Source organism: Xyrauchen texanus, chromosome 42, assembly GCF_025860055.1.
Source record: "Xyrauchen texanus isolate HMW12.3.18 chromosome 42, RBS_HiC_50CHRs, whole genome shotgun sequence".
Lineage (NCBI taxonomy): Eukaryota > Metazoa > Chordata > Actinopteri > Cypriniformes > Catostomidae > Xyrauchen > Xyrauchen texanus.
Window position 1 is genome coordinate 25,528,461 of NC_068317.1, and position 288,358 is coordinate 25,816,818.

At 38.8% G+C, this 288,358-nt stretch overlaps 3 protein-coding genes across 6 annotated transcripts in view; 1 reads left to right on the plus strand and 2 right to left on the minus strand.

Moving 5' to 3' along the window:
• Positions 1 to 10,298, minus strand: part of LOC127635236 (noelin-3-like) — an 18,690-nt gene extending 8,392 nt beyond the window's left edge. The window contains exons 1-2 of the mRNA XM_052115127.1: positions 10,078 to 10,298; positions 1,808 to 1,951 (exon numbers count right to left, since the gene is read on the minus strand). Of these exons, the coding sequence (XP_051971087.1) occupies positions 1,808 to 1,951; positions 10,078 to 10,146 (213 nt within the window). The 5' untranslated portion in view covers positions 10,147 to 10,298. The remainder of the gene's footprint in view (positions 1 to 1,807; positions 1,952 to 10,077) is intronic.
• Positions 10,299 to 49,227: 38,929 nt separating this feature from the next.
• Positions 49,228 to 157,804, minus strand: LOC127635074 (collagen alpha-1(XI) chain-like). 3 transcript variants are annotated; one of them, XM_052114846.1, is made up of 67 exons: positions 157,316 to 157,804; positions 146,900 to 147,064; positions 145,139 to 145,352; positions 141,953 to 142,115; positions 127,385 to 127,510; positions 124,752 to 124,841; positions 123,520 to 123,621; positions 120,407 to 120,715; positions 119,295 to 119,357; positions 118,300 to 118,341; positions 118,054 to 118,116; positions 115,432 to 115,506; positions 113,743 to 113,826; positions 113,102 to 113,158; positions 112,117 to 112,170; positions 111,956 to 112,009; positions 111,357 to 111,410; positions 111,183 to 111,236; positions 108,615 to 108,668; positions 108,458 to 108,502; positions 108,261 to 108,314; positions 108,136 to 108,180; positions 105,639 to 105,692; positions 104,815 to 104,859; positions 103,679 to 103,732; positions 103,397 to 103,441; positions 103,231 to 103,284; positions 103,099 to 103,143; positions 102,088 to 102,141; positions 101,872 to 101,979; positions 101,431 to 101,484; positions 98,811 to 98,864; positions 97,192 to 97,236; positions 96,893 to 96,946; positions 96,753 to 96,797; positions 96,004 to 96,057; positions 95,837 to 95,890; positions 94,873 to 94,926; positions 94,680 to 94,787; positions 92,852 to 92,941; positions 90,719 to 90,772; positions 86,565 to 86,672; positions 85,965 to 86,072; positions 84,387 to 84,440; positions 84,165 to 84,218; positions 83,954 to 84,061; positions 79,452 to 79,505; positions 79,222 to 79,275; positions 79,032 to 79,085; positions 78,209 to 78,262; positions 77,046 to 77,153; positions 76,460 to 76,513; positions 76,206 to 76,259; positions 75,296 to 75,349; positions 70,989 to 71,042; positions 68,497 to 68,604; positions 67,890 to 67,943; positions 67,748 to 67,801; positions 66,894 to 67,001; positions 65,918 to 65,971; positions 65,553 to 65,588; positions 65,408 to 65,461; positions 65,077 to 65,317; positions 62,383 to 62,495; positions 53,584 to 53,652; positions 52,580 to 52,810; positions 49,228 to 50,521 (listed from the first exon to the last, which is right to left on the minus strand). In XM_052114846.1, the coding sequence occupies exons 1-67, from the start codon at positions 157,461 to 157,463 to the stop codon at positions 50,375 to 50,377; spliced, it is 5,481 nt and encodes a 1,826-aa protein (XP_051970806.1). In that variant the 5' UTR covers positions 157,464 to 157,804; the 3' UTR covers positions 49,228 to 50,374. The 3 variants fall into 3 exon arrangements, with proteins under 3 accessions (XP_051970806.1, XP_051970808.1, XP_051970807.1); XM_052114848.1 differs by lacking the exon at positions 120,407 to 120,715 and having other exon boundaries at positions 157,316 to 157,803; XM_052114847.1 differs by lacking the exons at positions 120,407 to 120,715; positions 123,520 to 123,621 and adding an exon at positions 123,855 to 124,031 and having other exon boundaries at positions 157,316 to 157,803.
• A 19,533-nt stretch (positions 157,805 to 177,337) lies between these two features.
• Positions 177,338 to 197,471, plus strand: LOC127635396 (RNA-binding region-containing protein 3-like). Of its 2 annotated transcripts, none has more exons than XM_052115394.1 (16): positions 177,338 to 177,388; positions 179,863 to 180,061; positions 180,167 to 180,214; positions 180,967 to 181,076; positions 183,928 to 184,017; positions 185,295 to 185,406; positions 186,931 to 186,999; positions 187,331 to 187,473; positions 188,543 to 188,668; positions 190,593 to 190,747; positions 192,573 to 192,740; positions 193,134 to 193,228; positions 193,820 to 193,878; positions 194,047 to 194,179; positions 195,027 to 195,099; positions 195,267 to 197,471. In XM_052115394.1, the coding sequence occupies exons 2-15, from the start codon at positions 179,906 to 179,908 to the stop codon at positions 195,093 to 195,095; spliced, it is 1,533 nt and encodes a 510-aa protein (XP_051971354.1). In that variant the 5' UTR covers positions 177,338 to 177,388; positions 179,863 to 179,905; the 3' UTR covers positions 195,096 to 195,099; positions 195,267 to 197,471. The 2 variants fall into 2 exon arrangements, with proteins under 2 accessions (XP_051971354.1, XP_051971355.1); XM_052115395.1 differs by having other exon boundaries at positions 195,547 to 197,471.
• Positions 197,472 to 288,358: the final 90,887 nt, after the last annotated feature.

A 288,358-nucleotide genomic window follows, 5' to 3' on the forward strand; every position in this document is an offset into this window, starting at 1 on the left:
GAGAGAAATATAGAGACATTAAATAATAATTATAATAATAACAATAATAATAAAAACCTGTCAGTGTATAGTAGAGCTGGCTGATGTAATGAACATTCATGATATATTTGCAATGATTTTGTTGGCAATATATTATTAAACAACATTGTGAATATGTGATATGATTTTAATGGGTTTTTATTTTTCCATTGAAGGAATAGTTCAACCAAAAATGAAGATTATGTCATCATTTACTCACCCTCATGTTGTTCCATAGGAATAATAAAAGTAAACAGGGACTCGTATCATAAAAGTGGTCCATATTATTTGTGTGCTATAATCCTGGCCTTCTGAAGTTATGCAATAGCTTTGTGTGAGAAACACACAGAAATGTAAATCGTCATTCCATGATCATTTTCCCCTCCCACGAAGCTCTGAAATGGACTACAAAAGCTGTATGAGCTACAAAAATGGTTCATCAACACTATTTAATGCAACACAACATTGGTTCACCTGTTTTTTTTTTTTTTGTGACCAAGTGTCACTAAGTTCAATAGCTCCAAGCTTGGTTCAATACAAGTTAAGTTCAATCGACAATGTTTGTGGCATAATGTTGATTACCAAAAAAAATTATTTGATTCGTCCCTCCATTTCAAAAATTGAGATTACTGTGAGGCACTTATATTGTGAATGAGGCCAATTTTTGGAGGGTTTAAAGACAAAAATGTGAAGCTTATAATTTTACAAAAGCACTTACTATATATACATTCTTCTGTTAAAATATTGTAATATTTGATTTGTAAAGCTGTTTAAATCAATGCTTTCACTGTTGTTTTAGGGTTTAGGGCGTAACATGGCAACATAGTTGTAAAATTGTAATTTAACTTTTTTTGTATTGAAGCCGAAAAATTCCTTTAACTTTTATTATATGAAAAAAGATTGGCCAGTATGTTCTTCAATATTTCTCCTTTTGTGTTCCTATAAAGAAAGAAAGAAAGTAATTTGGGTTTAGAATGGCATAAGGGTGAGTAAATGCCAAGACAATCTCACGGGAAGTCGGCATGATGTTCCCGAAAGTTCCGGAACCCTAGGATCGGCAACAGTATGCCGAATCACTGACATGCCTTATATCCCATCTGACATATTTGGAATGGCTCAACAACAGTTACTTTCCCTCATGGCACGTCTGGTAGTGCATTGCGTCAGTTGCATGGGAGACCACAGTTCAATCCCCATTCAAATGAGGAAGAGATCACATTTGTATAAACAATCATGAGCATGATAAGGAGGTTGCATTTTTATCCTTTACATTGCATTTTGTCACTACTAATTGTTAGGGTTAGATTTGGGTTTTGGTTGGGGGGTAGATTAAATAAAATAAGCATTTCTCTTCACTGTTTTATACCCTGTTGACCTCTCCAGGATATAAATGTATGTTACACTTGTTTATATGCTCTGAAACACTTACCACTTTAGCCTCTGGAGGCAGTGTTTTCAAATTCGGTCAAAGTATACAGATTTTGGCTAAAGGAAAATCGGTACATACTTGCCGATTTTTATGTGAGATCAGGCTGACAAATGCACTGGCTCTGATGCAGCATTTCCAGCATGTGTACAGAACCAAAGCTCAAAACCTAAACTTACCTGAAGCTTTAACACTGCTCTTTTGCGACCTTGCATGCATGTTATTTCATGAAATGTACCTGTAAATATGTTTTATTGTTTTTTTTTTTTTTTTTAGCTATAGGATGTCATGTGATACAGGTTTTGAGAAGCCCCTCAGAAGAAGACAGAAGGTGAGAGATAACAAGTATTTATGCATGAGAACCTTCTCCAGCAGCTGTCGGAGCTGTCTGCTCTTGGCATCCCTGGAGCAGAGGTTTTGTTCTGGTGCGACCACAGTGCAGATGCAGCGTCCATCTGCATCCTGAGCAGAACTGTACACCTGCCATCCCTCTTTTGGACCAATTGTCTGCACACACACACACACACACACACACACACACACACACACACACACACACACACACACACACACACACACACACACACACACACACACACACACTCATGTTGGTCTACCTATCATTATGAGGACATTCCATAGACATAATGACTTTTATACTGTACAAACTATAGATTCTATCCTCTAAACCTAACACAACCCCTAAACCTAATCATCACAGAAAACCTTCTGCATTTTTAAATTTTCAATAAAACATTGTTTAGTATGATTTTTAAGCGATTTGAATTATGAGGACACTAGAAATGTCCTCATAAATCACATTTATAGCATAATACCCTTGTAATTACTAATTTGTAACTTACAAAATTGTCCTCGTAAATCACAAAACACACACACACACACACACACACACACACACACACACACACACACACACACACACACACACACACACACACACACACACAGAGAGAGACACAAATACGTTTGTTTTACTGGATGGGACTTTCCATTGACATCTATTGTTTTTATACAGAGCTAATAATACATTCTATCCCCTAACCCTCTCCCTAAACCTCACCGAATACTCTCTCGTTTTGTGAATTTTCATTAAAGGGTAAGTTCACCTAAAAATGACATTTCTGTTTTCATATACTCACTCTCTTGAGACTTCCATTCTACTACAGAACACATAAGGATATATTTAGAAGAATTTCCAAGCTCTCTGTCCCTAGTCATATTCACTTTTTTTGTCATTCTTTCAACCTAGTCTCATAGAATTAATGTTACTATAACACAATTTTTGCAAACTGAGTTTTACTTCCTTGTGGAGACATTGGCTGGTCCCAATAAATGTAGTCGATTTCTGGTTTTACTGTATTTGAGGGGACATTTGGTCCCCAAAATGTAGGACAAACCTGACTCACATACACACACTTTACCTTATCAGTATTACACTCACATTTACTTTGCTGACTGTTTGCTAGACAGAAACAATATGATACATGCATTTCATCCTTTAAACAAATTCAAAGGAACGTCATTTATAAATCCTGTCTCTTGTGCAGCCTTGAGATCACCATTAACAGCAAGGCTACAGCAGGAATACTAAAACCCAGTGGTATCTTTTATATCAAATGCGTGAAGGCCTTACATTCAAAACAAGTTAAACACATGCTTATCTGGGCAACAACAGTCAAGCACACCTTTCCATTGCCCCAAGACAGTAATTTCTTGGAAGATGAATAAAGTAAATGGCTGAGGTAGACTGAAAAGTAAAGGAGGCCACAATATACAGCCACTCTTATCTATTGGAAATCTGTCTAATGCAGGACCTGAGGACCTTTGACATCATAAAGGTGGGCGTGTCTCTGTCAGTCAGTGTAATGCCAATGTTCTCACACTTTAATCCACTTGCGCTGTAACTGATCCAATTCCCTGGCTTTGATGTATAATTTGTACAGTCTAGGCTGAGCGTTGATATGCAAGACAAATAACTTCACTCAACAGAGCCATAAAGGGCAAAAACAAACAGATCTTGAAAGAACAAAATAAAAAAACAGTACAGGGAGAAAGAATCGGGCTGAAAAAGGAACGGGTGGAGAGCAGAGGGAGGTTTTTGAGGATTCACCTGAGAGGACAAACTGATAAGATTCCCAACTGAGGATAAAGGCATGCCATGTCATACATGCGCCCGCACACACACACACACACACACACACACACACACACACACACACACACACACACACACACACACACACACACACACACACACACATTGCATTTACTGCCGTCATCCTTGAATGCCTCCATCTATATTTCTTTTCTACTACTCTCACAGAATTTCTCTTACTTTTCTACCCAGCTCTCTGTATAAAGTGTCAATATACTGTAGAGTGGGGTCCACAGTATATATTGGAGTCCACGATGAAAAATATTTAATTGAAAAATGTATGAAAGTTTATTTAAAATAGATAAATATAAATTTGAAGGATTTGGAAACATTTAAATGAAAAATAAACAAAACAAAAAAAATAAACTAATTAAGATTCTGCACTGTTACTCAGAAAATCTATGAAAATGTATGACCATGTTAACTTTTGTTCACAAGTTCAGATTTCCTGCCATCAATTGAAGCACACAAGATGTTCTTTGGAACATTCACAAATCATGTTGAGATAACATGGATCGTCAAATTTTGTACAAACTTGCCACCTCGAAAATTATAGAAAAAGGGGGACATGCAATATACTAAGAAAATAAGTAAGTCATGTTTTTTACTAAAATTTTTATGCTGATAATATAATTTCATATCCACTGCCACACACTTGTCTTGCCACCAGAGGTCTCAGTCTCCTGATTACTGATCACATGGGACATTCAAAACACTTGTTGCTCTTTCTCTCATCAGTCTCTGCTTGTGTATGAATACCCAATTCTCAATAGCATTCATTGTGAAGTATAACATGTTAGTACACTGCAAATTCTAAGCGATTACCTCTGTTACTCAATATTCTACTGGTTTTGGATTAACTTGTTACCCTGGATTTAGCCCTTGTCTCACGTATTGGATTTATTTGCCCTTCTTTTGGACTTGTGTTTTGTCCCATTGCTCTGTATTTGGATTACGTCTCTGTCTTTGGATTTACTCTTTTGGTAATCAAATACTCTGCACATGGATCAAACTCCTTTGGCTTCGTCATCTGACCTACAGAATACTTCGTCCAACACAGATCCAGCGGAGACTCAGAATGTGAATGCTGTTCTTGCCTCACAAGCTTCCCTTCTCTCAACACACCATGCAGCGTTAAGAAGGCTATCCCATCTTAGATCCTTAAATTTGTACACACCACCACCACCCAGCAGACTGCACCTGAACCAGCCTCTGCTGCCCTGCCACCAAAGCTGCCACTAGCACATCCACCACCTTCAAGTAACCCCCGAATGGCACTGCCAGATAAATTAGATTATTCTTCGGTCAATGCTGAGGCTTCCTTTTGCAATGCTCTATTTATATTGCCCAACAACCCAAACATTTTCCCACTGATGAATCCAAGGTGACATTTATCACTTCTCTATTAACGGCCAGAGGTATACAGTGGCTACAGCAGGCTGAGAGAATAATAGATAGGTCTGTTACTCGCTGGAAACTTTAACATCTCGCATCAAGACAGTATTTGACTATCCCTTGGGAGGAAAGGAGGCGGGGGAGCACTCACTAAACATTAAGCAAGGCTGAGTCTCTGCAGCTGAGTATGCACTGTCTTTTAAGGACTCTAGCTGTTCAGAGAGGTTGGACAGATTAAACATAAAACGTTTTATATCATATTGGACTCAATAATGCATTACAGTCAGAGCTTGCCTGCCGAGATGAAAATCTGACGTTGGACTAATATATCCAACTGTCTATTAAGATTGATAATATTTTCAGAGCGCACCAACCCACTTACGATCACAGAACATTCATTGAACCTACCAAAGTAACTGCAGCCATTGAACTCATGCAAGTGGGAAGAGTTTGTTTGAGTACTGAAGAGACAACGCCATCAGCATCAGGGCTTGTGCTTGTTCTGTGGTGAATCTGGTCATTTCTTCGCATTCTGCCCAACACTCCCACAAAACCCATAACCATGAGTAACGAGTCATGTGTCATGCTAGAAAATAGACCTTTGTCTGTTCCAGATACTATTCAATGGAAAAACAAAACCATAACAATCTCTGATCTAATTTTTTCAGGAGCAGCTGGAAATTTAATTGACTATGAACTCACAACAATTCACAACAACCTTTATCTACCATTCCTTGTGTCAACAACCTTTATCCTACCATATTTCTGGTTGACCCCTGGGCTCTGGTACTATCACCCTTTCCACTGTCCCCTTCACTCTACAAATCAGAGCTTTGCACTTTGAGGAGATTCAATTTCTGGTCACTCACTCTCCCAAAAATGCACTTGTTTTAGGTTTCCCTTGGCTTCCCTTGGCACAACCCGGAAATCTCTTGGCGTGAGGGACATATTCTGAGATGGGATTCCCATTGTGAAATGCTTGCGACATGAGATACTTGCTCCTTGCCACTTCATCTGTATCAAATATTCAGCTGAGGATTGCAAAGATAAAATACCTTCCATGTATTCAGATTTGATTGAAGCATCAGTAAGTCAAAAGCAACGCAACTACACCCTCACCGACCACATGATTGTGCCATTGAACTCTTGGCAGGTACAATTCCCCCCAAGATTTAAGTTAATCCTCTGTCAGCCCCAAAGACCCAGGCCATGGAGGAGTATGTTTCAGAGGCTTTAGAATCTGGTTTTATTCGCCCTTCTATTTTTCTGCTGCTGCTGTTTTTTTTTTTCATTGAGAAGAAGGATGGGGGCCTGAGACCATGCATGGATTAACAGGGTCTTAATTGCATTACCATAAAGTATCCACACCCACTACCCCTTAGTCCCAGCAGCACTTGAGCAGTTACATGAAGCCAAAGGATTCACCAAATTGGATCTCAGAAATGCCTATAATTTGGTCAGAATTCACGATGGTGATGAATGGAACACAGCGTTTTCCACCAGTAGGGGGAACTATGAATACCAGGTAATGCCCTCTGGGCTTGCCAACTCACCTTCAGTGTTTCAAGCATTTTTCAATGAAATCTTCAAGGACATGATTAATAGATGGGTAATTGTTTATACTGCCCATTCTAAAACACCCTGACCCAACACTGACCTTTGTTGTTGAGGTAGATGCTTCAGAATGTGGCATTTGAACAGTTCTGTTCCAGAGACATGGACTTCCACCGAAACTATACCCCTGCAGGTTTTTTTCCTGCAAGCTCTCACCCACAGAGCAAAATTATGATGTAGGGTATCTTGAGCTTCTGGCCATGACTTCTGCATTTGAGGAATGGCAGAAAGGGTGCTCAGCATCAATTTTTATTGCTGACAGATCATAAAAATTTAGCATACATTCAGGGGGCAAAGTGGCTGAATTTCATAGAATTCTAACGATTATATGATTTGCCCCTGAAACAGAGTACTGACAATGCCATTCTTCCACAGTCCCTGGTGGTTGCTCCTGTAAGGTGGGAAATAATGGAGGAGATTCAGCATGCACAGCTTACTGACACACCATCTAGGACATGCCCACCTGAAAAGGTCTACGTTCCCGAGCAGGTATGAAAAAAATGTTATTCAGTGGGTTGATTCCTCCTTAAGCTCAGGTCACCGTGGTATTCAAAGAATGGTAACACTAGTGCAAAACAAATTCTGGTGGCCCACTCTAATATCGAATGTATCTGTGTTTGTGAAAGGCTGATTAAGCATCCGAGAGGGATAAAGGCTGATTGCGGACGGTGGTGCGAAAGAGAGATTGTTTACGGACATGTCCGTCACGACCCGGCCCCAATTTAAATTATATAAAATGAAAATGTTATATTAAAATAGAAAAATGCAAAATAGAAGCAGTTTCAGAAGTGGTCTCCAACTTATGGACCCTAAAGTTCAAATATGGGCACACACCCATAAACAAACTTTCACGCACACGCCCTAAACTAAACTAATATCTATAGACAGCAATAATTTCTGTAATTTCAGACAAAATGCTTCATAATGCTGTGTGATGCAAAGATTACATGTGTACCTTGCATACAAGCAACATCAGCTGCATTTCACCAAATACTTTCTATTATTAAATGATGGATTCTTTAAAAGTCACACAGAGTATGACATACACATTCACTTCAATATTTGTGCTGGCGAAACCAAATTGCACCTTCCAGACAGAGAGCAAGGTCTGAAAATACAGCATAACTATAACAGGACAGAGTTGGAACATTGACTATGTATCACATTTTGACTATACAGATAATGATGATCATGTCTTTCAAATATACATTTCTGTCCTAATGGAAATCACTATGTTTCTGTTATGAGACATTTCAAATCATTTATGCTTGAACATTTGTTTAAAGTCTTGTGTGTTCATATCTCTGACTATAGGAGTGCTCACATATAGTAAATGCTTTATGTGATATTTTATACTGTGAAAATGTAATGCACTGCAGAAAAAAAAAACAGTCTGATACTGTTTCGTTCTCACCAGCATATGGTGCTGTCATGCTTTGCAACAAGCACTGATATAAACAACACCTGTTTGAGAATTAAAAGGCTTTGCCTGCTGCTTATAAAATTATTATCACTGTAAGATTTATTTTTGTTGTTTAGCTGGTGGCACTGAAGTTTTTGATGTGCTGCCTTAATCCTGGTGTACAAAAGGTTCTTTGAATGTACCTTCCTTCCTTCATTCTGCAGTGTTTACCTGTGCTAATGATACTACATTGTATGTATAACTCATTTGTAGTATTCTCAAGGTATGTGGGAGGGGAATGATAACCTACAGACAAACAAGAACAGCAAATTTGAGTTTATCAGACATAAAGAAAGATAAAAATTTGAGAAATTGTATCAGTACTCTGACCTTTATATCATATCTCGAGTACTTCTTAGAAAGTGAGCTTGTGATATAGAGGCATAGATAGATAAAAGAGGCTACATCACATGATCAGTCATGTGTATATTAACTCTCAGCAATACATCTGTCTGCTATGTTTAGATATTCATAATGCAAGTGATTAAACATTCCACCGACAGAGCTGTATCCCCTAGGTGTGTAATGCAGTTTGTCACCATAAAAGGAGCATTTTGGTATATCAAATTAATCATCATGAATCACTCATCCCATGGGCAACAACAGTGTAATTAGAAGCCCATCAATCTGCCATCCATTCACATTCATGAAGCAAAAATGTAACCCAAACAGCCCTCCTGCTGGGGGTCTATGGATATTTGCATTTCTTTTTGACTTTCCTACATTTGAAGACTTCATACCTAAACAAGCAATGGTCTCACCCATTAGTGGGCCTGTGATACAGTAATTACATAGTAATTATATCATAAGTACATCGTTATACTTATAAACTACAATAATTAATTGAATAATTATTTTTAAGAGCTGTTTGTAGCTATACATTATGTATTGTGTGCATTACAACAATAATAGCAACATGTAAAAAGTAAAAGATGACATTGTATTGTAAAATAGTATCAAGATCTAGTAAACATTTTAATTGGTCTGGGTAAGTAAAAAAAGTGCACGCAACAAAAGCACAATGTTTTCCAATGGCCAAACAGACTGTTCAGTCAAAAGCAATTCACTGTCTGGTTCATGCAGACATTGCATATGCTGTCTCTATATGGTTACTTCAGCACCACGGCAGTGTGGACAGCTCCTCTCCGTCCATGACTAAACATATAAAGCACATCACCATAGACTTTTTAGCACTTGTTGCAGCTATTAATATTGTATTTTTTCAGCAATTTTTAAGTCTCTCTAAATTAAAATAATGTGCAGTTTTCTTTCACACCACTGCATAAAAACATTGAACACCTTCCAAAGAAGAATTACTATTTTTTTGTATTTCATTTACTGTGGACGGCAGTGGACCAGAATTAAACAATACATCATTATAAAGATTGGTATGTGAAATACTAACATAAAGTGCTGCGTCATATGCATCTAAACTATTTAAACGTTGGTGACGATGTTAGAAAACCCCACAAGAATCTTATTCCGATGCATATTTTCTGCATATATCACTTCAAATATATTCTTATAAACTCACTAATACATTCTCATTAAAACATTAAATAATAATAATAATAATAATAATAATAATAATAATAATAATAATAACAATAAAGTAAAACAGACAAACAATGTTACATGTTGGAAAAGTGGCAATAACAAAATTCCTTAAACCAAACTTTATTATCAGTATCTCATCTGTCGTAGCGTGTTTATTTCCATGAAACGTTTGTATATTATAATATTTATGCTATGATGATATAATACTGCGGTATCAATTCTCAGAGAACCAAATGAAATTATGTTCAATCCAACTTCCTTGGAGTCAGTAGCTGCCAACTTATAAAAAAAAACAAAACAAACAAAAAAAAAAATGTCATTATTTCAATCTGAGGAATATGCAGTCTAATAAAATAATAGGCTAATAATAACAAATCAATGCGTTATGTTCAAATATTTTAAGATTGCAGCTAATCAACGTGAACTTACCGATGATGGATACAGTCCGAAGACAATCAGGAAAAGCAGGGGATTTAATGCACCGAACAGAACAACCATACTGTCACGGCACTCTATTGCACTTTTCTCGCGTTAATATGACGTCCACGGCGTAGGATCCGGCTGTGTGGCTGCTGGCAGATTATTCCCGAACTGAACTGGGCGGATAGGTCCACATTCATTACCCTGCAGCTCCGCGAGCTTCCCTCGTGCAGCAAATACTGAGAGCGCTCTGCCCAAAGTTACGACCGAACGCGCATGAGGATTCAGCAGACAGCGCGCGAGAGCGTCCAAGACTATCAAGTATGGAGATGGAATTGTTGCATATTAACATACAAATGGAAAGAGATTCACAAAAATGAAATGAATTCACAAATAAATGAGATTTGCAAATAAAAAATATTTACAAATATATTTTTTAACTCACAAACACAACAGTCCAGCATTCATTTGTGAATCACATGGATTTATTTGTGGATCACTTCCTGTGCATTTGCAGATCACTACACACACTAGTTGATTTTGAAACAAATCTAGCTACAAGATGTGCACACAAATCTAGAAATAGGTAGACTCCACCCATAGTATACTCAAGCCAATCAGATAACAGCCACATAACTCTGACCAATCATAGCACGTTTCGTTTTACTATCTCCTGAGCAAGGAATCAAGCACATAAAGGCTGTGTCTTGTTTGGAAGATTGCGTCCTCCAGAGGTCACTTTTGTCGGCCGCATACATCATCGAGTCTGTGTCGTTTCTAGTAGGACACTTCGAATGCAGCATTTCTTTCAGAGAATTAGGAGGATGCATGAGGTATATCCTTCATGGGCACTCACAACCCACAATTCTTTGCTTCAACGGAAATGTTAATGTTACCGTTATCTGATTGGTTTGAGTAGATGATGGGTGGAGTCTACCTATTTGTAGATTTGTGTGCACATCTTGATGCTAGATTTGTTTCAAAATCAACAAATGCGTGTAGCGATCCACAAATGCACAGGAAAGGATCCACAAATAAATGCGTGTGATTCACAAATGAATACTGGACAGAGCTGTGTATGTGAGTTAAAAAACATAATTGTAAATCATTTTTTAGCTGCATGGTGTGTTCAGCAGGGTTGACATCGGCATAGCAGTGGTAAGAGAAATATTGTTTCATTAGACCTGTGGACATTTCTACAAAAAGTAAGATCTATGTCCCCATGTGCACTTGCAAACTGCAGTCTGGCTTTTTTATGGCAGTTTTTGGAACAGTGGCTTCTTTCTTGCTGAGCAGCCTTTCAGGTTATGTTGATATAGGACTCATTTTACTGTGGATATAGATACTTGTTTACCTGTTTCCTCCAGTATCTTCACAAGGTCCTTTGCTGTTGTTCTGGGATTGATTTGCACTTTTCACAACAAACTACATTCATCTCTAGGAGACAAAATTTGTCTCCTTCTTTAGCGGTATGATGGCTGCATAATCCCATGGCATTTATACTTAAGTACTATTGTTTGTACAGATGGCAATTTGGATATTCAGGCATTTGGAAATGGCTCCCAAGAATGAACCAGACTTGTGGAGCTCCAAAAAAAGTTATAGGCATTGTCCCGTGACCCATATATATGATGTATTAACAACAACCGCAAAATAGTTTAATACATTTTGTTAAACAAGCACTATATATGCACAAGGAACAACATCAGGTGCGGATTGGCCATTGGGAGAACTGGGACTTTTCTCGGTGGGCTGGCCGCAAAATGGGTCTGCAATGTTCAGAAAAGGTAAGCTTGTGTATGTTGTCATTAAGGTAAAAAAATATCTATATGAAAATTAAAATTATTATAAACATTTTATTCAACTTTTTACTGAAATTGCTATGCTGCTAATATAATGTGTTGTGTTGTTGATTTTTTTTAAATTCTTAAATAAAAATAAAATGCATTGTCCAGTAGTCTCAGACTTTTGCATGGAATTTGCTTTGTTGTTGAGAGTAAAGAATACGAAAAATCTTCCTAAACTGCCTGCATCTTTTAACCCTTGGCAATTTCAACAAACACTCTTACATAATCGAGTCTTTAGAGACCCAGCACATATATCTATCAAAAATGGATCTACAGAAAACCCAGATAGTGTAAAATTCTTAAAGCATTTTCAAGACAATTAAAAATAATGAAATAGAATCAGGATAAATCGAGAATTGGATTCATAACATTCATGAGATGCAACTGGCTGCCAAACATTCTGAGCTTTATATAATAACACATAAGCTACGCAGGATCTGCACAAGTACTGTATTTTCTCTGTCACTTATTGAGTCTAAATAGATGCACAACTTACATAAGTACACCCAAATGACAATAGCCAAATCATACTGTTCATGTGTTACACTTGCTATAGTTTACTTTGATGTTGTTTCTTCATCAAAGAGAAATGTCAAATGTAAATCAAGTCAATCACTGAAACATCAGTGCCACCTTGAGCAAGAAAAAGCATATAGGCCTATAATTATATATATATATATATATATGTGTGTGTGTGTGTGTGTACACACATATGTGATAGGCCTACTGATAAATCACCATTGTTGCAAAGAAAATATACTTGATATAGTAGTAATTTGTATAGTACCCATAAGTAAATATAGTACCCATTTGTCTTGCAATAAACAAATAAATATATTTCCTGTGATTGTCAGGATCACGGGCTGAGCGGCTGGGTAAGTCTGTCTGTGTGTGCTTGCGTGGGTGTGTGTTGATTGTCACTTTCAAGTACTTTTGTTTTGGTGCACTCCTTGACATCTCATACGTGTTGTGGATGATTGATTATTACCACGGCTAAGTGTCTTTCATTGATCGCACCGGTGTCTCGTTAGGTTTCCCTTACTGTATTTAGTTCCTGTCTTTTCATTCAGTCTTCATTGGTTTGTCATGTGTGTTACACGTCTCAGCCTGCCACTGTTTAGTTGGACTAAACTCTGTTCTATGCCTGTTGATTATTCTGATTATGTCTGCCAGTTTATTTTGCTGTTGGTTCTAGAACTCTGCCTGCTTCTAGAATTTATCCATACCTCTGTCTGCCAGTAGGGCCTATATCATGCCTTCTGTCCTGTGTGCATTCACAACCACCAGTGCAGTCCTCTCTCTCAACCAGCCCAGTGTGTGTGCTTCTGAGACAGGATTCATAAAAATGTAAATCCTTAGGATAAATTATATCATAAATTATAAATTATAAAAAAATTACGTTCTCAAATATTTTCTCAAGAACACCTTAAGCCTTCTGTTATGTATAAAAAATACTTTTTGAAGTAGCAAGCGCCTAGTGTGTGTGAGTGTTTCTTTGTCCAGGTAATTCCCTGAAATGTTTGACATTGTGGGGACAATCAGTCGGTCCCCATGTGGAAAACAGTTTATAAATCATACTAAATAATGATTTTGGAAATGTAAAAATAAAAAACAAAATTATGTGAAGGTTAGGTGTAGTGGTACAGTTAGGGTTTGTAAAGAACTCAGATCCTCAAGTTCACCCCGCCACCTCTAGCTCTCACGCTCGCTCCCAATCACCAGAATATTAGTTTCACCTGCACGGTTCACTTCCTCTATATATACTCTGCCCTTTCTCCCCACACTTGTTGGTTATTGTTTAGTTACCCCTTCGCTTTGCCAGCTCTAGTGTTTCGCTAGCTTTCCCCTGTTTCTACTACTCTCGTGTTTGTCTTTGTTTAATTCTGATCTCCCGGCTTCGACCTTACGCTTCCCTGTATTACGCTTCTTTGGATTTGCCCATTTGTTATATACTGATTTCCCGGCTTCGACCTTACGCCTCCCTTGACTACGCTTCTCTGGTTTTGCCCCTTTGTACTTTTGCCTTTCTGCCATTAAAGCAGTTTTTACCCGACATTGTGACTGTCTCTTCTTGTGCGTGTTACATAATAACCAACCACAAACCGACAGTCACAATGGATCCCACGGAGGACCTTCGCAGCTCACTAGAGCGGATTTGTGCGGCACTTTCTGCCCAAGGATCTACGGTTGGGAGACGTGACCAAGCGCTCACGGCCCAGGGAAAGCAGATACAGGAGATACTACTGACGGTACGTGCTATTTCGGATCAATTTCACCCTGTTCCACCTGTGTCTGTCCCTGAACCCGTTGATGAACCCAATGCATTTCCGAGTGCCGTAAGCTTTCAACCCCCAGAGAGGTTTGATGGCTCTTCGGACGCTTGCCAGGGTTTTTTAATGCAGTGCAGCGTTTACATGAAGTATCACCCCCTTTTACACTCTGACAGTGAGAGAATTCATTTTTTAATCTCACTTCTCACCGGTAAAGCACGGCAATGGGCCACCGCATTATGGACGGCCGATAGCCCCTTTCTCACTTCTTATGATCAGTTTTGCCACCAGATTGCCGTGGTTTTTGATCACCCGGCAGCTGGTAGGAATGTTGGCAGTCGCTTCATGTTTCTTAAACAGGCGTCACGCACTGCCGCAGACTACGCACTTGATTTCCGCACCCTTGCCGCGGGTAGCGGGTGGAGCGACCCCGCTTTGTTAACTGTCTACCGCCTGGGTTTGAACAGCCAGCTACAGATGGAGCTAGCCTGTCGAGGAGAGTCACTGTCGCTGGAGAATTATATTCAGCTCTCCATCACTGTAGATAATCTACTACGTGACCGCGCTTTTCGCAGTCCCTCAGTCGTCCAAGAGCATTCAGTGGGCTCCAACTCGTCTAAACCCCCAACTCTCGAAAGCTCTTCCAAATCTGAACCCATGCAGCTTGGTCGCGCTCCATTAACACCGGCAGAGCGCACTAGACGTTTGACACAGAGCCTCTGTCTGTACTGTGGCAAACCGGGTCATCGTATTGCCTCATGCCCCGTCTGTCCCCAGCCTTCTCCCTCCAGAAACCAGGTGAGAACGTCCATCATTCTCAGCATTACCCAGAAACAAGTCTGCCTCCCTGTGGTTTTATTTTTAACAATGTCTCCTTTTCTACCCCAGCCCTAGTTGATTCCGGGGCAGCGGGGAATTTTTTGGACGATGACTTGGCCAAAGGCTAGGTATCCCACTCAGTCTGGTCGTGCCACCTCTCAAAGTTAATTCTTTGGATGGGGCACCCCTCGGATTGGGTTTTATTTCCTTCAGAACCATGCCATTGTCCCTCCAAGTAGGCTTGTTCCACAAGGAACGCATTCAGTTATTTATTGTTCAGTCGCCCAGGGACCCGGTAGTTTTGGGTCACCCCTGGTTGTCGCTTCACGACCCCCACATTTCCTGGTGCACGGGGGAGCTGTTGTGTTGGACTGATCATTGTCTGTCCCACTGTATCTCCCTTCCTGTCTTCTCAACCTCCGTGGAGAGCCCCGAGGGGAAATCTCCGGTCTCCATTCCCCCGGAGTATTCCTCTTACGCTGATGTTTTCGAGAAAGCCCAGGTTAATCTTCCCCCACATCGTAGTGTCAACTGCGCCATCGATCTCCTTCCAGGGGTCCCACTCCCGAAGAGCAGAGCATACCCATTAACACTGCCTGAAACCAAGGCGATGGAGGACTACATTGACGAGGCGGTTACTCTTGGCATAATACGACCGTCCACCTCTCCAGTAGCGTCGGGCTTCTTCTTCGTAGACAAGAAGGATGGCGGGCTTCGCCCCTGCATCGATTACCGTGCCTTCAATAAAACTACGGTGAAGTTCGCCTACCCCTTGCCTCTCATCCAGCCGGCCCTCGAGCAAGTCAGTAAGGCCAAGGTCTTCACAAAGCTTGACCTCAGGAGCGCATACAACCTCGTACGCATTCGTAAGGGGAATGAGTGGAAGACTGCGTTCATTACCACCAGGGGGCACTACGAATATCTGGTGATGCCATACGGCCTCGCTAAATCCCCCTCGGTGTTTCAGTCGTTTATGAATGAGATCTTCCGAGACATGCTGGACCAATTCCTCGTCATCTACATAGACGATCTTTTAATTTACTCCTCCACACTCTCGGAACACACCAACCACGTCTCGAGGGTGTTACAGAGACTGAGAGAGCATGACCTGTTCGTTAAAGTGGAGAAGTGCGCCTTTCACTGTTCCTCCGTCTCCTTTCTGGGTTACGTCCTGTCTGCAGGAACCATGGAGATGGAGACCCACAAGGTTGCCGCAGTCCTGTCCTGGCCGGAACCGAGGACGCTGAAGGAGCTCCAACGGTTTCTAGGTTTTGCCAACTACTACAGGCGCTTTATCCGAGACTTCGGTAAGATCGCCGCACCCCTCACTTCTCTGACACGAGGTAACCCGAAGTCCCTCACATGGAGCGCACCCGCTCAGCAAGCCTTCCAAGCTCTTAAGGACGCCTTTACCACTTCCCCTGTTCTCCAACAACCCGATCCCACTCTCCCGTTCGTGGTAGAGGTGGACGCCTCTGAGGTGGGGGTGGGAGCTGTACTCTCACAACCACACGGGACTCCCGCTAAGCTATACCCTTGTGCCTTTTACTCCCACAAACTGTCCTCCCCCGAACAAAACTACGACGTCGGGAATAGAGAGTTGCTGGCTATTAAGCTAGCCCTCGAGGAATGGCGTCATTGGTTGGAGGGCTCTAAGTTCCTGTTCGTGGTCTTCACCGACCACAAGAACCTAGAGTACCTTCACTCGGCCAAGAGGTTGAACCCCAGACAAGCCAGGTGGGCCTTGTTCTTCACCCGTTTCAACTTCTCGGTCACTTTTCGCCCAGGCTCCCAAAACGTCAAGGCTGACGCCCTCTCTCGTCTCTTCAGCTACGGCTCTGAACTCCCGGGACCGGAGACGATTCTCCCTACATCGTGCGTCGTAGCAACCGTTAGGTGGGAATTGACGGAGGCCATCCTACAGGCTCAAGGTAACGAGCCCGCGCCTCCTCAAACCCCCCCCAACAAGATGTACGTACCCACCATTATTCGCCCTCAGCTCATGCAGTGGGTCCACACCTCCCTTTGTTCCGGCCACCGGGTATCACCCGTTCCACTGAGCTTCTCGCAAGGAAATTTTGGTGGCCTTCACTCAAGGATGACGTCCATGACTATGTCCTCTCCTGTCCAGTCTGTGCCCAGTCCAAAACTCCTCGTCTCCTTCCCGCTGGGCTCCTCCAACCGTTGCCTATACCCGATCGGCCATGGTCCCACATCGCTATGGACTTCATCACCGACCTACCTCCCTCCGACGGTCGGACGGAGATCCTTGTGGTGATAGACAGGTTTTCCAAGATGTGCCGCTTGATTCCCCTACCGGGACTACCCAACGCTACCCAACCGGCCGACCTTATGATCAACCACGTCTTCCGGAACTTCGGCATCCCCGAGGAGATTACGTCAGATCGAGGGACCCAATTCACTTCTCGCTTCTGGCGAGCCTTCAGCGACAGACTAGGCATCCAACTTAACTTCTCCTCAGGATACCACCCCCAAACCAATGGCCAGACTGAGCGCCTTAATTAGGAGATAGGTAAATACCTGAGGGCCTGCTGTGCCCAGAACCAGGGTACCTGGCACACCTACCTCCCTTTGGCTGAATACGCCCAAAACAGCCTGGTCAGCTCTTCGACTCGTCTCACCCCTTTCCAATGCGTCCTGGGCTATCAGCCACCCCTTTTTCCTTGGGAGGCCGATCCCAGTGACGTCCCGGCGGTGGACGCCTGGGCCCAAAAGTGTACCCAGGTCTGTAGAGCCACCCATGACCGTCTACAACGCTCCACCCAGACCCAGAAATCGAAGGCAGACCGCCGGCGCCGACCTACCCCTATGTTCCATCCGGGCCAGCGGGTGTGGTTGTCGACCCGAGACATCCGTCTTCATCTACCCTCCAAGAAGCTAAGCCCTAAGTACGTCGGCCCTTTTAAAATTATTCAGAGAGTTAACCCTGTCACGTATAAATTGCTTTTGCCACCTCGCTACAAAATTTGTCCCGTGTTTCATGTGTCCCTCCTCAAGCCCGTGTTTTACAGTCCCATGTTCCCGCCCACGGCATCCCAGACACCCCCTCCACCACTCGATGTCGGAGGTCAGCCTGCCTACACAGTCCGGGCCTTGTTAGACTCCCGACGTCGGGGTGGCGAGTTGCAGTATCTGGTAGACTGGGAGGGCTACGGACCTGAGGAACAGTCGTGGGTACGGTCGAGGGATGTCTTGGACCAAGCCCTCAAGCTGGATTACCATCGCCAGCATCCCGATCGTCCTGCACCACTTCCCAGAGGTCGCGCTCCTCGCAACCGAGCGCGGCCATCCGGAGCCGTCCGGAGCCGTCCGTAGCAGAGGGGGGAGTACTGTAACGAACTCAGATCTTCAAGTTCACCCCGCCCCCTCTAGCTCTCACGCTCGCTCCCAATCACCAGAATATTAGTTTCACCTGCACGGTTCACTTCCTCTATATATACTCTGCCCTTTCTCCCCACACTTGTTGGTTATTGTTTAGTTACCCCTTCGCTTTGCCAGCTCTAGTGTTTCGCTAGCTTTCCCCTGTTTCTACTACTCTCGTGTTTGTCTTTGTTATATTCTGATCTCCCGGCTTCGACCTTACGCTTCCCTGTATTACGCTTCTTTGGATTTGCCCATTTGTTATATACTGATTTCCCGGCTTCGACCTTACGCCTCCCTTGACTACGCTTCTCTGGTTTTGCCCCTTTGTACTTTTGCCTTTCTGCCATTAAAGCAGTTTTTACCCGACATTGTGACTGTCTCTTCTTGTGCGTGTTACAGGGTTAGGGGATAGAATATAAAGTTTTTGCCGTAAAAAAAAATTATGTCTATGGAGAGTCACATGAAAACCTAACAGTACTCATTTGAGAAATCAATACATAAATATACATTTTTGTTTTTGTACTCTAATAGTGCAAATTGATACAAAAATACAATAGAAGTCTATGGTATGTCCCAATTTAAATTGCTTATTTAGGTAAATTGCTCAAGTAGATTAGTGTTTGTTTGTTTGTGTGTGTGTGTGTGTGTGTGTGTGTGTGCATGTGTGTGTGTGAGCATGTATTTATCACTTTGTGGGGACCAAATGTCCCCATAAGGATAGTAAGACCCGAAGTTTTTGACCTTGTGAGGACATTTTGTCGGTCCCCATGAGGAAAACAGCTTATAAATCATACTAAATGATGTTTTTTGAAAAGGTAAAAATGCGGAAAGTTTTCTGTGAGGGTTAGGTTTAGGGGTAGGGTTAGGTTTAGGGGATAGAATATAAAGTTTGTACAGTATAAAAACCATTATGTCTATGGAAAGTCCCCATAAAACATGGAAACCAAACATATGTGTGTGTGTGTGTGTGTGTGTGTGTGTGTGTGTGTGTGTGTGTGTGTGTGTGTGTGTGTGAGAGACAATGACACTACCCGTCATAGAAGAATTTACTTGTTGGTTACCATTTCATAACTTTTAATTTGACATTAAAAATACTTTTTTGAAAATACTTAAAAAGACAATAAGTTCTTGGTAAGGAAATTAATGCAAGGAAACAGTTCTCCTTGGGAAGCGTGATAATTTGAACATGCCCGAAAGTAGGAACGAGGCTGGAAAAGGTGGCAGAGGCTGTGTCTGCTGTGGCCAACTCTGAGGTGGATGGGTGGTGAAAAACAATTCTCAGCTTTCTAATGTTAGAATTATTAAGTTTCTGTGAATTCTAAAGATCACAGAGAGAGAGAGAGAGAGAGAGAGAGAGAGAGAGAGCGGTATATTCAGCGCATCCGTTTGAATAAGCATGATTGGTTACCACATTAAGAAACTTCAAATCAAATTTTTTTTGTGTGAATATGGTGCTAACATTTGGTGCTACATCACAAGCTGACAATAAAAACACAAAACAGACAAAAAGCATGTTTTGGTCTAAAATCCCACGTAAACGTAAACAGCCCATTATGACTTCTGATTCCAGAGAAAGCGTCACATTTGAAACAACCCAGTAAATTCATCAAACCTCTTACCTTTTAGGATTTAAGACAACTATGAGGTTATCCTAACTCTAAGATGTTATTTACGATGATTTTTAAGAACATTTAGAATTGGAATGCTTCTTAAGTTTTTTCTTTAGAAAAATAGGCCTGCTTATAATCAGGGTAAAACTGAATGAGGCACAAGCCCATGGCAGGTCATAAATAGCCATAATAGCCATACATTTTCAGCTAAATACTGCTACAGTACTTTTGTTTTTTTAAAAGAATATCATTTTAAACCCCTCCATTTCACTCACTAACTCGCTTTTTTTTTCTGCAAATGTTAGCCCCATCAGCTAATTATACATCCAAATGCATAATTAGACCTTACTTTGGTCTCATGTAGTGCTGGCAGGAGTTTTATGAGTAAAAGCTTTCTATGAGAATTGGCAGTTTTGGGAAAGAGCAGCCTAATCTCCAGCTACTATACCAATAATGAAGTAAAAGGGTTATAGAATAATGGTTTCCATGAAGAAAGTTCTTGATTTGCTTTTAGGTTCATATCATCAGCTGAATCCTGTTATCAAAAGTTATTTTTATTCTACTTACCTAAATAATAAAAATATAAGTTATAAAACTTTGCCACCATCGTAATGGTTGTTGGATTATTTTGTTCACACAGAGCAAATCCTCATCGCAGGCAAATTATGCTCAGCAAACAATTTGAGTTTATTGCTGCAGATGTTCTTGTTTGAGGATGGTAAATTGAAGAAATTCTCATCTTGAATTTATATGCACATACAGCCTTCTCTGAGAAAACAGTCAAGTATTTGAAAATGAGCTTTTGTTGAATCTTTCTCCACATGTTTATGCAAAACTTATTTTAATTTGCCCTTTCAGATTTCCCTTGCATTATTCATTAGTCTATTAGAGGGCTCTATAAAATTGTTTACTTTTGCTAATGACCAAGAGATGGTATTGTTACTTACAAATTCACATCCTGCTCATCTTCTGCTCTCCATTCAGCTTTCGTCCACGTAAACAGATACCATTATAAAACAAGTTTTGCATTTCCTGATGGGAATACCAGTGCTTGTAAGGTGGCAAAAAAATTGCGCTGAGAAAGAAAATAACAATAACAATTCAGAATGCAAAATCATGATGACGTCATCGCAATTCTATTTCTGTTTAAGTCAAAGGGATATTTTTATACTTGAATCTTAAATTTCTTGAGTATTAAGTTTACAAAATATTGTGAATAGCCCAAAATAGCATACTACTCTTACTATAAGTGTATAGTATACAATGTTTCTTTATGCATAAAATCTGTATTACCTACTACATTTGGCAAAACTACATTTGTGACGACTGAAACAGAAGTAATATCAGCCATGACCTTTTCCTTGACTCATTATTTGATTGGACAGTCAAAGGTTAACACGTGTTTACACAAACTTAAAGTAAAATTACAGATATTATAATCAAATTAAACAAATATAATTTTTTTAGATGATGCAAACAATGTAGCACACTTTTGTTTGAAATTTTTCTATTTGCAAAATGTGTATGTAACAAGGTAAAAGGGAAAGGAGGAGGTGAGTACCGGCTTGACAATATAAATAATATTTTATGTTAACTTAAAAAAGAAAAGACAAGCTCAAACACATACAGGGCAGCGGCCGGTAGTTCTCTCTCCCTCAACCTGCCGCCTCTGGTCAGCTTTATCCCTCTCAAGGGCTTGATTAGCCTGATTATGGTCCGGGTGAGCAGCATCAGTTTCTATTTGATTCCGTTTGTAAAAAAATTAGAAATGCTGACAATAAATAATACATACTGTATACACCATATGCAGTAAGCTGGTATTCCATTCAGAACACAGCTTATGTGTTTGTGTTTTTTGAGAAATGTTGTGAGAAAGAGTAGGTGTTTTTGTGTGTGTGGTCTAGTCTGGTATTAATGAGCAGGCTGTGAAGGAGCTGTCGAAGTGTTTTAAGTGCCCAGCAAGCACCTGAGCTTCCCACACCATCACATTAATCTCACTTCCCCAAGCTGATCCTCTTTCTCTCCTTCTCCCACTCTTCTTTCAGTCTTATTTGGCATGGTATCTCCTTCTCTCTTTCTTGTTCATTAATGCTTTACTCTATAGTTAAGTTGAATTCACCTGCTTATAGCATTCATTGGTTTGAAAATTTAGCCTGAGCACTTTGTTTGCTGTGTTCATGGAAATTTCCTTTTATTATAGAAAAGATCACTTTGCTCAGACAATGGCACAGTTTTTGCCACCGGTTCAGTGCACTTCTGATTGGCTCAGGACACCTTTGGGGTGCAGCCAATTTCAGATAAAAATTCCTACCAAGGAAGACTGTGGTGGTCTCCTTTCTTCTTTGGCTCTCTTGCTCTTCACTTCCTCTGCAGCTCCTCCGAGCTCTTTCCCTCAGGGCTTGCAGCCTCCGTGCCATGTAGAGTCTAAGGAAACCTGGAAACTAAGTCCCAAGGAAGCCTCTCACTCATAAATCTAGGGGAGGGAGAGGGGAGATGGAAAGTGTGAGCAGAAGAGACACAGATATATATATATATATATATATATATATATATATATATATATATAGAGAGAGAGAGAGAGAGAGAGAGAGAGAGAGAGAGAGAGAGAGAGAGAGAGAGAGAGAGAGAGAGAGAGAGAGAGAGAGAGAGAGCACGAGAAACTGGCTCGCCGGCCCCCAAACACGCTATTGACTGGTCCTCAGCCAGCTGTTCAGTGGTCTTCCACAACTCTCTCTCTCTCTCTCTCTCTCTCTGTGAACTGGCATCCCTGGCTCCTCTTTATCCCTCTCCCAGCTGATTGGGCTGATTCAGCACCGGGTGTAATGCGTGCAGATGAAGGCAGATGTGGAGTGAGGATCTATTTGCAGGGTTTTATTAGACACGGTGAAAACTAAACAGACAAAACCAGAACAAAGGAAATACCCGCAATGGGGAAATAAAACCAAAACACGGAAAACATAGAAAGGTTGAACAGGCAGGTAAACATAGAAAGAGCACGGAAACAGGCGTCCACAAACATCAACGATCGACAAGGGAATGGAGAACAAACAGGGTTTATATACACTGGAGACAAGATGATGACAAACTACAATCAGGTGAGCACAATGACACAGGGCTGGCAGTGATGAGGGCCGGGTATCATGGGAAGTGTAGTTTTGGACAAAGACAAGTGAAACCCAGGGCAGACAACAAGGGAATCGTGACACCGGGCATCTATCAATGCAGCCTGACCAAGGCCTACTCCTCGTCACAGGCCTATTTGTGTAAGAAGATCAGTGAGCTTATAAACGGTATATTATGAAGACAGCATGCACAATTAATTCATTGTTGTTTAAATTGTCATTGTACTAAAGCCCAAATAAACTACAAAGTATTATAGTATACTAGTATTATTATAAATAATATAGATTCTTATTATTATTATAATATTTTTTGTAATTATATTTATAATATTATTTACAAAAATTATTTTTTATTAAGTTGGTTGTTTTTCTTTTTTCCACTCACTGTTGGTGTAATGCTGTATTTATAATTAAATAATTTTTAATAAAATCCTTCTCAACATAATGCTTATTTCCTTACAATCCCCAGAGAGCAAGCTCAATGCCACAGTGGTGAGGAGAAAATATGGCTGTCAAGAGAATAATATTCTTCAGTAAACTCATGATTGGCCAGTCTGTATAAATGAGAATGAAACAATAATGTGTCAAATAATGTATTTTAATTTATGCGTTTATTAATTTTCTTCTCTGAAATTTGGACCCCCTAGCATCCCCTTGTGGCCCCCTGCGTGTCCCAAAACCCAGAAGTGTACACACGGCAAAAACTCTTATTTTTACTGACTGGTTTCCCAGTAAAATATACCGTACAACAAGATAAATTAACCTAAAAAGGAAAAGTATGGCACAGGATAATATGTTTTTAGTGCTTTAAAATATTTATATTTTCTTCTGTTCTAGTGGCAGATTTATGTGTGTATGGGTGGGTTTGGGTGGATCCCGGGGACTGTTTTTTGGGTTACAAACTGGTAATTACAAGGGTATTATGCTATAAAGGTGGTTTATGAGGATATTTCTAGTGTCATAATAATTCAGTTCACTTAAAAACCATACTAAACTATGTTTTTTGAAAATGTAAAAATGCAGAAACACTGCAAACTCTTCTAACTCATTACTGTAAAAATCAAGTTGTCTAAATTAAGTATTATTTTAAATGTCAAGTTTTGGACTCATAACTCAAATATTTAATTTTATTGAACTTATTTTTCTTAAAAATCCATAGACTGAAGTTTTGGAGTGTTAATAACTCAAACTATTGAGTATAAAATTGAGGCTACCTGGAATACCCACAATACCTTGCTGCTTGAATTATGTTTCTTTTGTCAGATGGAACAGATTGGGGATTTTAAATAATTGTTATGAAGTATTCATAGATGTTTTAGCACTATTGTTGTATTATTTATGCTTTATTGCAAATATATGTTTGGTGTAATGTCACCATTAGGGTGATACGTGTCTCTTTGGTCAAGTTGGACCCTGGTCACACCATCTCAGTTCTCTTTGTGCATGTGCAGCTGAAGTGCATATATGCATTTCTGTCAATAATTATTAAATAGCTGACCTAGAATCAGTTGCCATCTTTATTTGAGCTGTGCTGTTGTTTGATCTAAAATTGAATCAACTCAATTAAAATGTACAACAGTAGGAACAACAATATTTTTAATTTAAATCTGCGTTAAGTCTACCTGCATGTAGTTAATTCAACTTAAATAGTGACAAATAGTTCACTCTACTTGAAAACCAAGTTAATTGAACTTAAATACTCAAGTTTTGGGAGACCCCATTACTCAATGGAATTAAGGGAACGAGTTAACTCAATCAAATGAGTGCAATGAACTTATTAGGGTTTTCAGTGACGTTTTTGTGTGTATATATATGTATATATATATATATATATATATATATATATATATATATATATATATATATATATATATATATATAACACACACACACACACACACACACACACACATACACACGTGAATCTGCCAGTGGAACAGAACAAAATACAAATATTTTATAAGGTACTTTCTCTCTATATATAATATTTATTTATTTACATTTTCTATAACAGTAGACAAAGATTAAAAAATTTGGAATGAATGAGAATTGCCAAGTGGTCAATCATGTTCCTGTCCCATTCCCCCTCTCCGCTTGATTTTTTTCAAAACGTATTTACTTTCCCTTCACTGACAAAGTGCTTACTTTTAGTACATAATAAAATATTGCGAATTCGGATGCAGCCAGTAAGCTGTTAAAATTACTTCCAAACTCTATTTTTCTATTTTTCCCTCTTTCTCTCACATTTGCAGAAAATCAATAATGACAGTTTATTCCAGTATATGTTTGGTCAGAATGTCCCATGATGCACATCTCAATCATTCCCATCATTATCCTATGCTGATTAGTTTAAACAAAGTGTTAGTGGAGCGCATCGGGGAAAATGTCTCTCCAGGGTGCATTCGTTTAAACCCCCGGCATGGCACAATGCATCCAAATTCCTCCTTACCTCATTGTCAGCATTCAGGGAGGATGGAGACAGGTTGATCTTCCTCATACCCTGCGTTTATTCTACAGGCTCTCCTGTGTGCCTGCTTTACAGCTCCTTGCTCCAACAAAAATGGCTGAAGGAGTGCTCTGTCTTATGGTACATCAGAGCTGAATAGCCGAATGTCATCCTGTGGTCTTATATACTTTACTCAGCTAAAATATATGTACAGTACTATTTTGTCACAGAAGGATGAGTTTTGGCTATTTAGGGCAATACAGACTTACTATGAATAAGGATATTAGCAGCTTCGTAGAGCCATTAGAACTTCCTAAATTGACCAAAAATAATAAAAATAAAACATAAATCAAAAAGAATTTATTGACTCAGATATTATTTTGGAGGAGTGTGTAGAGGTAATTAAAGGCTTGTCAAGAGTCAAGGCACCGGGGCCAGATGGTTCTGCCACATAATTCTTTAGATCTGTAACCCGCACAAGAAGAGACAGTCACAATGTCGATGAGAACTGCTTTTATTAAGAGCAAAAGCAGGCAAAAGTACAAACAAGGCAAATCCAGAAGGAGATTGGTCAGGGTGAGCGTTAAGTCAAAGCCGGGGAATCAAGATAGGGCAAAGGGGCAAATCTACAAAAGAGTGGTCAACGAGAGCGGGAGGTCGAAGCCGGGAAACAGGTAACAACTAGACGGGACTAGCGAGGGTAAAAGACAGGGTAACTAGCTGGGATAACTAGTGCTGGCAAAGCGAAGGGGTAAACTAGAACAGGGGAGTTCGGAACTAGACAGGACTAGCGGGGGGCAAAGACACGGGAAACTAAAAACAATAACCAACAGGAGTGAGACGAAAGGGCAGTGATATATATAGGGGAAAGTGCAGGTGTAAACAATGAAAGGTGATGAGACGAGTACAGGTGAAACTAATGTGGTGACTGAGAGCGGGCATGCGAGCCCGAGGAGGGAGACCTGCTAACGAGCATGAGAGCTTGTAGGAGCAAAACGTGCGTGCAAGCTCGAGCGAGCAAAACGAGCGTGGAAGCCCGAGGGAGCAAAACGAGTGTGGAAGCCCGAGGGAGCAAAACGAGCGTGGAAGCTCGAGGGGGCGGAGCGAGGGAGCGAGGGGGGTTTGTGACAGTACTCCCCCCTCTATAACGGACGGCTCCTGACGGCCGCACTCGGTGCGAGGAGCGCGACCTCTGGGAAGTGGTGCTGGACGATCCCAACAAACAAAAAAACCCCTGAACAGAAAACCCACAAAACACACAAACAAAATTGAGGGCAGTCCAAGGGGCACAGAGGGAAATAAGACTGTCCATGGGGTCAATGGTCAGTTTCAAGGCAAGGTCAGGGGGAACATAGTGGACAGGCGGGTGGTCGGGAGATCTAGGGGGCAGCCATAGGGCAGAGACTGGGTCAGGGGGTCTGGAAGGTGACTGGAGGACAGGGACTGGGTCCGGGGGTCAGGAAGGTGACCACCGGACAGGAATAGGGTCCGGAGGCCAGGGAAGAGGCCACAGGACAGGGAGAGGGTCAGGAAGTCCGGGCCGAGCTGTGAAAGGCGGAGCCGTCAGAGGCGGCACCGTAGGCGGCTCTGGAGGCGGGGTTCTGGAAGGCTCTGGAGGTGGAGCCAAGGGAGGCTCGAGAGGTGGAGCCCTAGAAAGCTCTGGAGTCTCTGGGAGCAGAGCCGTGGCAGGCTCGGGAGGTGGAGCCTTAGGAGGCTCTGGAAGGGGAGCCGTAGGAGGCCGGAGAGGCGGAGCCGTAGGAGGCTTGAGAGGCGGAGCCATAGAAAGCTCTGGAGTCTTTGGGAGCAGAGCCGTGAGAGGCTCGGGAGGTGGAGCCGTTGGAGGCTCTGGAGGGGGAGCCGTAGGAGGCCCGAGAGGCGGAGCCATAGGAGGCTCGAGAGGCAGAGCCATAGAAAGCTCTGGAGTCTTTGGGAGCAGAGCCGTGAGAGGCTCGGGAGGTGGAGCCATGGGAGGCTCTGGCGGGGGAGCCGTAGGAGGCTCGGGAGGCGGAGCCGTAGGAAACTCTGGAGTCTCTGGGGGTAGAGCCGTGGGAGGCTCAGGGAAAAAGGTCGTGGAAGACTCGAGAGGCTCTAGAGGTGGAGCCCTGGAAGGCTCGAGAGGCTCGAGGGGGGGAGCCATGAAAGACTTAAGAGACGGAGTCCCGAGAGGCTCGGGAGGAAGAGCCCTGGAAGACTCGAGAGACGAAGCCCCGAGAGGCTGGAGGGGAGGAGGAGCCCTGAGAGACTCGAGGGATGGAGCCCTGAGAGGCTCGAGGGGAGGAGGAGCCCTGAAAGACTCGAGAGGAGAAGCCCTGAGAGGCTTGGAAGGAGGTGGAGCCCTGAAAGACTTGAGAGACGGAGCCCTGAGAGGCTTGGGAGGTGGAGCCATGAAAGACTCGAGGGACGGAACCCTGAGAGGTTCGAGGGGAGGAGGAGCCCTGAAAGACTCGAGAGGAGAAGCCCTGAGAGGCTTGAGAGGGGGTGGAGCCCTGAGAGACTCGAGAGACGAAGCCCTGAGAGGCTTGAGGGGTGGAGCCATGAGAGGCTCGAGGGATGGAGCCCTGAGAGGCTCGAGGGGAGGAGGAGCCCTGAAAGACTCGAGGGAAGAAGCCCTGGGAGGGTTGAGAGGGGGAGGAGCCCTGAGAGACTTGAGAGACGAAGCCCTGAGAGGCTTGGGGGGAGGAGGAGCCCTGAAAGACTCGAGAGGAGAAGCCCTGAGAGGCTTGGAAGGAGGGGGAGCCCTGAAAGACTCGAGACGAGGAGCCCTGGGAGGCTTGAGAGGCGGAGCCCGGGGGGGCTCGAGGGGTAGAGCTCTGGGAGGCTTGAGAGGAGGAGCCCTGGGAGGCTCGAGTGGAGGAGCCTTGGGAGGCTCATGAGGCGGAGGCCGCGGGGGCTCTGAGGGGCAAGCAGAGGCTGGCAGAGCCGTGGAAGACTCGGAGAGCAGAGCAGAGGCTGGCAGAGTCGTGGATGACTCTGAGGGCGGAGTAGAGCCCGGCAGAGCCGTGGAAGACTCTGAGGGCGGAGCAGAGTCCAGCAGAGCCGTGGAAGACTCTGAGGGCGGAGCAGAGCCCGGAAGAGTCCTGGAAGACTCTGAGGGCGGCGCAGAGCCCGGCAGAGTCATGGAAGACTCTGAGGGCAGAGCAGAGCCCGGCAGAGCCGTGGAAGACTCTGAGGGCAGAGCAGAGGTCGGTAGAGCCATGGAAGACTCTGAGGGCGGAGCAGAGCCCGGCAGAGCCGTGGAAGACTCTGAGGGCGGAGCAGAGGTCGGTAGAGCCGCGGAAGACTCTGTGGGCGGAGCAGAGCCCGGCAGAGCCGTGGAAGACTCTGAGGGAACCTCTGCGGTCTTGAGCACAAGACGAGACTGGGGAGAAGGGGCCCTCTTCCTTCTCTTACGTCTTTGGCCAACAGGGGACGTGGCCATGGGGGCGGTCAAGGCTACAGGTGCTGGCTCTGGGGCGGTCGAGTCTACAGGCGCTGGCTCACTGACCGTGGCAGACATGGGCGCTGGCTCGCCGGCCGTGGCAGGCATGGGCGCTGGCTCATTGGCCGTGGCAGACCTGGGCGCTGGCTCATTGGCAGTGGCAGACCTGGGCGCTGGCTCGCTGGCCGTGGCAGGCATGGGCGTTGACTCGCTGGCCGTGCCAGGCTTCGAGACTGGGGCCGTGTCAGGTTTCGGGACTAGGGCCGAGTCAGGCTTCGGGACTGGGGCTGTGTCAGGCTTGGGGACTGGGGCCGTGACAGGCTTCGGGACTGGGGCCGTGACAGGCTTCGGGACTGGGGCCGTGTCAGGCTTCGGGACTGGGGCCGTGTCAGGCTTCGGGACTTGGGCCGTGTCAGGTTTCGGGACTGGGGCCGTGTCAGGCTTCGGGACTGGGGCCGTGACAGGCTTCGGGACTGGGGCCGTGACAGGCTTCGGGACTGGGGCCGTGACAGGCCTCGGGACTGGGGCCGTGTCAGGCTTCAGGACTGGGGCCGTGTCAGGCTTCGGGACTTGGGCCGTGACAGGCTTCGAGACAGGGGCCGTGGTAGGCTTCGAGATGGGGGCCGTGGTAGGCTTCGAGACGGGGGCCGTGGCGTGGAGCGCTGGTTCAGTGTCTGCCTCCCCCACAGTAAACAAGGAACCAGCGTACAGTAGGGCGAGGTCAATAAACTGAGCCAGGTTAACGGAGCAGCGACCACCAGGCATGAATGATGAGGTTGGCTCATTCAGTCCACATTGAAAAATGTCTTTCAGAGCCACCTCATCAAAATTCACCTGGTACGCCAGGGCACAAAAATCCATAACATAAGCCTCCAAGGGTTGACTCCCCTGACGCAAAACCAAGAGACGGGCCGCTGGCTCCACAATGTTAAGGGCAAGGTTATGAGTTCCACAACCGCTGCCCTGCATAAACAACCCTTGGCAAGCGCCCGAAGAGCCGTCAAACCTCTCAGGGGATTGAAGGCTTACGGCGCTCAGGGATGCGTTGGGAGCATCAACGGGCTCAGGGGCAGACACAGGTGAAACAGGGTGAAATAAGTCAGAAATCACACGTACCTGTGGACCCTGCGCCGTGAGCGCTCGGTGATGTCTCCCAACGGTAGATCCTTCAGCAGGGCGTGCAGAAAAAATCCGCTCTAGTGAGCTGCGTACATCCTCCGCGGTTTGCATTGTGACTGTCTTCTGTATGGTTGGTTATTCTGTAACCCGCACAAGAAGAGACAGTCACAATGTCGATGAGAACTGCTTTTATTAAGAGCAAAAGCAGGCAAAAGTACAAACAAGGCAAATCCAGAAGGAGAATGGGCAGGGTGAGCGTTAAGTCAAAGCCGGGGAATCAAGATAGGGCAAAGGGGCAAATCTACAAAAGAGTGGTCAACGAGAGCGGGAGGTCGAAGCCGGGAAACAGGTAACAACTAGACGGGACTAGCGAGGGCAAAAGACAGGGTAACTAGCTGGGATAACTAGTGCTGGCAAAGCGAAGGGGTAAACTAGAACAGGGGAGTTCGGAACTAGACAGGACTAGCGGGGGGGGGGGCAAAGACACGGGAAACTAAACACAATAACCAACACAAGTGAGACGAAAGGGCAGTGATATATATAGGGGAAAGTGCAGGTGTAAACAATGAAAGGTGATGAGACGAGTACAGGTGAAACTAATGTGGTGACTGAGAGCGGGCATGCGAGCCCGAGGAGGGAGACCTGCTAACGAGCATGAGAGCTCGTAGGAGTAAAACGAGCGTGGAAGCCCGAGGGAGCAAAACGAGCGTGGAAGCTCGAGGGGGAGGAGCGAGGGAGCGGGGTTCGTGACAAGATCTTATGTTAAAGAACTGGTTCCACTTATGGTACAAGTTTAAAAAAAGAGTCATTAAAGAAAGGTAAACTACCGCCAACCATGACGCAAGCCCTGATCAGTCTCATTCTTAAAAAAAGATGAAGACCCAAAAAAATTTAAAAGTTATCGTCCAATTTCTCTGATTCAGTTAGATGTAAAAATATTGTCTAAAATTCTGACTAATCTATTAAACAGATTAATTACATTGATTATACACATAGATCAATTGGGGTTTATTCGTGGTCGCAGTTCCCCTGATAATATTAAACATTTAATGAATATTATGTGGTCAGCAGTGAATGATCAGACCCTGATCACTACCATCTCACTTGACTCCGACAAGGCATTTGATTTGGGGCAATGGGACTTTCTTTTTAAGATTTTAAAAACGTAAGGGTTGGGAACACTTTTATTTTGTGGATTATGTTACTTTTTAAACAAGCGCCAGCGCAAACTAATGGATTCATTTCAGAATATTTTTTGTCTTGGTAGGGGAACCCAGCGAGGCTGTCCTCTCTCCTCTTTGCTGTTCTGTCTTGCCCTGGAAACATTAGCAGCCACAATAAGTAAAGAGGATGATTTTCCTGGTATTGGAGCAGATGTAGTGCATAAACCTTTACTCTACGCAGATGATATATTATTATTTGTCTCAGACCATAGAAGGTCTATGCCTCCATAGAATTATTCATTTGTTCTCCAAATACTTCAGGATACAGGGTGAATTGGTCTAAATCAGAAGCTTCTGCTCGACAGCACATTGCCCTACCACAGCTTTCCAACCTGGCACCTTAAATGGCCCAAGCAAGGCATTAGGTATTTAGGCATTTTATTTCCAGCAATTTCTGAGAGATTTAAATAGAGCTAATTTTGACCCATTTGACAAAAGAGGTTTCCACCTACCCAAAATTTAGTTGTTCATCATTATTTCACACTTAAATTAAGTATAGACAAATGTTTCTCATATGTTCAGTTTTGATATTTACCTAAATGTTTCCTCAGGTATATTGCTGAACCCCAAATTAAGTATGAACCAGCATCTCTTTTGCTGAAAACAATGGACAGACAGGGGTGTTGTTACACTTGTTGACCTTTATGAAAATGGAGTTTGAGATCATTTGAAAATTTAACACCGCAATTTGGTATTTCTAGATCTCAGTTTTTCAGGTATTTACAGTTGCGTAATTTACTCTGTACTATTTTTGGTGGTAGTACACAGCCCCCTAAAGCTGCAGACACACTCTGTATGGTGCTCACAGCCTTTGGAAAGGGGCATGAAGTGTCAGTGTATTATTCCTTGTTGATTCAGAGTCTTGGGGATGGTGCCTTATCAGCTCTTAAGAGATTATGGGAAAGAGATTTGAACTTGGTATAGGAGAATGGAGAGTGGTAAAGAATACAAAAAAATTTATTAAACAATGTCTAAGGATGAAAGAGTACGACTTATTCAGTTTAAGATTTTGCATCGCTTCTACTGGACTCCCTCTACAGTATATTGTTTAAGCTTTGTTTAAAAGACACACCTACCTGCTGGCGATGTCAGTTGAAGGATGGAGATATAGCCCATGCTCTGTGGTTTTGTGCTATGATTCAAGAATTCTGGTTAAGAGTCCAGAATTTTATCTGAGAGCTTTTAGATACTCAAATTTCATTCTGCCCTAGACTATATTTGGTGATGAGGCAGTTATTAAAGTAGGTGACAATTATACAAAAAGCTGGGTTCAAACTAGTTTAATAATGGCATCATTCAAAAAGATGTAATATAAACAGCTTGTCAGATTAGATGCATATGGTAAGAAATAGAACAAATACATTACCTTTCTGGAAAGCTCTCGGTAAGGACCATGAGGAGAGAAACTAAAAAAAAAACATGTTTTTTTACATGTTTATATGTGTATACTCAGGTTTGGACCACATGAATGTTTGTTGAGGGTTGGATTGGGGTTGGGAACTGGGAGGGGGATAATGAATTAATGGAGGTTAAAGGGGGATATTGGTTGTCTCTGTGCTTTTATATTTAGCTTTTTTTCTGTATTGTGTTTGAGAATCAATCAATACAATTTTTTAATCTGTACTGGACTCTTGACATTAAGACTAAAGAAACATCATTAGGTAAACTTTGTTAAGCAGAATTTATTGGAATTTAAGTTAATCTTCTGCCAGATTGTAGACTATCAGACAACTGTGGCATATACTTAAAGCTGGACATTGACCAGAGTTCTAATTGAGACAGGAAAAGAGAGAAAGAAAAAAGAAAGCAATATGATAGGGGAGAGCTATTTCAATGGATGACTTTTCAGGTATGGCCCTTACTCAACTTTTTATAACAAGATTGTTTAAATTCATTACAAACAGTTTTAAATCTAAAGTTTTGGGGAAAAATACTTCACTTGATGTTAACAAGAAACAACATTTGCAATCATTTGACTTACATAAAATTACATATTTCAAAGTGCAATCGATTATTCAAAGTAGAAAAAATGTGGGGTGGAAACCAAATATATCCAATGGGAATTTATTTAATTGTGAAAATTGTAAGTTACAAAGCAAACTGGTGCCAAACGGTTGAAGGGAGTGTTCTAAAAATTAGAGGTCTTGGTGATGTCAGCTGAAAAGGAAAGTCGTTTCAGAGGCGGAGCAAGTTATTGCATTTTAAATAAAGATTACAAAGACAAAAAATATTATATTTCTTTGGAATAATGTGCGCTTATAAACTGTGCACAATAAGACCAGAAATGTGCATTAAGAACAACTCGATCACATGGCAAGTCATAATAGTATGAGATGGCGAAATCGAACGAGTTAGCTCATACAACAAAAACATATGACTTTTACTTCCACAGAGGAAAAATAAACCAAGGAATGATGTTATTTTTATTACATTTTTTAAGTTTATCCCCCAAACCTTCACCTAAGTATAAAGTCTATGCCCTTACCAAAACCTAACCATAATTGTAATAGGAAAATAAATGTTGTGTTCCACGGAAAAGAAAACAGTGGGATTTGGATCAGATGCCATTGTAGAAATTCCCTATTCACAGTCAGCCATGATTAATATAATCCAAGAATGAAAGTGTCCTATAACAAGATGGTTACTGAGATTGAGCAAGTAGTATTCAGCTGGTCATGCAATTCTAAAATGGCAGCACCCATGAGGGCGCCCCTGCCTAATGTAGAATAAAACATTTATTAGGTTACTGACATGATTAGAGTCCTCATCTCATGTGAGTTGTCATGATTTTATACATGTGTTTAAAAATGACATCAGAGTAGAATTTTTTGAATGGGGAAAAATTACTGCACCTTTAACACCTCTAGCGTTAAGCGCAGCACATTTCTTTAAGTCATAAGTGCAGTCAATAGCACTCAAAAACTGAAATGCACCTTCAAAATATCCACATTCAAGCTAAATCTAATTATACACATTAAATAATTTTGCATGCATTCATTATTGTGAGTTCTTGCCACTCTTGTGCTACAATATGCCGCCATGTAAGACTCTAATTCATATCAGACCAGAAGCAGTTTCAATACTGAACGTTTATTTAGATATGCTAAGAGGAGTGGCGCTAGCCTGGGGAGTTATTTAAAATGTACTTTCCTAGTTGTCAGCTCTGTCAAAGTGTGAAAATAATTACTTAATACTTAATAACAAGGTCTAATTGACTTAATATATGCACTTGGTCTCAGTCTTTGTGCCATAGGAGTTGTCATTGGCAGACTACTGCAAAAACTATAGTCCCACAGGCACAAGACACTATTTTGTTCTCAGTTTCCTGCGATTTGGTTGGACAAGACAGGGTTTTGCTCAACAAATGAACATAATGGTAGATTAACCAGCCTAAAATTGTTTACTGGTCTTTGCTGGTCTCCGATCATGGTCAGTATGGTCTGTTTGCTGATTTAAAGGTGTTTTGGAAAGTTGTCATCTAACCAGTTAAGTAAAAAAGTGTGAATATGACTAAAAAAAAAAATATCTATATAGTTATTATGTATTAGTATATCTTGTATACAAATTGTGTACAGTTTAAATACAGCATGTATGAGAGTGTGCAGATGCTCTGTAATTGTCATTTGTTCTGTGTAAAAAGTAGCTCTGTGTGAGTGCCGGTTCAATGAGACACAGACATCTTCCATGCTGTTTGCCTCTTCAATTTATTGAACCGGTTTTGTTTTCGGTTGGCTCCCAGGATGCTATTTGCAGTGCGCCCCTCCATTTGATTCAACATTTAATTGATGATGTTGCTGATAAAGGCTTTAGTGTACTTCAGTGAAACATAGTGTGTAAATGGATTGAAGTCTGGGGCATTTAGCCTGTCGCACTGTTTTGCCATGGATAACTATAAGATATGAATGTGCCATATCTTTTACCTTCAGGGATTTTTGCAGAACACATTCCTTGTCCCCTCTTTCAAGACTGCCTCTGTCACACTGTCTACACTACAAGCAGGTGATGGGACGTGATACTAGCCATGCTTCCTTATGTAAATACTTTCTCACCTAAATCCATATATGTGACAATAAAATTGGTGTATCCCAAATCATAGTATGATTTAGTATGACATAGTATGGTGTCTCACTACTGCCGTCCCACATGGCAAGTAGTAATAATAGTTTTAGATGGCGAAATCATAAAAAATCGTATGAGATGGCTCAAACAAAAAATTGTTACCCTCGAGTGCTTCAATAGGCACCAACTGCAGTTACTGGGCTTGCAACTAGACGTTTAACATACGGTTTAATGGTTGACGTTTTGGTAGTACCGGCAAGACTACGTTGGCATGACGTTTTGTAAAAGAGTGTGTTGCAAAATACTTAATGTTATGAAAGTAAGATAGGTTAATAAAGCTTTTACATTTTGACTCTAAACTGTTTTCCTACACTTACAATCAGCAAAATTACATTTACTAACAGTTCTATGCTTTGAAAAAACAATCTTAGCTAATGACACTGAGCAGAGAAATGTTTAGCATTAATTGCTAAACCGTCTAAACAGAATTTCACAGCCATAAATAATTTAACCAATCATTTCCGCCGGGACTTGGAAAGATGCAGGCTTGGTAGAAGATTTAGACTGATCTTTGAAGCACAAATCTCTCTTGCAGTGTCAAATAAAAGCAGGAATCTGGCCAAATGACTTTAAGTCAATGCAATTCCTTCTCTTCTCCAAATCACATTAGTATATTTTGGTGCCTTTGCTTTAAATGTACTGTATCTTAACTTTATCAATCTAAATCTAAAACTAGCCACTGATATATATTAAGACCATTGATATGGGAAAAAATGTAAGCGCAGCGTAGATCTAGCGGGAAGACTAGCAGCTGTACATCATCGCACCATTAGCTGGGTAATTCCTAGCCAATCACATGTAAGCCATTGCTTTATAAGTCTACTCTCAATCTATCACATTGCTGTTTCAGTGTGCTAATGCGGCAACCTCCACCACCCCACCACCACCAGTTTAATCCCGTCCTGCTCAGGGCTAGGCTCCTTGCCCCTGCCTCCTATCTCCTATCTCCAGCGGGATATGACGGTTCCGAGTACTACAACTTCAGCCAGCCAGACGGGGCCTACCACAAAGAGAGACATTACTTTTCTGTTTTATATTCATCAAATAAATGTCATCTTCAATTTCACTCAAGTCTGCGAGTCTTCCTGATAAAAGGTAATTTACATGTTTTGTAGTGACCACTGGCTGAGGCACAGAAGTAACTCTTCCGCTATTAACTCTAAACCACCTTGTGAAATATTTGGTTATTTACTCCCAATTTGGATCCAAACTATAATATGGCTCCTAAAATATCTGAAAAATAGAATTTACTGGTGAGTGAAAAAACAAAACAACACAGCAATGTACATTACCAGGAAACATACTGACTAATGAAATGCAAACATTGATTTCACAGCAAATTGCTTTTGATAAAAGTGTCTGCCAAATGCATAAACGTGAATTTAAAAGTCACCTTAAGAGAACATCCTTGAAATGTCAGTAAAACATTTTACAGAATATTCTATGATAAGACCCACTTTATATTCACAATCCTTCTTTCAGTTTCCCCTCTTTTGATTCATCCTCCGATCATAGTTGTCAAGTGATAAGCCTTTGCACTCTGTGAATGCAGTCGGCTCACCTGTCCTTCGCATGCCCAGCTCTCGGCCTGTCCCGATTCTGCTGCTGACCGTCTTCTGAGAGCTACATGCATTGAGGTGGAAGAGCCTGGGGATTTAAGCTTAATTTGCTTTGACACTCTGCTGCATCACGTTACAGTCCGTGGCAGCAGGACCTGATTGAACTTATTAAAATGCTGGGGTGTCTTTGAAGAGGATAGATGGAAAGCTTTGTTGGACGGCCCCGGTGGAGCTTCGTGTTGACAGTCTCTCAGGTCTCTGAGAGAGGGAGACCTCGCTGAGCGCCTCGGGCCCTGTTCAGCATCGCTTTTCTTCTTTCTCTGATCACCTTGCCACTTGTCTCAGCTTTACCCTTGAAGTCCGTGGTTGCATGTTTAAAGACAAACATGTGATGAGCGCTCACTTTTTGAGAGCTTCAAGTTGGAGTGTTAGTGTCTTTTTACTTGATTCAAACTCTTTATAATTAAGTACTCAAGTTAGTTCAGTCAAATGCTTGTGCGGACACCACATTTTGCCCAGATATCGACTTTGGAAAAAACTTAGGAGGATGTAGCCATACACAAACTAAGAGGTCAGGGCATCATCAGCATCGAACACTCTCAGATGCACACACAATTCTTGATTACAGTTCAGTTCAAAGATCAGTTGCTATCTTTGGAACTTAATGACACTTGTGTGCAGCTCATGCATGTAACGGCTCATTAGTCCATACCTCTGCCATCATGAACAACACTTTTGCTGTCCATATGAGAAGACAGAGCAGGTGAAAGAGATTAGCAAGTCATCCCCCATTAATGAAAGCCATTCGCTGGTCTGATCACCCCCTCTCACTGACTTGTGGCCTTAGGTAATCAGCTGTTCTGACCCTTAACAGGGAAATACTAAAATCAGAAAATCAATACATAGCAGACGAGTTGTGGTTGGATATGGATGTTACAGCAGAGTCATCAGAATGTGGCTGTTTTATCTTTATACTATTGATGTTCAGATCGATCGTTCATACTTACACTGGAAGTATCTATGCTTTTAGCACACCATGTTACAACTTAAATCACAAAGGATTTCATATAATTTGACTATTAGTCAGTTAAAGGACTAATAGTCAAATTATATGAAATCCTTTGTGATTTAAGTTGTAACATGGTGTGCTAAAAGCATAGATACTTCCAGTGTAAGTATGAACGATCGATCTGAAAATTGTCATCATTTACTCACCCTTATGTCATCCCAAACCCATGTGATTTTTTTTTTCTTCTTCATTGGAACACAAAATGAAATATTGTGTAAAATGTTCATGCTGATCTTTTCCAAACAATGAAAGTTAATGTTGGTGGATACTGTCAAGATCCATTTTTTTTTTTTTTAAATGAAGCACCATAAAAGTAGACTGTACATATAATAGTTTTATGTGAGGATCTGACCAAAATGTAAGATGTTATTCATTGAATGTTGATATTCACTGTCATGATGCATCATGCTAGGTTTAATGTCAATGATGCCAAATGCCAGTCAAACAATCACTGAACATGCAGAACTGAAAATTAGATTTGAATGAACTATTCCTCCTAATTCCTCCATCTAATCTAATGTAATCTAATTAGATATATAATACATTTATTTTACCATAAAAAATTATAGTTTTGGAAATAGCATAGATGAACAATTCACTTTACTGATAATAATTTAATGTGCTATAGCAATAATGTTTAAATTTATTTTCAATCAATCTCTTCTCTAAAAATCTATTAGATCTGGAATGTCTGGGAAATTGCTTTGGAATTTCAATACCCTCCAATGTAAAGGAATCTCATTCATCCAAAAATTCCTAACTCCATTAAACAGAGAGAGAGAGAGAGAGAGAGAGAGAGAGAGAGAGAGAGAGAGAGAGAGAGAGAGAGAGAGAGAGAGAGATCTGTTGTCTCTCACAGCAGTTAAAAGGTGTTGGTGGCAATGAATCCTGAAAGATTTGTATACTTACACCTGCCCACCAGGCAATAAATGCTAATTTCTGTAAATGTTAGCACAATCCTCACACCACCTTCTGCACTTCACATCATAATCAGTGTTCCTTCCACAACACCTCCTCTTTTCTTATTCCTAATAGTTAGATTTAATAACCTGCATAGAGTTTCAAATCCTCATTGCAAAATTCGTAAAACATCCCCTTTATTCTGAATTTCTCAGCAAAGAAACAGTTCAGCCACCAATGCAGATCTGTCATTATTTACTCATCCTCATGTGTTCCAAACCCGAATTACTTTCTTTCTTATGCAGAAAACAAAAGGAGATGTTTTAATGAATATTGCAGGTCTTCTTTTCAATGCTACAGTGGATAGTGCCTCATTTTAAAGCTTAAAAAATAATCCAAATGTATCATGAAAGTAGTCCATGTGATTTATGCATCATATTTTCAGTCTTCTGAAGGCATACAATAGGTTTTGGTTAGAAATAACCCACAATTTAAGTAATTTTGTCATGAAAATCATGATGTTGCATGAGCACTGTGAGAAAAGCTTGATCTTAGTGTCTAAAATGTTCATGTGTCTTGTGTTGTTTAGCACTAAATACAACAAAAGTTATCTTGTGAACATTTGTGCCACTGTGAACAAGCTTCTCTCATACCGGTCATGAGTAGGGCCTACTTGTAGCTGACATCAAGATTTATTATGCTTATTTTAATGTAATTTTTTTTTTTATATTTTGTGTTGTAAAGTGAGACTAGGTAGAAGGGAACTGTTAATGCAGAGACTTTTAGTATGAAAAAAGCACAGAGTGACTCAAACTCTGTGAAACAAGATGTCTGCACCACATGTTGAGTTCCAGAGTATTCAAAATCTTTAATGTTGTCAAGGTCATACTATTTATTTGAAATCACAGAAGATGCAAGATTAAGTTCTCTTTCGGTAATAAGCAGCCACTGAAGTAAGTTTTTTCCATTTATGAATATATGTGATTCATGTGATTAATGGTTGTTAAATAACAGAAACGGCGCTACCAAATATGTATTTCAAATTTAAGAATGTTGTTATTGTAGTGATTGTGTGCATGATTGAATGTGGAAGCTGATATTCTATGGAAAGGAGTAATATCTGAACATATAATATATTTATGTTGTTAAAAGTTAATTTAACTGTGGAAAGACATTCAACGTTGTGAGAAATTTACAAAGACAATTTGCATTTATTTTGTTTATATATGTTCTTTGTATTCTGTATTTATCTTGGATGATTGGCCTGATTGTGAACCTTTCAATAAATTGCCAGTTTTCAGAGACTCCTCATGCTCGTGAAATTACTAGGGGGAGCTATACTACTTCTAAAAAATTATTTAAAACGTCTCGTTTTTGTGTTCTGCATAAAAAAAAGTAATATTGGCCATAACAAAATGAGAGTGCATACGTAATTTGACAGATTGAATTTGAATATAATTGAAAAATATAAGTACTTTAATTTAAGTCAACCAATACGTTTGAATGTTGCTACAGAGATTGCTGTATAACATCGACTACCGAGGTGGCTGGCAGACAAAAACATAAAGACGGGTATGTATCCAATGTAATAGAAACTAAACAAGGCAGTTTCACATGACACAGGACCTGACAACTGGTAAAATTGTGTGTGGCATTTGTGCAGCTAAGACGGTGCTCGCATTGCAGTTTCATCATGATTAAAAACTTAAAATCAAGAACTTCATCGAATCAAGTCACCCACATCATGTCTCACACAGGCATAATGTATCTACACATGTAGGCTTCTGAAGTCTCCTGTGGTCCACATAGTGTTGTCAGCTTGAACTGGTCATAATAGCTTGATGAATTAACTGTGTAACTTCTGAAATAGTTGGGGGAAAAAAGAGTTATTGCTAAAGCAGAAAGCAACTCAGCCCTAGATTCAAACTTGCAACTCCAGGTGTGGTAGTCAGCGTCTTTGCTTGCTGAGCTTCCCAGTTACCCCCACAGACAGCAACTCCAAACAGATAAACAGCACCTATTTACTATTGACTGAACATTTTCAAAGCATTGAAGAGCTGCTTAAAATACATTCTTTTACAGCATTTGTCCACCATTCACAACTTTCAACCAAGTACAATATAATATTAGGATATTTGGGGCAGTAAAATGTTTTGTTTATAATTTATTTATAGACTATAAAATAAATGTATAATTTGATGGCAGAGTTTGTGTATGAAGCAAATTTTCATGTTACGAGTTGAATTTAATTGGTTATTACGTTTTTATTTTAAAGGTGCAACATGCAACAATTTTCATGTAATATTCACCTTTTTTTTGCCAATGTGTGAATGGCTTGTAACACAACTTAGAAAATGAGCCCTTCACGGACTTCCTAGGTTGCCTATTAAAGACTGATTTTCATGCGAAGGGAGCGGGTCACTTTTGCTGGGACAACCCAAAGGATGTGACATGTATGCACACTCCCGAGAGCCTTGTCTCAGACAGCAGCTTTTCTTCTGCTATTCAACGGAAACAACAAACGGCAACACAAGGTAACGTTATCTTAGAGATGGAATCCAGCAAACCTCTCGCTCCCAGCACAAAACTGACTCCTACACAAACTCAGAATATAAAAAAAATGCCAAAATAATTTACTGAATCCTGTCTGGCCAAGCGGGAACGTGATCGTGGTGGAGCAAAAACTAGAGTGAACATCTGCACAGCATTTGATTCCAGGAGGGTCCTTCGTTCGGTTTTGGGGATCAAAACCGACCCTAAATTGGCGTTCTTCTTATTGGACAGTTAAATTTACATAACTGCAAAGCATGTGACATATAGTGCCATAAGGTATATGTGTAATTTAAGATAACTTGATCTTGCATGCACAGTAACTGTCATAAACAATGTTAATCTGTAATTATTCAGCAAGGTAAACTACAATAACACATGAATTGAATGCTAGACAATGTTCAAGATAATGCAAAAAGAAACATTCTTTAGTGTAACATAACTTGGTTATACAGAAATCTATACATTCTATTATTATAAAAAAATAGTGCATCGATGTATCAAAATGATAATTGTGATGGAATCACATCAATACTGAATTGTGTCAACATATTTATAATGTACAGCCTATTTTATAAAACGCTAATGTCATCATCCACCAAATTTAGCTAACAGCTATTGATAAAGCTTGCAAGCTTGCTAACCCCGACATCGTATATCGGCTATTATATAAATGCAGTCAATGTATCATGCAAAGAAAAGGGATTACTTAAATCTACAGTCTTGTATAGCCAGACCTATATCCAGAGGTGTACAAATACTTTTACTCCGATAAATTTCCCCAGACCCTTTTGTTACCTTTACGACTGAACACCTAATTTTGTTTTATAAATAAAAGCAGCATGTGCAAAAATACCTGCAGATTGGCGATAGTGATTTGTGATTAGTTGAAAGAATCATTTGAGTGTATTTTTTTTATTTCATTCCTTTGAACTGAACAAAAAGATTCAAAAATCAGATTCAAAGTGATCTCTGCTGTGTGTTTTGGCGCATTACCACAGAATGTGGTTACTATGCTGTTGCTAATGCCGAGTTTACACAATTTTAGGCCCGAATTTCACTAGTTTTGTGGAGATTATAGACAAAAGCCCAAAATCATTGTCAAATCAGAGCTCGCTCCCATGAGCGTGGAACGCAATGTATGAATTATCAAAGACACAATCTGAGAGAAGCGCTGACGCGTCACCGATGTCAAGATATCTAGCATGTTAAAAATCTAGACTCCAAATTGCGCAATGTGAAATGTGTTTTGACTGGATACAACTGCAGCGTTGATCTACAGCCAATGAGAGAGAGCAAGAAACGGGCCGTGGGAAGTTTCAGTGGGAGGAGTCCTGATGTACCTGCAACAGAAAATCAATTAGCATGGCTGCGGTATCAAGAAAGTCTCATTGGACCGAAGAACTGTAGGAAACATTTGTGGAACTTAGGCAAGAGCACAAGTGCCTATTTGATGTTTCATCTGAACTGTACCACAACTGGGTGGAGAAAGAGAAGAGTTGGAGAGAAATTGCCAATCCTCTTGGACAGTCAGGTAAGCAAATAGGTAGATTTTTCAGTAAGAGGTACTTTTTCATATTGTAACCAATAAAATATATGATGCCATTACAGTCGTATATCAATAGTGAAATGTTTTGTAATGTGCTCACCCCTGTCAACGATTCATCGTGTAATTTTACAAACCTACGACTTCATCTTACAGTTCATACTTAGTTTAATAATTTCAACTATGTCATGCTTTTACATAAGTTATATTGGCATTATATTCATGATCTTAGCAAGAGGGGAACTGGCCCCCTCAGTGAGCCTGGTTTCTCCAAAGGTTATTTTTCTCTGTTAACCAACATCTTATGGAGTTTTGTGTTCCTTGACACAGTCGCTTCGGCTTGCTCAATTATTAATTAATTACTTATTTTTTGACACAATTCACAATCGTATTTTATCAGACTACATGATGATGACTCAATGACATTATAGATATTACAGTTTTATCTTCTGTTAATGCCTGATCTTCTGTAAAGCTGCTTTGAAATGATGTGTGTTGTACAAATAAAAATGACTTGACTTCCATGACAAGACAGACAGTTGTTTAATATGAACTCTACCACAATGCGACGTCATTGAAAGTCATGTAGTGTGTAGGAGGCATAAGTTGTTTTCTGTGTTTTTTGCACATTGCAGTTGACAGGATGTTCCAGGTGGTTGTTAGGTTGTTGCTAAGCTGTTGTTAAGTTGTTTTAACTGTGTTTCAGCACATTGCTATCAAATCAAATCAAATCACTTTATTGTCACACTACCATGTACACAAGTGCAACAGTAGGTGAAATTCTTGTGTGCAGTTCCGAGCAACATAGCAGTCATTACAGTGACGAGACATATACCAATTACAGTAAACAACATACTTACACAAAACAATTTACAATCAAATGTACACATACTTACACAACACAATAATTATATACAATGTACAGTAAACAATACACACAATATACAATACACAATATACAATAAGTGGGAGTATATGAAATATATATATATATATATATATATATATATAAGTAGTATATTGAGGAGAATATGTTGACAGTCCAGTGTGAAATTATAGATGAATAAAGTGCAGTGCTAATTATTGATCGTGATAGATCAAGTGTTCAACAGTCTGACTGCTTGGGGAAAGAAGCTGTCATGTAGTCGGCTGGTGCGGGTACTGATGCTGCGATACCGCCTGCCTAATGGCAGGTGGCTGGAGGTCTCTGATGATCTTCCGAGCTTTTTTCACACACCGCCTAGTGTATATGTCCTGGAGGGAGGGAAGCTCACCTCCGATGATGTTTCTGGCAGTTCGCACCACCCTTTGCAGGGCTTTGCCGTTGTGGGCGGTGCTATTGCCGTACCAGGCAGTGATGCAGCCAGTCAGGATGCTCTCTACAGTACTGCTGTAGAACCGTGTGAGGATGTGGTGGTTCATTCCAAACTTCCTCAGCCGTCTCAGGAAGAAGAGGCACTGGTGAGCCTTCTTCACAACAGCCTCAGTGTGGACGGACCATGTGAGTTCTTCAGTGATGTGGACACCGAGGAACTTGAAACTGCTGACTCTCTCTACCGGTGCTCCATTGATGGTGATGGGGCTGTGTTCTCCGTCTTTCCTCCTGAAATCCACCACAAGCTCCTTGGTTTTACTGACGTTGAGGGAGAAGTTGTGCTCCTGACACCAGCGTGTCAGAGTGTGCACCTCCTCTCTGTAGGCTCTTTCATCATTGTCAGTGATCAGACCTACCACCGTCGTATCGTCAGCAAACTTAATGATGGCATTGGAGCTATGTGTTGCCACACAGTCATGTGTGTACAGTGAATACATTAGGGGGCTGAGAACACAGCCCTGTGGGGCTCCAGTGTTGAGGGTCAGTGATGAGGAGGTGTTGCTGCCCATTCTAACCACCTGACGTCTGCCTGACAGGAAATCCAGGATCCAGCTGCACAGCGAGCCGTTTAAGCCCAGAGCCCGGAGTTTCATATCAAGCTTGGAGGGCACTATGGTGTTGAATGCTGAGCTGTAGTCTACAAACATCATTCTCACATATGTGTTCCTTTTTTCCAGATGGGAGAGAGCAGTGTGTAGTGTAGATGCAATGGCATCATCAGTGGAGCGGTTGTTGCGGTAGGCAAACTGCAATGGGTCCAAAGAGGGGGGCAGAACAGAGCAGATGTAATCTCTGATTAACCTCTCAAAGCATTTGCTGATGATGGGGGTCAGAGCAACAGGACGCCAGTCATTTAAGCAAGTGATTGTGGTTTGCTTCGGTACAGGCACAATGGTTGCTGTTTTGAAGCATGTGGGGACTCCAAACAGGGAGAGGGACAGATTGAAAATGTCCGTAAAAACACCAGCCAGTTGATTCGCGCACGCTCTGATGACGCGGCCCGGAATGCCGTCTGGACCCGCAGCTTTACGGATGTTCGCCCGTCGGAAGGATCGGATTACATCCACAACAGAGACGGAGAGTGAACCAACCTCTGTAGCGTCAGCCGCGAATGCTCTCTCCGCGAGGGTGGTGGTGTTGTCCTCGAAACGAGCATAAAATGTATTAAGTTCGTCCGGGAGAGATGCAGTGGTGTTCACAGCGGAGTCTTTATTCCGTTTGTAGTCCGTGATGGTATTAATTCCCTGCCACATACTTCTAGAGTCAGTGGTGTTGAACTGACCTTCAAGTTTGTGCCTGTACTGGCGTTTGGCTTCACTGATGGTGTTACGGAGGGCATAACTGGCTTGTTTACGTTCCTCCGTGTTAGAAGAATTAAAAGCGGAGGACCGAACCTCGCGAACCTCGCGAACCTCGCAACCTCGAACCTCGCGAACCTCGCTGTTAACCCATGGTTTCTGGTTGGGGTATATCCGTATTGTTTTGGTCGGAACAACATCCTCTACGCACTTCCTGATGAAACACGTTACGCTGTCAGCGTAAACCTCGATGTCGTCATCAGAGGTGGACCGGAACATCTTCCAGTCCGCGTGATCAAAACAGTCTTGTAGCGCAGAGTCTGATTGGTCCAACCAGCACTGGATCGTTCTGAGGGTGGGTGCTTCCCGTTCCAGCTTCTGCTTGTAAGCGGGCAAAAGCAGAACGGAAGAATGGTCCGATTTGCCAAATGGGGGGGGGGAGGGATTTGTAGCTATGCAGTTGCCAGGGTGTTCTGGGTGGTTGCTGGGTGTCTGCTTATTGGCCCCATAATCCCATAAATATGATCATTCTGATATGACTTGAATGCAACATTAAAGGGGCAGTTCGTTTAAAAATGAAATTTCTCTCATAATTTTCAGAAGAATATTGCTGTTATGTAGGTCAATTCAAAGTAAGTGAATTTTGGCCAGACCTTTCAATCTCCAAATTGCACATAAATGCAGCATAAGAGTAATTCATAAGACTCCAGTGGTTTCATCAATGCCTTCTGAATGGATTCAGTTGGTTTTTGAGTGAGAATAGACCAAAATATAACTCCTTTTTGACTATAAATTTTGACATTAGCAGTCTTCTTGGTGATCAGGATTTCAAGTTTGATTACACTTCCTATAGTGCCACCTAGGGCTCTGCGCATGCATCAATCACTAGAAGGTGAAATCAAGCTTGAAAGCATCTTCGTGCCTAGAGAATGCAATGGCAAGATATACAGTGAAAATGAGTTACAGTTTGGTTTGTTTTCACCCAAAACGAACTGAATCACTTCAGAAGAGATTTATTTAACCACTGTAGTATTATGGATAAATTTATGCTCCCTTAATTTGCTTTTTATAGCTTGAAATGTATGACAAATGGATTCTTTAACATTGCCTATATCCACACTTAGTTTTAGCCCTGTTCCAGCACTGGGAGTCAAATAAAATATACAGTCTCAAAGTTTTTAGTAAATCAATCATAACTGTGTACTTTTAATTATGCTTCCTCATCTGTCAGCATGATGCCAGTGAATAATGTTGTCTCTTTGTATTAATAATTAATAATTATTCACCGATAATCTTCCCCATCCACTACATCTTTTTTTTAACTTGACAGCCTGTAGTCATTATGTCTATAACTGTCTTATATATATATATATATATATAGGAGGATTCTTCACAAAATTCCTTTTGTATTCCACATGAAAGAAACAACAGCATGTGGATCAACAATAAATAATGACAGAATTAAAATTTTTGAGACAGCTTTACCTGTAAGCTTTAGAGTCACTTTTGAGCATGGCGACCTTTTAGTTTTGCAATTCAGAATATTTAACGCTTTCTCTTTGAGGATTGCCATGATTGACAGCAACGTAAACTCACCTGCTCTTTATTTCCTGAAAATGACTGGCTGTTTTATGATTACGGCTTAACATTCCTTTTGAGGGAATTATGGGCTGGCAGTTGTGTAGCATCTCTCTGTACAGATGTGGCTTAGAATATTCAAAGGTAATGCCAATGGCCAGTCTCTCTTTGATCTTTTTTTATCTGACTTTAAGGAGACATAGACGAGAGAGACGGGTCTAATATGACTCCTGAAGAGAGGGGATATGTGGGTGTTTTTCCTTCTCAAATGATGCTGCAAGATGGTGCATGCTGAGAATTAATGAACATTGTTGAACAGCTCAGGTAATTACTCAAAGCAAACGCAGACTAACAACTCTGTTAAGGTATGTCTGTTGGAACAGATTAAACAAGCTGTGTCCTTGAAATTTTCATGCGCCCAGCTGAGCTATGAAGGCGAGGTGTGGTCGGTCATTTGATGATACATGTGTCAATCAGGAAGTGAAGTTCAGGCTGATCTCAGGATGGGGTTTCAAAACTTTATCTTTGAAATGTCTGTGGGTAGAAATTGTTTACATCCATGCCTGACTTTGCTTTGTCTTGTTTGTGAGTTTTACATGTAAAATTAAGGGATGTGCTCTTTTCCCCTAGATTTTACATTAAAGTTTTTTTAGGCTTTATTATGTTCTTTTTCTAAGCATGTATTGGCTATCTGCTTGGAATGCATTTTCCATATCCAGAGGAAACTATAACATGTAAAAGTTATTGCAAGGAACAGCCTTCTCAATGTGCCACTAAGAAACCGTGAATGGATTTTTAAACTTTAAACATGAATATTTGCTTTGCCTCCCTCTGTGCTGCATAAGAACAAAAGCACTCTCGCAGAAACATAATCTTTAATGTATTTTCAGCTTAAAGTTAGTGGGAATGTGGGAAAGCCATTTTTCTTTCATTTCAACTACAAAGAGTGTATTGCCACTCTTTGATTTAGCAACAAGCCTTCAAGACATGTCTCGAGAACAGCATCCATCCAATTAAAACACCTCTCCCATTTATTTTCTTGGTACAATGGCTATTTTTCAAGTCATGGCAAGTAAATATGACACAACTTATGTGAGAACATGAAACAGTTTGAAGGCTTCTTATGAAGAGTTCTTAAAGACTGAAAGAAAGAAAAAGAGAAAGAGGAATAGGAAAATACTGGCTCAAATGGTCTCTATCCACCAAAAATCAAACTCTTTGAAACTCTTTTTAAATGCTAAGTAGAGAATGCCTGCCAAATCATTGGTTCAAGGCTCATAGTAAAATCGCAAAACTCAAAGTCTTTGCCTAAAGAAAAATATAAATTTGGCATTCCTTTGAAAGCGTGAATAGAGATATCCAATAATAACCCAGAGAATTCAATGGTGATCTAATTTGTGTGGATTTGCCGACATCAAATGGAGAATAAAAATAGGTCTTATTATAACTACAAAGGAGTCTTTCATATTAAACAATGCCTAATGAAACTCCACAGGTAGCTATAATCACATCCAAATTCTGTTGTCTTCATTGCTGTATTGGGACCAATGAAATTAATATGAATTTTTTTTCCAAAGTAAACAAGCTGTTCTCATCCATAGATATGCCAGACACCTGCAAATGAGCTGTAATGCAAGATAAATGACACAAGGAAGTCATTAATTTAACTAAGTGTTATGCATGAGTTGGGAAATAATTATTTTAAGCAATGCATTTTTGGGGGATATTACAGCTCATTCACTGAGATTAAATGGATCCGGCATCTTTGAAATCCAGAATGTCGATTGAAGGAAATGTAACAAATGTCATTTGAACCTACTCTACCACAGTGACCAGGTAAACTCACACATTAAGGAGAGACACGGTAACTGAACAGACAAGAAAAGCAGATTGTGTTTCATGGTGGGTTGGAATACAATTTTTAATAATGAAATGAACCATAAAAAGCACATTTAATCAATTTCTCACTTTAGTTACAAAAATGGGTCACCGAAAAGGCCTTATCATTGCATTCACAGAAGGTTTCAGATGAAAAGAGGCTTAACAGATATGTATAATTCCCCCCAAAAATTTAATAAATTCCCACCCAAATTGTATACATTGAACTGTATAACCAAGGTATATACAGGGCACACCATCCTCGCATCGGTATGGTTTTCAAGATAGATTGAGGTATATGACCAAACTACAACTGAAAATCAAATCTTAAAACCAAAAAATAACAAACAATTAAATTAAAGTGAATGAATGGCACCATTATTAAATCAAGCACATTAGTGAAATGTTGCTTTGCATGTGCTGGTGAATCTTCCTCTTGTGTTTGCTGAGGACTGCAAGTAACTTCAGGATACTCAATATATACAAAGGACTTACATTACAATTAATAATAGGGAACTGTTTGAATGCAGTCTTTTATTTGCTCAATAATAAGTACACAGTATTCATCCACAAAATCTCATTATTAAATTCTTTATTTATTCTATAACTTATAAATGTTTGTGAGGACTTTTGAATTTAAGAGCCATATACAATTGTGATACTCATGCAAGTTTTGAAAGTGGATTCAGAAATAACAATAATGTACAAAATATTAATTACAGTTTTATTAAAATACATCCTCTCTCTCATAGCACCTCTTTTTTTGTATTTTGAACAAGCACCATTGTTGTCGTTGTTGTATTGTTTTGTACTGCACTGATAGACTCCAGATGAGAGGTCTTCCCTTCTTCCATCTGACTTGTGGACCTCCCAGGTTCACCGTTTACCTTGGCTCGACGTTGTCCTTCAACTTTTGTTCCATAACAGGTTTCATGTCATGTGATTCTTGCCCCACAAGGGCAACAAGTATTTTCCTAGGTAATACATACATACATGGCAAGACATGTTCGCAACCCCATTTTTTTGTATTCAAAACTTGCATGTGGCAGGAACGGGGACTCGATGTGTTTGGTGATAGCAATAAAAAAAGTCTTGACTCGTGCGCTAACCCGTCCTACCCTGCCACGTTATTGTTGTTTATTTTCTTTGTCTGTTTTTTTCTTCTTCTTCTTCTTTTTAGCCAAGGAAGCAGACTGGACCAACTTCGAATCCAAACCTCTGGTTGGGATCCCCAAAGTCAGTGAACATTACATCGACGATGGGAACCTGATCGATTTTGGGAGTGTTAATCTCCAGTACAGTCTTTCCGTAGCCTTTCCGCAACTGTAGGATAAGAAAAAGATAATCAGAACTTGTTTGTATGTTTAGGTGATTTTTCAACTGTAGGTCCTTTTCTGTCCATGGGGTTGATTTTTATAAGAAAAAGATTTGATACATGAACACTGCAAAAATATAGAACATTTTCTTCATTAATTTACAGCTTGTTTAACAGGAAGAATATGTAAACATCCTTAAAACAAGATACTTTTACTTGAAGTCTTGCTTTTAGAGAAATCGAGCAAAAGGTAGTGAAGTTTACACATTAACACATTTTCCAATTTTAAAATTATATCTTGATATTTTATCCAGTTCCACTTGTGTTCTAAATACTGGCTGGAATAGGGCAGAACCTTTGCGATGTGTCTTGGGACAACACTCACACACACACACACACGAGCAATTACGTGTCAATGATCAAGAGACGGAGAAAGGACCTCTTCACAATATTTTTTGTACAAACCAAAGCCAGATGGGACTTGTGATAAGGTGCATTCAGATGACCTGCTGGACTGAAACATCAGCCTTTCCCCAGCATTGCGTTGCACTTTCGTCTTGCTGGACAGTTTGGATGAAGTATAATTATGTGTGCAGTGCCAGCGCTATAACCCAGACAAGATGTTCTCTGCTAGCACTTTTCATGTAGAGTTCAAAGTGTTACGAATAATGTAAATGCAGCTTCACGATTGCTGTATCAAACTGGATAATCACAATTAATATTGTGGAGGATGAGGGTTTAAGAGATGTAATGCCTATTGCAATGAAAATGCAAACAACTGTACGTGGACTAGATATTTAAATTAGTCAAGTTCCTGCTTAGACTTCGGCAAAGGTTTAATATTACTTGAATTAGTGCTATTAATGTGCATATCTGTCTTTATACTATGGAATGCTTTATTTGGCAAATTGGAACACCAAACAGCCAATTAATGTAGAAAAGGAAGTCTTTTACAGGTAATCTAACAATCGCCTTTAAGATTCAGACATCGCCTGGTAATCAACTCGAGTATGCACATGAGCATTAGCTATACCTGCCAGGGAAACAGTTTTTTTTAGCATGATCTGAGCAAATAAGCCATTTATGAAAACAGTGTTGTCAGATCTTACTGCTGATTTTAGTGTTCTTTGACCTTAATCTTGACCAACTGTTTTGGAGACTTTCCCCATTTAAGTAGATAGGAGCTGTACTTGTATGCCACTTATTTTCAAAGAAAAATAGCTGTCCAGTCTGCCTGAGGGCATTCCAAAGATGACCGCAGAGTAGACTGGCTTGCCTTGAAAAGGACTTTGTATAATATATATATAAATTGAGTATACATTTCTGTGATTAATCGTGATTAACTATGAAAAATCATACTGAACTATCATGACGAAATATTTTAATAGTCTGACAGCACTAGTTAAAACAAGAAAAAAATGTTTTCCAGTGGGGTAAGAAAAATAACAAATTTAAAGGAAAACAAGTTTGTTTTTCTTACCTTGTTGACAAATATTTTTTTCTTGTCAAAGTTTTGTTAGATCTCTGTGGAATTAAGGTTTATATTTTGTCATTTTTTCTCTAAGTAAATGTATCTTGTTTTCAAACATATTTTTTATTGAAAATCAAGACAAAATACTAAGAAATTATTAAGTTAATTTTCTTGGAAAATTTTTAACCTTGCCTTCATTTAATTGTAAATGTTTTTTTGAGCACATATCTTATTGTTTTAACTTGACTGAGACTTTCAAGTTAATGTACTTGTTTACCAAGGAGACGTCAAGTGAAGGGCATGTTTTATATGAAATAAAAGACAAGTTATGTGTCAAGAAAACAAAGAGAAAAAAAAATAAAGGTTAGCATCACTTGTAAACAGAATAATTTGTGTATCATTCAAAATCAAGCAGAAATTCTGTCAAATTATGCACAAAAAATGTAAAACAAATATTTAATTTCCACCATCGTCATGTCTGATGTAAAATGAAAGGTGACTTAATTTCCACCAAGTCCACAAGGCCAGAAGTGCCCATAGAAACACCCATTTCAATGATTATTTCTATAGTACAGACATTTGACTGAGGTCTTACCGCACAGCTGTCTGACAGAGCCTTGATGAAGGGGTTGTTGTCGTAAGACATCTCATCGTTGGAGCCGAGGAAGCGTAGTGCCCTATTGTAGCTCTCCGTAGTTGCGTCGTACCAAGCTACCGACTGGTGGCAGTTGTAGGTGAAGTTTTGCCTGGCGGAGGCTGTCAGTAGTTTGAGGAACGTCATTTGCACCATGTTTATTGAATTGCCCTCTGCATCCATGTATGAAAGCTTGAGATGAAAATAAAAGGGGAGTTTTGAGATGCAGAGAAATTATACCAAGACAAATGTGTTTATTAAAGCAACAAGCCATGCAATAGGCTGCGTAAAACAGGCATTTAAACTTTGGTTTCTCATAAAAAGCTTTTTCCCTTTCTTGAGCTTGACAGCATCTGGTTGCTATGAACTGTTGTTTTGTGGCAAGATCTCTATATTGATTCTTTAAAAAAATATATTTTTGTGTTCCACAGAAACAAATAATGGTATATGGATTTGGAATGACACAAGGGTGTGTAAATAATTGCACAATTTTAATTTGTGGATGAACAATCCCTTTTGATTCTGATAGAAAATCTATATGTATCTGACAAAAAGGAAAACAGCTGGAACAGACACCAGATATATAAAGATGTTACATTTCTCGGAGGTGCAAACTACATGACTCTAGTCTGCATCAAATATAAATGCAGTGTGTATATATGTATACACACTGCACACACACACACACACACACACACACACACACACACAGAATGTGCATGACTGTGGATGTCTTTTGTATGAGTGTTCGTGGGTGTGCTCAGATTGTTGATGATCCCGGGCTGCAGTGACAGCATCTGTTAAAAGCCGAGCTCTTATTGGTGTCTGTCACATGGCTAAGTAATGAAAAAAGGGAAAAGATGAAGCCCGCCACTCAGCTTCTTTTAGTTTTGAAGGGCAAGATGATGCTTTTCATAAAGCAGCGGAGAGGAGAAGATGAAAGAGGACAGAGGAAGTGCACTTACCATTTTGCCACGCTTAAATTCACTAAACCAGGAGCCGGGAACCTCTTTGGGCCATGAAGATATCCTCACCTAGTAAACAGCAGAAAGAAAAGTGAAAAACAGTACAGCAAAGGACCAGAAGAGCACATTGCAAATTAACATAATCAAAATTTTATAAAATAAAACCCTGCAATTTTCTGTTCAGCATCTGTTCCAATAATTAAATTAAACGGCTTCTCATAGACAATACTGCATTTTCTAACACAGTGTGAGAAAGCAAATTACTTTGATTTTTAGATTGATCTTTTGAAAGGTTTTCTTGCCAATTTAACCTAATTTTAATCTTTTATTTATTTTTTGATTTATCAAAGTACTGATACATATAAAGACAGTTCCCCTTCTGTCGCTCTCTTACGTTGTGTCAGAGAACGACACTAGGGGTCTCTCTTGAGCGCCGATATTCACCTCTGTACTATGAAAAAAGGCCAATGAGAGTTGGCAGCAGGTATTTGCATGTCCCGCCCCCGGACATACGGGTATTTAAGCGGCGCAAATACGGGAGTTCATTCAGAAAATTTCTTCGGAGCCGATGGTCGTGTTTGCAGTCTGCTGCGTTACTACACACCGAGTTCCTGCTATCCTCTGCTGCATGCTGTTGGATTCTGCGGCGCACAACAGTGGCTTTCTCCTGGTTGCACGGCTGTGCACTTCCTGCCCCTGAGCGCATCGACAGTTGCAGATAGAAAGATCTCTCACGAGTCTTTCATTCATAAAAGAGTGATTTTATTTAAAAGAGTAATTTCCTCTAAAAGAGCAAAAACACAGCGGCGTTGAACGTCCTTTTCAGGACGCGTCTTTTTAAAGATGCCTTTCCGCCCCTGTGTTGTTTCTGGATGCGGTAGAGTACTCTCCGCGGCTTGCTTACAACCGTAAGCAAGCCACTCCAGCCGCCCCCCGCGTCGCTCCTTCTTCCCACGGGATTGAGGACGATGCGGCTGGCGATGGAGGTGATTTGGGGATGGCAGCGGGAGCAGCTCCGCCGGGTACGCCCCCTCGGACCACCCGCACCCCAGCACGCTCGTTGACTCCCGTCCCCGCTCGAGGTGGCGGCGACTCACCTCACAGCCAGTCTGCCTACCCTCTTGCGATGGAAGCAGATGAGTTCGCCGCGACATCGGAGGGCGTGGGCTCTGACGCTGAGGGCTCCTCTGGGCTGCCGCCTTCGGGCTTGCACGCCCAGCAGGAGGCCGACGCGCAGATGTCCGATATGCTTTCCCGGGCAGCCAATAGCGTGGGCCTGGATTGGAACCCTCCATCCTCCCCGCAGCCATCACGGCTAGACGATTGGTTTTTGGGCGTGGGGCGCCGCTCACAGCCTCGCCCCCCCAGTACCTTTCTTCCCGGAGGTGCATGATGAGCTGACGTCTTCGTGGAGAGCACCCCTCTCCACTCGTCGTGCCACCTGCTCATCCGCCCTCGCCACCCTCGACGGCGGAGCGCGCCACGGGTACACCGAGATCCCCCAGGTGGATAGAGCTGTTGCGATCCATCTATGTCCCGGAAGCACTACCACCTGGCGGGGCCGCCCTGTACTCCCTTCCCGGTCCTGTAGAGCAACATCCTCGCTCACCGCGAAGGCCTACAGCGCTACCGGAAGCGCCGCTTCCGCCCTGCATGCCATGGCTCTCCTGCAGGTCCACCAAGCCATGGCACTCCGCAACATGCACGGGGGTGGCCCTGATCCCGACACGCTGCAGGAACTGCGCTCAGCGACCGACCTCGCCCTGAGAGCGACGAAGGTCACAGCGCGGGCACTCGGGCAGGCGATGGCCACTCTGGTGGTCCAGGAACGTCAGCAATGGCTGGACTTGGTTGAGATGCGTGAAGCCGACAAGACTCGCTTCCTCAACGCCCCTGTCTCCCAGTTCGGCCTCTTCGGCGACACCGTGGAGGACTTTGCCCAGCAGTTCTCCCTGGTGAAGAAGCAGACGGAGGCCATTTCTCACATCATGCCGCGCCGCAAGCCTGCCGCCACGGCCCAGGCCCCATCTGCTCGCCGAGGGCGTCCTCCTGCGGCCAGAAGACCTTCTGCTCCGCCCCAACCTGGGCCCAGCTCTCAGCCCCAGCGTCGAGCAAACCGCAGGAAGCGTACGCCCCCTGCCTCACGGACCCCGTCGAGGACCCGGAAGGCTCCCAAACGTCCCTGAGACAGCAGACCCAGAGGACGAGAAGTTAGCTCCAGAGATGGTGAGACCGCTCCGTCCCCCGGTGGAGGGCCGGGAGGAGAATCTTGTGTTTTTTCATTTGCCGCACCCCCTGACGGGGGCTGCGGTACCCAAATTCTCAATAAAAGAGCTATTTCCTTTACCTCTGGGTCACATGGCCCGCAAATGCCGTTCTCACGGCACTTGTGTTTCAGGCCTCAACAGTCCCGGCACCCAGGATGCGGTGCTCCCGCCCTCAGCCCCACGACTGTTCCCCGGCCGGCCGGTTCAGACGAGTCCAGAGGACGCCGACATCAGACCTCCTCCTCTGTCACGAACCCGCCCCCTGCCGGGTGCGCGGAACAAGGTAAGTGCTTTGAGCTTATTCTCAGCACCAGAGCCTCGGGACGCCACAGAGCCTCCCGACGCTGCGTTACCTGTTCCGCACCGCTGCGAAGCCCCGCCGGGTACGTCCAAAATACTTGTCCCCTTGGTGCCCCTAGCACAGAGCGCAGAGGCATGGCTTTCTCTGCCCAGCTCGTCACGCTGGCTGCACCGGACCATTCGACTCGGTTACGCAATTCAGTTTGCCAGGTCTCCGCCCCCCTTCCTGGGCGTTCGTTCCTCTGCAGTGCACGGCGAACATGCCCTCTCCCTGCGCGAGGAAATCGCCTCCCTTCTAATCAAGGACGCGATAGAGCCTGTCCCTCCAACCGAAACGAAGAAGGGTTTCTACAGCCCTTACTTCGTTGTACCCAAGAAAGTCGGTGGCATACGACCGATCTTGGACCTGCGAGTTTTCAATCGGACCCTGTCCAAACTCCCGTTCAAAATGCTCACCCAGAAACAAATTCTATCTGGCGTTCGGCATCTAGATTGGTTCGCAGCGGTAGACCTGAAGGACGCATACTTTCATGTCTCAATTCGCCCTCGACACCGACCCTTTCTACGGTTCGCATTCGACGGCCAGGCGTATCAGTACAAGGTCCTCCCCTTCGGCCTGTCTCTGTCCCCTCGCATCTTCACGAAGGTCGCAGAGGCGGCTCTTGCCCCACTACGAGGAGCGGGCATACACATACTCAATTACCTCGACGATTGGCTCATTCTGGCCCCCTCGCAGGAATTACTATGCGCACACAGAGACCAGGTGCTCGAGCACCTCCGCCGCTTGGGGCTTCAGGTCAACTGGGAGAAGAGCAAGCTCACCCCAGTCCAGAGCATCTCTTTTCTCGGTTTGGAGTTAGACTCAGTCTCAATGACAGCACGTCTCTCCAACGAACGTGCTCAGTCAGTGCTGGAATGCCTCGCTTCCTTCAAGCCAGGCACCGTGGTCCCGTTGAAACGTTTCCAACAGCTCCTGGGGCATATGGCATCCTCCGCGGCGGTCGCGCCACTGGGGTTGATGCATATGAGACCACTTCAGCACTGGCTCCAGACTCGAGTCCCGAGACGAGCATTGCGCCACGGCACACACGGCGTGGAAATTACCACTGCCTGCCTCCAAACCTTCAAACCCTGGACAGACCTCTGCTTTCTTCGGGCAGGGGTACCCTTGCAGCAGGTGTCCCGTCGCGTTCTGGTTACAACCGACACCTCCAAATTGGGTTGGGGCGCCGTGTGCAACGGGCGCGCAGCCGCAGGCCGGTGGAACCAAGGCCCACTGCGCTGGCACATCAACTGCCTAGAGCTGCTGGCCGTTCGTCTTGCCCTGAAGAAATTTCTTCCGATGATTCGTGGCAAACATGTCCTGGTCAGGACAGACAGCACCACGGTGGTGGCTTACATAAACCGCCAAGGCGGAGTACGCTCCCCCCACGTCACAGCTCGCCCGTCGTCTCCTCCTTTGGAGTCAGCTGCGCGCCACTCACATCCCCGGCAACCTCAATGTGATAGCGGACGCGCTGTCAAGACAAACCTTGCCTGGCGGAGAGTGGAGGCTCCACCCCTAATCGGTCCAGCTGATTTGGGACAGGTTCGGCAAGGCCCAGGTAGACCTGTTTGCCTCCCAGGAAACCTCCCACTGTCCGCTCTGGTATGCCCTCACAGAGGCTCCCCTGGGGACAGATGCTCTGGCTCACAGCTGGCCCGTGGGGCTGCGCAAGTACGCTTTTCCCCCAGTGAGCCTTCTTGCACAGGTGCTATGCAAGGTCAGGGAGGACAAGGAGCAAGTCACTCTGGTGGCCCCCTACTGGCCCAACCGGACGTGGTTTTCGGATCTCACACTCCTTATGACAGCCCCTCCCTGGCGAATTCCCCTAAGGACCTTCTTTCTCAGGGACGGGGCACGCTCTGGCACCCGCGCCCAGACCTCTGGAAACTCCACGTCTGGTCCCTGGACGGGACGTGGAGGGTCTAGCCGGCCTACCTTTAGCCGTCATAGACACTATTAACCAAGCCAGAGCCCCTTCGACCAGGCATCTTTACGCCCTGAAGTGGCGTCTGTTCGCGAACTGGTGTTCTTCCCGAGCCGAAGACCCGCAGAAGTGCGCAGTTAGGTCAGTGCTCGTGTTTCTTCAGGAGAGGCTGGAGAGGAGGCTGTCCCCCTCCACCCTCAAGGTGTATGTTGCTGCTATCGCGGCCCACCATGACACGGTAGACGGCAAGTCTCTTGGCAAGCACGACTTAATCGTCAGGTTCCTAAAAGGTGCCCGGAGGATGATTCCCTCCCGGCCTAACCTATTTCCCTCCTGGGATCTCTCGGTCGTCCTGAGGGGACTCCGGAGACCCCCCTTCGAGCCGCTTGACTCAGTTGGACTCAGGGCCCTCTCTCTCAAGACTGCCCTGCTGATCGCGCTCGCCTCCATCAAGAGGGTCGGGGACCTGCATGCGTTCTCTGTTAGCGACGCCTGCCTGGAGTTCGGTCCGGCAGACACTTTCGTGATCCTAAGACCGCGACCGGGCTATGTGCCCAAGGTTCCTACCACACCCTTCAGGGATCAGGTGGTGAACCTGCAAGCGCTGCCCCGGGAGGAGGCAGACCCAGCCCTCTCACTGCTGTGTCCGGTACGTGCCTTACGTATTTACCTGGACCGCACACAGAGCACCAGACGCTCTGAGCAGCTCTTCGTCTGCTTTGGGGGACAGCAGAAAGGGAACGCTGTCTCCAAGCAGAGACTCGCCCACTGGGTTGTCGATGCCATTTCCCTGGCTTATCACACCCAGGCCGTGCCCCCCCTTTGCGGGTCCGAGCCCACTCCACCAGGAGTGTTGCGTCCTCATGGGCACTGGCTAGGGGCACTGCCCTAGCAGACATTTGTAGAGCTGCGGGCTGGGCAACACCTAACACTTTTGCGAGATTCTACAATCTCCGACTTGAGTCAGTTTCGTCCCGTGTTCTCTCAGGTACCGAGCCCGTAGAACTCGGTGACACGCCGACGATCTGACCGGGTGGATCGCTTGCACCCAGCGCCCTTCCCCCTAACCAGGGGAAACAGTGTGCCTTCTTCCCAGGAGATCCCAGGCTTGGGACACTGGTTGGCTCCTCCCCTAGCCCTTGCGGGTCGCAGTTCTGCGGAGGGACTCGCCGACCCAAACCACTGCGGGTACCGCTAGCTACCCTGTACTGGTATAGGGGCCCCACAGGTAAGGCCTCCTGCTCGGACTCCCCCTGTGTGTAAAACCACGGTTCTGTCCCCTCACGTGAGTTGACGCCGTGTTTCCCTTAGGCAGTCACAGCTGCCTCAGGTGCCATGCTGTATGCTCCCCCCTCTCTGAGGCTGGTGCTACCACTGCACTACTGTTCCGCATAAGGCCTAGGTATAGGCCATGCGATGTATGTGCCACTCAAATTTGCCTCCCCTCCGGGTAGGTGTGGCCTCCGCAGGGTCTTCCCCGCCCTACCAAGGGCTAAGACCCCCTTCCCTCAATGCGTGTAAGGGCCCCGGCCGTAGTTGCTCTGTGCGAGAAACATAGAGAGAAAAGAGGCCCAGCCAGGCTGGCCCGTTCCCATGTTGGCGGCCGTCACCTTGTTCCCTCCTCCGGGGTAACGATAAGGAATCCTGATGGCTTAAATGGGGCATTGGGGAAGGGTACGTGCGGCTGATACAGTTGGTTGTTCTGCACGTAGGAATACCTGCTCGCTCCTGTATCAGCAGATCACGTACACGGCTCAGCGCATGGCGCTTTTTAAGTGGACCCCTAGTGTCGTTCTCTGACACAACATAAGAGAGCGACAGAAGGGGAACGTCTAGGTTACGTATGTAACCTCAGTTCCCCGATGGAGGGAACGAGATGTTGTGTCCCCCTTGCCACGTCGCTGAGCCGAGCCCCTGTTGTGGCCGGACCATTTCCGGCTCCTCAGAAAAATCCTGAATGAACTCCCGTATTTGCGCCGCTTAAATACCCGTATGTCCGGGGGCGGGACATGCAAATACTGGCTGCCAACTCTCATTGGCCTTTTTTCATAGTACAGAGGTGAATATCGGCGCTCAAGAGAGACCCCTAGTGTCGTTCTCTGACACAACGTCTCGTTCCCTCCATCGGGGAACTGAGGTTACATACGTAACCTAGACGTTATCAGGTAGACATATTTGATCATAGAACAAATATAAAAAAATATATGAGTGTAATCTCTTAGTTATTGTGATATCTATTTTTCATTTATATTACAAAGATTGTCAAGATTATCTGGATCATATTCATCACAAAAACAAAAGAAGAAAATTAAATAACAATTTACTTATTTATTTGTAGCAAGTTGTTGCTCACGACGACATCCCAGTGACATAATTTTGTTGTTTACAAAAAGTTGAAGAAGTTTGCCAAAACTCGTGCAAATGGCTTCATGCATTTTTAAGACATGAGAAATCAAACGTAGTGACCATTTTTTTTGGGCCACCCTGTATATACAGTATATACATATATATTTTTTACTGTAGCGAAAATAATTTTGCATTAAGAAATTAAACCCTATTAATAGTACCATTAAGATTTTTTGCATTGACAGACAATCTCATTCAGGTAATGTAACACAAATAAATAAATATATATATTATAAAAATAGTAAAAGATTTAAACATAATTTATACAAAATAATATGTTATTCAACCTTAAATTTATGCTTTCAATACAATTAAAGTTTTCTTTTATCTGCAATTCAATTTTATTTTATTATTATAAGTAGTAGTGCCTAACCGATGTATTGGTCGGATGATATTAGCCTTTCACCGATATATCGGCGATTTATCGATTTATCTTTCACTATTTATCGGCGTATATGAAAACTTTTTTCAGAACATATAATGCAGAAAACAATGCTTTATAATTGGTGTCATTATGTAGTTTATCCAGCAGAGAGTGCTCCGACTCCACTGTTTACAGAGCTGACTCTGAACTAACGGTGGCTCTTAAGTTAAGCGATGCAGAGTTAAGTGGTGTCTTCGTGTTAAGTTGCTAACTAGTTTGTGAAATACATAATGGAAAGTTAATAGACAATGACCCCATAATTGTCCCTTTTCAATACAACTAATATAACGTTAACCCTGTCCCTGACGACCATGTCACTCATGTCTGTTTGCTGTTAGCCAGCTATATTTTGTCAGTGCAGTAAGTAATGTAGCAGATTGAAAGGCAAACATCAGAGCATCTTTTGCATCTCAGCAGACAATGGTGTGGTGGTGGATTGTGTCTGTTGAGTGTTGATTTCACGTTACAATGTTACCTAGTTGGTGAGACGCAATGCTGGTCCATCTTTTACTGTCCGTGACAACAAGCATACAGTATAGCTAATTAGCAAACCACATAGCTAATTTCATTGCTTGTCAGCTGAGTGGAAGCTAATGTGTATTCACCAAACTGTTTTGTTCAGGATTAACAGTTTGGTACACCCTACAACCGAACAATTCCAGTCGTTACATTTATAAAATGCAATATTTAAAAGTCTGGTTTTCCACCATTGAAAGTTTCCCCTGAACTTGTATAGCAGAATACAGTGTAACATCTCCGCCGCTGTTTTTCTTTATTTACATGGTCAGCAACTGACTGATACTGAACATACAGTACTGATTTTTTTTTTAAGCTATTTATTGAATTTTTATTTATTCTTTATTGTCTCAATGTCCATTTCTTGAATTTGTTGACAATGTATAATAATAATGTCAAATATTCTTTGATAAAAATATTTGTTTAAGAAAGCAGCCTTCTGAGTACCTTTGCATAGTCATATCGGTGCAAAATTGGAGAACAATCCACATAGAAAAGATCTGTTTTCATTCCATCTCAAAAACTATATCGGCCACCATATCGGTAATCTGTGAATTTCCCCCCTCTAAAATCGGTATTGTATCGGTCTCAAAAATCCCATATTGGTGTGAAAAAGTGGGACAAAAGGCGGAATCAAACCTGGGTCGGCTGCACGAAAAAGCACATCCACAGCCATGTTACACCCTATGCCACTGCAGTGACACTATAGGGCCACAGTTTGTCTTCAATTTACATGTTTTCACCAGACTTTCAGATTGCAAAAAACAACACTGTGTAACAGGTGCTATTTACACCTAATGCAAAGATTCACTCCAGTAACTATTATAACCCTTTGTATGTGTTGAATGTGACAGAGGTGAGATTCTCTGCTCCTGACTGTTACTGGCAAGTTCTTCCTTAGAGGGTTGCCACTCACTCCATTTGACTTTTTATCAGGGAAGATGCAGGTTTCGCCTCCCGCTGTGAAGTTGCAGTACACTTTGAAGGAGTCCCCAGAGCATCCCTGGTTAGGATCGATGTAGTATTCACCTAAGAAGAAAAAGACATATAAAAAAAGAAATGTCTCTTTTTCAGGACAATGTATTTTAAAGAAAATTTTTGTAAAATCAAATAACTTAAAATAATAAATGACTGCGTTCCATGCTTGTTCAATAATCCATAAACAATTAATGAACATGCACCTGTGGAATGGTCGCTAAGACACTAACAGCTTACAGACGGTAGGCAATTAAGGTCACAGTTATAAAAACTTAGGACACTAAAGAGACCTTTCTACTGACCCTGAAAAACACCAAAAGAAAGATGCCCAGGGTCCCTGCTCATCTGCGTGAACATGCCTTAGACAAGCTGCATAGAGGCATGAGGACTGCAGATGTGGCTATGGCAATAAATTGCAATTTCCGTACCATGAGACAGAACTACAGGGAGACAGCTGGAGGGACAGCTGATCATCCTTGCAGTGGCAGACCACATGCAACAACACCTGCACATGATCGGTACATCCGAATATCACACCTGCGGTACAGGAACAGGATGGCAACAACAACTGCCTGAGTTATACCAGGAACACAAAATCCCTCCATCAATGCTCAGACTGTCCGCAATTGGCTGAGAGAGGCTGGACTGAGGGCTTGTAGGCTTGTTGTAAGTCAGGTCCTTACCAGACATAGCCGCCAACAGCGTTGTCTATGGGCACAAACCCACCTTCACTGGAACAGACAGGACTGGCAAAAAGTGGTCTTCATGACGAGTCACGGTTTTCTATCACCAGGGATGATGGTCGGACTCATGATTATCATTGGAGGAATAAGTGTTACACTGAGGCCTGTACTCTGGAGGGGGATCGATTTGGAGGTGGAGGGTCTGTCATGGTCTGGGGAGGTGTGTCACATAATCATTGGACTGAGCTTGTTTTCATTGCAAGTTATCTCATCGCTGTGCATTACAGGGAAGATATCCCCTCCCTCATGTGGTACCCTTCCTGCTGGCTCATCCTGACATGACCCTACAGAATGACAATGCCACCAGCCATACTGGTCATTCTGTGCGTGATTTCCTACAAGACAGGAATGTCAGTGTTCTGCCATGGCCAGCGAAGAGCCGGATCTCAATCCCATTGATCACGTCTGGGACCTGTTGGATCGGAGGGTGAGGGCTAGGGCCATTCCCCCAAGAAATGTCCAGGAACATGCAAGTGCCTTGGTGGAAGATTGGGGTAACATCTCACAGCAAGAACTGGCAAATCTGGTGCAGTTCATGAGGAGGAGATGCACTGTAGTACTTAATGCAGCTGGTGGCCACACCACTTTTTGCTGAGTACAACATATTTTGGAGATGTTCTCTGGGTCTTGAAAATCCACAAAATCAGATTTTTTTAAATTATTTTGGCAGCTAAAAAACATGGTTTGTGGACAGCAGCAGCTGCAATGTCTTGTTTAAATAAAACAGCAGGCTAATGTGACTGAGGTAAAATCCCACTCTAAAAGGTCAGTGTAAGAGCTGACATTTTGTAAGCCATGATTTGGGAGGGAGAGGTTAGCTCCCGCTAGAGTCCGCAGAATGCAAAACATCTTCCCAATCAGCCTTCTACTGCTGCTGTTATTCAAATTCTCCTGAGTTACAAACTTGGAATTTTCCAAGCACTGCCAATATCCATAAAGGTACCAGCAAACTTTGTAGGTATTTTGGATTTCTTTGTTCTGGAGAGTATTATGTTTGTTTACTAAAACAAAAAACAAATTGTAATATTGTACTTTAATAAAATAAAAATAAAACCTAACATAAACTAAACTAACATATATTTGAATGACTCAAAACTTAGTTAATTAAAATAAAAATGACCATGAAATTAACTAAAAGTACTTAACATAACAAAAATACAAAAACTAAATAGTAGAAAACAATAATTAAACACTGCAAAAGCTCAACTTAACTGAAAAACTAATTGAAAACCTAAACTAAAGTGAAGAACAAATTTAAAATAATAATAAAAAAGAAATACAATAAGATAAATTTTTTTTAAACTATAACAACCCTGGTTCTGGAATGTCAAAAATGAAAACTGAGTGAAAAAAATGTTGTTACATGAAATGAAAAAACATAACTGAAAAAAAACAAAATCAAACTGACACTAAACTAAAATACATTTTTTATGAATCCAAATTTAACTTAATTAAAACAAAAATGACCACCAAATAAACTAAAAATGCTAAATATAATAATAAAAAATAAAATAAAAAAATACTAGAAAATACTGAAAAAACTACACTTAACGCTGTGTCCTAGCCAGAAGTGTCATGACAAAGTGGCACGCAATAAATCTCGCAATCTCTTCCTCTTTTTTGTGTGTTTTTGTCCTTACCTTACTGTATTTGGCTGTAATTATGTCGCATCACGTAGCAGTTTCGCATTCAGTATAAACAAACAAATTTTGTTGCTGGAATGTTAGTAGTGTTTCAGGTCTGCTTAGGATACAGTGTAAACTAAAGTTATCAGTCAAAGAAAAAATAAATAAAATAAAAGGGCAAATTTAAATAAAAATAAATAAATAAATAAACATTTTATCTATAATTTCCCTGAACTGTCTTTCTCCCCCACTTCACTCACTTACCATCTGGGAACTCTGGGTGAGCGAGCTGCAGGTCTTTGCAGCTTCTTGCCGGGTTGTTCTGCGTGCCCATGGGGTACTTCATGTGCTCAATATCCTGTTTGAGATTATTTAAGGAGCTGAATATGTCCTCCATGCCCTCTCCATAATATAACAAGGCTTCATCTGCTTGCATGTCAACAGAACGACGGGACTTCTTGGGCATCTGGAAAGGCAGAGGCTGGATGATCTCACCAGGTGGACCCTACAGAACCAGAAAAAGAGAAATTAGCCTCCTGCATCTTTTGTCATACAGTTCTTCCAGTGCTCCTTGAAACACAAGTTAGATACTCACAGGAGGACCAGGAGGTCCGACTGTCCCGGTGTCTCCCTTCTGACCAGCGGGACCCTGCAAGAAGATGATTTATAAACCACAAGCTCCTCACCAGACATCAGTATAAAATGCTCACCAAATTGAACAGCCATTAAGTGGTACTTACAGTTGTGCCCTTGGATCCCTTCGGCCCTTGTGGACCCTAAGGAAAAATGAAAATGCATTCCATGAAAACTGACTTAATTACATTCCATTCCATTGCATCAATTTATTGGAAATCAGTTCAACAGACAATGTCAAAATTATGAGACTGTTGCATGACTGTTTACTGGTTACTTTTTATATGTTAAGATAAATATGTATCTAACAAATCTAATAGTTGTCATTCTGAAGAACATATGATTTATGCCTTTATTGGTTTAACGGTAATGGGACATCAGTTTTCAACCTACTCATAGAAAGCACCATGCACAGTTTGAAGATAGCAAGACAACAAGGAATGTATGATAGAAGCAGAAAACAAAGACTCACAGGCAATCCAGGAGGACCAGGTGGACCAATGGGGCCATGTGCACCGCTGATACCCTACAGTTCACAGAGAACACAGCGGTTAGAAAAGAAAGCAGAATTTATGATTGATTTGTGAAAATTTGGATTTACAGATCTTCAAACAACCCTGTGAACATGTGAAAACATGAATTTCATATTCTCTTTAAGAATTGTCTGCCAAAAAAGGACAATGCTTTTGGTCACACTTGCTAATCTCTTGCTTATCCTAACTGTATATTCCTTTGGTGAGTTACACACTGATCATTCCACTTTAGTAGAGTCAAGGACTTTTGGAGTTGTTCTGTAGGGAATATTGCAGCCTCTGTTACTAAATGCAGCAACAGATCACCAATCTGTCTGGTGGGAAATGTTAATAAGTTGAGATCATTTTTCTCCTTTGTTTTGTTTTTTAAACCCACAGAAGGGGAAAGTAACTTTTTAATCTGAGTTTGATTATAGCTGTATTGCTATAAATCACAGCTTTAAATGAACATACTGCAGAACACTGTTTCATGACGGGCAAAACATTTTATGGCCCATAAATGTCACCCGTAATTAAAAGAAAAGATACATTTTAGACCCTGTTTGCATTTTATTGTATTGCGGTCAATGTCATGTGGTGAAAAATAAAGAAAACAGCACTTTGTAGCTTGAATGTGAAACCACTACCTTGAAACATTTAATCGTGCTGGTGTTTGATGGGAACGTCTGGCATAATAGAATTACTACTGTCTCAGTGATCTTTGTCTTTTATGGCAGTTTTATACATAACATGATTATGGTGATGTACACAGATGCAATAAGTGCAGACGTTATTGTTTTAGGCGGTCGTTACTGTAATTTGCAAGCATTCAAGGGCCTGCTGGGTCTATGGTCAGACAGAAGTCCCTGCCGGTTAGAGTAATGGTGTATGTTGTGTGGCGAGGTGGAAGGGAAAAATAAATCATTAGCAACTCACAGCATCACCCTTACTGCCGGCAAGACCCTGAGGACCAGGCAAACCCCGATCTCCCTTCTCTCCCTGCTCACCGGGGGGTCCAATGAGACCAATTAGTCCGGGGTGACCCTGGAAGAAGAACGCACATGATAACATATGTCACAGATCAGTGGATCAGTGTGGATGATGGTCAATTTACAGTTTATACAGAATGTACAGAGCACAATCCATTTATGTTAACACTACCCACTTAACAGAATTTTTATATATATATATATATATATATATATATATATATATATATATATATATAAAGAATATAAAAGAAAGGTGAATATAACATATAAAAACACCTACATCTTTGTAACTGAAATCAAAATTACAGGAAAAAATAATTTAAAGAACTAATAAGAATAAAGTACAACTAAACTAAAATACATTTTCATGGCTACTAAACTACCTAAAATAAATTAATAATAATAATAATACCCTAAAATGCGAGAAAAAAGACCAGTATACTGGAGGATACAAAATCTCAGACAGAGTAGAATGTCTCTATTAAATAAAACATTAAACAATAAATCTAATTATTTCTTTTAAATTAAAGATTGAGATCAAATTAAATATTCTTTAATAACTTCAGAGAGGTTTTAAAAATGTATAAAAGAGCTTCAAATAAGGTTGTTAAAAGAGAGAAAGAAAATACTAGAATACGGTGTAGACTTTAAATTATGTTGAAACTTCCCCCTCCCGGCTGGGAAACTTTTGCCATGGTCACCCAGTATCTTAGTCTTTAGCTTTGACCTTCAGCCTCTTTGAAATGTAAGAAACTACATTAATACCAATGACAGGAAAAGAAATAGAATTCCACTCACCTTCTCACCCTTAGAGCCGGGGTCTCCTTTCAGGCCAGGGAGGCCAGGAGGTCCCTAAATATCAGAGAGCCAATGATGAGAATTCAATTTGCGCTCACACACAGAAAGAATGAACAAGAGGAATGGGGGTCTCTCTTCTTACCATTGGTCCAGGTGGGCCATCTTGTCCGGGAGCACCAGGAAGTCCTTGTTCACCCTGTAAAAAATCATCAAATTACATCAGCCATTATTGCACCCTGTTTTGCTTATGGTCTGCCATTGAATTACTGTGTGCTGGACAGTGATTAATAGTCCAGATACTGTAAAATGTGTTTGCAAATAGACAATAAGATTGCATAAGCAAAGAGAGGTGATTTATTATTCTGTGAGTTCTGTAGGCCTTCCTATGTATGAGTTTTTCTATTTAGGCTAAAGATATGTTTATAAAATGGATAGTTCAGGTTCTGGGTGCTGATTGGTCAATACAGCATTCCAGCCATGCTTAAGTACATGATATAGTAACCGTTATGACACAAAACATCTGTTCACCAAGCTACCGTGTTTATCACTGCACACCAGCCATAAAGGCCAAGTTAAATAAAGTTTTTAATAAAAAAAAATTGATTATGCAGTTTATAAAAGCAATAATGCATGTTAAGCTGTGCTCAGTGCTAAAGTGCCATCAACATCAAGACCTCTTGTACAGTGTCTTGCTTAAATGTGTAATGATGAAATTGTTAAAAGAGATGATGCGTGAAATGGGTACCCACCACTGGGCCGGGGATTCCTCGAAGTCCTTCGGGACCAGGCTTTCCAGCAGGACCCTGAGGGCCAACTGGTCCAGTTTTACCTGGAGGACCTTCTGCTCCTGCCTCACCCTAGAGATTATTATTAATTAATTATATTAATTTTAAAATAATATTATTATATAATATTGAAAGAAAGATCAATTTAATAATAAAATATAATACTCAATAATTTGTAAGTCCCACATGGCTCTCAAAAGTATTGGGACACTTAACTCACAGTAAGGGTCATATCATGCCTTTTTAATTATTTTAATATGTTCCTTGCAGTTCATTATAATATTAGTAAGGTTTCTTTGCAAAAAACAAACAAAAACAGTCATATATTTATAAAACATTATCATTTTCCACCCTCATTCTGGAATGATTTGGTTTCTGTCTGAAACACTCGGTTTTGGTTCTGCTTCTGTCATGATCCTGTTCTTTCTGCCCTTAAGTCTCCATCTGTTTTCTGTTTGTGTGTGTTTGTTGTGTGTATGTGTAAATGTCTGTCTGTGTTTCTGTTAGCCATGTGCTTCACAGTCTCCGCCTCCTCGTTACCCCTTGTCAATTTCCCTCGTTTAGTTCTTGTGTTAATTGCCTTCACCTGTTCCTCATGTGCCTTAGGGGTATATATAGTGCCCTCTTCCCTCTTGTATTTATCATATTGTTTTGTTATCAGTCAGTCTGTTCCTGTCTTATTACCTTTTTTGTTTTCATAAAATAATTTTTATTTTCACTCATTCCTGCATCAGGGTCCTCATTCCTGACTCATTCCATGACATTATGATTTGACCAACATGGACCCAGCAGGAATTAGTTTATTTTGTTCACTACTTCCCACACAACGCAGAGCCAAGCAGGCCAGGAAACTCTTCCGACTCCAGCAGGAGGACAAATCGATGGGGTATATGTGTTGGAGTTTTTGGCGCTGTCCTCGGGTCTGGGTCATGATCAGGCCAGCCTTATACAATTGTTTAGGGCTGGTCTGAATAAGCCCACCAGGTTTTGTGTCCCAGAGACTGGTTAAGGGGGAAGTCTTGCAACGGTAAATTTTTCCTTGAAATGGGATGAGTTTCTCAGCCTGTGCCTTAGAGGACTTACTTTATCCCAGCCCGAGATCAGTGATAGCTCCTGTCGCTGACAGCGATCCCGACTACGGCAGCCACCGGGAACTCCATGGATGTCAACGAGCCCGTCCAGTCTCCTGTCATGATCTGATTCTGTCTGCCTTTCGGCCTTGTTTGTGTTTCTGTTAGCCATTTGCTTCCCCCATCTCATTACCCTTGTCACTCTTGTTTAGTCCTTGTTATGTTAATTGTATTCACCTGTTCCTCATGTGCCTTGCCTATATAGTGTGCCCTCTTGTATATGTCAGATTGTTTTGTTCCTAGTCAGTCTTGTTCCTGTTCTGTCTTGGTTATTATACTTTTACTAGTTTGTTTTGATTTAGTATTTTCTCCCCTGTGACTTTTGTGTTACCTGTTTTTTTTTTTTTTTTCATAAAATCATTTTTATTTTTACTCATTCCTGCATTTGGGTCCTCATTCCATGACAGCTTCTCCTTTAAGACTTTGCAGTAAAAGCCCACTGTTCTGGCTCTCTGCTCTTGGGTGACATACTGTCTCCTTGCCATCTAACTGCTCACCGTTACTGGGCAGGGCTATGTAAGTGATCAGGTAAAGTAGGCATTGAGGTGTTCTGGAGGCTGTTCTGATGTCTACCATAGTCTGACATCACAATGTGGAAGAAGTAGAGAATGAGTTGTTTTGGCAGCTTGGTTTCAACAAATGCTCTTTTCGCAGTGAGTAGGAAGATTTGAGTTCTGAAACATTTTTTTTTTACAGTAAAATGACCACTTATGTCAAAAGGTCAAGGAAAAGTTGAGTCCTCATCTCATGACCCCTTTAAATGAATGAATGCCATTGCATTTTCTAACAAAATATAAACTAAGTTGTTTTAAGTTAGCACACTTGAACAAAATATATTTGTTATGCTTTAAATGATAAAACAATAGATATACTGGTCAAAAAGCATCTGGACACTTTTTTGGTTGTTGAACATTTCCCATAGATGACATGTGCTAGAGCAGCAATGTGAATTTAAGACATCCACTAAAATGACCTTGGGACCAGCTGGTTGAAAGTAATTAACACAAAAATAAGTTTGTTTTGAGATCATTTGGATGAAGCTGCCACTTGCTTTGATATTTTGTTATCTATGCAATGACATTAATTCAATTAAGAGTGGCTTAAGTGTCCAAATACTTCACGTGCTTTGTTTAACATAATCCGTAAACTAAAACAAGTCAAACTCTTCAAATCTAAAGCTGCCACTGTGACACGGCTTTCCACATGTATTAATAATGAGTCACTCTGTCAGAGATGTGCTTTCTCTCCTGGCTGCCTGTGCATTAATTACAGCAGTGGAGGCTGCAGTATGTGCCTGGGATGGATTGATTTGGAATGATGTGTTACCTTGGCGCCCTTCTCTCCTTGTCTGCCTTCAGCTCCGCCAGCCCCTGGGGGTCCCTGCGGACAGAGAAAAGGATGTTGTATTTGAGCATTTGTCTCTGCTGGGCTATAAAACAAATGTGGAAAGATGGAGAGACATCATATTAGTAATTGGGGGATCTTTCTTGATGGCTATTAATGGCCGAATGGATTCGCTGCATTTCTTGAAGGTCTTCTGTGTGGTGGGGGCACACTTATTCTGTTGTTTGTACTGGAGGCTTGTGGGTAATGTTCTCAAATACTTGGGCATTCATGCTAAATAAAACCGCTCAAATGAGATTAAGTTAGTTTTCTTGTTTTAGCTGGTTTAAAATTGTCTAGACAGCTGGTCTCTCAGTCTGATCAGTACTGATTTGCTGGTTTTAACAGGTTTAAGCTGGTCTCCCAGCCTGGAAAAGGTGGTCTTCACATTGCTGACAAAAATATCTTAAACTAGCCTAAGCTTGAACTGGTCTAGCCAACTGGTCTTCCAGCTGAAAATGCCCAAATTCCTCTAAAACCAGCTATAAGATCAACCTGATCAGGCTGGGAGACCAGCTAATACAGCTGACAGCTTTTTTTATTTGTGCTTGTGGGTGCAGTATTTAAATACATGAGTAACAATGCAGAATAAAATACCTTAAAAAAGCCGAAGATGGTTTGCTGGTTTTAAATGGTTTAAGATGGTCTCTCAGCCTGGCAAAACTGGTCTTCACTTTGCTGACAAAATGTTTAAACTAGACTAAGCTGGTTTTCTGGTTTTAACCTGGTCAAGACAGCTGGTCTCCCAGCCGGACAAGATGAAAGTTCCCAAACTACTCTAAAGCCAGCTAACAGATCAGCCTGATTAGGATGCTAGACCAAATAAGACCAGCAGACCAGCTTGTTTTTTTATGGCGCTTGTGGGTACTTAAAAAATAAAAATAAAATGTTTTATACAATTATTGTACAATAACCATGCGAAATAAAACACCTTACACCAGTCTAAGATGGTTTGCAGGTTTTAGCTAGTTTAACCTGGTCAAGACAGCTGGTCTCCCAGCCGGACAAGATGAAAGTGCCCAAACTCCTCTAAAACCAGCTAACAGATCAGCCTGACCAGCTAAGACAAGCAAACAAGCTTTTGTGCCTGTGGGTACTGTTCACAAATTTGAGTAACCCTGTTGAATATAACCAGCCTAAGATAGTTTTCTGGTTTGAGCTTGTTTAAGCTGGTCAAACTGGTCTTCACCCTACTGAAAAAAAAAAAACAGCTTAATACAGCCCAAGATGGTTTGATAGTTTAAGATGGCCTAGATGGTCAACAGGAAGACCAGCTAAGACCAGCAAAGCAGCTTAATTTAACAGAGCAATTGTGGATCATTTTCTCAAATATGTGTGTCTTTTACCAAAAGATATTTTGGTGATTTTAGCTGGCCTAGTGGGTCTCGCAGGGAAGGTAATGGAGAGCAGAAAGAACTGATGAAAGTTCAAATATTCACACAAGAAGAAGAAATTCAGTGATTTTAAAGATAGTTAACAGTCTATCTCACGAGTACAAGAATAAATAAGAAATAAACAGATAGAGAATATGGTAGGGAATTTCCATTTTAATTTAAAACTGCAGCCAGCAAAATGCTGAGAAAGCAGAGCGTCTCTGTCTTTGATGCAAAACAAGCTCCAGCCACAATTATTGATGCAAGAGAGTTAATACCACAACACTGGCTGAAATCAGTCTTTCCATGACGGTTTTAGGATTAAAACACCTTTGCTAATGAAATGGCAGTTTCTCAAGCCACAGTCCTTGCAATCCGCATATGCTGATAGCATGTAAAGTTTTTCTTAGGGAGGGTGCCATCAAGCATATTGGAAAGCGAGTTGTGTTTTCTCTCCATTTTGCATGAATAATGTATTTGTATGAAGAAAGAAATGTCATAAAGCTTTATGGAGGAATAATGTGATAGCACAGTTTTGCCTGAACCACTTAATAAAATTCAAGTAGGACTGTTAGCCTTAGAGCCGTATTTCCAAACCATTTGTTTATCTTATGTACCCTCACAACCCCATCAGAAAAGCTCAAGTATTAAATGTGTTCCTTTTAACTCCTATATCATCAGCAAAAATAACCGATAGTCCTGCCCCAAACTCATACCATTGACTGAGCCAATGTTGCTGTATAGCGCTGGTCAGGATGCTCAAATAAACAGAGCAATTTTTGATAGTGTCACAGAGCCACAGCGTTTACAGTACACTTTTGGAGGGAAATTAACTTACTGATGGCATGCATAGGGTATAGCCCCTCTAGGAAACTAGGATGAGAGAAAGTATTTTAACATCATAAAACATTACACACTCTCTCTTTAAATATAATTTGGGGTACTAATTCCCCTGGTTGAAAATCACTGCAAAGGAAAATCGCAAAGAATCTGTAAAACTCCAAGTTGGCACTTAAACACAGAGAAAACTGATGAAAGAAGAGAAAATTACATTGCGCAAAGACATGGGGAAATAACAATATTTTGCTACACAGTTCAACTGAGTGCTGTGGGCCTGAATGCACCTTAACACAATATAAATGGAAAAAGTTTACTTCCCCCCCCCTGTTTGGTAAAAACTATGCGTTATTTTCCTGACTGGTGAAACAATACTATTTTCCGCAAGGCGAGGTGTCATTCAGCAGAACAAATTTCTCTTGATGTGGCAGAGAGGAGCTTGGGTTCCTGTCCCAAATGTGACAGTTATATTTTCTCTGCCTCTGTAACATCCTTTACACTGCTGTCCCCTCATTGATGTCACTCAAACGGACCGAGATCAATACGGTGTCTGGACTGATTTTCCTCTCTCATCCTGAGGGAGATGTAGGACTACAGTGGAGGAAATGAGTTCTGGTGCATACACCGTTTAAACTGTGTTTTCCATTTCAGACTGATGATTTAGTATGCGCCATTCATCATCCAGTGAAGGACTTTGTTTTTCATTTTGCAGTTGAGAAGTAGGACCCTGGACGAGAAACAACCAATCATTTGTGCTGAATAGGATGAATCTCTAAACGAAAATGCGAGTGATGGTGACCTTTTTTGGTAGCATTTATTTTACAGTACTGTTCTACATTAATGTCCTATATAATTACAACAACTACAGTAATTACTAGGCACTTAACCCCAACCTTAACCTATATTAAATACATGTAGTTACCATATATTACTCATTAATTTCTTGGGTAATTACACTGTATATATACTGAAATTACACATACTGTTAAATAAAGTGCAACTTCATTTTTCGCACAGGTCATAATCTTCATTTAATGACTCCGTTAATAATTCAATAGCAGTTTTATTTTACTTGTACTTTTCCTGAGTAATCCCATTCGTATTTGAAAGTATATGTAATTACATTTTACATGTAATGGGAGCCAGCTGGTATGCAATAGCTATGTGGTATGTGTAAACCTCACTCCCCTGGCCTCAAGAGGCACATTAGCAACTGAAGCTAGGGGCTGTAGCCTTTAGCCTTCACGTTAGTGTGGCCGCCTCCCATGCCCGAGATGCCAGTTCGAGTCTCACTGGGAGCTTTTCGAGCAGGACCAGTAACAGTGGTGCCATGACCCAAATGGGAGTGAGATTTAGGGGGGTGAGTGTAACGGGAGCTCGCTAGTATGTAATAGCTGTGCGGTATGTGTACCCTCGTTAGCGCTCCCTCCTCACATGCTGGCTGATGCCAGTTCAAATCCCTGGCGGAGTAGGTCGAGCAGGACCGGTTACATACATATACATTTTTAATGGTAGAATGTACACCGAAGCATTCAATTTCAGAACACTGAACAGCATCTAAAATGTAAATAATTGTATACACAACTTTAAAGATGTACAGATGAACTGAAATGGAAGGAACCTTCAATATTCAGACACAATCCCATAGCGGGGCCCTTTTGGGAGAAACTTTGTCAAAGACAGATGTTTTTTCCATTACATTTAAATTTGATAATTTAGCAAATGCTTTTATCCATAGTGAATAACAAAGAATACACTACAAAAGCAAATGATCCTAATTTGTATTAATTACAAATTTAGTTATAAATAAAATACAGATAGGACTAATAAATGTAGTCATTTGCACTTTTTGTGTGGCTGAAAATAATAATCACCAAAACACAAAGATTAAACATCACCAATGTTATTGTGTAGCATTAACCTGTGTGAAATGACTCAAAAGACACAGGCTTATTATCCATGCCAGGGATGGCCCCAAAACAGATGGAATCAATATGCTAAACTGTTGCTGCTTAAAATACCAAAATGATAAAGACTTACTCTCTTGCCAGGTGGTCCTGGTGGGCCAGCTTCTCCAGATGGACCAGGAGGCCCCTAAAACAATAAGGAAGAAAGAAACTGAATAAAAACAAAAAAATAAAACAATTAGACCCTCATTAAACTACCAGATGGTAGATAACAGACATTAGATTTATAACTAAACTTCTTCATAACAAAATTGTATTTTCTCTAGCCAGACATAAATCAATTTTGGGAAAAAATAATTGAATGCAATTAAGAGACTCCAGAGTTTCAAAAACACGCTCCAACTTAGGATGGATACAAATGTGCAAAATTACTTACTGTGAGACTGATCGATTCTAAAATCAAAACTTCTAATCAGAAATAGGAGTCTTTATTCATTTCTGTAAAAGTGTTATTGCAAAAAATAAACCTCCCCTCATTAAACTTTCATAGAACTGTAGCTTATAAATGGGCCTTGCAATGAGACTCTCAAAACAATTATAAAGCTAGACATTTAAACCTATAACGCTGGTGATTCAAATACGCTGATTATTTTTAGGGTAAATTAAACAATTTCCCTCCACTGGCAACTCCAAATTATAATAATAAATGTTAATAATGACTGCAGTTTTTTGGCTGCCACTACAGTCTCAGGCAATTCTACTTGCCTTCCTAATAGTTTATTAAAAATGATACTGTAGATATACTTAAGCAAAAGGGAGAAACCAATGTTCTCCAAAATGTAATTTAATTTAATTCATTCCATTTCAGTAATTATTGGCTGAATGAAATAAAGTAGTTTACATAAAGCAGAAAATCATAAAGGAAGTTAAAAAAATTATTTATAAAGTAACTTTAATAAGGAACAATCGATGTTTAAACTCCTCTCATAATTAGGAAATTATACAGTAGAAAGACATTGCACCTCAATATTGTCAATACTCACAGGTTGACCAGCATCTCCATCTTCTCCTTTCTCTCCAGAGCCACCATCTATTCCCTGATATTTGATAGATGTTATTACAGACAAAATATTAGACAAATTGACAACTGAAGAAACACCTAAATAACTTACTGTCTATTGACAATTTAAATGATGATTATAATCACTCAAAAATCACTGACAAGACAAGGACCTCATATAATTGTTTAATTCTAAAATAATTTACAAGAATTTTATTTATGAATTTTGACACTTACAGCAACACCTGGTTCACCAGGTGGACCTGGGTCTCCAGGAAAACCAACAGGGCCCTACAGTAACAGATTGAAAATGGCATGTCAATAATGTAAACACTGAATTCCAATTCATACTTCCATCCATCCATCCATCGTCAACCGCTTATCCTGTGTACAGGGTCGCGGGGGGGCTGGAGCCTATCCCAGCTAACATTGGGCGAAAGGCGGGGGACACCCTGGACAGGTCGCCAGTCCATCGCAGGGCCCAATTCATACTTAATGGTTTTAATACATGTTACTAAATTTACTTTGTCAGCCATGGCATTCTAAAGCATAATATCAGCTGAAATAACATTCATCTTGGACAAGTACATTAGTGCAGGAAATCTCATATTTCATTAGCAAAATCCATCTAAAATACAATTTCCTTATCCAGCTAGGCTCATTGGCTCCAGGAGATCATTAAAGAGTGTTCCAAAAGTGAAAGATACTAATCTGACCTCTCTTTTCACCTCACAGCTCTATTGTTATGGCCATGAAACCTTACAGTATATAAATGATTCATAACAAATGGGCTCATGCCAACCATGCCCAAGAGCACACTTACAGGGTTACCCTTTGGTCCATCATCTCCGGGCGGTCCTTTGGGACCTGGGGGTCCGGCGGCTCCAGGGGGACCAGATTCGCCCTTCTCTCCTCTCTCACCTTTTGGGCCCTGCAGCATATATCACAATGATGAAAGGGTCGAATACAGAGCCTTCAGGTGCTTTATGCACCAAAGCACCCTGAGAACAATGAGTACAGTCACACTTTACATTCTGATGTGCAAATTCAAAAGAGTTATCAGCTATTCATGTCAGTATTGACAGGCTGGCCTTTTGATTGGCTGGATTCCCATCTGTATTACCAAATGTAGGAGACACTGCATCAATATATTATAGAAAAGTTAACTTTTTTAACTTCTTCGCATCTACAGTAAATTACCACTACCCAAAACATTTACTAAATACTAAGTGAACCAGTATTGGGTATCAGGGTAAAGTGTCTATGCTGTTTTAAAGGGGGCATATCATAAGCTACTTAATAAATACATAAATAAATAAAAAATAATGTTAGAAAAAGTTGATTGCATCATAATTTTGTTTCTCTTAGCCAATTTCCACCCTTTGCAAGGCCGGAATTGCATTGTGACAGATTGAGAAATCTGTTAAATTTGACTTGAAACATTCAAGAACTATTTTAAAAATAAATCTCAGCTACTTTTTCCTACTGTTGGGATCTTTATTTGGATGGATGCACAGAATGGTAGGTGCTACACACAGCCAGGAACAGCACAAGGTTTGGTGGACTTTCCCACATTTTCCTCTAAACATTAGTTCTTGTGGTGTTTAGGAATAATAGTATTGTGTCTATCCAACGACCTCCCAATTACCTCACCATGACTAGACATTGCTGACTTCTAAATGTTGCCATTTATGTGTGAATATATTCTGGCTTCTGACATCAGAAATCCAAGGAACTTGGACACTTTGTTCTCTTTGTTTAAAAGTTTGAATGGTCATGATATAACCACTTTAAAGTCACCTGACAACAGTGTGAGCAGCAATATTTTATGATGAATGTCACTGTATTAAGCTGTTCTTTTGTATATGGAGTAGAAAGACCTTTCCAGTGACCATGTCAGCAATTTAGTGGGCCACCTAATTCAAGTAATCAAAAAAGCTTATAGGGATTTCCTTACAAGAAATCACTCCTGAGAACTTCACTTACCCCAGGTCCAGGCTCTCCAGGAGGTCCAGGATTGCCAGCTTCGCCTTGCTCACCCTGTGAAGGACATTACTGATTATAAGCTTTAGCATAATGCAATGATGTTACCCACTAACCAAACAACCTCATAACTATACAATACAGAAAATACAGAACATTATATTACTCAGATGTTGTGTTTTCATAGCTCTGGAGATTTATTTGTGTTCTCAATTACGTTTCATTTAAGTATCAACAATTTCTAAGATGTTTCTTCTAAAATTAGTTTGGAAAAATACAAATAGACATAAATGAGACAATTGGGTCTTTACTCAGCAAAAAAATCTAAGTGTCCATTTACTCTCACAGCTGTCTATGGGAATCAGTTAAGATTTTAAAGAGATCTCATTTGAGTTTTTTCTGTCCTGTTGACAGAGTAATCTTTTAATAAAGCCAGATAGCTGTAGCTAGGCAAGGCTTTAGTGTGGCTGAAGTGGACACAACTTCTAACTTCTTATGGACATCACATAACAGTGACATGTTTCATATTTTAGATTAATCTCCACAGCTAGCCAGAGCATTTATTACTGATAGCTGTGGGTAGACCAACTAGCAGTGAAATAGAGGAGTATTGTCAGAAATGCAGTAAAGTAGGCATTAATCGTGATATTACACTAACTCAGACAAAAGTATAATCCTACATAAAATGAATGAAGTCTGTAACAGATCAGAAGGAAGGATGGAATGAAGGAACAGGTGGAAGGAATACAGTGACTAATGGAACATTAGTGGAGTGGAGTATGTGTATGTGAAACAGGAACAAACACTGAGCTGGGAATATTGTTACCTTTTCACCAACTGATCCCATTCCTCCTATTCCACCTGGAGGACCTTGTGGACCCTTCAATACAAGAAGTCGATTTGTTAAGAGGGATACAGGAAAACCATTAATGCAGAAGCCATTTAGTAAAACAAAACTGTGTAATTAGTTTGATTTGCTGATGGGATAAATGTTCTTTGCTGTGAGATGCTCTTACATCAGCACCAGCAGGACCCTGAGGGCCTCTAGGACCAGGTGGACCAGGGGGACCCTATAGATTAAAAAGAAGAAGATGAGAGAGATAGATTCAATTTCAATAATAGCTATTGACCAATTGCAACTGATCAATTTGATTATGATGGTTGTGCCTTTTGTTTTGGTCTATAAAACAGAACCAAAAACACAAAAATAAAACACAATAGCAAGTAATCGATTAAAATATCTTACCATAGGCCCAACGTCTCCATTTTCTCCTTTCTCACCAGATGGTCCAGGAAGACCCTGCAGAAAGAGGATGCATATTCTTGTAGTTATATATTTTTAACTCCTTGGCAAAGTATGTCCACACATACTGTATATACTTATGTATACACTAATGTCAATAGAAATATACAAAAAAGCATTGTTGCTGTAAGCACCAAAATGGACATTCAAATATAAAGGGGAAATAATCAGGCCCACATGCAGTTACTAGAGGACAGCAATAATGCTTAATTTCAGAATTGGCAAACAAAGGCAAAAGGTACATATGTCCAATGGAAGGGGCATAGGCAAAGTAAGAGACTGTTTATCAAGTTCCAGTGACTGTCATCTTGAAATATAACAGCAGCTTTTTTGCTCATGTTCAGTATGAGCTACACCATGGTGTTTTGTCATATTTTCAAAGCTTGTAAATAACAATCAATGAAAAATGTAGAGGACATTTGTGGCAGGGTGGAGGGCAGAGGGCGGGGCCAGGTCGTGATTCCGTACACCCGGCCCCTAATCAGGCTAATTAGCCCTCGAGAGGGATAAAGGCTGACTGAAGACAGCAGTGCAACAGAGAGAGAGAGATTTACAGACAGCTGTCCGAGACCTGTGTGTTTGTCTTTTTGGCTGAGTTTTATATTAAAATATTATTTATATCGTCAAGCCAGTTCTTGCCTCCTACTTTCCATTAATCCCTTTACACTGGTGCCGAAATATGGGAAGGAGGAGGGATGCGCTGTAGTAGAGTTCTCACCGCTACATCCACCCCAAAGGAGCAGCCGGAGGAACGGCTGCCCACCACGAGAGGAGGAGGAGGAGGGGCTCCCAACCAACTACCTGGAGCGGTTACCACTACCAGGAGCGGGGATACCCCTACCGTCCACCAAAACACAGTGGGGCGTTCCATCCACCAGGGGCCGGTGGACTGCCTCCAATCCGTCCAAGGAGGTGTGGCTGTCGTCCATTAGAGGGTGGAGGAGTGGCCGAGGAACAAGCTACGGTGTATCGGAGAACCGGTGAGTAAGAGTTTTTGTTTCCCTCTCTCCCCCTCTTTGGCATGATTGCCGTTATGGCGTATAGGTGCCACACTTTTTTTTGTTTCCCTCCCCTTGTCCCCTTCCTCATCCAGGTAGATGGGGATGACCTACTAGCAGACCGGGCGGAAGGCACGCCCCTCCCCGGGTAAAGGAGGGGGGTATACGTCATGCCGGGGGCTCCCGGTGATTGTCTCTATATTATTATTAATTATTATTAATAATATATAATATTATTTATATCGTCAAGCCGGTTCTCGCCGCCTCCTTTCCATTAATCCCTTTACAACGTTTAACACTAAGCACAATATAAATTCTGTCATCATTTACTCACCCTCATGATATTCCAAACACATATGGCTTTCTTTCCTTTGTGAAACACAAAATGAAAATGCTGAAGAATGTTCTGGCTGCTCTTTCCGTAAAGTTAAAATTAAGCTGGAGTGGACTGTTAAATTTCTTCTTCTTCATCACACAAAGCTAGTGTATGTCTTCTGAACACTTAATATACAGTAGCCTATAGTATGGACTACTTTTGTAAAAACATTTTATGGTGTTTTGGTGCTCGATAGATTGAGTCCCTATTAACTTTCATTCTATAGAAAAACTGTAAATAATTCAACATTTCTCCTTTTGTGTTTCAAGAAAGAAAGTTAGTTATGGGTTTGGAACGATATGAGTGTGAGTATATAATAGCAGAATTGTCATTTTTTTAGTGTAAAAGGTGACAACCATTACAGAGAGTCAGGGAGCCAGGGAAACATTTATGTTTGAGAACTTTGTCATCAGAGACTTTAAACATTAAGCTGCATTGGCAAATAAATAGGCTAACCATGTGACCCAGGTATCATGTGTTTGATCCTTGACATTTACTCCCTAATTGCTTCGCTGATCTGTGACTTTGGGAGCTGGTTATTTAAAGTTGGTCTATCGTTAGTGTCACCTGCTAGTTGTGAAGACATCTTACATCTGATTTTGTCTGATATTTACTCATACAATACCCATATGCCCCCCTTCTCCCCTGCACATTCTCACTGGCTGATTCTAGCACTGGTGAGAGACTGCATCAGGACAGAAGCCCTTAGTAAGAGAACATTAACATAAAAACACTCATGACTGCCCAAAGTGTGTGTGTGCAATGCCCTAATGTCTATTGGACCAGGGCACTAAATGCAATTAAAAAAATCCAAATGGAAGCACATTACGCCCAATTAAAAATCAATTTAATTAAAGAGCACAGAGATTTGGTGGCATAGGAGGACAACAGAAGCAGTCGATGCTACTCCATTACAACGATGACTCCCTTTTAGAGAATCAAGCTAATTGATGGATCTTTAAGAGCAAATGGGTGAACCAGTGAGAATAAAATTTGGCTTTGCCTTAAACATGACCTGGTCACATTTCACCCCCAAATAAAAAAACAAGAAAAAATCCATCCATCCATACATCCATACATACATACTGTACATACTGGTGGCCAAAGTTTGGAATAACGTACAAGTTTTGCTCTTATGGAAAGATTAGTATTTTCATTCACCAAAGTGGCATTCAGCTGACCACAATGTATAGTCAAAAAATTGCTATTACAATTTGACAAAAATTTCTTTAACTACTTCAAAGAGTTGTCATAAAAAAATCCTCCATGTGCAGCAATGACAGCTTTGCAGGTCCTTGGTATTCTAGCTTTCAGTTTGTCCAGATACTCCTGCTTCCTGCAGCACTTGCCATAGATCTGTCAGTCTTGTCGGGCATTTCTCACACACCTTACAGTCTAGCAGATCTCACAAAAGCTCAATGGGGTTAAGATCCATAACACTCTTTTCCAATTATCTGTTGTCTAATGTCTGTGTTTCTTTGCCCACTCTAACCTTTTCTTTTTTTTCTGTTTCAAAAGTAGCATTTTCTTTTAAATTCTTCCCATAAGGCCTGCACCCCTGAGTCTTCTCTTTACTGTTGTACATGAAACTGGTGTTGAGCGGGTAGAATTCAATGAAGCCGTCAGCTGAGGACATGTGATGTGTTTATTTCTCAAACTAGAGACTCTGATGTACTTATCCTCTTGATTAGTTGTACATCAGACCTTCCACATCTCTTTCTGTCCTTGTAAGTGTAAACTGTAGACTAGTGTAAAACTTTGTATGAAATCTTCATACAGTTTTTTGGCAATTTCAAGCATTGTATCACTTTCATTCCTCAAAACAATGATTGACTGACGAGTTTCTAGAGACAGCTGTTTCTTTTTTTTCTTTTTTTACCTAATATTGACCTTAAGACATGCCAGTCTATTGCACACTGTGGCAACTCAAAAACAAACACAAAGACAATGTTAAGCTTCATTTACAGAACCAAATAGCTTTCAACTGTGTTTGATATATTGGCAAGTGATTTTCTAGTCGCAAATTTGCAATTTGGCATGATTACTCAAGGATAAGGTGTTGGACTGTTGGCTGCTGGAAATGGGGCCTGTCTAGATTTGATCAAAAATTACTTTTTTCAAATAGTGAACGTGCTGTTTTTACATCAGTAATGTCCTGACTATACATTGTGATCAGTTTACTGCCACTTTGGTGAATTAAAGTACAAATTTCATTCTGAAACAGAAAAATCGGAGCATTATTACAAACTTTTAGCCACCAGTGTGTATATATGAATGATTTTTGCATTTTGATACTATTTACATAACAATTACATAACAATTAAGCACAGTAACCCACATTCTCATTAAAAACATCAGAAAACATGCAAAAGGAAAACAATGATTAATTATATAACCCTTCTATGATACATTTTTCAGATTCCTTTTATAAGAAAAGGTACTAGAAATCAGAAAGGTAGTGTCTTTTCCTCCACTTGCCATCTGAACATACAAAACAAAAAAAGTACATTTTAAGTAAGTCTAAGTGGTTGTGAAAAAAAATGTTTTTAACAGATTATTGAAAATGAATGGGAAAGACCATAACACAGAGCAACAATTTTTTTTATTTTTTACATTATCATGTCATATCAATAAAATTATGTTTGGAGGAATATTTTCATCATATATTCATATCTCACCTACTTATTTTTTAGTGGAATACTGAGCAAACACTCTCCCTGCTTTGGACTGCTTTTTTACTTTAATCTTTAGTGCTTCTTTTTGTTGCTCTTTAATTATTCTACTAATTAATAGTTTAATTAAATCACCAGTAATTATACTACCAGCTATCTGAAATTCTAAATGTTCATGCAATGCACTGTGGATGTAGTGAGACTGGACTGAATCATATGGCCATTCCAACAGAGGGGGAATCAAAAGGAAATCAATTCACATCTCAAACAACTCCCAGTACATCTACTGCCTGAGGCCACCAGTCAATGTTGTCTGTGCTGAATCAGTCTATTACCAGACTCAGGACTCAATTAAACAAGTCGGCTCATATCTGGGGTGTTTGGCACCGTGGGACTCACCTGCAGACCAATGGGACCAGGTGGTCCAGGGAAACCCCTGGATCCTTCATCTCCCTTCTGTCCAAACATACCCTGTTGCCCACGAGGACCTGGTTCTCCATCTGCACCCTGTGAGAGGAATTGAGTTAATCAGAGTCTCAGTGTGTGTTTCAGTGTAATAAAATGCCAGGAATAAAGGATGAGGTGGTTTGGTTGTGCAGTGAAGACGTACAGCAGGACCAGGTGCTCCAACAGTTCCCTGAAGACCAGGTGGACCTGGAGGACCCTAGTGACAGCACAGAGAACAAGTCGATCAGAAAGGGAACAATCATGAATACGCTAACACGGAACTGTAAAAAGAACATAATTAATTCTTAACAGTTCCATTAATGATTCCCTTAGTATTTTTGAGCATCTTTGCTCATGAATATTAATTTCTCACAAATGTACTCACCTGTTCACCCTTGTCACCTTTGCCTCCCTTCTGGCCTGGTTCACCAACTTCTCCCTAGAAATTAGTTTTAAAATCAGTTAAGCAATATCTTACCTTTTGAAAATCAGATATAGTGTTTCTAAAGCAAAAATGACACAAAGAGGGTTCATTGCAAAGCAAACTGTTTTCTGGGCAGTGAAAAATATGATGTCGAGTTTTACTGTAAATGAAATGATAAATATTGTTTCTGAACAAGCTGAGATGGCCAGATAAAGCTTCGCTACAACATATTCTTGGCACGTAAGCCCATGAATGTGGTTAGACGATACTGTTGGAGAAACAGCGTTTATGGTACCCTGCACTAATTCAATTATAGGCTACCTTTGCTGATGATGATTGATCTGAAGCAGGGGAGAGCGACAGAGAAATGGGCATGCATTTCAGATGGATGGGCAGTGTGTGTTTGTGATAATGAAGAATGATAACTGATCTGTTCTGGCCAACACGTGTCTGTGGTTGAGGAATTCAGGGAAGAGATGTGCGATATTCTAGGGTGGTAGCAAAAGATATTTGTAAGTATATAAAAGCATATATGTATGAAGGATTTTGGAAAAAAAAAACGTATTTTTGTATTGTTTCCATAAAAAAAAAAAAAAACATCCTTAAAACAAGACCAGTTTTAGAAGTCTATTGTGTTGACATTCATTTATTTAGTCTGTCTGGAAGTTGTATTGTGATAAATTAAAATCATTTACAGTCCTGTAATGGCAACTTATTGTAAATTGGTTATGGGCAATGCCTCTAAGTATTGTTCTAGCTGAGCAAATCCTATTTCTATTGGTCAGAACCTTCGGCCGCTTGGGCATAATATTTTAATATACAGTATATATATATATAGTTTTTAAAAACTAACATTTTTGTATACTAATATATTATTAAAATACAATTTTTTTTGTAGGTACCAATACCAGTGAAATTTCACAATTCTTGATATTTGAAATTAAGTTCCAATGCATAGTAATGGGTAATATGAAATTATGCTATTGAACACAGTCCTTAATTTAAAAGGTAAATATTAATGTTAATTCAAACGTATTAAATAAAAACAATGGCTTATTGCCTTAGTGTTTATCAGTTAAGTAATCACTGCTTCATTTTTTAAATGATCATGTTTTAATTATTCAGGTAAACAGTCATAATAATAAAGTAGCAGCCTTAATACATAGTAGGCTAATAATAACCAATAAATACAGAGCAGTCAGTGGCTTTCTTTTCAATATTGTTGTTTGATAATTAATAATAACATAACAGACAGCGGCTGATCTATTAGGCTGCATTAATGCGTTTACACTGCAAAGTCTTATGCACAGATCCTGATTTGTTGCACCTGTCTGCATTTACAAAGACATAAGCAGTTGTTTATGTTAATCATTCGCAGGATGGGTATTGACCATGAGGCACATTTAACCGCTCAGGATGTGGAAACTGACACATCAAGAGAAGCACTGTATTAACGTATCAGTTTTGTGTCTTTTTGTGATGTAATGTGGTTTGTCCATGCTATTCTTACTCATTAATGCAAAATAAACAAGAATTAACCTTGTCACCATCTTCTCCAGGTGGTCCCTGTGGTCCGGCTGGACCCGGCAAACCCACTTGACCTTGGACCCCATCCCGACCAGCTGGACCTGAAGGGCCTCTCTCTCCCTGAACAAAGACACAAAGGTAGAACATAAACAGATATTTCACAACAATTGTGCCATATTACACTTTGACTTCTGAAGAAATGTTAATGGCGCTTGCCTGTGCAAAACTTGGCACAATAATGGTAGCTTGTTGTGGTAGCATTGCCATGCAGTTTCTAGTGTGCTCTTGTTGGTGGCTAGAATGTTGCTTGGGTCTTCAAGGTGGTAACCTATCGACCCAAGTCAAAAGAGCCGAGCTTAAAGTTTATATTCTAGTCCCAAGATATGGCTTGGGTCCTTCCTTCAGTTTAAGTTTATGTGAATTTTTCACCTGTTTTATCATTTGGCAGCTGAAAATCGTGAGTCTAATTGCTTTGAAAAGTAATAGCTTGTGCTTAACAAGCCTCTTGATTTGAATTATCACTCCTGTCCATACCATGAACAGTGCTGGAAGAGATACAAAATGTAATGCTTAGAGGTTTTGATCATCTTTATATCTGATAAACACAGTTACCGGTGCACCCTTCTCTCCAGCAGGTCCTGGGGGTCCCTGAGGTCCAGTGCGTCCAGACAGACCGATGGGACCAGCAAGTCCCGCAGCTCCTCTCTCACCAGGCGAACCCTATGACCACAACACATAGAAAACATACAAAAGTCAAAGAATCTGACATACTTGATTTTTATTGGTCAAACAGTATTATTGATCATTGTGCTAGGCAACTCATTTCCTACTGTATGTAACTGTGCTAGTTTCATGTCTGTGCTAGTTTCATGTCTCTTCTGATTTCATGTTTATTATTGATTTAAACTCAAATCAATACTTCATGTTCATTTATTAATTTTCCAAGCAGAAGTGTAATAAGGGGGTATAATGTACAGTCAGCCAATAATCATTGCAAATGTAATCCCTTCAGGGTGATAGAAGTACTGATCATCTTGTTGTGATTTATGTTGTGATAATAAATCAGTATGTAAGGGATGATGTATATAACTAAATATACATCATCCCTTACATACTGTATACTGTACACATTCTAGAGAGGCCTGACTGAGGCATATGCTAAATCAATATGCTTCTAAATATCCACCACACCTCACTCATTAGTCATGTATAAAAGTACTCCCAAGCCACCGCCAAACCTCTTCCACTCTAAGACGTACATTTTAGTGGAGAGAATCCAAATGGAAGTTAGTGCTTTTGAATGATTTTGCTCTAGGTCCAAAAACAACCAAACCATTTTCAGACATTTTTACTGGCTGTTTCTTGTGTCTAGTGCATAAATAACCCTTAGAAGCATAGAAAGTTAGACTGAACTATGTGTATAGATATTGAACCATTCAGCCATTTAAAATTACTCCTGATTAGCCAAACATGAAAAGTCTTTCGACTGGTGTAATAGCATGCTGTGAAACTAGAATTTGGTGCTTGCCCATGCAATAGTTACCAGATGTTATGGTGTTGTAAGTGGTTTCCAGGGTGTTCTTGGTGGTTGTTAGAGCATATAGACTCCCAATAATCTATATGTTCTGGCTCCTGAATATGTTTGAATGTATGGTATTTCTTACCCATTTTTACAGTGTGAATATGAGATTTCGCACCCATTATTCAAATGTTAATTAATGGAATTAATAGGCAATTTTTTCATGTGAAGCACCAAATACATTTCGGCAATTTTTCCAATGAGAACTAGGGCCGCAACTAACGATTATTTTGATAATTGATTAATCTAGCGATTATTAGAACGATTATTCGACTATTCTGCGATTATTGCAACAATTAATCAATAGCTCTTAAGCGATTATTCAGCTTGTTCCCTGAATTAAAAGGTTGTAATAAAGTTGCTTAATAACAATAAAGAGGACAAAATCATCTTTTAAAAATAAATTTAAATGACATTCACTGAATTAAAGGGAAAAAATACTTTTTGTTTAATACATTCACTGCAAAAATATCCTATTGTTATCAAGTGTTTTTGTGTTGTTTTCCATTTAAAATTGTCTAAAAATCCTTAAAACAAGATACATTTACTTGTGAAGCAACATATATGCAGCTCCTCTCTCACCAGGCGAACCCTATGACCACCACACATAGAAAACATACAAAAGTCAAAGAATCTGACATACATAATTCTGATGGGTCAAACAGTATTATTGATCATTGTGCTAGGCAACCCATATCCTCCTGTACGTAACTGTGCTAGTTTCATGTCTCTTGTGATTTCATGTTTCTTATTGATTTAAACTCAAATCAATATTTCATGTTCATTTATTTATCTATTTTCCAAATAGAAGTGTAATAAGGGGGTATAATGTACAGTCAGCCAGCAATTATCGCAAAATTAAGCCCTTCAGGGTGATACAAGTACTGATCATCTTTTTGTTGTTTATGTTGTGATAATAACAGCCTGATTTGAGGCCTAACTGAGGCATATGCTACATCAATATGCTTCTAAATATCCACCACACCTCACTCATTAGTCGTGTATAAAAGTACTCCCAAGCCACCTTCAAACCTCTTCCACTCTAAGATGTACATTTTAGTGCGGAGAATCCAAATTCAGTAAAGATATTCACTGCAAAAAATCCTATTGTTATCAAGTGTTTTTGTCTTGTTTTCCATTTAAAATTGTCTAAAATCCATAAACAAGATACATTTACTTGTGAAGCAACATATACAATATTTAGACTTGCTTTAAGAGAATGTATCTGAAATATAAGTGTATTTTTTCACTTGGTTATACTTCTGCAAGTGCAGTAAAGACAAAATATACTTGTATTCAAGATCTATTCTCTAATAAAAGTCTAAATATCTTATATGCTGCTTCTCAGGTGAATGCATCTTAGATATTTAAAAATATTTGTATTTTTGTATATTATATTCAACATTCTCAAATAACACTTTTACTTCTGCAGTATTGTTCCTAAGTAAATATACATTGTTTTAAGGGAGTTTTAGATATTTATATAGCAAAACAAGCCAAAACAAAAACAAATAAAAAAACATATTTTGCTGCAGTGTGTAATGGGGCGAAGACTACCCTCTCTCACCTTTCTATTCACTTCAATCCATTTTTAACTCTCAAAAAAACAATCCCTCTTTTATTAATAGAGCTGCCAATTTTATCCACGATAAGAAATGCACAGTGAAACATATATTATGATTCAATATGTCACAAGCCATCACGTTATAATCTAGCTGCATTAAGCATGCACGCTTGAGGGATGAGCTTCCCCGCGACAGAGTGTGCCTAAGCAGGGTGAAGTTTAAATCTCTCCCCCTTAGATCGGGAATGCAACTCATAGAAGAGGCGCTGACTACACAGAGAAATGCAATTTTTCTGATTTTTTGCACACTTTTCAATGTAAATCTATGAGATTTTACACACATTTACCCAATGTGGATATATGGGATTCTTTTTTTTTGCCCAGTTTTCAGTTTTAAGCTATAGGACCATTATAGACCATTATAATGGTAATCTGACAATTTCCCATGACAAAATATGGAATAAGTATTGGCACAGCTCTCCTCATCAAGCATGATATAAGGCATCATGCGGGCACCATCGTTTTAGACAATTTATATGCTGAAGTTTAATACTTAGTGTGAAGGGTTTGTTCAAAACCCTAACACTAAATATGAGCAATAGTAAAGTGATGCTTGCTTTAACAAGAACCACTAATTAGATCATGGCAAAGTGTCAGTACAGAGATTCATCAGCAAATATGGGTTTATTCTTTTGAAATGGACCAAATATACCTGAAGGTATCTGATTAATTTTTTTTTTCTGACTGTTTGAGGATGTTCACATGATGGTACTGTGCAGTGTGTTGTGGCTTATGTGTGCAGCAAGCTATGGCAAGTATGGATGGCAGATTGAATCAAAAGATCAGAACAACATTCTGACATAGTTTTGGTAAAAACAATCTCAAATGTGTGTCAAATGTGGCAGTGACGCCACATCTTTTGGTCAACCAGACACTTCGCCTTATCTCTCCATTTCAATGTGGTTTAATTTCTAGACCTCGGAATTATCATACAAATGCAAATGTATCCTTTATCTGACTGTCACTGCTGAACTGAAAACTCTTCAATGACATTTCCTCCATCCATTTTAATCTCACACTGCACTGTCAAGTCCGATAAAAGAGCAATCATAGGGTTACAATACTTATCTTTTTTTTTCTCAAGAGAAATGAATCGGCGAAGAAAAGAATGTTTTTATTTCAAGAAGGTCTTGAAGACATTCCAACTTGCCCGTCACATGAAATCTAATGAAACAGCGATGGTGTAAAATATCAAGAGAAGGTATTTACGAACTGGCACTGTGAATTTATCTTGAGAAACTGTCTTGGTTGCCAAAATTATGCCCCTTGGTGTTTTCTCATGCCACTGCAGGCTGTGGGCCACTGTGGGGAACCCACCTGTGCAAAACCCCTAGTTCGGTATCTCCCATTTAGTGTGAGTATATTTCAGAAGTGCACTCTTCTTTGTTTGTGTGTGCTCCTTTATGAAGTACACACTTTTTAAATCCTTAATGGAGTTTTGGAGCCTTAGATCTTTCTGACCACTCCCTCAACCCTCTTAGACTCCTAAATATTGCATGCTGCTTTTGGGAAAATTAGCTATTCACATTGAATAATGGGAAACCATGGAAACAGAGTACTTACAACAGGGCCGGGGGGACCCTGAGGGCCCTCTGCTCCTTTCAAACCAGGTGGACCCTGCACAGAGCAAAAGAGAAAGACATACAAAAATGGTAAATAAAGGCTGAATAAGCACTATGTAAACATTGAGTATTTTCTTTTCTGCATTATCCAGAATCTCATCTATTTATGCTCAGAGTCCAATAAAAACATGTAAGTATTAGTGCATCTAAACTGAAGGTCTTGTTCTTGAGAAAACACATCTACCCGTAGCTTAGTAGCAGTAACTCAGATAACATTTCATGTGCACATTGAGCTTGTTGCTGTGGTGTAAATTATTAGACCTAGACTGAAAAGAACTCCACCATGAAAGTGTCCATACTTGCGAATATTTAAACTTGTCAGGTAAAAATACGTCACACCATTAGTTCTTGTTTTTCTCTTAACTGATTGTGACACACCAAAGCTATCATATGGCTTCAGAAGACCTGGAATACAAGACATGAGTTGCATGGACTACATTTATGGTGCTTTTGTCTTTTCTACACTTGCATTTTCTGGAAAACAGCAGTGTGAACATTCTGCATTCTATGTGCGTTCCATAGACAAAAGAAAGTCAGTCAGGTTTGGAATGACATGAGGGTAACGATAGCGTAAATGATGACAGAATTTTCATTTTTGGGTGAGCTATTCCTATAAATTCAGGACCGTAACTATTCTATTTATGTTTTGGAAAATGTGGCCTTGTACACTTAACTGCTTCAGAGATTACATGTAACACTTAGGATGAGAAAATCCTAAAAGGATACTTTCTCTAATTCACTCAGAAGAACTTCTGTTCTGTATAACTGCAATTCTTTGAATAATATCAGAGATATGGTGTTCGATAAGATGTGTCTTATCCCATGAATCTCTGAGAGAAGTTTAACTGACATCAATGGGAGCATTTTGATTCAAATTTATAAGCAATAATGAATGAATGAATGAAGGGCTGACTACATAAATAACATACAGACAGTAGAGTTCTTCTGCTTCTAAACTGATCTTTGTACTTATTAAGGTGCAGACTGACTGCAGGCTTGTTCTCTACTGACTGTGAGTTTCATTAATGTCCTCTGTGAAAGTGAAAACCACAGAACTCTGACTGTCTGCTGGTCCTGTCTCTACCAGATTGATATTCATTGGCCTCTATGTCTCTCACAGGACAGTTGTCAACTGGGGCACAGTAAAAATCAAAGAGCTGACAAGAGTATGAGTCTCGGAGTGTGTTTAGGCATTGAACTTCAACATTTAGCTTTGAAAATGAAGTATTATTAATTTCTGCATATACTAATACATTTTAACATCAAAGTTGTACACATTAACATTAGTTAAAGATATAAAAGAATATTTATAAATGAACCAAAATGCTGTAAAAAATATTGTTCAGTGTTAGTTAATGATACCCAATGCTTTACTAATGCTAACATATTGAACCTTAATGAAAAATGTTAGGCTACCATAAACTGTGACGCAAGTTTAGGCAGACTTGAATAAAACTGCATGACCATCTGGGCATATAGTCTGGAGATGCATATGTTTCATGAATGTCCATAAATGTGCATCTGTGTGTGTGTCAGGGTTCGTTGGGAATGCCCTTGCATTGCGTATGTGTGTAAGAGAATGTTTGAGATTGCCTCTCTAAAGGGCAGGCACACAGGGTGGTCTCAGTAATGACTGTAGCCATGCTACCAGAAAAAAAAACTGTTGTCAGTAGAAAACAATCAGGTGGCGCATGGAGAGCCAGGCCCTACCACTGACCTTGAGATCAGACATCAACAATGAACAAACAACCTCGTCTTCCAAAATCTAATTGGCAACATTTCCAATTAAATCATTCGCTGCCCAGATAATACATATAAAAGGTGGTTTCAAAAGGTGGTAAAATAAAAGGACAGCTAAACGTGAGCTGCAGGTAAATCAGTGCTGTGTGTCTCTGCATTAAACAATGCAAAGTTAGCTTTTCAGAGGTTTTACGTCCTTTTAAAGTCCTTGTAAAGTGTATCGGAGTCCAATTCTGGCTGTAATGAGCCAGCACTGCTGTGTAACTCTTTCTCTCCCTCTAAGATTAGGATGGTTTATTGGTGTCATTTATTTGCGTCTGGAGCGTAATCTTACCGTCACACCAGGTAGACCTCTCTCTCCTGAGAACCCTCTCAATCCAGGGGGGCCGTCTTTTCCAGAACTGCCCTGAGGACCTGGATCTCCCTACGGACAGACATTTGGGAATAATTCAGTAATTTAGAATATTTTATTCTACTTAATAAAAAGACAATGTAAAAACATAAAATTGAGAAGTCTTTAATTCTAAGCTGATGCTTAGGAGATATCAGGCAGAATGTTAACCTCAGTCACTATTTACTTTCATTGCATCTTTTTTCAAGCAATAAAAGTGAATGGTGACTGAGGCACATTCTGCCTAACATTTCCTTTTTTGCTCTACATTAGAAAGGAAGAAATACGGGTTACAACATGAGGGTAAATAAAGTCTATGCTGAACTATCCCTTTAAAATGGATCTAAAACCCTGTATACAATATGACTTGAGTCTCACTTTCAGTTACTGTATATATGATTGTTTTATTGTCCGTTAGGTGAAAATACGTTTTTCAATAAGCCACAAGCCTTGAGGTATCATTCATGTCTGCAGTACAAACTGTGTAGTATGATACACATAACATTTTAGGCAGAAGAATAAGAAGAATGAGCAATTGCAATAGTGATTCCTTAGCAACCACAACTAATTAATGAAAAACAGACAACAACAACAACAACAACAACAACAACAACAAAAGCCTACCAGAAACTGATGTAGCAAGCCTAAAAAATCTAAAAGTACTAAATAACTGCAATCAGACAGGGGGCTGGTTACTAAAGATATTTGAGAGATTCAAGAGTAAGGTTTGAGAATTTAAATTGCTAGAAAGGTTAACACAGTTTTAGCCCTTTGGAAGGCGATCTCCACTTGAACTCCATGTCTTATAATTCAGTATATGGGCTGCATTTTGATTGGACCATTGAGTAGTTTAAATTATGAAATAGTCACCTGAAGCTACTGTAATAAGAAAAGGAAGCAAATGAGTAAAATCAGAAAAATGTACGCTCAGACTGTGGCAGCCCACTCCGCCCTCAAGGGTGTTCGCTCACGTCTGACAGCCCGTCTGAAGTGGACCGATCAACCTGATTAAAGTGTCTCCGTTCAGAGTGACAGATATTTAAACAGAGATAGGAAGGGTGGATGTGCAGAGAAATTCAGTCCAGCTTTTTAAAAGGCCCATCTTCTAATAATTTAGACTCTATTTACAGAGTGAATTCAGCCATTCTCCACAACACTGATGTTGTAGCTCTGAAACACTTTGATACACCTGGACAGCACAGGCTATTGGTCAACTAATTGGTGTCTCTCTTTTTTTCAAAAGAAATTATAACTTTAATTATCATTTTTAGTTGACTTTTATGTGCTCTTTGACCTTGGTGACCACTTTGATTATGTCATTATATGTCTCTTTTCCCTGTAGAAAAATCAGCTTAAACCAGTCTAAGCTAGTTTTGCGGTCCAAGCTGGTTTAAGCTGGTCTCCCATCCTTAACAGCTGAGAAGTATTCAAAACCCTCTAAAAACAGCCAACAAATGCCAGCTTAGATTTCTGTTTGTTTTTCAGAAGGGTTATGTTGTTTTCCTGTTGGGCATTTTGACTTTTAGCTTTAATATTTGACTTTTAAAAACAAATGTCAATACATTTCTGTTTTGTCTAAGTTATGCATATTGGGATTTAGCCAAATAGTCAATATTGGGTGGGCCAAAGGTTACATAAAAAATGGTCACTAAAAAAAACAATATAATCAAACGCGAATGTGAATATGGTGGGGTGGGTGGCTCTGGCCCTGCATCCTTGCTTTTCATATATCCATTTAGTTCAAATGAATGCAAAACATAACATCATTCACCTTTGCACCTTCTTTCCCACCAGCACCTGGGAGACCTTGCTCTCCGGGAGGGCCCGGGGGTCCAGGATGTCCTCTCTCACCACTGGGGCCGGTCTCTCCATTTGGACCCTGTCAGACCGTTAAAAATGTGTGAGCTCAGAAAGCTAATATTCCTCTTTTTATCTATTTGTTACAAAAAAAAGTAAAAGCCTACCTGGGGTCCGACAACACCTCCTGGTCCTGGTGGGCCAGTTTTGCCTTGGAAACCCTGGGAATAAAATTACAGCAATACATGTCTGACAAAATAACCTTTTAAAACTATTTAGAGATAGTAATGATTGTAGGATCGATAGCAATATTCAGCAGAGAATTGTTTTGCATGAAAATAGGATGATAAACTGGAATAATAATAGACAACAGCAGACGGAAGATGATATTTAACTCTACAAAAAACGAATGATTAACACAAACAAACTGCTTTGCTATTCATCCATCCATCCATCCATCTATCTATCCATCTATTTGTCCATCCATTTCTCTATCCATCTATCCATCGGAAACATTCACACCACAGCTAAATGTAGCCTGAATCTGCTTTTCTGCTCAAATCAGATCTTTTTTAAAGATTGCTCACATGAGATATTAAATCTAGCCCATATCAGATATTGATCTGAATAGCAGACACTCCTAAGCTGACCAACATGCAGTATAACACTCTCTCATCATGTGTATAAAAACCCTGGCATGTTCATCATAAATATGCATAGATATGATTAAAATTTAAATAAGTTGTTTTGTTTATTTTTAATGTGATAGGACACTTAATGTCTTTGTAATAATATATCAGCAAGAGATGGAGAAAAAACATCTTGATTGATAAAATCTGTTTAAATAAATTAATTTGCAGAAGTATGGTGGAATATCATTACCATCGAAGATCAAGAGTGTAATATTAGGTCTACCTAATATCCATCCATCCATCCATCAATCCATCAATCCATCAGATTAATTATACAGCATCTGTCTTGACTTAACAGAACATCCATAACTCCATCTGGTTTCCACATAACACAGAGAGAGCCGACGTTCACTCAACCCCTGGTTAAGTGCTCTGAACACACTACAGCTAGCTAGGGTGGGCAACAGTTCCAGGTGTGGAAGTGCTCTGAAGTACTCACCGTCTCTCCTCGCTGGCCAGGGTGACCAGGCAGCCCATCCTTTCCAGGTGGTCCCTACACATAAAGGCAGATATTTAGTGTCTCTGACATGACATCCATCATATATTACATTTTCATAATTCCACAGTATTAAAACGGGATGGATAATAGCACAAATAAGTACTTACAGCAGGGCCCTTTGGTCCTGAGAAACCAACTGGACCCTGGGGCCCTTGAGGTCCCTGCAACAGATAGGGAACAATAGACATGGTCAAAAGTCTGCTCTTTTAGCTGATTTAAGGTACAAATAAGTTGAAGCATCACATGCAAGATCACAAAACTATAACATCAGCAACATATTTATGTACAGTATATAAAGTGAATGCATTGTGTACTATGCACAAGTATAGAGGAGTAAGTATAACAGACCTGAGGCAACATATATTGTCTGATAGGCTTGGTTAAAGCCATAAAGAGGAAGCAACATCATTAATAAATGATTACGAACTGAAAACTACTGTCTGGTAAAAGTGCAATGGAGGTGCCGTTGTCAAGCATTTAACTTCCTTCAAAAAAATCCCTCAAATTCAGACTGACAAACAGAATAAATAAAAGAGGAAAACAATGAAAAATAGAGGAAGAAAAGAGAACTAAATTTCACAGTAGAGACAAACAACATCAGATTTCGCTCTGATATCAGCATTGGACAACAGCCTTCCAGTGGTCTAATGCTCAAGAGCTCTTCATAAATCTATAATGGTTTTCTGATGAAAACACAGGTGGGTAAGTCCTCTTATCTGGAGCTCACCCACATGCTGAGCTAATACTCCTGCAAAAGCACCCTTCTCAGAGCACTTCATGCTCTAAATGGTCTCACTATAGATAGTATTATGGGACGGGAATGTTTCTGCTGCAATGTATACCGGGTGGCACTTACTCTCTCCCCAGGTGGACCAGGTGGGCCGTCACTGCCTGCTGTTCCCTGTGAGACAATGAGAAAGAACATAAGGACTGTTTAAAGGAAGTGACTGACAAAAATAAACCATGGGGAGGTTAACGGTATGAAGGAAGTTGTACCTTAGGGCCTGATTTTCCTGTCGGTCCTCTGGCACCACGAGCACCACGGGGACCCTGAAAATTCAACAAATTCACATTTCACCAAGCCTTCTCAGAAGAGCTGAAGCTTTGAGGGACAGTCTATTATTGTCAATCGGTTTTTAAAATTAAACGTTTAACAAGCACATCTAGGTGTGGTGTTTGGCATCTCCATATACTTTTGGCCATATAATATAGTTGCATCCTTAAATTCAAAATCGATATTTATTTATGTACTTAAAATTTAAACTGATTGGATAAAGTATTAGATAATGACATACCGTTGGACCTCTCTGCCCCCTTGGGCCGGATTTCCCTGCCACACCCTTTGAAAAGAAAGAAGAGATATGAGGGTGGTAAATATTGAGAATTAATTCAATAGCTACACACAGAAAATCCACTTGCTGTTGTTGTTGGAGTTATTTTTGCCAAGATGAGATGTCAGTGTGTATGGGGAAAAATAAGCATTGGGATTCCCTTAGGATTTCTGGGAGTCACAGAGATATTTGTTTCAGTTGAAGTATAGGTTTATTAGCAGCACACGTACACAAACACACACGCATTTTGCCTCCTGCACAGAGGCAAGTTCTAAATACTTAGCAGCTAACTTGACATTTTGTAATGAATAATTATAAAATCAAAAATGCTTAAGGCACAGCTGTTCCGATGCAGAGGGATTTACAGAATGTTTCCCATGAACAATACAGAACCAAAGCAAGGTTCATTTTTTCTTAATGAGTTACTGATTTCCACACAGTTAATTGATCAGACTCTCTAGAGGGAAATAGTACATTTGTTTTCCTTAGCTGTAGTCAGCAAGTTGTATCTGTTCCAAGCAACAAATGGGTTTGAGGAGCACAATGTATGCAGAGCCACAATGCTGTTTTTTGTTAAATGTCTAAAGTGTCATAATTATTTGTTAATTTCTATCTGTTGTGAGGATATAGTTCCCGACTAGAATAAGGGAACTATACTTGCATTGCAGTGATACTGGCAGACACAAACATATCTGCCCAATATAAAAAAGCCTTTGCCTAAAATGTACATGCAAAGGTAAATGTACAACTAAATACAAGTTTATGTGTAAATGTAAAACTTAATATCATTTAACAGTCAACGGAAAGGTTATCCAAAACATAAAGATAAATCTATGTGTAAAGGTATGGGTAAATGTGAAGGTAAGCCTAAATATTCTGTACAGATAAATGTGTAAATGTAAAAAAGGTAAACATAAAGCTAAGAGTAAATGTATATATACTATAAATGTAAAGGTAATTGTAAACATAAAAGGTAAAATATAAATTTAACAGTAAACGGAAAGATTAGCTTAAACAAAGATACATCTAAATGAAATGTAAATGTAAAAGTAAGTGCAAATATAAACGTAAAGGTAAATATAAGTTTAAATAGGTCAATGTAAATTTAACCATAAATGTAAAGCTAAATATAAAAGTAAATATACATTTAAAGGTAAACATAATGTGAAGTGAAAACATAAAGCCTTTACAGTAAAGGTAAATCACTATAATCACTAAAGCTGTGAGCAAAATGAAAAGTACATGTAAACAGAAACTGCAGAATTAAATGTAAACCTAAGTAAAACTGTAAAGTAAGACTCCCATTCACTTGGCAATGACATTTCGCCTGATGAACACTTTTCCCACTTTACTTTCTGAATGCGAATTGTTTTTTAGGTGGGTGATCATTGTTGATTCACTGTAAACACAATCACTTCAGCATCTTTTGTTGTCACTTATTGATCCGTGTCCGTGTTTTTGTACAAAGTCATCATACAAATCCTTTCATAAAAGCAATCAATCACCTTTTTTTTAATGTGTTTGTTACAATGCACAGTTGTGAGTGCACTTCACATAAAGCAGGTTGAAAGAATCCATCTTACCCTGGCTCCTTTCTCTCCATTGGCTCCTGGGAATCCGGGGAAACCAGTCGAACCCTGGAAATCAAAGAAAAAGACTTAAGGGAGGCATGGAAGGCAACAGGACCTGCATATTAATGAGTGACGAACTTCAAAAGTCCTGATTCTGACAGTTAAATGCCATTACAATCTGTATGGATTAGCATCTGTGGATTTGCTATATTTCCAGTGTTTTAAATAGCTCTGCGACTTTTTGTCCCAATTGTTGGCAAGTTCTTTATAAGAAAATTCAACAGTGGAGAGGTATGTGTCTAATTGCATATGATATATCCCAAGATTAACAAAGTGGTTATCAATTATCAGTTTTCCTTTCTTTGTTTGCCTGTTTGTCTGTTGTTTGCTTCAGGTAGGGATAGTTTTTCTGCTTGGAAATACAACGGGGTCTACCGAGTGTGGCGGGCGATATAATAAACTGAAACAACAGGTAAATGTTGGATGTAAACAAACACAATCTGTCAGAGAAACAAGCAAACAGATATAAGATTAAGAGTCACCACTGATGAGACTTAATTGGCTCACTCACTTCCTGTCGCTCTCATTCTCAATGCAGTAAATTAACAGCTTACCCACAATTCTCAGTCCTGGCAGCATTATAAGTATTCAAGAAAGAAAATCAATAGACTGTTTTACACATTCATTTTAAAGCAAGACATCAAAGTCAGACCAGCACAAATCCACTTTGATTTACCACAAATTATGTTATGAAACTCTAAAGGGTGAAAACTTGATGAATATGCAATGCCACTCCATAAAAAAATGCCACTTTTGAAGCCAGTAACCATTAAGACATTGATGGCTGGTCTTCAAAAGTGCACTTCATGATCATTTGAGTCTTGGCAGAATGTTTGAATCCATTCTGTACTGGTGGAGAGATGATGGCGTGTTAAAGTACTTGTAATCACATCACTTGTCTGCCATTCATTAATCCTGCAAAATGGAAGCTGGTTTATGGGACTGTAAATCTTCCTCCGTGTCAGTACCTAACTTTTGGATCTTCTTTCAGTTAATTCAAGATAAGTGTTAAAGGTGAAGTATGTCATTTCAGCACCACTAGTAGGAGAACAAGGGATTTCAAAATAATCAAACAAGTTTACAGACAGGTTTCCCCAAACACTGATCCCATTTGCCATTGGTCAGACAAAAAGATAGTTCCAAACCTACAGTATCTAATGTTAGATTGGGACATTAAAAACAAACAGAGCAATGTTCTAAAATGTTTTACATTGTCTCTGCCATTATAGAGCCACAGTGTTTACACTTTGCTTGGGGATGAACGAGATGTGAGGTAAAGAGGAACACTTTATGACATCATTGTTGTCAGATTTTACTGCTATTATGTTATTTGATCGTAATCCTGACCAACCGTTTTGGAGATTTCAATCTTTCTCCATTCATGTAGATAGGATCGGAACTTTCATGCCTCTTGTCTCCATAGGAAAGATGGCCGCTGAGTGGAATGACTCAACTTTAAAGGGACTTTGGCTATGTTCATATTCCACAGGGGAATGTCATCTTGCAATTATAACCATTTAAAGTTTGCATTGAACTTTTAACTCAGTGCTTGTTTGTGTTTCTGCAACTTCTATGCTATGATGTCCCTCTGTTTACTATGGTTATATGAACAATTTGTCAACTGTCAATTGCAGACTGCTTGTAAGAAGCTCTTATTTGCCAATCTGAATGCAGGAGGTGGGACCTGTTGTCAATGCCAATTTCTGACTCCCTAGTATGGTTATGTTTAGGAGTAGGTGTATGGGTGGCCTTTAAAGGACAGGGACCAATGACTCCCTATTATGGTTAGGTGTGTGTGTTGGTGTACTGTAGGCTTTATGGATATGGACTAATAAGGTAGGGAGTATGAAACTGGCAGGAGTCATATTTTACACACACAAAATGAGTGCATGTACAGTCCTCTGCACTTGTATCAAGCATAAGAAAGTGTAATCGAGCTTCACATCATGATCGTAACGAGACAGCAAAGACACATTCAAATCATATGTCCATCAAAAATATATTTTTGTGTTCTGAAGAGGAAAGAAAGTCAAATGAGTATGAGACAGCATAAGGGTGAGTAAACGATGAGAGAATTATAATTTTTGGATGAACTATTCCTATCAAAAACACACTGACTTGCACCACTATAAAGATTTACTGAGCACAGCACAAACTTTTGAGCAAACTTGATGCACTGCCCAATAACCCAAACCAATTTAGCTGCCTGTAATGCAGCCACTGTTTGCCAGACAAGGTCTGCAGACTTCCAAGGCCACTCTAGGGTCTGGTTTTGGGCTGGTTTGAGCCAGAATGTATGCTGGTGCTACAGCTGATGCTGTTGTTGATGAAAGCCGCTGAGGTCTGACACAGGCATCTGTGCTCAGAGTTCTCCTCATAGCCTGCGTGACCAGCATCCCCAACAGCAGAGGGAACAATTCTGGCATGAGTTGCTCATAATTCCTCAGTGCAGCATGCATAATTCATTCTCAAAAGGGCATTAGTTCATGCTAATTAGTGAAGTTGTTGTTTAGCATTTAAACGAAACAACAGTAATGCAGTTACAGGTGTCATGTTTATTTTGAGTGCATACCTTTGGCCCTTGACGTCCTGGATAACCAGGCAATCCTGGAACACCGAGTTTGCCCTGGAGGAATAACAAGCTAAGGATCATTAGTGCAAGAATGTCTTCGGAAAAACAAACATCTCATTTGTTATTAAAGTACTAGTTCACTATTTTCATCCTCAAGTTTTTGCAAGACCCTCTTTTTTTCTTCTGTGGAACACAAAAGGAGATGATACGGAAAATGGTAGAAAAAACTATGCAGTGTGAGTAAATGGTGACTGAGACACTAACATTCTGCCTTACATCTCCTTAAGTGTGCCATGGAGGAAAATACGTCATACGGGTTTGGAACAACATATATAGGGTGACAGAGTTTCAATTTTTTGTTGAACTATTAGTATTAATATTCAAAACAAACCTGACTAATTAACTAAATCACAATAAACCTTAATTAAAAAGGAAATTAACCTTTTCTCCAGCAGGTCCCAATGGACCAGATTCACCATTGGGGCCTGCACGACCCTTCGGGCCCTCTGGTCCATCCTCACCTCTCGGTCCAGCCAATCCAAGCTCACCCTGAACATACATAAAAAATCCGCCAATCAGTCCTGCCCATCAGCTATGATATATAGGGTAAAATTAGCTTGGGCTGGAAGCCAATGTGGCTTGACGCTGTTTATTTACCCTGTCGCCTTTGATGCCCATGTCTCCCTTGAAACCTGGAAAACCATCCTCACCCTGAAAATTAGAATGAGAGAAAAGGGTTCAAATAACTGGAACATTAGGGAAAACCAAGTGATGAAGCTATAGTTTGTGCCTAATGCATACAAGCATATCAGCACTGTGATTCCTATTACTGTAGAGTTGTACTAGAATTCCACCTGCTGGCAATAATGCAGTATTGAAGTGTGTTAAAATTTAAAATCTTTCTGTGTGTTGTTTTTTCTTTAAGTTACACTGCTATTATGAAATTATTTAATGGTGGATTTTTCCCAAAAATGTTTTTTCTTTTGTGCAACACAAAAGTAGATGTTAGGCAGAACACCCCAGTCTCCACTGACTTTCATTTAAAATTTCATCCTTAAGAAGTGAATGGTAACTGAGGCTGTCACAACATAACATCTCCTTTTGTGTTCCACGGAAGAAAGTACTGCAAGTAATTGGGGTTCAGAACAACGTAATGGTTTTGTAGGAAGCTATGATAGATAGATGGAGAGATGGATAGATAGATAGATAGATAGATAGATAGATAGACAGACAGACAGACAGACAGACAGACAGACAGATAGATTATAATAGCAATACATCATCATTTCAACAACACATTATTACATTTTCAAGCCACTCTATATATTTTGTTATAGTACTAAATCACAGCCAATTCTAACTAGGATTCATTTCAATATTTTTTTTTATATTTTTTGAGAGGGCACACTTAAAAAGAGCATGTAAAAAGGGTATGTGGACTTACTCAACAGCGATGGAGTGATTTTGAGGGGATAATCGTTATGATCACTCACTCTATCTGCATGATTAAACAGCACTTGATATGATGTAAAAGTGGAGATAATATGTGTAGCATCTTTTGTACTCCTTTTATGCATTTGCAGCAACCACTTTGACCTGTGAGTTGCCATTACAGTGATGAATAATACAACTAATTTTCTGAGTTTAGTTGAGAAGATCTATACTAACCTTCTCTCCCTTTCCTCCCTTTAGACCACGAATGCCATCAGCACCCTACAAGACAGACAGCATGTGATCAGGCACAAATCACAATTTAATTGCACACCAATAAATGTCCATCAAACACAAAAAATGCTTAACCTTCACACCGCGAGGGCCTGGATAGCCAATGGGGCCCTGGGGACCAGGCTGGCCCTGAAAATGACAACATCAAAATATAATAAAATTTGTTTTGTGAAGAAAATCTGTGGCTGCATTAATGTAGCAACAGGTTCATTGCTAAAATACTAAAATCCAGTTTACTTACCAAAGCTCCTTTCTCTCCGGGTGGACCCTCCTTTCCAGGATGCCCCTGTGGAATCAAGGCAGATATTAAGTACAAGGTGTGACAGGTGTGTGTACAGTATGTGACTTTAAAAATGTGTGTGAAGCCAAACAATCATTGAACAATGGTCCAATTCAAGATAACATTGTTGTGCCAGAATGGGTTTCAAACTAAGATCAATCTATTCTGCCAGTATGAAGCAACAAAAATATCATGACATATAGCAGATCAAGGTGAAAAGTAGAGGTGAGAATATAAACTTACAGGAGGACCATCAGCACCAGCCAATCCAGGCAAACCAGACCTTCCATGAGGACCCTGTAAAGATGAAGATACATTTTATTGGATGAAGAAGAAAAAGAAGAAGGCCACAAATGACCAAAAGGAAATAACATGCACTCAATCATAAATCAGCATTCTTATTATAAAGGAAGTACACACAAAAAAAATAATGCTAAAAAAAAAAACATGCTCTGTTGATGATTTGAGTCGAAATAGAACCACAGTTTAATTTACATGTATTCATTCAGCAGACACTTTTATCTAAATCAAATTACAAATGAGGGGGAAAAGAAGGGAAAAAAAGACACAACATAAGCAATTAATGATTGCAATTAATGATAACAATATTGGTTGTGCCACAATATAAAGGTGTTTCAACAACTTCGGGCACATTTAGAATTTTAGATTTCTAAAGTCTTGTTAAAAAATGTGTAAAAAAATGTTGTTGTATTTTTTTCCCCGAACAATGTCCAACATTGTTTGTATATGCATCAGAAGAGATTTATAGTATGTCTTTTTTGTTTCTAAAAATCACGAAAAGTCCTACCATGATGGTATTTCCACCACATCTCAAATTCTGTATTGTGTTTAATAGAATTCCATGGTGGAAATTATGGTAATGAAAATTATATATATATATATATTTTTTTTTTTTTTAATAAATAAAATAGAGGCAAGGCTTGCTAAAGCTTATTTCATTGCTAACATTTTTATTGATCCTAAATACACACAATTAAAGTGTTTTCACACTGTTGCATAATTTCATGAAATTACAGCTTGATTGGAAATGATGCCTAATAAAAATGTTCTGCTCACAAGTGATATTTACCTTTACTTTTCTCTATTTTCTTCAAACATCACTTGTCTTGAATTGCATCTCATGCGCGCTCTTCACTGACTCTTTTGTCGGTAATCAACTAAGCTAACTTTTTTAACAAAATTTTTTTGAATCATCTTCACTGAACACTTCTTAAGAACACTGAAGGCAACTATACCTATCATTTTATCTGATGGTTTATTTCACCATATGATATTACATAATCTGAACTTCTGCTCTCCGTCTGTTCTAAGGTGTTGAAAAAAAGCTGTAAGAATACTGAAAACTATGAAAGTCATACTTTTTCTCCAGGTGGTCCGATGGGGCCCTGTGGACCTGGAAGACCCTGAAAAAAACAGACAGACAATCTCAGACTTTGTTGCCATGGCAGCAGGATGAGGGGACAGAGGGATAAAAAGTGTGGTAGAGAGGAGCCCAGATGACTTACACCCAATAATGGACTTATTGTATTGTCCCTGTGTGAGTGTTGGCAGGGTCACTTGTGTTTGTATAGTGTGTTGAGTTGGTGTGTGTGTGTGTGTGTGTGTGTGTGTGTGTGTGTGTGTGTGTGTGTGTGTGTGTGTGTGTGTGTGTGTGTGTGTGTGTGTGTGTGTGTTTGTGCATACACACATGTTTAATATGGCTTACTATTGCTTTACAGTGGCTTACTCTGTGTATATGTACAGGTAAAATTGTGTGAGTGTGTATCCGTGTGTGCCGACCAGTAGTTCACTCTAGGGAAATTTGAGCTACTGCTCTGATTTGACCACTGCAGGTGGGGCGCTATGAATGGGAAGCATTCAGCTGCCTACTTCCTGTGAGCCCAGCAGAAATATTTCCGAAAATTTCACTTTGCCCTCTGAGAGAAAGAGAGTCTTTTGGAAAAAAGCGAGACCAATGACAGTGGGGAGGAGAAATTACCAAAAAAGAATGGCTAAATGAAGTGGGATGGAAAATTATCCAATAATAGTTATCCTTACCATTAATACTTATTTTATTTTAACAACTGTAGTGGAAATTACAATGTACATGACATGGGACTGCTTGATCTAAAGACAACAAACTGATTTGTGCAAATGAGCAACAATTCTTATTCATACATGATGTAAAACTACCAAGACTCACCTGTGTTCCTGGGATCCCCTGCTGTCCCGGAGGGCCTGGCTCTCCCTGAGGTCCCTAAAAGATAAAGGGAGATGGTACATGTCAACTTTACCTTAAATCACCAACAATGTTATATCAAATCCCAGATTGGGTTCACATACACTCTGTTTGGCGATGTGAGTATGATGTCAGATTGTTTGAAGAACAAACATTAGGATATTTTTTAATGTGTTGAGGTGATATTATTGCTAGTATCAGAACAGTATACCAAAAGTCTAAACTGCACTGCAATTAAATTATTTTCTTAATTAGTATTTTTGTCTTGTTTTCTGGTAAAAATACATAAATATTTTTAAAGATATAAGAGAAATTATAGGAATATATAAGAACATTTTTATTTAAGATATAATAACTTGATAAGCAAAATGGCATACGATATTAAATGTTTTTTCAAAGAAATCTGACAGGAAACTTCATGCATAAAAAAAGAAAAAAAATCTGCGAATGGGGTAAGAAAATTAAACTTTTAATTAAGTTTATTTTCTTACTCTATCGGCAAATAGTTTTTTTTTTATTTTAAAACACCATATCTTATGCCATTTTGCTCGTCAAGTAAATGTATCTTGTTTCCAGAATGTTTAGATATTTTTACTGGAAAACAAGACAAAAATATTAATTAAGAAAATTATTTATTTGCAATGTTTGCAGTTGTCTGACACAGTGTTCACTGGAGTGTTTACAAGAGAGCACTTTGTTAAAAATGTAACATCTAGTGATCTGTGTATTTTAAACCTTAAACGCATACCTCGGGTCTTTAGTGACCCGGAACCTCATTCCACTTCCTCTACCTCATCCATTTTTTGGAGTTCCTCTTATATAAAAAAAAAAAGAGAGAAAAAAAAAAAAGATTTATTTTAAAATATAAATTATTATTTATTATTATAAAAACTATTTTTATTCTGTGTATATATATATATATAAACACACATAATAAAAATATTATATATATATAATATTTTTATTCTGTGTGTATATATATATATATATATATATATAATATTTGTATTCACTGTGTATGTATGAATGTATATATATATATATATATATATATATATAAGTTTACTATCACAGGATGTATATTTATTTGTTTATTCCAAGAAAAATTAGTACATTATTCATAAAAATAAATACTACAATCACTTTGATTTTCTGTGTGAAAATGGTGAATTTTCAGTATCCCATATGTGTGTACACATACATATTTTACTGTACATGTTATTCAGTACTCAAGGTGGTGCTGATCTTTCGGTGATTGCCTTGATTTACATTTGACATTGCTATTTGATGAAGCAGCAATGTGGAAGAAAACTATAGCAAGTTCAACACATGAACAGTATGATATGCTATTGTCATTTGGGTGTACTACTGAAATTGTGTAAGCTGTGCATCTATTTAGACTCAAAAAGTGCCTGAGAAAATGCAAATGTGTAGTTTATGTGTAGCTCGAATGTGTTTGACAGCCAGTTAAGTCTCATAAAATATATGTGTGGAAGCAATGATCCATCATCTCTTTGATATATGAAAAATTAAACACCAAAACATATCAGAATATATTCTATTCTATTATTTTCTGATTTCCTTGACAATTCTTTAATTAAAATTAAACTGTCTGGGCATTTTGTTGATCCATTTGAGACTGATATGTGTCGGGTCACTAAAGACTCGAGGTATGCAATAATGTTTGGCAAAACGCCCATGACTTTAAGGGTTAATCTGAAAAGAGAGTGCTTTTACATGCACACCAATATGTTGATAATTACCAAAAATTAGATGATTAAAAAAAAGCAAAGAATAAGTGTTTACATTAGATTTGAAATCGTTGGGTTCCTCTCTGGTTTATCGTGAAATGTCTACAGGCATGCATGTACAACACTTGCACACATTGGATAAGCCAGTAAGAATGCAGATAAAAGTGTTTACATAAAATGGGGTAGTTAGAAACAATCTATGTGTGCAGATAATTTTTTGCTTAAAACATTTATGAACTTGCCCCGATAAAGGAAAACAATAAAAGGAATTTACATTACATAAAACGTTGCCTGCTTATTAATCATAATCAGTGTAAGATGTGCATATAAACACGCTCATTGTAGCTTTCATGGCATGTCATTACTGATGTTGAGTTTATCTGAGCTGTCATAACTCTTTCTCATTTACACTTCAACAAACAGTATAACGGCAATACCTCTGCTAACCACTTTTATGTTTCTGTTTTGGGGCAGAAGATCAGGAATTCTTCTGTTCAGCTAAAGGATAAGGATAACTTCATCCTTTCCAAGCTAAGTGATATGAACAACTTTTAATTTCACAGCTATCATATCATACATATATGATCGCTTATACATGTCGCTTATACATGTCTATGAAGCAAGCTAAATAGATCAACTACAAAAGTATCACCACCATGTACTACACACTCATTTCATCTACAAAATGTTAGATCTACAGTGTCTCTTACCATGTTTCCTTTGGGACCCTGTGGGCCATCAACACCAGCAATGCCCTGCAGAAATCAATAGTCACAGATTAGAAATGAGCAATCAGCATCAAGTCTTCAAAATTATAAATGGAAAAATCACTTACAGGTTGCCCAGGTGGTCCAGGAGGGCCTCTAGGACCGAGCAAACCTCGAGGCCCCTAGATGAGAAGGTTCTTATTACAGAGTGCAAATACTCTCAGATGATATAAAGAGGAATAATAATAGGCCATTGAGCGATTATGCCCCCTGGTGGCACACTGGAAGTAAAACCATTGCCTTTCTCAATATGGGATGCACTTACACTCTCACCCGCCAATCCTCTTTGTCCGATCTCTCCATCTTCTCCCTGTAAAGAAGGAAGAAGTCAAAAGAATTCAGTTATACTTATATCTGAACCATTAAAAGGATAAGAAGGACAGTCACTGTCTTGTTCTTTAGGAGATTTAGAAAGCACTTACTCTTGGTCCGTCTTCTCCGGGAGATCCAATAGGGCCAGGAGGACCGTTCTCACCCTGTTAGAGAAACAGGCAGGCATTTTAATCTCCAACAGCAGAATTATCGCCTCTTGACTTTTATTGGCTAACGATCTAGGAAGCCATGTTGGGTCCTATAATTACTTCCTATGTTGACATGAGATGCAAGGAAATGCTGGAATTCTCTGCAACAGGGTTACCAGTTATAACACAAATCTTTGTTTGTAATGCCACAAATTTCACCTCAGAAGAGATTCATACTGCTTCTCATAAGGGCTCATTCCAGGCCTACACAAAATTTTCGCTCATAGAATGTTTCCAAATGCTCTGCAGATTAGTAGCTAACAGCTAATCTAACAGTGCAATCTAACACATTTTCCATATTTAAACCCATTCTGCACATTTTCCAGCAAAATCAGCATAGAAAATTTGAAAAAAAGAGGAAGAACATTAGAATACAATACACGATTGCAGACTCTTTGTGGACCTACTAGTGTTGTAGTACTCAGTCTTGTCTCTGTCTCGGACAAAGAGGACTCTGGATTTTATTTCAAGACCGGTCAAGACCACGGATGCGGGAATATCACTAAATTGTCTGTGCATTTTTTAATTTATTTGTTAATATCATTACTGTGATTGGATGTAAAACATCACGTTTCTAATGCAACCAATAACTTCACAAATGTTTTTTGAAATTACCCATCACAACTCCCCGCACCCCAAAAGTGAATGAGGGAGATAGGTGAAGCAGCGGCTATCTGCCTGGAAGATGTCAGCGAAATCAGCTATAACTAAATTTGGTTTCCTGAACCACAAATAATTTAGAGTTGAGTCCAAAAGAAAACACACAGCAGTGTGTAAATTCTGCAATGAGACCCTCACCGAGACGGCTGGGACCACATCAAACTATTACCGGTATTTAGAAAGAAAACATAAAAAATGTAAGCTAAGTGGAAGTGATGCTAGCAAAGCTAGCTACCTAATGTTTGCAATCTGCCTCTGTACCAAAACTCTTCAGAAATCTCTTCCCACTTCACCGAAAAATATTTAGTGAGTTTTAGCTACCTATGTAACGTTATACTGTATGTTTCAGGGCGCTAGTTGCAGTTGCTTGCCAGCTTTTGTTTGTGATAAACAATGACGAGCCAGGCCACATAAAGCTATGTAGCTAATGATGAATATAAAGTTACATTACATCAACTCTACTTTAAACTTAGCAACTACCCCTTCATGTGTTTACCTTTGGTGTTGAGCTTGGATTTATGAAGAGTGTTTTGCCACTGCAGTTGTTCAAGTTTGGCATATTATGTTTTATTATAAGGCTATCTACTTCGTTTTTATACAAGTACCAAGATGTGTAATAACTTGCTGTCATTTTTAAGTAAGTGTCAGTGAATTTTAATGGTGTTTGGCGCAAACACGTGGAGGTCCTCCAGTAGAGCTGAAACAGAAATGTTGAGTGTTTTGAGAGTGTTTTGCCACTGCAGTTGTTCAGGTTTGGCATATTATGTCATCATTTTTTAAACACATTTACAGCTTTTCTACATTTTATATGTTGGATGTTTGGCATTCTTTGTTATATTTTCTATGAGGTTAGCAAAATTGCACACACTTGTTGGTTCAAAATAACAACATTATATATTATATTATTATATTATATATACAGTATGTATGTGTGGCAATAAAAGAGGTGAATGCTTTTTGTGGGTATTTTTATAGGAACGTGGATCTTTCAGATCAATTTGAGAGGTGCCTATGTTTGCATGTTACACATTTATCTTAAGTGTGTCATGCAGTGTGGAACTCGCACTGGTCTTGGTCTTGACTTGGTCTCGACCCCTCAAAGTCTTGGTCTTGTCTCAGTCCCGATACACTTTGGTCTCTGTCATGACTCGGTCTCGGTTTAGCTGGTCTTGACCACAACACTGGGACCTACAGTACTCATCATAATTCCATTATGCATATTTGCAGTACAGTGAAAAGCATAAGCTACAACTTTTACTGTGTGTTTCATTGTTGTCAATGTGCATTTTGTTGAAAACAAAAATGGCAGCTTGTTTCTCTGAATCTCAGTGGCTAAATTATGATTAATGTTTATGGCCTTTTCTAAGAAAATCATAGCATTTACAGTTAAAGTGCCTGTGTGCCGTAACCGGATAGATAAGGAAGAATGCAAAAGCCAGGGCACCAATTTATTTTAAAGACATATTAAATTGCAAATACTGTGAGACATATACAGTAACTGTTTCAGTCATCGTAATGAAATAAATACAAATATGTTTCAAGCCAGTTTCATTCAAGCTGATGCATATCTTAAAGTGTCTATCTTGGTTAATGTTTAAAATCTAAAGTTTTAATTATTTAAAACATATTTAACCTCTCTGTTATAATTTGGTATCTTCATTTAAGTATACAGGTAAACAGACCGACAATCAATTTCTTCCAAACCACCTCTAGACAGCAATGCTCATTTACTCAATCCAATTTCTGCTACAATGGCATGGGTCTGAAGGGTTGTCTTTGGTTCTTTATGTGTCCACTGACTTTACTCACCCTGTGTCCCTTCTCTCCAGGCAGACCAGGAAGCCCATCAAATCCTCTGTCACCCTTAAAGAAGACCAGGTAAAACTTTCAAGCATTCAACTTATATAAAGATTATATGATATATAGTGTGTAAGATGCATAGTCAATAGATTCTATTAGTTAGATATAGTTGAGAAAATGTACCTTGGATCCTGATTCTCCAGGCATTCCACGTGCCCCGTCAGCTCCAGCGCGCCCCTGTCACAGAAAGGTCAAACATGACGTGAACAATTCCAAGAAGCAAAAATATCATGCATGCTTATGAAGTCACACAAGCATTAAGTCCTGTCATCCGAATTGTTTTCCGTAATCAGCCTTTAGATTGAAAGAATAACCAGACATTGTTGCAGGGAATATCATAGTTTTATTTAATTTAACCTGATCAAAAAGTGCTGGAATGGTTTGTGCCTGGAGTATACATAAAGGAATTTTACTAACTCCCATGTTGTTCCAACCTGTACGACTCTTTCGCCTGTCAAAAAAATACAAAAATAAAAAATAGATAAATAGCTGAGGCAGATTGTTAGGGTCTGATAGTCTCAGTCCTCATTCCCTTTCATTTAATTTGTTTTCCATTTAACGAACATTAGAACTAAACATTCTGCCCAACATCTCTTTAGATGTTCCACAGAAGAAAGAAGGTCATATAGGTTTGGAACAACATTAGGGTGTAACTAAAAAGAACTTCCATCTTTTAAAGTAAAAATGTCAACATTTTAGGTTATTAAAAACTAAAACCTCACCCTCTTGCCAGGTTTTCCCATTTGCCCCGCTGGGCCTTGGATTCCCCTCGGACCCTGTGGTGGAGAGATATATGATTATTTAGGTTAGAAGATTATTGTGTCTTCAAGATGTCCTGTAGAATGAAGGCAGTGGTAAAAAGTAAGGTAGTTAACCAATTTACCTGATGACCAGGGTCTCCACATTCTCCCTTCAGTCCAGAAGGGCCTGGAAGACCCTGAATGTGATTGACACCAGAGAAAGAAAGGTTAAACCAACATTAGACCAAACTAGCACATTTGTAGCATAGCCACAGAATATAAGAACTGTCTGCACTATACTCAAGCAAGCAGCAGGTGGCAATATTTCTCAGGAAATACAGTAATTGTTATTTTCTACCCAAGAGAATTAAACAAGCCATGTATAAAAGTACTAAAATTAATGTAGTTGAAATAAGAGCTCAGATGTATTTTAAGAGTTATATTGTGACTTTGGAGAGTTCTGCTAATGTAGCTTAAGAATCACCATGTGATGTCCCAGACAGACAGGCAGGCATAGTTTTTTATAGTTAATTAAGAAGATAATTTGAGAGTTTGAGTTTGCATTTATATTCCTAAAAGTGCCCCCTACAATAAAGCATTCATTGGAATCATTTGGGAATTCAAGGACTCTGATCTGTCTGCTTTTAAATTACACATCTAAGCATTCACAACTAGCCATTAAACAGTTTGCTGTGTTCTTTTCTTAGACACATAATATGATAAAAAAAAAAACCTCTCTTAAACAACCCCTGCTTGTTTCATGCTCGATCAGTCGCATATGATGGGTAAGACATGACATGGCTGTGGTTTCCTTGTCTTGAATGTTCATTTGAGGTATTTTAGCTATTAGTTTGTCATATTTGAGCAGGATAATTCCTGCCTGAAGTAGTTTAGGCTTGAGTTGACTGGCTGTTCACATATGAATAGGTCTGCTCGAGACCAGCTGACAGACAGAGGCCTAAGACAGAGCTTCTGGTTAGTAGAGCTGGGCCGACTAGTAGACAGACTAAAAGATCATTAGTTACCTGGCCTCTCTTAATCACTCACTGATTAAGCAGAAAAGAAAAGACATTTACAAGTTTGAGTGGGTGAGACTTTCTCAGGAGTCAAGGGGTAACTGAAACTCACCACTGGGCCAGACCTTCCGGTGAGACCCATTGGACCAGGTGGACCTCTCATGGCAAGCTGTGGACACAAACCAAAAAAACAAAACCATTGCAAAATCATACAACATATATCTGACTTCAAACACGCTTCAATCCCTGAATTTTACAGGCTGTCCGTTAAATAAGAAAAGGAGCGTTGTGAATAATATGCTATACTATGCTATACTATACTATACTATACTATACCATACTGCTAAGTCAGTCGCATAACAAAAGTCAACTAGCTTGTGACATCCACTATGTTTATGAGAACCAAGAGGAGGTGGGGTAATATCTACATTTGTCAAGGATGGACCTGAGTACTCACACTAATCAGCAACACCTGTCGGGTTGCCCTTCTGCAGGTCATGAACCTTGCTATTATTTTTAAAAGCCTCCCTGCATGAGTCAAAGCAGCCTGTTGCTACTCTGCTTCACTATTAACTATTCATTATTTTAGCACAAACAAGGTCAGACCAAATCCATTCTACACCCTCTAACCTGGTGCCCCACCTCTTCCTTACAGTAAAGAGTCCCCTGCCTCCCCCTTTCAGTAAAAAGCTAGGTAAAGCTATGGGGCCTTTCTGGCCTTCTGCTTGCTTTGCCTCACTCTCATGTACTCACCCGAGCCTGGGAGAGGATGGCCTGAGCTTGGGCTTCCTGAGCTGACACAACTGGGCCCTTTTCACCATCACCACCGAAACGGAACTGTCAAACAAACACACAGTACATTTATTATTCTTATTTTGATTAAGCAATACAAGACAATACTATACTATTGTATTCTATACTACTAAGTCACATAACACAAGTAGCATTATACATGCTTTTCTAAACTGTGCAATATAATAAATGATAATTTACTACTAATTTGGTCAAATAAGATATTTTTTTTTTAAAGATTATTATATTGTACTTTAGCCTACTGTACTATACTACACTACACTACACTATAAAAAACGATACAATACAATATTACACTATACTGCTAAGTCTGTCAAATATGAAAAGCAGCATTATGAATTATATACTATACTATACTATACTGAACTATATTATACTATACTATATTACTAAGTCTGTCAAATAAGAAAAGCATTATGAATGCTATACTTCTGTATACTTGACTATATTGCTAAATCTGTCAAATAATAAATGAAGCATTGTGAATGCTGTTCTATACTATACTATACTATTCTATATTATACTATACTATACTATACTATTCTATATTATACTATACTATACTATACTATTCTATATTATACTATACTATACTATACTACGCTTCTAAGTCATTCAAATAAAAAAGCAGCATTATGAAATTGGATTACATTACATTTTAAAATACTCATAATTGGACTATAGTTACTTTTTTATATAGATTACATTATTACAAAAAGAATTAACAAGGCAACAGCAGTAAATTGTTGATAATTTATTGATCATCCTAATCAATCTCTTTTTTTCAATCTTTTACATTTTCATTCTAAATCAGCACACTGCTGATATACAGTACATTCTGTAAATCTTCGAGTGTTTTCAGAAGGGGGGGAGGGGTGTATTGCACTCATAACTGATACTCGCTACTAGCCAGCCAGGTGAAGATGGAGTGGTCTACCTTAACATTTAAGCACTGGATCTAAAGAGATGATTACATTTTTATGAATGAAATTACACCAATGGTGTGCAGCTAACACATTTAACTTCATTGTTTCAAAGGATCTAGTGGATGCCATCTCTATGGGTCCTACCCGGGTACAATATATTTCAACTGCAAAATATGCAACAAAATGGAACAAAGCCCATTGCTCTACTGTTGCTGCTGATGCAGTGGAGTCCACTGCATTAAACTTGATATAAAACTTAACACAATAGTTCCTTGTGCTAGTCGGTGGAACTCTGCTGTTTTAAAATGTTCTACTCTTTTAGAATATTCTTGCTGTTTAAAAGATAATATCTTGCAACCCAACTTTGGAATAGATGATGGACTATCAGTAAGCGTTAAGGATTAAAAGTGTTTCTGTGTTTTTAGATGAAAGCTTTGACCTATTAACGTTTATTTAATGGTCATTAAATTTCTTAATGTTGCTTTTGTTTATTTACTTGATGTCTCATTTTTTGAATTATAAACTTTGGCCATGCACTGTCATTGCTGTTAGATTTAATGTTTATTTAATTAAAAAAGTTAAAATCTTTTTGTGAGGCTCTTTTTGTTAGTAATAAAAAATGCAATACATTTTCTTCCTGAAAATGTTGTGCAGTGTTGGTGAGTTTGAAATGCAAATATTTGGTGGTTTTAGGGGGTCTTACTGGCAGCATCAGCATAGTACCAGGAGGGCCTGGCACACCATCTGCTCCGGAAAGACCAGCACGACCAGGAGGACCCTGAGGAGACAAGAAGTGAGAGTAAGGGATAAATAAGTAACTTGATAATTCTTGACATGACAACACCCAGGTAAGAGAATGCAAAGAGAGGAAAGAGAAAGGTAGGGAATCAAAGCATGGCAGAGAGACTGTAATAGTATTTCTATTTATTTTTTTATGTACATAATGTGTTGTTAAATGCTTACCGGTATTTTATATTATTGTATATTGTTATTATAGTTTTTAATTTATTTTATTCATTACTTGGCACCTTATTTTAATTATATTATTTATTATTATTATTTATTTGTTACAGTTTTATTATTATTATTATTTGTCAATATCTGTTTTGTGTATTAATGCTTTGGCAATATTGTATGTAAACACAATCATGCCAATAAAGTACTTTACATTTTAAAATTGAATTGACTTAGACACACAACACACACACACAGAGAGAGAGAGAGAGAGAGAGAGAGAGAGAGAGAGAGAGAGAGAGAGAGAGAGAGAGAGAGAGAGACCCTTTATTACACTTTAGCAAAGTTGCATTTAAAGATCCAAATTGTAGTTCAATTGTCTTAGTGTCTAATTGTCCTATAAAGATAGGCAGACAATCACTGTGTTACAATTACTTTTCCGTAAACACTTAATATCTCAATCCAGATGGTTGCCGTCTGTCTTAACTTCTACTACTTGTACAAACGGACTAAATTATTATTACTACAAACACCACACTGATTTACCTTTGATATACTGTACTGTAAGTTTGGCTTGGCCAGATGTTAAATAACCTTAGTAAACCTTAAATAAGGTATTTAATTTTTGTTCAGAGCTGTAAAGGCCATAATTTGTCTTTACATAATGAGCAATTGCATTAACAGTTAGTGCTGAAGACTCTAGCTAGAGTAAATTCAGGTCAATTTATGATATATATATATATATATATATATATATATATATATATATCACATGCATAAATGTTATTAATCTTTCTGGAATGTCTAGTGTAATAGCTTTCTATTGTATTGGCACTTTTCCACTGCACATTATGATTCGACTCAACTCTGCTCGCTTTACTTTTCTGAGATTGCGTTTCCATTGCAGTTTAGTACCGCTTCAATGTGGGTGGGATTATAGGCTGATCATCATAGTTGTGCCTCCTCTACTGTCGTGACATCCTCTTAAACACGACACAAACACCAAAACAATAACACGACCACTAGCTGTTAGCTACTAGCTCATTGTGCTGCATAAAGCAGTTGTTGCATGGTGATTTTACACAAGTGTAACAGTTAAATTGGCCTGGGTGTTTTAGAAACAAGCTTTCCAGTAGCTGGTCAACTAAATAAAGTGAAGATTTCAAGCATAGTATAGAGTTAACGCAACAAAACATACCATCCTCCATCGTGGACTCCATCCGTGGCACTCTCCCTCCCATTGCACGCCTGTTTAGATAGCGTCCATTTGATTGAACCACTTCCATTTTTCCTTGATGGTTCTGTAGTCACTTTTAAATGTTTTTTTCTTTTACTTTTCCCTACACTGTTGGAGACACATCCTGAAATACATTTTCGTTTCGCTCGTTGCTAACGAGTGGACCGTCTGCACCTCGTTTATTGACCACGTGAACAAATGATATTGCTATCGCTGTTGCTAACTTTAAACCTAGCGGGTGGTGACAATTCTCTTTGACCAATCAGTGATCTGCAGGATTTTGAGGTCACATTTACTATCGGCTCGGCTCGCTTGGAACCTCGACCAAGGTGGTACTAAAAAAAGTATCAGGTATCAGGTACTGTCCACAGTGGAAAACCCCCAAAAAGCGAGCAGGGTCAAGTTGAGTTGAGTTGTATCGTGCAGTGGAAAAGCCCCATATGCCTCTTCTCTTTCTTTTCACTTTTGGACTGACAGCACCATTCTTTTAGATTAGTTTCATCAATGCAAAATATAATATTTTTAACTAGTACTTTTGTCTTGTCTTCTGGTAATATAGCTACACATTTACTTGGCAAGCAAAATTGCATGAGATCTTTAGTCATGTTCTGAGAGAAATCGAACTCAATTATGTGAGATTTACGCTTCAAACTAGAAATAAAATGTTTGCCAAAGGGGTAAGGAAATAAACTTAAATGAAAGGGAAAGCAAGTTTATTTTTCTAATATTCTTCTTAAATATCTAAGATTTCTCTGAAAACAAGATGTAATATCTTATTGATTGATAAGTAAGTATATGCTGTTTAAATTTTTTTTAATATATTTTTACAGCTAAACAAGGACCTACTAAATATCCCATTGAGAGATATTTCATGCAATTTTGTCAAACTATCATTACATATCATACAATAAAGTTTGACAGATGCTTTTATCTAAATTGATTTACAGTGGATTTACTGTATCATTAAGTGTATTCTTACACTTACACAATATCTTTTAAAACAACAGCCACAAGTATGAAAGATGGAGGCCTTAACTAAACCTTGTTAATATCCTGAAAGTACTCCTCTTCCAGCCCAGGGTCATAGTATATAAACAGACTCTGGAGTGGTCAGAGACAGGAACAAATTCTTACCCTGTCCCCGGGATCTCCGGCTGGACCAGGAGGGCCTTGTAAACCTGAAGGGCCTGGAAGACCCTAAAGAAACATAGGAAATAGAAACAGAGGAAGTTGAAGACAAATGAGAGGACAGTGAAAACTTAATTACCAAAACAGCCCTTAAAACAGAACTGTTACCTATTACCTAACTGTTACTGAATGTGAAAAATGTACTGTAGAATATTGCAGAACTGATAAAAGTACAAAATGTTGGTAACTCACAGCAGGGCCAGGTGGACCAGCAGTTCCCTCAATCAGCATTCCCTGTGAAAGACACAACAAATCGGAATCTAATAGAATGGAATAAAAGGATAAAGGCTCTAAGGCCACATTCACCCAAAATCATTTTCATTTGAAAACTCTGTCTCTAGTTTCCTAACGTCTTCGTTTCTTTAAACTATATGGTAATTCAGAGTATATTTGAAAATGCTCAATTTTCTGTAGAGGAAAACACCGGTCCAGTGTGGATGAAAAGAGTAAACGAAGCAAAATCAATGCATTTTAAAAGAAAATGTATAAGTGTGGTTGTAGCCTAAGGCTAATCTAAAAGGTTACTGCTGTGATAAATTTAACATCCCATAAAATGGCTTTTGTTTCCCGTGTTACATCATTTCCTATTGAAACAGCAAGTTTGGGTGAGACAGTAGCACTTCACCATACGGTTCCATTTGTTAACATTATTTAACAAAATTTGTTAACATGAACTAACAATGAACAATTCTTTACAGCATTAATTAATCTTGGTTAATATTAATTTCAACATATACGAATAAATTTTTTTATCAAAATATGTATTTGTTAACATTAATTAATGCACTGTGACCTAACATAAACTGACAATGAACAATTGTATTTTTATCAACTAACATTAAGTAAGATTCATAAATTCTGTAACAAATATATTGTTCATTGTTGTTCATGATATCCAATGAATTAACTAATGGTCACGAATGAAACCGTATTGTAGAGTGTTTCCCAAAATTGACACAAATTTGTCAAGATGAGTCATCAATATTTTCAGTCCGTTTTCCCAGAAGATACATTTTATTTTGATCAAATAAAAGTTAACTTTGTCAACTTTTAGCAGTACAATAGCATATAGATGACCACAAAGCTCAGATATAGACTGCAAACCACAAACTACAATGTTGAATTCAAGGGGTCTTTCATTTCAGGTATTGCTAGTGTGGGTTGTGCAGAATTTGTCTCTAAATTACCGGCTCAATCACTGCAGGCTCTCCCTTCTCTCCTTTCTGTCCCAGAAGAGCACCTCCACCCATCTGCAATCATATAGAAAAACAGGAGTCAGACAGACAGACAGACAGACAGACAGACAGACAGACAGACAGACAGACAGACAGACAGACAGACAGACAGACAGACAGATAGATAGATAGATAGATAGATAGATAGATAGATAGATAGATAGATAGATAGATAGATAGATATCAACAGGCAAATGACTCTGGTTAGTGGTGAGTTTGTGAGGTGTGTTCTGTGAATGACATGGACATCTGTGTGATCGGCAGACACTTGAAACCATGCTCAGGTGGGTGAAAAGACAGGTACTGGTGCTTATAAGTGTTTGGTGGAGAGGACGTGTGAGCTAAACAAGTGTATGTCATCTCTTCTCGGGAAAAGAGGAAGAGAAATGTGTGTCTGTGCAGACAGCTGGGTCTGTGGTATGGGGTAATTACTGTGTCTCCAGGGCAACAGGGGGGGGCAATACGGGCAAAAGGAAGAGATGCAAAGGTTTATGTTTCAAAACATGCCCATGAACATTTAACAGAAGAGAAGTTAAAGGGATAGTTCTCCCAAAAATGTAGCAGAATGTCTCTTCAAAATAACTAAAACAATTGCTTCATGTTGTAATTATTTCCATTACAAATTTTTGTTTGTTCCTCACAAAAGCTATCGTATATCATATCGTATGGCTTTAGAAGACCTGGAATTTAGCAGACAAGTCTTATAAACAATGTGTATTATATTTTTAAGGGGCTATTTTTTGTCCTTTATTGAGCTTTACAGACCATGGTCCCAATTCACAAAGATCTCCTTCCATGGAAGAAAGAAACTCATATTGTTTGGAACAACATGAAAATTAATAAATGATGACATACTGTAATTTCATTTTTGGATGAACTATTTCTGTAAAATAAACCAACCCACTGGAGAGAACAAACAATCTGATTTGCCACAAATATGGACCCCCATGCAAAGTGATGCACTAAAAACCATGGATGAATGTTAGATTCCCTTATCCAAGAGTCCATGCACAGCACATCACCCCCAATTACCACTGAAGAAGGGTTGGGTGGTCCATACTTACATCTGACTTTACTTCGGTCTCAGCTATGTCAGTTTCTGCGGCAAACCCTGGCCCAAAATTGTCCTCATAAGTGGCCGTAGGATTTGGAGCCACATTGCCAAACTCATCGTATGCCCCATACTCATATTGGTTTTTATCAAGCCCCGTCACGTCATATTCCTTAAGATCATACTCCTTAAAGTCATACGCATCCACTCCAACTGTGTCGGCGGTGCCACTGGGCAGCACAGCCTCCGGGGCATCGGTCGGATCCAGACCAGACTGGGCAGTCTCAGTGACATATTCACCGAGAACTTCCTCTTCCACAGACTTTTTATACCCATGCAATGCAGCAGCAGGGGCAGGAGGCAAGGAAGTTTGAGCAACGGAGGGAAGATGAATGTTAGTTTAAGCTGTTAAAGCAAATACTACTATAATCATGTTCTAATGCAGAGCAGGAGCAATATTTATTATGCATTCATTAAAAATAGCACATCGATTTTTTTGACAGTAAAAAGGTAACACTTTTTTGTCCTGCTCAATTTGGGAAGATTTGGGGTGGATGAAGAAATTTGGATTGATTGTGTCTGGAGGTCTAGTGTGATGAAAATGTAGTTAACCCAAAAATGAAAGTTATCTCATTATTTACTCACACTCTTCTGCAGAACACAAATACATTTTTAGAAGAATATCTCAGCTCATTAGGTCCATACAAAGCAAGTGAATGGTGACCAAAACTTTGAATCTCCAAAAATCATATAATGTCACTATAAAAATAATTATTGTGACTCCAGTGGGTAAATCCATGATATAGAAGTGATATGAAAAAGTGTGGGTGAGACACAGATCAATACTCCTTTTTTTTACCACAAATCTCCACCAACACTGACCAGTAGGTGGCGATATGAATGAAGAATGATAATGGCCAAAAAAAAATACAAAAATAAGTATAGTAAAAATTATTTAAATGTTGATCTATTTCACACCCACACCTATCATATCACTTTAGAAGACATGGATTTAACCACTGGAGTCTTATGGATTACTTTTATGCTGACTTTATGTGATTTTTTCAGATTCAAAATTCTGGTCACCTTTCACTTGAATTGTCTGAACCTAGAGAGTTGAGATATTCTTCTAAAAATCCCCATTTGTGTCATTCACATCTGGAATGGCACATGGGAAAGTAAATTATTAGAGAATTTTAATTTTTGGGTGAACTATGCCTTTATATCTAATTGGGTCAAATATATAATTGTACAGGAAACAATAATGGATAGAGATAACAAGTAATATGCAATAATGATGGCACATTATAGATGATCATTACTAGTTTGGGGCCATCAACATATCAACAGTGGCAGTAACAATTGCCTTCTAGAATTATAGACATACAATTTACTGATAATCTGTGTGAAATGCGTAATTTGTGGTGTAAATATCAACTGCTTAAAAAAATTAAATCATGTGATATTTCTAGCATAATTTACACATATTTTTTTATTTTATTTATTTTTTTACTCTAAGATGAACAAATGCTGGGGATATTTTTTTAATATTATTAGAAGAAGGACAGATAAAGTGTTAACTTAATTACAAAAAAAGCATTATTATATTTCATTAAACAATTACAGTGTTCAAGCTTATGACAGACTTTAGCATATTCCTGTCTTTTTTCCACAATAAACATAAAGTCAGTGTGGAATTGTGTTTAGAGGTGAAAAACAAGACAGAAATAAATGTCTTAATGACACTAGAATGTTCACAAATGCAAGGATTAATGCAGCAGTGATGTGCTCAAATGAAGGATACAGTTACTTTATCAGTTCATTTATATCTTATTAACAAAAAGTGCAATGTTTGTTGTTTTAAGGGACTATTTATGAATTATGCATTTGATACTGCCAATATAAAAAAATTATAACAAGATTACTTATAAGTGTGACAACAGAGACAAAGTATATAATAGTTTGCCTTCTTTTTTAGAAATTAATATACTTTAAACATATCTGATTTAGAGACAGTGTTTACAGTATTTTATGTAAGAAAAAGCACATTATGACTTATTTGAAGTCTTCAGTGTCATTACATCAAAGGTTAATAAAGAACCAGGGGTGGACTGGGAAGAGAAATCGGCTCTGGGTTTTAAATAAAAACCAGCCCAAAAGATGTTGAGCAGGGTCGACCCACCGGGAAAAGTCCCGGTTCTTCCTATGGTCAGTCTGTCCCTGCAAAGAACCACCCTTCAATGACATGTAATGGCTGTGAAAGACTTTCATTGATTATAGTTCTGCTACAACAAAAAGTGCTAGAACTATTCAACCAGACCACAGCAGGGACGAACTCTGTGATGTTTCATTCTGGTGTCAAAAAGGCCCGCATTTAGCAAATGACCTCTTTACTATACATCAGCCTGCTTTGGGTCACTACTGAGGAACAGTTTTTAACTGGACATGTTATCTATCAATGATGTTAGGATTACAAAATGGACCATTTGACATCAGTTTCTTAGTAGATATGGTCTATTAAATCTCCTTCCATAAATTCAATTGAATTACATTTCTTAATAGCTTAAAAAATGCATTTAAGCTGCATATCCGAAGATGAAAAATGTCTTGACTGGCACATAATTGGTTCTCATTATATGTTTCTTATTTTAACAACAAAGTCAATGCTCTGATTTAATTTATGTGCTGTTGATTTTTCATAGTACTTAAATGCATCCTTAAACATCATTGACCTCAAAACAGAAAGCTGCAAAACTAAAAGCATGGCAATCCACTGAGAAATGTCCATCTGAAATTCTAGAAATGTCCAAAGAATTAAGTCCAGAACTCCATCAGAGGACGTGGATTGCTACATTTAAAACCTTGAGTTTTATGCATGATTTCAACTCTACTGCATTTTGTTAGATAACCTTGTCATTCAACAGTTCCCTTGTAGTGACAGTCCCGAGTCAAAAGTCATGGAACAATTGATATTAATGGTTTTGTCTTTGTCATTTCATATCAAATACTTCCTTGTCATGCAGTATGAGTTCTTCGAATTCTCCTCTTTCTGTCCCAGTAGAAGCCCATGTTTCTAGTGACCCTCACCCGTGTTTCACACAGTTTTACAAGAAAATCAAAAATTACCTGGTTTGGTCCAGTGGTTGCGACAGGAGACCGAGTTTTGGAAGCATCTGTCTCGTAGTCAATTTCACTGTCTGTATAGAACTCCCCATCTACATTGTTAATCTATAGCAGTTTTATAGTGAGAAGAAATGAGGAAGAAGATAAGAAAGGAGGAATTAGCACACTAAAAGAACTCCATAAGCATTACAAGCTGGAACCACGGGGACAGACTGCGTCTCAGTTCAGTCTAGAGGAGACTAGTGGGCGGGTGGCACGGTCAGACTATCATCAGAGATTTCTCTCATCGAAAGAGAGATCTTGATGCCTTCTGATCTGAACTACGCTTGCACTTTTACCCCTAGAATGGCTTTTCTTGCTGGTGGTGTCGGCAGGTCTCCATATCTCTTCTTCTTAGTTGCTAACTTTTTGGCTGTTGCTGTCTGTTTTGGGTTCTGGTACTTATAGGGTTTGGGAATAAATTTTGGGGACTTTCTCGTCCTCTTTGTTTCCATGGAGACACTACGCTTCACTCTCTGGAAAGAAGTTGAGGTGAAGGGAAAAAGACACAACAGCTCAAAACATCCAAGAAGACAAATACGATCAGTGTCCCATTCTTCAGATTTGGCTTACTTGGTTTGCAGATTAGCTTTAGGATTACTTGGTACAAACCAGGGAATAGTTTGTCTTTTTACAAGCAGGTTTGAGTATTCAGATATGCAGCTAAGTTTACATAAATGTCAAAACTTTTGACATATTTGGCCTAAAACAAAACTTTTATCTATAGGTTTAAACTTAAAATGAGCTTTAAAGACAAGTTTGTATGAAATATGACCAGGTAAAAAGTTCTTTATTATATTAAAATGTACATTTTGAGATGGTTTCCTCATAAAGTTGGTTAAGAAAGCGTGCATAACATTAATTTGGGTAAAGGATAGCTACTTTGAATAAGCAAACTTTGTTTAGTCTACATCATTTGCATGCATAGCGTTGTGCAGTCAAAGTGTCAAAACTTTTAACTTGTAATGTAGCTGACTAAACTTCAAGCTTGCTTTGAAGAATATTAAATCAAAGTTATTCTGCTAACCAAGCAAACTACCTTAAAGAACAGCAACAAGGATATGATGAGATTACTCTGTAAGTCATGGACAGAATACATGTATAGCCTAAGGAAAAGGGAGGAGCTAAGGGATCCCATGATTGACAGCTAGACACCACATGACATCATAAATGCATCACATGTTTCCTGCATTTACCTGCGGCTCAGAATGTTCAGATTTTGTTGCTGTGGGGGTTGCTCCGTCATAATAATCATATAAATCATCATATTCAACAGCAGTTGTGTACTGCACACAGGGAAAGGACAAGAAAGAGGTTAGCATAGCATATCCAAACAATATTGCTCTTGTTACATGTAAAATGTAATATACCCTTTGGGTGTATTACATACTGTTACAGTTAGATACATAGCTGGTTTTAGAGATAACAGATAAATTAGATAAATGGGCTGCACTTATATAGCGCCTTTTTAACCTTAGCGGTTACCAAAGCGCTTTACACTGCATCTCATTCACACACACACACACACACACACACACACACACACACACACACACACACACACACACACACACACACACACACACACACACACTCACACACACCAATGACGGCCGAGCTGCCATGCAAGGTGCTAGCCTGCCAACTTGGGGTTCAGTGTCTTGCCCAAGGACATTTCGGCATGTGGAGTCATGTGGGCCAGGAATCGAACCGCCAACCCTGCAATCAGTGAACAACCCGCTGTACCACCTGAGCCACAGCTGCTGGCACAAGCCTCTTTACCACAAGTTTATCGTACAAACTGCATTTTTGTGCATGTGTTAAATCAGATTTTCAGACTCACATTAGAGTGAAATGGAATGTTTACTTCTTAAAGGGTTAGGTTATCCAAAAAGGAAAAGCGCGGACTGCTGTCATTACTCACCCTCATCATTTTTGGAATGAACTATACCTTTTAGACGTGCTTTTAACATTCTTGAAAAGGACAGTAATTATAAACAACTAAAATGTTTGTGTTAATGTATTGGCAAACTGTGTGAGAGATACCTGTATGCACATAATGCATTCATTTCTTTAATGTATAACATGTGATACACAGGTGGGTGTTTAAAGCCCTATAAATGGCCCAAATGATCAGAGACTGCCATAAAGCAGTGATAGCAGCCATATGTTTGCTGTTTTTGTCAAAGAATCCTTTTTTCTTGCTTTATTTGAGTGAAATTTTCTGCCTGCCTTTTAAAGCAGAGGCATATTATAGCTTCACATCTATAGAAAGAACATTCTCATATTCTATTTGATTTCCCACATTTAAAGTAACAATACATATTAAACTGTATGTGTGTGTGGTAGGAACTTGAGATGGGTCTTTTTATATCCACTACACGAAGATAACAATATCACTGTAATAAAAAATAAATAAATCAGGTAACATAAAAACGTGCTTTATGTGGTAACATCTAAATTAGTTGGTTTTCAAATGTGAATGGCTGACTTTCATGTGTGGTTTGGATTAATACTTTAGATTTAGTAGATTAAGTGTTAGGTTTGGCTCTTTAAAGGCTGTTTAAAGAGAAAGGGCATGGACAACCCTGTATGCATTCATCAATTCTGACACATTGTAATTAATGAATGTGTGGTTTCATAAAACGTCCACTTGCTACAGTTTCTGCTGCAGGAAGGCTGATTAAACCACTGAATCAGCCTCTCCAGGGCTTCATCCATCAAACACAAGTATATGTTAATCCTCATACAGCACAAGAGCCCATAAAACAGCACCTGTGCTGATGATATGGCCCTCTTTAATGGCTGGTGATCACTTAGCTTTGAGTAGGACCCTATTTACCAGGGTAATTTATATGTAGAGCATCTCAGCTACACACTTGGTATGTCATGACGAGAGAGAGGGATATTGAATCACGCATAGAGGATAAGAGAGAGACCCTCTTCCTGTATTTGCAGGATATAATAGGTTCAAATGACCTGCATGTGCTGTTTGTGTTTAGTTGTCATAACAGAGGTCGGGTTAGTCTCAAATTTCTGTTTAACTCTTATATTTTGAAGTGCAAAATAACCATTACATAAATGTATCATGGTAAATATAGTTTCCACCAAAATACCTTAGTTACTACAGTTAGGGGCCATTCAGACTGAACTTATCCATGTGCTAAAAAAAAGCCAGACACAGAGCCGTGAATAGAGCAGAACATTGAATGCTGAAAAACAGAAATGCAGAAAACCAAACGAGACACGGCAACACAAACAAAGACGTCCATCTAGCACTAGTTTACATAGGAAAACAATTGCAAAACATCGTGGACGGACAAAAAAATTGTGTGAGTGGATATTTACTGTTGCTTTTACTTATTTGCCACTACTGTTATCAATAAATAAATACATTAATAAAATGTCAGAAAGATTCTGAATTCCTCTTACATTGAATGAATAATATTTCATATTAATTCATTATGATTTTACAGTAACAACAATAACTGTACAGTATTTTTTCAGAAAATATACTTGCCATGATATTTTTTTGCAAGGGTATATTTCTTTCCCCGATGTTATAAAATTACATTTTCTTGATCTATTTTATTACTCGTGTAGTTTAATTTTAATATGCCAAAACATTTTCATAGCTCATGCTGGTTCTACGTATGTTTGAAATGAATATTTCCACTTTGGTTACTGTGCACAAAATGCACCAACAGAAAACTATACATATAAGACAATTCTTCTCAAAAATGGTTCAGACTTCAAGGAACGTTCGACCATCAGTGACCTTCCTTTGCTTGTCAGTGCATAAAGGCTTATGGTCTTTTGTCACACTGACCTCCTCCTCGGCTTCCTGTGCTTGCAGCGTGTCCTTGTGGGGGACGTCACAGTCTGGGCTGTAGTGTTCACAGTAGTCATAGGCTGCTTTAGGATCAGCAAGAATCAGCAGTTGCTGGATATCACCCTGGAAGACAGAAATATACTGTAGATGAGATAAATGTGCCTAGTATGCATAATACCTTTATTACTACAAAGGAACATGGGTAACACTTTATAATAAGTACATGGTATAAAGAATTTGTAGTCAATTGATCATTTATAAACTATCGTTCCCACATTAATAAGCTAAATAAAACTAGTTTGTTTTATGTTTATATTCACTGTAGCAAATTATGCGCTATTGTTTAATAAGTTAATTTATAGGCAGTTTGATCATGTTTTTGTTTAACATGAACAAGGTGTGATTTCATAGTAAATAAATAAATTATATATGTAATTAATTGGATTTACATTTAAACGTAATTCATGTATTTGTTACTGTTTTAGTAACACTTACTATTAAAACAATTATTACTTAATATATAGGTCATAATAAAGCATTGACTAATTGCTAACTAAGCATTTTGCGTGACCTAATCTAAAGTGAGAACTGTATATGCGTAATTATCCATTTATTAATGATCCATTAATCCGTTACCATAAACTGAAGCAACCATACTCGCAGCATCTCAATCACAAAGGCTCAAAACAGACATTAAAGCAAAACAAATCAAACAAACAAAACAGACACAACACAAAAGTACAGCAATAATTGTGAGATGAAAATCCAGTTTGTTAAAAGAGATCCTTTAATTGCTCTAATGCCACTTTAGCATTTTCCATCCTATTAAGCTTTATGAGCAGACTTGTTCTCATTATTACTGTTTAATTCAGTTTCACCAGTGGACCACCTATAAATATTTAATTATATGTAATCAGATTCCAGAAGGAAATGCCAGAAATCCCACTACAGTCTGTGCGCACGCTGTGGAAACAGCCAGCATGACACCACGGTCGCATGACAGTGATGAAATGCGGAAAAAAAAAACTGAAATGGGAAAGAGCATGAAACATTATATTATTGACTTTAAATTATATTTTGCCAATACAGTGCCTATTAAACTTAATTAGTGGAAATGGCCTTGCTATGCTGCTGAAGTGTACAAGCGACGTCGTGTCGCCGTACATGTTACTTTTCTCAGCACTGGGACAATGGAACAATAACAGTAGTTTGTGGTTACTGAATAGGGCATTTTATGTAATACTTTTCCAGAGATTGTAGGGGCAGACTTGTATCTCAGGAACCAATCTTTGAAGTAAAAAGATACAAGCACAGTATTTAATGTACAAATGTCTGCAGTAGGCCTATGACAAAAACGTCCTAAGATTTGACGCCCCTGTCAGGAAGACATATTTGTCTCTCACAGAATATTTTTTTAGACAAATCACAAGACAAAATTAGATATTCAACACATCAACAACTTTTATTACTTCAAAGAAAATGCAAATGTTTAAGTTTGCAAGGCATAAAAAATAGGACCCGATTAAATTTCTAGGGGTCAAGCCCCAAAGGGGCAAAGACCCCTATTGTTTTCGTTAGTGTTCCTATTCTTCTTCTTCCGCTCTTGAGTCTATGGCAGCCCATAGAACCGCTTGCGGGAAAGTTATGAAATGTGGCACACAGATAGAGCACGGTCTGATGTGTTACCACAACAAATTTGGAGTCTCTACCGCAAACCCTGTAGCGCCACCAACTGCCAAAATTTGCACTCACTTTTATGTTAATAACTTTTTAGATTCTTTTTTCCTCTGATTCCTTGGCTCAAGACAATTCGATATGATGTCATTTTCCGAAAATATATCCGCCATTTAGAATTTTCTAAAAAACGTCTTTTTCCTAGGTGCTTGTCCAATTTGCACAAATATTGGCCTGCATCATCTAGAGGCACTTACGACAAAGAATTATTAATAGAATTTTAATTAACCATACCATTTTCGAATTGCGCTTCAACTTATTAGATGATAAATGCGCAAAATTTAACTTGAGGCTGTATCTCCGCAACGCTTTGAGGGATTGGGATGAAACTTGTACGTAACATCAACATTAGGCCCTGAGGATACCTGCAGATGGCACACTGCCCCCTACTGGTCAGTATATAGCAAAAACTGATTTCTTTGGCTTATTACCCTTGAACACTTTTGCCAAAAATCACGAAACATTTTCTCTTTAGATCAAGTGCTACATACTGTGTCGAACGATACCACATGTTCCTATGTTGGCCATTTTGGATGTTGGCCATTTTTAATTAATCATTGAACGCTGTATTTTACGAAAATTATAATGCTATTTCTAGAATTGCTAATAGCTATTGACTCCTTTTGCCTACTGTCACAAGACTGGTCTTGATATATTCCATGGTTCATGTCGAGAACAATGATACCAATAATGTCAAGATCGACCAAACTTCCTGTCCACCATTTTTAAATGTTTTGAAAACCAAATTTTTCTAACTCCTCCTAGACTGTTTGTCTGATTTGCACGAAAATTGGCCTGCATCGTCTAGAGTCACTCACAACAAAAAATAATTAACAGAATTTTGATAAACTATACTGTTTTCGGATGGCACTTCAACTAATTAGACAAAAAAACTTGCAAAATTGAACTTGAGGCTGTATCTCTGCAATGCTTTGAGGGATTGGGATGAAACTTGGCATGTGTCATCACCATTAGGCCTTGTGGTTACCTGCAGCATTTTGGCACACTGCCTCCTTCTGGTCAGAAGATAGAAAAATTGCTATTTTGGCTTATAACTCTTGAACGCTTTCCTGCATGATAACCATCATGCCCATATAGTACCTCAGTGCCTCATCGGACTCTAACCAAAAACATGTCACAAATCTTCTTTTGCTGCTCATGGTGCTGATAATTGGCTTGAGCCAAGTATCGCTACTGGCAGCTATATTTTCTTTCATACATTTGCTTTGTTTTCCCAAATTTTGTTTTCAATTTAAATTTTCTGAATTAAAACTTTATTTATAAAACCTCAAACATTACTTAGAAATGTATTTTAATTCATAAAAATATTTTTATTTTATTTATAAATACTAATTAAATTCATTCATAAAGAGTCTAATTAAATAATTTTATTAAATTAAGTGCTTCAGTAACATCTTTAAAGCTGAATCTAAAACATACATTTTTTTGACAAATAACATGACCACAACAGAGAATCACTGTATAAATTTAAAAAACTTACAGTACATTCAGTACAACAGCGCACTTGCTTGTGAAATTTGCTTTAATATATTATTATATTATTGATATGATAGTAATAATAATATGTATTATTATAATAAGCACAAAACAATACTACTACTACTACTATTACTAATAATTATTATAATTATTATTAATAATATTAAAATGTTAAACAATATTAAATGTTTACAACGAAGTTGTAATATATTTTTTTGTCATAAATTCTTCAATTTCACACATCCATTAAAAACAAACTTTTATTTTGATGGATCGCTGTGTCAGTTTCTGTGTCTGTTTGACAGAAGTGTCACACGTCTGGATAAGCAGTTCGCTATGTGGCTGTTTGATTGTTACACTATAAAAGTTTATAATTTCATTAAATAAATTGTCTGGAATCTACTGCACGCTTCAAATTAAATTAGCATTTTGCTTTCTGTAATCTAATACACAGATTACAGAAGTCATATTGTGATGTTTTTAGTGAGTCAACGCCTTCACACATCACTTTGAAGCATGCAACACAAGAGAACTGGATATTTCTTAAATGAAATCGCAGACTGCTGTGGTTTAATAATCAGACTAGGAAACATGTACAACACATTTACAAGATCAACGGAAGATTTATTGTTAATGTAGTACTATCCCAAAGGGTGTAACTCTCACACTGGCCCCGGGCCATACTAACTGTTGAACCATGTTAATACATTTTTAATTAGCCATATATATAGTTCACACTTTAGATTAGGTCACGCAAAATGCTTAGCTAGCCAATAGCAATTGTTTTATTACGTCCTTTATTAAGCATTAATAAAGCCTGGAAATAAGTCTGGAAATATTTAAGACTCAGCACTAAATTCTAGGTAACTAATAAAATGTCATGTAAGCAAATTTGCAACACTGACCACATTTACTCCATGTGTACATGTGTGCAAAAGCCTTCTTTCCTTCCATTGATGCACACAAGATGCTCTTTGAAACATTCTCAAATCAAGCTGGGATAACGTTAAACATCATCATGAAGTCAAAGCTATTGAGTACATGCTGTCATTAAAGCAAGCAGGGTCACATACCAAGTACTATGAAATTCTGACATTCTCACACACACACACACACACATGCAAGCACGCACGCACGCACGCACACACACACACACACACACACACACACTTATACTATAAACCTTTCAATCAAACTGTTATACTGATAATATATATTAAAAATATGCTAATGAAAAGCATTTTCTCTAGTGATCAAGGCTCGTCTAGATAATTTAATAATAATCTGACACATGCATTGTAATAAATAAATTATACAGAATGCATAAGAAAATGACAACAGGCATTTTTGGTCTAAAAAATTATGCATTAAAAATGTGATATTGCACAAACCATTAATCATAGTGAAATTAAAACTCATAGACTACTGGAAATGCATGCAATGTTGGAATGGCAAGGCAGCAAAACAACAATGCACAATCAATCCAGACATTCACGATAAGGAAACACAGGCCAAGCAGTTTAGGAAATTACATACACTTGGTCACTTCATTTGTTTAGTTTTTTGGATAGCTATCATGAAAAGACCCAGTGTAAATGCCCTTCAAGACATATTCAAGACAGATAGGAGGTGGTTTGAGATGGATGCAAGTGTAAATGCATCTGGTTGTTCAGACCACATATGTAAACTTTACACCCATTATCAGCAAGGTAACTATGAGGAAAAACAGCAGGATAGGACTTGTTAGAAGGCCTGTGTGTATATGTGTGTCAACTCTGTTAGCAACTGTATAAACAAAATGCTCAGGTGTGCCAATCGTAAAACAGAGGTTTTATCTACTGATTAAAAAGGCATACCATATTTCCTACATCATTATCTGATATATAAAAACAATACTACACATTTCTGATCTGACTTCCAAATATATCCCTGCACAATTATGATCACTAACAAACCCAATAAATACTATCCCAGTTAATCGCTCATCTGCAATAATGCTATTCTAAACTACATTTCAACTGATTACCTGTTGGCAATGTTCCAAACATTTACCAGACCTTGAAAGCCAGGATTGGCCTCAAAAATCAGGCTTGGCAATGAAGCCTGGCGCCAAGATGTAGAGGATAACAGTTCACAAATTAAAAAGACACTGATTACCTAATTTGTCACCTGTGTACATTTAAAAGCTCCCTGAACACTGCAGAGCTTATTCCGATGAGGATAGACATGACAGCAGCAGGTTTGTGAAAGAAACCTGGTGTTCGACTATCAGTATGCAATAATGATAAAAATAAATTATCATACACTGATCAGCCACAACATTATAACCACCTGCCTAACACTGTGTAGGTCCCCCTCGTGCCACCAAAACAGATCTGACCAGTTGAGGCATGGACTCCAGAAGACGGTGGCGTAGTGGGCTAAAGCGCTGAGCTGGTAATCAGAAGGTTGCTGGTTCAATCCCCACAGCCACCACCATTGTGTCCTTGAGCAAGGCACTTAACTCCAGGTTGCTCCGGGGGGATTGTCCCTGTAATAAGTGCACTGTAAGTCGCTTTGGATAAAAGTGTCTGCTAAATGCATAAACGTAAATGTATGTTGCAAGGTGGGGCCTCCATGGATCGGACTTGTTTGTCCAGCACATCCATTGAGATTGGGCAACACCTTGAAATCTTTGTCATGTTCCTCAAACCATTCCTGAATAATTTTAGTAGTGTGGCAGGGCACATTATCTTGCTGAAAGAGGCCACAGCCATCAGGGAATACCATTGCTATGAAGTGGTGTTCGTGGTCTGCAACAATCTTAAGATAGGTGGTATGTGCTAAAGTAACTTCCACATGAATGCCAGGACCCAAGGTTTCCAAGCAGAACATTGCCCAGTGCAACACACTGCTTCTGCTGGCCTGCCTTCTTCCCATGGTGCATCCTGCTGCCATCTCTTCCCCAGGTAAATGATGCACACGTCCTTCCACATGATCTAAAAGACCTTCTTCCATTGCTCCATAGTCCAGTTCTGATGCTCACGTGGCCATTGTAGGTGCTTTTGGTGGTGGACATGGTTGAACATGGGCAATCTGACCAGTCTGCAGCTCTGTGCCCCATAAGCATCAAGCTGCTATGCACTGCTTGTTCTGACAACTTTCTATCATGGCAAGCGTTTTTTTTTTTTTTCTCCCCAATTTGGAATGCCCAATTCCCAAAGTCCTCGTGGTGGCATAGTGACTCATCTCAATCCAGGTGGCAAAGGACGAATCTCAGTTGCCTCCATGTCTGAGACTGTCAACCCACGCATCTTATCTTGTGGCTTATTGTTACCGTGGAGACATAGCGTGTGTGGAGGCTTCATGCCATCCACCGCATCATCCATGCACAACTCACCACGCGCTCCACCAAGAGTGAACCACATTATAGTGACCACGAGGAGGTTACCCCATGTGACTCTACCCTCCCCAGCAACCGGGCCAATTTGGTTGCTTAGGAGACCTGGCTGGAGTCACTCAGCACACCCTGGGATTCAAACTTGTGAACTCCATGGGTGGTATATCACGGCAGGCATTAATTTTTCAGCAATTTGTGCTACAGTAGCTCTACTGTGGGATCGTACCAGACGTGCTAACCTTTGCTCACTATGTACATCAATGAGCCTTGGGCACTCATGATCCTATTGCCGGTTAAACAGTTGTCCTTCCTTGGACCACTTTTGGTAGGTACTATCCACTGTATACCGGGAATACCCCACAAGACCTGCCATTTTGGAGATGCTCTGACCCAGTCGTCTAGCCATCACAATTTGTCCCTTGTCAAAGTCGCTCAGATCCTTACGCTTGCCCATTTTTCCTGCTTCCAACACATGAAGTTCAAGAATGGACTGTTCACTTGCTCACTAATATAACCCACCCTTTGACAGGTGCCACTGCAATGAGATAATACATGTTATTCACTTCACCTGTCAGTGGTTTTAATTTTGTGGCTGATCAGTGTAGACTTGTTGCATGCTTGCAATAAGAGTAACTGCAACTGGATTAAAGTGTTTTGAGAAAAAGAGAGAGAAAGATGCACAAAAACAAGATGCATTAGATCATGCTCCATAACTGCCAGCCTTGTTTTATTGATTTCAAAACATCTTTTATCAATGTTTCAAAGATTGCACAAAACATCAAAGCACTTCTTTATGAGTTGTTTACTTCAAATCAGAATCTTGAAGGCATAGTTTACCCAAAAATGAAACTTCTGTAATTATTTACTCAATCTTGACAAGCACAAAGACATTAGGCATATTCTACACATTCAGCACAATGTCCAAGCAGCTCTTTTTCGTAAAATATAAGTGTAGAGGGACAGTCATGTCATAGTCACCATTCCCTTTTTATATGGAAAAGAGCAGCTTGGGCATTCTGATAAACCTTTCTTTCAGTGTTCCATGAAAGAAAGAAAGTCACACAGGTTTGGAACGACATGACATTAAGTAAATGACAGACTTTTTGTTTTTGAGTGAACTATCCCTTTAAGTAAACAACTAAGAAGCAGCAAGCCCAGCCAGTTTACTGTAATGCTTGTTCCATGAGTCTCCATTTCATTTTTAACTCTTTTCTGTCTACATCATGTAACCTACAATGTATTTTGTATAGTAACATTTACATGTTACAGTAAAATGTATTTAAGTCAACAATATGATTTAATACTGTATGTCTAAATCAACCTTAGATAGATAGAACCAACAATAGTCATTTTTAAGGGTCAGGTCAGGTAAAAATAGCTAGAGGCCATTCTGACATGCACAAAAAATACAATGAAATAAATGCAGAAAAAAATATCACAGTGTAACAAATAAAACAGAACACAGATGTTTCTTTTATTTAAACTTGACACACTTAAAAAAGCTTCAAACGTGACTTTCTAAAAAATGCATTTGTGCTGAAAAAACAAGTCTTGGCACAATGGTCGAAGACATTCATCTAGCGCATTTAAAATTATTGAAAACCAACTCAGACATATACAAAAATGTGTTTGGTGTGAACGACCCCTTGAGGTAACAACTACACTTTATTTTTGGGATTAACAGTTTTTTATTGATTCTTAATATATTACATGAAATAAATGACAATATACATGAACAAAATCAATACATTTTCACCCTTTTAACCCACAATATCCCCCATCCCCTCCCAATCCCAAACGCAGCCCAACCACAACCACAAACATGTTTCACTCCACACGTTCCTCACTGAGAGCCCTCCAGAAGGGTCAAATATTTGTCCCATTTCTTCCCATACACATCAAGTCTGCCATGCTGTTTATATGACATCTTTTAAAATTCTGCCTCCCTGCCCAATTTCGATGAACATTCTTGAAATGAGGAGGTGCCTTTTGTCTTCCATCCTCTTAAGAATAATCTGTCTGCAAATCATTACACTTGGTTGGACCCAGTTTTTTATATATTTCTCACCTACTTTAATAACTGCCCTATTACACAATATACAGTACATAGTCTAGGACAGAATGAAATTTGAGTATCTAGAGCCTCACAGATCAAATTATTTTATCCAGAATTCTTGAATCTTAGCGCAAAACCACAGTGCATAGACTATGTCTCCATCCTCCAAGAGACGTCGCCTGCAGGTAGGTGTTTCTTTTAACCCAAGTCTAAACAATTTAGAGGGAGACCAGCAGAAATTATAACTACACTTTTTATAGTGTTGAACCAGCATTTTTGTCTTTACTGCCATAGATACCTCTTGTGAAACAAAGAACTGTGTAACCTTGGTAAAATGTTATAGGAAAAAGTTCAGCAAAGATACACAGTAATGTGGGCTAACAACACCTTTAAACAAGACAACCCATGAACACAATATATTTTTCTATTTATTTATTTTTTTTGCTAATGACCCACTACTCATTTGTAAACATTTCAGCCTTGTAGTACTGTAGTTTGTCTTCAAATCTCAGTGTGTTAAATCTATTTAAGATACAGACCCCCAGCGTTAGCGTTCAAATAGTGGCATACCACAGTAGAAAAGATGTCATTTAGTGCAATAATGTGATTTTTGCCATTTTCTTTGGTTATTTAATTGTACTTAGTGGCTCTAATTTCAGAACTTGAGTGAGCCAATAGTGGTGTGTAAAAGAAACAAAAGAAGCAGTGACCTTTGAAATACCTAAGCCTAGGCCACAAGCTAATTGGCCACCTAACACACCAACACTGTTAGCTGCGGTCTGCACAATTTCCTCATCTCTAGTACAATGCAGCAATTAAGACAATAACCTTGCCACTCAGGAGATCTGAAAATATGTGGATGTGTTTCTCAAACTGTCCTATCAGTGACCAATGCAACATTCTGTGTCAGAGTTCTCACTAAAAACATGTTCTGTCGAAAAGCAAAGCTTTTAAAGGTGAAGTGTGGTTCTAATGGCCGCAAACAGAATTGCAAAAAAAGAATGATTGTTTTCAAACAGGTATTCTTCCATTGGACGAAAAACAGACAGTTCCGTAACAAAGTGTTGCCATTAGTTTAGCCAGTATTGCTAAATTGGGCTGGTCGGTGAATCTAAACCAAACAGAGCTAATTTATTTTTGCTTTTACAGTATCTGAGATTCTGATCTAAAGCTAATTCAGTCAGGGAGATCAACTGTGCATGGCTGTCCAAAAAATTGTTCTGGGTTTTATCAGACTAAATAGATATTAACATCTAGTAAACGCGGTTTTCATTGACTTTGCAAGTGGGTAGCGGGGCCATAGGTATGAGGAAGTCCTCTTATTCATTACAATTAGTTGAAGATAAATGCAACATTGAGTCATGTGACACTAAGTGCAATATCTAATTACACTCTCTTACTTAAAATAGCTTTTTTATGTATTATTTCCGGCAATAGTCCTGCTAACATAGTACATTGTACAGATCCAAACTAATTTTGAATCTGCAAAAAGCAAAGGCTTCTTTACATGCCTTACAAAGTGTTGATTCAACTAGGGCCAGGATGGGATGTTGCTCCTATGGGTTTTGACCAGGTATTTCTGCCATATTTCCCTGAATACACTTCTGAAGTAGCCATGCAGCAGGAACAGACACAGTTTTCATGCTCTCACACAGAGAACTCTGTGTTTAAACCATACAATCCCCAACTGACATGACAAACTCAAATACTGGGCATACCTCTCGCAGCTATTTATAAATATGCTGATTTAAAGAGCAAAAGGGTGAAAAATGAAGAATATGTCTATGTTGAAACTTCCAAAATCTGCAGGTACCTTGTATTTGAGACCACCTCTATAGGACTATTATATTCAACAGTAATGGTATCTAAAAGCACAAATCAGCTGTGATATATCAGTTATTGAGTTTAAAATCATTCAAATGGTATATTGGTTGCTAAGATTACTTAATAATGTAACAGTAAATTGCACAGAAAAACACTTCTGTACAACAACTGTACTTTCTAGGGAACATCAAATGTTAACAGGGCGTACAGCAACACATATTTATTTTTACAATTTTACAATATGGTTATATACATGAACTAACAATGAGCACTACTATATAAATTAATATGAATATTATACATTAATATTAAATTATTGTTATGAAATTATATTTACTATTTTAATGCATTGTATTAATAAACGTATTAATGCATAATAGAACATTGTATTGTTAGTTCATGATACCTAATGCAATTACTCATTTTAACATATAGAAATGTATTATAAAGTGTTACCGAGAAAATCTTTCAGAATAAATCATATAATCTCAAAATCTGAAGGCCTATATGTATGTATACATATGATAATGCACTGTAGACTGCAACCAAAGAGAAGCATGCCAGTTTAAGATCAAAGCCATCACAGATGTGTGAACCACCTGGCAAGCTCTGTCAGCATTGCTTTTAGTACAATATTGTGAATCATTAAACTGACCTTGAAGAAGCAGGTAACACATAAAAAGTTCCATAACTAAGCTACAATAACACAAAACAAAACTACACACTGGGGAGCAAAGGGACAATCAGACATCATGTCACCAAGGTGACAACAAATCCCTATAAAAAAAAAAAAAAAAGCCATCTCAGTTATAAGTCAGATGAGGTGATTGGGGTAATAAGAAGTCATTTACACCCCCGTAAATAAGCATTCTCTCACAAGGGCAAACACACACCGCAGACCTTAGCTGGCCCTCTCCTTCCCAAAAGCAGTGTATTCAATGTAACCTGTCAATCAGCTTATTGTGCACCATTATTTACAACTTTAACTCATTTTGACCCTGCACATTCCACACTGCCTCAATAGTGACCAGAGCATAAGAGAGCAATCACACATAACGCATTGAAACTTTTGAGGAAAGCACAGGGCCCAGATGGTGTTTCACCCACTTCATGTCCTGACCAGCTGGCCCCATCCTCACACAAATCTTCAATAGATCACTGGAGCAGTGTGAAGTTCACTGCTGTTTCAAATGCTCCACCATCATTCCTGTTCCAAAGAAACTCAAAATAACAGGACTCAATGACTACAGATCTGTCGCTCTGATATCTGTGGTCATGAAGTCATTTGAGAGACTTGCGTTGGCCTACCTGAAGGACATTTTTGGACCCTTTCAAGATCCCCTTCAATTTGCCAATCGAGCAAACAGGTCTGTGGAGGATGCAGTCAACATGGGATTGCATCATTACCTGGAACATCTTGACAGACCAGGGACATATGCAAGGATCCTTTTTGTGGACTTCAGTTCGGCTTTCAACACCATCATCCCAGCTATTCTCCAGACTCTCTGTTCCCACGTATATCTGTCAGTGGATCACCAGCTTTCTGACGGACAGGCAGCAGCTAGTGAAATTGGGGGAATTCACTTCCAGTACCTGTACGATCAGCACTGGTGCCCTCCAGGGATGTGAGCGCTCCCCACTACTCTTCTCCCTGTACACAAATGACTGCACCGCCAAGGACCCCTCTTTCAAGCTCCAGAAGTTTGCAGATGACACCACTGTCATTGGCCTCATCCAAGATGACAATAAGTCTGCATGCAGAAGGGAGGTTGTACGGCTGGCTCACTGGTGCAGTCAACACAATCTGGAGCTGAACATGCTCAAAACAGTGGAGATGAAGTGGGCTAGCCCACTTCTTTTTTGTACTGTTGCCTTCTGGATGGCGCTACAGAGCACTGAGCACAAGAACCATCAGGCACAGGATTTTTTTTTCCCTCAGGCTATCCATCTCCTGAACAGTTAAAACTGACCCTTTGAGCAATAATTATGTGCAATACACAGCTTAGTCTATTTATATTCATCCAACATATCCTACCTCATCTGCCATACATTGCCTTACATCTGTATATAACAGATTTGTATTTGTATATATGTGACGCTCTTGTTCTACCCGCTCCATACGGGACTCGAACCTAGGTCTCCGGCATCAGAGGCTCTAACAAGGAGGCTAAAGGCTACAGCCTCTAGCGTCAGTCGCTAGTGCACCTCTTGAGGTCAGGAGAGTGAGGTTTACACACTGCACAGCTATCTACCAGCTGGCTCCCATTACATACATACAAATGAATACAGTATATGTAAGCACACTTGCCAATAAAGCTCATTCTGATTCTGAAACAATGATATAAAAAATTTAATAAAATACTGAATTATATGACCTACAAGACTGCTAAAAAATAGTCAAGTATTCATGAAAAAAATAAAAAATTACTAATAAATAATGGATAACAATATGATGCTATAATATGTTATAATATGTGAAAATATGTTCTGTGAATGAACAGCGCGCCTCTGGCTTTGCTTTAATTACAAGTTGAAAGAAGCCTTCATGACAGGAAGTGAAGGGAAAACCCAACCGCTTAAAGGTACACGGGTACACATGGATTGTCTGTGTTATCCTGAGTTAGCCCACATGCAGAGAGATACCTTTGCCATTGCAGAAATACAGTACTTATACTTGATACCAAAATGACTTAAAAACGTGCACATTTTTCATTAAAGAATTGTTGAAAAATTTAAATTTTCTCACCCTTATGTTGTTCCAAACCCGGGTTGGGAGGGTTACTTTTGAAATGTATTCAACTACAGATTACAGAATACATGCTGTAAAATGTAATTCTTCCATGGGACACAATTGGAGCCTCAGTCATCATTCAATTTCATATTATGGACAAATTATGCTATTAAAGAGAATGGTGTAACGGGAGCCATCATCTTTTGTGTTCCACGGAATAAATAAAGTCTTACTGGTTTGGACCAACATAAGGGTAAATATCTTTTTAGGTTAAATTATCCCTTTAATTGGCTTTTACTAGGTAAGACAGTATTGCTCTAAAGCAAAGTCTTCCTAGCAAGTCAGTCCACTTTTGGCCATCTTTGGAATGCTCTTGGGAGTGCGCAGCTCTTATCTACTTCAATGGGGAAAGACCAAAATATCAAAAACGGTTAACTAAAATTATGATCAAATAACATATCAAATCAGCAATAAAATTGTATAATATTGGAATCATAAATGGTGCTTCTTTTCCTCATACTACACAGAAACACGCAATTTTCCCAGCATGTATAGCTAATGCGCATGCACAGTAGCGAGATGATTGACAGACTATGTCTGTATCTAAAAGGCGATTGGCTCTTTTACCTGTAAGGCAGGACTTTCTTTCTACATCCATTGACCATTGGGTGCTAGAACTTCTTGGTTGGGCATTACAGTTTCTCCCAGTCATTTAAATAGAAGTGGCCCGTATTTGCTAAATAGTCTCTGGCTAAAGTGACCATTAACTCCACATACCATCACCCTCTATAAACAGCTGGTGACAACAGGTTGTCATGGAGACCAAACGTAAACACTGATCTTTCTCTTGGAACGACAAAAAGCAAAGCAATGAATGGGATGCTGATGCAAAGGTCTGTTACCTGATGGCAAAAATAACACACCACAAACTAATTGTGTGGCACCACAAACTAACTGTGTGGCATTTGTGAAAATCTCTCTTGTGTTATCTGTCCACAAAACTTGGAGGTTTGAAAATCTTCTGCAGAACACACACACACACACACACACACACACACACATATATATATGCCAGTTAATTTCTGCCCCATGCTAGTTTTATTTGTCATTAAATGAACTATACAAAACAAATTACTGCATACAGAGATCTGTAAAGCTTGACTGTAAACCCCTATAAAGCTTTGATTTACTCTCCTTTTCTCAGGAAGACAGATGTTGTTTTTCATAGTGATAAACACATGAAATACAGCTCAATTTAAACTTGATACCAAGTAGATCTCCTATAAGTAGCACTGAAATACAGTACAACATAGTCCACTTTTATAATGAAATTAGCTTTACCTCAAAATCTTCCTCATCCAGAATCCTGGTGCCGAAAACGGTTATGCCATTGGTGTCAATACCAGCATTGTCACTCCTGCCCAAAGGCTTTGTCAACTTCTTCTTACAGTCAACAACGATGGTTACGCTTTTCTTCTCAACACTGATGCCCACACGATGCCATCTGTGACAAGCAAAGAGATTAGATGATTACAAACCCAGCAAACTTCTGTAGTTTACTCACCCTTATGTCACTCTTAACCCATATGATTATCCATGGAACACAAAAGAAGATGTTAGGCAGAATGTTAGCCTCAATCACCATTCACTTTCATTGCATCTTTTTTCAATTCAATGAAAGTGAATGGTGACTGAGGCTGTCATATGACCATAAACAGGTTTAGAACAGCATCAGCTGATTAAAGTTACATTTTTAGGTGAACTGTCCCTTTAAAAGCAGCAACTTAGACAATATGCACAATTTTTGGAGATATAACACTCCAGGCCTGAGTGGACCACATTCCAGCCTTCAAACTTTGGCATTGTTTAACACTGGATTAAACTCATTAAACCCCAAACCAAATCCCCCAGTGAGTTATTCGGCATGACAGACTCCGTGAACATTGTAGAACATGTGTGTCAGGAAGGTGAGAGAGAGAAACTGAACTTTAAAGTCAAAATATTGAGTTGGGGAAGGAAACTGTTGATTAGACTCTCAGTAAGAAGCCGCAGAAAGATTTCAAAGTCATATCAATGGCACTGACAAAGGTGATCAATTTCCTATAATCCACTTCATTAGAAGGGAAAACATCTACTCTGGCACGTGTGCTTAAAGTGTTTAGCTAGGACAGGATTTTCTGTGTCTAGAAAGTTTGGATAATGTAACTGCTAAGGGAATAAAAAGACACAATTTAGGATGGACCATGAGTTGTGTCATGGTGTAAAACCACAGTGGCACACGTCATGCCTTTAAGTATCTAAAACATACTGAGAATATTCTAAAACTTGAATCAACTTATAAAATCTCTGTATTTGCCAAATGTAATGATGGAGTCATAGACACACTCAGAACAGAAATAACCACGTTCCCCTAAGCATATGCAGCAGTATAATTTATCTTTCCATATCTCATGTATATCAGCAACAGATTGTAGCCTTTTCTTATTGTAAGAAGAAAATGCGCACACAGTAATCTTTTCCCCATTAAAAAAGTTTTTTAAAGTAATTTTGAAACATATGTATAAATCATGTCCACTCACATAAGATGAGGGCTCATGGGTCATAACGTTAAATTTATGAAAGCTGTTTTATTCAACATGGAGAAGGTCCCCTCATGGGGGCAGCCATGTTAGTATCACATGACCAGCTGAATACTACTCACTTAATCTCAGTAACCATCTTGTTATTGGACACTTTCACTCTTGGATTAAATTAATCATGACTGATTGGGTGTATTGGCATCTACAATGGCATCTGTGACTGAAAACTATTGATTTTGAATTATGCAGCATCCACACCACTAGGTGTCAGTGTTAGTCCAAAATGACACTAGAAAAAAGTTACAGAGTGCACCTTTAAAGATCTATTTTTACTTGATCTAACCCTCAAATTAGTTTTGTTGGTGTAACCTAATTTATTAAGGCTAATGTAGTAGCATTAATTATATTTTTGATGTGTTAAATTATTATTTATTGACTCAAACCAGCTAATTTACGCCACATGAAGCTTATTTATTTTAGGTTAACATAAAAAAAAAAAAATTCCAGTGTGATGCATTGTCTAAATGCAACACATTTTATACTCATTTGTGAGAAATGTATTCAGATATTACACTAATATTTACACTAGATGACATTATTGATCTAATGAACTACTGTGAAATTAAGCGCAATCATTACAACTACTAAAGCGCATTGTAAAAAGTGGTAATACCATAATGATCTATTTCTCCTTGTTCTAACCCTACACACTTTTATTAGGCTAATCAAATGCAGTTAGGTTTAATTAGTCATGTACAATGATTATAATGATATAAAAAAGTAAATAATGATAATAATACAAATTTGATATCACATGAATCAAATTTTCAGGTTATATGACAAACATTTTTTTACAGTGCATTTGCCATCCAGGTCACTCCATCTATTTGTTTTATATTGTAGAGGCCTAAAAGTTGTATTAAGCTGGTGATAACTAATCTGTTTAGCTATTAAATGTATTCTTGTCACAGTAATTCCTCCTGCATGAGGGAGTTACAATGGCAGAATTAGCCCAATCAAGGTGCATTTAATCTAAAATCCCTGATAGAAAAATAAGCTCTAAAATCCTACACAGAAACTATGACTGTTTTTGGAACAAAACACCTCACTGAACTGAAGGATTATGATTGAGCTGACGACTGCCCTAAAGAATAACTCAAAAAGCTCATGACTCACTTATACTTACAACTAAGCCTCTGAAGACCCAAGAAGTCATTGCATGTCCATTGAATTACATTGTAAACTGTCAATATATTTCAACGACAAATGGGTGAGAAAATAAATACTGCCACAGGGCAATAAGGAGTCAATTGCTAGAAACATCATGGTGAAACAGTTTAGAGATCCAAGAGATACTTTGTAAGTGTTTATGGTTATACAATCACTTATGCAAGCTAATCATATTTCTCCTCGCTTGGGTAAAAGCTTATAAGTGGAAACTTGACTAGATGACGTAATCCAGGAAGGTCAAACATCTCCCCCAACGGATCCAACTTTCCATCTTTCTAAAAATAACAGAACCCTGAAGGCTAATGGCTGAGGTCAGATCACCTGTCGCCCTGTCTGCTTTGCTTCATCAATCCAGAATCACCGTGAGTTCTCCTCTGGCTTGGCTGCAAAATAAACAATATCTAACACCTTAACGGTCACTTTAATTTCTTATTTGTGCATGTGTGAGCTCTTGTAAACTTAAAATAATTTCAGTAAGAATCCCAGTAATATACGTGTATGTGCCCAAAATATGTCTGCCAGGAACGTCCAAAACACACATTTAAAAATCGACTAGTTGGTGGACTAAGCTGGCAAGGATTACAACAGTATAGGCTTGCAAGACATTACTTCCAGTGGACTGACCTCTGTCTGACCCTCACTGAAGTCAGTCTCTCTCTTTGAGGATGATCTAAACAGGGCTAAAAAAAATTGTCTATGGCTGTGAGGCCTAACTCACTTTCCATCGGCCAGGTTGAGGGAGCGGAACAGGGGGTAATCCTCTGTGGCAGGTTTGCCCGTCTGATCTTCATACAGGAAGACAGGGGAGCGGCCCACCTCGACACCTAGTTGCTGGATACCTTGCTCATTGTAGATGGACAAAAGGAAGGACTGGATCCCGGCTTTGGGCTTGATGGTGGTTAGGATGGAAAAGTCCTCTGGGAACACACCATCTACAAAACACCACAGACAGGAAACAAGTTCACTGAGTGGCTCATTATGTTTGAATTCTATACAAACAGCTAATTGGAAAGCATCATATTTTTTGGCTTTATTAAATTCCTCAAGGCAAGATGTTTTATTCATAGCATTCTTTGATTATTTTAGGAATCCCTCTTTATCATTCATTATTTGGCCTGTATGGACAGACAATTAATAAGCTCAAAATGAGAGAAACATTTAAAGGTATAATTCACCAAAAAGTAAACATTTTCCCTACTTCTACTACTGCAGAACACAAACGAAGATTCTTAGAAGAATATCTCAGCTCTGTAGGTCCTTACAATGCATATGAATGGTGATCAGACCTTTGTAGCTCCAAAAATCACATAAAGCAAACATAAAAGTAATCCACATGACTCTGGTTAAATCTTTATCTTCAGAAGCGACATGATAGGCATGGATGAGAAACAGAACAATACTTAAGTACTTTTTTTACACTAAATCTCCACTTTTACATTCACTTTCAGATGTGAAAGTGAAACTAAACAGACACCACATGTGAATTTCAGACCTAAAAGTGAAAGTGAAGATTTCGAGTAAAACAAAAGGACTTAAATATTGATCTGTTTCTCCCCCACACCTATTATAATGCTTCTGAAGATACATATTTAACCACTAGAGTCATATGGATTACTTTAATTTGATTTTTGGAGCTAGAAATGTCTGATCACCATTCACTTGCATTGTATGGACCTACAGAGATGAGATATTCTTCTAAAAATCTAGTTTGTGTTCAGAAGAAGAAAGAAAGTCGAACACGTATGGGATGGCATGAGGGTGAGTAAATGATGGGAGAATTTTCATTTTTAGGTGAACTATCCCTTTAAACAAGATTTCACTTTTGGGCAATTTATCAGATGCCAGCCTTTGTTTTTAGTTAAAAAGGGGAGATGTAAGAAATCAAAAAAAAAATGAGATTTTCTAGGCTTATCAAATATTAACAAGTCATAAATATGCATCTGCTTGCAACCATATAAAGAAACATCTGCAATGGTCGCAACATTCTAATCACAATCCAGTTACATTATACATCCCTAATGTATTGTATGGTTTCAGAAGACTTGGAAAATAAAGTCATATGAACTCATTTTAAGGTGCCTTTTGTCCTTTTTTGCTGCTTAAATGGCCACTGGTCACTCTTTGCTTTCCTTATATAGAAAAGAGCAGCTTGGACATTCTGCAAAACCTCTCCTTTTGTGTTCCACAAAAGAAAGAAAGTCATACTGGATTGGAAAGACATGAGGGTGAGTAAATTCTATTTAGGATTAAGTCTTTGTTCATTTCTTATGCAACTTGGCAGACAACCATGCTGCGGTCATGAGATTTCAGCCAAGTTCTCCTGCAGCTTAACAATACAAAAGTTTGAGTGAAACATGGCCCTGCACAATCAGGGAATGCATCTCCTGTCAAAAAACCTTGGCAACCTCAACAAAGGGCAGATTTAAATGCAGCTGAATGTAGGTTGGATATAGAGTGATGTTCATGGGTTTCGGCTTACCTGGGAAAAGCTGCTTGGTTGGGGCACTGATCTGGGCATTTTTGCCTACTTTGTAGGCAGTGTCTGGCTGTGATGCTCTTCGGTTCGTGCAAAATCCTGAAGTTTTCTGTACTCCTTCTGGGACAGAGGGAAATTCTAATACTTTTAGGACATCCACAGGTTCTGCTGTATGGGGTAGAAAAGAAGGCTTTAATTAAGGAGAAATGCATTGTCAGCATGTTTCTAGCATGAAAATACTAAAGTGTTTAGTAGCTAGATATTCTACTGCATTACCTTGCTTCAGATTCAGATATTGACCAAGCTGAACATTTAATCAATCCAGAATCGACTAATTAACAATTGTTTAATTTCATATCAAATTTTTTTCTAACTTTTCAAGACTTTGTAAAACTGAATTGTGACAATATACTGTACAATACACTTGTACTATCATATAAGCACAAATCTACAATCAAATCCAAAAAACTCTCATTGCCACCTTTACTTTTTATATAAAATTATACAATTTAACCTAAGGGAATAAGTGGCATACAGACTCAATCTGTCAGGAGATTTTGGAAATACAGCTGGTTTTATTTGACAGGACAAATCTCCATCACAGATCACCAGAACAATGTACCTAAAGCTGGTCATTTATGAGTTGTGGTTGGTAAGTTTAATGAGAGCTGAAAGCTTTAGGGCTGCATTAACTCTCTCTCTCTCTCTCTCTCTCTCTCTCTCTCTCTCTCTCTCTCTCTCTCTCTCTCTCTCTCTCTCTCTCTCTCTCTCACACACACACACACACACCCATGTGTGTATTTAAACACACAAACCACAAGGAACCATGTCTAACCATGCAAGCTTAGCCATAAATCTTATGACAACCAGAGACAAAATCATAAGTTAATGCATCATGAACTAACAATGATCAATTTTTATTTTTATAAACTAACAGATTAATAAATGCTGTAAAACATGTATTGTTCATTTTAATTCATGATACATAATGCATGAACTAATGTTAATGAATGGAAACTTATTGTAAAGTGTTACTAGATATTCTTAGTTCAGAGATTGATTAAGAGTTTACTGAATATTAACAAGAACATACTCAATTTCACCTTATATGAAAACAAGCAATTAAAGGAATATTTCAAGTTCAATTCAAGTTCAGCTCAATCAACAGCATTTGTGGCATAATGTTTATTGCCACAAAAATTTATTTAGAAAAAGCAAAAATCAAGGTTACAGTGCAGCCTGATCTCGCAGTGAAATCAGAAAGATTAGGTCAACTTTTCTTTAGCAAAAATCGGTATATGCTTATCTAAATTTAAAACACTGCCCCCAGTGGCCAAAGCAGTAAGTGTTGTAGGGCGTATAGGCACGTGTGAGCTCCATTTATGTCCAGGAGAGGTTGCCAAACATTAGTTGAGAAGTGAGGCAATGCTCTGCCGGTCGAGCCACGTGGGAAGGTGAACAAACACACAGAAACCGATGCAAAAATGTCTGGTGGGAAATGTTGCATGTCAGAGTCGGTATATTGTCACCAAACCTAGGGTACCATAACTTTCTGAAAAAGCATGCCTACTTCGTGTGTGATGATGTTGCACATTGAGGCAATTACTATGGAAGTAAATGGGGTCAAGTTTTGGAGGGTTGAAAAGCAGAAATGTGAAGCTTATAATTTTATAAAAGCACTTTCATTAATTCTTCTGTTAAAACTTGTGACATTTTTGAGCTGTTAAGTTGTTTTATATCATCATTTTTGCAGTCATGATAGAGTGATATTCAGAACAAAAGCAAACATTGAATATGTTTCAGACAAAAATTGGAATTTCTTCTCCACCAGTGAAAAAAAACGGAACTAGTGGTGTTTAGTTTGTGAACTAATCAGTGATTTTGAATAAATATTGCAAATAAACAATGAACTATAATGAACTAGAGCTGTACTTGTGTGTGTGTCTGTTTAGCCCTAAAAAAGGGGACAAAGACAACCAAAAAAATATGTTCATTAAAGATTTATTGCATAAACTTTAGTCCATCAGCCTCTAGTATATGAATGGCACATGTACAGTAATGCTGCTAGGTGTTACCCAGAATCTACAAGGAAAAGTGCCACATGTGTCTGCAAGGAAGACTTCAGCGAATGGGTGTATTTGGCATCTAATGCTTAAAAAAGAATGCTAAGCTCCACTTCCAACAATTCCAACAAGGACCTTATTCATGCTAGCGCCATATTTGATTTTTAATGGGAATGACAACGAAGCTGTGAGAGATAGACGTGCAGTCTCTTCAATGGGCTGTACTGCAGTTTAAAGTGTTTTTGGATCAGTCTGCGGACAATATATTGATACAATATCTGTTCAAGAACATTCAGTATAGGCTACAAAGAACTCCAGACAACATGAGTTGTGGAAAATCAGAGCTTTATACAGATTTATGCCATTTGTGCCAAAAATCAAAGATGGCACTAGCGTGAATAACGTCTATAAAGGCAAGCAACGTCACAAACGGTTAGACTTATCTGGGAGGTTTAAAATGCTTTGATAAAGACGCTGGGGCATTCCCTGTGCCTAAGAACACTTTTATGACCTAATTTAAATCTCTGAAAAGCACTGGCAAGATTCTGTACTTCTGTTGGTTTTGGTTTGATTCCCAGCAAGGTATTGACAGATATATTTTGGTAAAAGGTTCTACCTAACGAATGTATAGATTAGGCAAGTAAAATTGTAATATGCTAGATATTGTAGATATTGATCATGAAATAGACATGTTCATGCTCTTGTACATGCACACTGAAATCCACCCCATTCTGATGAATTCTTTAAAAGCGTCATCCCCCATCAGGTATATTTATTACGGTCCTGTCACTCTCTCAGTCTTGTTTTTTTGTCTGACAGGACCGTGGCATCGTCATGCCATATCTGTCTCGTGTTTCGTTGTCTGTCTTTGTGTGAGCACATGGTTTTGGTTGTATTCCCTGCTCTTCGGTCTGTCTTGTTTCATGTTGAGAGCATGGTGTCTGGATCTTGACATTCTGTCTGGTTCGGGTTCGGTCTGTGTTGGGATCCGGACATTCGTGCTTTATGTGCTTTAATGATAGTGACGTAGGTGCATCGCACTTATGTCATCTTAGCAGCATGCACTCGTGTCAATAATTTTTCTCGAGCTGTCTTTCATGTTGTGCTGAGGTATGGTCAATTCAGTCTGAGGTGTCGGGTGTGTGTGTGGCCAAACTCTCGCACAAGTGTCCTATCTTGTTTTAGTCAATTGTTGAGTCCATCGCGTGGTGTTTGCCTCGCAATATACGCTCAGGCTTCGTTTACATTGAGAATGAATGGCATCACTTTATTTGGAGTTGCTACGCATTCTCTCATCTTGTTTGTCGGTTGGCATGGGTGTATATTGCCTTATAGCCTTAGCGACGTGCACTCATGCCATTTGGGTGTCTTGTTGTCTTGTGAGAGCACGTGGCTTTGTTTTGTTTCTGTATCACCGCAAGTCTCTCTGTCTTACCTCATAACCCACCTCCTTGTTTGACCATTATTAGTTTATTAGTCACACCTGCCCTTTCTTGTTAACATGTCGATTTCTCTCCCTGATTTAGTCTACCCGTGTTTGCTGTCCAGTGCCAGTTCATCTTGCGTTTGTTCCAGTCGGTCGTTTGTGTTGATTGGTCTAGTTTGTCTGTCAGTTTATTCCCCCATCCCTTCCTGGTCCAGTCGGTCCTGTCTCCCTTGCCCCAGCCTGAATTATTTACTTTATGTTTTTCTCCTTCAGGGTACTTTATGTTTATTGTTTTTTCCCACTTGTGGGAGTTTTTGCTTGTTTTTTTTTTAATGAAATAAATTTCATTATTTTTAACTCTGCGCTTGGGTCCTGCCTCTACATTCTTGACAATACAAACTAGCTAAGATGGACTCAGCAGAGTTGAGATTTTTCAACTGCCCAAGCGTCCACAGCCACAGAGGCCTTTCCCCTGACACTGCCAGCACCCATGGCCATGGTGGCTGTTCCCCTACTGCTGCCAATGTCAACAGCTACAGAATACGTTCCCCTGCTGCTGTGAGTGTCCATGGCCATGGAGGCCATTTCCCTGCCACTGCCAGTGCCCACAGCCATGGATGCATTTCCACTGCCGCTGCCAGCGTCCATGGCCATGAAGGCCATTTCCCTGCTGCTGCAAATGCTCACGGCGGCCACATTCAACAAGCCAGTGCCCGTGCCTGCCATAGTCAATGGGCCAGAGCCCACACTTGTCACTGTCAAAAAGCCAGATCCTGAAGCCTCATCTGTCCCAGAGCCAGCGTCTGAAGTCTTGTCCGTTTCTGAGCCAGTGCCAGAAGCCTTGGCTGACACAGTGCTCCCATCTGTCCAGAAGAGTAGGAGGAGAAGGGCTTCCGTTCCCCTGTCACTGCCAGTGCTCCCAGCCATGGAGGCCATTCCCCAGTGCTGCCAGCGCTCTCAGCCATGGAGGCCATTCCCCAGGCGCTGCCGGCACTCCCGGCCGCGGAGGCTGTTTCCCCATCACTGCCAGTGCTCACATCCACTGAGACAGTTCCCCTGTCCCTGCCAGTGCTCATGGCCACGGAGGCCATTCCCCTGCCACGGCCAGTACCCGAGCCTCCCTCGGCTCTGCCTCATGCTTCCACTGCTGTGCCTCCTGAGCCTTCCACGGCTCTGCCCCTGAGCCATTTCCCGCTGACCCCTGTCCAGTGACCACCACCCAATACTTTTCCCCTCTGCCCTGAGGCCGCCTCCCATATTTAGGCAAGAGTCCACTCTTCCAACCTATCCCTATAGCTCAACTCATAGAGAAAGTTCAAGCAACCACCAAGATATGGGTTCTGGACCCATGAAAACCAGGGTGTAATTGTGTTCACAGAAACAATGATGATCATGATTCAGAAGTTGCATTTTCCCTCTAAAATTTAATTTTTACTCCACTAATGGTTAGCCTAAAGCCCAAAGTATACTTCGTGATGCAAATCTCGTCATCAGCATTGTGCTTGAGCACTGAGTCCGCGTAGCCATATTTTTCTAACCTCGCATCATTGACACACAACCTGAAATTATTTGCACAAATTAGTGTATCCAAAAGGTGGCAGTAATCACATTTGAGCCGTTGCTGTCATGAAAAAAATACTAGAAGAAGATGTAATTGCCGTTAAATAACAGGTAAAAAGGTCAAAACAAAGGTAAAAACAAAAACAGTAGATGCACAACAAGAGTGCGTGTGTGAGGAGGTCAGGAGAGACCTGGATTTGTATAACTCAAGTGTGAAGGATTATAAAGACTTCTTTATGGTTTTAAACTCCTAAAAAGAAATTGTCTGGTGTTTTATGTAGCGCACATGCACCAACCGCCTGTGTATGAGCACATCAAATGGAGTATAATTTGACAGGCTTGCGTTCGACTGTATGCAGACGATGAACGTTCGCATCAAATTCTAAGTATACTTTGGGTTTTAGGGATGAGGTTTGGATTAGGGGTTTGAGTAAGTAAAATGTGCATTCCTTTTGACAGTTTTACAGTATGATTTGTAACTAAAAATGCAACTCACTTTTGGCGCCACTCTGTGGACATTTCACACAGAAACTGGGGCTCACACAATCCAATACGTTCAACGACACTTCCAGCTTCTGCCCTCGGAGGTAGTGGCTTAAATTTTATTTTGCACAGAACGATTTCAGAGGGAGAACTTTCAACCTAATGTTGCTGAATTCACAACGAGATCAGCCTGGATCTGCTAACTCATACAAACCAGATACATTTTGAAGACAATGAAAGCATTGGAAAGAAGTGTTGTTGCAAGAATCTCAACCTTTGTGTGATGTGTGTTTCAACTCAGCTAAGATGCTTCTTGTCAATGCAGCTGCCTTTCGGCATAACACCAGACCTCTTGTATTCCAGATGTGGTCCTGTAGCCTGGATTTGACCATTTGGCAATTGTCAAAGGAAAACACCAATACTCCTAAATCCTTGTGAATACCAACTTAGAATGTGTTGTCATTGGGACACCAAGATCTCACTCTGCTATTATTTTTATTAGACAGGGGTGTGTGTGTGTTAGAGAGAGAGATGGTTGATTAGAGATTGAGTGTGAATGTAAAGGGAGGTACAAACTGGACTGGACTATATACCTGCCATCATTTCTACTTTACTATGGGACACCCAAAAGAGGGAGTGGCCTACAGGAAGGAGGGAGTCTCTAACATTTGCATAAATCATTTCATAATGAAAGTGACTGGTGTGTTAGAAAGGAGCAATAAATGTAGTGATGAAATAACGGACGTCCCAAAACCTGAAAGACACACTAACATCTGTGAGCTCTCACAAAGTAACGAGAAACACTCAGAGCAGCAAAGAAATGTAAATATGAGTTTAATGTAAAGTTTCTGGTTTTAATTTTTTCATTTTATGTATTTTTTTAAGGGTGAAATGAAAAGAAAAATGCAGGAGACCCTTTTTACCTGCTGCTCCTTGAGACTCTAATAATGAATTCAGCCAGAATCTCTCTCTCTCTCTCTCTCTCTCTCTCTCTCTCCTCCTCCTCAACACATGCTTGCCACTTGAACAAGACTGCATTATGCCATAGGCTCTAGATAAGCCAACCTAACTGGTGGAATTTCTGCAAAAACAAATTGTAAAAAATCCCCATGTCATTTCTCCCCTATCACCACTGTAAAAAAAACAACCATCTTCTTACCAAGAATGCAGAAAAAACATGCAGTTCACATCATATTCCAGTATTAAAACTCTATTTATTACTGGTCAAACTGTATTTAATTAGGAAACACTAAATGTTTTCTTTAGATGGACTGAAAATGGATTTAAACAAGATGAAACACACATGACTCTTGAACGTAGAATAGTACAAATGAGAAATTAGGCAGAGTGACAGCCTCAGTCACCATTCACTGGCATTGTATTAAAAAATAAATATGCAATGAAAGTGAAAGGTGGCTGAGGAAAACATTCTGTCTGACATCTCCTTTTGTGTTCCATGGAAGAAAGAAAGTCATGTGGGTTTGGAACATCAGAATTTTCATTTTTGGGTGAATAATTCCTTTAAGACCTGTTCAGCACTGTCTATCATCAGAGTAGCAAAAGATTTCTGAAATGTGTGCATTGTCTGAAGGAATGCGCATCTAAGGTTCCTCAGCCCCAGGGGCTGAGAAGACGTGTCAGTACACTGCCAGCTCAAGAGGGCATGCAGCAGAAATGCCTTCACAAGCCTGCACAAACCGCAAGGGATGTAATGCATTACTTCAGAACTCAAATGAGATTAATACATTTTAACATTCATTATCAGCTTTAATGGTGGAAAAATTGAGCTTTCATGGGGGGTTATTAGGTGAACAGAATCGCTGATGAAATCTAGGCTCTATGGGGAAAAGAAAAAGGCTAAACTTAATAACAAATCTGACTATTTTCAAGTGGCTTTAATTGTAATCCCAACATTGAAGAATGGGTATATAATGGGTACAAGGACCTTTGTTCCTGTAAGGGTGAGTAAGACATATCATAAGGCCAGGCTGGGGCCCCTAGATGACTTCTGGCCCTTTGAAGCCTCCAAAATAATAGGGATGAGCAGAGAGGACAATCATCAAATAACTGCACAGCACTTAGTACAAAAACATTCATACTATGATGCAGGAAAAATCTAGTTTATGTATTTTAAGGAAGAAATGCTAGTCTAAAGGGAGAAAAATAAGGATGCTGTTGGGCTTCAATGGGACTAAGGGTGAATGAGGAAAAGGTTGAAAATTTGAAAGAAATATATACTGACACTTTGGTGAAGCAATCATTGCCGTAATGTCATTCTATCACAAGTGCATTCTCCATATTTATTTTAACTGAAAATTTGGCAGTCTTCTTAACAAGTTTTCAAAGACTTGTCTGTTTTATGTATTTATAATCAGATAATTGTTTTCAGCCCTTGTTCTTGTGATGTCATGCCCATTGTAAATTGGACCTCCCAGGTCTCTGTTACCATAAGTCAAATTCTTACTATAATAAAAAACTGTAAGCTACAATAACTAATTTGCAATTTCATGTAAAAGCATTCAGAAAATAATTAATTCGTATTGCAATGACAGATAGTCTCCTTGTTTATTTACCTCATTTTGATGACATATCAGTTGGCACACAATCTTATCCCTGGAATTGCACAAATCAAGCAGACACTTCATTTTCTTTTCCTAAATGCGAGGCATGATGTAAAACCCTGAGGAATTCCACCCTGCTAACCGTGTCCACACACACCTAACGGACCACAGGTTCAAACAAAGAGCTTTTTCCCCCCAGAGTAAATCCTAAAATGTTTCACCATGACACTCTCTTGACACATTCCTCCTTTCCACCCATCCGAAGACTGTATCGGACCAGAAAAATAAATAAATAATAATAATAATTATTATTATTATTATTTGTATAAATATAGATGACTATAACACAAGGGCATAGCAACAATGGGGGATGTGGGGGACACGTCCCTCGCACTGTTTAAAAAGGTGATTTTTGTCCAAGTTAAACCCATACTGTGTCCAAATATTGGATTTGTATAGGCAGTATTCTTTGCATTTTGTTACTTTGGGTTGATTGAGCGACCATCCAGCCAATCACAGGTGAGTTTCATGAGCTGAAACAACCCTTACGTAATAGGCCGTCAGTCAGACAGTCTAATCAACACGGCTCTGTACCTTTCTACAAAGTTGCTTTCAACAATGCCCATTTTTCCATGTTTTTTATCAGCATTGATGTTCATCTAAATTAATAATCTAGAGATGTGGAACACACAAATGAGAGTTGTTTATCGGCATATCGTTCTTGATTGGCAGCATTACGTGAAATGCTCTACAGAAAAAATAAACAAAGGACAATCCTATATATACGTATATATATTTGTCTTAGTGTGTATTTCTATATATACTTATATTTTCTATTTGCTTGTATTTTTATTCAATTTTTTCTGTCTTGTTGTTATATTGTTTGTGGACTGGAAGCTTCTGTCACCAAATTTCTTGTATGTGTAAGCATACATGGCAATAAAGCTCATTCTGATTCTGATTCTGATTCTACTTTTAAGCACACATTGTAAGTGGTTTAAATCAGCACATGAATCTTCATTAAGTTTTGCTTTTTACATGATTTTTACATGGGAGGTAATAGTTTGATCGGTTGTTTTAAGCAAATTACTAGATCTGTGTTAAATATGTAAAGCTATTTTTAAAATCAGCTCCTGTTTTTTATCTCTATGTTGATGTGCAGTTGACAAACTGTAGGAAAAAAAGATAGATCTGCTTAGAACACTTCTAGTGAAAAGATATGTAGACCTGCTTTTTCATACATGAAAACGAACAGATTTTATTGAAACTCATTATAATTATTAAAAGACTATTATTGTTATCTTTTGATAAAAGTCATGCTCAGCAGCCCACCAACTGTAGGGAAATGATATATTTGCTTTGTTCTTATAATGCGTAAAATCTCTACTTAATTATATTTGTAGGTCTATAGACATAAACATTTTAAGGATTAAATTTGTATTTTGATCGTTGATTCAGTGACTAACTAATTTCACACAAGACACTCATTTGTCACCACCTTCTGGCATTACCTGAAATGGTGACTGAATCATTAAATGGTTCTGAACGAATTTTGGTTAATGTATTCAAAACACTGGAGCCAATTGGATACATTTGAATCCCACAATGTACATGTACAATTGTCATTATTTTAATTGATTAAATAATTTATTAAGGACCCGCTTGTGCTCAATCTTTTATTTTCATGTGTGATACAGAAGCATGTGCTCCACGAGAATTAAATAAAAAAAAAAAAACAAAGATTTTTTTTTTTTTTTTTTTGGCAAAATTGTGAAAATATTTTGCAAGTATTTTAAAATACATGAATATTTAAAATACTTCAAATATTAAAAGTAAATAATACGTATATATTAATATAACACTTACATCATACTTATTTATGAATATATACTGTATTATACTAATACTGCACTGTAAGTGTTGGGTCTTTGCGAGCAACTTTCTGACAGCTGTGCACCCCATTCAACCCCCCCTCACACACCCCATTCAACCCCCCCTCACACACACGCACTTGTAAAATGACTGCTACGCCCTTACGTATAACATAAATGTGTCCTTGAAATTACATAAAAGTATCAAACACATGAAATATTTTGGGGAACTTTATTTCAACTCCACTTACAACTTTCTTCTAATTATAATGTTCTCGATCTCAAGGGACAACAATAGTAATCTTCTAACACGGGGTGTAGATTCTGCGATCACCTGTTGCGAAAAGTCTAAATGAAATGTACAAAATCCCGCAGGCGCAAAGTTTGGATGCGCTTCTCCTATCTAGTGGTCCATACAACTTTATAAAAAAGTTTTGAAGCCTGTCTTTCCTTACCTGCTCTGACATTTGGAGCTTGCAGAACCAGGACGAGGGATGCAACTGTGATGAATTTGGTAATAGTGGAATCCAAAAGCCACCTTTTCGTTTTCCACATTGGGGACCACCTTGGCCTCTCCATGGTCGGGCGCCCACAAATGTGCATAAAACCAGGGATGACCTGTGTTTGATTTAAAATGATATCCCTTCTACAATCCCAAATGTGCCCGATGTACTCTAAACAGCCATAGGTGAGGGTATTTGGTTTCGCCAGGCCCCCTTCGATTCTACTTTCCTTGTGCCCAGCCTTCGGACTGAAGGGATTTGGGCTTTAATCACAATGAGTCTTGGAGCTCTCGATCGCCTCACCGTCGAAAGGGCTGGACCCAGACCCTGTATTACAGAAAAAAATGACAAGAGAAACATACTCCGATTAGCAAATCACGGGGCTTGAAAGTTGGCTGGGGATCCACCCATCAGTTATCCAAAGCCTCCCCTGGTCGCCCTCTCAGCGTACCCTCATGAGAATTTTTCCTGGAGTAGCCTGGGAATGAGAGAGAGAGAGAGAAGAGAGAGAGAGAGATAATTCACTGTGAGAAATGTACAGAAGTGAGAGAGAAATACTCTCAAACCTCATGCTATATTTTTTCAGTTCAGCAACAACAGATCAAATGCAGGTGATACTGCAGGTGACAAACTTGCATCAGTTGCAGCTAAATTCATTTTTGAGCTGCACACACAACCAATCACTGCCATAATGTACTTCAGTCACAGTATTGTTTTTTTATTGTCTTGTTAAAGGCTTATTTTATTTTATATTCTATAGTGTATATTGCTATTATAGTTTTTATTAGATTATATTAATTACCTGGCACCTTATTTTAATTAGATTTTTATTGTTTTATTATTATTATTATTATTTTGTCTTGTCAATATCTGTTTTATGTATTAATGCTTTGGTAATATTGTATGTAAACACAATCATGCTAATAAAGTACTTTCAATTGAAATTGAGAGAGAGAGAGAGAGAGAGAGAGAGAGAGAGAGAGTAAACTAATCTCTGATCTGTTGTAGGTTTCAGATGAAGGCTCATGTGTAATTACATATGTAATGATAACACTTTAGTATAACCTCAATTAATAACACTGACAAACATGAATACACTTGACAGATAATTCATTTACATTTAGATAGGAATGTCATAAAAATTAGATTCCCGTGTTTAATATAAATATATATACATATTCATATTTTAAAGTGCACAAGTAATATTTACTTATTAACACAAGTGTGTTTAAAGTGTTACCCAACAATTCCATTAATTTGTTAATATTAAATTACACTTTTATTTACTTAATTAACTTTACTTAAAACTAATATTGTATATATTGAACTTTAACAGACCACAATAGATAGCCTACTCCATCCACTTAAACTGTAATCAAGATATACACTAAAACAATGTTTACCAAAAAACAAATTGCTTCATGTGGGAACATCTAAATGAACTGGTTTTATTCAAGGTAAAATGTTATTTAACATAATTGGAACAACCTGACTACATTAGATTACACCAACTAAACCAAACTAAATCAGCTCCTTAAGGTAATAATTGCAGGTTACCACTTTTACAGTAAAGAAACCCAGTCAAATGGGTTCATTCACAGTCAATTCCCATGTTCACTGTGAAATACTTGTGTAGTTTGAATACACTCGTCTTTGAATGTCTGCAAACAGGAAAAAGAATGGAAGAAAAGGAAATAACAACAGGGATGCATTCTGATGTTTTGCAGACTTTTGTGTGTGGGTGGAGCTGAGTTTGATTGACAGGAAGACTGACATGCTATCATGTTTCCCAATTTGATTCCTCCAGTCTTTGGAATTAGAAGAGGGCACAGCCAATAAATCACATAATGGCTGATAAGCTTGAGTCAAACAAAAACCAGTAAAAAAGGGATTTACCATAAACAGTTACACCGATCAGCCACAACATTAAACCACCTGCCTAATATTGTGTAGGTCCCCCTCTTGCCGCCAAAACAGCACCAACCCGCATCTCAGAACAGCATTCTTTAATGCTATTCTTCTCACACAATTGTACAGAGTGGTTATCTGAGTTACTGTAGACTTTGTCAGTTTGAACCAGTTTGGCCATTCTCTGTTGACCTCTCTCATCAATAATGCATTTCCATCTGGAGAACTGCCCCTCACTGGATGTTTTTTGTTTTTGGCATAATTTGGAGTAAATTTTAGGGACTGTTGTGCATAACAATCCCAGGAGATCAGCAGTTACAGAAATTCTCAAAACAGCCCATCTGGCACCAACAATCATGCCACGCTCCAAATCACTGAGATCACATTTTTCCCCCATTCTGATGGATGATGTGAAAATTAACTGAAGCTCCTTATCCCTGTCTGCATGATTTTATGAACTGCAATGCTGCCATATGATTGGCTTATTAGATAATTGCATGGATGATTGTTGGTGTCAGATGGACTGGTTTGAGTATGTTTGTAACTGCTGATCTCCTGGGATTTTCACATAACAGTCTCTAGAATTTACTCCGAAAGGTGCCCAAAACAAAAAACATCCAGGAGCGTCAGTTCTGCAGATGGAAATGCATTGTTTATGAGAGAGGTCAACAGAGAATGGCCAGACTGGTTCGAACTGACAAAGTCAACGGTAACTCAGATAACCACTCTGTACAATTGTGGTAAAAAGAATATAATCTCAGAATGCTATTCTGAGATGCAGGGTGGTGCTGCTTTGGTGGCATGAGGGGGACCTACACAATATTAGACAGGTGGTTTTAATGTTGTCACTGATTTGTGTATAGTGCATTAAAATATTTAATGGATAGTCCACCCTAAAAATGTTATTTGGTCATCATTTATTCATCCTCATGTTGTTCCAAAGTATGGGAAAAAGATGCCATGAAAAAGAATGATGAGAGATTTACACTCTGCCTAACTTCTCCTTTTGTGTTCCATGGAAGAAATAAAGTCATACTTGTTTGGAACAACATAAGGGTGAGTAAATGATTACTGGATTTTCATTTTGTGTTAAACTAACCCTTTAAAAAAGAAAACTTCAATAAAGAATGAATAATAAATGAATATCTAGCTGTGACATTTGTATGGTAACAAAGATTGGTATGCCAGACATGCATCTGATATACCAAATCAGTAAGATAATTCATCCAAATTTATTTAGATAAATCATAAAAGAAAAAACATTATGTCATCACATCAGGGCAAGTTGGATTTGCACTCTGTGAACTGTCTGCAGGAATATGCACAGTAGATCTGAAGATTCAGCGATTGGATTATTCACTATGAATAATTAATCTGATCATTGTTACAACAAGCAGATTTAGTGGCAAAATTATTTGCCTTGATTGAAACAAAATATTATAACATTTATGCAGTTATACAGTATATCATTATACAGTAAATGAACAACTATAATAATGTATATATAATATGAATAATGCAATAAAGAATATGAATAAGTATATTATTTGCATTGTATTCATTATGATGACATTTTGTGGAGTTATTGCATTTACCTTTCACTGTGTTGATGGACGCTGTCAGAGATCAAAGGGCAAAATGTCCAAAAACACATTGGAAATATGCGATTTTCATTTAAACCTGAAAAAAAAAAGTTTAATTACAGGCTGACAATACAGCCTGATATCACTTAAAAAGTGCATGATGATTTTGCAGCCATTAAAGCAAAAGGGGGACAAAAATAATAAGAAATTGCTTATTAACTTTCTGATTTTATGAAACACAAATCTATTAATTAAAAAAAAGATGAAAATACATGCTTTTCCACTAGTGGTTTCAGACTGTTGGACGCACTGTATAGTCTTTGTGCAATTCACTGATTTGTTCAAGGTGGATAAACCCAGTGTTTTCATGATTCTATAAATTGATAAAACTCCTCATTGCCAAGAACATGTGTCAAGATGTACAGTATGCAGAACAAGTTCTCATTTATACAATTCATGTCCATACCTTTAATGTAGTTATGCATGCTTTGAGCTAGATCATTTAGAGGCCCACTTTTTAATGAGTTTGCATTTATATCTCAACTAAAATATGACTTGGCTTAGTTACATCTCTTCATGATAGTACAGAAGAATACTGATTTCATTTCAGAGCTGTTCATTGGTGAACTTTGAACCAGAAGAACTGGTATACTGCTTCCTGCTTAAGTTACAGCCAACAATAAAATAAAGTGGATGATAAATTAAAATGTTTCATATGTTTATGCATGTGGTCTCAAAAAATAAATAATGTTCATACACTGAAAACAAAATGCTTTTAATTTACATGATTTAATCATGTGCATCAGCATGAATCAGTTAGATTACTTAAACATCTTGGTTTAGCTCATTAATTCTATTTCAGAAAAAATAATTTGTTCATGTAATTTCAACATAATGGAATAAAGTTATTTTTAAATTACCCAATAAAGTGGCCTCAAAGTGATATTATGTTTGCCACTAACATGATTTATTTTTCCAGTTGTACACAATATTTTCTTGTCACATTACTGATTCATGTAATTAAGTTATCCTAGTATTTAGCTAACTTTTATCTAGAAATAGCATACATTATAGGTTTAATTAAAACAGAAAATGGACCAGTCTCAGACATTTGTGCCCCACTGTTTGTTAAATTACAACTAGTATGGAAGGATTATCAGTCAGATTACTCATCTCTGGTGGGCATTGATGTTAGCATTTAGATTTGCCCAGCACTATTTTACTTTTGCATGAGCATTTGACCTTAACTTGAATCGTAAGGGGAGAGTTTTTCCCAGGCACATACTAACCAGCCACTAGCCTCTGTCTATCAGGGTCTAAACACTCAAAGCCTGAAGGAGTATAAAGGGCTCTTTCTGTGTCCTCACACTGCCAGAGTGAGCAGGCTGAGAGCTCAGTCACTCAACATACAACCTGTGCTCTGTTTCTAACAAAGAACTCCCACAGAACACATTCCCTCAACCTAAACTTATGATAAACAATAAAAAAATACATAAATTGTGAGTTTGAGAAGACCATCTAAAGTAAAACTTTCTTGACAGAGGTGTGTCATTAGGTGCATTCTGGGATTGTAAACCAGTTATTTCACTGTGGTTTACCATGGTGGGGACCAAAATGAATGCTGGTCAAAGAATGCTTTAATTTTCAGAGTGCCTACATCTGTAATGTGAACGTTGTGCGAGGAAGCCACATGGATGACAGCTGCTAACTTTATTTGAGTAAATATAAATAATTTGCTTACACAAGCTCAAAATAGCTTTAAACTGAGTTTGAAAAGGCCAAGCTGAAAGTCCTTTGGAAATCATACACATGTCATTGGCCATGTTTACATGCATGTAATTTTTTGACTGAAGTCTGCATTCTGTTTTAAACTTTATTCCAAAAAGATTAACATGATGCCTATCATAGCTTTTGGGATAATCCTGTTTATGTGGTATATTCAGAATTAAAAATAAGACATTTTTTGGTGGCATTTAGAAACATCACACAAGAGCTCGATCAATGGCAAAATGAACGTCATGAGACTTCTACTTTACGTTGGATTGATCTGTCTGTATATTGATTTTATTTTATTTATTTTTTGTTTTTGTTTTCATAAAAAAAGAAAAAAATCCCTCCTTGTTCCAAAAATTTTCCATGGTCATTGATGATTGACTGTTGATGTTTCATGCTTCTCTGTAGTGTTTAGCCCTTTCTTTAAAAATGCAAATCTGTGGTCCTTGTTAGAGCAGACTGAACTCATAAATCCCCTTCACAATCAATAGCTTCAGTTTATTGTTTATGGTTTTAGAAATCAAACTTCAGTCTAACACCAAACAAATTGCATCACAAACAGGGTATTACAACTATGTTGGGGGTGGGCCATGTTTAGAGTAACTAAGTTAATCCGCCCAACTTAAAAATACATAAAAACTCATGCATCAAGATACCCTCCAACTTTCAAATCATGCCTACACCTCTGATCACAAACATTACAACTATGAGAGAGATCATATATAGTAGCCCTCTTCTCATGTTGAGCAGTAGTTGGAAACTCACCCCAGGGCACTCACAGTTATTCAAAGTTGGGTTGCAGCTGTGAAAACTCAAAGCAGTTCTTTCAGATTTACTGTGGAATGCCATTTTGTCTGGGCAAGCATTCTGTATCTAGAGAGGTATCAAGTCCATTACTTCAGTACATATAGATTACCCAAGACTCAAGAATGTGACTATATTTAACCATTTTGGAGGTTTCATAGCACTATGGAATAGGCTATTACTTTGTGTGTGAGTGTGTGCGTGCGTGCGTGATTGTGGTGTATGTGATAGGTTTTGATTTAGATGGTCGATATAATTTAAGTCATTCCAAGTTCTGTACGTAAAGGTAAAGGGATGTGTCTTTGTTGGTGGTCCATGTTATATGTTCAGTGTCAACACAATGCAGGCAGCGCTGCTCAGGGAATTTATTTATTGTGATGGCATTTATTTTTGTTGTCAACTGCTTTACATCTCCAATGCTCATAGGGAATACAATTGTAGGAGCACATTCATCTTAGAAGGTCAACAAGGACCATTGTGTTTACGTTGGCCAATGGAGCTTGTTTGGTTTCTTCTTTAGCAGGAAGTGAAGTTAGAGTTTGAATGCAGACCATTCAAATGAGGACATTTTGGGAAAAAGTTGAACTCATGTAATGTTCAAGAGAACTCTAGAATAGGGCGTAGCTATGACCACAAAAAGGTATGCATCAGCTACCCTCTTAAAACAGAGTAAGAACATATGTCACAGTATGTTAACCCACCATATTCAAAGAGGAGTTGGTTTTTAGTGAAGCCACATAAGGTTTTACATTGCTCTAGCTTCAACATGGCTCCTGGATTGTTGAGGAGCACCAAGGATGCATGGTGAGTGAGAACTGAAAAGAGGTCAGTGAGTCTATCGTTGGAGGTCAAGCCAAATGATACCAGATCGACCACAGCAAGGGAGAGGTGAGCAAGAAGCACCCAATGACATATGACAGGAGATCCCAGGGAAAGTCCTGTGGATGGGTGGTCTACCACTGCAGGAGAAAAGGACATTCACAACCCCCAAAAGCAGCCAACCTCCAGAAGTAGCCAATGCACCATGAAATATCCATTCGTCAAGCCTCTTTGGAAGCTGAAATATGATCTTGGCACCGATAAGATCTGCCAGCATCAGGATGCAGGGCCTTGGCATAACCCTCTGGAATAGGCCAAAAGAGACATAATATTGATGAAATATCAAATAATGTACCATAACTGTCTCCAAGACAAATAAATAATTTAAACAGACAAAGGAACAAGGCTCTTGAGTCCACTTTGTTCTACAGAATTTTGCCAAACCCACCAGATAAAAGTGCATGTCTATGAACATTTATTTGAAGAACCTCCTCAGTAAACATTGAGGATGACCACACATTGTCCACCCATCTGGCTAAAGTTGTACATTTTCATTCACTGGAAATGCCTTAGCAAGTAGATAGTAGAAACACATATATAAGTGTAAAAGTTCAACACTTTATGTTGGCAGGTCACTGTACTTCTTCAACAAACCTTAGAAAGCACTTCAATGGTTACTACAGTACATACTTGCCCATGACTATACATATTTGTGGAAGACTTTGACTTGAGATAGATGGATAGATAGATGGATGGATGGATGGATGGATGGATGGATGGATAGATAGATAATTATACATTCTAATCCTTGGGATGATGTCTTTTTATTTGCAAAGGCTAATTTTCTTTACCGGTTACATGATAATCTGGCATGATATTTAGTTGGCATGGTTTTGCCAAATATTTTATGCTCTTTGATGCTGTCAAATGTAATAGTCTAATCATCTGAACAGAAAGCTGCATGATGTCTGTTGTTTGCTTATTATAATTACAGCTCATTGATTAAAAAGTTACATGATGTGGGGAAACTGGCTCATAAAGCTCATAGCCTAAAGACTCTAATAGATGTACCAAGCCCCTGTTTTGAAAATTTCTGCAGAAGAATAAATATCAATATATTTTTCCATTGCAAAGTAAAAACCTTCTTGAGGCAAAAATTTAAAATTAAGAGACAAATAAAAAGTGTGTGCTTACATGTGATCACGTCCATTTTCTCAAACACTGTAATATTTTCTGAAGGAAATATGGTATTACTGTATGAATGTAGCTTTCGCTAACAGTCTTGTGGAAGAACCCTTTGAGAAAATAATTTTCTCACTTTTGTTTTAAACAAGCTTTCGAGTGGCATCCCCTCCTGCAGGAGTGCCCTTCAAGGAAGCAAAAAATGCAGTTTTGAATTCGCCCCGGAACATCACAGTGCAACAAGTAACAGGTGATATACAATTCCACTCCATGTATTGTGTTGAAAGTTAATCAAAAGAATAATACTCAATTGCTACCACATTTCTGACATCACGTACCACTAGTGTAGACAGATTTATTCATAATAATGGGAGTGGTCACATCGCTTTCAGTGATATAAATTAAATTAGTCCTTTATAGAATATTGACATAAACTGAAGGAGCTGTCTGTTTCAACCAAAGCCAGTTTTGGGTATTTGTGCCTTTGCACCGTGCACAACGTTACCAATTTAATGTCATGGTACTGAATGATTGATCATGTTTATATTTCATGATACTGTCATGGTACTCCAAGGTACTTAAAAATACCATGGATTTACTATAACACATGGATATGTCATAAACATGGGATTATCACAGACCATGTCTGAAAATAAATAAATAAACAAGTGTATTACCGTGGTGGTTTTTGTGAGAAATATATCAGAATAGGCTATTATTTGTGATAAAGGAAAAATGGAAAAAAGTGATCTACAGTATATACTGTTTATACAAGAAAATGTTTAAATACTAAAAAATCAGTGCCCTTTTTATCCTTCTGCTCCTGTCCCTGCTAAGGTTTGTGCATGTAACTGGCGGTCACAGCTTATAATATTTCCATTCTTGATCATCTCAGCCGGATTGAATATTTTGGCAGCATCTGGAGGGTAAAACAACAGCTCATTGATTCATGAAACATCTGATCAAACACACCAGACACCCCAGACTGATTCAACAAAGCTCTGACACACCAGGGGATATTTGCCCAGGCCCAGATTACCTGCTGATGTGACTGAGCAGTTACTGGTCAATGAATCCAAGTCAAGGTTTGGCTGATTGGCTTTGGCAGTAAGCACTTGCTGTTATATGTGCCGTAACTACATTATGTTTTTATTTTTACACAATTTTGTTCTATTTTTACAAGCAACACGTATATTGCAAAAAATGAATTATAGTAAATTAGATATTTTATCAGTGACCAATCTTATTGGAGGGCTCTCAAAAATGTGAAATAGTCTTGTTTTCACTGCAAGTAGTTCAAATAAAGAGTGAACGCTCACATTTACGGCTCAGGTGATTGACTTAACCTCCTCAGACCTGGTGTCCACATACGTGGACATCACATTTTTGGTTGTGTGCAGCATAATACTTAATTCTGTGTAACTGGAACATGTTTTTCACAAACGAGGACACTTACACTGCCATCTGGTGGCGTCAGGACAGAAAAAAATTTAACATGAATAATTTAAAGATGGCGGAGAACACAGGTCACATGTCACGCAGCCACTCCAGACCAAAACGTCCACAAGGTAAACAATCTAATAACATTTCATTGTTGATTCTTGTTAAGTTATGCATAATAGTGTTGTATGATTAAATTGGCATGCACTTTTGACAAACTTTTGTAACAGTAAAGATTTACTATGCCGCTAAATTTGATGTCCACATATGTGGACAATGGGACTTAGCTTCGTTGAAACTGTATAAGAATGTTAGCAAAATCGCACTCACGAGCACGCACGCACGCGAGCACACACACACACACACACACACACACACACACACACACACTCACACACACTCTTGCTCGATCGCGATCGCACACACACACACACACACACTCACGATTGCATGCACACACACTATCTTGCTCACTCGTGATCGCGCACACACACACACACACACAAACACTCTCTTGCTCACTCGCGATCGCGCACGCGCACACACACACACACACACACACTCTTGCTCGCGATCACGCGCGCACGCACACACACACTCACACACACTCTTGCTCGATCGCGATCGCACACACACACACTCACGATCGCACGCACACACACTATCTTGCTCACTCGTGATCGCATTACACACAAACACTCTCTTGCTCACTCGCATCGCACACACACACATACACTCTTGCTCGCATGATCAAGCGCACACACACATACACACTCACGATCGCACGCACACACACTATCTTGCTCACTCGCGATTGCGCACACACACACACACACACACACATACACACTCACGATCTGCACACACACACTATCTTGCTCACTCGCGATTGCGCATAGCACACACACACACACAGTCGCATAAGATTGAAAGATTTTGCAAAAACTTAGTTTGGGAAGAATTAGTTAGAAAACATCAATTGCATATTATAATATTGACATTGCATGTGTGAAAATATTGCATATTATAATATTGACATTGCATGTGTGATAAATATTGCATATTATAATATTGACATTGCATGTGTGATAAATATTGCATATTATAATATTGACATTGCATGTGTGAAAAATATTGCATATTATAATATTGACATTGCATGTGTGATAAATATTGCATATTATAATATTGACATTGCATGTGTGATAAATAAATCAACCTGAAGAATGCAGCGCGCTGCAGAGCGACAGGCTGTTCTGGGAAAACTCGGGTTCGATGTGTAACATGCAAGGTGTTCTTGTGCTTGCAAGTTGAACGAAACTGTTACACAGTCTTTCACACCAGTTAAGTGTGATAAAAAGGAAGATAAAAAGAACATTAGTTTGCAGAAGTTTTGGAGTGTTGTTGTTGTTGTTAAGTTGTTGTTTTTTATTTGGATATAAATTTCGTAACAACGAAAAATGTTCAGCCGTGCTCAGGCTGTAAATAAAAGAGTTTTGCACTTTGTTACACAATGGTGTCTTGATTTTTTTATGTGAATACAGACCCAGTGTCCACATATGTGGACATCATTTTTTTCAAAAAGTGCTTCATGTTCAAAGATAATATCTGGTTATTATATGTATTGGTCCCTCCTAACCCCAAAAAGCTAGAAGAAATCTAAAATGCACGCCAAACCAAAGCTCAGGTCTGAGGAGGTTAAACAATGTCTCTGGAACATAGTGCCCATGAAGCGAAAATTGTTCGCAATCATTGTTTGATTGCTTTTCATTAAATGCATTAGTAACACATTGAAAAAAAGTTGTGTATCTATTAACTTTATGAATTACAATTAAAATAAACAATACTTTTACAGAATTTTTAATCTTGGTTTATGTTCATCTCTACACATACTAATATTTAATATAAAAATGTTGTTATGTAACATCATTAAGAACTAATATGTTCTAACAATGAAAATATTATATTATATTATATACAATGAACTATATTACATGTTCATGCTTTTTGAGACAGGCCACTCATAGAAAAACGAATGAGAGAAATCGCAGAGCCTGAATCTCCTAATTGCCTGTCCCAGCCCTGTTCAGACCTGCACTGACACCCCCTCTCTTCTCGCTACCCTCTCTTCCTCATCCTTAGCAGGCTGATTTCTGCCTATGACATCCCAGCCAGGCCCGGACAGGCTATTAGGAGTGGTGGGGGAAATCCTGGTGGCCTGTTATTATTACAGTATTATTATTTTATTATTAAGAGTAGCAGTAGTTGTTGCTGTATAATATAGTGTGATATTATTATATACTACAATATTAATATTTTCTTAGTTATTTTACTGGTAACATATTTTTTTTGTAATATTTAAATTAGTATTTTTTACTATTATTACTTTTATAAATACCATTACATAACACTTTCTTTAGCCGCATTAATCTATAGTATTGAGGCCTCAATACTCAACACTGTAAATCTGCCATACACAGTTAAGCCTGAAATTACATTACAACTTCATATCAAAGGGAAACATATCTTTGTCTAATCTCTCAGAAATGTTTTCCGTATACTGCATGCTCCATATATGAGTTATGAAGTTAAAATAAAAATAATGTATGAGAGTAAATTAGTTACTGATTATTCATGTTTACATTGGAAAATAAATATGCTTGTGTGCTGGGCAGTAACATTTTATTAACAGGGGGTTAAATATGCTTATGTGACTGTATTGGGTTCAAACTTGTACTGGGATTTGTAGTTCTTTCGAACCACATACCGAAGCAGTCACGTGATTTTCACATGAATATATCTTCGGACGTCACGGATCACGTGTTTTTTTATCAAAACAAATCAAGCTCTGATACAGTGGTTCAACGTGAAATGTGTTTCGAACGTCACATCGCTAGTAAGGTCTAGATTTAGTTTTTTAGATGACATTGATTTTAATTGATCTTACAGGGATAGTTCAGCCAAAATTGAAAATGCTCTCATCATTTACTCACCCTCATGCCATCCCAGATATGTATGAGTTTCCTTCTTCTGCAGAACACAAATTATGATTTTTAGAAGAATATTTAAGCTCTGTAGGTCCATAAAATGCAAGTGAATTGGTGCCATCTCATTTTTACGCTCGCAAAAGCACATTAAGTCATCATAAAAGTAATCCATATGACTCCAGTTTTTAAATCCATATCTTCAGAAGTGATATGACAGGTGCGGTTGAGAAACCAATATAGATCAATATATAAGTCAAATATATAAATCAGAGGAACTAAAATGTGTCCATCCATATTTGCAGGAATTGTGCTGGTACAATCTATGTGTGCTTTTAAAATTACATTTGGACAGGTATTTTCTTACCAAGTGACATAAAAGTGTACATTGTGTGTTGTCAGTTAATAAAAGTTTATACATTTCACCAAATTGTTTGATACATAAATCCCCAATTATCTATTACATTATGATATGCCTTTTCATGAGATTATGATTAAGGATGAAGCCATGTGATACTGTTTGCATATAGACAAACCCCAGTCATGACTTTTTCCATTTCTATCCCTCTGGGTAATGAGATGTTTGGAGTGAAAAAAAAGTCAAAAAATGGAAAACAGCTTTTACATCCCTAATCCAAGCACACCCCTCTTGGAAGAATATGTCTCTATTGATGTAATCTCCATCTTTCAGCACATTTAGATGCAGGGGGAGTATCCCCAGAAAACATAACTTTCTGACATTTTCATCACCAAAGGGCTTTAACGACAGTGCGCTAGTTTAAAAGATGAGGAAGCAGACCGTCATCTTTCAAAAGACTTCAATCTCCAGCATGCTTAAGCTTGTCGGTTTCAAGTGGAAAAGCTCTTTCATTTTGTTGCTTCAAAAAATCCCTTTGTGGTGTTCTTTAGTGCAAAATATACCTTTATGACAGCTGTATGTTTTAACTAAAGAAAAATAAAACATATACAACACTAAATAGATATATACAGAGTATGAAACAGGTGCACGTCAAGGATGAAAAATTGCTGCATTTCTACTCAGTTCAAACGTTTTCAGAATTATTCAGAAACTGTGCTTGAATTTGCAAACTAACCTTCTCCCCTTAAAGGCAGAATGGCAAATATAACGACTGTTTTCAAACAAGTTTCCTGAGCACTCACCCTTCTTTCTTTGGTCAGATAAAACAGATAGTTCCACTCCAAATCTATGGCTTTGGCTGAGATGGCGTTGCTATGTTAGACTAGACATTTTTTTTTATATTACCTGGGGCAGGACTATCTATTGTTTGACCAATAGAGAACAGGGGAGTGTTAAGGAAACCTGTTTGAAAGCAATCATTACTTTAGTGTTTGGTGACATCTCTCAATATTTAGCTGCGATAGGAGAATGTATTGTATGATCTAAAAACAATTACACACTTTAACTTTATTTTGTCAATTTACTAAAAAGATCTACAGGAGCCAATTGTGTTAGCAGCTAACATTGCTCCAAAATAATGTTAAAGCACTGGCCACACTCCCTATAACCGAGAACTTAATTTTTTTTTTAAATATAGTTTTAGAAATTAATTTTGTTTTGTGCAGTATTGCAATGTTATATGCCTTCATTCACGCAGTAGTACAACAGTACAGTGCTGTGCCCTCAGTAATGGTTTTCACAATGGTTGGATCTCACCAACCTCTCCTGCAAAGGAACATGTCCACTTCGATGAGTCAGATGTTGTCTGGCCACTTAGAAAAAATATTTTCACAAACTGTACGCAACATCAAAGTGATCATTGATTGCAGAGCCACAGAGGGCCGTGGCCGAGCAATAAGGAGACCTCTATAGTGGTTATGGTGGACGTGTTCATGGCCATGTGGTCCATGCTTCTATGTGGGTGGGGCGCATCATCACTGAGATAATTGGTGGCTGGGATAGAACTGCCTAGACGGGTCGGTGAATTGGGCGAGGAGCAGGAAACAGATGAAAAGAAAGTATACAGTATAAGACCTCTCAGCAAATTCCTGATTAGCAGACTCTAGAGCCAAAATAATATGTCCCCCACATACATGAACATTGTGGTCAGCTTGAAGTCTTATGCACTTCTAAGTTCAGCAATAAATTACATAGTTATAGCAATCAGCTGTAGTTAGGGTTTGACATCTGGGCTTGTCATGTCTTAAATTCTTAAAACAATCTAGATTTTTTTAGATTTTTTTTTTGATGTGCAAACACATCAAATAATATGCACAAGCTTTCTAAAATCATCCTAAATGAGTAAAAAGAGTATGAACGTGCTGACCTGCCAGTGGTACTGTTTAAAGCCTGGCTGACTTGTCAAAACAGTCAAATCGACATACAGCTTTCTTAAATTGCTGGAGCACAGGTGCATTCTTTAATCACTGGAGCACAAGTGTGTCTGATATAACTAAAGCACAGGTATGGTCAGAAATCACTGGAGCAAAGTAACTGTTTGAAATCTCTGGAGCAAAGGTGCAGTTGGAAATCATTGAAGCACAGGTAGGCAATCAGGGACAGTACCAGGGACAGTACCAGTGCATAGGCATTTGCTGATGACAGACTGTAGCCCAGGTCCAACAGTATCATTTATTAATTTAAAGAAGCATGGAGGAATGACATCCTGGTGACACAAGATCACTTTCTGTCTCAAGCCTCATAGTCTCTTATCATAATACAATATCAAAAGCAGAGGAAGGATGAAGAAATATATAATGTATAAAAGAGAGCCAGACAAGCTTGTTCCTATTGTACTGGATTCACATCTGCATGGCACATTGCTCAGGAATCTGGTTTGTGCTGATATCACCCCCATCTGGACCTGATTTTCTATTTTCCTGGGACTAATTAAAGCAGTGATAACTCTAATCCACTCCGCTGAAAAGCTGTTTCATCCGTCGTAATTATGACTTGGGTGAGACTGAACAAATATCCCCAAAGTAGAAGCAATTAGAAGCTATGTGTTCAGAGCATGTTGTTTTTACAAAGGCAGGTGCTACAGGCCTGTTGGAGAGAAAGATGGAGAATTAGAGAGAAGTGGAGATAAGGAGAGTTGGTGTGGTATGGGACAGACAGGCAGAGAGACTAAAACAGTGATCTCACCTGGTTTCATGATCCATGCTTGTACCAAATGATCTGAGAAGTTATTAGACAGTATATGGCTTCCATCATGTGTACAATCATTGGAGATCATTGCTGATGATGCTCTCTGGTTTCACTTTCACTTTTGGAGAGAGGAAGACAGCAAAGGGAAACAGCTGTCAGTGTGAATTAAAGAGAAACCAGGAAAAGCTGAACAAAAGTTGACGCAAAATAATTTAACGCAGTCTGTTTTTCGAAATAATGGAAAGCTGGAAATGGAACCATATTTAACTTGGTGTTGCCTGAAAAGCCAGTTTTTAATGTACATCAGTAGTTTTACTATCTGAGGAACATTAAAATAACATCCAAGACACAAGGCTTGAGTGGAATCACCATTATTGTAGAAATGACTAGAACTATTTAAAAAGTTCTGTTTTACATCTTCTGAATGAAAAGAAGTCTGTTATACTGATCTCTCACCCTCACCCAAATTAATGTTTGTTACTGGCAAACAGCTCAGACATGCTTATGCTCTGCAGATCATCTATTTGTAAAGCTCACCCCTGGGTGTTCAATGCAGAAGCCCACTAACAAAAGACATTCTCTGATTTCTGAAGTCATCTTATTTCAGATACATTTACATTATGAACTTTAGTCTTCTTGGCCTTTTAACCTTTTTGTTGACCTTAATAATTGAGAAAGGAAAAAAATCTGTATGTTTTTACTTACAACTCTTATTTTGCTAACAACAAAGACAATCATTCAATAAATAAATAAATGTGGTTTAGTCATTTGTCAATGATTTGTTTTTGTTTTGTGAATTCAGATAACTGCTCTAGATAACTCAATAATTGTTTCCCCATTAAACATTTTATTCCTAAAGAAATTAGTTTAATTAATTAATTTTGAAACATATGTATAAAATCATGACCACTCACATGAGATGGGGACTCTAGACATATCAGTAACCTTATAAAAACTGTTTTATTCTACATGGAGAGGGTCCCCTCATGGTGGCGGCCATTTCAGAATCACATGACCAGTTGAATACTACTAGCTTAATCTCAGTAACCATGGATTAAATTAATCAATGGCTGATTGTAAAAAGTGAATTTCTACAATGGCATTTGTTACTGAAAACTATTGATTTTGAATGATGCTGCATCCACACCACTAGGTGTCAATGTAAGTCTAAGATGACATGAGCATAACTTTACTGAGGGCACATTTAAATAAAATTAATTGAATTTCTATCAAATGATGTGGAACCAATTCTAATGGGATCTAACAAGAATCCTCTAAGAATCAAACAAGGTCCTGCCAGATTAACTCAAGTCCCCATTTTTCATTTTCAGTTTATCCAGTGATCCTATTTGATTTTAAAAAAAAGATTATTTTTTTAGCCCCTTTGGATTGGTTTCCAAAAATGACACCATTAGCAATCCATTCATTTTCCAATAAAATGAAGGGGAATTAAAAATAAATCATAAAAAATGTCTACGTTTTGACTACACAGGAAAAATCAAGTTGTCCTAATTAAACATTACAACAACAACTTGCATTTATATATCGCTTTTCTCAAACTCAAAGCGCTTTACATAGTATAGGGGGAATCTCCTCAACCACCACCAGTGTGCAGCATCCACCTGGATGATGCAACATCAGCCATAGTGCACCAGAACGCACACCACACACCAGCTATTGGTGGAGAGGAGATGGTAGAGTGATGTAGCCAATTCAGGGATGGAGATTATTAGGAGGCCATGATAGATAGGGGCCAATGGGGGAATTTGGCTAGGACACCGGGATTAAACCCCTACTCTTTACGAGAATGTGCCCTAGGGATTTTTAATGACCACAGAGAGTCAGGACCTCGGTTTAACATCCCATCCGAAAGGCAATAGCTGCAGGGTGATATGGCAGCAGCAATAATATCATAACAGTTTTGGGCTAATAACTATATCTATGTTACTATAACTTATTTGATGTGTTTAAAATTTTGTTTATGATTCAAATGATTGAGTAAAAAATTGTGGAATACCCATAATCACTTGTGCTTAAAGTATGCAATTTTGTTTCCTTGGTAAAATGGAATTTATGGGAGCATTTAAATAGTTGTTAATGTTTTGGCTCTTTTGTAGTAATACATATATATATATATATATATATATATATATATATATATATATATATATATATATATATATATGATGTTTTGATGCAAATATTTGCTTTGTGTAATGTCAGTTAAATCTACTTTAATCTATTACATTAACTTAAAAAGTTCATTTTACATAAACACCAAGTTGAGTAACCTTAATTACACAAGTTTTGGAGATGCCATGACACAATTAAAACAAGTTTACTCAATCAATTGAAAAAAACAAACTTATTAGGATGTTGTGTAATTAAGGTGATTCTTTGTGATTGTTGTAAAACAGATTATATGTAATATAACTGAATTCCTTAATTTAAAATAATATGCAGGGTGATTTTGAATCAAGAGAACCCGAGACTATCAGTTAATTATTTTATTTCAATACCTTGAAACTGTGTAAATTTCTTTACAAACTCACTCGGATTACAAATCACATTATCAGTCAACTAACATCAGACGGCGGCATCAAACAATCACCATCAGACTTCCAGAGAGTTCACAGTATAGTCTGACCGTAAGTAGTCAGCATGAAAGCTGATTTATGCTTCACAAGGCAATGCTGACAGGGCACAGGCCTTTCCTTTTTAACACGTTCCTGTCAGTAGCTGGACTGGCTTAGAGGGTGTCAGAAGCCTCCTCCTTCCCGCTCTCTCTCCAGCCTTGGGTTGTTCGGTCAGGGATTAGATAGAATACCTTTCCGTTCCTCCCTTCACCTGTGAAATTTCAGAGTGTTCCAGACTGAAAGGGGGTATTGTATTCCCTTGTAAGGAATGGCCATGTTGTCTGTGTAATGGTAGCCTGCTGGTACGTGCTGTGTAGGGTGTTCATTCTTCACTACCCAGGGCTCAAGTGGTGCACTAGCGAATAACACTAGAGGATGTAGCCTTTAGCCTCCTTGTTAGTGTGCCTGCCTCCCAAGCCGGAGACACCATATTAAATCAGATTGGGTCGAGCAGGAACGGTGACAGTGGTGCTGTGACCCGCATGAAAGTGAGGTTTAGGGGAGTGAGTGTAACGGTAGCCAGCTGGTAAATGCTGTGCAGTATGTGTAAACCTCACTTCCCTGGCCTCAAGAGGTTGCACTAGCAACTAATGTTAGAGGCTGTAACCAGCCTCCTTGTTAGCGAGCCTGCCTCCCATACCGGAGATGCTGGTTTGAATCCTGTTTGGAGCAGGTCGAGCAGGACCGGTTACATCTGCAATGAAAAGACTTCATTTGTACTGGAATTTGGTGGCTGCCTGACCATGGTTAGGATGGTATCCAAGTAAAGTTTGGCCATAAACCAGAGTCACTCCTCAATAATTGTTCTCAGAGCATGACTGAAAAGAGATCATAAAAGCTGTCACCAGTTTTATAATTGGCTTCCATTAAAGTGGCAGCCAGCATTCATAACTTTATAAAAATTATTGAAATGACAAGGTAACAGACTGAAATTCAACTAGGAATTTACCTACATGAGAATGAAACATTTATTAGCACTTTATTCAAAGGCAAAATGGTGGCAAGATATGTTTGCTTGTGGTACAGATAGGCACAGAACTGGCCCCTTAACTTAATTGAATGTTTAAACATACTGCTGCCAACTCAGCATAGGATCCATTATTCTTGGAGGCCATTGAATATGCATACAAATTCATTTTCAGGATATCATATTATACATCAATAAGTGGGGCATGTGAAACAGAGGGCCAGTATGATTCAGGAGGGAAGGCCAAGATTTGGCTTGGTCAAATGCCAGGCACACTGATACATTTGTATGAACTCTACAAAGTGGGCATTAAGGATAAAGACCAGAATCACTAGCACCATTAACACAATAAAGTCAGTTTGGTTTTGGATCATGAGTATATTTTTAGACCTATACACATAATTATTTTTATTTTCCAATACAACAGGGGAGCGTTGCAGTTTATAAATTTTTATAAATTTTAAAGCTTATAAAAGCTCCTTGTATACTACTACTAATAAATACTAATATATATATATATATGCAGACATGTACACATTTGAACAACTGGCCAAGAAGTCTTTTTTTATTTTAAGGAATCGTGGTTGAGACGAAACTGGATCCTTCACAACACTTAACGTTTATTTTGTTTTTAGCAGCGCCATCTGTTGCCCAAAACAGACCTTTTTCTGTTAGTTTGGACCATTTGTGATTGACGACTTCTGCCCACCAACTGGTGAAGCGAAAAGATAATAAAGGACCAATCAAAAATCAGATTTTCTAATAGCCATGTTAGACACGCCCACAAACGTTGTAACGGCGGAAGTGTGTGAATATGAAAGAGGTATGCGTTTCACGTCTTTCTTACATTATCACACGTGCCATATATTATCTTAATGCTCGCATGTATAGTTCTTTATATGCCCAATTTCTTAATGTGTTGCTGGTTTATTTTATTCTAAGTGCTCGTTGCTCCGTCCTCGCGTTGGTTGTAAGCAGTTGATGATGCTATGAGTTAGCAGGTTAGCCTCAGTGCAAATTCCGTTTTAACTTATATATTTACTTCATTCGCAAATCTTTGCACAGTTAACTTATTAGTTATCTGTTAAGCGTGTTACTTCTTAAATAAACAAACAAACACATATCTATTGTTTGATAAGGATTGAGATCACAGCAGTCTGGTTGTGTTGCCAAAATTGGCTTCCACTTGAACATGCTGCTTAAATTTAGTTCCGGACAGAAGTGTTGAGTTTTTATTCACTTCTTCATAAAAGATTATGTTGCATTTTATTATGATAAAGGTAATACCTCTCTAGATTACATTCTTTTTTTATTACACAATGCAAATTTTTCTATAATGCCAAATTAGTTATATATTATTCAAATTATATAACATACATTAAAAATATAATAGTATATATATATATATATATATATATATATATATATATATATATACATATATATATATCAATTATTTTTTATATATATATTTTAAGTATGTGAAATGTCAGAATAATAGTATGTAGAATTATTTATTTCAGATTGTATTTCTTTCATCACATTTACAGTGAGTCAGAAGTTTACATACACTTTGTTAGTATTTGGTAGCATTGCCTTTAAGTTGTTTAACTTGGGTCAAACATTTTAGGTAGCCTTCCACAAGCTTCTCACAATAAGTTGATGGAATTTTACAGACAGAACTGTTGTGAATGAGTCCGGTTTGTAGACCTCCTTGCTCGCACATGGTTTTTCAATTCTGCCCACAAATCGGATTTAGGTCAGAGCTTTGTGATGGCCACTCCAATACCTTGACTTTGTTACCTTCAAGCCATTTTGCCACAACTTTGCTGGTATGCTTGGAGTCATTGTCCATTTGGAAGACCCATAATTGCGACAAGCTTAAACTTCCTTTGCTGATGTCTTGAGATTTTGCTTCTATATATCCACATAATTTTACTTCCTCATGATGCCATCTATTTTGTGAAGTGCACCAGTACCTCTTGCAGCAAAGCACCCCCACAACATTATGCTGCCACCCCCATGCTTCACGATTGGGATGGTGATCTTTGGCTTACAAGACTCATCCTTTTCCGTCCAAACATTATGATGGTCATTATGGCCAAACAGTTACATTTTTGTTTCATTAGACCTGAGGACATTTCTCCAAAAGTTACGGTTTTTGTCCCCATTTGCACTTGCAAACTGTATTCTGGCTTTTTATGGTGGTTTTTGGAGCAGTGGCTTCTTCCATGCTGAGCAGCCTTTCAAGTTAAGTTGATATAGTACTTGTTTTACTGTTGATATAGATACTTGTCTACCTGTTACCTCCAGCATCTTCACAATGTCCTTTGCTGTTATTCTGGGTTTGATTTGCACTTTTCGCTCAAAACTATATTAATCTCTAGGAAACGTAATACGTCTACTTCCTGAGTGGTATATTGGCTGCGTGTTCCCATGGTGTATATACTTGTGTAATATTGTTTGTACAGATGAACGTGGTACCGTCAGGCATTTGAAAATTGCTCCCAAGGATGAACCAGACTTGTTGAGGTCCGCATTTTTTTTTTTCTGAGGTCTTGGCTGATTTCTTTTGATTTTCCCATGATGTCAAGCAAAGAGGCACTGAGTTTGATGGTAGGCCTTAATATACACCCACATGTACACCTCCAATTCAGTACACCTCCTCATAAGCAAATTGTCTGAAGGATTGACAACATTTTGGGAATTTTCCAAGCTGCTTAAAGGCACTGTTAACTTAATGTAAAGTTCTGACCCACTGGAATTGTGATGTAGTCAGATAAAAGTGAAACATCTTTCTATAATCTATTGTTGGAAAAATTACTCGTGTCATGAACAAGGTAGACTAAACGACTTGTCAAAACTATAGTTTTGCTAATATTAAATCTTGGAAGTGGGTGAAATTTCTTTTTAATGACTTCAACTGTGTGTGTGTGTGTGTATGCATGTATGAGATATATATATATATATATATATATATATATATATATATATATATATATATATATATATATCATACATTTCAGTAATAAATATATATTTAAACACTGCTTAATGATGCATAACAATGCATAATTGAGATTGAGATTTTTTTTTTTATTGGGGTAAAATATGATTTGGATATATTTTTGTACTGCTTAATGATGCATAATACAGAAAATCTGTGTACATTAATTCAGGATTAAAGAGCTTTTCAGTACTGAGTTCTATGACATTTACTTCATAGAGTATATGTTTTGCCACACTGAAAAATAATTAAAACAGATGCTTCTTTTTTAATCATCTGCTCACTTTAAGGAACCTACATTTGACCATAACAGTTGTCTTTGAGTTTAAAATCATGGCCGAGCTGGACAAAACAGAGTTTCAAACTAAGAAAAACAAAACCCTCATCATACGACATCTACCCAGAGAACTCAAACGAGATGAGAAGGAAGATCTTCTAAAATATTTTGGGGCCTCCTCCGTCAGAGTCCTGTCAGAGAAGGGACCCCTAGTAAGTTGTAACATTTACAAGTAAGAAAGTTGTAAATTGCTGTGGGTAAATTGTGCAGTGATCTGAGAATAAATACAGCTGACCTAATTGTTTTGTCATCTGCAGAAACATATGGCATTTGCAACTTTTAGCAGTGAGACCTTAGCCTCTAAGGTAAAGTAAAAACTCATGCTTTCCACTTAAGTGTTTGTGTGCATTTGGTAAAGGAATATTTAGGGTTCAATAAAAGTTAAGCTCCAGCAACAGCATTTGTGGCTTAATGTTGATCACCTCAAAAACAGTTTTTACTTGTCCCTCCTTTTCTTTAAACAAAAGGAAAATAACAACAACTGCGGTACACTGAGGCACTTACAACGGAAGTGAATGGGGCCAATCCATAAACGCTATAATACTTACTGTTTCAAAATTATAGCCACAAGACGTAAACAATATTCGTGTTAACATGATTTTAATGTGATAAAATACCTTTAATGTATAAAGTTTACTTTACACTTTTTGCCATTGCGACGTAACACCATAAACCCTAAAAACTATGATTAAAAAAAACTAAACTTTACAGCTCAAATAATACAAGTTTTAACAGAAGAATTAAGTGCTTTTATACAATTTTAAGCTTCACATTTCTGCCTTTAAACCCCTCCAAATATTGGCCCCATTCACTTCCATTGTAAGTGCTTCACTGTAATCTAGATTTATTACATTTTCTTATAAACAAAATGAGCATCAATTGTTTAATAAAAATCATTATGTGTATAGGTCTAAACCGAAACAATGTTTTGTGGTAATCAACCTTGTGCCACAAATGCTCTCAACTGAGCTTGACTTGTTTTGAACCTGGCTTATTCCTTTAAGATATGGCTTTCACATCTGCTGGTACCTTGAGTGCTGTTTCTTTCCACATATAGGCACTAAGCAGACTTCATCAGCTAAGAATACTTGGTCACACACTAGTGGTTGAGTTTGCAAGGGATCAAGATGCTGTCACAGTATTGAAAGACCCACCCGTGGCTGACAGGTAGATGGCAAAATCAATAATAATAGACTTATGGCTAGCTCTGTAGCAGACACCTCACTTCCCCCTTCCAAATTAAGCTGTCTAGACTTGGCTCTGATTGGCTAAATATCCATTTCTATATTTGAAATATGTATTTATGGGGAGTTAACCTGGAATTTCAAGCAGTTTGACATGCTATAGTTCTTCAAAACCCTTTTTTTTTTTCCCAATTCTTCTATATATTATTATTTTTTTCTCCCCAAATTGGCATGCCCAATTCCCAGTGCGCTCTAGGTCCTCGTGGGGGTGTAGTGACTCACCTCAATCCGGGTGGCAGAGGACAAATCTCAGTTGCAACTGTGTCTGAGACAGTCAATCCGCACATATTATCACGTGGCTTGTTGAGCGCGATACCGCGGAGACCTAGCGGGATTGGGAGGCTTCACGCTATTCTCCGCTGCATCCGCGCACATCTCATCACTCACCCCACCGAGTGCGAGATCCGCATTATAGTGACCACGAGAAGGTTAACCCAACGTGTCTCTACCCACCCTAGCAACCGGGCCAATTGGATGCTTAGGAAGCCTGACTGGAGTCACTCAGCATGCCCAGGTTTTGAATTTGCGACTCCAGGTGTGGTAGTCAGCATCTTTACTTGCTGAGCTACCCAGGCCTCCTTCTATATCAGGGGTCGGCAACCTAATGCGGAGGGGTAATCTCTGGCATGCCAGCAACAGCAAGAGAGAGCAGTAGACTATTTTATTTGGTATAAATTCCGTACCTGCATTCCATTCTACATCATGATGTAATCCTTCCTCATGATCACACTAAATATTTTCATAAGCTGAATGGGAGACTAAACAAAAAGTAAAAATATGATGTGACTGCAGTATACCCAACAGACAGCTATTTGCACATCACGAGCCGGTAGCGCTTCATGTTCGCATAATCACGCGAGTAATTCACGCTTTGCTTCGGTCAGGCTGCACGGATGACATCCTACATTCCGTGTTTCATTTGTTTCTTAATGCTTTCAGAATGACGTAATAAGGAAAACACCTCAATGAATCCTTCAGATTTCCAACCCTGCAACAGGTACACCCTCCTTTTAACCAGTCACACTCAAAATTACATTAAAAGATTAAAAGAGAAAACATCTAATCAAAATCTAAATTAAACCTGGAAATAAAGTTTTAGGATTTTGTAGGTGTGATTCACAGAAAATGGCTAAATAGTTGATCGGCTTGTGATGTGCGAATTGTCTTGCACCCAGCGCGAGTCTCCTCTCACTTTAATAGTGTTTCGTCTCCGATTCAGCTGATGAAAACATGATGTGTGATCATGAGGAAGGATTATATCAAGATGTAGATAGGAATACAGGTGCAAAAAACTTAATTCAAGTAAAAAAAGCCTGCTCCACTCTCACTGTTGATTACGTGCACAGAGTAATTACCCCTCTGTGTGATACAAAATTTTGTGATCGATAATCAAATAAGCAAATTTGTGACATTAACTGTAATTCATTTAGTAGCCTACAAAAGGACAGGTTTTCTTTCATTAAACATTTAAGATGCTCAGTGAAAATTCACATGCAGGATCATGATTATATCATAATCATCGTGCTGATAATATCATATGTAATAAAAAAATGAACGAATATATATATGTAGCTCTGGAAAAAATTAAGAGACCACTCCAAATGCTTCTTAAATTAGTATCTCTACACAGGGCCGGACTGTCCATAGGGAGAACCAGAACTTTTCCCAGTGGGCCGGCCGAGAAATGGGGCAAACGGGCCATGATAAGCTAAACTGGTCATAACAGGCTGAAGAGGGCCGCAAAACTGCGTGCGATATTCCATTCCAGTGTCTGATGAAGTCCTGCTTGAATCTTTGTGCCAGGAGTGGCATAAAGTCAGTAATGGGGGGAAAAGACTGGTGGAAAGCTTGCAAAGACACGTGAAAGCTAGGATTGAAAATCAGGGTTATTCCACCAAATATTGATTTCTCAACTCTTCCGAAGTTAAAACGGTAGTATTGTGTAGTTTAAAAATGAATATGAACTTGTTTTCTTTGCATCATTCGAGATCTGATTTTTTTTTTCAGAGCTATATATATGGGGCATTTTCCAAACAGCATTTTTGCGACCTAGAAGGGCACTTCGGGAAGGGGACGTCACTCGAAGGGTAGTTACAAACAAAAGTAAGAGTGTGACAGGGCGTAGGGCGGGGCCGGGTCGTGATTATTCACACCTGGTCCCTTATCAGGCTAATTAAGCATCTGAGAGGGATAAAGGCCGATTGCGGACGGTGGTGCGACGAGAGAGAGATAGTTTACGGACATGACCGTCATGTGTTTGTGTTTGTCTTTTGTTTAAGTTAATCATTAAAATATTGTTTATATCGCCAGGCCGGTTCTCGCCTCGTCCTTTCCATTGGACTGCTTTACAGAGTTTATTTTTTTCACAAAAGGCCCTTTGACAACATATTTTTTGTGATGGATACAATAAAATTGTAATGCCATGCTTTCTTTAGAGAACCCACATCAAGAGCATTGTCCTGTGTAGTGAGTAGAGCATAGGGACGATCTCTTTCGATTTGAATTCCCATATTTTGGGGGGGGTTGGGGTGGACGTCGGCACAGCCATTAACTAGGAAAATAAAAATGGCACTCCATGTCAAAAAGGTTGCCGACCCCTGTTCTATATCTTTTTTATGATCCCATTTAGTATAATTTTATAGACTATATGGAAACATTTAGACCCAAGATATACACTTTACCTTATACATTGTCTTACATTTTAACCTAAAATATTTTGAAACCAATGGTTATGTGTGTGTAAAATGATTGTACACTTTCTCTTAATGTTACAGTGCAGCTGATGCCCAAGTTGAAAAGGAAAAGAAGGAAAAACAGCAACATAAAATTCCTCTGGTGGACAACAGCATTGCTCCGAATCTGGGGTGGGTGTGTGGTGCATTTTCGTTAAGCACAAAGATCAGTGACATTCCCAGAGTTTTACTGTGTTTAATGTCACTGGAGATTTGAGACAGGCTAACACTCTTGATTGACATCCTGCACCTGGTGTCAGTAGTTCAGGCCCTGGTTAACCTGTAGGATGTGCCCACAGCGAATAAAGGGAGAGAGAGGATATTGGAGAGTGGCTGTCACCATCCGTCTCATGTCCAATTACAGGCCTATGTGTCAGAGTGTCTGTGCTGCAGTGACAGCCCGTCTGCTCTTGCCATGTGGTGGCACCAGGTGGCCTTTGATAAAGAGACCGTGGGCTAAGATATAATTTTGCACGAGAAGGCTGCACCTCACTTTCGCTTAACGAGCAGAGCATAACACATTTTTATTTATTAAATTCCGCTCAAATGTGCTTGTGCAAAGACTGCTGCCGCTCAGTAAGTGTGTTGTTCAGAGGTGTGATGCTCTGAATGAAGTGAATGCATTTTAGTGACAGAATGCCCAATTAAATTAAACTTGCACAAGTCTTGACACTCGAAGTGTTCATCATGCAAGGGAAGTCAAAGCAACATATGGCGCATAATATGTTGAATCCTAAAGGGATAGTTCACCCAAAAATGAAAATTCTCTCATCATTTACTCAGGCCATCCCAGATGTATATGACTTTCTTTCTTCTGCTGTACACAAAGATTTTTAGAAGAATATCTCAGCTCTGTAGGTCCAATCAATGCAAGTGAATGGTGGCCAGAACATTGAAGGTCCAAAAAGCATAAAGTCAGCATACAAGTAATTCATACGACTCTAGTAGTTAAAGTAGTAGTTAACGCTTCTGAAGACATGAATTAAACTACTAGAGCCTAATGGATTACTTTTATGCTCCCTTTATGTGGATTTTGAAGCTTCAAAGTTTTGGTCAACATTCACTTCATTGTATTGAGCTACTGAGCTGAGATATTCTTCTAAAAATCTTTGTTTGTGTTCTGCAGAAGAAGAAAAGTCATACACATCTGGGATGGCATGAGGGTGAGTAAATGATGCGAATTTTCATTTTTATGTGAACTATTCTTTACACGCAGATGTGTTTTGCAGGCATAGGTATTTATGAAAAGCAGCCAGATCTTTGTACCTCGCTCTTTTATTTATGCTTCACCATTATTTTTGATGCATTGTTTTCACAGGTAGGGTTTTTGGAAGTGTTTGTTCCCTATCTCCTTTCTGAGTCCCAATGACTGGCAGTTTTTCATGTTTACTTTTTCTTTTCTCCCGCAGGTTGAAATTTCAAACAAATCCGTCACTGAAATATTTATACCCTCCTCCTTCAAGTGGAGTTTTGACAAACATTGCACACACAATTTTGAGTGTGCCCAAGTTCTACGTTCAAGTGAGTGGAGGCTGCAACATGTTTTATTTTTTTCTTATCTTTTCTGTTATTTTATTTATTAGTTCATGTTGAGAATGTGTAAACATGCACATCACTATGCGTATAACTCTTATGTATCAGAATCTCTCTCTCTCTCTCTCTCTCTCTCTCTCTCTCTCTCTCTCTCTCTCTCTCTCTCACTCTCTCACTATCACTTTTTCTTGCATGATACTAAAGTCAATGTGTTCTAGTTCATCTTAGGTAAAAGATGCAAAAACATGTTATAAACACAGAGTTTGCTCTTAGATTGACACAAATGGTTTTTTTTTTAATCAGGTCCAGTCTCTAAAACATCAAACCACAATATTTGGATGGAATTATTCTGATGGTATTAATATCATGCTCATGTGGGAGGGATTGAGGGCTGTATTTAACATTTTCCTTTAAGCTGTGGTGAACTGTTTTGAAAAATGTTAGGGAAATGGTTGTACTTCACTAGTCTGCCTTTTGGTGGTGCTAAACTTCTTTCAAACAGGCTGGCAGCGTCAGTATGCTGCTGAATGGTCTTAAATGTGGTCAAAGCTCAGATCTAAGGCCATCAGTGAGACTTTAAATTATCTATATTCCCATGCAACAATCTGGGTTACATATGGAGCCAGGGACACAATTACTGTTTGTGTCTAAGAAATATGTAGTAGCAGGTGTATGGAAAAAACATGTATATACTCCAATCAGCCACAACTTTAAAACCACCTGTCTAATATTGTGTTGGTCCCCCTCGTACCACCAAAAACAGCATCAATCCGCATCTTCTCATGACAATTGTACAGAGTGGTTATCTGAGTTACCGTAGACTTTGTCAGTTCGAAACAGTCTGGCCTTACTCCTTTGACCTCTCTCATCAACAAAGGCTTTTCCATCCACAGAACTGACGCTCTGACGAATGTTTTTTGTGTTTGGTACCTTTCGGAGTAAATTCTAGAGACTGTTGTGTGAAGAAACCTGTCCATCTGGCACCAACAATCATCCACGTGATTATCTAATCAACCAATCGTGTGGCAGCAGTGCAATGCATAAAAGCAGGCAGATAGGGGTCAGGAGCTTCAGTTAATGTTCACATCAACCATCAGAATGGGGGAAAAAATTGATCTCAGTGATTTGGACCGTGGCATGATTGTTGGTGCCAGATGGGCTGGTTTGAGTATTTCTGTAACTGCTGATCTCCTGGGATTGTTATGCACAATGATCTAATTACTCTGAATGGTGCCAAAAACAAAAAAACATCCAGTAAGCAGCAGTTCTGTGGATGGAAATTCAATGTTGATGAGAGAGGTCAACAGAGAATAGCCAGACTGGTTCAAACTGACAAAGTCTACAGTAACTCACATAACCCCTCTGTACAATTGTGGTGAGAATAACATATAGGAATGCTATTCTGAGATGCAGGTTGGCACTGTTATTGCAGCAGGTTGTTTTAATGTTATGGCTGATCGGTGTACACGAATACTCAAGTGATTTGAATCTTTTCTCCATGTTCCTCCACAGGTTCTTCACTTGATGAATAAGATGAACCTGCCCTGCCCATTCGGACCTGTGACTGCTCCTCCCCCAATGGTGAGCTGGGATTATACAGTTCTTCACATGTTTATATTTTTTTGAATGGCATTGCATTGAGATTTCATCAGGGCTTAGTCAAATTAAATTCAAGCAACTCGGAAAAAGAATCAGCATGACTAAAGAAGCACTGCAATTTGCAGACGAATGTGTAATGTGAATCACATCTTGGTGCATTGGCTGAATTAAAAGCCGTCTTCTGCTTGACGCTTTGTTTTTTATCGAGCGCTGTCGATATAAGTGCTCTGCTTATATTGATGAGCTGTACGGTTGTGCAAAACACCATTAGGACTGCTCAGAGGAAGTAACCCACTCATCTGCACCTTTTCAGTTTGAGATGCCCCGAGGCCCGCTGCAGCCCATGCCCCCACCGTACCCACCAGAGAACCCACCACTCCCGTTGCGGGAAGAGGGTGCGACAGGCAGCGAAGAAGAATCTGAATATGAGAGTGGAGATGATGAGGACAAAGAAAGGTAGCTGATTTCCACCTTTCTATTTGATCTACAATCTTTTTGTTCTAAACATTTCTATTCATAAGTGTGCTTTCTAAGGCATTACTCATACTTGGGGTAAGGTTTTGTTCAAATCCTTAACCATAAGTTTTAAGCTTGAGTGTGTAACTCATCTTGTACCATTTGTGCTAAGGATGTGAGTAATATGTCAAATCATGTGGGTTGTGGAAGTGAGGTGTGTTATAACTTTTCTAAATGATTGGACTTTGGATAAATGCTTTTCACCGGGCAGAAAATAAACCGGACAAAAAATACCATATACTTACATTGAAAGATGGCCCAACTGAGCCATACTGCATGTAGGGTTCAGAATAACATAGAAACTACAGGGTGAGGTCTTATGACTTGAGTCAGAAAGTAACCACCTAGCAACCGCACAGAACACCCTAACAACCACTTAACAATGCGCTTGTAACCACCCACAACACCCCAACAGCCATATATCAATGATCTGGCGAACATCCTAATATTGTGCTGGTGATTTCTGCACTGGCAAGCACCACTCACATTTTCTTAAAATGTTTTAATTTAAACCTTTTAGTTTAGTAGACAATTTTGTCCAAAGCGACTGACAGTTCACTTATTACAGATTGAATTTCCATGAAGTAACCTGGTGTTAAGTGTCTTGGTCAAGGACTCAATGGTAATAATTAATGTTTGCCCAGATAGATCAGATCTTTAACACTATGCATAATCATAATAGTATTGCATACAGACCATCACTAAAAAATACTGTTTCTGAGACGCTTTGGGTAAAAGTGTCTGCTAAATGCCTGAAATGTAAATACAATCTCTTGTTCAATATTTAAAAATAACTTTACAAGTGGTGATATTCTGTGACTGTGGAACCAACAGCAGCATTGACATAGTTTCTCATTGACTGATTGTCTGTATTATTATGGCAGCAGTTGAAGGCTGCAAAGCACTCAAGGATTCAGTTTTGTCTCTTTCATTCCAGTGTTTTTCCTTGCGTTCAAAATCCATACATTGTTTAATAGCTTCTCACTTCTTCCATCTGCTTTTCACAAAGGATGATCAAACTGATGGGCCTTGTTAATCAGCCATGCAAAAGACAGCTGAGAGCTAAGACGACTTCTAAGAGAAAGAAACCCAAGCTGAAGGATCTCCTGTTTACTCCCAAACCAGACTCCCACGGGTAAAGTCACTCAGCTGTCTTACACTCAACCAGAGGCTTCTTTATCTTTAATTGAATGAAACTAAACTACACCTTATAGTTTCAAAGACTACATTTTGTATACTTGAGACAGACATTTAAGTCTGGTGTTTGAAATATACAAAGTGATATGTTGATACACTACATGGGTGAAAGAATGTGGGCATTGAACAATTTGTTGATGCACTGGAACACCAATTGCAAGGTCCTATCAGCCAACATCAGTGCCTGACCTCACTGATGCTTTTGTGTTTAATTGGGAGCAAATCCTCACAGGTATATTTGAACATCAAGTAGACGTCTACCCAGAAGAGTGAAAGCTAGAGGACCAACTTCCTAATAACGCCAATGGTTTTGAAATTTAAGCCACAAATGAAAGTTTCCTGGTATTGAAAACGATTCAGGGTTATTCGAGATTTGTATTTGTAAATTAACAAGTAACAGTTGTCATTTCAATTTAGTTTTGCTTTTGTTACTTTTCACTCTTATAGTTCAGTCAGAAACACTTCTGTCAAATGAATACTTGACTAGAGTACTTGAATACTTTATGCACTTAAAGACAATTTAAGCAATCTGTTAGTGTTGGCGGTATGGTTCTGTTCTGGGCAAACTCTCTGCCCATCCATGCAGCCATGCATGGACAGAGCAGAGAGTGCAGCGAATAAACGATCCCCAGGGGTAACCGAACAGATCCAGCAGAATTATTACAACAGTGTTCCATTTTAGTTTTCTTCATTGCATAATAGATTAAACTGACACTTAACGAATTCAAATATTGTATATCAAGTTGATAAATCAAGAACAAGGTTCAAAAAACACATTTAAGATAGGAGTTTCAAACTGGCAATCAATTAGTCCTAAAGCACAGAACACAAGACAGTTGTAGAGAAAGCTAAAAAGCAAAGGTGCCATACAAGGTGGAGCTGGACGAAGGTGTTCATGCAATGGAAAGACAGCTAAGGCAATGACTATATGGAGGACTTAAATAGGACTGCTCTGATAAGCATCTGAGCTTGACTAATATGAACTGCCTGAACTGACGCTACACATGATTTATAGTTTATGCCAAAGTAAATGCTTTAAATGATATCATTTAAATGAACATAATGCTTTTAAAGGAATAGTTCACTCAAAAATAACAATTCTCTAATAATTTACTCACTCTCATACCATCGCTGATGTGAATGACTTTCTTTTTTTCTGCAGAACACAAACAAAGATTTTTTATTAGAGTACCTCAGGTCTGTAGGTCCATACAATGCAAGGGAATGGTGAGCAAAACTTTGAAGCTCCAAAAAGCATAAAGGCATCATAAAAGTAATCCGTAAAACTCCAGTGGTTTAATCCATGTCTTCTGAAGTGATCCAATTGGTTTTGGTTGAAAATAGACCAAAATGTAACTCCTTTTTTACTGTAAATCTTGACATCAGCAGTTTCCTTGGCAATCATGATTTCAAGCATGACCATGCCTAGAGACTGCAATGACAAGATATACAATGAAAAAGGGTAATATTTTGGCCTGTTTTCACTCAAAACAAACTGGATCGCTTCAGAAGACATGGATGTGGTTTTTTGAAGCTTCAAAAGTTTAGTCACATTCACTTACATTACATGGACCTACAGAGCTGAGATATTCTTCAAAAAATCTTTGTTTGGGTTCTGCAGAAGAGTTAAAAATGAGAGAATTTTTAATTTTGGGTGAACCATCCCTATAAATTTCTCAGGGCTATCTAGTGTTTGCGCCATCCAGTGGCATCTTTAACAAAAGGCCGGTTGTATCGGTTTCACATTTTAAAATACAGTGTGCATTAAAAACTAAGATTGATTCCTAGTCATTTAAATGTTAAATGTTTTCATTTCATTTTCATAAATGATAATAACCCTGAAACAATGTTGCATCTATCAGTGCATCAGGCCCAGTTCTGCAGCCAGCGGACGTGTTCGAGCAACCTCAGCCATTAGGACAGAAAAAGATTGAGTTCCATCTATCGGCTGAGGTGTCTGCTATCCTTGTGGGGCCTGGAGAGAATCTGGAGTCCCAATCCACAGATGTGAATGAAGGTAAGGCTGTGTGTGTCCTCGATTCCTCCTGCTTCTTCCTCAATTCCATCATCCATTTATCTATACGCCCACATCACAGAATGCGCCCTGAGCCCCCAAGTTCACTCATCCATCCTGAGCGGACCTGCTCAATTAACACAGCAATTAGCCCTGAGAATAGTGACTCAGCTGGAGAGAAGATTTAATGTATTGGGCTGTCAGCAAACCGAGCTGCTCTCCCTTTGCGTTCAGGATAACCCTGAAAGTTTATTTGGGTATTAGATGTGAGACTGTCAAACACATAGCTGTAACTTTGTCAATGTGTGTGCAGTTATTAAGGGAATTGTTTGCAAAAATATATTTTATTTACTCACCCTCATGTTGTTCCAAACCCTAATGGGGTAATTTTTCCATGGAACACAACAGTTGAAATGCTTGGAAGAATCGTTGCACACCTCTTACCATACAACAGCACTGTATAGACACAAGGGGCTGTCAAGCTCCAAAAACACCTTAAAAGCACCAATAAATTAGTCTGTATGACTTGTGCACTATAAGCCAAACAATAGCTTTTGTGTGAGGAACAGACTGAAATTTAAGTCATAATTCACTGACCTACAATCACTGTAGCTTATGTCTAGCCCACATCTGCATTCATGTTCATAGGTGCATCTGTGTCATTAATGCCAACACGACATTGGTTTTCAAGTACATAACAATTCATCCAAAAATTCTACCTTTGAATAACAGCATAAGGGTTTGATGATGCAAAAGTGTCGTCCTCTGAGCTCAAATTGAGATCCCCGCTCTCTTGTTTGCCTTATCTTTTTCTGTCTGTTTTTCCATTAAAAAAACTGAGATGAAAAATCTTTCAAAAACAAACAGCTTTCCAAACGCTCTAAAAAAACAAAAACAAGCTGAAGGCAGGTTGTTCTTTTCATTATGCTTGCTTTCAAACGATAAACAATACATTTAAATGACGAGAAGATGAGAAACGTAAAAGGAATCCACTTCTTGGAGGGGAACTTATCTGCACTGACTTCCTGCTCTAGTGTACATTCGACACTAGATCTGTCAGACACAGAGGATTTGTGTAGCCTCGCTGCTTCCCATAATTCCTTAGATGCATTTGCTTACGGCTTACTGCCAACTGCCAGGTGACATCTCAGGCTGTTCTGTGAAAGATTCTGAAAGGAAACCCCATGGAGCATGACCCCACGCAAACATGCCGGTGTTACCTTCAGAGATTAAAGGAATAGTTCACCCAAAAATAAAAGTTCTGTTATCGTTTACTCACCCTCACGTCTCTCCATACCCATATGCTTGTCTTTCTTCTGTACAACAGAAAAGAAGAACATTTGAAGACTGGTTTCCTTGTTCTTTTCCATGCAATTACAATCAATTAGGACTGAAGACAGAATAGCACTGGTGACATAATATTTATTTATGGGTGAACTGTCCCTTTAATAGATGTGGCAGTTCTTTTTTCAGGCGTAGATTTTCCATTTTATAATCACTTACATTGCCTTTAGTTATTGATTAAAGGGTTTGGAATGGAATTGATTCCACTTTCATTCGTGGCACCAATCCACTGCTTAGCACTAGAGTTTGTTTTAAATATGTATTTTTTTTGGTGGGAAAAACACTTGCCATTTTGATTTGTGTTCACACAAGACTTCGCTGCTGCTCACATCTTGTATTTGGCTTTTCAATTGTCATTGGTGAAATTCACAATAGGCAGCTTTGTGCTGGCAACAAAACATCGAGCCTGTCTCAGATGGATTGAAATTGAGCACTGTGACAGTTTGAATTTTGTTCTAATTGTGTTTATGCAACTTATTTCCAGGCACGGATAAGACGGAGGCTCCCACTTGGGATGCTCCAGAAGGGTTTGGAAAGATCTACCCAAGTGCTCAGCTTCCCAGACAGGAAGAAGACAAGGAGGAAGATGAGGACATTCCCTCGGAGTTCATCTCTAGAAGAGAGTTAGAGAGAGGCAGACTCTCCAGAGACGGTGAAAGACTCCTAAATCGTGCATGCAAACACTCACACTACTCCTTTGTAGGAGTGCATCGCACATCAAATAGAATAGAGTAGCTCTACTAAAGAATTTGCCTTCAAGTGTTCGCAAGCATAGTTGATCTTTAAAGAGGAGATTCATATTTGATACAAGGCACACCAAGCAGTCGTCATAAGACTGTTCGCGTGATTCAGATGTTTTCTGTGATTACATACAATATTTATTATAGGTCTGTGATTCCATGCCGTATGTTTGAGAGATGTATTAGTTTATGACAGTTTGTTTTTTTGTTTTTACTTGAAAGTGTACATCTTTCTGATTGTTCAGGGAAATGTAGGGATTTGTTGTACTGATTTGATTTTTATTTATTGATTTACATTTGTACAGAGATAAAGAAAATGTCAGTGTTTAAAAATTATGAACCCGGAGAACCAACCTCCAGACTTTACGTGAAGAATATTCCAAAGCAAGTTGAAGAAAAAGTAAGTATCTGCTCTATAAAACTGTGGTTGACCAGTATGGGTTGACCCATCCATCCATCCATCCATCCATCTTAATGATAGCAACAAAGATGTATGCTAAATATTCCACAATATTCACTCATAATGCAATAAAAAAAATGCCCATTAGCTATTGGTTTCTTTTCGAACAGACACAGCCTTGCTTGATATATCGGTTATTAGTGTAAAATATTTCAAATATGCCACTAACTATAGATTATACTTCTAGTAAATTCTTACAATTATGTAAAAAATGTTTCACCATCTTGTCTAGAATAGATTGACAGCTCATACATTTGGACATTTTCACTTAGGGGTGTACTCACTTTTGTTGCCAGCGGTATTGACATTAATGGCTGTGTGTTCTGAGTTATTTTGAGGGGAAAGCAAATTTACACTGTTAGACAAGCTGTACATTCACTACTTTACATTGCAGCAAAGTGTCATTTCTTCAGTGTTGTCACATGCTATAATCAAATATTTACAAAAATATGAGGAGTGTACTCACTTTTGTGAGATACTGTATTTCTCAATTTTGTCCAGCTACATAACTCCGCTCAATCTTTTCCACAGGATCTGAAGTTCATCTACGGGCGGTATGTCGACATCTCCTCAGAGGAGGAGAGAAACATGTAAGCACCTTCTCGTGCCTCAGGCCCTTGTCTGGGGCCCCCAACTCCGCCAATCAATGTCAAAGCCAATGAAAAGCAACCACCACTCCAAAGTTTCTCAGGAGCGGTGAATAAAGGAGAGATCTTCATGAACATGTGCTGATGTGTAAGTGTGTTTGGTCCCTCCAGGTTTGATATTGTTTTGATGAAAGAGGGGAGGATGAAAGGTCAGGCCTTCATCGGGCTCCCGAGTGAGAGAAGTGCTGAGAAAGCCTTGAAGGAAACCAATGGATTCATACTCCACGACAAACCTCTTGTGGTGGTATCCTTTGCTGTTCAGCTGTTTTTGGCATTAGCTCTCTGGTACACTTCATGTATTGATGTAAAGGCATCACTTTTTTTTTGTCCATGCTGTATTTTTTTTAATGGTATTTTGTGTGTGTTTACCACACATCAGCCACAACATTAAAACCACCTGCCTAATATTGTGTAAGTCCCCCTCCTGCTGCCAAAACAGCGCCAAACCGCATCACATATTAGCATTCTGAGGTGATATTCTTCTCACCACAATCGCCCCTCTCTGGATGTTTTTTGTTTTTGGCACCATTCGGAGTAAATTCTAGAGACTGTTGTGGAATGAAAATCTCAGGAGATCAGCAGTTACAGAAATCCTCAAACCAGCCCATCTGGCACCAACAATCATCCATGCGATTATTTAATCAGCCAATCGTGTGTCAGTAGTGCAGTGCATAAAATCATTTAAAAATTTGATCTCAGTGATTTGGGCCGTGACATGATTGTTGGATGAGTATTTCTGTGACTGCTGATCTCCTGGAACTTAAATGCAAAACAGTCTCTAGAATTTACTCCGAATGGTGCCAAAACAAAAACCTCCAGTGAGCGGCAGTAGTGTGGACGGAAATGCCTTGTTCATGAGAGAGGTCAACAGAGAATGGCCAGAATGGTTCAAACTGACAAAGTCTACAGTAACTCAGATAACCGCTCTGTAAAACTGTGGTGAGAAGAATAGCATCTAGGAATGCTGTTCTGAGATGCGGGATGGTGCTGTTTTTGGGGCACGAGGGGGAACTGCAAAATATTAGGTAGGTGATTTTAATGTTGTGGCTGATTGGTGTGTCACTTCTTTTAAACCTTAACTCAAACTCCAGCAATTTGCCCGTTCTGCAAAACCTAAACAGGATTCTGCTGACCCAAAGAAAGGTGGAAAGAAACACTGAACTGGTGGGTAAAATGATACATTTGAGGCCAGTCTTTCACATGCTTTTATTTTTAACGCTGTATCAGTAAATTTAAGCAGGTTGAGTAGTAAAATATACTGATCAAGTGTTGAAAATATGATTCCTTTCTGATACCAGTAAAAGTTAACCTCCCATTTCTATTTGTTTAAGATGATGTTGCATCAAATTACCTCAGTCATGAGCCTACAGGAGCACTTCATATCCTTTTAAATATCCTTTTAAAAAGAGTTATTTTCACAAGGTCATCTTATAACTCCTAACTTTGTAAGTTTACATTACAAATCTAGCATAGCTTGTAGGGTGTATGGAATTGCTTCCAAATGTCAAGCAATATTTTTCTGCTTTACCACTGTCCTTTAACATTACAATTAAGATATTGTCAAGCATTAATCTTGTTATTCTTATTCATATTCTCATTTCTTTTCCTCAGTTTTTTCTGGAGACTGACTGTTAAGTGCTGTTGGGCTGAAGTTCATCTACGACTTGATCTTTTTTTTATATGTAGGAAATGATTATGTTCATAGAAATCATATCTTTAGTGTGAAAATTTCCATGAGGACTCTGTCATAACAATATTGTTATTAGATACTTTTGTATTTAATATTGTTGCTTATGTGTTGTTTGTGTGCTCATGGAGCAGAAGATTGGATCCAGATGTTAAGTATTGTTACCAGTATTGTTGTGCACACACAGCATTGGCCTTTGATGAGAAGTAGAGTAAATTTAGAATTAGCTATCAGTCAGCCAACTCATCTTCCAGCATTACATCAACAGATGGTACTGTCAATACAACAGAGAGCACAGGCAAAGAATACACAAAAATGGCTGTGACTGGTGCTGCCCCGACTCAAAGATTAGCTGTTCTTTGTTCATTGTTCTTTAGTCTGGATTGCTGGTTCTTCAACTGGAAATGGGGGAAGTCATCATGAAATGTGTGATGTTTCTTCAGAGCAAATAATCAGAACAATAAACACCTACTTTCCCTTTACTTCCTGTTATTAAATTTATGCTGTAGACAATAAGGCGCATTTTGGTAGCAAGCATTAATCTTTGTTTTATGATTGATTCTAAACTCAAACACTCATAAATACATTTAGTTTTTTTACGATTTCTCAGTTCAGTTTGATGGAATTTTCTGAAATTGAAATGTGTACATTTAAAAATAATTTTTTGAGATATGGCTGGGGTACTGGTGGCATCTCATCTTCATGCCTGCACATATAGTTTTTAAACTTGGTGCCTTAAGACAATGCTCACACAATGCTCACACATTGTGTTCCTTACACAATGCTCATGCATGTCTTTGAAATGTTCGCTTTCAAGCAACGTAACATTCTGCTAATACATTTTCACAGAAGAATGTCAGTCATTTGGGCTTGAAAAGACATGAGGGTTAATAATACCGGAACCACCGAAATAATTTCTACACCCTTGTAAAAAGAAATTTTAAATAATCAGGGTTGGAAGTAAACAGTGCCTTGCTTGGAGATTTTAAAGACCAACAACTTTTGCTAATTCATGTTACAGCACTTACATAAGTTATTTAATAAAAGCGTGAATTATTTGGCATTTAAAGTTGTCCAAATACGCATTTTGTTTTGGGGGAAGTTCTGTTGTATTCTGATGAACATAAGGTAGTTTATGTTTCACCGGAGTAATTCGTATGGTTGTGCCAGTGCGTCAACAAAGCGTGTGGACATGTACCTGTAGTCAGATAAACACGTGGCACACAGCTGCTGTTTCTGGCTGTCTTTCATCATTGGATATCATGAACGTATGCAGACAAACAGAAGATGAAAAGGTTAAATTCTTATGCTGTTTTAAGACAAGTCCATCAAAAGACCCGATAGGTTTTATGTAAATCCCTTCTTTGTATCTTTTGGAGGGCATATGGTCAAAAGTCACTTCCATTGTAAGCGCCTTGAACACAGGGTTGGGATGAATAAAAATGATTTTTGTGGTAATAAAATTATGACACAAATTATGTCGGTAAAGCTCAACTAAAATGGATCATGGAACATTCCTTGAATAAGCATTATTATTATTATTATACTTAATGCATCTTACGTGTGGCGTTCAAGGACAAGGAAAGATGTGGTACAAATGATTAACAACATGTCAACCCAGTATTACAAAAGTTAAAAAAAAAAAAAAAAAAAACATGTATTCCATACAGTATAATCCATCATTTTCCCTTGACTTTTCTCCAGCCATAGCAACCAAAAAGTGTACTATGGTACTATCATGTTTTTGATCATGCTACCACGTAATTCCATGTTTTTGCATAAGTACCGTTGTAATACAATGTTCATAATGTCTTTTTTTTTTTTTGGATGAATTCCTTTGGGTACCATGTAAAGAAATTTTCATGAATAAAGTATTCATTCAATACCATAGTACTACCATCTCAATATATGGTTTGTTTTTGTTAGGGCAAGACCAACTGAACAGTAAGGTTCATATTGAAACATTTACATGGGTTGTATGAGGCCTAGCCAATTTTCAAATCCTCTCCATTGCATTGCCTGAGGAAAAAAAAAATAATCTTTTTCCATCTGTGTCCAATGGCATTCCCAACAAGGGCTCTTTTATCACTTTTGAAATTATACCTGATAAATATTGAGGCAATTCTCAATATTTCCACTGCTGCTGGTACATTTGTCATCATTGAAGTCATCGGCAGAGTGCCTCACAGATGGGAATTCCTCACGGGTGGCATTGAAGTACGAGCCGCAGGTCGAGTGCCTCCTCCTCCCCTTCTCCCAACGCATACGTGTGATTGATGACAACGTCTGTGTGGATCTTCACCTGCAGTAGCTGCATGGGTTTATTACCATGAGCCCAAAGCACAACACTGCCTACCAGGACACATTAAAGGACATAGCTGTGTGCCTAACTACATCAGGACCTCAACTCTATGTGGTTTTGAAAAGGGCTCCAGACCTCTGATGAAAAGAAGAAATGTTAATGCAAAGATTGTAATTTCTATCTGAATGAAAACGTCTGGTTTTTTTTATCAACTTCTAGGCTGGTTTAGGTAGTTCATTTCAGCCACAGGACTACCCCGTGGCTAGTCTTGACTACATATCAGTTGATATCAGTATTGTTGGTCAAAATTTGCGCGTCCAGTTACAGGCAGATAAATAAATATATAGAAGTCCATTGCACACTGGAGAAATTGACATTTTCTGATGTGTGACATGCTATACTCCATATTGTACTTTGAGTTGTTCAATGCACTTTGAGGACAGTGTAGGCATTCAAAATCTTCCTTTATAAACCCTTCCTTGGTCATTAGATCTGAAGTGCAGACATGGTGTGATTCATGTTCCTTGGTAAACATCCTTTACTAACCGTAATCTACCCCTTTCTTGCTTCACAGTGAAACATATAGATTCGCTACACATCACAACATATTTTTTTTGGCTTTGGCTTTTTTTTTTTTTAAGTTGTATTGCAACTGCTAAAAGATTAAAGATTTTAGGGTGACTGGGGATTGATGCCTTTTGACAAAGCCTTGGTGTTTGTGAATAACCATGACAACCAGAGGGGTCATGGGGTGGTTTGTTCATCCAGCCACACAGTCTACGAGCCCAGGTAGGAGCTGTTTTCTCTGAGACTAAAGTACACTGAGTGTTTCAGCAAGAGCTGAAAAAAAATATGAATGATGACTTGTCTGCTCACATGTTCTTCAAAATGTACTGAATGGCTGTGGCCTATCCCTACGGAAAGGGTCACGTCAAGCTAGTGTCTGGGATGGAAAGAAAAGGTGGATTGCAATGACGTAATGTGCTAGAGAGGCAATGGGGGTAAAATGTGACAAGTCTGGCTTGAAACTAGATTAAATAGCTTCATTATTGATATACTTACTCATATTTAAACTTTATTCACCCTGAATGATCGATCTACAGTATCTATCTGTCTGCCTATCCCTTATATCTTGGCGTGTCCAAATGATCAACGATCCACCATATGGACCTTAATCGAAAAACCATGTGCTTGTAACTATCACTTTACCAAATCTGATTGTGTGACATCACTTACTTTGATGTATCACAATCAGTTTTTGAGCGTCGCATGAATTCTGTTTTCGTGCTCTAAGAGTAAATGTGTCAATGCCTGCCTAGGTGTGCTTATTCATTATAGAATGAGTGATGGCTTCATTGTAAATATTTCATGCATGCAACTCTTAAAAGTTTCATGAAGTTGTCTGAATGAGTAACATTTGGAGCTGAAGTGAAGTAATTCATTTTAATAATGAATGTTTAATGCATTTGATAAGTCATCAAGAAGGTCACCAATTAAATCTAACATGAGAGACGACACAAATGAGCTCTTGTCCCTTTTATATTTAGAATTTCTTTTTTTTTAAGTGGTCTCTTTTATCTAGAAAAGACAGTGAATGTGCTTCTTGGTTAACCTATAAGCCTCTTACAACCCTAAGTAATGTTGAGGCATGCAGACACATTACACTGAAGATCATTTTTATGTACAGTGCTATTTGTATATTAAATGCAGAATAATCTTAGTTTGATATTTCGTCTTTGCAACAAGTTATAAATAAATAACCTTATGTTGGCCCACATTGTGTGATGTTAGTTTAGCTGTGTTTGTACCTTACAAGAATAAAGATCTCTCTGCCGCACCCTCTTCCAAATGTTCCCGATGTTAAAGAATAGCTCAGGTTTAGCTTAGTTCTGACAAACGAAGGCCAGCACTGGTATTCATCTCATTAGATTTTTTGTGCTGTCTGAAACCTCAGCTGAATCTTTGATTTATTTAATCTGGAGTAACCTTGCTTATTCCCTCCAGACGTATTTGTGTTGCTGTAAAATATTTATGGCTGCAGAAAAGCTGCAAAGGCGATCTAAGAGAAATGTATAAATCCTGGGTTTGGATTTTTCAGGGCTGTTGGGGTGGACACTGATCAGAATGTGTAAGATCGGCTCCCTCAGAGGCTCTTAGTGCCTAATATGTCTCTCATCGTTCACTGAATGCCAAACAGCACCAACATCACTGCGGTGGGATTTGTACCCTGCTGAAAGTTGGCCTTCGATACTGAATCTAAGTCAGCTTGAGAATCTTATGTGCTTTGAGACATCCCGTGGCAGTTTTTTTTGTTAGCAGAATCCCAGTTGGGTTTTCACTCTGCAGGATTGGAGAAAGGACATGGAATAGGGGCATAAGGATCTATATTTGCAGCTGAAAAAGGGATTTACAGGGTTGTTTGCCCAGTGACATGCTGAGGAAAACTTGGTCATCATTGGCTTAGACTAGAGTGTGTTGACACTTTGCACAAAATACTGGAGCAAGAGTCATTGTGTTGAGTAGTTTGATTGGCACAGACAAAGAAGAACATTGAAGCTGAAGTTTGGCTATTAAAAAAAAATCACAGGATAGGGTGTTTTTGGTCTAAACATAAAATGCATATTGAAATACAATGTTGTATTTGGTATATACCAATTTTCTACCTTCAAGTTATCCTACCAAACTTTAATGCAAAGGATAGAAAATGTTGCAAAGCGGCAATATGTTACTGCCTCATAAAATTATTGAACTGAAATTATATTTTTCATCCACTGATATATCTGTGGCTTTCATTAATAATAACATGAATTATTGAGCAGAATACGTCTCCTAATGTCTCATCATTCTCCTTTAGCAGGTGGGAGGTTTTCTCAAAAGGATGCTGGTGAGATTGCATGCAGCATAACAATGAAAGTGAATGACTTTGTGTGAGTGTGTCTGTGCATGTGAGACCCTTATGTGAGGTAACTGTTAATAAATCTCTTTTTCTTTTTTTTAATCAGTGCAACTCTGGAAGAGCAGGGAAGAAGTTGATACTGATAAGGTATAACATTTTAATTGAACTGACATCCTATTAAATTAATCTTGGTCATTCCCTTGGATGGGATTGAAAAGATATCTGCCATTTGACCACAGAGAGTCACACTAATAAAAAATGGGATACCTCTTCTCCAGTGGTTCTCAACTGGTGGGTTGCCACTCGGAAATGGATTGCAGGTCTGTTCTGAGAGGTTTGCCGACAGTAGGGTAAAACAATGCTACATGCTAGTTATAAAATTCTACTAACCATACAATTGTGTATTGTTTGAAGAGCAAACAATATAGGCTTGCCAACTTTTAAAAGGGAGAAGAAAATGCATCCCATATCTTTTGATGTGAACTTCAAAGCTTGTGCATCTAATCAAACTCTACTGTAGCTTGCTCAATAACCATGAATTATAATATGCAAGTTAAATTAAAATATGATCTAGGGATGGGGCCACTACGGCACAATGAATTGTGGTTACGTTTGGTACTGTGTTGGGTTGCCCACTGATGTCCAATATAAAATCTGGATTCTGAAGCAAAACCAGTTGAGAATCACTGCTTTAGTCCCGAGGTCTAGCTAATAATCATTCAGGCCAACATCTTCAATGTATACTCACAATTTCAATCACTTATTGTATTATGTCTTTTGTACTGCCTACATAACTGTTTAGAACTTAAAATTCTCTCATGATTTACTCACCTTCCTGGCATCCCAGATGTGTATGACGTTCTTTCTTCTGCAGATCTAAATTTTAGAAGAATATTTCAGCTTTTTTGGTCCATGCAATGCAAGTAAATGGGTGCCAGACATTTGAAGCTCCAAAATCCACATACAGGGAGCATAAAAGTAATCCATATGACTCCAGTTGTTAAATCCATGTGTTCAGACATGATATGATAGGTGTAGGTGAGAAAAAGACCAATATTTAAGTTTTATTATACATTCTTCTTCCTGACCAGTATGGGGCAATATGCATGAAGGATGTGAGAAACAGGAGGAGAAAGTGAAAGATTTAAATATTGATCTGTTTCTCACCAACTCCTATCATATCACTTCAGAAGATATGGATTTAACCACCAGAGTCCTCTGAAATACTTTTATGTTGCCCTTATGTGAATTTTGGAGGTTCAAAATTTAAGCAAGCACTGACTTCCAAAAGAGCTGAGATATTCGTCTAAAAATCCTAATTTGTGTTCTGCAGAAGAAAGGAAGTCATACACATCTGGGTTGGCATGAGGGTGAGTAAATGATGAGAGAATTTTCATTTTTGGGTGGAATAACCCTTTAAAACTGCTGCCCAAATGGTTCAGACAGTTTCTGGCAGAGCTACAAGTTTAGTCAAAGAGAATTTTGGCTGCAGATTATGAAAGCATCCTGGGATTTCCCTCTAGTGAACATTGGCTTAGAAATCAATATAGCAAGTAAACTCAGAAGCACTGTATGTAGTCAGCTATAAGCCAAACAGCAATTGCTGAAATTGATATAATCCTTCACGTGTTCTTTGTGTGGCAAAGTTAATATAAAAAGTATTATGTACACAGGCCAACGGTTTTAAGATTTAATCCTTAAATCAAGATCAATTAAAACTGTGATGCCGAGAGATGACCCTGTACACCAAGATCAAGAGTATGATGTTTTCATATTTTGCATAGGAATCTGGATCTACAATCATTTAAATCTGAAGTATTTAATTTCTGTGGCCTGTTGCACAAAGCTAGTTTAATAAACTCAGAGTTTTGGAGTAAGTTTCAGGTTGACAAAACCAGATAGAGCCAACTGGTTTAAATCTGGCTCAGCGAACTGAAGACGCTCGGTACAAACGTTTTCTGTTAACTCAGAGATCGATCCTGAGTTTGTGGTTAACTTTGATGCTCTTGCACACCAATGAGTGACGTTTACCATGAACAGCCAATGGGTGAAGCTTGGAGAAAGTCAGTGTGATTTACTTCTCACGAGACATTCAGTGTGATTTACGCCTCTGCTTAAGATCAAGAGGTCATTGTGAAAATATGAAGAATTGTAACATTTGCACAGCATGAAGAAACACTGCTGCTGCCGTGATAGAAAACATAAATAACTGAATGTAATGTGCATTTTAATTTATATAGGTTCACAATAAAAATATACAGGCTTATTAATTTCAAAAGCATAAATGTATAAATGTATTTAAAATGTAAAAGCTTTTATATTAATTTAAAGTAAAAGCCTGATATAATTTAATTAAGTGCAAGTAATGACACTTTGTGTAATAGTCTGCAATATAATTTTAACCAGTATATTTGTTCATGTGCAAAAACTCAAGGTTCTCAGCATTACAAACTGCATACACAGGTGCACTATGTAAAGAAATCCAAAGAAACTCAATATTACATTTTAATGTGCTTCTCTAAAGATAAAAGGCTCCGGCTTTGTTCAACATGCCTCTGGGTCTCAACCAACATCAGAGGAAATTTCTAAAATCATTGTTTACAATCAGTCTTCCCAAACACTCACTCCATCTGCCATTGGTCGATCAAAAAGATAGTCCCACCCCTTAAATGGATGCAGTTAGCTGAGCCAATGTTGCAGTTGTTTTTGGGCTTGTCGGAAGGGTCAAAAAAATCAGCATTGTCAAATACGTCACAATGCAGAGTCCAAACATGGTCTGATTAAGATGAAGATGAAGTATATAAAAATGAATACCTAGGTCTGCATACTTTGCAAAAATCAGACTGGTGCAGTTTCAGTTAAACTAATGTGTTTACATTACATTTTAATTAAGATTATTGTTTAAGTCTGACTGAATTCAAATTTTTAGAGTGCAGAGAGTGTTTACAGTTTTCAGGAAAATCATCTTGTCTCTGTGTAGTATTGTGGATGGCTAGAGAGTGTTGTAGCATCATAAAAAATAAAAAGAATCACATTTAACTCGTTTGAAAACGTGTAAATCTCAATTTGATCATTTTACCTTGCTAAAAGGTTTGTTTCTCAACTAGTTCTAAACTTGTTGAATGAGTGTGGAGTTACTAAAAAGGTGTAAATCAACATAAACTAGCAGAATGCAGATTGATTGGCAGGCCATGCATGCTAATTTAGCCATAAATATGAGTGTTGTTTGCAATGACTTCACCATGGATTTATCAAAGTTCAAGCGGGTCATAGTTAATCATCTCTCGGTATTGTGTGATTGAGAGTACTTTTCCGGTGCACTTAAAAAGACCTGTTCATAAATCTCTCCACTGTTTTATTATTAAAGTCTTAGCTAACCAGGCAAAGAGCAGTGGAGGTGTGCGTTATAGAGGTGAGCATCCCCTGAAAGCAGTCTTTGGGTTAAGCTCTTTTCATTTCTGGAGATCTCCAGCCCCTCTCAGCAAAGACTGCCAATCAAACGCCCTGCACGATGAGGGTTCATAATCTAAACCGTATTAACCTGAGTCGTTTATGAGGGGCCAAGTGAAAAAGTGCTGATCGATTCTGAGTGCTCCGTGCAAAAGCCGTTTCTCAATAGTCTGTGGCCCCATCCTCTAATTGCAATTTGTTTTGCAATATTGAGAAATAATAGCTTTTCCTTGGTTGTCAGTTACCCTCGGAATTGCATTACAGAGCTTTGTTTAAACAGGAGAATAAATCAATACCATCTGCCTTTGTGTATCCCGATCATCTCTGCTCAGCACAGCCAGCAGCTCTATGACATTGTCAATTGTTAATATCAACCACACACAAGTCCTATTGATTTTCTGTGTATCTAAGTATTTATTATCTTTGCTATTTTTTCTCACTGTATCTTCTGACCCTGTGAAGTGGCAGATTTTATCTGCATGAGACACGAACAACATGAAGTTGATATCAAACCAGAGTTGCAAGATGTATAATGATTTCTTACTGATTGGAAACTCTTATAGATAACACTTCCTGTTGCTGGGATGGGTAGCTGTGCAGCTTTGTTGAAAAGCAATCTTGCAGTCTGGGAGATACAGTATTGACAACTTTGAAGGGCTAGTTTTAAAGTATAATAGTTCACTTAAAGGAACAAAGATTTATAGCACAATGTAATATAGCGCAAATGCCGTATGGACCACATTTGTGACGGTTTTAGAGTGTTTTTTTTTTTTTGTCATTTTGAAGCCACAGTCCTCATTCACTTTCATTATACAGCTACAATCTGATGGGTTTGGAACAATATGAAGGGAGGGATTATTCCTTAAAGTCAAGCTCTAGAATAAATATGCCACCTGAGTATTTATAGATGAGTTTATCCACTGACAGCATACACTCAGTCATAGTCTAGCCTCAATCTGCATACAGGGAAATCAGCCCTTAATGTAAATTAAATCAAAGTTTCAGTGTCTCATTTCCAGCATCACTTACTTTTATCAGGCTTCCTTCTTCAAGTGGTACCTGGAGAGTGGTGTAGTGAACAGACGCCCTACCGAGGACCCAACGGTGCAGGCGAGAGGACGTTTGGAACACTGTGAGGTGTTGGTAGAGAGAGTGAGGTGTGATTCAAAGGCCTCACTGCTGCGGTTCTCTCCACAGTTGGTCCCATCTTGATGCACAATAATGACCTGTCAGAGTGGCAGGCCTGGTGCCAGTATCCAGAAGCAAAGATAATCTGTAGGGGTTATTCAGCCTAATGAATCCTAACAGCACACAGGGAACCCACAGGGCCACGAAACACATCATCTATTCCCCTTGCTTTATTTTAACTGACAGAAATTTATTTCTGGGAACTAGTGATCTTGAGCTGAACTTAGGTCTGTTGCCTTAGTGGTTTCTAGTCCTTGATTAAGTGTCTGTTTAATGTGTGGTTTAGGGCTTTTATGTCTCAGGGATTTCATTCTGAATTTCTGTGGCTTGTTGAGGTGAGATGAGCAACTACTTTAAGCAATCAAACCTATACCTGTTTTTTCAGCTGGTGGACGATAAAATAGGCAAAAATTAAGCTCACTTTCATTGAAGGAGGAACAGGACTCTTTTGACATAAACGCCCACATAGCAAGACCCTAGCAACCACATAGCAAGACCTTGGTAACCATTTAGAACCCTCAAGCCTCATAGTAGTAAGCGACTCACATCTAGTTTTCGTCTGTGATTTTAAGATGTTTGAGCAATTGCAGCATTTAATGAGAGGTTAAGGTTGTTGTTGGTGTGATTTTATTTAACACGCTTGAAATAGTTTAGATAGATTGGATAACATAATTTCACAGTATGACCACCTCTTCAGACACTACACCACTGATGTTCTCTGAAATCAACCCAGTTCTGCTGAATTAAAATTTAAAGTGCCATCCCCCATCAGACATTTTGGAATGAAGTCTTTAGCAATTCCGCAAGCAACCTCTGAGACACTGGTTCCGTTCATGTTGAAACCAGGAAGTAATTGCATGATGGTAAACGTGATTTGGAGGTTGAATTTACAATCTTAAATTACTTTATAGTAGAGTTAATTAAATATGCTTTACTGTTGACTGTATTGCATAATTTACAACTTAAAATACATCTTGCTTTTGGCACCACTCTGTGGACATTTCACTGGAAACTCGACCTCACACATGCCCATATGTTCAACAATACCTCCAGCTTCGGAAAAGTTCACCCAAAAATGAATATTCTCTTATAATTTTCTCACACTCATGCCATCCCAGATGTGCATGATTTTCTTACTTCAACAGAACACAAATGAAGAGATTTAGAAAAATGTCTCTGTTCCTTAGGTCCATACAAGGCAAGTAAATGGTGATCGGACTTTTGTAGCTCCAAAAATGACATAAAGAAAACAAGTGTTTAAAATCCCTATCATCATAAGCAATATAATAGGTGTGGGTGGGACACAGAACAATATTAAAGTATTTTTTACCCTAAATCTCGAACTTTCACTTTAAGATGTGAAATTGAAACTAAACAGGCACAGCGTGTGACTTTCAGATGTAAAAGTGAAAGTGGAGATTTAGAATAAAAAAGGAAACATTTTGATCTGTTTCTCACCCACACCTATTATATAATTTCTGAAGAAATGGATTTAACCACTGGAGTCTTATGAATTACTTCTATGTTTCCTTCTCCTGTTTGTTTTTTTGGAGCTTCAAAGTTTTGGTCACCATTCACTTGCATTGTATGGACCTACAGAACTGAGATTTTCTAAATCTCATCTGGGATGGCATGAGGGTGAGTAAATGATGAGAGAATTTTCATTTTTGGGTAAACTATCCCTTTAAGCACAGTCTGAATGGACATAAATCCTTTAACGTCAACAACAAAATATATGGGAATTGTTTTCTCCTCCCTTTCAAAAGTTGAAGCCTATTTATTTTACTATCCAAACAATACACAATTATTCAGTTGTTGCATTTTAGTTTTTGCATTTACTATTTTTTCACTGCTGTCCACGACCCTCTCCACACCAGTGAAAAAACACTGCTTCACTTCATTGAAGTTTATTTTTGTCAGCCATTGAGATCCCAAATAATGGCCCCATTTCCAGATAGTCGCTCACTTTTTGCAATACAGCACAAAAGTAAAGTGGTTTATTCTTTCCGCTGTCCTAGTGATGTCTCCAATGCGTCTGATTTTTCCCGCTCTAACAATTGATGTCAGGCATGTCAAGAGCAGCTCTCTTCCCCTCTTATGCATGAGCCCACTTATTTCAGCGCAACTGCCAAATTTACTCAACGTAAGAGGCTCTGCCTCAAGAGTGCCATAATGGACTTGTCCGTCACTTTTTGAGAGGACGAGGATTATAGTGGCCCGGTTGGATTATGGGTGGTTTGATCCATGACTTCCTATCCTCTTGCTATTCAAACACATTAATCAAGGTGAATAATACAGCCGCCACCGCTGACAGTTCCGTCCGCTATTGTCATTTACTCACCTTACACCACCCCAAGTACCTTTGTCTGGAGGACTGACAGGTTTTTTACAACACGCCTCATGGTAAAAGAGCCCAAACATATGTTTCTCTAGAGGACATTTGTCATCTTCACTGCCACTTTGGAGTGACAAGAAGAGATAACGTCTACTGTTCATGAGTTTGTCCCATGGCAAAATTCGGTGGCATCTCTTGAGAAATGGGCCTATAGGTTTCATTTTTATTCCCTGATGAATAACAGCTTAAAGTTGGAGACATTTTGTTGTTTGATGTGCTCATTTGCAATTCGTCAGTTTGGACCTGATGGCAAGAGGTTACTCTGTTCTTGTTGGTTTCCTCCTGGTTACCCTTTTGATAGAACTACATGACAACTGTGTCATGTAGAGCAGACATTGCGAGCTGTCACTGGCCTTTCAATTTACACAACAACCTTTGACTCTCTCACTGTTGCTCCATTGGTTTCACCTGAGTGCAGTTAAGGCATCCACAATTTGTGGCTTCACCAGATTGTGAATTAAGCAGCTGCTTCCAAAACTCGAAAGGCCACCCTCCCAAGGTCAGCTTCCAGCAGCTGACTGGGTGAAATAAGGCATCTGTATGGCAGCCGTGCCATCCATATTTGAGTCAGTGAGACAGGAAAGGTGAAATTCAGCATGACATTCCACTTTGTTTTCATGGAAACCTTTGATGAAAAGCTTGAAAACAATAAAACATCTTAAAAAACGAACAAAAACTAGATCAAATATTGTGACATTAAAATATATATGTAAAACATACGTCAAAATCACAAAAAATAAAAACTTAAAAGACCCTCGTATTGTTGTAAACCTGAATGACATTCTTTCTTAAGTGGAACACTGAAGCTTTAATAGGCAGCCTCAGTCACCATAGGCCTAAATTTAGGGTGGGATGATAGGGACAAAATCGGAAGTGTCCCGGCCAACATTTGGAAATGTTTTTACCACACCAATATTTTTACTGTATACTATGTTTTTATTTTAATTTGAACTGTCCTTATTATAATTATTAATGTATAAATTATTGTCCTACCTCTTCTGAAGCAGCAGCACATAAATGGTGTTCTCACATGCACTTGTTACTATTATCAGCGCAGTTCAGGATGCACCAATCAAAGTCGTTTGTAAGATCTTTTTTAAATAATTTTCAGTAGATTATGGAGGCAGATTTGTGGGATTTTAAGATGTTGGTGTAACTCCCATTAAATATGTTATTTTGCACATTGGAGAGTACCATCAGGATTAAATAAAGAATGTTTTGTCAATAAAATAAGTGTAGGTTTTAATACCTACACTTGGCCTAATACCACTTTGATCAGGAGGCCTACACTTTCAGATAAAAATGTAAGAGTATATAAAAATGCAATAAAAAAGAAAAAGTTGAAAAGTTGGAAAGTTGAAAGTGGGGAAAAAAAGTCAATGTTTTTTTCTCTTCATAAACTGTTTATTTTGTGATGTCATTTTGCACATACCCTTCATTCGGATTTCCATTTGTTTAATGCTGGATAATACATTTTACAGAATGTCACTTTATGTCCCTTGGATATACATTTCTTGAGGTAAATCTTCTTGAAAAAGATAACATTTTATTTTGACCCATGTTAGCTCGATAAGCAAACTGCAGGGGATCCAGAAAGTGTCCAGTGATGTCCTTCAGGTGGGCTATCACCAGTCTCTCAAATGTCTTCATGGCCAAAGATGTCAGAGCAACAGGTCTGTAGTCATTATGTCATGTGTTTTTGAGTTTCTTTGGGACTGGGATGATGGTGGAGCATTTAAAGCAGCAGGGAACTTCACACTGCTCCAGTGATGTGTTGAAGATCTTTGTGAAGATGGGAGCCAGCTGGGAACTTCACAAAGAGTCATGTTTATTGCATAGTATTTCATTGTCACATTATCCAAGTTTATTGCATTTCACAATTTTCCTCCTAACCGTGCAGCCATAGCGGTCAGTTCTTAATATTGTTTTTTCTTTAGAAATTATTTTAAAACAAGGCTAATATTTAATATTGTGGGGCAGATACTTAAGAAATGAGACTTGTTATAGGAGGTAATAATGTTATTTTGCCTGTAATATCAGACTGGGTTTCTCGCATTCTTAATACCAACAGTTTGAATATTATCCTTGCTATATGTCCCTACCAACTTTCAAACAAAACCTACGCCCTTGTCAGCACCATTCACTTTCAATGAATAGGGAAAAAAAGATGCAATGAAATTGAATGGTGACTAAGATTAACATTAACATCTCCTTTTGTGTTCCATGAAGGAAAGAAAGTCATATGGCTTAGGAAAATAATGACATAATTTTCTTTATTCTTTTGTAAACTATCCCTTTAGTTCAGGATATATTCTCTGAAAACAAGTCTTATCTGATAAAACTTGGCTTATTAAGAACTTTTTAGATTTAAAGGTTTTTAGATTTTTGGAAAACAAGACAAACGTACAGGATTATTTAAAAAAAATTTAGTTACTGATCATTGGAAAAGAGTGGATAATTTAGTTGGGGAAAAATTAGTGACAGTTTAACATTTCCTATAACATCTGATGACTCTGGGACAAGGCAGCCATTTTAGGGAATTTCTTAGTCTGAACATATTGCACCTGTTAAATTATTTAGCCCCATTCTGTGGCTTGGCTCTGCACCACACAGAAAGCTGTAGCTACCGATTAGAGCCCCACATGTCACCGTAGCAGGTCAGCCTCCCTCTGCTGTCACTTAAAGAGTAATACCTTCATATTCATCACTGAACTCTCTCAATGCCGCAATGCATTTACACCAAGAATAGACAACTTATTTCTCTTTGTATGCGTGTTAATGAATGAGCAGGAGTGTTTAACACGTTCTCTGCAGAGTGTCCCAGGTCGGTTAGACAGCTCACCCACGGACCACACACAGACCATTCTCTTCACAGAAAGGCTGATGCATATTGCATATTAGGGATGTGCCCAAAGTTATTCAGAAAGGTATGAATAATGACTTCAAAACTAATAACGGACTCATCCGAATAATACAAAACAAATATTTGTATGAGTGATTATCTAAGAGGCACAAGGATAAAGCGACGTTTTAAATAAACATATAAAAATTTACAAAGAATTTATGAATCTGTGCAGTCAAAATATCTAGTATAAACCTTTGAATGAAAATGCACATGCTGTGTGATCGAATGGTTAGGGTCTTGTTAGGGTTTGCGGTCTCTGTTAATTGTGCACGTCTGGAGCTTATTAAGTGTTACATTAAGATATAATATACACTTTCCGATTATTGAAATGTCTATGTTAATATATCACACGATTCACACGTGATTCTCATGTATTTATTATAGACTAAATGCGATGTTAAATTAACCCTGAAGTGATGATTTCATGTCAGAGCGCATGATCGTTGACCACAATTATACACACATCAGTAATTAAATAAATTATCTGGTTAAGACTTTATTCCTAAAAAAAGTACAAATGTTCCATAAAGGTTTAATGCTCCATAGAGGATTCATCTATTAGGAATATTCCTCCTTGTAAAACGAAGAATCTGAAACATGCTACATCTTTTTTCTTCTTCTTTAAACTTTGCGACCTCTGGTAAGGCGCTATATACATTTAACATTATTATTATTATTATTATTATTATTATTATTATTATTATTATTTAACTAAATAATGTCTTATAGTAAATATTTTGTCTTATAGTAAAAATTCCAGATTAATTTTATGGTACTTTCACCTCTTTGTAGGCTATATTTTATTTCCATTTCTTTGAAATTAATGTTTGAAGTTGCAATTATTATTCACTGCAAAATGTGTGCTTGACATTTCACATTTTGCTTGACACTTCCTGCTTTCAGAATAATGATGTTATACATGTAAATTCTGTTTCATACAGATATTAATATCAGAAATACCAGGAGAAACCACAACATATTCCAGAGTTAATGCCTATAAATTCAGCTTCATCTGGTAAGAAAAAAAAGAATAAAATGATATATTTTTTAAATAATAGTTGTATAAAATAATAATAATAATAATAATTATTATTATTATTATTAACTTATTATTATTATTATTATTAGCTGTTATTAAGAAAATGCATATGCAAGGGATATTTTATTAATATAAACTGTAAATGTTAGAGTAATGTTTAAAAATGGGCATTTCATTTAGTTTTGACACACTTCCGGTTTAAGCCCTGCCCACTCCCGGTTTTATCAGAATACAGAGACAGATAATTTTGTCGTATGAACAGATACAGATACAAATACAGATAATGGTTTCACTGCACACCCCTATTGCACTTACAACTGGAAAGCTCTTTCTCAATTTGGAAAGATTTGATCTGATTATTGGGCTAATCTAACTTAACGTAACTTCCGGTAGTTAAGGCACACATCAGTCCACTTTTGAAACAAAATTGTGTTTACAACTTTTGAGGATGAAATATTCACTGGATTTGACAGGATTCGAAGTTTACCTAGTTTTAACATAATTTTTGTTTTTTATATATTATTATTCTTGGAGATTTTAACAAGGCAAATCTCACATGTGAACTGCCAAAATACAGACAGAACATTACATGCCTCACCAGAGACAGAAATACACTGGATCACTGCTACTCAACAATAAAGGATGTATATCACTCTGTCCCTCGAGCAGCTTTGGGACTACCTGATCACTGTCTGGTTCATCTTCCGATCTACAGGCATACACTAAAATCAGCTAAACTTGTAGTAAAGACTGTAAAAAGTTAGACCAATGAAGCAGAGCTAAAACTACAAGCCTTTTTTACGCACTGAATTGAGTATTTTTGAGACTGCAGACCTGGATGAGCTCACAGATACTGTGACATCATATATCAGTTTCGGTGAGGATATGTGCATTTCTACAAGGACTTATTTCACATATAACAATGACAAACCATGGTTTAAAGCAGGATTCAGGCAGCTTCGTCAGGCCAAAGAGAATGCTTAGAGAAGTGTATGGAATCAATTCCATGCCACATATATTTGCAAAAATATAAAGTATAGCAAAATAAAATAAAGTTTTGCAAAACAAAAAAAGTATTGAGCAAACAAAAAAAAAATTTTAAAACAAAAATTAAGTATCACAAACGTAAAATAAAGTATCGAGAGAAAAAAGAAAGTTTTGCAAACAAAAATAAAGAATTGCAAAATATAAATAAAATATAGCAAAAATCAAGATGTAATTAATTGCAAAAATCAATGACTGTTGTAAAATAATCTAAAGATGTTTTATCCTTTTTTATCTCTGCAACAGATTTTTAGGCAGCAATGATTTTGCCTCACATCTTTTTCTTTGCAACGCTCCTTTTAATCTGCATTTCCATCACGTGTGAGCTCGTGATACCGTTTTGCCTTTGCGCTTCACTTTTCTCTGCGTTTCACTTTATGGCACTGTTTTGACGTGGGGGTGGAGTCAGGGGATTGGGGCGTGTACAACGGGCTCAGTGATGCCTCTCTGGAAGTTACGTCATTAGCTTGAGACACAGATCAAACATCATGGCTGAGCAAACGCATACAGGTGGATCTCAGGTATATAAAGTTGATTGTTTCCTTTCATTTAATTAGCATTAAATGTGCTTTAACAGCGTTTGCTTCAGATAAAGAAGTTAGAGATCAGTTAAAGCGGTGGATTTATTAGCCATACTCGCTAACATAGCCAGCATCTGCAGTTTATTCTCTCTCAATTGATTGGACTATTGATTGATTCTTATGTTTATTTTATAGATTATAATTGTCTATACCATAGTATGTTGTCTTCTAAAAAATGTAAACTCCATATTTAGATGTAACATTATCACTGTTAAAGGAGACAATAAATAGATTACAAATAAAAAGTTAAACGATCGTAACAAACGTGCATGTGTTCTGTCTTTAAAAATAAAGTTTTGAAATATAAAATGTTCACATCCCCTATATTCTTAACCCTGCGTTATACAGCTATGTGGCATGGGGGCGTGGTCGTGTGTCAGTCTGCGGGAGAGAGAGCGCGGTAAGGCTTGTCACCTGGTTTGTAATTATCTCTAACACCTGTGTCTTGTTGTAGTGATACGGAGAAAGACATTTAAAGGGGCGCCAAGTGTCGAGAGGGAGAGCATCCAGAAAGCTCCACAGAGTGTGATATTGTTTTGTTTATGTTACATTTCTACGGCGGTGACCGTCGTATGTTCGTGAAAGAAATTAAAGTGCTGATTTCAAACCTGCTTCGCTGTCTCCTGACCCCTCCATTGCTCAACGAACCTGTTCACAAGCTACTTAAGTTCTTACAATGCTCACAGTAAATGTACGTGTATCAAGGTCATCTCATGTAATGATTTGCCATGTCACATTTAGCAGAGAGAATATCCAGATGTCGTGACGAATCTTATTAGTGTTCTGACTCAAATCTTCGGTCATATTCAGGCAGCTCAGGGTCAGCAGCAACAACAACAACAACAACAACAGCTTTCTCTTGCTGTTTCTCTGCCTCGAGTATACTCAGCAGGATATAACCAGGTTATCAGCACCTACTCTTAAGAATCAATCTGTTAAATTTGTTTTGCTTTTGCACAATTAACATTATAAGTGATGTTCTTTTTATTGTTTGTAGATCGTTTCCTGGGATGCTTATTTGTTACGATCGTTTAACTTTTTATTTGTAATCTATTTATTGTCTCCTTTAACAGTGATAATGTAACATCTATTTATATATTTTTAAATATGGAGTTTACTTTTTTTTAGAAGACAACATACTATGGTATAGACAATTATAATCTATAAAATAAACATAAGAATCAATCAATAGTCCAATCAATTGAGAGAGAATAAACTGCAGATGCTGGCTATGTTAGCGAGTATGGCTAATAAATCCACCGCTTTAACTGATCTCTAACTTCTTTATCTGAAGCAAACGCTGTTAAAACACATTTAATGCTAATTAAATAAAAGGAAACAATTTTTTTTAATTTTTTTATTGAACACCAAGTACAGAACAAAAAACAGAATGTACATCTACAATGGCATTGGTAAGTACAGGTAAATGAGTATTAAGCAAGGCACATATCAGTTAAAATAAAATAAATAAATTCAATGTATAAAATACAAATACAGAGGGGTCTCTTTATTCCTCTTTTAAGAGCTCAAGGTCTCTTATTATTCCAGCCAATTTCTGGGCCTTTTTACTTTACATACATTCCAACGCTGGAAAGAAATTACAAATCAATTCTCTTTTAAATACAGAAAAATAAGGTTTCGTCTTCATACATTTGGACTTATGAATGAAAAATGTGCCCAGTATCAACATTACATTAATAAGAAATTAATTTCTTTTCTCGTCCAACAGCACTCCAAACATAACATGTTTCCTAGCAAAAGTGGGCAGTGACTGAATCTTTGATTCCAACCAATAAGACATATTTTCCCAAAAAGTATTTGAAGAAAACGAGAAAAAAAAAAAAGATGATCAGAACGTCTCTGTCAATTTGACAAAAAGTACAGGCATTTTCTTCAAAATTAAACCGTTGTCTTAAAAATTCACTTGACGGGTATACCCCATTGAATATTTTAAAATGAGTTTCCTTAAACAATCAACTTTTTATACCTGAGATCCACCTGCATGCCTGTGCTCAGCCATGATGTTTGATCCGTGTCTCAAGCTAATGACGTAACTTCCAGAGAGGCATCACTGAGCCCGTTGTACACGCCCCAATCCCTGACTCCACCCCCACGTCAAAACAGTGCCATAAAGTGAAACGCAGAGAAAAGTGAAGCGCAAAGGCAAAACGGTATCACGAGCTCACACGTGATGGAAATGCAGATTAAAAGGAGCGTTGCAAAGAAAAAGATGTGTGGCAAAATCATTGCTGCCTAAAAATCTGTTGCAGAGATAAAAAATGATAAAAGATCTTTAGATTATTTTACAACAGTCATTGATTTTTGCAATTAATTACATCTTGATTTTTGCTATATTTTATTTATATTTTGCAATTCTTTATTTTTGTTTGCAAAACTTTCTTTTTTCTCTCGATACTTTATTTTACGTTTGTGATACTTAATTTTTGTTTTTAATTTTTTTTTTTTGTTTGCTCAATACTTTTTTTGTTTTGCAAAACTTTATTTTATTTTGCAATACTTTATATTTTTGCAAATATATGTGGCATGGAATTGATTCTATAGAAGTGGGGATAAAATCTTGTACAATCAGGCCATAAATAGACTAACAAAGGACATTAGAGTGGCTAAAAGAAGCTGTTCTGAAAAGCTGAATAACAAGTTCTCGGCTAACGACCCTGCATCTGTGTGGAGAGGCCTGAAGGACATTACCAACTACAAGACACCATTGCCCAACTCTGTAAGGAATCAACAACTGGCTGATGATCTGAATGTGTTTTAATGTAGATTTGAAAAGCCCAGTCTCAAAATCCCACATCTGCTCTGACCTTCACATCACACAAACATTTACACCTCCTGCAACCCCCCTTCTCCCATCTCCTGCTACTCAACCTAGACTTAGGATATGTGAAGAGGATGTGTGCTGGGTCTTCCAGAAACAGAAGACATGGAAAACACAGGGCCCAGATGGTGTTCCACCCACTTGTCTAAAATCCTGTGCTGACCAGCTGGCTCCCATCTTCACAAATATCTTCAACACATCACTGGAGCAGTGTGAAGTTCCCTGCTGCTTTAAATGCTCCACCATCATCCCAGTCCCAAAGAAACCCAAAATCACTGGACTTAATGACTACAGACCTGTTGCTCTGACATCTTTGGCTATGAAGACATTTAAGAGACTGGTGTTAGCCCACCTGAAGGACATCACTGGACACTTTCTGGATCCCCTGCAGTTTGCTTATCGAGCTAACAGGTCTGTGGATTATGCAGTCAATATGGGACAGCATTATATACTTCTACATCTAGACAGTCCAGGGACATGTGCAAGTATCCTATTTGTGGACTTCAGTTAGGCTTTTAACACCATCAACCACACTCTCATGTGGACTAAATTAACTCAACTCTCTGTTCTCTTTCAGTGGATCACCAGCTTTCTGACAGACAGGCAGCAGCTTGTGAGAATCGGGAAATTCACCTCCATCACATTTACAATCAGCACTGGCACTGCCCAGGGATACTGTATGTACTTTCCCCACTAACTTTTTCCCTGTTAGCAAAGAACTGCACTGCCAAGGACCCCTCTGGTTAAGCTCCTGAAGTTTGCAGATGACACTTCTGTTATCGGCCTCATCCAAGATGACAATGAGTCTGCATACAGAAGGGAGGTTGAACAGCTGGCCATCTGGTGCAGTCAAAACAACTTGGAGCTGAACACGCCCAAAACAGTGGGGATGATAGTGAACTTTAGGAGGAACACCACAGCATTAACCCCACTCACAATTCTAAACAGCACTTTGGCTGAAGTGGAGTTATTCAGGTTCCTGGGCACTACCATATCACAGGACCTGAAGTGGGAGACCCACATAGACTCAATATTTAAAAAGGCACAGCAGAGGTTGTACTTCCTTCGCCAGCTGAGGAAGTTCAACCTGCCACAGGCACTGCTGATACAGTTCTACTCTGAGTCTACTGAGGACTACTGAGTCTGTCCTCTGCACTCCTATAACTGTATGTTTTGGTTCAGCCACCAAGTCAAAAAACAGAAGACTGAGAAGATCAAAAAAGGGCTTTTAAAATAACTCGACCCCATTCACCCAGCACATTTCCTTTTCAAACTGTTGCCCTCTGGCCAGCGCTACAGAGCACTGAGCACCAGAACAGCCAGGCACAGGAACAGTTTTTTCACTCATGAATAGTTAAAACTGTCCCCAAAGTCTACAGTAACTCAGATAACTGCTCTGTACAATTGTGGTGAGACGAATAGCATCTCAGAATGATTTTCTGAGATGCAGGTTGGTGCTGTTTTGGCAGCACGAGGGGGACCTACACAATATAAGGCAGGTGTTTTAAATGTTGTGGCTGATAGTTGTATGGTTGCATTCACTTTGCACTGGAAGCCTCTGTCACCATGACAAATTCCTTGTCTGTGTAAGCATACTTGGCAGTATAGCTCATTCTAATTATGATTCTGAAATATATTCAGAGTTTTGTTTGAGGTACTTGGCAAGTTAACTAGAGTCGCATATGCAAAATTGTACATTAGGGTTGTGCACTTCTTTTTTTTGCCAGACTCCCGTCATTTTTGTTTTTTGTTTTTAACACATATTATTGTGGTATATTCCATTTTAGATAAACCCACCCCTAAATGGAATGTACAAAAACCAAATACAAAACGAAAAAAAAAAGCTGTGGTTGGTTGCTTAAAAGGACAGATAACACAAAAAATAAACTTCTGTCATCATTTACTTTCCTTCATTTTGTTCCAAACCTGTACAACTTTGAAATGAGAAGCTAGGCATAATGTTTGCCATGAAAGTGAATGTGACTGACATTCTGCATTGTGCTTAAAGGAATAGTTCACCCAAAAACAAACAAATTTCTCATAATTCACTCACCCTTATGTCATCTCAGATGCAATTGAATGGGTGCCAAACTTTAGAAGCACCAAAATGCACATAAAGGCAGCATAAAAGTAATCCATAAGACTCCAGTGGTTTAATCCATAACTTCTGGAACGATATGATAGGTGTGGGTGAGAAACAGATTAAAATTGAAATTGTCCTCCCTGCCCAGTAGTTGGCGATATGTACAAAGACTGTGAATCACCAAAAACAAAAGAAGAAGAATGTAATAGTGAATGTGGAGAGTGACTGTCAGGGCAACAAATAAGAGGGGACAACTGGACCTTTTGTCCCTGGCCCAGGCTTGAGGGGGGCCCGGTCGGACTGGAGGGGGGCCCACAGAAAGGCTGTTCCATATTGTATAGCACATCTAAAGCGTTTAGCGAGAAACGTGGAAATAAATACGGAGACAGTGTGCCGGGGTTGCGCATGTTGATGGAATAACTGTCCGGCCCCCATCGCACAACTGACTGGAGGGGGGTCCGTTGAGTAAGTTTTGTTTTGTGCTGGGCCAAACAATTTCTAACTGCAGCCCTGGTGATAGTAAAAAGAACTTCAATATTGAACTATTTCTCACTCACACCTATCATACAGCATCCGAATATATGGATTAAACCACTGGAGTCTTATGGATTACTTTTGTCCTGCTTTTAAGTGCATTTTGCTTCGAACTTTTGACACGCATTCAACTGCATTGCATTTTTGGTGTTTAGTCAAAGGTCAGACTAACAGTTCTCGAGACAACTGTTCAGTCTGATGTGGGTGATAAAACAAACTATTATTGCCAGCTCTCACTGCGATGTCAGATGCTTGCTCTGCCATTACAATTATAAGCTAGTATTGCTCCTGGTCGGTCGTCAACCTTTCCTTTATCTCACTCACCGCACAGATGCTGCCAGTGATAAACACTGTGAGTAGATCCTTTAATGCCTCTTTCATTCTGTCATCTTTAGAGATATACTCTACCTGAGCAAGAGAAGACAGAGGTGACAGCAATCATGACTCACAGTGCTTAAAACCTTCGTCAGAGGATTTATAACCTTCAGTCAAACTGTTCATCTGCTATTAATAGACCATTGCAGCCTTTGCATTATGTTTATGCCTGTGATATCTGAATATGTAATTATCTTCAGGGGGGAAACATCTTGTGCTTTTTTGTAGTTATCAGTATTGGTCTTTTAAAACACCACTTGAGGGCAGTGTTGAAGTAAGCGCTTCCTTTCCCTTCTCTCAAGTGAGGAAATGTGAACTCTTCCTCAAAAGATTAGGTTTGAAATTGAGGTTGTAACATTTTAAACTGCTGTTTTCCTGTATGGAACATTAATATGCAAAGGTATCTCTGTCCCCAAGTCTGTTTAGCCTTTATCTTGGAAGAGGGGATGTTGCAGCTCATGTTTGTTATCATTTTTTTATTCTTTTTTGTTTTCTTTTGTGTTGAAATTCTGCCTCAGAGAATAATATTAATATTAATAAAATAATCTTGCTCAGATGTTTCTCTTACACAGTTTAGGAGTAATATTAAGAATTTGGTTTAATTTAACGGGATAGTTCACCCAGAAATGAAAATGATCATGTCATTTACTCACCCTCATGCCAGCCCAGATGTGTATGACTTCCTTTCTTCTGCAGAACACAAATTAAGATTTGAAAAAATATAGTAGCTTTGTTGGTCCTCACAATGCAAGTGAATGGTTACCAGAACCCCATAGGTCAAAAAAGGCCATAAAAGGCAGCATACAAGTAATCCATATGACTCCAGTGGTTAGATCTACTTCTTCAGAGGCGATATGATAGATGATGATGAGAAAAAGATCAGTATTTAAGTCCTTTTTTACTATTAATTCAAAGCATTTACACCTTTGACCAGACCCAACCAGTAGATGGCTGAAAGTGATAGTGAAAGTGTAGATTTACAGTAAATAAAAGACTTAAATATTGATCTGTTTCTAACCCACACCTATCATATGGCTTCATAAGACATGAATTTAACTACTGGAATCTTATGGATTAATTTTATACTGCCTTTATGTCCCTTTTGGACCTTCAAAGTTCTTGTCACCATTTACTTGCATTGTGAGGACCAACAGAGCTGAAATATTATATTATCTTTGTTTGTGTTCTGCAGAAGAAAGAAAGGCATGCACATCTGGGATGGCATGATGGTAAGAATTTCCATTTTTGGGTTGAGTTTTTAAGTACTTTAAGTATTACTTTGTCTCAATTTTTTCTTCTAAGACTTTTAAGGAGAAATACAAATGGAAGCAAATGAGACAAGTGTTGACATACAGGAAGAGTATAGAGCAAGAGATATACAATTAAGTGGAGAGAGAGTGGATTGCATAGCTCAGATAATTTGGTTTTGTTTTCTTATAGTTCATTTCAAGATTTCTGACATTTTATTGCAAGCTAACTTGGCAAAATCTGAGCACAGTTTCCATTTGGAAGCATCTTCCAAAACTCTAGAGGAGACACAGGTTTGTAACTATTTAAATTCTGAGCAGGACACAGTGCCACCCATATTAACACTAACACAAAGAGACTGCAAAAGTATTGTCAATGTATAGTATGCACAGACAATAGAGATGAAATACTGAGCAAGGAACTTCATTCCACTCACATTCTGTCACAAAAAAAAACCCATAACAAGCCTTAAGGCAAAAAACTGGGTTACAGTGAGGAGCACACACAATGCAAGCGAATGGGGAGCCTACTCACTATTTCAAAAGTATAGCCACTTGACTTGAACAATATTTTACAACTTTGTTGCCATGATGGCGTAACACTGTTAATCCTAAAATGACAGTCAAAAAAAGACAGTTCTCTACAGTTTAATAAACTACATTAATTTTAACAGAATAATGAATGCAAGTGTTTTTTATAAAATGATAAGCTTCAAATTTTTTAAACCCTAAAAAAATTGGCTCAATTCACTTTATGCCTTATTGTAACCTTGATTTTTCTTCTTTTAAAGAAAACGTCTTGGTTACTGTTGGAACCTCCGTTCCCTGATGTAGTGACACTAGGGGTCCCTATTGAGAGACCTGAACACCTCTATTCTTTTGAGAAAAGGCCAATGAGAATTGGTGGAATGTGCTAGCGATACACTCGGCCAATTACGAAACTCTACCTATTCGTACCTGACAAAACACGAGAAGAAACTGGCTCAACCCGGATATTTTAAAATCTCACAAAGGTATTGAGTAAATCCCAGTCCGCTGCTCTGCAGATGTCTGCTAGAGATGTGCCATGGGCCAGTGTCCACGAGGATGCCACACTCCTAGTAGAGTGTGCTCGTATTCCCAAAGGGGTGGGCATAGCCCAGGCCTGGTATGCCAGAGCGATGGCATCCACAATCTAGTGGGCAAGCCTCTGTTTGGAGACAGCGTTCCCTTTCTGCTGTCCACCGAAGTAGACAAAGAGCTACTCAGAGCATCTAAAGCTCTGTGTGTGATCCAAGTAGGTGCGCAAAGCACGCACCAGACACAGCAACGACAGGGTTGTGTCTGCCTCCTCCCGGGGCAGCGCTTGCACCTTGCAAGCTAACCACCTGATCTCTGAAGGGGGTCGTGGGAACCTTGGGCACATAGCCCGGCCTGACTCTCAGGATCACGCTTTGAGCTTGACTGACTCTAGAGGCTCAAAGGGGGCTCCCCGAAGGCCCAGGAGGACCATGGAGAGATCTCATGTGGGTAAGAGGCATGGCCTGGGAGGATTCAGCCTCCGGGTGCCTCTGAGGAACCTGATGATCAGGTAATGCTTCCCTAGGGACTTACTGTCCACTGTGTGGTGGTGAGACGTGAGGGGACAGGGAGAGGCTGAAGGGGAGGACCTTGTACCGATATGCCCGGCCGTCGAGGGCAAACCATGGTAAGGGTCTGTGTTGAGGTAAAACCGAGACGTGAAAGTATGCGTCCTTCTGGTCTATTGCTGCAACCCAATCTTGATGCTGGACGCACGTCAAAATGTGTTTCTGCGTTAGCATCTTGAACGGGAATCTGTGTAAGGCCGGTTCAGAACTCACAGGTCCAATATTGGCCGCAACCCACCGCATTTCTTTGGTACGATGAAGTAAGGGCTGTAGAACCCTTCCCCCATCTCGGCTGGAGGGACAGGATCTAACGTGCTCTTGCGAAGAAGGGTCACGATCTCCAAGCGCAGGGTGTCGGCATTCTCGCACTGCACTCTTGAGAGCCCCGAACACCTCTATTCTTTTGAGAAAAGTGAGTGACAGAAGGGGAAGGAGAGATGACGCACATTAATTTTTTGTGGTAATCAAATCAACATTATGCCACAAATGCTGCCAACTGAGCCAGAGACTATTTAGCAGAGATGGGCCACTTCTATTAAAATGAATGGGATAAATTGGAACGGCCAACCCAGAAGCTCAAGCACCCAATGATCAATGGGTATAGAAAGGAAGTCCTACATTACAGGTAAATGAGCCAGTCACCTTTTAGATAAAGACATCATCTGTCAATCATCTCGAGAACGTACTGTACATGCACAAACAAGCTGGAAAAATTGCCTTATTTTTTTAGCTTAATCTGTGGTAAAGAAACACAATTTATGATTCTAATGTTGTCAAATTGTATTGCTGATTTTAAATATGTTCATTGATCATAATCTTGACCAACCATTTTTGATATTTCTGTTTTCCTTTCAAGTAGATAGTAGCTTCACTGTCATGACTGGAAATAGCCTCCCATGAGTGTTCCAAAAATGGACGGCAGTGGCCTGACTTGCAGAAATATTTTGATTGAGCTTAACTTGTACTGAATCTGGAATATTAGTTTATGTAAATTAGTAATATGATTTTTGTTGCCAGATGGGCTGGTTTGAGTATTTCTGTGACTGCTTATTTCCTGGGATTTGAATGCACAACAGTCTCTAGAATTTACTCCGAATGGTGCCAAAAACAAAAAAACATCCAGTGAGCGGCAGTTCTGTTTACAGAAATGCCTTTTTGATGAGAGAAGTCAATAGTGTAGAGTATGAACGGAAAATCATGAACTCATTAATTCTGAATGCAATGCACACATTTTTACAAACGGTCCTAAAACCCCCACACACTGTGTCTCCTAAATCACCAGGTAGTGCCAGCGAGTCTGGGAGTTAGAATGCTTTCTTGACATTTTTACAACCCAAAGAGCCTCTCCAGAGACACTCGTGATATCGCCATCTACACACTGAAAATCTTAGACACACACGTTCCTACCATTTAAAACCCAGAAATGGCTTATTTTTAAGGAAATATGTTTTATTCCCATATGCTTGGGTATTTCTGCTGTTATATCAAACTAGTTAAGATTGTTTAGTTGTGTAGTTAAACTCTGAGGGCTTATATAAAGAGTCTAAGATTATATATTCACTTTTAAGTGTACCAAATACAAGTTTCTTGGTATCAAATTAAACCTTACGACTCGCCCTAGCTGAATATATATATAAGGTTACATTAAAATGTATTCTGCTATGTTTTACCATCTTTTGAGTGATTCAAACCACATCCGGACCCTGTTGTAAATTAGGCAAATGTCGAGCCTTGACAAGACAAAGGGAACCATCTCGCGCCAAAACTGAGGAGCCTCATTGGGTCATTCCTCCCAAAGGAGGCGTGACCTCCCTACCTTAAAAGTCAGGATCTGGTGTGGAATCGCTCTCTCTTGTCCTCTTTCTCCTGTCCTTTGTCCTTACATCGCTCTCTTACTTTCTTTTCTGAACCTCTTCCAGTTTTCTTCAACTTCTCTTCAAACTCTCGTCAGGCATGTCTTTTGTTTTATTTGCCGTTTATCTCAGTCTGTTTCTTGTCTTCGGACAAAGCTCAACACTCTACGTTTTTGGAGCAGTCCGATATCCTCCGGGTGAAAGGACTCTCTCTCAGTTTCAACCATTACTCCTAAGATGCTTTGAACTTCCCGCGAGCGATCCACACTCGAGAAGCACCAAGAGAAATCCTCCATCTCACGGACGCAACGAGGACATTCACGCACACACGCAGTCTTGTTCAGCGACACAAAGGTCCATTTTGCAAGTATTATTCTTTAGATTATTATCTAAATTCAAATGCGTTAGAGTGTGTAATTCCCTTGCTGGCTCTTAAGGTAACTGTTGTAACAAGTTTGCTATCCCTGTAATCTCTTTATTTTCCTTCCTGTTTTACTTTGTTTGTTCAATGTTAAATGTTTGTTGTTAAATGTGTTCTACGTTTGTTAAGTTTGTGATATATCCTAGTTCCTTGTATTAAACCCAATTATACGCTTGATTGTCTGTGTTTGTTGGTCATAAAACAAAGCCTCTTTAATGTGCTATCTAAAGCTACAAGCTGATATTATCAAAGTAAGTTAACGTGCTTTGATTAAGTAAGCTTATACTAAGAATAAACCTTCTGGAGAATTGATCAAGAGTATCGAGCAAAGTGGTTCGGTGGACGAACTGATTGGTTGCGGTACGGGTTAATTCCATTAAGGTGTTCTGAAAATTAATACAGCCTGTCTGCATATGATGTATATTCCTAATTAATTATAATTCGTTGTGTTTAATTATCTATATATATCTGAAGCAGACTTTTGGGCTGTATAACCCCTGTTTTGGGGCAATTTAGAATGTATTGTTATCTGGTTCAAACCGTATGATTAATCATTGATTACAATCATTAATATTAATTGTACATTCCCCAAACCTGAACCAAGAAACCCTACAATAGAGAATGGCCATACTGGTTCAAACTGACAAAGTCTATGGTAACTCACATAACCCCTCTGTAAAATTGTGGTGAGAAGAATAGCATCTCAGAATGCTATTCAGACATGTGGGTTGGCTTTGTTTTGGCATCACGAGGGGGGCCTACACAATATAAGGCAGGTGGTTTTAATGTTGTGGCTGCTCAGTGTAAATACTCTCTCGACCTCCTTAGCACTTCTCATTGGACCCTCATAAATGTTCTGCAGGCCCTCCTGGGAACAGCTCTCCCGGGCTTTACTCAGCAGGTGGGGTCTTACAGATTGAATTTAGAATACATGTAGAAGGCTCTGCATCTCTTGGTCGTTGACTTTTCAACAGTCCTCATCAGTGGCAGGTCAAGGTTCCCTCAAGAGATCCAAATACATGCTTTTTTGAAGATGAACAGAAGGCAAGGAAAGATTGAATTCTCTTTCTCTAAGGTGAGAAAGGGCTGCAACTCTGGAAACAGTCAGTGATAGATGAGCTACATGGAGCAAGACAGTCTGGCCCGGTCTCCAGCCAAGCTGAATCAGACAAACCATTTGCTTGCTTGACTCTCTCTCTAGGGTGTGCACTTACATCTCTCTTTCTCTTTTTCTCTGCTCTGCTTACAATGTTACTTTTTTAACAACTGATTACTTACCAGCAACAACACATCTGTGTTCAATTGTGCTCCATGCTCAGATTTTTACCTAATGATTGTGCGCTTAAGCAACATGCTGTACTCACTCTGTCTTTGGGATGTTTTCCCCTGGAGCTCTCTGAAGTTTTTCAAAAGACACTTTTAGTTAGCTGGTAAAAGAGAAGCAATAACAGAGCATAATTACAACACAGATTTGTATATGCATAACGAGTCAAATTTATCATAAACTACATATCCATCCAAGGATTTTTTGCAAAAAAATATTAGCCATCAAAATAAAGCTGATGGAAACGCAAATTACAATTTCACAATTGTCGATATAATATATTTCCATTTAACTCTAGCGCATAAACTCTATGTTGATACTTCAAATGTTGTGAAAAACTGGTTTGGAAACTTGGAGAAAATTGGCATTAATGCAAAAATGTAGTGTCACATGACAGAGTTTACCCCAATCCAACTGTGTTAATCATGAAGACAGTATACATCCTTGAAAGCTACTTTATTGTAAGTGATTATGGATTGATCTTAATGGCATATAGCTCCTATTCAGCAAACATGACACTTCAGGAGTGCCAACACAAATATCTCGCATCATGCACATCGACAATTGCACGTAGAACAAATTAATGGCCACTCCTTGTGATAAATTTAATCGTGGTAACCATCTGTTTATTTATTAAAGTTGCTTTTACACACCATTCAAAATAATAGACGGTAGTCACGGAATTAGCCCACAATACAAAAAAAAAAAAACATATTTCTGTGCACAAAGACATTTTAAATAAAAAAATGAATACATAATACTAGGAGAAAACATCAGTGTGCTTTTTTTGGAACACTAACATTTAACCCAATTCTATTAAATTATTGTTTAGATTACTTTTGAAAAAATGCCGGCAATATTCCCTGTATGAAATTAAATAAATTACCAAACAAAATAAGTATTAAATAAAAAAAAATAATTACCATGCAAAAAAAAAAATAAAATAAAAAATAAAATAAAAATCTTATTTTTAGACCTGTATATGCCTTTTTTTTTTTTTAACACAAACTTAAATTAGCCTTACCCTGTTCTGAAGACAAAAAAGTCGGCTGAATGACATTCTCAGAATGTTCTACACTTTTTTCAAGACTATAAACTATGAGAACTATTTTTCCATTGCTGTGTTCACGTTCAGAAAACGAGCTTTTGAACATTTTAAAACTTTTAAATATTTTAAATCTAACCCTCTATATCTCGGATTGCATTTGCTGAACTTCTTCAGAAAATGTCAATTGCATTATGACAATCAAGTTCAGTTAGTCGTTAAAAGTTGCTGGACAAATACGTGGGATATTACGTGGGCAATGCCATTTGCGATTAGATGACTGTATCAGGAATGTATCATATGTAAACCCTGATATTACATTGCATACATTTTTTCTTTAATAGCTGTGCACACAGAATATACACATCGATGGACAGTCCTAATACTAAGACTTGAACTTAGGGCTATGGCGATTCGCTTGCGGGTTGGAACCGGTGGCAACCTACAATAGGCGCAATATCAGGACCAATATTACAGTCCTATCAGAAGGGCAACAGCTCCCTTTTGATTTCAATTCCTCGTCTTCTGATTGCATTTATATGTGAAATGAAAATGACAGTAAGCTGGCTAATTTCAATGAATTGTCTCAATACTCTCCCCATTTTAACAAAATTTCAGAGGGAAAAAAATCATCTGGGAGGTGAATTAGCGATAAACAGACATTTTTGTATGGAAACAGTTTAAGGACAGATTTATTTTGCGATAAACCAAATCTTATACAACAAAGTGTTTTTTAGGCATGACGTCATCATGCACACCATTTTTATCGATAAAAGGCCATTTGAATAGAAACAGGCAGAAGACTGCAAATTTGATTTATGCATTTTCACTTTGTCGATAACAAAATAGCGCGAAAAGTGGTTGGAAACTAGGCTATATGTGCATTAAATCTTAGTTGGCTGCACTGAATTGGAAATGATTTAAACATTATTTCATATGCTCATTTCAGTCATCAGACAGGAACAGTTACTAGCAGTGCAGGAGATAAGCACATATTCCTTCTGTGCTCTTCCTTTTGGCTCTGAGATGCTCTGGACTTATCTATGATGTAAGCATTTGAGGATGACCTCAAAACTACACAGGCCACCGTACAGAGCACATACTGAAGGCAAGATATTCTGGAACAGTGACAAAAACCATATGAGTGACTGACAGCACAGCTGTAGGGGGTAAGATCTAAGGAATGGAATGAAAACAATAAAACATTTGTGTAATCATTACGGACAAAGGTCATGCTGAGTCCAAGACTCATAGGTAAAGAATAAATAAATTAAGTAGTGTTGTGCAAGAATAATCAAGTACTCGTTCAGCTATAAATATTCGATTAGCAAAAACACTACTCAAATATTGCAATTTTATTTTCCTTTATGACCTTGCCTGCCATGGACAACAATGAAACTGCTTTTCTCACCTAAAATATTGCCATAACAACTCAATGCACTGGTTGGCACTGTGGATGCATGACATTGTTAAAGGAAAAGTTAAAAGTGCTATTATTTAAAGTGATTGTATCACTTCAATAGATTTAGAATGTATGTTTCTATGTGTTTGTAATTGGTTTTTTTTGGCCATTTTGTTTCTAGGAATGTTACACTAAATTCTAAATTTCTAATTATTGCTCACACATTTTTCTATGTGTTAAGGCCCCAGCGTACTCGCAGAGCTGTTCTTCTTCATTCTTCACTCAGAGCCAAAAAGAAGTTCGAAACAGTCAAACAACTGTACACTGTTTTCAGACACTGGCCACGTCGCTGTGGAAGGGGTTTACAGGGTCATTTAAATATGAGGACACACAAAATTAAATGTAAAACCTAAACTAATGTGACATTAAAATCAGGGGCGTAGCAAGCTTTTCAAAAGTGTGGGGGATGGATGTGGTTTGTTTATTAACAATAAAAACGATGAATACAATGACAGAAGGGTACAAAAAGTATAACATACAAGATATTAAAAGCATCCCATTTAAATGAGTGAAAAGTATAAAAACACACTCGGAACGCACAGAAACTAAGTCAAAACTCTGTTGTGAAAATACACAACAGTAGACTTGCTAAAGAATCAGAAATACTTTAATAATCCCAGGGGGAATTTATTTTCAGATATACTCCAGATATACAAACAACATATATTACACAAAAAACATATATTAAGAACAAATATATATATATATATATATATATATATATATATATATATATATATATATATATATATATATAAATAAATGCAACCAACAACAACAACCAAAACTGACCAATGAACATATGACACACTCAAAAAAATTATATGTTGACTTTAATTAACTTTTTTATGTCAACAGGTCCCACATAACTGGGTTACGTTAAACAAACATAATTTGGTCATGTTACTTCAACATCATGGAATTAAGTCATTTTAAGCGACCCAATTAAACACTGAGCAGAGTGTTAAATGAACACTGAAGCAGTGTTAAAGTTAATGAGATAATTAAGTGAATAATTGAGTGATGATTGAGCATTATTGAAGACACCTGATGGTAACAAGCATAATCACTGAAGGAGAAAACCGGAATGTTTAAGTCACCATTATCCTAAACAAGGGTGCAGTGGTTAAGGAATATGGACAAACAGTTACAGCTGTGGCACTAGCAAACCTCAGTGAATATTGAAAAGTAATATCATGAAATAAATGCAAACAATATCTAATGGTAATAGGCTACAGTTGTTTAATGTCAACATTTTTCAACTTTCAGCTTTCAACTTCACTTACAAGATTTCTCTTGAAAAAGGTGTCAATCTTCTCCTGCCTCTTTCTTTTCTGCATCTTAATGATTCTGCGTGACAAAAAGACTGGTAAGCTTGATAGTGACATGGGTCTGACTGTGACTGAGACTGCTAAATTTTGCTTACTTGCGCCTTGAAAAAGGGAAAAAAACACCCACACAAAGCTTTTTCTCTGGTGGTATAAATAATGTAACAATTTACTGTTTTTAAACATTAAAATAATATACACTTTTCTTTCATAGTTCTTCAACAGGTATGCAAACAATGTCATCATTTCTCACTTTTTTCTCCTCGACAGGTACAATCAAACACAACAGGTATCCACAAAAGTATTCAGCTAATCAACAAACAATGCTCAAAATTTCAAAATCAATTGCAACTGGCAATAAACCCATAAATACACTGCTTAACAATAGCAATTTGTCCCTCTTCTTCGTCAATTCTCTTCCTTCTTCATCACAGTTAGACTACTATATACATTGCATGCCACATACATAACCGAATTTAGCTAGCTGCTGAACAATATCCCAATTAGCATTAGTCTAAAACCGAAATATAATACCGAAAACACTCGACATGTCAACAAAACATAAACAGAACATCTTCCCAAACACATATCAAGCTTATTTAAAAAGCTCAAAAGCATAAACACTCTATCAAAGTACCTGGAAAAGGGAGATGCAAATAACCATAATCATAAGTTCCCGCCTCCTCAGCACGAGCTAACCGATAAATCTAACACATCAAGAGAGGCGGGACTTAAGGCAGAACAGCCAATCATCAGCCGGTCACACTCAAAGCCGGTGTCATGTTTGAGAGAGAGGGGGGAGGAGGCAGCCGCAGCGAGCGCAGACACAGAGCGGCCAGAGAAACGGAGGAGCGACTGTATTAAGGCGTTTGTGCAAAACTGCAGAAAAAGTGTGGGTGTTGAACCCTCTCATCGGGAAAACACCCACATCCCCCACGGGTGCGACGCCCCTGATTAAAATGTCACTATCAATGACTTCATGCATGATTCTATGAGTAGAATTCACACAAGATCAATAAAATAAGCAGTTTTAAACACTCAAAGATAGTTTAAAGTAATATACTGTATATGTAGTAGATAATGTGACATTTATGTTTACATTCTGCATTCATGGCACTAATGCGCTACCATGCTATACACGGTATTAATATGCACCAGTTACACTCATTGTAATTTATGATGACACCGATCCACCTGCAAAGATGGATGAATAAAAGAGTGTTAATAGGCTGAATACAGACAAAAGATTGATGATTAAAGGAATTTCTCACTTTGGGTAGATGTGTGCATGGCTTACAGCTGCAGACGGCACATGAATGAAGCAGCATATCAAACAACAGAGTGAACTTAGTATTTGAGTGGAATTGATTCCTTTTGGCCCTAGGTGTGGATGTGGATGTGGAGGTGAGTGTGAGTGTATGTCTGTCTATGTGTGGCCCTGTGATGGACTGGCGACCTGTCCAGGGTGTCCCCTGCCTTTCGCCCAATGTTAGCTGGGATAGGCTCCAGCCCCCCGCGACCCTGTACACAGGATAAGCGGTTGACGATGGATGGATGGATGGATGGATGGATGGATGGATGGATGATTCCTTTTGTAGACTAATTAATTAAAAAAAAAATCTCATTACATGTTTTTGGAAAATGTCTCTACGTGAAGGATCGTACAGATGTAGGTAGATTTGCACCAACTCGCTATAACTCTGCACGCCGATGTGTTCAATTTTGACCGTTGTAAAATTGTGGAGAAAAATAATTAAACAAAGAAATGTTGTTTCAAATTATTTTTACATTTCATGGTCACTAATCAAATAAACATTTTAAAATGAATACCAGGGTAATGTAACACAAAGTATAATGTTTTATTTTACATAATTTTACATAAAAAAAAAGAAAAATGTTGTTAGATTTACCTTGCTGAATTAAGGTAGATAAGGTCATCACAGTCTAAGAAAAAGGTCCATTGAAATTTTTACCTAAATTTTTATGCTGATTATATAATTTGAAATTAATAAAACTGTTAAAATGCAGAAAAATATACAGAGTTTTGAACCCACTGTATATATTAGTTTCATAACATCATACTGCTCTGTTCTCAAAATAAGCTGGTATGCAGTTATCCAAACAATGCACAAACCATTCAGAATGATACTGGCCACAGAGTAGTCCATGACTGCAACAATCCTAGCTCTCTGCGCTGTAATTGAGACATAAAAGCACATTCACACTGCTACGCTTTGTTCAGCAGAACAGCGACGGTGGAATTTGCATGCTGATGGGAAGGTTACTTTCAGATGCATTACGACTGCTGCAAGGTGTCATCAAGCATCTCATATTCAATCACTGCGTCTTAATGCATTACAAGCATTTGCAGGAAATTTTAATTAGAGTTCCTAATTAGCCAATAGCGAAGTCATAATCACTTCAGAAACAAATTAAGCCACGGGCATTTTGGAAGATAAATGTCCAGCTGCTGTCCACACAGTCGTGCCCTTTTTTAAAGCTGTCATGTTTAAAAGTGGACTGACCAGTTATTGCTTTACTCCCATCCTTTACATTAGCATGCGTTACATAAATCCTGGTGTAATAAATGTTAGTGTACAGCAAAGTGACCTGTAGTCTCTGGTTCAATTTGCAGCTTATATAACATTTTGGGGGCAATTCAATCTCAAACTGATGATACCACCATAATAGACTGCTATAGACTTATGTAGTATAATAGATTCAATTATTTTAAAGGGGTCATGACATGGGTTTTTTTATTGTATTATTATGTTCCCTTAGGTGCAATTATAGTATTAATATATTTTTTTTTAAGAAAAACTTTTAAAATCTAGTGATTTATGACCTTTTCCCACCCTGTTTCTCATCCTCTGATTCAAATAGTCTGTTTTGGGGGCGTTTTCCATTTAAGACTTCAGTGTTAACGCCCACTGTTATGATTGGCTAACGTCAGTGCCTATGTATCAATTATTGACGCCCCAGCCAGAACAATATGCAAGTAAACTAAGTAAAAACACTGTGATTATTCATAATGAATGAAATTGCGCTTTAAAAAGTAGTTTAAAGTTTAAAATAGATTACTTACAGTTTGCGTCGTCGTTGTTCCCAGAATAGTCGGCACGGACTTATCTTTGAGCAACAGTTTTCTGGCAAAGCCAGCATCATATTGAGATTTGTTCTCAAAACAGTCATCCTTAAAATGTACAGAACAAACGCTTAAGTTAACACTTAACTGGGACGTCCGCAAAAAATAAACTGCATCCATTTTTCCCTGACGTCTGGATCTTTCGGCAGCTTATTCAGAGGTTTTGTTTGACCACAGCCAGGAACAGCACATCTGTGTGGCATCGTAATTTTCCTGTGCACAAGTAGTCTCTGTCAGAGCTCGCTGTCCATCGACTGAACACTTGTGAGGCGCACGGCGATACGAAATGAGCGTAGTTGTCTTGCGCTTAAATCGTAGTTATCTTGTGCTGGAGGCGGTCATATGCAAACGCTGGTACGTCACTTCTAACCATGAATCCAGAACGAGCTGTATTTTGAGCTTGATTAAATAAATGATTCGTTTAGAATGGGGAGGACGTCTTAAAATATTAAACTTGCAGGACGTTTTAATGATACAAAGACCTCTTATATACCAAAAGATCAAGGCAAATTTGGTTTCTCATGTCATGACCCCTTTAAGAATTAGTGGAAATGTGTGAATATTTTGTCATCTGAATTTCTGTATGTTCAAATGAGACACAGAAAACAAAGTGTTTAAAGTTCAGAAGTAGTTAAACTACTCAAACAAATCTCATTGAGATTTTGACTCAACAGCCCAGTAGCTTGTAAACACGTCTTGGTTTCTGTTAAAAAAACCTGTGCACCCCGATTTGTGTGTCTGGAATGTGGAGTATCCGTCCATATTCTTGCAATACGGTGTATTCTGCATTCAACTGACCCCTCCTCTAATTGTCACATCATATTTTGGAAAATCATTGTTTGAAATGCCATGTGCTGATGGAGAGTCTTTGCTGAAGAAAATCCACTGTCAAGGACGTGACAGTACATTGTCAAATTTTTACATTTTTACTGTTGATAAGCAGCTCTGCATAAGCGTGAAGTAATTTCAACAACATGTACAGTAGGATAGCAGATCTCAGTGTGGCATGTTTATCACACTCTGATTGTATTTTGCAAATTCATCCAATAGGTTTCACAGATACATCAGAAGTTGTCCTCTGGAAGGCATACCGTTTCACAGAATGTGGCATCTTCATGCTCTGCTGTAGACAAACATGAATCCCGCAGCTTCACCAGGAGGATGCTGGCAAACATCCTAATGCAGAAAAAAATCTTTAGCATCCTGAACAAAGTGACACCACTGCAGTTTTTTTTCCTCCCTTGAGCTCTATGGAGGAAACATTACAGGCACATTGAGGCCACGGTTGCTGTTTGATTGATGTGCCAAACTGTCCATCTAGATGGACTCTGCCTCCAGTGGCATGCCTCCTTGTTGGAAACGTGGAGGCAGTGGCTTTGATTGGCTGTGCTGGATAGATCAGAGTCTCTGCAGCTATCTATTTGTGTGCCTGTGTGTGTCTGAATATTATTGTGCAGTATAAACTTCATGTTGCTAAGTATTGAATTTAAACAGTGAAAAGAGAAACAGTAAGCATTATGCCACGATAAACTTTTCAAACAGTAGTATGCCATATTGTAGTCACATGACCTCATCTCATTGCAGCTTTAATTCAGTAAGTAGCAACCAGCTTTCATCTTGTAAATAAAGTGTAATTTTTGCATTTTTAGTACAATTTTGTGAAACATGGTCTAAATATTTGCCAATCTGATTAAATAATGAGTGAAGAAACAGGCATTAAGGTAAAGAGTAAAATTTGTTTCCGTGTAATGCGTGTCCAAAACTTCAATTCTCCCATTAGCTTAGCAAGTGTTCGATTGTCAACAAGGAAATGTTTCCTAGCATTTGTTCTGCATGTGTAAGATTATCAAAATAGAGTATAATTTACTGTATTTAAACCTGTCTCTGCAAACATTTGCTAAACATTTTTTATAATAATGTAATTTTATAACACATTGTATTTTTTTTATATTTTTTATCTCAAAAGCAAATTTTAATAATAAATTTGGTACATCTTCTTGGGTGCCAACATGTTTGTGTGATGCCAAGCACCTGTATCTTGGGGATTTATGCACAGCTTTCCAAGTTGGAATTCCAAATTCAAGTCGTGTTCCGTTGCACTTTTCCAAAGGGTTGGAAATTCAATTTTCCAGAGGAAAGGAATGCAGCATACGTCTCCATCTATTTGTCCCTGCTTGTTTGTTTTGTCTTGATGCGATTAGTCACCAGCGACTATTTGGCGACTTTAAAAACATTTCAAGCGATTCTCATGTGACAACAGAACAATAGGCCACTGGAACTTCCTAGAATAGATAGACTCCCTAAAAAGCTCAAATTGTCCATTTGATTATGCAGAAGCTCGGGGGACATGTGCACAAGCTCAACATTTGTAGAACGTTAAAAAGTGAGCATCCACTGACTCATTCTGTCACTACCATCGGTCTGACAGCCCTCTCCTTTCTATTGTCTGTTAATGTGTTTGTTTCTGTCTTGTGTTTGAACGCATGGCTCTGTTGTGTTTTCTGTCTGCCACGCACTCTCTTTACCCTGCCTGCTTGTCTCCTCTTGCCACGCCTCCTTGTTTTGCCCTTATCATGTTGACTGTCTGCACCTGTCCCTCATGTATGTTCCTCAATATGTTGTGCCTTCTTTCCTTTTGACTTTGTTGAATCGTTTTTGTTAGCAAGTTTATTTGTTTCTGTTCCAGTTTTGTTCCTGTTTGGTCCTAGTTGTTTGTCTTTATTCTAGTTTATGCTTTGGTGTGTTTTCTTTCCCCTGTGAGAGTTTTGTTGTCTTATGTACTTTCATTCCTGCGCTTGGGTCCTTCATACTGCAAATGTACCTTGACACATTCATCATGCAAAATATCACTTTTATGACTCATTCCCCCCAAATAAACAGATTAATTCCTGAAATTCAAGCACATTTATTTATGTCAAGAAAAATCAATTAGTTTGAGAAATCAGCTTTCAACGCAGCTGCTAATGTCTGATGATAATCAACCACATATTAATTAAAGCATGATTGCTGAGTCAATGAAAGAGGCAGGTTAAATATTGATGTGCCTAAATGGCCCATCAGGGGAGATGGACAGCCATGGCAAAAGGTGACGGCTATAGGCACAGTTCATGTCCCCAGAAGCAGTGGTGGGTTTAGTGCTGGATCAATGGTAGCTGTGCCTTGGTATGCTAATACAGATAAAGAAACTTCCAGCAAGTGCAGTTTTCATGCACACAAAATTAGTAAAACTAACTGAAAGCTTGCCTTGTTGTTACCGTCAGGGCACTCTGATGTACTGTACACAGAGTTGTTAGTTCAGTGTCTATGTCTTTCATGTCCTAATCTGACCGTAAACATATGTCCAGTCATCCATGACATTGGGGCTCCGATCCAAAACCTATTTAGCTCCCTATGTAGACTGCACTATAGGCATCATAGCCGTCCTTTTGTCAAATTTTATTGCAGCATCAGATGTAATTTTCATTAAAGGGTAACTAAACACCTGCTCAGAGTCTGACTCCACCCACTAGAAATATTTGAAAATGCAGGAAAAGTGGGCAGACCCCGGCGGGGATAGAGGGAACGAACCGAGTGCGGGGCTGAGGGGGGGGGTCATCGTAGTGACGGATTAATTGACAGCTGCTGTCAGACTCTATGTTATTATTATTCCTCACACGGTCACAAGACGACATGTACATGAATCTGGTGTGGTGAGCTGGAACCTGCTTACGTCAGCTGTCACCGCTTACGTCACGAAGTACCGCAACAGCCAATAGGAAAATGCAACTGCAGTAGCCACCGTTCAACCTGAAGAGGGCAGCACTCAGACGTTTGACACCATATATTGTAGAATTAAAACACTTTATACACAAATGTCAAAAAAATTACTTGAATCAATGACCAGTACTAATAAAGCCCCATGCTTACAGATCATTAACTAAAAAAAGTTGGTTTAGGGTTTAGTTACCCTTTAAGGACAAAGTGGGGAGAATGTTGACAATAAATATACTTATATTTCATTCAAAATAGTATTAATAAAATAGTTCAATCCAATTAAAATGTACAATTATACCCAATATTTGCACACTATTTTTATGCTTATTGGAGTATCACATTATTAGCTTAACAACATGCTAACATGCTAACACCATAATGCATTTGGCTACCTTTATGCCTTTTATCATTGGTGGAATGGTGTTTTTTTCTCCACCTTAAATTGAAACTTTTGAAAACGCTCCCCATAACTGCATACTTTAGCAAATGATAAAGGCAGGAAACTGAAAACTGTTTTCAGACAAATTACTGTGGACATGGCCTCAGTTAGGTTGCTATCTGAGGGGCCGTTCACACTGAACTTGTTTTTGTGACTGTCTGCACAGTATTTTAATTGTTTTCTATGAAAACATGCACTAGACGGACATCTTTAACCATTGTGTCACATATGGCGTAGGAGCGACACATTTTTCTGTTCCATTCGTTGTGCTGCAACGTGTTCAGCCCCAACCATCCCTCAGAAGGCTTTGTTTAGACTGCAGTTATCTTTTCAGTCACTCTGCACTGCACCTACAGGAATCATGAAAATGACCTCACACTCTGCTACAAATAAACACAAACACATTTGCTGCTGCATGTTTTATTCATAAGATGTTGTATGCCATCTATAAGGCTTCATTTATACCTCAGTTTGGAATAGGTAAAGTGAGAGGTGATGGCTAAACAACAGCTGGCATGCTTCAAAGTTTCCATTTATTTTCAGATAAACCTTTGTTAGCACTTCTCTCTTTTTCTACATAGATGCATCACAAATTCTGCGGGGGGCACAGAAAACTCAAAATGTTACTGTGTATGTGGCATATTATAACAGATTTGTTGTTCTGTTGCTTTGCATAGCATATGTGAGTGTTTTTGAAGATTCCTCTGTATTATTGAGTCTAATATTTGGGCCAAAGCAATCTTGCTCTCTCCAGGGATGGAGGAAACATAAATAAGAACATTTTAATTCCCTTTGGGATGGCAGACATTCAGCTTGGCCATTTATTGTGAGTATGTACTCCACTTAGCGTAACTGGTGGTGGAGGGAAAATTTAATTTAAAATTATTACAAAATTTTATCTGCAAGAATCTATATTTTTAAGTTATATTTTTTTGCATTAATATTTTTTGGGGAAAAAAAAGGAATTAATTAATGTAGAGATGAAGTCAAGCAGGAATTTCAGCACTAAGCACCAAAGTCCAGTGTAGATGAATGAGAAAGAAGAGTGTAATTGTTGCGTATCACAATCTAGAATCACAATACAAATAACATGAAGAATCACAATTTTTTTTTAGAATATGTAAAACAACACACCATATCACAGCCCAGATAGTGTCTCCACATTATATTGTATCACCCGGTCCCTGCTGTTTCCCACCCCTATATATACAAGTATAGATTCTCTCCTAATGGTCTCTTAGGACTGTTAAATCTGCCTGATTTGTGCTTCACTTTGCAGTTCTGTTTTACCAAACAAAGGCATAAGGCTTATGTTAATGTTAACTAAAGACCATGTCAATTAAGTTACAGTAACAGGTTCTTTGACACCGCTGATTGCAGGCGGTTTGTGACACAACCAATCAGCTTGATTGATTGGCTCTCTGGGAGCTCTTAGGCAAGCTGATTGGCATGTTAATGACATCGCACAGAAAGCAGTAATGTCAGGTCTACATTCCATGACAGTTAGCTGACCACCTAAATTGTTTTAGGTATTCTGCTTGACTTTGTTGGAGTAATGCTTATTTTGTACACCTTTACCTGGCTTTCCCAAAGATAATTTGTTTTTCACAGAGATTGCTCTTTCATGGATCATGAGATTTATTTGAGTTCTTTATGTTTTAAAGAAGTATCAACTTTGTAATGGATGTTTATCTTAGCAGAAAAATTAGCTGAAATTAAACAGACAAAATGAAACAATAGTTGGTGTATACTATATTTATATCATTGTAAACATTGTAAATTTCATTGTAAATATATAATATATATATTTTTAAAGCTAAATAAAGATTCAGATATTTCAACAAAGTTTGTCCTATTTTTTTTCCAAGAGCAAATTATCACACACATATATATATATATATATATATATATATATATATATATATATATATATATATATACACTGTATATATATATTGGAGGAAAAATTGGATGCTTTTCTATATTATTTGGTCCAAGTCATAATGTTTTTTTTTTATGACATTTTAGTTTTGTAATGAAATAAATTAATATGGTGGCACAATTATATTTTTGTCTACAAAACTAATTTCAAACATTTAAGCACACGCCTTCAGATAAAAACATTTTAAGTTCATGATAAACATTTCAGTCAAGTGTTTAAAAATTTTTGACCAGTAGTATGTGTGTGTGTATATATATATATATATATATATATATATATATACTGGCAACCAAAAGTTTGGAATAATGTACCGATTTTGCTGTTTCGGAAGGAAATTGATACTTTAATTTGCAAAAGTGCCATTCAACTGATCACAAAGAATAGTCAGGACATTACTGATGTAAAACAAAATGCAAAAACAAATCAATTTTTTTTTTTATCAAATCTAGACAAACCCCAATTCCAGCAGCCTTCACTTCAACACCTTATCCTTGAGTAATCATGCTTAATTGCTAATTTGGTACTAGAAAATCACTTGCCATCACAGCTATTTGGTTCATTAAATGAAGCTTAACATTGTCTTTGTGTTTGTTTTTGAGTTGCCACAGTATGCAACAGACTGGCATGTCTTAAGGTCAATATTATGTCGAAAATGGCAAAAAAGAAACAGTTTCTGTAGAAACTTGTCAGTCAATCATTGTTTTGAGGAATTAAGGCTATACAATGCTTGAAATTGTTTGAAAGTTCCCATATCAAAAGCTGCACTTAATGCTGCGTTGATTCAGTGCTATGGGAACGTCTTTTAGGAGTGACCAGCTGTAAAATTTACTAGAATTTATAGCCTCTGTTGGTGACATCATCAGAATGCACCAGTTGCAGAGCTATAAATAGATGTGCCACATCGTCAGGTCTTTTGTCTTCAGACCACTCAATGATGTGTTGTGCTTCTCAAGCCTCTCAAACTCTGTATTTTCCTCTTTTAGGAGTTAGATTTGTCAGGCAGTGTGCAGAAATCTTTTTCTTATTTTTCTTCTTTCTTCTATCACTTTAGTGTGAAAGACAAAGAGAAAATGAGTGATAAACAAAGCAAACGGTGTGTGTTTCCCTGTTTACGCCATATGGCTGAATTAGACACACACCAGTTTTGTTTAGTTTGTTTGGGGGAAGAGCATGCTGCTCTTGTGTTAGAGCGAGGCGGGTGTGAGCATTGTGAGCTGCTCACAGTGAAGATGCTGCGCACTCCTCTCGTTTATTTCCAAGAGCCAGCCCCCACCATTTCGTTGTTGGGCTCACATATGGATCTGGCTAAGGAGCAAGAGATGGGTTTGTCCCTATCACTCGCTCTCTCTCCAGATCCAACCGGTCCCTCGCAACCGGAAGCACCCAGCTTCTCCCCGGTCCTTTTAGAAGGGAGGTCCAAAAGCAGAATGTGGCGAGTCGCGCTCAACGTCGCAAAGAGTGGGGATCGGCTCGCCGCCCTCAGCAGCCTTCAAAGCAAGACCTCAGGACTGTTATTTCTAAAAAGAGAAAGTCCTGATGGTCTTGTGCCCAGCCTTGTGGGGGTAGCCAGGGGATTTCACCCAAGGGTCAATCCCCGAAGGCAGATAAGGGTTACGTGCCGTGAGCTACGTAACCTTTCTATGTGGTTCAGACCCTGACTCATCGCTTTGGGTCCCACTCTAGGTGCGTCTTGCCATCGCAGATTGCTAATGACAGATGCCTCCCTGTCAGGCTAGGGAGCGGTCTTAAGTGGTCATCCAGCTCAAAGGGAATGGGAGGCCACACAGCTTGATTGGCACACAGTTATTGAGACCATTCTAAGTGCTAGGGCTCCTTCTACTAGAAGAACTTATGCCATAAATGGGGTGTCTTTGAACAGTGGTGTACTGCACATAATGCAGATTTGCCAGAATGCTTCAGTTCTGCAATTTGGAAAAATTACCAGAGGGCACATGCCCTGCCACTCTCAGGGTTTATGTGGCCACCCTATTGGTTTGCCACGCCTTGATCGACGGAGTGCCACTAGGGAAAAATTATTTGCCTACTCGCTTTGGTCGTGGAGCTAGGTGACTGAGGCCTCCTGTTAGGACCAGGATCCCTTCATGGGACTTAGCTATCGTCCTTGAGGGTCTGATTGAGACCCCCTTTGAACCTCTAGAGTCTGTGTCTGGCAAGCTCCTGACTCTAAAAATGTTTTTTTTCTTTTAAAATAATCTCTGATTAGCCTCTCAAAGCATTTGCTGATGATGGGGGTCAGAGCAACAGGATGCCAGTCATTTAAACAAGTAATTTTTTATTGCTTTGGTACAGGCACAATGGTGGATGTTTTGAGGCATGTGGGAACTACAGACAAGGAGAGGGACAGGTTGAAAATGTCCGTGAAAACACCAGCCAGTTGGTTCGCACATGCTCTGACGACGCGGCCTGGACCCGCTGCTTTACGGATGTTCACCCGTCGGAAGCATCGCAAAGGTTGGTGTGAACTTTATATACAGGGTTGGAGCAGAAGAAATAGAAATAAACCTTGTGTAAATTGTCAGCTTTACGCTAAGCTAAAATGCTATTTCAAATCAAATCACTTTATTGTCACACGACCATATACACAATTGCAACAGCGGTGAAAGTCTTGTGTGCAGTTCCGAGCAACATAGCAGTCATGACAGTGACGAGACATATACCAATTTACAATAAACAACATATTTTCATTATATATTAATTATTAAATAAAAGTAATCTCTCCAGTAATCAAAATAATTTTTGAATGTAACTGTTTTCTAATTGCCAATTATTTAAATTGTAACTGTGATGGAATACAGTTTACTTACATTTAGTATTTTAAATACTTATAACATGTATTCTGTTACTACCCAACCCTGTATATATATATACAGTGTATATATATATATATATATATATATATATATATATTGACAACTTGAGAACTTTATAAAAGAAACATGTAAGATTAAAGTGGTCTTTTACTTATAAGAAACAGAAAAAATGACTTTACTGTCTATGAGACGCAATCGAGATATTAAAAAGAAATAACATTAATGTTTTTTTCTATCCTATGGGTAAGAACAGGTTTCCTGTTGGACATTTTAGAGAAATTCACTTTAAATTATCTATTAATACATAAATTATCTATTAAGTCTGTGAAATGTGACAGAAACATCTTTTCTGCATTATTCGATGGAATAATATAATCCAACATACACTTCAGCCTTAAAATAGTCATAGACAAACACTGAAAACCCTTAAAGAGTCAATTAGATGGTTAAATTACCCATCTGAAAGATAGATGTATAGCACAACGTAAGAATCCATCAGCATCAGTCCCAGTTAGGCAGATAATTGCATTAGCCTTTGAGTACACCAATCTGCCCGTGGCTGGTGTGAATTCTGACTTGTGAAATAATAAATCTGTGGAAAATCAAGTCTGTCAGGTGTATGCAGACTTGATCCACGGTGATTTGCGTGCCGTGGGGTCCTCTTGTACCTTGAGTGTGCAAGCATGACAACAACAGATGCTTTTTGTCTCTGTTTCCCCCATGGGTTGTCTTTTGTTTGTCCTTGACAGTTGAAAAAGCATGAAGGATTCCCTTTGTTAAGTGAATTGCAGTCACTAACTACTGTGAGACACCTCCCTCTAATGTTCAAGGTTTACACTTTAGCTAGATTTTAAAATGATAATCATTTATATACAATCAATAATCAAAAGAATATCAATGTTTAGTTCTGTGTTCTTTGTAACTTATTTTTTTGTTTAACACTCCATTGCTGTTCGGGTCATTTTTTACACATTCGACTTTTCTTTTGAAAATTAAAAATGGTTTTCTTCATCGGAGCAGTGCAAGGCTTGATGACTATTCCTCCACTTGCCATCTGATCACACACACACACACACACACACACACACACACACACACAAACAAACTGGACTTTGATGAGTCTAATTGGGTGCTAAAACCGATTTGGACAAGAAGTTCCATGTCGCAGATAGGACAAGGCACAGGTGTCAGGGATTGTTAGTGAGGGCTTGAAGTGCGAAGTTACAGGGCTTGAAGGATGTGCCGAGGCGGACATACAGCAAACAGGAGGGGATCTGCTCAGATCTTCATCAGCTCAGAATCTAATCAAGTTTTTTGCTAAATTGTTTTCCAAGGAGTCTACGGTTTGTTGGGGGGTCACCGGCCACATCCGGGGGGTCTGAGACATCACGAGATCCCCGTAATTCGCACCCTGGTTAATTATTGGGAATATTTCTTATTATCGGTGCATGAAAAGGCATCCATCCCAATCCTAGTGTCACGATTCTCTGTTGTCTGCCCCGTGTTTCTCTTGTCACCTGTCATGAACTCCAATTCCCATGATTCCCGGCCCTCATCACTGCCAGCCCCGTGTCATTGTTCTCACCTGCATGTCATTTTGTCGTTATCATGTCTGTGTATTTAAACCCTGCTGTTCCTCCATTCCTTGTCGATCGTTGTTTGTAGTTGTCTGGATGTTGATGTTTTGCCCTGCTCACCATGTTCTTGTATCCTTTGAATGTTTTCGTGTTTTTGTGTCAGTTTTCCCATCATGTATGTTTCCTTTGTTCCTGTCTGGTTGATTTCCACTTTGATTAATTAAGACCCGCATTTAGATACGCACTCCTCGTCTGCCTCCTCCTACTAATGTTACACCTAGCTACCATTGTTTTAAGCATTTTTAATTAAGTTTTTCCTTTTGTGTTCTACAGACAATATTGGAACAATATGACGATGAGTAAATGATGACAGAATTTTCATTTCTGGGTGAACTATTCCTTTAAAAAGACTTTTAAAATTTTTCCCTACACTTATCATGTGCAGCATTTGTTTTCAACAGAAACCTAATCCTTTCATACTGTCTCCATTATGCTTTGTCCCATTCCTCATCGCAAACAAGCACTGCCGTCTATTGATCAGAACCTGCCACAAAACTGATTAGACACCTCTCCCTGCTTTCTCTCTGACTGCCATATCAATAATGCCTGCATCACTGCCATCTGCTCAAATAAAGAATCAACTGACGATTTGCATTTACCAGCACAGAACATTTACATTCCCTGGTACAGATGAAGGTGAAGGGGACATTTTCTTAGCCTGAGGCACTGTATATGTGTAATTAACTTGTAATCTCTCACATGGATTGTTTTTAATCACCTCCCATTTTCATTAACTTGTTTAATTTTATTACGTTACCATTTGTCTCTTTTTTGGGGCTATTTTGGAAGGTTATTCAGCGTGGGCTGGTTTAGTCAGTCTCTGTTATTGCTGTGGTGTACAAAGGAGTTAGTATGCTACTGTTTGCTGCACGGCTCTCATGTGGTCCATATGGTGAGTACTGAGATAGTGTGGGGGGAAAGAGAAAGCAAGACTGGTATGATGGCCAGCTCTAATGAAACAGCCCCTGCAGTGTAGACACATAGCTACTTGCGCTGATTCATTGAATGAGTCAGACTAGACACACATCCTGTGAGACAGACTGAAATGGCAGATAGCACAAAATCACTCTGCTATATTCAGCTTATTAACTTATCATTACAGGCTGGAAATTAAACACACAAGCAATGCATATTGTGTATAGTACAGAGGACATGTAATTTTTCAATGTGTTTTAAGGCTAGTATTGTTGAAATGTCATAAGAGGATCTGATGTCACAGTTTTGATGCCATCCATAGAGTAGACCTGCTGTTAGCTTTACGTGGGTGTTTGGAATACATCACTGAATATTTTTTGTGTGCGTCCAAATGTGGGCAAGCATGCTTTTTAATCAGTGTTGACAAGTATCTAAGTTACTTTATCTTAATACATTTTAACTTGGCAGAGACAATGATGTACATTTAGCTGAGTTGTAGCTTCTTAACTTCAGCTTTGGTTGAAGTTAACTTAATATTGTATTTTAAGTTGCATATTTTCACATTATATATTTGGGTTAGATATAATAAATATAACAAATATAACATTTGGTGGAACCCCTGCAGAACAAACAGCTTGGTGCCGATCTCAGTGAAATTCTTCTTTGTGGTAATACTAACAAATCTACATCTGTTAAACACAATGACCTCTGATGTGGACTATAGGGATATTTTACCTTAGAAATCCTATATTTAATGTGCATTATGACATTGAGAATCACTGGGTCATTGACATTGGGAGAATCATCCAAATGCTGAAATGTTTTTTCTTTCAGAGGCTTTATATGGAGTTAAAATAAGGGAGCAAGGGAGCATCCTCCTATAGCTTTCATATACTGCTCAGTACATTCACACCTAACATCTGACCAAAAGTTTAGTTTCTGACTGCATATGATGTTTGGACCACTCAACATGGCTGGCAGACATGGGACAATGGTAATCAGTACTTTGATTCAGAATTTAGAATGTTTAATTTTATTTTAACATTGTTGGCTGTGATTGGCCATTACTTCTATCAGAATAAATTATGCTAATTTCTTATTGGTAAAATGCTATCGCATTAGGCTGTAGTTTGTTTGTTTGACAGTGCAAAGAGGCATTCAACTGATCACAATGTATAATCAGGACACTAATAATGTGAAAACTTACTATTACAGTTTGAAATAAAAAACTACTTAAACTACTTCAAAGAGTTCCCATCAAAAAATCCTCTACATGCAGCAATGACAGTTTTGCAGAGCCTTGGTATTCTAGCTGTCAGTTTGTCAAGCTACTCAGGTGACATTTCACCCCACGCTTCCTGTAGCACTTGCCATAGAAGTAGCTGTCTTGTCGGCCACTCTCACACACCTTACAATCTAGCAGATCTCACAAAAGCTCAATGGGGTTAAGATCCATAACTCTCTTTTCAAATTATCTGTTGTCCAATGTCTGTGTTTCTTTGCCCACTCTAACCTTTTGTTTTTGTTTTTCTGTTTCAAAAATGGCTTTTTCTTTGCAATTCTTCCCATAAGGCCTGCACCCCTGAGTCTTCTCTTTACTGTTGTACATGAAACTGGTGTTGAGCGGGTAGAATTCAATGAAGCTGTCATGTGAGAAGTCTATTTCTCGAACTAGATACTCTGATGTACTTTTCCTCTTGTTTAGTTGTACATATGGCTTTCCACATCTCCTTCTGTCTTTGTTAGACCCTGTTGTCCTTTGTCTTTGAAGACCTTGTATGAAATCTTCAGTTTTTTTGTCAATTTCAAGCATTGTTTAGCCTTCATTCCTCAAAAGAAACACAAAGACAAAGTTAAGCTTCATTTAACAAAATAGAGAGCTTTTAGCTCTGTTTGCTATAATAGTAAGTGATTTTCTAGTCCCAAATTGGCAATTTATCATGATTACTAAAGGATAAGGTATTGGAGTGATGTCTGCTGGAAATGGGGAATGTCTAGATTTGATAAAAAATTACATTTTTCAAATAGTGATGGTGCTATTTTTTATATCAGTAATGTCCTGACTATTCTTTGTGATCAGTTGAATGCCACATTTGTGAATTAAATTACCAGTTTCCTTCCGAAACAGCAAAATCTGTACATTATTTCATTTTTTTGGCCTTAATGGATTAAATTCATTATTTTCCTAAAAATTCTACAAACAATACCCCATAATGACAACGTGAAAGAAGTTTGTTTGAAATCTTTGCAAATGTATTACAAATAAACAAGAAAAAAAGAAAAAAAAATCACATGTACATAAGTATTCACAACCTTTGCTAAATACTTTGATGAAGCACCTTTGGCACCAATTACAGCCTCAAGTCTTTTTGTGTATTATGCTACAAGCTTGGCACACCTATTTTTGGGCAGTTTCTCCCATTCTTCTTTGCAGGACCTCTCAAGCTCCATCAGGTTGGATGGGGAGCGTCGGTGCACAGACATTTTCAGATATCTCCAGATATGTTCAATCGGGTTCAAGTCTGGGCTCTGACTGGGCCACTCAAGGACATTCACAGAGTTGTCCCGTAGCCACTCCTTTGTTATCTTGGCTGTGTGCTTAGGGTCATTGTGCTATTGGAAGATGAACCTTCGCCCCAGTCTGAGGTCCAGAGTGCTCTGGAGCAGGTATTCATCAAGGATGTCTCTGTACATTGCTCCATTCATCTTTCCATCGATCTTGACTAGTCTCCCGATTCCTGCCGCTGAAAAACATCCCCACAGCATGATGTGTAGTATGCTTTTACACCATGCTTCACTTGTAGGGATGGTATTGGCCAGGTGATGAGCAGTGCCTGGTTTCCTCCAGACATGATGCTTGCCATTTAGGCCAAACAGTTCAATCTTTTGATTCTCATGGTCTAAGAGTCCTTCAGGTGCCTTTTGGCAAACTCCAGGCAGGCTGTCATGTGGCTTTTACTGAGGAGTGGATTTCGTCTGGCCATTCTACCATACAGGCTTGATTGGTGGAGTGCTGCAGAGATGGTTGTTCTTATGGAAGGTTTTCCTCTCTCCACAGAGAAACGCTGGAGCTCTGTCAGAGTGACCATCAGGTTCTTGGTCAAGATTATTGGTGCTCTGACATGCACATTTAACTGCAGGACCTTATATAGACAGGTGTGTGCTTTTCCAAATCATGTCCCTTCAACTGAATTTACCACAGGTGGACTCCAATCAAGTTGTAGAAACATCTCAAGGATGATCATTGGAAACACGATAAACCTGAGCTCAATTTGGAGTGTCATGGCAAAACTGTGAATACTTATGTACATGTGATCTTTTTTTATTCTTAATACATTTGCAAAGATTTCAAACAAACTTCTTTCATGTGGTCATTATGGGGTATTGTTTGTAGAATTTTGAGGAAAATAATGAATTTAATCAATTTTGGAATAAGGCTGTAACATAACAAAATGTGGAAAAATTGAAGCGCTGTGAATACTTTCCGGATGCACTGTATGTATATATATATATATATATATATATATATTAGGGCTGTCAAATGATTAAAATATTTAATTGTGATTAATCACAGTGGTTTTTGTAGTTAATCGTGTATAATCGCAATATATTTAAAAACACGAGTGTACAAAATATGCTTCCAGATCCAGATGTATTTTTCAGTCAACCACACAAAACCTACCCCACCAACAAAGCTGAACAACAGAACATGAACACAACACAACGCAATTCAAATTATGTACAAAATATGGTAGTTGTATGTGTATTATGACAGGATTTCTTTTTATGGAGTTTTGACAGACATAATCTTTCCAGGAGCACAGTGGAATTAAATAGCTCTGGTCATGTGACTATTTGCACCACTCATGGACAAAAGACTGCACTCTGCACTGTCATTTACAATTAACAAATTAATTGACAAAAAAAAATATAGATCAAAAACTCCTTTTAAAACCCAGTCACAATTGTACCCGGTGAGATTAAATGGGCTAATGACAGTGTAAATGACCTGCAGGGTTCCAGAAATTTCTCCAACTTCTGCATTGTCTAGAGCACTATCAAACAGTGACTGTGACAGAACCTTGGAGGCAGCAGCAGGGTTTCCGTTCGACCGTAATCAGTACCGCCACTCCCTATACACATATTACGCAGACACTTTTACTTCACGCTTGAACTGCATCTCCCATATTTTGTCTCGCCCTCACACTTTCACTTCGCGTTCGAACCGCACCTCTCAACTTCTGCCTCGCGCTCACACCGTGCCGCAAGTCTGTCTTGCAGCTCCAATCATTTTACAAAGTTCCGAGCTCTATCTGTGCTTTGCGGGCATGTTCTACTGCTGTGCTACATTGATAAAACGCTAGGCGCAGGAATCAGCATAATGTCTCCCAACATTTTCCAGACGGTCAATGTGACATTAGCAGTGTTTGTGCAAATTGTCACGCTTCTCGTGAACTACGGTTTATTCAAAGGATCACATTACGAGTTAACGCCGTTAAATTGTGCCGTCAAACGAATTTTGCTTTAATGCGAGTTATTAATGCATTAACTTTGACAGCAATAATATATATATATATATATATATATATATATATATATATATATATATATATATATCTTGTTATTATTTAAAAATGTTAACTTCATCCCGCAGTCCCCATATGAGGACATACATTATTAGGAAAACTACTTGCTTTAAAAAAATCCATATTCTCCGAAGGCAATTTATCCTGCCATTCAAATGTGTTTCTTGTTTTCACAATACCTACACATCTCTGTGAAAATTAATGGTTTTGTGGCAAGACTTGAATCATATATACTTAAAGCTGATGTGTGTCATTTTTTCAATGTCAAAAACTTTCTCTTATCCCAGCTTAATATGCAGAGAGAGAACTACAAGTGAGGCATTTGTAGATTGATTTAGTTGAAAAAGTGTAATCAGTGCGCTATCCTTCTTCCATGGGACACAATAGGAGATGGTAGGCATAATTATTAGTTTCCAAAAAATGTGAATGGTGATTGTATTCCACCAAAGAAAGAGTCAATCATTGTTTTTGGAACAATATGAGGGTGAGTAAATTATGACATAATTTATATTTCTGGGTGAACTATCCCTTTAACCCAGGTGTTGCTGATTGATATATTGCACAATGATTCCATCCTTGAGTAGTTTAGAACTTTTACCTGTCCTCAAACTAAGACAACTCCTCATGATCAACTGCTCTGGATGTAACTAGTTAAATGACAGACCAGCAGGTGTTCAGCCATCATAGATGTCTGTAATTGAGGCAGAACTACGCAGGTAGAGAATGCTAAATCAGAAAGGAGGAGGTGGGGGGGCTGTGTCTGTCTCCGCAGGGTATTATCCTGTGTAATTCCCACCTAGCTCCACTCGGCCTCTGTATGCAGCCCCCCGGTCGCCTATTAAGAATTTCTCAGGCAGCCGTAGGGAGTCTGGATTCATTACCTAAGTTAGACACAGACAGAGTAGTAGTTCACCTCATTCTTCGTCTTTCACTGGAGGTGGAAATTCATACATAAAGTTGACATACCTGTGGTGTGCTCTGGTGTGGAACTGAGATGCAGTGGTTAGTGAAGCAGAGCAGCATGATATTAAGATCTTTGGGCCGAACAGACTGTACCTACAGCTGCCTGGAGACACTCGCCCACGGAGCTGACCTGAATTACTTTAAAAAACAAGAAATCCCTCATATCTCATTCCTATTCAGAGTCCTTAAAAAAGTAGGGAGTGAACAGTTCTAAGGCAGCTAAATCAATATTTTGATACATGATTGACAACTTGTTGATCACAAATAATTGTTCTGGATAAGTGTGTGGCGACGTGGGCTTGGCTGAGCAACGTCTGTGGAGAGTGAGGCCAGGAGAGGAAGAACGGTAAGGATTGACACCTATGGGAAATCACCTCTAACAGCTGTTTGTGTTGCAGTGAGAGCTGAAGGGGAATAAAAGGGCAGTCCAAAGAGAGAGAGAGAAAGTGATGCACGCAGCAGTGATCATGTGCCTTTGATATGTTATGCTGAAAAGCAAATTTATTTGTTAGACTGAAAAGTGCAGAATAAAGAATTACTTGGACTGTTCATCTGACCCCCGCTTCCTCCTTCATAGTCACATAGTGTTAATATACAGGCTATAAGATGGGGGAAGGCTTTTCTGCAATATTAATATTGCATTACAATCACATTCTAAAATAATAATAATATTTAGCGAGAATGTCACTTCTTTAGATCATGAAAATATGGTAACATTATTGGTTCATTTTGACTCCAAAAAAGGCAGCACTTACTGAATTTTTTTTTTTAAAGCTGAACTGCATAATTTCTGCATTGACAAATGGAATTGCAAAAAAAAAACTAATTAATAAATTGGTCAGACAAACACAGAATCCCGCCCCAAACTCAATGCCTTTGGTTGAGCCTGTGTTGCTGTTTTGGGCTGGTCAGGTTGCTCAAACAAACCTAGCATTGTTTTGATAGCGCCACAAAGACAGAACGTAAAAAGGCTGTTGATTAGGCTGGAATTGGAGAAAGTATTTTAACATGGAAAATACATATATATATATATATATATATATATATATATATATATATATATATATATATATATATATATATACACTCACCTAAAGGATTATTAGGAACACCTGTTCAATTTCTCATTAATGCAATTATCTAAACAACCAATCAAATGGCAGTTGCTTCAATGCATTTAGGGGTGTGGTCCTGGTCAAGACAATCTCCTGAACTCCAAACTGAATGTCAGAATGGGAAAGAAAGGTGATTTAAGCAATTTTGAGCGTGGCATGGTTGTTGGTGCCAGACGGGCCAGTCTGAGTATTTCACAATTTGCTCAGTTACTGGGATTTTCACACACAACCATTTCTAGGGTTTACAAAGAATGGTGTGAAAAGGGAAAAACATCCAGTATGCGGCAGTCCTGTGGGCGAAAATGCCTTGTTGATGCTAGAGGTCAGAGGAGAATGGGCCGACTGATTCAAGCTGATAGAAGAGCAACTTTGCCTGAAATAAACACTCGTTACAATCGAGGTATGCAGCAAAGCATTTGTGAAGCCACAACACGCACAACCTTGAGGTGGATGGGCTACAACAGCAGAAGACCCCATCGGGTACCACTCATCTCCACTACAAATAGGAAAAAGAGGCTACAATTTGCAAGAGCTCACCAAAATTGGACAGTTGAAGACTGGAAAAATGTTGCCTGGTCTGATGAGTCTCGATTTCTGTTGAGACATTCAGATGGTAGAGTCAGAATTTGGCGTAAACAGAATGAGAACATGGATCCATCATGCCTTGTTACCACTGTGCAGGCTGGTGGTGGTGGTGGTGTAATGGTGTGGGGGATGTTTTCTTGGCACACTTTAGGCCCCTTAGTGCCAATTGGGCATCGTTTAAATGCCATGGCCTACCTGAGCATTGTTTCTGACCATGTCCATCCCTTTATGGCCACCATGTACCCATCCTCTGATGGCTACTTCCAGCAGGATAATGCACCATGTCACAAAGCTCGAATCATTTCAAATTGGTTTCTTGAACATGACAATGAGTTCACTGTACTAAAATGGCCCCCACAGTCACCAGATCTCAACCCAATAGAGCATCTTTGGGATGTGGTGGAACGGGAGCTTCGTGCCCTGGATGTGCATCCCACAAATCTCCATCAACTGCAAGATGCTATCCTATCAATATGGGCCAACATTTCTAAAGAATGCTTTCAGCACCTTGTTGAATCAATGCCACGTAGAATTAAGGCAGTTCTGAAGGCGAAAGTGGGTCAAACACAGTATTAGCCTGGTGTTCCTAATAATCCTTTAGGTGAGTGTATATATATATATATATTCTACATTTATTGATCAATGCTATCTTTACATACATTTTAAATGAACTAAACAAGATCTTTAAATGTTAAAATAGCCACATTTTTCAAACATCAAATACTCTGTATTCATTATGCAGTAAAAACAAAATGGCATAGGCATACGAGTGTAATCATCATCTTTTGCCTCACCCTCACCTAAATCTCGAAGGAAACAGGATTTGTTCTGTCTGTTGGAATGAGGAACTCGAAATATATCAATGAATTATTTAAAAAGCTGTTTTTCTCTGTGCAGTCATTCGCCATACTATATTTAACATCTGTTTGTTTGTGCATTACGGGTCATAGATACATGTTCATATTCTAGAAACACCCCAGCACAGACAAAATGATGAACTGTCTGTCATCTGACATATTTAACTTCCTGAAATATATTCAGTATTCAAATATTGTAGCTCAGTGTAGACCTCTTCTGTAGCATAAACATGTCAAGTTATTTTCTGGTGTGGTGGTGGTGTAGTGGTCTAAGAACATAACTGGTAATCTGGTAATCAGAAGGATGCTGGTTTGATCCCCACAGCCACCACCATTGTGTCCTTGAGCAAGGCACTTAACTCCAGGGTGCTCCAGGAGGATTGTCCCTGTAATAAGTGCACTGTAAGTCGCTTTGGATAAAAGCATCTGCCAAATGCATAAATGTAATGTATTTTAATTTTTGTCTAGTGACAGTTAGAATATAATGCTTTGACACAAAATAAATCTATTATATATGAATCCCTAGATGTGATTATTCCAGTTACATGTCTACAAATGTCTCAATCAAGAGCATGATATTAGGAAACTTTGTAAGTTATCAAGACCACCATACTAGAATAGCACTTATGTCCTCGATGTCAGTACAAACCTATGACTTTACATGGAACACAAAAGGAGATATTGTGCAGTATATTATAGTTGTATATACAAAATTAGTCTATGAGGCATTTACGCTATATTCCAAGTCTTCTGACGCAATACATAGCTTTGGGTGAGGAACAGGCGAATTTAACTTTTAGTTTACTCACTAAAAATATTTTCCAACACAGACTCATTTATTTTGAAATATGGCACATCAAGACACATTGTGCCAAGTTTAAAATGATTGGTTCTCATGTGTTACTAAACCGATGACGTTTGAAAATATGCACAATTGTTGACATGTGCTTGGAGGCTTTGCGGAGAGAGTGTGTGATTGTTGCCTTTAATATCCCTCAATTTTATAAAATGAAAAGGAAACAATAGAAATGTATTATTTGCTTGTTGTTCAGTGTTGGATGCCATGTGTTAGTTTTGAGAGTATAATCTTATTTGTTACAATATAAATTCCCTAATGAAGAACTGTACAACCTTTCAGTGGCATCTTCTTTAAATGAAGACAGAAATTATCAAGTTCTCTTTTATCTTTTTTGAGTGCTGTCTGGTTTAGTAGAGGTTAAACAGAAACTGATCAACAAACCTTCAAAAGGATTTCCGATGCTTTGATGAGTCCACTTACTCATTCGTATGGATCAATAGGGGCACTGATGAGGGCATGGAGAGCCTCGCTAGATACAGTACATCCACTGAACCTGAGCTCAACCTTTGGAGAGTGAATTGTACTCACATAAAGCCAATTTATTCTAAAATGAAACTTTTCCTCATAATGCCATAGATGATGTTTTCAAATGGTTATCAGGCATAGACTTTTATTTCATCTGGTTTTCTTTTTTGCCATGATGTTCGATGGTTCAGTTTGCAGTACAATTTCCACACCTTTCCAAGAGAGCTGTTAGCCACTTACATGTAAACGATAAATATTAGACAATACAAAGGACAGTAATGCAGCAATGGATGAAAAGACAGTTAAGAGAAAACTACACAGCGGTCATTTAGAAATGTTCTCTAACAGTATGGATCTGATTCATATGCAAAGCTTGTAGTGGTTCAAGATTATGAAGGGAATTTAAATGTGTCATATATTCAAAGGTAGGCATGTCTCACAATGTTCCAATATAAGGAGCTTCTCTACTCTCTGAACTACTCTCCCCAAATCAGTGGTTCTCAACTGGAGGGCCAATGACACCAGGGCAATTCTACAGTATGTTAGCATAAATACAAATAATAAAAGGCGATTAAGCAAATAATCATCTATAGTTATGATAACAAAATAAATTTTGCTTATAGCCTTTTTAGATGGGAGGATACAATTCTTCCCATATCTTTTGAAATTGCCTTCAAAAACTGTCAATATCTGCAATATTTTTCCGGAATTGCATATGTCACTTTGACAAATTTTCACTTCATGTAAGTAGTCATGATAATATACATATGTTTACAAATTTTTATTATGTTTTCTTATTTTGTTCTTTTTTTATGATAGTAAAATCTATTATTCCTGAAGAAAATGCAGTTGTGAACCACTGCTCTGAATAGAGGACAGAACTAGTAAAGGAAGCATCAAACACAGGCTGGACTGTTTAAAAGGGCACAGAGCATGCTAGTGGAATGCAGGATGCAGTAATTCCTTCAAGCTTTGTATGCAGTAGAATATTTATTGTTGGACGCACAGCTCTGGGTATTTTTCCCCCCAGCAATTGAATATACCAGGTTTTGTTTATTTTTATTTAAACTCACTTCAAAACCCATTTGACAGATCAAAAAAATTAACAAATAAAACTCTGAAATCTGTTTGGTGCAAAGTGTTTCAGCAGCACCCACAGTTTATCTTGGCTCTATCTCAAAGCCATAGCAAATGGGAAAAATAAATTCATTTGATTAAGTGGAATTTTAAATCAAGCCGCAGTTGGTGCATAGTAAATAAGGATCTTTGTGAAGGTTTCCTTAAATGGTGTCGGCATTCTTGAAAGCAGTTTACAACAAATGATTTTAATAAAACTAAATACACTGAATTACTCCAAATCGTACAATCACCTCTCAAAGTTGTTTTTTACATTAAAAAATCGCAACTAAGGAGCCACAGGGCATCTAGTTAGTGTTGCTAGCTTAGGCAAGCACCGCTATTTCTATCGTTCTTATGTATTTGTTCATATGTGTTTGTTTGTGTAACTCGCTTGCACCGTTTGTGCTACGGCCATGGATGACACCTCAAATTGAGTGGTTTGTTGAGGAGAGGTATGCTATTAATTTTCTAAGAGATTGGACTTTCACATTGGATTTTCACCTGCTGGATGTTTAAAAAGGTGAAAGAACTAATGAACCTAAGTAATTTTAGGGTCCATAATATCATGGAGACTTAAGGGTGGGTTGTTTTGGTTTTGGTGAGTGTGAAATAACCAAGAAAAAACATAGCAACAACCTAGCAATGCCCTAGCAACTGCTCCTAACACACTAGCAACCACACAGCAACATGTTAAAAACACTCATTGCACCTTAGCAATCTCATAGCAATGCTCTGGCTACAACCAAGAATACCTTAACTGCCTTGCATAGGCAGGAACCACCCATTTTCTAAACAAATTAAAATAAAAAATCAGCTTGAACTGCTGCAATCTCTACATATTCTTTTATGTTGAAACACTATGCTTGAGTAATTAAATAATTGAAGGTATCATAAAGAGTGTGGGTGTAGAACTGAAAGCATTGCATGACAATTAACATGACTGGACATGACGCCTTAGAGTAGATGACTATCTGTAAAGAGGCTGCTGACACTTCTCTGGAGCTGTTGCCCATGGTCTGTTCGAGCTGTATCTAAGCTAGCACTGGCTAAACATTGGCACCATTTCCTAAGCAAAGTATGAATCATTCCTGGCATGTTCTCTCACCTGCTATGTCTTTGTGATGACATTGATCACCATGAATATTTGCCCAGATGCATGTTGGGAGTTAATAATAGCAGAGCAGCTATGCTGGAACAGCAAGGTTCGCCATGTCCCCAGGAGTGAGGCCGCCTTCCTACCGAGAATGATCTGGACTACTTAACACTGCCTGTTCATCTCTTCGCACCCTTACTAATCTTGTCATACAGAGTCTGAGACCTTGTTCTGCCAAGACTTGCTTACCCGACAGAATAAAATCTTCACTCCATATAGCTCCACAAAGTCAGGCATGCTTTTGCATTTGATATGTAGATAATGTGGAAAGGTAGAGGGGAAATTTGACATTAACACAGCTCATTCATCTTTAGGTTCAAATTTTCAAATGCAGGTTGTGGAAGTTACTGATGGGGGAGAGGTTGAAAGGGATACTGTAATCACCTAAAAATTAAATTCTGTCTTCAAGTCAATTCCATTTCTGAAATACCCAATTATGTATAAAGTTATTTTTTAAAAAGTCCAGCATTGCTGTTTTACATAGAAATGCAGGTTCAACAAGACTATCACCAAACCAGCATTTCCCAGCCATGAACATTCATGCTGGTCTAAGCTGCTTTTTCAAGCATGGTTTAAGTGTGTATGTAATGACTCTGAGCCAAGCGTCGATGTACTGTAGCTACGGTATGCTACAGCAGAAAGTTTTGGAGCTCATTGTTCAGCATACAATCATATACATACACCAACATGCACACAGCTCATTAAGTGCAACTGAGTCATTGTTCTATGTCTATACAATTACAGCCAAACGTGTTGCTTTCCCTCTGTCAGGATCATTGAGACCCAAAACAGGTTGGGGTTTATAGCTGTAATTTTCCTTCTCTGAGCTGTGGAATCCTAAGGGATTTATTTCATATTGTAAGCCACCCTCTTAAAATTCCCAATCTACTATTGAGGCTGCATTGTTCTCTCCATCTTTCTGACATTACATTAGAGGCTTAGGCTGAAATCAGCCAATATGTATTCTGACCTCATTTGAATACGTCTTGAAAGTGGTTCCCATTTGGAAGTTCTTAACCTGATACAGATGTGAAATGTGGAACAGGTGAAGCTGGTCTCCATTTGAAATATTCTTGAGGGATAGAGACCAGATTGGTAACCTAATAGTTAAAGCAAAGTATGCAACTTAATTTAACATCTGGAGGCCGTCTTTTGGACATACAGTAAGGGCTTTCTAAAACTAACCTGATTGATCAGAAACTCAAAATGTTACTACTGAATGTTCTGGTACTCTGACATTTACTGACAAACACCATTCCCCATCAGACATATTTGCTAGAGGTCTGCAACCTGAACCAAGTAGGGTTTCAAGTAGGACATCTGGTTCAGGTTTGTAATTAATGAATAAATGGCCTACTAAACTTGTTACGTGCACGGGCTATCACTCACAGACGCGCAAGTTAGGTGTCGTTCACACCAAACGTGTTTCTGCGCACATCTGTTCTGTTTTCCCATTGTTTTCCTATGTTAACACATGCTGGACGAATGTCTTTGACTGTTGCGGCATGTCTCATTGTTTCTTCAGCGTCTCACGCAGGACTGGCTCTTTTTGAACACTGTGTAAAGTTAAAAACAACTTAAAATTTGTCGAGACACCTGCACTCTGTTTCCTTCATTGCACTGCATCTAGATTGTTTTTAGCACAGGTGTCACACAGATTCAATGTTCTGAACAATTTCAGGCTGTAAAGAGGGGACTGTTGCATTGTTTCATATTATTTCAGATTGTTCTGCACCAAGCAAAGTTTCAGCACATAAACGTAACATAAAAATCAAGTTTTTTTCCGTTCTGCTCAAGTGTACTGTGGGGCTGCCATGCCTTGTTAAAACTGTATGTTTACTGTTTCAATACTGTTATTAATGTTACAAAATGGAGCTTCAAAATGTTGGCACCCATTCACCTGTATTGTGAGGACCTACAGAGCTGAGATATTCTTCTAAAAATCTTCATTTATGTTCTGCAGAAGAAAGAAAGTCATACACATCTGGGATGTCAGGAGGGTGAGTAAATCATGAGATAATTTAAATTTTTGGGTGAACTAACCCTTGAAGTATCTGGATTTGTTGTCAGAACAGATGGCTCCATTAGAAACAAGGAACTGTAGGTACTGTGAAGATAAGAACCACTTCAGAAAGTCCATTGTGAGCTTTTTGTAGGCTCTATACTCTAATCTGTACTGTCAGGATATTTTGTGTCTCCAACCACTTAATCTATTGCGTATTGAGTTTTTACATTCAATGCAGGTGTGAGCCTCCTTCTTGCAAAGATATCTCAATAAGTAATGGTTTAATCTGCTCCACTCCCTTGAGAGTTATACTCATGTCACTGAGCCTCATTGTAATCGCTGCACTAATGCCAATGTGCCTCTACTGTTACACACCCTACATTTCTTATCATGACAGCCAACATAAAACTATCCAGAGCTCTGTGACAAATTAATTTTTAGAAAATTACCTTTTCAGGTGTAACAGTTTTGAGACGAAATTGCCCCCTGATCCCTCTTAACAATCAATTAATACTTTGATCTTGAACTGGGTCCTTTCCATAAAAGACAAGTGTGGTGCTCACAAGAGATATCTGGTAGGCTCAAACCACTCTCCTTCGACTTTCTGTCATTGGGCTGCAGTATCCTGTCATTTTCAGGGTGGTTGCGCATTGATGCTCCATCAGCTTTCACCTAGAGATGAAGATTACATTTGTTACTGTAACAAAACAATGTAACACACAAATTAGTTATTACTACATGTCATGCATTCAAGTTGGAAGAAGCCAAACTAAAGCAAATCCATAATGAATGATGGCAACAGGTATCATTAGAAATGTAAGTTTCCCACTGGTAAATATGACTTCACTTGATCATTCATGTTCTCAAAACGTAAAATTATGATATTTCCTACTCCCCTTAAAGGCAGCATGTTTAATATTGTACAGTAAAGTGCAAACAGTCTACAGTTAATTAACTGTATTATAGAATAATCATCTATTATTGCATTATTATTATTATTATTATTATTATTATTATTATTATCAATTCATCCATCCATTTTCTATAGCTGCTTATCCCGTGCAGGGTCATGGATAGTGCTGGAGCCTATCCCATCCTATCATTATTATAATTTTTATATTGATCATTATTATTTCTATTATTATTGTTATTACTGACAGCAGCAACAATAAGATGTAATAAGATAAAATACATACAATTTCAATAAATTGCTACATTTATTATTATAATTTTTTTTTTAACATTTATATTTTTATTATTTTATTGTTGCTGTTAATTTAGAAAATCCATGAGAAACTAAAGGCAATACATTACAATTATGTTACGATAGTGTAATGGGTTATAATATAGCTTGGTAATCAATGTTTTTTTTTAATCCGTTTTACATCCTTCAGGTGTAGTGTACGCAGCAATAAGACACAATTCATCTAAAATTTGCAGATGGTGAAATCCCTAATATAATTCTACTCAGTATGTATTATATTTTAATAGCCATCTAAGGTGTTTTAATTAGTGAGGAATTCATGTCCATGCAGATGGCTGAATCCTCGCTCTTTTGTTAAAGTCACACTAATTAAAATTCCTGGAGAAGCTGGTTCCCTCCAGAATACCTAATAAGGCGTCCCAGTTCAGAAACTAATAAGAGACCTGATGCTTTGACAACGGCCTCACCTTGAAACTTCACCTCTGAGGGTCTCTAAGGATCACGGTTAAGGAAGGAATGGAGGAACATTATGAGTTCTTGAAAGAATGCCATCATGGATTGAAATCGTTCTCATCAGGGTCATCTGAATAATCATTGGATATCTAACTTTCATACCCATTCAAGAAAAAAAAAAAAAAAAAGAAAACCTGAAGAAAAAATACATAATTGAATAATTTTTAAACTACAGTATTTGGCCAACCACTCTGGGTATTGAATCTCTAAGGAGTGCCCACAATGAAAATGTTGCTGTCTCAGGTTTTTCACTTATCCTAAGCTTTTAAGTGTTAGGAGGGCTTCTCTGATGTACCAGTCAAAGAATGGGTTTGAATGTGGGTTATTGGAAGGTTTTGGACAGAATAGTCTTTTCTCTCGACTAACAGTGCACACATTTTTCAGCAAAATGCCTCTCATTTGAGCCATCAGTGATTTTTTCTTTTTTTTTTTTAAAGGCTTCTGAAAAAGTGCTTTGACGTCTATTTAGGAAGAGGGCTCTTATTTGTAAAAAAATATTTTCTAATGAAAGCTTAGAATCTTCCTCTATGCAACATAAAATATTTTTACTAACCCTTACATCACCCAAATTCAAGTGTTCAGTACAAAAACATTTCACCCACATTTTGACAGCACCAGATTTCATTCAGTGCATCTTAAAGACCCAATGAAATTTTATTTTTGTGGCTTGTTGTGCATGTCTATTAGCTTTAAGGTCATATATATGCTATTGTGCTCCTTAATGTTGTCTCACCTTGCACTTATTAGCATATATACATTTTTGTCCAATAAATGCTCTGAGTGAAGATGACCCCAATACCACCTGCATCCAACCAGCAATAGCAAAAGCAGAAGGCTATTGGCTATTTAAAGGTAGAAACACTGTTGTTATTCAAACTCAACCGCCAAAACAAACACACTCCTCCCTTCAGTGCTACTTTGGAAGCTCCACCCCCAAATTCTTGTACACAAATTCATTCCTTTTACCTCTCGGAGGTCTCTCCACCACTGAAAAGCCTCACTTCTAGCCCTCGACTTATCATTATCCTTCTTTTTTAGTTTATATTCATCTGACCTTTTTCTCTTGGTTTGTTTCTCATCCATTTGTCCTCCTTGGAGTTTAGAATTTTGCATCAGCCAGATATACCATCGCTCTTCTAATGAATTTCCCTCACGCTCTGCCCCCATCCCTCATCCTGTGCATGTGCAAGAACCACCCCCTGTTGTTGACTGGCAGGAGTAGTGTTGTTTGGATCAGTCTGAATCACTTTGTTTTTGTCCCATTTACAGAGCCAGGGCTGTGTGCAAATACTAGATTGTTTTCAGCCCACACACAGAATGGACAGCTAGCAGACTGTGAGGAGATATTTGACAAAAAGTGTATTGTATTAGAAATACTGAGTGCACCTTTAATGATACACTCAATAAATGTGTTGTTTATGTCATCTTGGATTACACTGACGCCTGACGCGTGGAGGCAGCATCATTCAAACTCAAAAATGTTCTGTTACCAATAACATTTTAGAAATTCACAAATCACAGTCAGCTATGATTGATTTAATTTATCAGTACAAATGTTCATTAACAGGGCTGTTACTGAGATTATGCGAGTAGTATTCAGTGATCCTAACAGCCTCCACGAGGGGACCCTCTTTATATAGAATAATCTCCCATGATTTTATACATATGTTTCAGAAGTAGTATTTATTTATTTTAGAGTAAAACTTTTTTAACCAGGACAAAATTACTGAGTGCACCTGCCCAAATGTCATGTTCCAATGGGAAATACTTCATCAAAGGAAATAGAAAATAATTAACCACACCATAGTCACTGATAGCACTGTATTGGTACAGGTAGGCTTCCTTTGTAGAACACAAGATCTGGACAGATAATTAAATTGCAAAAGGGGGTTGAGTGACTTTGTCATACTACTACATGTTATCAAATCCGATGCTTCACAACAGCTGTGTCAAATATATCAACTACATTTGACTCCAGATGCGTGAGATGTCTGTCAGGGAAATTATACTCTGTGTTGTCTTACAAGAGTTCCAGTTTATTATAGTTTAGACGCCTTTGCTGAATACCAATTGAAGTAGGTGGGAGAATTTGAAAAACTTCCTGGGCGATAACTTCACAATTAGAAAGCAAGACACAAAGTGCCTATATACACTAATCATTGTAAAAACTGTTGCTAACAACAGAAATGTAAAACCCTGCACAGATATTTTATAATCTGGACTGCTCTCAAGGATAACAATTGGATGTTTCTCCCTTCTCCATTAGATTTTGTTAGGGTGGCAGTAAACAACATATACCGAGTGCTGTTACATACAATTCAGACTACTAACTATGTGAAGTTCAGAACAGTTCAAGGAAAATTAATCACCACTATTTCTATGGGACACATGCTATTGATTACCACTGTGGGAACATAAGTTAATTTAGCTGCCAGAGTGCAAGGATACATTTTGTACTGATGTTGTAACAAGAAATGACAAATTAATTAAAAAATCAAAAAAGCCTCTGGGGTTGATTGGCAAAGGTGTAGGCCTCCTACATAATATTAAACTTTGTGCACCATAGTGAACTTCCTATTTATTGCATGTCCCTGAACGATTTTTAAGAATTTAGTTAGTTTGGGCTTTGATTAAAACTTCCTATCATGAAACAATAAAGGTCCAAAATTCCTTAAGGGATTCCAGCATTGAATAGATCCTGATGGAAAAGTAACCAACAGATATACAGTACATTCATAGATTATGCTTGTGTAACAGGAGACAGCTGGTACATGATAGCTGTGCGGTATGCGTAAACCTCACTCCCCTGGCCTAAAAAAAAAAACTATTTGTTGAATAGGCTAAATAATAAAAAATAAAAATATTTTGCGCAAGCTAATAGTCTTGCGTGGAGTACACATGAAACAAACTTCATCATCAGCACCGTACGCATGGCATGACTTAATTGACTTGGGTGGCCCATGTGGGGCACAGACTAATTTAAGGGTGGCATGAAGTGTAAATCTACATCCCTGATAATAATAATAAAATGTATTGTTTTTAGGAATTTCAATAGTCTAATGTTATTAATTTAAATAATTGATAAATTGTTATTAATGTAAATAATGCAAAGACTCCAAATAGATATATTTTTTCAATTAGATTTTTATGCAATTTCATTTAATTTAATTAAATGTAATATTTATTACATTTTTATGTATGTAGTTTTTGGTTTTTGGTTATTAGCAGGTGATAAAATGTCTAGGTTACTAGTGTAACCCACATTCCCCTTCTGTCACTCACTCGACGTTGTGTTGATTGTAGTGACACAAGGGCCTTTTTTCGGGAGCCTCAGATACCTCTGAATATGAAAAGGACCAATGCCAAATTGGTGAACAGAATTGTATGTCCCGCCCCCGGACATACGGGTATAAAAGGAGGTTCAGCCATTACAGCGGCTTGGTACAGTGTTGTGGTAAGTGGGAAACAATGTCTTGTTCCCTCCATCGGGGAAAGGGGGTTACACTAGTAACCTAGACATTCCCCTTCTGTCACTCACTCGACATTGTGTCGATTGTAGTGACACAAGGTGTCCCTATTCAATAGCGCCAGTTACACTGAACCATGTTACGTGATCTGCTGATGCTGGTGTAGCAAGCTGTAGCGTGCCAAAAGAGCATGGGCATCAAACTGCACGTAACCTTACCCAACGGCCCACTAAGACGTCATATTGTTTTATTAGGTTTCCGGCATTCGACCAAGGATTTTCCCTTGAGGGGTGGGAACAAGGAACGTGATAAGCATGGGAGCAGGCCGCGCCAGCCGCGGCCATTTTCTGTCTCCTTGTTTCTCCTCATAGAGTGTTAGATGCGGCTGGAGCCATCTAGCTATAACACACATCAGGGAAGGCATTATTTTCACGTGACGCAGCATACATGACCGTCAGAAGCGGAGAGATATCTACCGCCTCCAGGAACTAAACAAAGGTGGAAAGGCATCTTGAAAAAGACGCGTCTTTAAAAAGACGTTCAACGTCAATGTGTAAACTCTTTCAGAGGAAATATACTCTTTTAGGAAATGCTGTCGAAGCGCCCATGGGCATGGACAGCACTGGCGTGCAGAGAAGGGAGAAAGCTGCTGGTAATGTGCCATAGGATCCAACATCAATGCTCGACACAACGTCGAGTGAGTGACAGAAGGGGAACTTACCTTATAGGCTGACAGACAGCAGCAAACGTAGTAGGAGGCGGTGAAGGGAAAAGTGTAGAACTTCGGAAAAAGCACAGCTGAGACTGCAGGAATGAATGATTCATGACAGAAAAGTATTAGGCTAATACTGATAATCAGGACAAATTTGTTCAGACTGTAACGCCATCGGGATGCAGGACACTGCTTTTAAAATCATTACTGACGTTGGGTAACCTTTGTTGTTCACTTCAAGCACTGCTGACAGGATGGTTGATCATAGCACTGGTTGTGGTACGGTGATTGCAGTGAATGGTACTGTTGTTTATTGTGACATAAAATGGGTCTACGACTAAATTATCTAAGGGTGGCTGGTAGTTTGTTAAATAAACATTCTCTTAGGCGAGACACATGCCATGTGTACTCTTATTTTACCCCAGAGTACCAGGTTCCTGATCTCAGTAAAGTGCAGAATGGATGTCATAATTACAAAGAATAACATGCCACTTAATTCAATTTACTTTCTAAAATACAGTTAATAAAGGATGGTTTTTTAAATTTTATACCTGATTTGTCTTAATAAATCTTTTTAATGAAGTGCAGTGCGCTGTTGGTTTTAAATGTCATACCTTGAACTCTGGGACACAAAATCCCACCTTCAGCTCAATTAATCTTTGTAATGGAGTCAAAAAGTAATAACTACTTCCATTGTCTCAGAGAAATAAACTCAGACCTCCTACACAGCATCAGGTTTACAACAGCTGTTCTCAACAGGTTTTGCTTCAGGATTCAGATTTTACATTGTTTATTGTACAAAATTAAATAACTTTTTCCTTAAAATCTAACACTGAAACGTATTATTTTTATCATCATAAACTGCATAAGGGAAACAATATAGAAAATGATGAACATTATATAGGCTGAATAGGACAATTTGACAATTTTGTAAATGCATATAAACAGCAGAAGTGTTGACCAGCCAAACACATTATAAACAAAAATGCAAACAAAACAAAAACACTGGACAAAATGTTTTGTTAGTATTAGCCATATTCAGAGGTGGGTAGTATCTACATTGTTACATTTACTTGTACATTTTTGGAGAAGATGTACTTTTAAAAATAGGTATAATAGTGGGTACTTTTTAATCTTACTCAAGTCAATTTGTAATGAAATTGTTTAACTTTTACTTAATTACTATGGGTGATGTTCCTTACATTACATTACTGGTTTTAATTAAATAAGTGTTAATACTTTATTGAGAGATTTTGGAATAGGACTTTTATGACAGCGGAACTTTAGTTCAAACCAAACACTTTCTTTTGTCACACAATGCCTTCATTTTACACCAAGACAAGCAGATATTTCAAGATTAGAATTGCAGCTCCAGCTTTAGAAAACTCATTGTGGTGAATTTTGTTGATTGTGATAAAGTGAACTTGTCTGTTTTGTGGTGACTATTGGCGATTGTGATAAAGTGAACTTGTCTGTGTTGTGGTGATTGTCATTTATCTGGGTGATTCTGTAACTATGGGCTCTTATGACCTAATTTTTTTGGTATACATTTTTATATCAGTGCTGAAATAAATAAGTACCTACTGTATAAATTCATGAAAACATCCATTCAGTGTAAATGCCTTTTGCTCTGCCAATCATGTGCATGCATGACTCTGGAGCACACTATGCGCACGCACACTTCACAGCAACTTTGCATTTGACAGATGCAGTGCATTTTTCTCATTGACAACAGAGAACAAGCTCTGAACTCAAATAAGCCTAACACGCTTAAAAATACAGTGATATGGTGCAGTTTACCTTTAGTGTTCAGCACTAATGATCTAAACTATTTCTGCACTGAAAATACTGTAACTACACTGAACAAAGAATCCATGCAGGACTTTAAAAACCTGTGTAATAGCAGAGGTAGTCATTAATAAAGTATAGTTTTATTCAGCATTATATATATGATTGGGCCTGTGGAATATTGTTCACGTTTTTTTTATCATAATAATCACTAGAAACACGTTTCCAAACTTCTCTTCTAAATGACAGATTCGAAAAATCTGACTTTATCTTCCAAGTTCTTCTCCACATTAATCAGAAATTTGGACATGTAAACATCTGCACTTTCAGGAATTCTCCCATGAATATTGCAGATTCTTTATGATTTGAAAACTATCTTTTGGGTAATTATGCTCACAGTTTCCAAGCAGTTTCTCTCAGAGCAGTAAAACGCTTTGACGTGACTCAGCTTCATTTTCATCTGTTGGGGTTATTGTGTTTGTATTTTTTGTCCCACAGGCCAGTAAAATACTCTTTAAGTAGTATATTTATACAATCACGTCTCTCACTCCTGCCCACAGAAACTCATTTTGTAAGTCTCTTTCTCGTACAGACTCATAAAGTGTCTTTCCGTTATTAACAAAGAACTTCAGCATGTAAAGCTATGGTCAGTTAATTATTTGACCGTTAAATCTTTGAAGATGCTCAGAAGCCACCAGGAAGATTTTCAATCTCTCTCGTCCCTCCATGTTTCTGCCCAAAATTCATATCCCTTTGGAAAATTAGAGCATTAAGACATGGAGTGCGAGGAAGTCTCATCTTGAAGTGCATCTCATATAGACTCATGAGTCAATTTCTTTTCAGGTAATTGAGTCATGGGCTTGGGGCGGGCCTGCAGACATGGAAAGAGAGAGCGAGAGAGAGAGAGAGAGAGCGAGAGAAAACGCTGAGACTCAGCCGGGCCTCTCTGACCCTGCAATGGTGTTTTTGTCTTTTAGACAAATTAAACACTCATTACAAGGGAGATGTCAGGCAAAAACGCCCCATGTGGCCTCTTCTCAGCCACAATAAATAGCATCCAGCCTTCATCGCATCCATCATATCGATTATTCTTTAATGATATGCACAATAAAGTAATTTCCACATCAAAGTATTGTCAGTGTAACTAATCAGATTTCGCAGAGATGACTAATTCTAAGGTGCAAAGAAAACAGGGTTGGTAAAGAAGCTGCATATCTAAAGAAATAGAAGTGAGAGCTGATTTCTAGTAGCTGCTGCACAGCACTGGGCCTTAGGATCAAGTTGCTATTGGTGCCTTAAAGATAAATAATGGGATTATGTTAAAATACATTCTCCTATCCCAGCTTAATATGCAGATACAACTTTAAGTAAGCAATCCATTGGCTGATTTCCCTAAAAAGTGCAAACACTGTGGGTCTGTGGTGCCATAAACACAAAAACATCAGAATCCTAACCCTAACCTTCACCTTTAGATCCAAATGTACAAATGTTTCAACCCCTGTATTATAATAGGCACCTATTGATTTAAAAAGTTATTTTATGCTCAAAACATCAGTGCATATTAACAGGCTGCAGACTCTTGAGGGTAAAACCTGTGCTGTGTGTGCAGAATTTAATATTCATCAGTGTCTGACAATGGTCTGAATTTTCCACCACAGACAATTGAACATCCCCATGGTGGCTAATTAAATCTACAACCAACATTTACTCGTTAAATTACTGCTGGAAACAGGATGACAGTTCAGCTCAGAGGACTGCTTATATGGATGTTTGTGTAAACATGCACAAATTGAGCATTTTTATCATACTTTATTTTCTATCAACTTTAGAGCCGGCAAACACATTTCATAGCATCCTGTTGTGATGGTGAAATAAAGCATATTGTCTGTGCCTGCATCAGTGTAGCAAAGCATCAGTGCCGACCATCATCATGTCTTTGTATAAGGCAATCAAAGCTTTTGCATATCCGACCCATATCCTCTGGCACATGACCCAGATGTATGTCTCCTTACCTCTCAAACCTAGTCTGATAGAATCACGTTATTATAAAAACATTTTTGCAAACCTATTTTTCATTTTTCCTCCTGGTGAAATGAACACTAGAGGCACCACTACAACTATTACTTTTATTCCCTTTCACACAAATCATAAGCAAAATGGCATAAACACTCACAATTCCTCTCACAATGCCATCTAATGACATCTAAACACTTTAGCTATAGTGCATCACTTGTAAGGTGATGCATTTAATTTTTTTTATTATATAATCAACTACATTTACAAGCTTGAGTGTGATCAAAATGTGCAATAGCTCAACTAATGCAAAGGACCGAAGCACAAGTCCTGAAAAGCTGACAAGGAAGCTGACAAGCAAGACGACTCACGAGCTGGAAGGGTCAGAAGCTACACGATATGGTGTATACGGATATGATATGGTTGCTTCAATAACAGACCTTTTTATCTCATATTTGCTTCTTATGACACTATCGGTTAGGTTTAGGTTTAAGAGTTATGGTAGGGAGGTAGGTTTTGTTGATTTAATGCAATTCTTTATGTGTTTGAGGGAGCAAAATGAAGTCATTAAAATCCCAAGGAAATGTTGTTGTCACAGCTAATTTGAATTGGTCTATATATGTCTGTTTATTTATTCATCATTGTGCATCTGTAGTTAACCAAAACATAGCTCTGTTCTATTTGCCCATCATTAACTTAATTAGGTTTTCAGTCTTTAAGCACTTATTTACAGAAGGCATTGTAGAGCCAACCCTACACTACACCCTTCTGATCAATATCCTCGTTAAACTAATTCTTAAACAGGTCCCGCCATGAAATAAATACATCAAAATGTAAAACTTCAAACTTTTTCTGTTTTATCATGCACTTATGAATGTTCTGTATGCAGAGCCTCAATATTAAATAGATTTTCACTATTAAAGTGGTGTTCATCAGTGTGGCCTCATTATAATTTCACATGGTGCCATTTACGAAATGTCAGTCAAAAAGTGTTCTCACAATAAAATCAATGGATGTCTTCCAGCATCTGAATGTTTCATTACTGTAAATACAGCAGGAGATATATGGATCGAGGGGCCAGCGGCAGGGGCTTGTGTGGTTCAGAGAGAGGATGCAACACAATAATAGCACATTGATCTCCTGAACTCGATGATATACAGCCACTGGTGTGAGGTGTGGGGGTATGCCGCTGATCTTTGGAGTTCTGTGCCTGGGGGCTGCGAAACAACCTTTGAGCATGGTCGAGTCCTCATATCGGCGCTCACCTTGCTGCTGGGAGTTGTAATTTTTCCATAAAAGCTCTGAGTGCTCATGGAGCCACTTTTCCTTACACATTAATGAGTGAATCTTGTGAGAGTCGTTATTGATGGCATAGAAAGCTCTTTAGATGATCACAGAGGATGAGATTAATCTGAACACAGAGGGACAACCGATTGATCAATCTGCATTTGGTCAAGCTGTTATCATAACACCATTAACCAGGGAACACAATGTATTATTAATTAATTGTTTTGTTTGTTTTCATTTATGTTTGTAATGTTTTACAACAGGTTTTGTAATATTTCCAATCCATGTGTGCTATAAATGTTGTAGAAAGACTAGAAGAATGATCTTCAATTCAGTGGAGTCGACCAGTAGATGTCACTGTTGTCAAAACTCTAGTTTTCCTTTGTATAACAGACAGACAGACAGACAGACAGACAGACAGACATTAGATAGATAGATAGATAGATAGATAGATAGATAGATAGATAGATAGATAGATAGATAGAAAGAAAGAAAGAAAGAAAGAAAGAAAGAAAGAAAGAAAGAAAATATTTATATCTGCATTTACACCTTTTCTCAAGTTCAAAACATTAAAAGACCCTGTAAACCCAATCTGGTTTTTAAATGTTTCAGAAAAGACTTTGATCTTATTTATGAGTACATTTTTTATTTTTTATCAAACCTCATGCTCTCTTATCAGAACCCTTACAGGATTCAGGCCATTTGATTACAGTCAATCTTTTAGCTCTTTTTATAAACATAGAGCAATTAAAGTATATTTATAAAACTTTAAATTATACCATTTTTGTGATGTTTTGAGGTGATATATTCCATTAATACCCTTTAAAAATTTACCTTTCTCTCATAAAGGCTTGTGAAATTTATCAAAATTGAAACAGTACTGAAAAGAATAAAAATAAATAAATACAATAAATTATACAATATATATGTACACCAATCAGCCACAACATTAAAACCACCTGCCTATTATTGTGTAGGTCCCCCTTGTGCCGCCAAAACAGCACCAATCCACATCTCAAAACAGCATTCTGAGATTATATTCTTCTTACACAATTGTACAGAGGGGTTATGTGAGTTACTGTAGACTTTGTCAGTTTTAACCAGTCTGGCCATTCTCTGTTGACCTCTCTCATCAATAATGCATTTCCATCTGGAGAACTGCCCCTCACTGGATGTTTTTTAAATTTTTTTGGCACCATTCTGAGTAAATTCTAGAGACTGTTGTGCGTGAAAATCACAGGAAGAAATACTCAAACCAGCCCATCTGGCACCAACAATAATCCATACGATTATCTAATCAGCCAATTGTGTGGCAGCAGTGCATAAAATTATGCAGATATAGGTCAGGGCCCGTATTCATAAAGAATCTTAATGCAAAAAGTAGCTCCTAGTGACAAAATTCTAAGAAAATTCTTAGAAATGTGGGCGTTTACTCCTAAAATTAAAGAAAAAATCCTAGTAAAGAAAAAAGTAATTCAGAGAGTATCTTAACCCTTAAAAGAGATCTTAAGGTCAAAATTGTTAGGAGCACGGACGAGGACTTTTAAGAGGCTTAAGAGTTTCTTTAGCAGAGGAGAAAATGGCAGAAAGACAAAGAGAGAGAAGAAATGTGTTGCAGACAATGGATGACAGTGAGTTGTTAAGACAATATAGATTAGCTCGTGCAGGGATCATGTTTGTGACTGATCTTATTAGAGATGCGCTAACATCACCGACACAGTGCAGGAATGCCATAACACCAGAAATGAAAGTAATCACTACATTACGATATTTGGCAACTGGGAAAATGCAACAATGCAGCAGTGATGATTTGGGTCTGTCACAACCTTCTGTAAGCAGAGTGATCACACAAACAATTACAGCACTTTCAGAGCCTCTTATTGTGTCGCAGTTCATTTCGTTTCCACTGGACATTCCCACATTGCAGGCTCAAAAAACTGCATTTGTCAATATAGCAGGCTTCCCTGGTGTTGTCGGAGTAATAGATGGAACCCACATCCGAATTATCGCACCGTCGAAAGAAGAGGACATTTATGTTAATAGAAAGAGGTACCACAGCATAAACGTTTAAGTTGTTTTCAGTGCAGATTATAAGATTTTAGACATTGTTGCAAAATGGCCCGGCGCAACACATGATGCCAGGATACTGGCGGAGAGTGGCCTGAGACATCTGTTTGAAGGACGTCGTATTCCAGCAAATTGCCACTTGTTAGGGGACAGTGGTTATCCTTGTAAACCATGGCTCCTCACACCTTACCTCCGTCCTGAGCAGGGGTCACAGCTAAATTACAACAGGTAACAGTGACAACATACAATTAATGTGTGTGGACTTCAAATTTAAACAACAACAAATGTGTTGCAGTAGCTTAGTATTTGTTGGCTACACTACTTCCCATAAATAACCTACCATTATATTTTGAAAATATCAACTGAATCCTGTTCATTTTCATTAACTCACAGAGCTCACAAGAAAACACGAGCCGTAGTTGAGCGGGGTATTGGTCAACTAAAGAGGCGCTTTCACATTTTACATGGAGAGGTGCGACTGGCACCAGGAAAGGTCTGCAAAGTGATAACAGCCTGTGCAGTGCTTCATAACATCTGTAAAGCTAGACAAATTGCAGACCCTCCCACGGACAACTGGGCTGATGAAGAGGATGATGAAGAATACCCTCCACAAGGGAGAGATCTGTCCCAAAGTGGGAATCCTTACAGAGCCCAGTTTACTAATTTGCATTTCATGTAAGTAACAGTGAATGTAATATAAAAATCGTGAATAAACAGCACCTTAGCCAACATTTTCATTAGAAAGATATTTTATTATTATTATATTATATTTTATTTTTGAGTAGCTCAATTTTTAGTTTGTAGTACTCCTCCTGTAGATGGAGTACTATTTTCTGCTGCTTTAGGACATCTATCTCCATCTCCACTTTTTTCTCTATTAGGGATGGTGTTGGAGCAGCTGCAGCAGAAGGCAGGGAATGAGGCGCTTCGGGCTGAGGGTCGTACATCTGCGATGTCGACGGTCCCCATTCCTCTGCTGAAGGCTCAGTGCAACTGAGGGCAGAAAACATATAATCTCTGTTATTTTAAATAAATTTAGGCCAATTATTATTTTTTTTTCAGTTCAAAGAATGCCAGATATAAATATGTGAAATGGCCTTGGCTATGTTAAATAAAAATGTGTCTTTATATTGTGTTACTTGGCTGTTGGTTTATTAAAATTACAATTTTTGTAGTTCTACCAGCTGAATCATTGAGCTGTCTATGCCCTCCTTCAAACCGGTAATACTGGTTTCAGAGTGATCAAAGATGTTGAACACGGTTTGGGCTACTTGGGACAGCTGTTTAGCAGGTGCCCCCCCCTAGAAAACAATACAATGGACCACATGTACAGTATACATATAATTGTTTGAGATAAGTTTGCCAGCGGTTTAAAAAAAAAAGTGTTATATCACTCACCTGTGCGTGATGACTCCGCTTGTGTGCTGCAATTTCCTCTCTGGCTTTTGATTGCAACACGTACCAACGTTCTCGCAGTCTTCACTGGTGCGCACAAGCAGGGGAATGAACCGTTAATAGTTTGTGCTATACGCTCCACGTCTGCTTCTTGCCCGTGCTGTGACACCCGGCCCGAATTTTCCTTTAAGGATGGCCTTGTGTTCTTCCACTAACTGGGCTAACAGTAAACACTGTTCCTCTGTCCAGTTGGGCTTTCTCGTCCTTCTTGGTTTTGATTCCATGTTTGTTACATCAAACCACCACTTAAATAGACATGCCAGCAATCAGTGTAATTGGAAAGAGTGGAACAATTTTTATCATTCTAAGCCAATCAAATAACTTAGGAAATTAACAGCATGGTAAATAATAAAAAAAAAGGATTTATCTACACATTTATAGTGTGTGTGTATGAGAGAATGGTCAAATAGGAAAAAATACGCATTTAATTTCAAAGTGAAGGCTTAGAATAGACCCTATACTTAAAATAACTCTTTTTTTTCCCTTCTTGGACAACCAACCAATCAGAGTCTTCAAAAGATTGTGTCACACATAGCAACGGGGTCAGCCCCGCCTCCTCACTAAGATGACATTTTTTGTCTTTTCTTTACTCAGAGTTGCTCTCAGATCAGTCCCGAATCACTCTTAAGCTAAGACTCCTACGTAAAAGTTTTTAAGCTAAATTAAGAGTTTTCTAAAAGGATTCTTAGATTCTTTAGGAATACGGGCCCAGGAGCTTCAGTTAATGAGGACATCAACCATCAGTTTGGGGAAAATTTGTTATCTCAGTTATTTGGAGTGTGGCATGATTTTTGGTGCCAGATGGGCTAGTTTGTGTATTTCTGTAACTGCTGATCTCCTGAGATTTTCATGCACAACAGTCTCTAGAATTTACTCCAAATAGTGCCAGAAACAAAAAACATCCAGTGAGCGGCAGTTCTGTAGATGGAAATGCCTTGTTGATGAGAGTGGTCATCAGAGAAAGGCCAGACTGGTTCAAACTAACAAAGTCAACGGTAACTCAGATAACCACTCTATACAATAAGGGTGAGAAGAATATCATACATACACATATATATATATATATATATAAACAATATAAAAAAAGAAAAAAAACATCCTAATTTGAGCATTCTAATCCCTAACAATTCTTCAATATATTTGCAGCTTTTGAAATTGGAATTAATGTAATTAAAGTTTCCTGTATATTCTTTTCAATGCTTGCCTCAGTTTAATCTAAAAAACATATACTTTATATAAAAATATAGCTTCATAACTGCCATGAGCAAGAGCAGTTATCAGCCACTTGTAATCCTTTGTTCCACATGGAATGAATACTCAAGACTAAAGCTTGCATTTTAATGTGTGTGCCAGAACATTTGTAAGAAATAGACATTATTGTACAAACATGAAGCAAAAAAGCATTTTGTATTTCATAATCGGGTAAGTTACATGTTGTCTCTCTCTTTGCTGTAATCAGATTCACCAGTAACCTCTCTTTATTTTTCCCAGGGTTCCTGACATTTTTGTCTTGTTTGACCATTTCTTTAGAGTACTTCAGGTCAGGGATTATTTACTGAAATTCCTAAAGGCTGATGAACAGCATGTATTGAGCATTATGGTGCATTCAAATACTGCACATAGCGAGCAGCGCGATTACATACAAAGTTAATGCGCCACTCAAACACGCAGAATCGTTTCATTCGCTTATATCGTTTACATTTTTCAACTCAAGCTAAAAATGTGCATGACGCATTGTCTCAAAAGCGTATCAGCATTGAGATTGTACGGATGTCACTGATGTACTGACATAGTAGCAGAAGAAATCTGGAAAAAAGGATGATAAAATTGTTGTAGCAGTGTGTGGCCAGCCGGTATTGTATGACACAACATAATAAATGTACAAAGACGGGATGAAAAAAGACATCGCTTGGAGGAAAGTGAGCAAGAAAGTTGGACTACGTGGTAAATTCTGAAAATATGCACGTATACTTGATTCCAGCTATTGGTTGTACTTTAATATGAGCCAAGTCATAGAAGCCCCTCCTGTCCTTTTCCGGAAGAGGAGGGGGAATACTCGCGGGTGAACACAAGTTTAAACACACATTTATAATCCAGTGGCAGGGCTGGACTGGGAAGAGTAATCGGCCTGGGATTTTACATGGCAACGATTTTACATCGCTGTCCTTTTCTACATATCGCAGTGCCGTTTTGTGGTCCATTCTGCATAATGCGGCGGCTCATTTTAGCTAATCGCGGCCCATTCAGCACGTTTCGCGGCCGACCCACTGGCCCGCTCGGTTCTCCCGATTGGCGCCAAAGGGCATCGGCCAACCGGAAAAATGCCCGGTAAGCCAGATTACCAGTCCAGCCCTGTCCAGCAGTCAAACTCGCGCAAGAAATGCAAGGTGAACATTTTCTTCTCGTTGTATGTGGATGCACCATTACAGTGCTATTTAGACAGCAGACAGATTTAATTTACAAAGACTTGCAAAAATAGCAAGACTTCTTCATAAATGTTTAGTTAGGTGTTCTAATGTTTCCGTCTGTATAACAAGACTGAGCTAATTTTAGTGGTTTCAACTGGTTTTGCTTTAGGATTCAGATTTTACACATTATATTTGGACGATCAAGTGATGAGCCAAAATCGTTAGAGAAACTGTCTATAGGAAATAAGTATGTTTAATTCAAACATTGTTATGTTTTAATTGGTTTGGATTAAGTTTCTAAATGTATCTTGAATTTCAATTTAATTAATAATTCATCTATAATTATCTTGCACAAAAACAAATCAAAACAAAACAACAATATAAAAGTGTATTTATTTTGTACAACTATGCTCATTTATACCATAGTTACACTCAATAATTGCATTTAGCATTGTTTTTTTGTTTTTTTCCTGCTGTCCTTGAGCCAATCAGAACAAAGTTGTGATCCATTTATGGTTTGCGACCCACCATATTTGTTAAATGAATCACATAAAATAACATACAATTATTTTAAATTATAATTTTCTATAATTTCTATAATTTCTACATTTCTGTGATACTGTGTTGCATTTTTAGATTTGTAATGTAACTTAAAGCGACATCAAATGTTTGGAATTGAGCGAATGGGTGCATCTGCAGCATTTTGCCTTCACAATATACGTGTACCGCTCCGAGGTGGCTGAGAACAACGTATTCACTCGTGAACACAGAAAAATGCGAGTGTTTGCTCAGCTATCCAGGGCCCCACACAATTGAGTGGTTTTTGTGGTAGTTAACACCACTACTGATCAACCTGAGATCATTTGCAAACGTGAATGCAGTTTAAACAAAAAAAGATCTCAGGATGCAATAAAAGTGTGCGGGGGTTTGTGCATTCGTGCTGCAAAGCGCTGGTATGCGTTTGCTTAGAACTGAGTGTGATGCCTCATGTAAACATCCAACTCTGAAAGCCCTTCCTGTAATTGACACTGGAAATACCAAGCAGAGGTCTGCCTTCACCGGTTTCAGCAAAAAGCACTCCAGGCTGGAACAGATCTCCGCACATAAGGCTACTGGCAGGGATGGTGACAATGGCTGTTAAGCTCCAAAAAGGACTAAAAGTTTCTGAAAAAGATCATAAAAGTTAGATGACCATATGACTATATTCCTTGGCTTCTGAATGTATATGATAGCTTTGAGTGAGAAACAGTTTGAAATTTAATTCAGTTGAAATGATTGTTTGATATTGATATTTTATACTTATATCCTTATAATATACAGGTATATAATATCGTATATAATATCCTTATTGTAACTCCAGATACCCAGTCTCCATTCACTTTCATTGTATGACAAAGAGCAGCATAAACATCCTTCAGAATTTCCCCTTTTGTGTTCAACGAATGAAAGAATAAAATAAAATATAAAGTAATACAAATATACATTCTAAAAATGAATAAACTTGAATAAATTAAAGTTGTAATAATTTAATTTAGTTAAAGATTACACAATTTGATGGAATTTTGCTATATCATTAAAATGGGTTAATCTTAAAATAAACTAAAATACTTTTTTGATTGTATAGTACATATCTTAATAATATGCTGTCTCACAAACCAGTGACCCTTTTTGTTGATTTTATGAAACTAATACATCAGTGGCCAATTTAATCACATTCATTTGCATGTGTCTTAGACATATTATGTTCCTGTTGTCAGCAATAACCCAGCGTTACAGTAATATTCAAAGCGCAAACACATAAAACTACAGGTCATATGCAGATTAGAAGGAATAAGGGCCCATGTTACTCAAAGCAAAACTACAGCAACAGCAATGGAAACTATAAATGGGTCCGTTGGACTTCCTTCTGGGCAATGTTTTCCAGCCTAGTTCACAAATGGCCAGAGGCGAGTGCTTACCTGTGCATTATTTGAAAGGCATTACGAGCAAGCGATTAGACCCGTAGCTATTCGTTTTGCATACACATGGTGTAGCAGCTTTTACCACATGTATTGTGCAAAATGGAATAAAGTCTTTCAAGCAATCACAGTGATTAAGATATTAGAACGTGAAAGCAGAAACAGAAGACCTTATTACCACTGAAAGGGCCTTGTGTGCTGATTAATGTGGAATGGATGGACGCATAATTAGTTCTCCTGTGTCATAATGTGTCCATCAAAAACCATGTGAGCATCACCAAATCACACACCTGATTCTATAGGGAAGAAAAATCACAAATGAAATCTCTTGAGCATCTTAATTGTTTCTCGTAGACAGCAATGCTATTATATGATTTGGAGAGTAAATGGAGGCTTTTGCTTTCCTCTGAGAGTCAAAAATATCTCTACTGGTGACTGGACTATATAAAGTAATGTTAAATGCAGGGACGTATAAAAGCACCGGCTTACCAGGACTTAATCCCTGGGGCCCACGGTTCCCTTTTGTGGAACTCAAGCTGCGTATGATCGCTATGGGACACCGTCCAAATGTCACGTGGTCTGACGGCCTTTTACAATAATTCGGAATACTCCTCGTGTTTTTCACCCTTCCCCTGAGTGAAAGCATGACTCTCGTCGGACATGCTCTGCGGCCTAGATTGGCATCCATTTTCTGACAAACAATGCGTGCAAGAGACCATGCATCATAAGTCATCAGCATTAATAAAACACTGTATGAAAGAATTCATCATTGGACTGTTAGGAAACAAATTGTGCCTCTTTGGCGCTATTGTTTTCCTCTGTGTCATTCCTCTGTGTCATCAATATAATGATGGTAAACCAACACTTGGAGTGCTTAGTCGTTCTTTGGATCAAGCTGGCACTCTGACAAAAGACGAGATGCGCACTGCTTTCTCTGCTCGATGTTTCGATGGCGGCATGGATGTTGCTATTTTCTGAAAGCTGTTGGATCTACACACAATGATTTTGTAGTCCAACCAAGCGCATAACATTGAGCAATGCCTTTTTGAGTTCACCGACTCTGTTTGGACATTCCCTCGATTTCCCCCATGGCTCGCGCTGGGGAACGAGTTGGTCAAGGTGATGCTTTTGTTTGCGAGGGTGATAGACAACGGACTTTGTGCCTCCTTCTACAAATTGAGGTTAGCAAATGCCCCCCTCCACATATATCGCATCTCATATATGAGCGCTTGGGTTCGTATTGTCGCTGTTCAGAGGACCACATGTCTTCTGACCAGCTGAAGCCCACTAAAGTATTTATTGATGAAGCGGAGTTCACTATCGAATCAAGTTTACCGCTATTCACACCTCGTAATTATTAAGTAATAATAATTCATGTTGATCTTATTCAACAGTATTTTTTGTCCAATCACCCATTATATTCTGGGACCAGTTTAGTGTCTCACCCATTTTTCAATACACCAATTTAGCTCAGTTTCCCCCATAATTTGTGCAGGCGAACGAGCCTTGAATATTTTCAGCTGATTTTTTTCTATGACCAAGGGTCTCAGAGCACACGTAATATAACTCAATGTAAAATAAAAAATGGGCCTTCACACAAGCCTGACACAATTCACTATCCGTTTCTCCCCTGTTGCCATTTGGTCAGTATCAGGAGGAGTTCGCAGTTGTACACTCCTCGAAAGCACGACAACCAGAATATAGTTCCCCCAGCAGTTAGCACTGGGGAGTGAACATTGAGAGATTGGATCCTGAATTCAGTCTCCATGACCAAGGGTTTTGAGACATGCATAACAAAATTAAATATTCAACAAGCACAAAATACACAGTCACACAAGAACCAGCACATGGCCAGATTGTTTCCTATATCCCCCATGTTCACACACTTTTCCCCACTCAACGTTTCTGGGAAGAGAGTTTATCATCGAACATCCCTGCTGTGTACACACTTCAGGATGATTTTTATGCATGTCTAGAAATAATAAAGGCATTTCTCCCTACATTCTTCCCAATTCAACATGCTGTAAGGTATGGCGGAGGATCAGTGCCTTAACAGATTCCCGAACAAACAAGAACTTACTGTTAAAAACCCCCCTAATTACTGAAATAGCGCCAACCAGCCTCCACAAGCACAATAAATGTATTGACAAAGAGACAATGAACTATTGACAGAGAACCGCATGTGACATCCGCATGCTCACCACGTGCGGACAGGAAGGGGGAAACTTTGAACGTAAAAATGTGTGTGTGTGTGTGTGTGTTTTTCAGTTAAACACAGAACTGCATATTGCTAATGAAATACGTGTAATCCCTGTATGTTGTGTATTTCTGAGGTATATCAAACTCGTTAGAACTGTTTCGTTTTGTGTTTTAAACTCTGAGGCCTCATATTTAATAGCCTCAGTGTATATTCCCTTATTAAGTGTACTAAATATACCTTTCTTGGTATCAAATTAAACCTTACGATTTGTCCGAGCTGAATTCGAATATAAGATCTCTGTAGAATGATATTACGCGATGTTTTACTATCTTTTGAGTCATTCAGCCCAAAATCTCGTACTGTCATAAACATGCAAATGAGCTTTGACAAAGGAACTCTCTCATGCTGTAATGGAGAGTAATGGAGGCCTTTACGACCTCCAAAGGAATGTTCAGAGAAGTGCTGACCCTCCCTTCATTCTCTTACTGAGAAAGAGAAATGAACCCTGTTAATCCTATATATATATTCTATATATCCATGTGATAAATATTGACATGTATCTAATGTGCCATCTCACATTTTCCCTTAAATGTGCTTGATCTATGTTTTCTTGCAAACTAATGGGTTAATGTTTCAGACTTTGCATACTATGGTTAACCAAAATCATATGTGTGGCATATTTGGTCTCTATAACTTGGTATTTTGAAGATCGAAATGACTGTGTACATGATATGTCGATAACAACAACATATTAGTATTAAAAGTATATTTCCTATTTTCTTTCTTGCACATGCAATGGGCAATTTTACAACAAAGAGCAATAAACCAAATTCCCGCCTGGAACCCAAACCCTTCTCATTGGTCGAGCCAATGAGAGGTGGGACCTGTTTCCCGAGGGTATAAAATTGCTGCGCCCACTTCCTCTCGCTCTCTTAGCTCGCTCTTAGCCCTGTCGCTTATCTCTTGCTCTCTTGCCCTCTGAGCCTTGTGCTCTCTCACTCTCTCGCTGAATCATGCCACACTAGAAGGCCCCAAGGACTCCCAAGCATGTGCCAGGCTACCTACAGCCTTGACTGCCCATTCACCAAGATCCTCTGACTCTCACTGGTTCTCTCTCTCATCAAGACAACATCAAAGATCAACTGGAGCCTCAACAAATTGCATCAGGACAGTTTATTTCAAAGGGGACATGCAAGTATCAAACTTAGTCTCATTATTTGATACATTAAGTATCCTTAACCCCTTTCTAAAAAGGGCGTGTCAGAACTAATATGATGGTTTGCTCAGGCTGTTGATCTGCTGAACTTCAAACAATGCTATAACTTCTTGCCTTCCTGTATTCTGCTTCAGCCCTCTTTCCCTTGGTAAACTGTATGAATGTATGTATATGTATGTTAGAGTAGTTTAAATGTTTAGTCTAGTTAATAAAGTCTTGTTCATGTCACATGTAAAGTTGTCTGTGTCTCAAGCTCATATCTAAAGTCACTAATCATAGATTTTGACTACTTGCTCTTAATACTTAGTAAGAAAGACATTTCCCTTGCCCGGAAATGTAAATTTCTATTAATTAATTAATTAATAACCAAAATTGAGTGTTCACGGGATGAACTGAGTATTTGGTTGTAATGTTAATGTAGCTACATCAAGTTAACCCGATTAACTGATCCAAATATTCATAATTGATTATAACAAGTTATGATTGATTATTAATATTTCATAGAGCTGATTCGCTACCTAATGGTGGAAGAATATAGAGCTGATTCGCTACAATGCCAGGGAAGTTGTTCTATTCCATGAGCGTCATCAATACGTATCTCCGTTTCATCAATAAATAGAGTAAACTTTATTTACTCTCATTCAATCGGCTGCAGTGGTGAAAGCACAGGGGTCTCCTTCCTTTGTGCTGCTGATTGTAGAACAGCCACCAAAAGTAGCCAAGAGCACCATCTAGTGGTTACACTTTTCTCTACAAGAGAGAGCCATGCTTTTATACCTCTGTCTTCCCATCTAGCGGCTTGGCAGCAGTTGCATAACTTTTCAAAATTGGTTATTCGAATGATAGAGTATGGTTATATTATTGCAGCTTGCATCGCATTATGGTTTTGAGATGTTTGAAATTTACTCTAATGAAATGTAAATTTAGAATGTTGATGCATAAACAAATAATGTCATAAGTACAGCCGGGGGACTGGTTTGTGACAATAGATTTGAAGGATGCTTATTTCCATATTCAGATTGCACCAAAGCACAGACTTGTTCTCAGATTTGCTTTTGGGGGCAAAGTGAACCCATTTTGGCAACAGAGTATGTTTTTAGGTATGGAGCTAGACTTGTGGGCGATGCAGTTGCACTTGTCTCCAGGTCACGTTCTGTCATTACGCCAGTATCTAGCAATATTCAGATGTGTTCTCCCTGCGAGAAAATTTCAGAGGCTTTTGGGACTCATGATCATGACATTTGCTGTCATTCCCCTGGGCTTGCAGCATGCAATAAGTTTTTCAGTGCTGGATGAACTCCACAAAGGGACTTAAACCACTGAAGCATGCGCTTTGTCCCATCAGAGTGACGCGTGAGTGCTACTAGGCTCTGTTGCCATGGAAATGGGCCCGTTTTCTGATATCGGGCATTCTGTTGGGACAGTGGTAACGTCAGACACCTCCTCTGTGTGTTGGGGCACTGTATACGACAGAGTCTGGATTGACACATACACTGTCTGGAGATGTTCACGGTGCTGCTCGTGCCATGCTGAGTCTTGAAAATCACATCTTTCTGTGGGCACAGATCCAGGTACTGTCTCTACAAGCTGTACATGTTCCGGGCCAGTTGAATTTAGGGGTGGATCTCCTGTCTCAGTTACGTTTGTATCCTTAGTTCCCTGATATGACATAGCTGGCCATGTTCTCTACCAGCTGCATAGGCTTGTGCCTTTTGCAGAACATCTGACTGGATGGGCGTGAAAGGAGCACATGTATGGAGCCCATGATGTAGCTCCCTAGTTGGCATCGCATAAGCCAATACATTGACATGATTATATAAGGGCTTCATATCACGTGACACTCGTACAGTGTCCCATAGCAATCATACGCAGCATCTTGTCGTCGTCCCCCCCCCCCAACTCAGAAATCTTAGACAGCTTTAAAATTTTGATGCTTTTCTGTGCTAGCTACGAGTGTCCTTTAATTTTTAAAGCCAGCACATTTTGACTGTCAAAGCACATGCAGGGTGAACCAGTCATAATGCATGGAGGCAGTTCCCACTGCAGCATTCCTCTGTGCAAACAGGAAATCCGATGGGAATGAGTTGAGTCCTCTGTCAATCACTGTTACAGCCAATCCAGACCCTCCCAGATGACACACATGGTCTGCCATCTGGGACTCTCAACTACAGTTCACCAGTCACACACCGCATGCAGAATCTGAGAGAGACAGTTTGTTTGATGTGCTGGACTTAACTCAACATTTGCAGACATTACATCACTGTTTGCTACATATGTGTACTCTAAAATATCTGCACTGAAAAGAAAATTACAGACAGGCATTTTTTCATTTTATTTACACTTTGTTAAAATCGTACAGTCATGATCTGGCACCATTTCAACAGAACATGTATAAACCACAACACTATTGTAAAACAAAATAAATAAATAAATACATAAAACATCAGTTCGGTTGATCTTCCAACTAATTTAAAAGAGACTTGATCAGCAGATGACATTAGTAGGTCATATGCTTATCATAGAAGTTTTTTGAAGAAATCCAAAAGATATTTCAACATGCATCTGAATGTACCACAGATTTTACAGTAGACATAAGCAATGATGTTATTGAGAAAATATATTGAATTACAATTTGCAATTCATTTTAATATATGAATATACTGTAGATCACATTGATACAAATCAGGCTATTCTTCCTGGAACTTTAAATTTTTACACATTTTAAGGCTTCAAAGATGTAAAATTATATAGGAATGCAAAATGACAACCTGATGACAATAAATCAAACAGCTTTAAAGGTGAAATATGTAATTTCTACACCTCTAGCATCACCAAACAATATTGCATAGATAATTGTTGTTTTCAAACAGGTTTCCTGAACATACTCCCCATCTTTCATTGGAAAACAAGCAGAAAGTCCCACCTCAAATATATGCATTGTTGTAGACAATTTTGTTATTCTAGGTTGGTATGTGGATATACTAAAACAAACAGAGTAATGTCAAATTGTCTTTCAAGGCAAGCCAGTCCACTTGGCGGCAATCTTTGGAATGCTTCCGAGCAGCTATTTTTAATCGATACAACTGTCATAAATGTACAGCTCCTATCTACTTGAAAGGGGAAAAAATGTAATCTCCAAAAAGGTTGGCAAAGTTTAGGATTAAAAACTTATTTAAAATCAGCAGTAAAATATGCCAACAATAGTATCATATTTTGAGTTAAAGGGATGTTACGGGTTCAATACAAGTTAAGCTCTTTTGTGCTTAACATTTTTTCTTTAAAAAATGCAAAAATCTGGGTTCCAGTGAGGCACTTACAATGGAAGTGAATGTGGGCCAATTTTTTTTTATGTTAAAATAGCCACAAGACAGTTGATCCCATTCATTTTAATACAAGTGATCCGTCTTAGGCTAAACAGTCTTTGGTAATTTATTGAGGGTCCCACATTAGAGTTACCACTTTTGGGGGAATCAACCTAGGAAAGACTTACTTACGGTTGTCTCTGCATATTAAGCTGGGACTGCGTAGACAATTTAATACTTTGGAAAAAATACCCACATTACCTTTGACACGAAGATGACAGAGGTTTCATTTTTACTATTTGGATTTATGCAGACAGTTAGCTTAATTGGTGGAGTTTAAAGCTGGCATAGAAAATCATAACGCTGAAGATGGGAATTCTTGCTGATTTATCTGTGCCTGTGTCCTGGGATTCTCCTTGTTATTGTTCTTTTGGCAATGCGGCACCTGGCTGTTTCTAGGGCATCACTATCCCCCCAGAGCCCCACAATGCCAGGCCATTACTGCGGGCACCAGGCCTCAGATGGTACCTCCACAGAAATTGCACATATAGTCCATTTTTGTCTGTGAATTGTGAAACGTTTTACCCTAGATAAGTTATCAGTGTGCATTATTCATTTAAATGGTGATCATATTTATTCGCAGAATGCAGAGAATGTCATTGATTTTGCGAACATGTCATCATCACACATTTATCTGCATATTTAACGCAATTAAAACTTTTGATCTTACAGAAATGTCTGATCAAATGGATTAGAGATAGATGGAGCAGAATTTTAATCAGCCAAACAAACACTACTGAATAAATGATTAATGCACCATAATAGATTAAATATTACAACATTCTTTGTTAATTAAGACAAATATGTTTTGGCACTAATTGCCCTCTACCATTTCATGTTTTAGAAGCCACTCAAGTGCACTTCTCTTGTTATCTGTGTGTGCGTGAGTGTGTGTAGTTTGGCAGAGTGCCACACAGAGGGCCACATGGTTCCACTGACCTTTTTCAGACCTTGTTGTAGATGGAGGTGTACCCCACCTGTCAATACCGATTTTCATGGACCACTTCCTTTCACCTTTCCTGTGTTATCCAGAGTGAAAATGGAACTTGATGCAAGGCTTTTAAACTCTAAAGAGTAATTTAAAGAGTAAATGAATAACAAACATGTGATTTCATGGTAAAGAAAACGTCTCGGGTTATGACTATAACCCTTGTTCCCTGAGAAGGGAACGAGACACTGCGTCGTTGAAAACGACTCTTGGGGAACGCTCCTTAGCGTGCGCCTCTGAATTATGAATGAAACTATTCCAATCTTGATTGGTGTTGCGTCATGACGTAACATGTGACGGCATAACCGGATGCATAAAAGTGACGCCGGTACACATACACATTAGCCTAGCGATGAAGCAAGCCGCTCTCAGGCCTTGAGGGGCGTGGCAGGACGACGCAGTGTCTCGTTCCCTTCTCAGGGAACAAGGGTTATAGTCATAACCCGAGACGTTCCCTTCCGAGGGAACTCGCACTGCGTCGTTGAAAACGACTCTTGGGGAACGAATGCCCACTAGGCCACGCACCGAAAAAAAGGCCTGCCCTAGGGTGAAACTGAACTCAGGCACTCAGCTAGGACGAGAGCACACGTGCGCCAGGCGTACTAGGGAGGTGCAGACTGTAAAACCTGATGAAAGTGTGCGGGGTAGCCCAACCGGCTGCCTCACAGATCTCCTGGAGGGGTACTCCCGATAAGAGAGCCCTAGAGGACGCCATGCCTCTAGTTGAATGAGCCCTCACGGCCAAAGGTGAAGGCAAATTGCGCACCTTGTAGGCCGAGATAATAGCCTGAACAATCCAATTACTAATGGTTTGTTTCGAGGCAGGGAGCCCCTTCTTAGGTGACCCAAAACACACTAACAGTTGGTCCGACCTCCTCCAAGAAGAGGACCTCTCGAGGTAAACACTCAAAGATCTGACAGGGCAGATCAAATGGAGCCTCTCTTCTTCTGCCGACACATGAGGTGGAGGATAAAAAGCCTGCAGGACCGTAGACCGTGCCGTGTTAGACGGCACCTTAGGCACATAGCCAGGTCTCGGGTGTAAAATGGCTTTAACTCCACCAGGGGCAAACTCCAAGCAAGCTGGCGTCACTGCCAGGGCTTGAAGATCACCCACCCTCTTTAGAGAGGTAATAGCTAAGAGAAAAGCCATCTTGAACGTCAGGTCCTTGGGCGAAGCCGACTGAAGGGGTTCGAAGGGGGCCAGGGATAACCCTTCGAGAACCACCGCCAGGTCCCAGGCAGGAACCCTGGACCTGGTTGTCGGTCTCATCCTCCATGTACCACGGAGAAAACGAATGACCAGCTGGTGCCTCCCCAGAGGCCCATCACTCAGTGGTGCATGGAACGCCGAAATGGCAGCCACGTACACCTTAAGTGTGGAAGGGAGAGACCCGCAGAGAAACGATCTTGAAGAAACTCCAGAACTGAAGCCACCGGGCAGTTAACTGGATCTAATTCATGTTCTCTACACCAAGTGGAGAACACATTCCACTTGAGGCCATATAATCTCCTAGTAGACGGAGCCCTAGAGCCAAGTATGGTTTCAACCACCCCCGCTGATAGACCAGCATTTAGGTACTGAACCCCCTCAGGGGCCAGACCCACAGTTTCCACAGCTCTGGACGAGGGTGGAAGACTGTGCCCCCCGCCTGAGACAACAGATCCCTCCTCAGAGGAATCTGCCATGGCGGAGCTATCAGGAGTGAAATTATGTCTGAGAACCATACTCGGGCCGGCCACATGGGGGCAACCAGAAGTAGACTGATGCCCTCTTGGCGGACCCTTTCCAGGACTCCCGGGAGCAGAGCGATCGGGGGAAATGCGTACAGGCGAAGCCTCGGCCAAGCCTGTACCATGGCATCCAACCCCAGTGGGGCTGGATGTGAGAGGGAGAACCAAAGTGGACAGTGGGACGTCTCTCGAGACGCGAATAGATCCACTTCTGATGGTCCAAATTTGTCCCATATCAACTTCACCACCTCTGGATGAAGTCTCCATTCCCCGGGCCTCAGCCCCTGCCTCGACAGGATGTCTGCTCCCTGATTCTGAACCCCCGGAATATACATGCTCTGATAGACAGTATTTTCCCTTGGGACCAAAGAATTATCTGATGCGCCAGTCTGCACAGAGGGCGCGATCTGAGTCCTCCTTGTCGGTTCAGATAAGCTACCACTGATGTATTGTCCGAACGTACTAGGACATGGTAACCTTTGATGTCTGGAAGGAAGCTCCTCAGAGCCCTGAACACAGCCAACATCTCTAGACAGTTTATGTGCCAAGAATGATGATGGTCCTGCCACAGACCCCTGGCAAAAGCGGCCGTCCATGACCGCGCCCCAGCCAGTGAGGGAGGCGTCTGTCGAAACGGTTTTCCGGCGACATGACGCTCCCAACACTGGCCCTAGGGACAGGAACCAAGGTTTCTTCCATATTAGCAGAGAACGAAGGCATCTGCGCGTTACTCTGATTATACGAAATGGATTCCCCTTGGGGGAAAACACCTTGGCTTTCAGCCACCACTGGAGGGGCCTCATGTGTAGAAGGCCCAAAGGTATCAAGTTGGATGCCGCTGCCATGAGGCCCAGCAGTCTTTGAAACTGCTTTACAGTGATGGCCTGGCCTAGTTTTAACCCGGACACCATCGCCAGAACGGACTCGATACGTGCAGGAGACATGCGTGCCTGCATCGTAACCGAGTCCCACACAACACCCAGAAACGTTGTGCACTGGATGGTTGTAACACACTCTTTTGTGTTGAGTCTCAACGCCAAACTTTGAATATGGCCAAGGACGACATCTCGATGCCGAACCGCCATTTCTCGAGACTGGGCCAGAATGAGCCAGTCATCGATAAAATTCAGTATGCGGATGCCCTGAAGTCTCAGAGGAGCAGGAGCTGCATCCATACATTTGGTGAATGTGCGGGGAGAGAGTGCTAGGCCGAACGGAAGAACCCGATATTGGTAAGCTTCGCCCCCGAAAGCGAACCTCAGGAACCTCCTGTGACATGGAAGGATGGGTACATGAAAATAGGCGTCTTTTAGATCTATCATGACAAACCAGTCCTCGGATCTGATCTCACGATGACAGGAATGGTAAGCATTTTGAACCTGAACCTCCTCAAAGGCCGGTTCAAAACTCTGAGATCTAAAATCAGCCTCAACCCCCCATCCTTCTCTACAAAATCTACTACGGGAACCAGCCTCTCGAGGCTGGTCTCGGGTGTTTTTCGAGCACTGTTCTCGACTTCCTGAAGCGAGATACCGGCAGGATTTAGTCGATACAGTCCTTGTGACCACAACTGATGTGTGTTTTTTATTTTTTGACGCGAACAGCACGGTGTGCGTTCGCTGGAAATTGATGTGGCCCGAAGCGTCAGAGACGGCGGGAACCGACACCGATTTCCTGAGAACTCCGCGCTGCGAGAGCAACCTCGGTTGCTCTGCAGCGGGGAGACAGCCCTCCGAGGTTCTACCACCTCGGTAGGACCTCTTTCCCGAAGCTTCCACTAAGGGAACCAGCCTCTCGAGGCTGGTCTCGGGTGTTTTTCAAGCACTGTTCTCGACTTCCTGAAGCGAAAGACCGGCAGGATTTAGTCGATACGGTTTCTGTGACCACCATTGATGCTTGTTTTTTTATTTTTTGACACGAACGGCACAGTGTGCGTTCGCTGGAAATTGATGTGGCCCGAAGCGTCAGAGACGGCGGGAACCGACACCGATTTCCTGAGGACTCCGCTGCGAGAGCAACCTCGGTTGCTCTGCAGCGGAGGGGGGGACAGCCCTCC

Excerpts from the sequence above, each read along its gene's own strand:
- LOC127635074 (XM_052114846.1), bottom strand. The coding sequence starts at position 157,463 with ATGCACATTTGTGGGCGCCCGACCATGGAGAGGCCAAGGTGGTCCCCA. Across the intron at positions 124,842-127,384 it reads CACAGGAAGCCGAGGAGGAG|TACACAACTGCTGTTGAATA; the intron begins GTCAGTGTGACA and ends CCCTGTGTGCAG. Across the intron at positions 111,237-111,356 it reads CTGGAGAATCAGGATCCAAG|GGTGACAGAGGATTTGATGG; the intron begins GTACATTTTCTC and ends GTCTTCTTTAAG.
- LOC127635396 (XM_052115394.1), top strand. The coding sequence starts at position 179,906 with ATGGCCGAGCTGGACAAAACAGAGTTTCAAACTAAGAAAAACAAAACC. Across the intron at positions 190,748-192,572 it reads ATCCACAGATGTGAATGAAG|GCACGGATAAGACGGAGGCT; the intron begins GTAAGGCTGTGT and ends ACTTATTTCCAG. Across the intron at positions 192,741-193,133 it reads AGGCAGACTCTCCAGAGACG|AGATAAAGAAAATGTCAGTG; the intron begins GTGAAAGACTCC and ends ACATTTGTACAG.